This window comes from Patiria miniata, unplaced genomic scaffold, assembly GCF_015706575.1.
Source record: "Patiria miniata isolate m_02_andy unplaced genomic scaffold, ASM1570657v1 HiC_scaffold_14, whole genome shotgun sequence".
Lineage (NCBI taxonomy): Eukaryota > Metazoa > Echinodermata > Asteroidea > Valvatida > Asterinidae > Patiria > Patiria miniata.
In genome coordinates, this window is record NW_024037052.1 from 6269397 (window position 1) to 6541770 (window position 272374).

The 272374-nt window shown below is 41.2% G+C and overlaps 8 protein-coding genes across 13 annotated transcripts; 4 read left to right on the plus strand and 4 right to left on the minus strand.

Moving 5' to 3' along the window:
* Positions 1-3697: 3697 nt before the first annotated feature.
* LOC119721976 (cell division cycle protein 27 homolog) lies at positions 3698-34665 on the minus strand. The gene is made up of 19 exons (XM_038191948.1): positions 34505-34665; positions 32473-32548; positions 31704-31851; positions 30882-31007; positions 27904-28001; positions 26842-27002; positions 25106-25341; positions 23674-23794; positions 22312-22436; positions 21176-21251; positions 18797-19019; positions 15085-15257; positions 13657-13809; positions 11984-12064; positions 11256-11383; positions 9874-9991; positions 8659-8862; positions 6095-6269; positions 3698-4909 (listed from the first exon to the last, which is right to left on the minus strand). The coding sequence occupies exons 1-19, from the start codon at positions 34526-34528 to the stop codon at positions 4803-4805; spliced, it is 2553 nt and encodes an 850-aa protein (XP_038047876.1). The 5' UTR covers positions 34529-34665; the 3' UTR covers positions 3698-4802.
* A 45-nt stretch (positions 34666-34710) lies between these two features.
* LOC119721977 (alpha-N-acetyl-neuraminyl-2,3-beta-galactosyl-1,3-N-acetyl-galactosaminide alpha-2,6-sialyltransferase-like) lies at positions 34711-44735 on the plus strand. 5 transcript variants are annotated; one of them, XM_038191949.1, is made up of 7 exons: positions 34711-34898; positions 37001-37095; positions 38769-39026; positions 40596-40806; positions 41135-41351; positions 42898-43014; positions 43124-44735. In XM_038191949.1, the coding sequence occupies exons 2-7, from the start codon at positions 37024-37026 to the stop codon at positions 43581-43583; spliced, it is 1335 nt and encodes a 444-aa protein (XP_038047877.1). In that variant the 5' UTR covers positions 34711-34898; positions 37001-37023; the 3' UTR covers positions 43584-44735. The 5 variants fall into 5 exon arrangements, with proteins under 5 accessions (XP_038047877.1, XP_038047878.1, XP_038047880.1 ...); XM_038191950.1 differs by having other exon boundaries at positions 37004-37095; XM_038191952.1 differs by lacking the exon at positions 34711-34898 and adding an exon at positions 34971-34989.
* Positions 44736-47621: 2886 nt separating this feature from the next.
* LOC119721978 (DNA topoisomerase 2-alpha-like) lies at positions 47622-94101 on the minus strand. 2 transcript variants are annotated; one of them, XM_038191954.1, is made up of 33 exons: positions 93714-94101; positions 89939-90178; positions 89434-89524; positions 86323-86386; positions 85286-85431; positions 84190-84287; positions 82708-82920; positions 81436-81609; positions 78270-78371; positions 77316-77453; positions 77108-77164; positions 76153-76392; positions 75166-75402; positions 74247-74352; positions 72758-72867; positions 69765-69857; positions 69194-69308; positions 68137-68258; positions 66774-66922; positions 65400-65631; positions 63680-63879; positions 62713-62851; positions 61289-61484; positions 58913-59169; positions 58150-58233; positions 56577-56777; positions 54880-55000; positions 53305-53487; positions 51949-52191; positions 50423-50524; positions 50063-50173; positions 49433-49545; positions 47622-48693 (listed from the first exon to the last, which is right to left on the minus strand). In XM_038191954.1, the coding sequence occupies exons 1-33, from the start codon at positions 93765-93767 to the stop codon at positions 48511-48513; spliced, it is 4914 nt and encodes a 1637-aa protein (XP_038047882.1). In that variant the 5' UTR covers positions 93768-94101; the 3' UTR covers positions 47622-48510. The 2 variants fall into 2 exon arrangements, with proteins under 2 accessions (XP_038047882.1, XP_038047883.1); XM_038191955.1 differs by lacking the exon at positions 93714-94101 and adding an exon at positions 93417-93684.
* A 342-nt stretch (positions 94102-94443) lies between these two features.
* On the plus strand, positions 94444-104419 carry LOC119721979 (ubiquitin-conjugating enzyme E2 G2-like). The gene is made up of 5 exons (XM_038191957.1): positions 94444-94644; positions 96419-96500; positions 97494-97612; positions 102231-102371; positions 103515-104419. The coding sequence occupies exons 1-5, from the start codon at positions 94461-94463 to the stop codon at positions 103640-103642; spliced, it is 654 nt and encodes a 217-aa protein (XP_038047885.1). The 5' UTR covers positions 94444-94460; the 3' UTR covers positions 103643-104419.
* A 3051-nt stretch (positions 104420-107470) lies between these two features.
* Positions 107471-118762, plus strand: LOC119721980 (IgGFc-binding protein-like). Its single transcript, XM_038191958.1, has 5 exons — positions 107471-108184; positions 111288-112574; positions 116691-116930; positions 117364-117460; positions 117748-118762. Exons 1-5 carry the CDS (start codon positions 108073-108075, stop codon positions 117761-117763), a joined length of 1752 nt encoding a protein of 583 aa, XP_038047886.1. The 5' UTR covers positions 107471-108072; the 3' UTR covers positions 117764-118762.
* Positions 118763-127180: 8418 nt separating this feature from the next.
* LOC119722242 (low-density lipoprotein receptor-related protein 2-like) lies at positions 127181-218188 on the plus strand. The gene is given in 42 exon segments (XM_038192287.1): positions 127181-127384; positions 136128-136221; positions 150962-151075; positions 151806-151880; positions 151883-151945; positions 153243-153365; positions 153940-154077; positions 154807-154947; positions 155969-156091; positions 157280-157396; positions 159109-159237; positions 160351-160467; positions 161526-161657; positions 163754-164033; positions 164891-165019; positions 166504-166674; positions 167687-167919; positions 170277-170437; positions 171416-171485; positions 172547-172675; positions 174071-174196; positions 174952-175074; positions 176308-176427; positions 177822-177944; positions 178666-178782; positions 180530-180649; positions 181209-181322; positions 185230-185352; positions 186853-186969; positions 188180-188299; positions 189692-189820; positions 190590-190718; positions 192032-192173; positions 193331-193501; positions 197040-197278; positions 199321-199506; positions 200974-201108; positions 206962-207031; positions 209321-209397; positions 212854-212944; positions 213488-213584; positions 214708-218188. Coding segments are annotated over 42 exon segments (5697 nt in total). The 3' UTR covers positions 214993-218188.
* Positions 218189-218408: 220 nt separating this feature from the next.
* On the minus strand, positions 218409-220955 carry LOC119721981 (putative serine/threonine-protein kinase). The gene has a single exon (XM_038191959.1). It carries the CDS (start codon positions 220927-220929, stop codon positions 219781-219783), a length of 1149 nt encoding a protein of 382 aa, XP_038047887.1. The 5' UTR covers positions 220930-220955; the 3' UTR covers positions 218409-219780.
* An 11325-nt stretch (positions 220956-232280) lies between these two features.
* LOC119721764 (peroxisome proliferator-activated receptor gamma-like) lies at positions 232281-234568 on the minus strand. Its single transcript, XM_038191724.1, has 3 exons — positions 234539-234568; positions 233571-233784; positions 232281-233033 (listed from the first exon to the last, which is right to left on the minus strand). The coding sequence occupies exons 2-3, from the start codon at positions 233737-233739 to the stop codon at positions 232783-232785; spliced, it is 420 nt and encodes a 139-aa protein (XP_038047652.1). The 5' UTR covers positions 233740-233784; positions 234539-234568; the 3' UTR covers positions 232281-232782.
* Positions 234569-272374: the final 37806 nt, after the last annotated feature.

The window sequence follows — 272374 nt, forward strand, 5'->3', positions numbered from 1 at the left end:
ACTTTTAATATCATTGTTAATTAAATATACACAGGGGCAGCATACTTGCAAGTACATTTTGAATCAAACAGTTTGTCATACACACAACCCATGCACACACCAATAATGGCACATTGTTTTGTTTACCACATCAAAATTATCTCATTATTACACCATATATAGTAATTCTTTTCAAGCATACTTCTTATAAGCCCAAGCCTTGAATTCTACAGATAGAGACAAAAATCTACTATGATTGATTGTTACACAAAATTTACAGAAACAATTGGTGTTATTTGCAAGTTTCTTTACCTTTTCAGGAAAATGTCAGGTTGGCCCATCCTCCATGGTTCAATAAATGTGTCCTGTGACTGGTATCCTAGTCCTACTGCAATACAGTACAATCATGCAATATTTGAAACTGGCACCAGCCTATATTGAGTGCAACCAAGTAAATAAATTCCCCTAGACACCAGTGATAAAACCCCATACTTGCAAAAACTCTTTTTAAAATACTCAGAACTTTCACAGGTGTTCAGGCTGCACAGAAAAATGATGATCAACATGTCATCTTTCATTTTCCATTATTTTTGGTGGGTTGACCAATGATTTTTTTTGAGAAATTCTCACCCAAAGAAGACCACCCCTAAAACGAATATTTCCCAAACTGGAAAAGTAGCCATCTTGAAAAAGGATCCCTCCACAACATGGCTAAATAGCGCCACTTTCAGACCCAATTGCATCCAAAATACTCAGAATTGGAAGCCCCAAGTCCAGGCCAGAGGTGCAGTGCCATATGTCTTCGATCCCCCAATTCTATGGCTCTCAGAACTCTCTAATACAGAATAATTTGAATGTATAACAATTATTCATGAGTTGGCGGACGGATTTTTGGCCAGCTTACTTGGTTGCACCCTACAAGCATTAAAGAAACTACAGGTGTTTTTGAGATGTAGGCTTTGTTCCAGCTGTGGCTTCAGCGAATTTACGTTGCTGACTTCTGGGACTCCAGCTCATGTACTGCTTTAGAAACATCAAATGTTAACCAAATTTCAAGTATATCAATTTGTTTTTGACATTAAAGGCTTCTATAAAATGAATCTAGACCCAAGCTGAAGTAAAGCCAGGGTTTCAAAAACCCGCTAGAACATCAAGACTTTCAAAAGTCAACAGAACACCCTCTAAAATAGGAGTCCACTGCATACATGCTTAACTTGAACATTCTGGGAGACAAAATGTCTGCGAAGTGCCAAGTATTTTAATAGAAGTTCTATTTTAAACAGAACTTCCATTCCACAGTCCTGTTGTCTGTGGCTCTGACCAATCAGATGACAAGGATTTATTCCGGTGTTGTATGAATGTTCCATATTCGTGCAATGGAAAGAATAATTTCATTCAGTGACAGATGGAATGGTCCATTCCACAAGGCGAAGCCGAGTGGAATGGAACATTCCATCTGTCACCTCATGAAATTATTCTTACCATTGCACTCATAAACATTCATTAGTTGTATACTATACAGCATAACTCTTTACCTTCAGTGTTTCTTACTCAAAACTGAAATGCAATTGCATGATATCCCAGAATATTCCACAACAGTTATAAGCACAGAAATTAATTCTAAAATACTGGACTTCTGTTAGCTATGTGACATAATTGGTAAGGAAATTTAGTTTTAACACTTTTTTAATTCTGATGATATGAATGCCACCAGTATACTTGTAGTTAGTACAGACAATACATGTTTGATATATAAAAATACTGCTATCAAGCTATTTCTTTTCAACAATTGCAAAATACATATCAAATGAGAAGATTGTTTTTGGAGGCAGACGAAAAGAGAAAAAGCTAGCAGCAAGGGAAAAATATACAATTACTTCTGGAAAACAAATTGTCTGAAAACAGACTGCAGTACTTGAATAACACACACCGCCCATCGTTTAAAGGGAATATACAACATTTGCAAACATAAAAAAAAAAAAAATACCAAATTATCATGAAATACCTTACTTGACTGTAAGAGAATAGTCTCAAGCCTCCAGTGAAATCGTGGCACCTGGTGTGCCGTCATTTTTAAGAAAAGTGGGATTTTTGTATAATTTCCAACAATGGTCGGCTGACCATTGTTGGTAAAAAAATGACTTCTTTTCAAATACTGCCCCCAATTTACCAATTTTAGTTAGTCCTCATTTTGTTTGCAGTCGGTTACGCATCCATGAACGGGTGCAAAACAGCTAGACTGGTTCCCTGACCTGACAATTCCCCGACGACTATAAATTGCTCTATTTCGTCTGAAGTAGCATCAGGGAACCAGACTACAAGAACAGCATTTTTTTTCTTGGTTTTTCCAGTATCTATGAACACAAAGCTTTAAACAGGTCAGTGTAACAATCTTTGCTATAAAATACTTAACCCTTGAATCCTTCCATTTCTGAAAATTACAGCAAAGCCAAATCTTGTATATTACCTTTAATTAACCACTTCGCGCCGGAATTATTTTTACCTAAAATTTTGATTTTCGCAAAAGGCAAAATTTTCTAGCCAACTTCTGATATACAGCCAAATGCCACAAATACTTCATATGTTTCAATACTCCGGGATGTACACTGGAACGTAAATTGTACAACAATAGGCCATGCACAACGGACAAATCAAGATCAACACACGGTCCGCCTCCACAGACTTCGCGGACTTTGTGTGTACAAAAGGCACGAGGGATTAGCGTGTTTAGACGTCACCCGGAGGCGAGTTGAGGCAATATTGACGCCTTAACCCGTCAGCCGTGCCTGTGTATAAAAACAGCCAGTGCGTGTTATCACGTCCTCCGACGCGAACAGATTTTCTGCTTGATTTTCACTAAAAACAGGTGGTTTTTTTTATTAACGACAACGCGAACAGATTTTCTGCTGGATTTTCACTAAAAACTGGGGTTTTTTTATTAACAAGAACGCTGAATGTACCAGTTATGCTGTCAACGTCTACAAGCTTTGTCTGGGAATGTGCATACACCATTGTGCAGGAAGTTTGACTTTGGGAAGAAGTGATATCATACTTTGGCCGTGAATTAACATCATACGCTGCCAAAGCATGACGTCACATTACCACTAAAGTTTATTCTACTAATGTTTTCAGCCATTCTAATTGAAAAAAGTGTTAGGTTCTTGGGGACCAGCTTTACTAGGCTTGCATTGTCTTGTTATTTTAGAGTGACGAGACTTTAAAGAGTTGGCACTCCACTGTGAGATTAGATTTATTCAAAGTCGCAGGTGGAAAATTAAACTGTTTTATGACTTATATGAACGACTACTCTGTAAGTTGTGATCGTCCTCGTCAAAATTAGTGTGCATAATATTGACACTGCGCAGCTACATCAAGTTGTGTGTAATTGACCATAAGTACACTGCGCAACAAAGATGTTGCATTAATCCTACACATGGCTTGTGTTACGACCAGGGCCCAATTTCACGGCCCTGTTTAACAGAAAAGTTGTGCTTAGCATAGCAGAAAAACTTGCTAACCTTAAGCACTATTTGACGGCATTGACGTGCTAAGGGTCGCGCGTGCATGGAGATTTCTATTGTTACGTTACTAAGTTAAGCAAATTTTCCTCTGAGGTAAGGTTGCCTTTTGCTGTGCTTATGCTTACGGTCTCCAAGAAATAGACGGAGGCTCTGTTAGCAGCAAATTGTGTGCTTAGCAGCGCCGTGAAATTGGGCCCTGTTAAGTGGGCTGATAATTCAAGCAACTTTGGCATAATTGCATCCGACGTTCACAAACTACATTTTTCACTGGCTGATGCAGTTTAATGTGGTACAGAGCTAACAAGGCATATGCATGAGTATTTTTTTTTTTTTTACATTTGCATTAGATTGCACAGTATGCTCGATGATACAAACCTACGAATAGATGACCTGAAGAAGAAACAAAGAACACAGTACAAAAATATTGAACTTTTCACGGTATGAGGCGAGCAAAACCAACCCTCCACATACACACTTCACAAGTAAGGAATCTCGGTATTTATGAGCGCAAACCTTCCGAGCTAAGCACACTGTACTCAACTAACCTGGCAAACATCGCCTGTAAAAAAGGGCTGTCCTTTTTGTAATAATTTGGTATTGGATTATTTGAAATTGCGTTTGACCATATACTCGAATATTCAGAACCGCCAGCTGCAACTGGGTGCCACGCTGGTCAAAAGTTGCACGCAAAGCGCGCCGGTTAAAAATTTGCGTGCAGCGATCGATATTATAGGCCACTGGAGTATTTTGTAGTAAGTGTTTTATGACAAAGACTTTAACCTGCTAAAAGGATGGGAACCATGCCTGTACTTTATTTTTTCGACTATTCAAAACCAGCAAAAAGCATTTAAATATTCGGCTGATGATCCAAAATTGAATACTCAGTACACTGATAATCAGGACAGCCCCATGTACAAACTTCAACTGGACTGGTAGAGTTAACAAATTTGGCATGCTGTAAGCAAAAATAGTCTAATTCTACGCACATCTTTCCCATCTGCAAGTCAGGGCTCCAATTTGGTGTCAGAAGTGGGATCTACACTCACATGCGGCCATTACTGTCTGGTTCCCTGGGGCCATGTATGCATCACTGTGTAGTCAATCATTACATTTTAGGCACCAGCCTATCTTTTTTATTTTTTACCCAAATCTCACTCTAAGCTCTCCTAACATGTTTGTACTTGAAGCCAATGTGGCTTCGGCATTGCCTAAAAAAATCACTACGCAACGACCAACTGGACATCTAGTTGGGTTCACAGTGATATTTGTTTTGGGACGTTACTGTCAGTATCCGAGCTCGGATCATAAACTCTCGTCACTCTCATTAGCTTGGAGTTGCATGTCGTCGACTTCAACAGCGCCCTCTTGTGACACATCACCCTCGCCCACTGCGTCGCTGTCCCCGGTGTCTGTAAGAAGAAATGTTAGAAACAGCTTTATTTATTTATTTTTAACTATTTATTTCTGGCTTTTTGAGAAGAGATATTAAGATTTGTGAGTTGACTTGTGATGGAACTGTGATTTGACTTGTGATGGAACTGTGATTTGCATTGTGATTGACTTATGATGACTTGTGACTGACTTGAGATTTGATTTGTGAATGACTTGTGATTGACATGTGATTTAATTTGTGGCTGACTAATGATTGACTTGTGATTTGATTTGTGGCTGACTTGTGATTTGATTTGTGGCCGACTTGTGATTGACTTGTGATTTGATTTGTGGCCGACTTGTGATTGACTTGTTATTTGATTTGTGGCGACTTGTGATTGACTTGTGATTTGATTTGTGGCTGACTTGTGATTGACTTGTGATTTGATTTGTGGCCGACTTGTGATTGACTTGTGATTTGATTTGTGGCGACTTGTGATTGACATGTGATTTAATTTGTGGCTGACTTGTGATTGACATGTGATTTGATTTGTGGCTGACTTGTGATTGACTTGTGATTTGATTTGTGGCTGACTTGTGATTGACTTGTGATTTGATTTGTGGCCGACTTGTGATTGACTTCTGATTTGATTTGTGGCGACTTGTGATTGACTTCTGATTTGATTTGTGGCGACTTGTGATTGACTTCTGATTTGATTTGTGGCGACTTGTGATTGACTTCTGATTTGATTTGTGGCGACTTGTGATTGACTTCTGATTTGTGGCGACTTGTGATTGACTTCTGATTTGATTTGTGGCGACTTGTGATTGACATGTGATTTGATTTGTGGCTGACTTGTGATTGACTTGTGATTTGATTTTTGGTTGATTTGTGATTTGATTTGTGGTCGACTTATTAAAGATGGACTTGTGATGGATGTGAATACAACTCTATTCTAAGATGACTCTGTCTTGGTCTAATCACTCTAACACCTGGACCTCAATTGTGATTTGCCTTATGATTTGATTTCAGATTTGGCTTCCTAATTGACTTTGACTTCTGACTGACGTGAGTGAAAAGTGCTTGACACGCGATTCGCAGGTGATTGACATGTGACTGACATGTGATTGGCATGTGACTGACATTTGATTGACACGTGATTGACATATGATTTATTTGGACTTGACTACATCTCTCCTCTCCGAATGACTTGATAACTCACCAGCATCGCTAGGCCCATGATCAGCCAGCGCGTCGGCCGTCGGGTCATCATCGTCTGGTAGATACCTCTTGTCCAAGGCCTCCTTGATCTGGTTGTTGGCGCCCTTAGGGTCCAAGTCCACCGCCCAGGAAAAGTTGGCCAGAGCCAAGTGAGTCTGGCCACACTTCTTATACACCTGCAGATTCGAATATTCATATATTTGGAGATATAAATATTCACATATATTTAAATCAATCAATTTTAAGAATTCCTGGTTATACTCGATTTGGCTGTTAGCATCCGGGGAGTCCAAGTCCACCGTCCAAGAACACTTGGCCCGGGGCATATAGGTCTGGCAATTTTGTTTTTATTAATTTATGGTGCTAATTTACCAATTTAGGTAGCAGACAATCAACTTCGAATTTTCAGTAAATAAGTACCATGGTGCAGAGGCCTCACGGAGCACTAACATTAAAATGTGCCACTGACCGTTAGGCCAAAAAAGAAAGTCTCCGGTTTCTGGTATGCGCGCGCGTCGCCCTAGCCATGCGCGTCGGCAAAATGAAAAGGTTTTTTTTCAATGAAAGATGATGTCTCAAAACCGCCAAACTCACTGGTTTGACTGGAATCCTGCTGCTGCACAATTTTAACGTGTTTTTAGATTGGGTTATGGTCGAGAATAAGCTTTAGGTGGCCTCTCTGGACTCCCATATATTTGCACTAAGTTTAGTCGGGCACCATTTGCAGTCATCAGCCGACATTTGAAGCAAAAAAAATCAGGTAAAAAAAAAAAAAAGCCGCGTCGCCGCACCACTTTTTGGGCCAGCTCCACACCAGAAACCGGAGACTTTTTTTTTTTGGCCTTACTAGATCTTTCCTATTTAGACCTCATGAGATCAATTATTTGTGATCTCTTCCAAATATGGACTGACTTTCCTGACCAATCAGATTGCTCTTTACAAAAGCCTACTAAGAATGGGCTTTCTACCAAATGAGTGTGTTCGATTACTTCCCCCGCGCTTACTCGTGCAAGCGCGACAGCGTTCGATTTACCTCTCACGTGACTTCTCGCGCTTACTCGAGCCTGGCCCAAGTAACCGACTCGCCAAGCCGGTTACTTGGGTAAGTATCCCGTAAGACCATGCAATAAACATGGCTGCCAACGTGACGTCCGGCAGGCGCCTCAGGCTGTGTGCTTCCAGAGCTACAGCTACGTCTATAATTGTCAGCCCTCCCCGCGTATTTTCAATGGGCGTGGACCTAGACCTAGCTCTAGACAGTTGATTTGGATGCAGCCTCAGTGTCTTGTCAAAGTTCCACTTTCCAGCTCTTACACGAAACTTTCCCCGAAACCGTTTGTTTGTTTAGCTACACTGCGCATGTCTGTCATCTCGCGAGGAGCCAGGCACGAGTAAGCTCAGGGAAGTAATCGAACGCTCTCAATAAATGGCAGTGCACTGTTTTGTCCTGCAAGGCCCTCTCTTATTGGCTAACAAAGTTAACCCTACGAAAAAATCATTAAGTCCATGCAGAGAATCTGATCGACTAACAGAGAGTGTCAAAATAGTAACAGATTCAGACTCGGTTTACAGAATTGCCAGGGCCTCTTAAAGGCAATATGCAACATTTGCAAACATCGGAAAACAAAACTACCAAATTATTATGAAATACCTTACTGGACTGTTAGTGAATAATAAATTGAGTTAGTCCACATTTTGCCTGCAATCAGTTACACAACTGTGAACGGGTACAAGCCAGATAGACTGGTTCCCTGACCTTACAATTCCCTGACATCTATAAATTGCTCCGTTTCATCTGAAGTGGGGTCAGGGAACCAGACTACAAGAACATGTTTTTTTCCTTTGGTTTTTCCAGCATTTACGAATACAAAACTGTAAACATGTCAGTGTAACAATATTTGTTATAAAATACTTACCCCCAAATCCATCAATTTCTGAAAATTACAGCGAAAGCAAATGTTGTACATTCCCATTAAAGGGAATATACATCATTGGCTTTTGCTGTAATTTTCAGAAATGAAGTATTTGAGGGGTTAGTATCATAGATCAAATATTGTTACACTGACATGTTTGAAGTTTTGTGTTCGAAAATGCTGGAAAAACCAAGGAAAACAGAAATGTTCAAGTAGTCTGGCTCCTTGACTCCACTAAAGATAACATGGATCAAGTTATAGATGCCGGGAAAATTGTAAGGTGAGGGAACCAGTCTAGCTGGCCTGCACCCATTCATGAACATGTCAACCAATGGCAACAAAATTTGGACTGAAAAAAGGGGTAAGTTGGAGCAGTAGTTGAAAAATAGTTAGGTTTTTCCAACGGTGGACGGCCGACCATCGTTGGAAATGTATACAAAAATACCATTTTCTTCAAAATGACTTCACACCAGGTGCCATAATTTTACAGGATGCTTTAGACTGTCATTTACCATCATCCTAGTAAGGTATTTCATAAAAACTTGGTAGTTTTTTTATTCGATGTTTGCAAATGTTGTACATTCCCTTTAAGACTGCCCTGGCTAGCAAGAATGGTCAAGTTTAGAACCAGGCCTCTGTGAGTGACACTGACCTTTCCCATGATGAAGTAGACCAGGGACTCCTTGGGTATGATCTGCTTCAGCTCCTCCAGCTCCTGTAGGGCCTCCTGGTAGCGCTCCGTGGCAAAGTAGATGGAGGCTCGGTGGAACTTGCATAGAGGGTTGTTAGGGTCCATGGCGATGGCCCGGTTCAGAGTCTGTAGGGCCTGCTGTGATTTGTGCTGCGCATGCTGTACCTGTTCGAGTACACATTTTGAAGTCGTTAGAATAATGTCAGTATCTAGTAACCCCCAAGGCCAGATCTTGCCTTGACTAATATGATTTCAGACGGATATTCATTTATGCGCCCAGGGAAATGCATGTCATTAGGTTTCTATAGAGAGGGCCAATGATAGCCCAACTGTATTGCTGGGGAAGCATCCATTATTAGAGTGGGTGTTGTAGTATTGGGACACCCCCCATTTTTTTTAAAATACCGCCTCCCCCATTTTTACTGGAACCACATTTGCATTTAATGTTTATCAGTACTTGAGTGTACCAACTACTGTTTCATGTGAGATACCCCACCTTCACAGGAAACAGCTGTTGGCTACATGTGGCAGGATATGTCACTTCCTGTGGGGCACTGGAGGGTTGTGTGATGGTCTTTGTTCTTGGGTCATTCTGATCTAAGACTCCGATGAGTGAGGAACATTGACCACCACACCAAGCTAAACCAGTGTCCATTTGTCTTTATTCTTGCAGTTTTGCAGTCTTTTTAATGAACACTCTGCAGCGGCTGCTCCCGTGGCTGTTGGGGGTGTAACAGTGGGGATATCTTTCGTTTGCTTGATCAATGCATGCGGATGCTTATTTTTTTTGTCTGTTTTCGAACAATTTTTATTAAAATAGTACACTCGGTGGTAAATTAGAAAATATAATGTCAAAATCTTGTTTTTCGAATAAGAATATAATATGATGCATGGAATACCAAATAACCTGGAAATTAGCTTTCCACCCCTCGAGCAAAAAAATGAAAACTTTGTTTTTCAAGGTAATACAATGCTCATTCAAGATGATGAAAGTACTCAACATGTTTTGCAGCATGTAAATTTCATTAAACCGATCTCAAGTATCTTACGCAGCTGCGCAACAAATTTGTTGTGTAAATATGTAATGCATAAATTCGCATGGTTTCTTAAACTCAGCTGCTCAAAAATAGGGATGAAAAAAAGAAAAAACAAGTCTGGTGCCTGTACTTCACTTACCACTCCTATGTGACAAAGTAGGACGGAGCTCTGGGGGTTGATGGCCAGGGCTTTGCGGTAATGCATCTCGGCTAGGGCAAACTTCTCCTGTTTGTAGTATATCATACCAACGCCATACCTGCAAATGAGAAATTAATGTATTAAATTTGCCTGTCTGAAACCTAAGTCTAATTGCGAGATAAGTTTGCGGTAGCACCCTGTGAATAAATCTCTTATGTGAGTATGTGTGGTTCTGAAAAGAACCACACATACACACAAAAGAGATTGATTCACATGGTGCTACCGCAAACTTATCTCGTCTTAGTATCTTTCCACCATGCAAACCTTAAAATCTCATAAGTCTAATGGGTTGACGAGAGTCGCTCAAACTAAGTTTTTCTTCAGCACGACATGGAACCCCATTCCGAAATGGGCAAATATCAAACACTGACAACATTTATCTGAACATATAAGATAATTTCAGTCACATGTTGCAATGTGAATGCATTGTGGAGTGCCCTGGTCCAATGATAACAGTGCTCAACTCATGTGCCACGGTACGTGGGTTTAACCATGACGGGGAGCAAGGCGCTTGTGTTCTTGGGCAAGACACTTTACTACAATTGCCACTCTCCACCCAGGAGTACAAATGAGTACCTGTGAGGGTAGAGATCAGATTGCGCGGATCTCGAGCTGCTGAAGAAAAAAATGGTCTCACGGCCTGGTGTACAGGGGTAATAATAGTGAAGAGATTTGAGACCGTTAGTAAAAAAGCGCTATATACATGTAAGCACATTATTATTATCAGAAGTAGCATATCACGTTAATGAACAAACTTGATGTTCTCTCCAGTTGGGGCTACTTTCAGCAGATACATTTGTTCAGTATCCGCAAATACAGGGCTCCCAGCAATTCAATGAAACAAAGTTCCCCGAGTTTTCCCTTATATTTCCCAAAGAAATTCCCCAAAATCCATGAGAAATATTTTGTACTTTTTAACGAGGTTGCTGGGAAGTCAAGAGGTGGTTGCAGCAAAGCAACTAAGATACTGATAATACACAGGCAACTTGTCGACAAGCGATGGCCTCCGTTCTCCCCTTATAGCCATCCTTTCCTCACCCTATGCAACAGAGTCAGTCAGTCAATGGACACAATTTAAACACAGGGCAAAAGACGCACATACGCCGAAATGGCGAAAACCTTTCTTCTGGGTCACTGTCAAATTCCCTGAGTTTTTCCAGATTTTTTGTATTTTAACCCCTCCAATTCCCCTCACTTTTTCCTGACTGGAAAAACTGGAAACTCATTTTCGAGGTGTCCCCTGATTTCCAGAGTGGCTGGAACCGTGAAATAGTTACAATTTGCATCGTTTAGATGCAAAATGTCCATTAGAAGCGACCTACCATGCATTGTAGTGCCTAGTGTTTATCCTGATCGCTGTACGGTAGCAGGACATAGCCTTATCCAGTTCCTCTGTTGCGACGTACTCGTGACCCAGTAACGTGTAGGCATAGGCAAACTGGGGATCCACCTGTCAAATGAAAAAGCTATTACACCTCATGCATATTCATGAGCTACCACACTTCTTTCATTGGTCAATAGTTCCAAAACTTTATGGCATAGGTAAACTGGGGATCCACCTGTCAAATGAAATAAAGCTATTACACCTCATTCATATTCATGAGCCACCACACTTCTTTCATTGGTCAATAGTTCTAAAACTTTCTGGCATAGGTAAACTGGGGATCCACCTGTTAAATGAGTTAATGCTATTACACCTCATGCATATTCATGAGCCAACACACTTCTTTCACTGGTCAATAGTTCCATTGGTCAATAGTTCCAAACTTTATGGCGTAGGCAAACTGGGGATCTACCAGTCCAATGAAACAAAACGATTACACCTCATGCATATTCATGAGTCACCACACTTCTTTCAATATTTTAAAAATAATGTATACTCAGTATTGTTTGGGGCTTGCAAGAAATAAATAACACATTTACCTGGGTGGGACTCAAACTCACGACCTCCTGTTTAACTTACACTTCCCCGAGATCTTATAAATACTTTTACAATTTGTTTGTTCTGTGTAAAATATACAAGTATCTGCATTGGATTCATCCTACGAACCTGGACTGCTCGCTGGAAGAACTTGATGGCCATGTCATGTTCCTTCTGTAGACTGAAGCAGTTGCCTGTCGCACACCAGGCCTGAATACAACCAAAGGGAGACGACATGATTCTAAACGACAATATGTCATACTTTATATTGTCCTCTTGTCTACAGTAAACTCCGGCTAAACCGACATCGTACAACTCGTCAAATCGCTCAAGTCGGCCGTCTGACTAAAGTCCCCGATTGTCCGTAATGCATTTCCATTGAATTTTTTATTTCTAAGTCGGCTTTTATAAGTCGCCATTTCGCTCAAGTCGTCATGTTACTCTCGGTCCCCTTTCCATAAAAAGCATTACAAAATCCTTTGTCCAGTGATCGCTGCATGCATCGGTGTCGAAAAAGTTTGTCCTACTGCATACCACTAGGCGGCGCTATAGGATCATTGCTGCATACATCGCATATATGCATGCATTGTGAGCATATCAATACCAGTACCTCCTCTAGGCTGTACGCATGCGCTCTGTCCATTTTGGGGGTCGTCTTGTTGAATGACGACTGCATGCTGCAGTCAATGCGTGCGTGGTATATACCCAACCATGCACGCATTTAATTTGTTACTGTGCACGTACATATGTATCATGGTCTCCACTATCAATACCCCAAACATGATGATACAATTCGAGGATTAATTTGCTGGATTCAACTAAAGCACTTAGGAGATAATCCAGGGTAAATCGAAGCCAATTAGTGCAATGAATCATGTGCGCAAAAGACCATCCATGTAAGTCAGCAAAATGACGATTTAGCATATATCGGCATTCGCGTAAGACGTCACAAATTCTCGGGTCCCGAGAGTGCCGGTTTAGCCTGAGTTTACTGTACATTGCTGTGCTTACAGATTCTACACCCCCAAGTACAAGGTGTATCTTTAATATTACACCATGCTTCGTTTTGACAACTTTAAACCTACTGATTTCGCTACCACAAAATTTAATAATACAGTGCCCAAATGGCCAAACAGCACAAAACTCAAATATTACATCAAGTATATTTACCACATTCTAAAGGTATTTACAAGCTGTGGAAACGATATTGGTTTTAAACAAGTTTAAGAATTGTAATATTCAGACGCCTGGTAGGCTGTTTTAAATGGAACCTGTCTAAAATAGGCTGCCTGGGCCACATGTGGATTGGGTTTTCAGTCCCGACCTGATTCAGTGGGTTTCCCCCCAGAATTTTCTTCTTGGGTTTTCCTCCCACCTCTGGAACTGTTATTTCTTCTCATTGCTTCTCTCTACAGGCTTCTCCAGGCTTACGAGCTACACTGCCTATGGCATTTTTGAGGAATCCTTGGCTTTAATACCAGAAATAAATAAATATTTAGTCTTCGCGCGAGTGTCAGGCGCGAGTGTCAGGCGCAGAGCTGCCCCCAATATACCTATCCAGCAATTATTCAAATAGCTTTTGCCAGTTGGAATATTCGAAAACAAAAATACTACGCACGTACACACATAACTGTGATGCTATTTTATCGTAAAGTTTGGCTCTTCATTGTCAGGTGCCACATTTTTTGTCGACGGTCATTTTTTATTGTCGATGTTGTTCCCATCCTTTTAGCAGGTTAAAGCCCTTGACTGTTAAAAAATATTTACTGCAAAACACTCCAGCATTTGTATTCCCCTCTTACCTCGGGCGACTCCGTCTCAAAATTGCTGAGTTCCTGAGCTAAGGTGGACAGCGCCACCTCCCTGTGTAGATGCCAGAGAGCCGTGGAGTAGTACTCCGTGCCTTCTAGGTGATATGGCTCCAGCCGACGGACCTCTGAGAACAGCCGCTCTGCCTAAAAAGGTAAGAAAACACGATGGTTGAGTGAGAAGGTTTTTTTGGGACCTGAACTCCCACGTGAACTGTCGCGTTCTTGGTGTACATTTTATGCACAGCTTGGCTCCTGATTTGCTGGCTGTACTCACTGCTGAAAATAAGTCTAGGCAAGGCCGAAAATGGCTGCTGCATCAGGTGCACAGAGACAGGTTTTCCAATACTTGACGTAAGCAATTATGTTGATATCTCGTGACCCACCACTTTGAGGTAAACAAAGTGCACCTTTTCATTATTAAGCTATGACAACATTTCCAAACACTCAAAAACGCAACTGTCAAAATATTATGAAATATCCTTCTTGATTGTAAGGCCAAAAAAAAAAGTCTCCGGTTTCTGGTATGGAGCTTGCCCAAAACATGGTGCGGCGACGCGGCTTTTTTTTTTTTTTTCCTGATTTTTTTGCTTCAAATGTCGGCTGATGACTGCAAATGGTGCCCGACTAAACTTAGTGCAAATATATGGGAGTCCAGAGAGGCCACATAAAGCTTATTCTCGACCATAACCCCATCTAAAAACACGTTAAAATTGTGCAGCAGCAGGATTCCAGTCAAACCAGTGAGTTTGGCAGTTTAGAGACATCATCTTTCATTGAAAAAAAACCTTTTTCATTTTGCCGACGCGCATGGCTACGGCGACACGCGCGCATACCAGAAACTTTTTTTTGGCCTCAGTAACTAAAAAGATCAAGCATCCTGTGATGGTATGCTGTTATTTTCAAGAAAACAACAATGACCAGCATTTCCTCATGGTGGTTAAATGGTGGATTTTTTTTCCATACAAGGAAATTTGTAGCACTATGCGTGCGAGGCGCATACCATGGACATGGCCAGAGGGGTATTTCACAAAACATGAGGTGAAGTTGTTGAACAAAATCGTTGGAAATTTGTGGATTTTGACTTATTTTGACTTTGGAAATAAATATGTGCTTGGCTGGTTTTCAAAAAAAAAAGGTTTAAAATCGGCGATGGTCCTGGTCGCGGAAGACCAGGCTTCTAGTCGGTTTTAAACGTACTTGCTTACAACTGGCCAAACACGTATTTACTCCCTTATTTTAAAAGGGAGGGCTTTTAGTGGAAACCTTTTTTGTGTTGAGGAAAATGAAGATGCCTATCCCAAAATCCCAATCTACTTCAGATAACTTGTATTGTTCCTTAAATCAGTAAAAATACATTTTTTTGGCAAATGTGTCAATTTCTTTGAAGTTTATTAGTAAAGACAAGAAAGACTTTCCTACCTTCTGGTATTCAGCCAGCTCGTACCGGGCCCGGCCCACCTGAGATAAGACCCAGCCCGTGTTGTAGTGCTGCGGTGGTAGGCTGGAGAAGTAAGTGATGGCCTTGCGGCTGTCGTACTGGCTCAGCGCAAGGTAGGCCTTGCCGATCTCTCGTAGGAGCGCGAGCAGGCCCTCTAGAGACGATAAATAGTTAACAAAGTTTAGTTAACTTCAAAGTTTCACATTTGGGCAATTCCACGCAAAAGTGGACACTGCCGAAAAAGGGAAAATTTATGAAATCTTCAAACCTACAAGCATCAGAACCTCGAATGGGTTATCAAATTAGGGTGGACAACAAGAGGTTTCATTGGAGTGGTGAGCCAGTGAGGTAATATGTGATAAAATGCACTTGGGGGAGGGGAGGGGAGGGCTACAAAAAAATGTTTTCTTGGGGCTAAAATTGGGGCCAACGAATGCGTGTTCATCATGTTTTGACCTATGACCCCATAGCTGTAGGTCAGATGAAGAGGTCACCGCGAACATTTTGGAATGATTGACGAAGGCCTACATGTTGACAGCGCTACTTTTGTTATTTGAGCTTTTTTTTTTAATTTGACCTATTTTTGACCTTTGACCCCATATTGACCCCCATAACTGTAGGTCAGACAAAGAGGTCAATGCTGACATTTTTTCAATGTTTGACTAAGGTCAACATGTTGACAGTGCTACTTTTGTCATTTGAGCTTATTTGAAATTTGACGTTATTTTGACCTTGACCCCATGATGACCTGTTACCCCAGTTTTAATAGTCATGTGAATTGTTGGGGCTGGGCTACTGATACCTTTGACAAAGTTTGGTTGAAATCAGTCAAAATATGTAGGAGCAATAGACAATGTCAATGTTTGTTACTAAGTAACTAACTAACTAACTATCTAACCTACGGACTGACGGAGACATGAGTACTTGTAGAGCTGCTATTTGCAGCTAAAAATAATAAACAGAACTTAGAATGCCACGATTTAGTATGTTTCTATTATAACATGTGTGAAGTTGATTTCAGCATGTAATGTCTGTTAGGCCCCATCTCGATAATGAATGATCGTCGGTACCCCGTTCTTTCTGAAGGATCCTGCAGACTTTTTTAACAAAAGAGCCCTTGACAACCCGTCCTGGCACGGGCCAGAACGCTTCATTTAAATAACAAAAGGTATGAATATGCCCGATCTTCTGCAGACCCGCCGGGCCAGGCTCAGTGCCAGAGAGATCATTTAAATATGAATGGCCGGTCAGTCTGCAGAATACCGACCTGCAAAACCGCAACTACTTAGCCATGTTGTGAGCCTCGCCTCGTGAGCACATGAAGGAATGTGATGTGACTAGTATTATACTTGTGCGGTAATGTACATGTATTGTATACGGGTTCAACGGTTCAACCTAACTCACGCAAAGCGAAGTCAAAATTACGTCTTCATTTTGCTCACCCTGCAAACTAAATTAAATATGCGCCAAAAATTGGCGTTGGCTTTCGCGCTAGTGAGACCGGCCTTATTCACGATTTTTTTTTCACCGGCATTCACGAATTCTCTTACCAGAACCTTAACAACGAGAGGAGTTAATAAGTAAAAACATTTGTCACAATATAAAAAAAATACTTTTGGTTTAGTCAACTGCGCGACGGCCCCTTTTAAAAGCGCTAAAAAAAGCGACCCCACGAAATTATCTTGGTTTGGATGGGAAAAAAACATTACGATACCGACTTCTAAACAAAAAATGGTCAAATGCAAAATCCAAAAATGAAGGGGGGCCTAGTATAAGCCTTTTCAGCAAGTAATTTTTTCTGGTATTATTCGAAAAAAAACATGGTGGTTTAACGCCAGTTTTCGTACAATACGTACGTGTTCGATCCGACGGTTTCGATTGTAATAATAGAGAGGCACAAGTACAAGTAACCACGTAGAAATAACTCCATGGTACAACAGAGGCGAAACGAGCAAATTGTGGCTGACAACGGTCGCGAGAGTTGGAACCAGACTGATAGTCTACTACCTTTGTGTGGAGCGGGATCGGCCGTTGTCAGACTTGTTTGACACGTGGTAATGTGCACGTATTATCCCTGTTGCTGTGTTGTGCAGTGTGGAGCGGGATCTGAACTATACTTTGACCGTGCCAAACGCGTAGCGAGCGGTGGGCTGTGTGGCATTGTGTCTGGCCGCATCGCGGTGTTTTCTCCGCGCGTCCGGACAGAATAAAGGTCCAGGGAATAAAATCACAACTTTGTTGTTATGATTGGTACAAACCTGACTTAAAAATCAACTTATTGTTAATTAAATGAGGATTCCTTGGACATCAAACATTCTGCTATGTATTAAAAATTTGCTTGGCCTAATATCTATAATATACATGTGTATTAACATTTCCTTGTCGATTTCTGAGTAGGTACTCAAGAAGCAACCATTTACTTGACGAGACGGGGAGACCATCACAAGTTACCACGTCATGGCAATGATATGAAATGTTGTTCAAAAATATTTAGACTTCATCAAGAGACCCTTCGGTATTCATTATATTATAATTATTTGTAATTAATGTGGAGTAATAAAGCATTCGAAGAATTAATGCCCCACACCCCCAAAATAATAATTATCCTACCGAAGTTCCATAATTATGCATTGTCATTTTCATAAATTTAATTTGACTGTGCGAGGTATAAGAGAGTTCATTTCCGCAATCTAGAATGTAAGAAAAATGATGAGTGTAGGCTAATCATGTTCCTTGCTCTATCGTGTAATGAATATGTAAGAAATATTGAAAACTAAACAACGTACATGTAGTATCTTTAGAAAATACAGCATAAAGTTAGTCTCTATTCTTTTAAAAATATATATTGTGTTCTTTATGAAATAATATGGTGTCATTCACTTCTGAATGTGACATCGAAATCAACGAATGACAAAGTTTGTTTTACTGCGGCCGAGCAATTTTTTTTAATGGGAGCTAAAAAAAATTTAAAAGAATAAAAACTAATTTTCAGAGGGTAGAAAATGACTATGCACAAGAAAACCACTTGGTCGTGTTGGCCTATTGCACAGTTTTAGGAGTACACCAATATCTAGTGCAGACAAAAGAGCACGAGTAGATGAACTTAAATCACCGGGCCAATATCATTATGGAAGACTTTTTGGTAGAAACTGACTCATGAATATTTACGAGGGCCTTCACTGCACGTCACTGGTTTCCTTGACAATTATGTTGCTATGATGGAAGTGTTTGAGAAATCCGCATGAATTTCAACCGTGATGAGTTTTGGGCGGTCCTAGCTGTGCCGCTTTTTATGACCTATCAGCCATGTCGACTGAAACAGTTTTGCTCGGATGTTGGCATCGGGTCTTCTCATTGGTGGTAGAATTTCGTAGCCATGACGATATACATGTTTGTCATGTTTCCCACGCTCTGTTTGGCAATGGGCCAACCCTTTCCCACAATTCTACCCTCACAGGTACCCATTTATACTGGTTGGAGAGAGGCAATTGTAGTAAAGTGTCTTGCCCAAGAACACAAACACCATGTTCCCAGTCGGATGCAAACCCACATACCATTCAATGAAAAATTAGTAAATAAAGTTCGCCTCTATGAAACCAAATTATATTTTGGTTGACTCATTGCTCAAAACACACTTTTTTGGTTTGGACAACTCTGAAATGCTAGGGATTGACCCAAAAACCAAGGGCTTACCAGTGGAGGCTTTCTGGAAGTTCATCAGCTGTTGCTGCTGCGAGGCGGCGGCGTAGGCTGCCTTAGACTCCAACGTCCTGTAATTGTCCGGTTTGATCAAGTCCTCCGAGTCCGGGGGCTGCGTGATGGTGGACGCCCGGCTGCTTTTACCTTTCGTCTTGCCCTTGGGGCATCGAGGTGAGCCGATCTTGCTTCGTGTCGTGGTTTTCTTGGTAGCATTTTCCTTTATGTTGAGAAAAAAACCCAAAAACTTATTAGATAAGAAAGGTACATGTTCATTTTAGTTATGTTATCGGCTTTCCCTTGTATCTCATAATGTACGCAGTAGTGTTATCAAAAATGTCGGTCTCCGATGAAAATGTCGCATCAGTGGCTACTTAAGACCAACCTCGTTTCCATGGATACGATCTTGCTACGCCATGTTGTTTCCCATTTTGCCTTGCACGAGCTTAACCCCTGGATTTGTCTAATTTAAATGTGTCAAAATATGACAAAATTAAATTAGAAATGCGACGCCATTTTGAAATACCTTGCTGGACTGTTACATAGCTGCCAACATTTCAAAATCCCAATTAGTAATCAACCCGCGCGGTCATTTTCAACTGCTCGTTTTATCAAAAGCTTTACCAACATCGAGTACAGGTACATGGTTTACATGTACACATTCATGTGCATACCCTTCTTCTTGTGAATAATAATGTAATGTAGGCCAAAGGATAATTTTTTTTTTTTTTTTTTTTTTTTTTTTTTTTTTTTTTTTTTTTAATTAATTTTTTTTTAATGTCTGTATTTGTTTGTTGGAGTCAAATAAATAATAACAATAATAAAATATGCGCATATTTTTTTGGAGATGCATGCTATCGATGTGGAGTTTCGAGTTCGTATCAATGTTTTTACACACAATGATTTAGGGCCACCGTCATGACCGTATGCAATAGAAATATCCCGCCAACATACCTTGCAAACGCATGCTGATTTATCTTTTCTGGACGTTGTGACAAACTCAAACTGTAATACCAATTATTCCAACCATACTCTTATTAAATTCCATGATTAAATTGTCGCACTGATGGGTCTCAACCCGGCAAAAAGCGACCAAATGTGCTCACAATCGTCACTGAAAAGTACTCACATACAGTACACACAACCACACATCCACGAGATGCACACAAACGACACACCATTGAAAAATAGTTTTAGTCTGGTCCTCAAGTACTCCACTGCGCACACTGCATTGATGTCTATCAGGTGCTTGACTGCATTCTTATTAGACTTGTCACCAGTCCATCCATTATCGCGACATTTCGCCAGAAGTTTTCGGTCAAAAATGATACTTTACAAGTATTTTTTTTTTCTATTAGGTAGAAAATGGGAAATTCGTAATGTTTTAGTGGCAAATCGTATTTTCGTAATTTAACAAACAATTCGTAATAATTATGAAAAATTAGTAACAGTTGGCAGCTATGCTGTTAGAGAATGATAGTGTAAAGCATCCTGTAAAATCATGGCACCTGGTATACTGTCATTTTCAAGAAAAGTGCTATTTTTGTATCAATTTCCAACGCTGGTCGGCTGACCAGCGTTGGAAAAAAACTGGCTTTTTTTTCAAATACTGGCCTCAATTGACCATCGCACTTGTTTGCAATCGAATACACACCTATGAACGGGTACAAGCCAGCTAGACTGGTTCCCTGACCTTACAATTCCCCAATGTATGTAAACTGCCCTGTTTCTTCTTATATGGAGTCAGGGAACCAGACTACAGGAAAATGATTGTTTTTCTTGGTTTTTATAGCATTTTCGAACCCAAAACCTCAAAAAAGTCAGTGTAACTATATTTGCTATATATTTCCAACCCCCAATTCCATCCATTTCTGAAAATTACAGCAAAAGCAAATGATGTATATTCCCTTTAAATGTACGTACCTCTTTCGTCCTTTTACAACAAAAGACACAGGTTATTTGGGGTGACAAATGAGGCTGCCATAATCCATATCGTACAGGCATCGCGCAGTTTTGAAAAAAAAAGAAGTTTGTACGTGACGTGATGTGCAAAGCACGCGAGCACATTATGGGGCGTGCAGTCTTTCAAATACGAGCGCAGTGTGTTCTGAATAGCTAGTCAGCATATCGTTTACATGTACATCACAGCCAGGGGTTAGTGAAGGAACGCGCACGCACCCATGGAGTCGAGGCTGACTTCAGACTTGAGATCAAGTCGGTACCAAATACAGACTAGAATGATCTGCTCTTGACTTTGTACACAACGTATGAATATTCATATTATGAATATTTATATTACATCTTACAGTTCAGGAGGAACAATTTCACAGGCTGTTTGATACCAGTCTTCACTTTGAGCACGGCCTGGCTCCTTACCTTGACTGAATTGTTGGAGAATAGTCTAGAGCTCCTCCGCACTCCCTGGGTAGTTGGGAACAAGACCTGAGCCGCACTGCAAGACAAGAGTAGAAGTTGATATAATACCCACCAAAGTCAACTTCACCAATGACTTAAAACGCTCCACCCATGCTCTTAAACACATCTAATTTTTTTGTAACCTTAACCCTGCTAAGTGCAACAGAAAGCAACAAAGGTAAAAAAAAAATGTTGCATACTGTTGCATTTAGCAGCCAACTCAAGTCCCTGTGCTTGTTGCATTTTTGTTGCATTTAGCAGGGCAACTGCTAATAGTGCCAAGGCAAAACAATAGAATCCACTATTACATTTGGTTGCATTTAGCAGGTAACTGTTTGGTGCCAAGGCTGGCAGTGGTATGCACTGGGTTCACTGCACAATGCAACAGAATCCACTGTTTGTTGCATTTTAGCAGGGTTTTTATTTCAGCCAAGTTGCATTTTGTTGCACTTGGCAGGGTGCCTAGAGAAAACCTGTTGGGGTTAGTGTTAAAGGGAATATACATCATTGGCTTTTGCTGCAATTTTCAGAAATGAACTATTTGAGGGGTTAGTATAATAGATCAAATATTGTTTAACTGACATGTTTGAAGTTTTGTGTTCGAAAATGCTTGAACAACCAAGAAAAACAAAAATGTTTCAGTAGTCTGGTTCCCTGACTCCACTAAAGATAAAATGAATCAATTTATAGATGTCAGAAAATTGTAAGGTAAGGAAACCAGTCTAGCTGGCCTGCACCCATTCATGAACATGTAACCAATAGCAAACTACATTTGGACTGAAATTTTTTTTAAATTTGGAGCAGTAGTTGAAAAATAGTTAGGTTTTTCCAACGGTGGTCGGCCAACCACCGTTGGAAATGTATACAAAAATACAATTTTCTTGAAAATGACTTGACACCAGGTGCCATAATTTTAAAGGATGCTTTAGGCTGGCATTTACCAACATCCTAGTAAGGTATTCCGTAAAAACTTGGTAGTTTTATTTTTCGATGTTTGCAAATGTTGTATATTCCCTTTAAGTTGTGTGTTTGTATGTTTTGGCAGGGATTAACAGGCAGAGAGGGGGGGAGCCCATGATTTGGGTCAGTTGTATCACCTGGGTTGTGGGCTGGAGTTCTGGTTGAGCAGCATCGAACTTGGTTCCTTGGTGTTGGTGTTACTGGAGTTGCCTGATTGGCTGAAGACAGCTGGCTTAGTGAGCTGTGATCTCCTTGATATACCCTGAATAGACACAGAAAAAAACCCAATAATGTGATGTTTATATTATTACTTATCCAACCCGTGAGAACGGATCACAAAATAATGTAGTGTGTCAGTGTCCCGTATGCCACGAGGCCAAAGTTTATCTCCAGGCAAATTTGACGCACAGTAAAGATGGAATATGCATGCCGTACACAAAGTCTTCAGCAGTTATCCTATTTCATGTGCATGTAGCAGGAATGGTGCGCTCATCTTTAGAATAGCGCCATACCATGTTTCCCTGTCAGGGATCAAACCCTAGTTACATCACACACGAGTCCGTGGGTGTCGCGAGGGGGGGAGCAAGGAGGGCACTTGGCGCCCCCCCCCCCCCCCCCCCCCCCCCGGAAAAGGGGAGGGGGAAGGGGGAAAAAAGAAAGGAAAACGAGGTGCGAAGCAATAATTGTTGTGAATTTGATGGGGGGTAGGGCTATGTTCCCCTGCCCACGCTCGGAAAATGATAAATTGAGAATATGTTGAAAAAGTGAAAAAAACTCGGAAATAAAAATGTGCTTTGCTCTCCCTGGAAAAAATCCTGGCGATGCCCATGCAGGAGTCCAGCACCGTAATCATGGAACCACAGCGTTCTACAAACTCATCCAATGCAACAAGGCACTATTAGTCCAACGTGAATCAGCATAGACTCGTAATGCTTTCACTTCCAATTTTGTTTGATTTGAAATTATCATTTTATTGAAGCGATCACCTTATAATGTCTTGGTAGGTTTTTATGAGATTTTGAATACACAACTATTCACCCTAACTGCCCTGAATCCTTCAAAATCCTCTTTGCCAAAGTGGAGGAATTTGGAGGATTGAGGTTACATGGCAAAAGTGCGTTACTGATTTCATAGGATGCACTTTGTCAAGGTCTTGGGCCGGACCTTGTGTTGTTTTTGCTCAGCCATTCATAAATATAGGCCTGGATTATGCTTGAAATCCTCCGTACTGCTCCAGGATGTCACTGGCCAAGCCTCAACATGTTGACAGTCACTGCCACAGGATTTTGCAGGATTCAGACAGGATTTTACCATATTCAAGAAATAATGGAGGAATTTGCAGGATTGAGGCTAATGCTATTTTTCCATGAGGCCAATTGGAGGATTGTGCAGGATTGAGGCTACATCCTAGCAAAAAGGCCCAGGGAGTTGGGGTTAAAAAAATATTACAATACACCTAGTCAGTGTCCCTTTGTGGTTTATTGGAAAGGTAGACGTACCCGTTTCTGAGGTGCCCTAATGTCAACTGCCTGGCTGTCCAACATGGTTGGGGACGGTGTGATGTAGGCGGTGCTCATGGTCTCCCCAGGGCTCGGAGTGTCAACAGGTAACACCCCAAAACTATTTGGTTAGAATAAAAACAAAACAAGAAACACCACAGTGAACACACGCTAAACTAGGGCTACACGATGGAAAAAAAAACAGGTTTTGAATGTCATTTGTGGGGAATTTTCAAACTGAAAGCCAGGCTACACTTTTCGAGAAAACATCAAAACACCATGCACGACCATTTTGATCACATAGATAGCACTCTTTTATTTCCAAAAATCGGTCAACTGACTGATTGTTGGAAACAACCTACATTTCTTGATTTCTTCCAAATCACAGCAAGTCAGATGGAATAATTTCACGGGCATGGGCGTCGCCAGGATTTTTTTTAGAGGGGGGCAAATTTTTTTTTTTGCCAAAAAATGCTTGTATTTCTCAACACATTCTGGATTTATCAGTTTTAGAGGGGGGCAGGGACATTTTGCCCCCCCCCCAACTCATTAAATTTACACCACTTTGTCTTCGCGCCTCTTTTTTTTCTTCTTTTTTTTCTTTTTTTTTTTTCTTCCTTTTTTTTTTCTTTTTTTTTTTGCTTTTCCAGGGGGGGGCAAGTGCCCCCCTTGCCCCCCCCTCGCGACGCCCATGTTCACGGGTGTTTAGTACCAGTACGATCTTTAACGAAGTAAAAACATTTTTGATAACAACTCGGTAGGTTACTTTGGGTATACCGCTGGGCGAGTAACTCGATTACTCGAGTACTGGTTTTTCATCTACTCAAGTACTCATTCTGACGCGAGTAGAAGCACGTACTCATGAGCAGCACTTTACGGTTTAGGGTTCATTGCTTAACCGCAAACAGGGAATGACTCCCTCCACCTCTCTCTCTCTAGGAATCAATTCGTCAAAAAAACAAAACAATTCCAGTAAATAACCCAAAACGTCGCACAGTAAGAATATCTCCGTGCCGAAGAATGTTTTGTGACTTGCACACTATTTGCTTGTAGCTATTTCCCGTCATACTAACGTACATGTTATTTTTCTGCTTTTATGGGAATTCAGTTAACTACTCGCGAGTACTCGACTACTGGCGAGTAATTTCTTTGCGAGTACTCAGAGTAGAAAAATCCACTACTCGCCCAGGCCTATTTCAGGCATGCAACTGGGAATTTAGGAAAAACAAGGAATCTCCAAACCACACAAGACTTTGTACAGCATTTTTCAATTTGTAATGGCATTCATGAAAAGTGAAATAGGAGGAAATCAGCGGATCCGAGGAAAAGTTGCATGCCTGCTATTTGGGTAATGCAAATGATTCTATATGCCTCTATATTCCAGGACTGTCCAGGATTTTTCCATGACTATGGGAACCCTGCTGCAACTGACCTGGGCGTGAGGGGGCTGACAGAGACCGGCCCTCCCAGGAGATTCCTGCCGACCCGGGGTCTGGTTCTCTGGAACCTGGCGGAGCTGATGGGCCCGGTGGGGGCAGGCGGGGGTAGCAGCAAGCAGAGACCTGTGTCCATCGGTGAGTGGTGGAGGTCAGCCTGCTGCTGGTCCGGGGTGAAGACGTTGGAGAGGGGCTTGATCCCCGAGAGCTGTACATTGAAGTTGGAGTTGTCCTGTACAGATTGGGGTGAGGGCAGGGTGTTACATGAGGTGAATTCACAGAGCTGTGGACTCAATCATGCACAATCATCCCGCAACGCTTACAAGGCGTGAGTTGACATGACAATGGGAGAGATACTTATACATAATGGCGTTGTATGCCTACCACTCGCGTACTTCACGCTATTCACACACGAACCAACTGTCTTCAGTGCGCGCAAACAGGGTGTCCCTCACCGAATTTTTTTTTTCGTAGGTGGGTTGCTCAAATGTCATGCATAATTCAGTTTTCCTTTGAATCGTTGCAAGACACTTAGGTTCTCGTTCTCTTTTTTTGAACGATAAATTTGGAGAAGGAAAATAGTCGCTGAAAATGAGCAGCGCAGCGTGGATTCGAACCAGGGATCTTGGTATCCATAGCTCATCACGCTATCCACTAGGCTACTGTGGTAGCTCGACGACGTCCGTACTTTGAAATGCTTTTTTAGTGGAGTGCTGTGGCCTCGTGGTTAAGGGCACTGATTCGTGGTCTGTGGGTAAAGCTGCAGGTTGTGGGTTCGAGTCCTGACGGGGTCATGGTGCGTGTGCCCTTGGGCAAGGCACTTTGTCACTCATTGCTTCTCCCCACCCAGGAGTAAATGGGTACCTATGAGGGCAGTGATGGTTATTGTGGTTGAATTAGCTTCCTTGCGCCTAACAGGCAGCATCGAGCTGTATACTCCCCAGGGAGCTGAGATGGTATATGGAATGTTTAATTGGCCCAATGATTAGGAGTAATAATAATTTACAGTGCTTTGATCTTAGTTAAAAAGCGCTATATAAGAACCTGTTATTATTATTATTATTTTAAGGTAACTGGTTGACTAAATAACAACAATGCTCTTGATATCATTGTTCTGTTTCATGAATAAACATACTGGCCCGATCGAAACTGAATTATTCATGACATTCAACCCACCTACGGAAAAGAAATTCGCATCGTTCACAAGGAGCTGTTGTAAACAGGCAATAAGCAGGGTTGTTAAAAATCATGATTTTTTTTTTAATCTAAAAAAATCAGATTTTATTAATTAATGTAAAAATGTAAACCTTTTTTTTTTAATTTAAATTGACATTTTTTATTTTAATATTTTTGTCTTTGTATGAGTTATCAAAGCAGTTTTGTTAGTCATATTCAAAACATACATTATTATATTATTCAATGACAATCTGCAAAACTCCTTCATTTTGCATTGCATTTTTTACCTGTTAAAACTCCCAAATATTTTTTTTATAGAAATTATCAGTTCCTTAAAAAGAGAGTTACGGTCTCACGATCGGTAGCTGCACTATATTCGACGGATTTATAAAATTATGGAACCACTGAACGTGAGTGACGGACCCTCTATGGAAGACAACTTTGTCATCTGTTTAAGTGTTATTTCTGTTAAAACTGAGACGCCGACTGCAATAGTGGGCCTGAATCCAATTCCAGTCTTGGTGGGTTTTTTTTTGGCCTGCCACCAAGTTCTCACCTGCGGCGTGTCCAGAATGGTGGGCGAGTCTGACGTGGGAGGCTGCTGATGGTTGACCGACATGTTCTCAGTGTCTATGATGGGGTACAGGTCTTGCTGTGGTGTGGGTAGGTCCGGCACCGACGCCATCTGGAACACTTTGCTTGGGTCTGGCTTCTCCCCTACTCAAGCCAACAGAAAAACAAGAAAAACAATGATCAGGTGATTAACCCTAACCTTCCTCAATCCTCCAAAATCAACCACTTTCGGAGGATTTTGGAGAATTGCGGCTGCATGCATTAGAGGTATTGGTTGATTTTAACCCTCCTATGCAAAAATGCACTCTGTGTCAAGTTGTCCTTTCAGTCAAAATCAATCAAGTGACTGTTTTTAATAGTTAAGAGCTCCTGGCCTACATAAAGCAGGACTGACTGGCTGTGACTGTTTACGTAACTTTATGCAGCTATGCTTTGACTGTAGGTGATTGATAAGCCAACTGTGCCTACTTCCTGCCAGATTTGTCTGTTGACTGAATTTGACTAGTCAGAGTGCTTGCCTACAATATGATCTGACTGTTGGTGACTAGCCTGTGTAAAAGGCATGGCAGGGGAAGTGGATGGAATTTTTTACTGTCTGTGACTGTTCAAACAGTATGAGGGTTAAAAGATGCAGTGTGTCACGTTCTTATGCTGTGCCTTGTGTTCTTCATTCATGGCTATGGATAAATGTAGGCCTACATTTACACTAGATATCATCCCCGCTGCTTTAATGTCTTAGAAGCGAGTCAGAGGATTTTTAAAGGATTGAAACATTGAGTAGAAGAGCAGTATAGTGGTACATGCAAGGAAGTGTGTGTGACTGAGATTACTGATGTAAGGATGACATCTGTTTTTATTACACCGCATACATATTCATGAAGCAAAGGCCCTTCTTTTATTGGTCGATGTAAAGTAAAACAAGAAAAAAGTATGCAACAGTAGTGACCATCAGCGAAGTTGCTGGAGGTGCCACTCTAAAACTTTCATGCGTCAACAAACTTGCGTCAACAAACTTGCGTCAACCAACTTGCATCAACAAACTTACCGAGATTACAGAGGTCTGCGAAGGATGACCAGAGGAAGGGGTTCAGCTTAAGACTCTGCCGGAGTGATTCTGACGCCCGTGACTTCCTCTCGGTTTTACTATAATGGGTCCAACAAAAAATAAACAAATACAACGTTGATCTTCAAGATGACACTATAAGTATAAAGTCTAAACTATGACTCTAGTGTAACTTCTTAACTGGTACTGTAATATGTTAGGTGTTCTGGCAAAATGAGACAGAACTGGACAGAGGTTGAAATGAGGGTTTGCAGGGATTAGGAAAGAGAATACAATGCTCCTTACAATACTGTTTGTTGCACTTAAATCGGACATTCCATTGACAAGCTATGGCTGTTTAAAGTTCGCATTTATTGACATGTCAAAAAAATAAAATACTGAGAAAAAGTCCTTTAAAGTTTTGAGTTTTGCATTCGTAAAAATGAAACGTGGCAATTGTTTTTCCTTGAAAACACTTTTATTCCACGACTTTTATAATATTTCTATTAAATATGTGTAGTAGACACATCAAAGATTACAAATATCAATAAATCTGAAAATTAGAAAAACATTACCCCCATTCGTTTTTTGGGAGGCATTTCTAACCACTAATGCCTACGCCCAGTTCCATCTAACTCTGCCTGAACGTCCTCACATATACATTTGCTTTTGCTGAAATTTTCAGAAATGGATGAATTTGGGGCAAGTATTTTATGTTTAAAGTTTTGTGTTTATAGATGCTGGAAAAACCAAGAAAAAAATGCCGTTCTTGTAGTCTGGTTCCCTTACCCTACTTCAGACGAAACAGAGCAATTTATAAACGTCAGGGAATTTGTCACTCGTTCAAGGGTGTGTAACCAATTGCAAACAGGGACTAACTAAAATTAAAATTTAAATAAAAATGTCGAGGTGCATTGCGTGCATGTGAACCACCTGCACGTAAAAGTGGTACCGCCTCAGTTAGGGCGTGTCTCAACTCATATCCGGGGCGAGTCCCGGACAAGTTGTGGGTAGAATCATCGACTTTGTCCGGAAGTAGCTCTGCATTTGTCCCAGACATGTTCCGGGAAAATTTTCACTAGCAACTGCTCGACTCACCAATACCAATAACTTCATTGTGGGAACATTGCAGGGAAGTTGTTTAGAATCCTGCAAATTATACCCAATGCTATGACCGCAACTTGTCCGGAACTCATCCCGGATATTATTATTATTATTATTATTATTATATTATTCATGGTTTATTAAAAATTCAAATTAGTTGCCAGAGGCAAAATTGCATTGAATTCACAATGAGTAAAAAAAGTTAACAATAAAAAGTTAAGCTTCATTAAAAAAATAAAAAAAAAAAATAAAAAATTAATAAGGGAATAAATGTGTGCTCCGGAGGTTTTTATCACTCTGTTTAATACCACTTAGAGTCTGGGTGCTGATAATTACCCGAGCCGGAGGCGAGGGTAATTATCAGCACCCAGACTCTAAGTGGTATTAAACAGAGTGATAAATACCGACGGAATACATATTTATTCCCATTCATAAATACCTTTTCGGTAAAAAAAAATCATATAATTCGTGCAAAACATCCCGATTTTGTTCAACAAATTCACTTTATGCTTTTTGAATCATCCCTCCTGCAAAATAATGGAGTGTTCAGCTGGCGAGTAAGATGAAAACAACCCTTTTATGGAGATTGACGCGCGCGTATGATGTTCTATGCGATGTCGCGCAGAACGCACCTGGCGCGTTGCGTTTTGAATTTAGAACCATAAAATTCTAACTCCCTGGTAGTGTTGCGCATGCCTACGTGAGGATTGTGAACGTTCAACCAATTAAACGATAAGAGGCACTGGATTTTTAGGAGTCCACATTTTATTGTGACACTGGAAAAGTGTTTAAGACCAGCTAGCCATGTCTTTATCATCCGTTTAATACCGGCCACGTGACGGGCTCTCGACCAATAGGAATGGCTAAACTGTCTGAGGTATTTATGAATATAGATTAAACATGGACAAAGTCATTGTACAATTTCAAAAATATTACACATGTACACAAGAATTAGAAAGGCTGCCAAAGACAAAACATGCAACGAGTTAAAAAACATAAATAATGGGGAGTGTAGACAGAATACACCGGACACAAACCTTCTTGCACAAACTTACAGAGGTGGAGTGATGAATTGTTATAGAGAGTATTTCTTCAGTAGTTAGACCATGAATGGAATTACACTGTTAAAAATACGTTTAAAAAACATACCCAGTACTTAAAAGATAGCCAGAGACAACAAATCCATGAATAAGGTTAATATAGGAGGTATAGAAAAAAAACTCAAACTAACTAACTAATCAATGCAGTCTAAAAAAGTTGAGCTTCATTAAAAAAAAAAAAAAAAAAAATACATAGATTAAACATGGACAGAGTCATTGCACAATTTCAAAAATATTACACATGTACACAAGAATTTAAAAGGTTGCCAAAGACAAAACATGCAACAAGTTAAAAAAAATAATGGGGAGTATAGACAAAATACACCGGACACAAACCTTCTTGCACAAACTTACAGAGGTGGAGTGATGAATTGTTAAAGAGAGTATTTCTTCAGTAGTTGGACCATGAATGGAATTACACTATTAAAAATACGTTTTAAAAACATACCCAGTACTTAAAAGATAGCCAGAGACAAAAAAGCCATGAATAAGGTTAATAAAGGGGGTATAGAAAAACAAACAAACTAACTAACTAATCAATGCCGTAAAATCCGTTATTGATTGTTGCTGTTATTGGACAATTAATTATTCACTCATTAAACATTTAAGTACGATTCTCGTTCAGTAGTTTGACCATGTAAGGGATTGCACTATTAGCATGCCTCTGGGTACATACTTTTGGAGTTGTTAAATATTGGATATGAATTGAGATGGGCTCTTATTGCTCCCAATTGGGGTCGCTGAATGAGTCCATGCACTATTAATGATGTGTTTTACCTGCATATTCTGGCCAAGAGCGCTAACGCAAAGGAGGCGGCGTCGGCAAACTCTGTCTTGATCTCCTCGCAAGAGTGAGGCTTGAGCGTAGCACTGCCGACCAGGGCTGCCTCTCCCTCCGCCAATCTGATAGAAGGAAAGATGGAGAGATGAGAATAAATGCGAGGCAGGTCGGATAACAAAATTAGGATCAGGAACACATTAAATTAACCCTCCTGATCCTATTGGGAAGACAACATTCAGAGCAGTATGTAAAACGCTTTAAAACCCTGCAGGTCAGTTTCAGGTGAAGGGATATGAGGTGTAAAAGTAACTGTGTGACACAGAGAATCACTGCACACACAAAAACAGCACTATGGAGAGCAGTGAAGCGTGACCCAATCTGCCTGCTTGCCCTGAGCTCAGCCACACACAAGAATTGAGCAGGGATTTGAAGTGTTATCCATACTCTCTACAGAAGATTACCTCACAGGAATTTGAAGAGTGGGTGCTAACTTTATCGCCATAAGGGGTTTTGCAAAACTTGAAGGGTTAAGTTTGTTATTTTTCAAGTTGAACAAAGAAAATGAATGGAACAGAGTTTGAACCTGCAACCCCCAAATTACCATTACGGTGCTCTACCAACTGATCTATCCAGCCCTATGTTGGAAGACACTTTGTCAATGTCTTTGTTCAAGGGGTGCTAGTCAGAAGTCATAAACCCGTATATGCCATGTAGCCAGGGATCACACCCAAAGTCACGATGCTAGCAACATTAGCAAAACTGGTTTTTTTTTCTTAATTTGACAGCATTTTAGAAAGGACAAGCACTAAGAGTATTACTTGTCTAAATCCAGGCAGCATCTTGCCATGAGGTAGCGGCATTGCGGAGTCGGGCATCCTTTCATCTGTAGTAGTGAGTAGGCCCTGTTGCCTTTGCCAGCCCGGTAGTAGCACGTCGCCAGTAGGAACAGCGCCTCATCAGATCCAACTGTGGAAAAAAGAAACGAGGGAAATTCTATTATAGATTCACAAGAGTAATTTCAACAGTATTTGTACGACATTTCTTGCCGACACCTCAGATGTTTCAATACTCCCGGTTGTGCAATGGAGCGTAAATTGTAGAACAATAGGCCGTGCACAATGGCCAATTCAAGATCAACACGCGGTCCACCTCCACAGACTTCACGGACTTATTAGTGTGTTTAGACGTCACCCAGAGGCGAGTCAAGGCAATCTTGACGTTTTAACCTGTCAGCAGTGCCTGTGTATAAAAACAGCCAGTGTGTGTTATCACATCCAGTTCGCGTCAAGATGGCCGCCAACTGCCATGCTGCTAAGAGATCAATTTTCGCATGAAGAAAAGTCCGTTGTCATGAACAAAATCAAAATTCTCCTTAAGCTCATATAGTACAGCGCTGTGCCTCTTTTGTTAGGTGAAGAGTGTGTCTTAAAGGAGTTGAGGGCAAGTTGACAGCAAAAAGTGTGCTCCGTTTCAGCCAGCAATCATGTCAATACGATTGTCACGAGATGATCTGCATGCTACTATGCAAAGACACTCACTTATCCATTCCTTGATCAAATTCTTGAAATTCTCGAATGAGATACCTACCTTCGGCATGGAGACGCTCCGCTAGGAAGATTGCATCAGAGTAGGCATAATGGTTCAAACACTGCCATATTGCAGCCTGTTCAAAAATAATAAAAGGGAGATATTATTAAGGGAATAAATGTGTGCTTGAGAGGTTTTAATCACTCTGTTTAAGACCGCTTAAAGTCTGGGTGCTGATAATTACCCGAGCCGGAGGCGAGGGTAATTATCAGCACCCAGACTCTAAGCAGTCTTCAGGGGTGTGAGTGACCACTTATAAAAATAGCTGAAAAAAGTGTAAAGAAACTGAACTTTGGAAATCTCCTATACTTTTGTACACAGCAAGTGAGGGAAAAAGCTGAAAAAAAGCTGAAGTCCAAAACAAAAAAAAGCTGAGATTTCACACCCCTGGGTCTTAAACAGAGTGATTAATACCGACCGAGCACACATTTATTCCCATTCATAAATACCTTTTCGGTCAAAAAAATATAATATTTCGGTCAAAAAATCCCGATTTTGTTCAACAAGTTCACTTCATGCTTTTTGTAACATCCCTCTAGCTAAATAATGGAGTGTTCAGCTGGTAACGGAATCGAACTCGGGATACAGGGACCATCGAATGTACGCTGGGCATGAAGAAGAAATCGCGTCGTTCAAACATTAAACACGATCGCAAATTTAACGTGTTCAAGATCGCGAGGGGAGCTCTCCGAAATGAACGGAAAATTTCACTTTTTTTCCGGATCGTAAGTAAACTTCAGTACAACCATCTTAATCATCGATGTCTACTTGTATCTCAGGTGGCATATCTAGTAATTTGGAGGCCGTTTTGAAGGTGAAATCTGATGTTTTTTTGTTGGAAAATGTTGGTTTTTGGGACGGTGTTGTCCAGCTCGCGGTATTAGCTTGGACCCTACTAATACTATCGCCAGACCATGTCCAAATGTTAAAAAAGGCGATAAGTTGGGTCCGAGTTACTCGGACTAGCCTACACCATGATCACCTTCGATAATACTCCTAGAACTATGAGGCTCCGCGTGAGCGGAGCCTCATAGATCAAGAAGCCCGCAAAATTGCCTGCAGCACAAAACACTAATAAAGTACAAAAACGTCCATCAAAATGCAGCCATTTCACACAGAACCGCTGCACAGTTTGCCCCTATACTCCGTACTTTATCTCTTGACATACTCACGTATCTTGTGCGGAACTAACATGGGTGGATTCTGTCGGTTTTTAGGCCAAAATGATGAAAATATGCCCTTTCCGCACTGAGCCAACCTGACACTTGAAACGTGCACGCATATGATCGAGCGATGATTTTCGGTTCGCTCGGAGCGCGCCGCGGGGGGTACGGTACAAGCGAAATGATAGTATGTGCATGCGTACAAGTGCATGTACCGTACCCCCCGCGGCGCGCTCCGAGCGAACCGAAAATCATCGCTCGATCATATGCGTGCACGTTTCAAGTGTCAGGTTGGCTCAGTGCGGAAAGGGCATATTTTTCATCATTTTGGCCTAAAAACCGACAGAATCCACCCATGTTAGTTCCGCACATGATACGTGAGTATGTCAAGAGATAAAGTACGGAGTATAGGGGCAAACTGTGCAGCGGTTCTGTGTGAAATGGCTGCATTTTGATGGACGTTTTTGTACTTTATTAGTGTTTTGTGCTGCAGGCAATTTTGCGGGCTTCTTGATCTATGAGGCTCCGCTCACGCGGAGCCTCATAGTTCTAGGAGTACTTCGATAACGCACCTGTCATGCCTGTAAATACAAACCCAGATAGGCCTATACAAATACTGAAATAGCCGGGAAAGAATTCCATACTGGGACACAACTTACCTGCCGCCAAACACATCAATTTTCACCTCATCTTGTGATTTCAAAATTTCGAGTTTTCCATAGGTTTGTGCACAAACATGGATGCGCCCAGCAGGCACCACTTTGTACACGTTAACGTTAACATGCGTTAGGCGCATTTTTAAGTGAATATTTACAGGTAAAATAATGTAATGAAACCACCATTTCAGCTAATAATTTACACAACATTACCTGGACCGGCTCTTGAACAACCATGATACTGATATTTTAGCTCACAATTGTTGATAAAGAACACAGAAGTTCAAACTTTTATTAAAAATCTTCCCCTCGGAAAAATTCCCAGCTGTCCGCCATTTTGAACCTCGTTTTCAATCTATAGAATTGCCCCTTTCAAACGAAAGATTTGATTGGTTGATTGCTCGATCCGTTTGTGAACGCTGTTTTGATTGGTTAAACATTGTAGCGCGGGATAAGTAATCCGAAAAAAAAAAAATGGGAAAGTTTTTATTTTTGTAAAATAATGTAGTGTTTCCGCCTTTCATTCAATCTTGAAGATAAGCATTGACGACTGTTGGATCACTTTACAAAATGGTTACACCAGACAACTGCCCTACGCGATAACGAGGTATTTATTGAGAACTTTTGTGGCGGCACCCACGGATCTCCTTTGACGTTTCACGGTTTTGTGTGTGGTTGGAACAATGGAATGAACAAAAGTAAACACACAATGGGGAAACACAATTCACATGAAAGACATTGTGTTGGCCCGCATGTTCTACCGCAAAACCGCTTTCCTTCTTTAGACCAGGAGCTCAAGTTTATTTGCAATTTGACCTGATTAGTTCAATAGTTGTCAAATAAACAATCACACGCACTGAATCAGTGACTGAATTTCAACTGCACACTTGGTCATGTTGGTTGGAACATGAATAATAAAAAAAGGATAAAATGAAGCATGTCATGAATCTTTTGAAAGCATGTTGTTGTGGAATTTTAAAATCCAAAGTTTGTTGAACAGTTTTGGTGTGTATTTTTGGGAGGGAGTTGTTAATTTTTTTGTTTGTTTCCTTTTTTTTCCTTTCCTTGTTTCAATTTGTTTTGTGTCATTTGCATTGGGGAGTTTTGCCTTTTTTTCAGTGAGATCATGGAGAAACCTGCCTCCATGGTGAGATGCCTATGTTAAAATATCAGTGTCGACAAGTTTAGCATAATTATATGGTCAGACTCAAAAATGAAGAGGATATGTTTTGACGCACTAGCATTCAATTTGCATTGGACAACGCGCGCGCGTTGCAAGTGTGACCTACATCAATAATGGTGACTCGGGGATATTTTATTTATTTATTTATTTCATTTTCCGGAATATTACAAACAGTGAATCATAGACAAAACAATTACATGTACAAATAACACTAATAATAATAATAATATTCTTATATAGCGCCAAATCCTTCAAAATGACTTTCAAGGTGCTTAACAATCATTAACAAAAACAAAAAACAAAAACTTAATTACAAATATGAAAAACCTTTAAAAATTACATATTATAGGCCCCTATGTCATCAGCAGCACATTAATTTCATAATGAAATTTTAAAAAATAGATTTTTCATAAATTGATTGATGCTCCTAGATAGATGTAATAGGTAACAAGTTTTGGTAAGGCATATATCAATGCAACCTAGTAAAGCTGGTCCCAGAGTGCACAATTAAAATTATATTCATTTGATTCAGAAATCAAAATGGCAATATTCACTGGAAGTCTTGTCATGCATCTGGTCACAATGGGCCGGATTTAGCCCACTCATTGGCGTTATGGGGTAATCCTATACAATAGCACTTCCCGGCTATATCTTCAACAGTACAACCAGTCTAACTCTAAGTCTCAATATTCTGTAGGCCGCAGCCAGTTGAGAGCATCCCTTATCCACTGCCAGACTCCATCATTCAATCTATCTTATCACCTGTCAACATTGGTTAAGGCAAGTTTAAGCCATTACTTGATGCACAACAGATGTTTGCCTTGAGACAGAATACCACATTATGCACTGTGTTTCCTATTTATGTGAGAAATCACTCCATGCACTATGCACTGTTGCACATACAGTTTGACCTTATGTGCGAATATATATAGCCTATGATATAGTAAGTAGTTTCTGAATGGTTTGCAGGTTTGTATTGCAGTGGAAAGGGTTGCGTATTTCATCGTTACAACTTGCACGTGTGCAGTATTTTTTTAAAAGCTCATGTGTGCCTGTGCCCAGACATTGTATTTATACTAAATGCTGGGGGGAAAAGTAGTGTGTTTACGGTAACACCCTAAAATTATCCAGGTAGGTAGGTAGGAAAATAATTATTTTCCTTGCTCTATGTTTTATGTGACTTTGTATTTGTCTATTGGACTTTTATAGTTACTTTTTTTTTTATAGATTTTCCTACATCCATGCTTTGTTTACTTTAGGATAGCTTAACAGTATTCTGTTTATTCAACCTGTTTAATTAATTAACTAATATACACAGAAAATATACTAATTATTAAAATTGTTGGCTTAAATTAGTGGCAATAACAGGTTTGAGGTTGGCATTGTGACCGCCAGAAATCCAGGTAGGTTGGGTTAATTACCATAAACAAAAATTTAAATTTCTTATTTATGTTTGGTCTTAGCAGAAAATGCAATTCCTTGAAATTGGCCACTAGTAAATTCTTGTTTCTTGTGTCTTTTTCTAGCAGACAAAAATATATCCTGATCTATGTCTGGAGTTGTATGGAATGTGAGTGATGAGAAAATGCCAGCCTTTCTTCAGATATGCCCAAGAAGACCTGTAAGTCCTCGACTATAATTACACACTGAACGGTTTGTTTTTATTTGATCTATTTTTTATTGAATGGTTTCCAAGTAGAAGGCCAAGTAGGAAAAAAACCCATTTGATCGGCATTGGCGGGTTTTTTTTTCAACTTTGGATGAGGGCCTTTTTATTTATTTTTTTTTTTCCAAGATGGCCGCCAAGTATTTCAATTCAGAATTTTGCCAAAGGGGTTCAAAATGATCGCCAGTTTTTAATTAGCTATCTCAATAGTAAGTAGAGTCAAATTACTCATGTTAAACATGTTTTATGTATTTTATTAAAGCGAAATACAAGAAAAAGTTAGCTTTTTGAGGTGAGAAATAAAAATTAATTAATTTTTAAAAAGGATGCGGCTTCAAAAAGGATGGGGCTTCAAAAAATGATGCGGGCGGGGACGATCAACTGGGATTTTTTTTACTTGGCCTGAGACTGAACAACATTATAAAAAAAAATTGTAGATTGAAATGCAAATGTTTTTATATTTTTATATTGTAGGGGTGTCCTGAATATGCCGAATAGTCAAATATTGGTTTATCAACCAAATATTCAAATAGCTTTTTGCCAGTTTGAATATTCAAAAACAAAACAACTATGCACGTATTCACACGACTGTGATGTTATTTTATGGTAATGTTGCGGCGCTTTATTGTCAGGTGCCACTTTTTTGTCAACGGTAACTTTTTTGTCGACGGTGGTTCATTGTTCACATCCTTTAAGCAGGTTAATGCCCTTTTACAGTTAAAAAATACTTACTGCAAAACACTCCAGCGCCCCATATTGATGGCCACATGCAAATTTTAGCTGGCACACTCTTCGTGCAACTTTTTACCGGCGCAGCACCAGTTGCAGCTGGCAAATTCGAATATCCGAGTATTTGGTCCAATGCAGTTTCGAGTAATCGAATACTAAATTATTCGAAAATGGACGACCCTATTATATTGTAAAATGTTGAACAAAACTGAAATTTACTCAATGAGATTTGTAATTTTTGACTTGCAGACCAGATTTTGAAATGTTGTGTATAAACTCAGATATGATATAGCTATATATGGGCAGTTAATAAAAATTATGATATTTCTAATGCGCAAAATGCATAAAAAAATGTTCTGATGCGCACAACAATACAAATTACATTTGGCCAAAAAAAATAGTTCTGCTTCCGATTACATGGCTTTTGAAAATAGGGTAGGTAGGGATTTTATTTTGCATTTTTGTGTGTGTACCATCATATGGAGGTGTCTGCATGTAGTCAAGGGTAAAAGGTAGTACTTACTTGATGGTTTTCGGGTTTTTTTCCTCATTTTTCCCAAAATTAGGGTAGGGCTGTTAAAATACGGTAGGTAGGGTAACCAGAAGCAGAACTATTTTTTGTTTTGGCCTTAGTTCTGTTTATTTATTAATTAGTTTTTTTTGTGGGACAACCTGTATTGACAATACAACATACATTTGCAAACTATCATTGCAAATGTATGAATTTATTTTCATTTTTTTTACTTGGCCTTTATTTACCCATAACAGTTATACTTACACTTTGCATAATATGCAAAGTGTAAGTAACTGTTATGGGTAATAAAAGTTTGTGGGGGAAAAATGAGTTATACAAATAATTTTTTTCAGAAACTCTTAAACTTCTTCTTCTTTTTTTCCAGAGCATCCGCACGCTGCTGTTCGTATCTCTTCTCTATTCCTTCATCCTATCGGCAGCCTATCTCTCCTTTGTCCTCAAATCTCGTGGGCCCATCACCGGGTCATCACAACAGGCAAAGCCCCACCTGAAAGAACTCAAACGGGCCCGGGAAATGCTGGACATCGTGAAGGCTTCGGCAGAACAGAGAAAGTTACCGACCGACCAGGAGTACACCCACAACAAGATCCACTGGAGCTACCATAGTCTCCCTGGCGAGAAGGTATGAAACCGCTGCTGTAAATCCTGGGGTAAAAATTACTTTTAGGACCCCTCTATTTTTTGAGTTCGCTCGGTGTTTTTATATTTCTTGCAAGGGGTTTATTATTCCAAAATTACATTTGCAGTACAAGCAGTCTATGTCTCAGTGTTTCTCTCATTTTGAACAGAAGTTTGAGAGAAAATGTGACATTCTTACCAGTTTTGGCAGTTGAAGACATGCAAACTGTTACATTTCCTGCTTGTCCGCCCGTGGTTTTGGCTGCTCTTTGTAGTAACCCTACATCCCCTGTCACTCGTGCTTTTTAACTTGTTCGGCATTGTCGCAATGTTCGTTTTCGAGTCATGTGTTTTGTTGTCGTGTTTTACCCCGTAATTTCACACATAAATCAAAACTCTGCCCTCTTCCTACAAAATTATAATCCTGTTCAGTGACAAGGGCTGATCCAGGGGGGGCCAAAGGGGGCCATGGCCCCCCCCCCCCCCCCAAAAAAACCAATTTTTTTTTTTTGTGACGTCGCAATAAAGGCAGGCAATGAGTACACCACCATCTTTTCCACAAAAAACATTGGCTAAAGTGGTCAGAAATTGCCTCAGATCGCACCACAGAGCATCGAGAATCCAAAATATTTTGGGGCCCTAATAAGCGGGCCCCGAACCCCACACCGTAATTTTTTGACCCACTTTTTGGGAGACAAAATTTTTTTTTGTCTCCCCCAAAATTGTGTTCTGGATCCGCCCTTGTTCAGTGATATTCAACATGGTATCACTGCCAGCTGTCTAGATGAGTCAGAAACTGCGAGAGTGGCATTTCGCCAGCTTTTTTGGTGAGTTTGAAACAGAAGAATTTCTGCATGTAATGCTTTCCAGATCTAGGATTTGAAAGTCCAATTAATAAGCTTTCTTTTAGTGAAAGAATCATTCAAATCGCTCATGTACTTTTCCAGTTATGGAATTTTGAAGACAAACTTCACATTAGGTACGTGATATTTCAGTAAAAATGAAACCATGTCGGATCCTGAAAATGATCAGAAAATCAAAAAAAATGAAACCATGTCGGATCCTGAAAATGATATCAGAATAATCCCACAAGGCTCCGGGGTAGCCAAGTAGAAGGCAGGGCAAGACTATAAACTCTTGACATTATAAAGCATGTTATTTTAACATTGGAAGCAGCAGTTATTTAAATAAATGTTATTATAAGTGCCAGTTATCATTGTTATGAGAGTGTTTGGATGTTTTTTTTTATATGTGAATAGTTTTCGTTTTGCTCAATACTAACCTTTATTGTGATCCGTGGACAAAAAAAACGGTGTTTGTCTTCAAAATTCCATAACTGGAAAAGTAAATGAGCGATTTGAATGATTCTTTCACTAAAAGAAAGCTTATTAATGGGGTTTTCATTTCCTAGATCCAGAAGGCTCTACATACAGAACTTCTTTAAAAAATAAGGGGCACCGTTTGGGTTTCCTTTTTTTTTTTTTACTCACCCTGTACAAGACTTGAACTTAGAAACCTTGTCTTATATATTTATTTTTTTTATATTTTTCTTCACATGATCCATTTTCATCAGTTGCTGCACATGCAGTGCTCTAAGTGCGCCGTCGTTTCCAGCTCGGGCCATCTCATCAACAGCAGCCTGGGCCGGGAAATCGACTCCACCCCCTGCGTCTTCCGCATGAACAACGCCCCCGTGACGGGCTACGAGACCGACGTGGGCTCGCGCACCACGGTGCGATCCATCGGGCATGTCAACCTGGAGAAATCCTTTGGTGACAACGAAGGTTAGAAGGCTAGAGTGACAGGAACGTGGTGCCCCCCCCCCCCCCCCCCCCCCCCGATCTGGGCGATGTAAATTCTTCATAATGGTTTTACCTTTCACCAACATAACTTTTATACATTCCAATCGGGAATATGCATTGTTGCCAGTGAGAACACCCATTCCCTATGAGAATGCACAGTGTTCCTAAAAAGGAACGTTCCATACGGAACAAGAATGTTCCGACTTTTGAGACTTTCCCGAAAGGTCAAAACCCAAAATAAAAGTTACATCTCCCCCCCCCCAAAAAAAAAGTCCTAAAAATAGTGAATGTCTCCATTTTCACCATGTAGAAGCGTCTAGGGAGATGCTAACTGACAATCGCACCCGGGCGTCCGTCGTTCTCATCAACTGGATGTCCAAGACCAAAATCAAGAAGTTCATCTCCAAGGAATACCGCTTTGCTCTCCTGCTGGCCCACCTCTTTCCCGATGTCAAGTTCTACTCCTTCACACGGGACAAGATGATATCCTCTGAAGCGCTGTTCAAAAACTACACCGGGCTGTCGCGGTGAGAATTATTGTGTTTGTTGCTGTGGTCAAGTCTGTGTGTGACATAGTGTACGTGTTCTACATAACCCCCCGAGGACCGACACACAAAGGGAGAACAACAGATCCTTTCAGTCCTCGGGAGTTGGGTCTTTTGTTCAAAACGGCCCTCTGTAGTAGGTTTGTGTGCTTAGTCTATGGGAGAGTGTTATATTACAGGGACAAAGGGAAACACAAAGCATTGTCCTCGAGAGTATAGTAAAACAAGCGTGGGTGAGGATTTCTGTGTTTCTCTATTTGAGTATAATAATGGGGGTGCTTATACAGGGTGAGTCAGCATGATCTGGACCCAAATTAAAGAAAATATTTAAAAATGTAGCAATTATCAAAACAAGTGCAAATGAGATATGTTATAGGCTAGTATTTTGGACATATTTGGTGAAAGTTTCATGTTTACCCATTGTACCATTTTGAAGAAAAGCGCTAGCAAAGAACACACGCTAAAAAACACTCTGACCACGGTTCCATGGTTCAACAATTTTACTGAAATCGTGTACTGTTGTGAAGCATTGTAATAACAAATAAAAATGTAGTCATGGTGACTGACTCACTTAAAGTTATTGACATCTTTGAAAAAAACCGGCAAAACCAATTCTGTGTGCAGACTGGAAAATGAACCACTAAAATGGCATAACTCCTCACCACAGCCACTAATTTGAAAAATTCAAAATTCCTGTGAAAGGCAAGGTAATAGCCATTCGTATGAAACACTCAGTTTTTAATCTCAATATACATGTACTCTATTTGCCATAAAAAATGGTGAACTTAGGTCCAGATCATTCTGACTAACCGTGTATAGCGCTTCATACGAAAAGCTCAAAGTGCTTCACAATTATTACCCCTGTTCATCAGGCCATGAGACCACTTTTCTGCAGCCAAGATCAGCGCAATCTGGTCTCTACCCTCACAGGTACCCAGTTATACTCCTGGGTGGAGAGAGACAATTGCAGTAAAGTGTCTTGCCCAAGAACACAAGCACCATGTTCCCTGTCAGGGTTCAAACCGATGTACTGTCACACGGCGACAATTTTGTGTCGGTCATGGTCAGGATTTCTGCGTTGGTCACAGTGAAAATTTATGTGTCGGTCATGGTGTGCGTGTTCTACATAACCCCCCGAGGACCGACACACAAAATACACGCAATACATTTCAGTCCTCGGGAGTTGGGTCTTTTGTTCAAAACGGTCCTCTGTAGTAGGTTCATGTGCTTAGTCTATGGGAGAGTGTTATATTACAGGGACAAAGGGAAATACAAAACATTGTCCTAGGGAGTATAGTTAAACAAGAGTGTCTGCGAATTGCTGTGTCAGTCCTGGTGGGAATTTCTGTGTCAGTTTCGGTAAGTTTTGTATTAATTTCCTCATTATCATTATCATCATTGTCATCTTCTTATTCACCATTGACACAATATCTTCATCGTTATCAAAATCATTATCATCATGTAATGGCCTCAAAGTAAAAAACAAAAGTTTCTAAAACTTTATAAATATTGTTCTCTTTCTCTTCAGGAAAGAAGCGCAGACCTGGCTGTCTACTGGATGGTATACCTTGATTGCGGCGATTGATATCTGTAAAGAAATCGTGGTATACGGAATGGCCAACGAAGACTACTGCACCAGTTCTATGTAAGATTTAAGACAAAATTTAACGGCTCCTTTAAGACACAGAAGTATCAGGCCACCTCCATTTGTTTCAAAACTTTGATGAAACCACTTATTATATCTACCAAAACAGGGAAGATGCACAACGCATCCCTTATCATTACTACGAGCCCAACAAACTCAAGGAGTGCTCCTACTTCAACCAGAGCGAGACCAGACTAACCGGAGGCCACCTCTTCATCACGGAGAAGGCCGTCTTCGCCCGTTTGGCGGCCAAACGCAAAATCCAGTTCAAGCACCCAGCCTGGCCGGAGAGAAATTTCGGCGCAGCAGTGACCCTCGACACGCCCTTCCTGCAGCACTACTGGCGGAACAAACGATATCAGGAGAAGCACAGACGGCGACGCGTGGTGCCTAGAAATCACAGTAACGCTGTCCAGCTCCGCATGGGGAACAAGACCATCACGGTACCCAAGGAGCAACTGCTGGATAAGATAGTGGAGCTACTGCCGGGTTCTAAGGTACTCCTGGGGCCGGGGAATGCAACAGATGTCAAGGGGAATTTCTCGGGAAGTGGGGATCGCAGTTCTTGAGTTTTTAGAAATTCGTGACGGGAACTCAGAAATTACGTTTCATCTCTTAAAGGGATCACTGTGCGGAACATAGCGGACTTAATTCACTGATGTTGTCGGATTTCAAATATGTGGAAGTGGGTATGTTTTAGGAATAAATTGCCTTATGTTTCAGTGCCATTTCAAGCCAAATCAGTTCGCTGTAAAACTTGTTTAACAGGGTGTAAATAGGTCTTTATTTATGCAATAGTGCAGTTGCCACTGAATTTTTACCAAAGAGGCCAGCCTCTTTGCACCTACATTGTAACTCACTGTCTCACTAACTGTCACTTGTAACTTCAGTTGGCCTCAGCTCGACCTGCGTTATGCTTGCGCCGCGACAGAACTAGCCTTGGCCAAGGTGTTCGCCGATGATGTCCGTCGTGGTATTCTGGCCGCTAAAAACAAACACTAGCCGCGCGCTATGTACTGTATGATGCGTGAACAGCAACCTCGCGCTACAATATGCAAATCGATTGGCGAAGAATGAACGTTCGTTCATGGACAGTAACGCCTTGACCAAGGCTAGTTCTGTCACGGTGCAAGCAAATCGCAGGTCGACCCGAGGCCGGCCTTATCCTGGTTATTGGCTGGTGAAGAGAACTGGGCAGTGCTGTTGTATAGGATTACCCGTAAAAGGTTAATTCCGGCCCATTTGTGGAAACAAGATGCATGGAAAGACCAGTGAATAGCCATTCTGAATCAGTTGAGTAGAATTTTGTGCATTCTGTGACCAGCTTTTAATGTCAGGTTTTTTTGGGGTTTTTTTTAAATTTCGGAATAAAATAATCCAGGGCTTTCATAACAAATTGCAAATGTATTTCTTAATGTATTCCAATTTGAATTTTATTGTAGTGATGAATGAAAATGCCCACACCTTCAAAAGGAGTTGGATTTTCACCCTCGTTTTAATCAGATGCAATATAAATGTATTTTTATTCACTTGCGCAATACATTGTGTGCTTTCACCTTTTGCCATTTGTGTGGTTTTTGAAAAACTTGCCGACGAAGATATCTTGCCATGTTGCTCTGACAATGCATGAAAATAGCACAGGCTTTCTTAAAAATTTGTCTTTGTTCAAAGTGGGTTGTTTTTTACTTTAACCGAATGCCGTTTCTTGCAATGTTTTTTTTTTTTAAGAATTTGTACGAATTTTAACATTAACATTACTGTACACCCGCTATTTTATTAATGTACATAACTATTTATGGTCTGTGTGTGAATTCAAATATTTCATACATGTATACAAAATACTCAATGTCAAGTATCGATGTTAAACGTCACGTTGAGCAAAATACGAACTCAAAATATGAAGTCTATGCAATTCTGTTAATGTTTATATGCAACATAATAAACCACGTTTTTCAAGTTCATTTTGCAGTCTCCGTGTTTCATTGTAAACCATTGAAATATAACTTTTGATCAGAGAAGTAACAAATAAGAGAAAATTTAAAAATGAAGCACGCACACAAGATTTGTCATTTTCTGAGAAACACTTCAATAATGTCTTTTATTCACGGATGATTTCCCTATTCATTTACAAAATGTAATTATCTGTTTAAAATGTCACATTCATTACATCAAATTTTTGTTTCATAACAATGCATACAAGACATGCGTAATGAAAGTCAAAACAGATAAGTCAGTAAAATTCACGTGCAAACGAAAAATTTCATCGGCAACATTCATTCTTGAATTCCTATAATTTATAGCATTGTCTAAATGCTCAAATGTTTTCGTTGGGTCTGAATTTTACAATTGGACAGAACGAATTGACAAGTATTCAAACTCGAAATGCCGGTCCATTTAGAAAAAGGCCATATACTGTACACAAGCAACCACTAGCTCAATGACAATACATTGTACTGTAAAGGCCAATGATTTTCAACTGACAGAAATGAGCAAAAGTGACAGAATTCCCCTTTTTAAACTGTGTTCAGCCTTTGAAGAAAAAAATTACTAGTATACATGCCCAAGGCATACAAAAATGTTAGTTCCATCTTCGCAGTCCGTCGATTCCAAACAGAATGTACAGGTTTACTGCTGAACATTTAAAAATGCTTTATAACTGAAGATCTCTGCATTTTTATGCATCAACATTGTTATGCAGAGATTAAAATGATGGACTTACTAGTCAACTGACATTAACACACACACACAAAGGCCAACAAAGTCAAACGCACACTATGTGGTCAAGGGAATTAAGGATAATCACAAAACAGAATATGGACATTTAAAGATAACGGACACCATTTGCAAAAATAAATGTGTTTTTGCCGACTCGAGGAACAACAACACAATAAATCCGAAGCAGGCTATTAAACAAAAACTAACCTGTCAAAATTAAAGCTCAGTAGATATACCTTGTAAGAAAACTGTGAAAATGCATCATTTTTCTCAATGCAAAGCATGTGATTCTGTTGTAAGCGCCATGGTTTGGTCCTAACCATCGTGAGGAAATTATGGCAATAACTCTTTTCTTGAAAACGACAGCATACTAGGTGCTACGATTTCACAGGATGCTTGGTTCTAATACTTAAAATCAAGTAGGATATATCACGATATTGTGACGATATGTTTGCAAACGGTGTCCATTACCTCACGGATCCTCTACACAAGGCAAACGACTTCCCAACTTTCTGGTTACATGCGTATGTATCGAGACATCGTGCGTATGCGAGACGTGATCGCACGCACGACTGCACAGTCAAATTTGTAGGGCGCCAGCTAGCAGTCGGGCACGGGCGTAGCATTGTTCTACATGTTCTATGCAGGGGTGTGAGTGACCACTGATAAAAATAGCTGAAAACAGCTGAAGGTGTAAAAAGCTGAACTTTGGAAATTTCCCATACTTTTGTACACAGCAAGTGAGGGGAAAAAAGCTGAAATCCAAAACAAAAAAGCTGAAATCAGCTTTAAAGCTGAAGTTTCACACCCCTGTCTATGTGTGGACGCGGCATATCACGCATGTAGACAATCCGTTCCGTGCATTTTGTACACAAGCTCAGATGAGTCATTTATCCTTGTATAGAGGATCCCTGGTTACCTTAAAAAGAAAACCATTGGCTCTACAATCCCGAAGCAAGCTGTAAGTAGCAGGATGACCTAAGTTCACTATTCTGAGCGTCACACGCTCAACACAAACGGAATACATATGTAACCAACTGAATTTTGGGCCACACAATAAATAGTTTACATGTCCATGACTTGAAGCGTTTCAACTCTCAATTACTGAAGTGCCACACAACTACTGAGCTCATGCAAAAAGTTAAGGAAGAAACAAGGCAATGTACATTACACTGTCTCTAAATGTACATTTTATTGTCTATAAAATACTTGAGATATATACAGAAGTTGGAAAAAACATTGAAATGGTCCGTTTTTCTTATTTTTTACACGGCCCCTGTATCCTTTACACAATATTTCTTAAAAGCTTTTTCATTTTTTTTTTCCATTTCAAAATGCTTCATTTCTATACCTGTATTTCTGTTGGAAAGATTCAAAGAGACGGGGGCTTTTTTTTTTAACCAGTTCGCATCAGAGGACGTGATAGCACGCATTGGCTGTTCTTATACACAGGGACGGGTGAAGACGTCAAGATTGCCTCGACTCGCCTCCGGGTAACGTCTTAACACTCAAATCCCTCGTGCCTTTTGTACACACACACAAAGTCCGTGAAGTCTGTGGAGGCAGACCGTGTGTTGATCTTGAATTGCCGTTGTGCACGGCCTGTTGTTCAACAATTTACGTTCCAGTGCACACCTCGGAGTATTGAAACATGAGGTTTCGGCAAGAAATATCGTACAAATACTGTTGAAATCAATCTTGCGAATCAGTATTTGTTGCGTTTGGCTGTACATCAGAAGTTGGCTGGAAAATTTTGCCTTTTGCGAAAATCGAAATTTTCAGCAAAAATAATCCCGGCGCGAAGTGGTTAATGGCAAAAACAGAGTGCAATGGATGGGGGCACTGATACTTAGATAAAATATGCAAGATTTTTGTGCTGCTAAAAATGTTTGTTTTTTTCGAAATAATATTGGGAATGTCGTCAGCTTTGAAACATTCTGTCCTCCCATACCTGTTCTTACTACAGAGTAAGACTGCAACCTTTTAACACTGATATGCTTAAACAGTCTTGAAAAGCGAACTAGTTAAAAGCCTTCTCTGCGTCTGAACACAACCCTGAGAATAAATTCCTGACTGGCCATTTTTACTGCAATCCTTGAACGTTTCTCCACAAAACAAATTGAACACATGTGCTTATGGGTGTGTTGACAATGAACCACTGACCTTCAGCGGCCATTGAAGCAGCCATCCTCCATCTTGGGTATCCCACGAGGCACGTTCAGTAAATGTGAAATTTTCCAGCGTAGTTGGTACTGAATTTTCGGAAGGAGGCAGAGAAAAATACAAAGTGTATTTTCTGACCAGCTTTTTTGAGACAAAAAATTGTATTCTTGGACTGGCAAAAGAAGAAAAGTGAAAAAGTGAAGAAAAAAACCTCTACTGCAGAACGACGTACATGTATGTCCCAGTAAGACTTTGGGGGATCCAAGATGGCCGACCAGTGGCTTCAAGGTGCATTGGCCAAACAAGCCTCTCAAACTGGCATATTTGGTTTTGATCACATATACTTCATTTTGTGGACAAGCAAAATGTTTCCTTTTGAAAACTCATTTGGTGTGCATGTGTAATGAACTGATGCGAAGCTTTACATAGCACAGTGTTGTCTTGCTGCAAGTCCGTTAAAACATTTAAAATTTGGGGTTTTAAATTTTTAGAAAATTAAAAGTCACAGCCTTAGTGCAGAGCCATTCTTTTTTTGTATTAGGGAACCTGCTATAGAGGAAGACAGCTTATCTGTGTGAAGGGAACAGAGCTTCCACGGAAATCCTTGCCGAAGATACTTCAAAAATCATCACCATCGTCGGAGTCGTCACCAAAGTTGTAATTGACAGCGGGCTTGACCCGTCCCCCAGCCCGGCCAGTCAGCTTGGGGGCCACAAACTCATCATCGTTTAAGTCGTCTAAATCGTCCAAACCCTTGTCGTCGTCCGAGTCAGAGAAATCGTACTTCCTCTTCTTGGGTTGCTAGAGAGTGGAACAGTACAGAGTGAAAATTAATATCCTTCAGTATTGGCCCTAACAATGCCAGAGAAGACAAACAACAGCTGTAAATACAAAAATAAGAAAAGGGGGAATCTTGCTGCATAGGGCCATCAATATCAGTGCATAAATGAACAATTCTGAGACTATGGGCTCAGTGCACCAACAAAGAAGGCGCCCTTTTACATAGCAATGACGTCCCATGGGCGGGACATTTAGCTGGTTGAAGCGCACCGTTCCTTGTGTGTGACGCACGCACACCAGGGGATTTGTACATGCATGTACACGCAGTGTTACGCGCACGCGTCGCGGCAAAATTGCAGTCAGGCAAGATGGCGTCGGTCAGTCACCCCCAACTATTCCTTCTTTGCCGGTGAGGGGGTACTTGTGAACGGAGCAGTAAAAGTGCAGTAACCAATTTCACATAACAGTGCGTAACTTACGCCATGTGTACAATTTATGCAACTGCTGCTGCACAATAAACTTATTATAAATTTCACAAAACGTGGCTGTTTGTCTGTAATATCTATTCAGTCACAAAACAGTCCCTGAATCACCTCCGAAAAAAATTAATGAGTAAGCGTAGAATTTTTTGGCTAGAACAGTAAGCACAAAATAGAGTTCATGAGTGCAGAATTACGGATTAGCAGAGCTAAGAAGTTGGGCTCAAGTTACGCGCTCATTCCACGGCCATGATACAATGAATTGATGGATGGTTGCCTACCTTTTTGCTGGCCGTTTTCTTGGGAGCGGATTTCTTGGGCTTGAAGTCTGAGGAGTCGTCCTCTGATGTCGTCTTGGATTTCTTGGTGGCCGGCTTCCTTGGTTTGGGAGCCGCTGTCACAGATAAAACAACCAGTAGGAGTTAGGTGCGTGAAATGTGCAACATATTTGAAGCAGGTGATAACAGATAGTTATAGATTGGTAGATAGAGGTCAACTGATTTTGTGTTTCAGGATTCGTTTCCATTTAAGAAACAGCATAAATACATTGCGATAATCCTGGTATCAATTAACAACTGTTGACTACTGTAACACTGCATAGCACCCGAGGTGAAGCTATCGGGTGCTATGCGCCCAAAGGGGCAAAAACGACATATCCCACATCATAACAATCAACAATTGTTTTGTTATATCGTGCCAATAAGTCAAAAAGATAAAGCGTTTCAACTTAACTTTTTGCAAGAAATAAATTAAAACGCTGCCGTGTAACCCTTGATAGTTGGAAGCTTTCCTGCCAGATATGAGACTGAGCGCTTGCAGTCCTCGGTTGCGAGGCACGCAATGGAAATGGAAATCCTGGCCCGATTGGCATTTGCTTTGCAGCAATACAGATAGGCCAGCCCTTAGCGTACCTTTAGCCTTGGTGGGTTTCTTGGCTTCCGTGCTTTGCTGATCGTCGTCTGTGCTCTTCTTGGACTTGGAAGGTTTGTTGATAATCTCCAAGAGGGTCTTCTGCTTTGTGGCTGTGCCAGACAAAGAGGGAAACGCAACAATACTCTGATTTAGGCATATATGCAAGATTTTTATTTTGGGGTTGGCATTCTTAAACGGGTACCCATGCTTTTTTCAATCGGGTACCAGATTCCTGTGATACCCATAAATGCACATCCCTATTTATGACGGTGGTTAATGCGACTTCAAAACTTCTTCATCAATCTTTGCATTGCATGGGAAATGAAGAGTTTCAAACATGGTTTTGTTCTGAACATTACCTTTCGGCTTGGCAGCAGGCTTCTTGGCAGGCAATGTTTTGGCCTGTTTGGGCGGCGATAGCCCGCTGTCCGAGTCATCCCCAGAACTTAACAGCACTGTTTCTGTTAATTAAAGAAATAATAACAAAGAACAAACTATTAAAGCAAGTGATTTCTCTTTAGAATAAACCAGAAGTCATGTTTGTCAGAGCTGAATGTCTTTAATAATGCAACCTTCTACAGAGTTTTTTTATCTCCTGAATTTTGCAGTTGTAGACAGAATAACAAATATGTCTTGTACTACAAGCTTTAACCCTATCCCCCTAGGCCCTTTTGGCTAGGAACCATCCTCAATCCTCCAAAATGCTCCAACTGTTACCATGTTAAAAATGGGTTCAGCCTCAATCCTCCAAAATCATCTGTTATTTCTTGAATTTTGTTCACTGGAGGGGTGACCACTGCTTCAATCATTCAAAATGCACCAACAATCACTGTTAATGTGTTGAGGCAGTGCCGATGACATTCAGAAGCAGTGCGGATGATATCGAGCATAATGTTGGGCTCAATTATGCGGGGCTGAACATAAACAATGCTGGGTACAGCCTAGGACCTCAACACAATGCATCCTCCAAAATCAACTGACACTTTTTGCCTTTCAGCCTCAATCCTCCAAAATCTTCCCAAACCGGCTGGAGGATTTTGGAGGATTGAGGTTTAGTAGTACGGCAGATAGGTGATGGGATTGTGCCTTTAATTTTACAAGCATGGCATTTGGCACTGTCAGAGTATGTCATGAGAAAGATATCTGGCTAAAGGGCCATCGCAGATGTGTCCTTTGAAAAAAAATATAGGCAGAATAACAAGCAATGGCTGCCATTTTGAAAATTTTGAAATTTGCTTGTTATTCTACCTATATTTTTTCAAGGGACAAATCTGCAATAGCCCTATAGCCAAATATCTTTCTTAAGACGTACTCTGACTGTGTGCCAAATACCATGCTTGTATCATCAAAGGCACAATTCCCCCAAATATTTCCCTCCACTTTAGGGATTGAGGATTAATATCCCTGACTTAGCAAAGAGTTTGACCTGTGTGCATGTGTACATTCCTATAACTTTGGATTCTCAGCAGATAGATCTGATACACCGTGCCCTCTGGAGACATGCACACAATAGGGAACAAAAGATTGTATACGTCTCCACCGGCCAATTTCTATAGATGAATACGTCTCCACAAGGTTTTCTCGAAATAGATATATGGATTTTACTCAAAAACTAGCAATTTCCAAGGTGGGTTGATCTGTCGCAAATGGAAGAGTTTTAGAAAAGGGATATTAAGTCAAAATTTCAGCCAAGGAAATTCTGGTTAAAATAAGAGCATTTTGAAACTTCACTTTCAAACTCGAAAACTTTACTACACGAGAACAAAGAAATGTCTCCACAAGGATACAAATTTCAGTATTTATGTGTTAGCACAGAATGTTTGCGCTGGCGCTGAAAGCACAGAATGTTGATTGTAAGTGCAGAATGTTGTGGTTTGTGTCGTACCTTTTGCTTTGGGGTCTTCCACCTCTGCCACCCCATCGCTGCTGTCGCTGTCGCTAGCCACCCTGGGGGCAGCTCGCTTGACGGGCTTCCTGACAGGGGAGGGGGAGTAATCATCTGTGTCATCGTCGTTATCGGCGTCACTCACATCGTCCAGGTTGAAGGCGGGAGACGCCCGCGGGGAAGGAACAAATTTTTCGTCATCGTCATCCTCCTCATCGCTTACTGAATACTTGGCCTTCTGGGCTGTGATCGGTCACAAATTGAATGGGTCAAGAATGTTATATTCTGTGAGTAAACACTTTGAATTCATATGTACTACAAACTAATAAAATCAAAACTTTGATTCGACGCATGTTTATGATTTCTAATCTACTTTCTAATTTACTTACAGGTTAGTCAAAAAAAAAATAATAAGTCGGTCTCTGGTCAGCGCGCGCATCGATTTTAATCATGCGCGTCAACCTTTTTTTTTCTCCAAAATGTTCCGCGGTAGCTCCAACAGTGCCCTCTATTGCCGCACCTCTTCAATTTTTTTTACCAAAGAGCACCAAGGAATGGGAAATTGCACCAAGGCAAATGATCGAGGGCACCAAGGCAAATTATGGAGGACACCAATGTACATGAGGATACAAAAAAAAGCAAAATAGTACCCCACCTTGTCTGTACAATCCAAGCTTGAAAAAAAAAAAAAAAAAGCCGCGTCGCCGCATCAATTCCGGAACTTTGGCCTGACCAGAGACCGAGTTTTTTTTTTTTTTTGGCCTTATGCACAACATTTGCTTTTGCTGTAAATTTCAGAAATGGATGGATTTGGGGGCTAGCATTTTATAGCAAATATTGTTACACTGACCTATTAAAAGTTTTGAATGTGAATTGTCCAGGACATGAATTGCAAGGGGCCCTCAGCTTAGGATTATTTCTTTAGCAGAACTAGGTTACCAGCCAAATTGGGATGTACAGTAACCCTACCTCTCTGGATGGCAGTTTCAACAAGGCCAGGCCAGCAGTCAAAATAAATCAAGTGACTTTTTTTTAACAGTTGAGTGCCCCCTGCCTTCATAAAGCAAGATTAACTGGCTATGATTGTTCTGAAACCTGATAAAGCTTTGCTTAGCCTGTAGATTGATAAGCCAGCTGTGCCTACCAGTCACCTGCTTTTGTCTGTTGACTGTCACAGTGCCTACAAGAAACATGATCTGACCGTTGGTGACTAGCTTGTGTAAAAGGCATGGCAGGGGAACAAGATTGATTTTTGGACTGTCTGTAACTGATCAAACAAAACAAGGGCTAAATGTGGCTGGTTTATGGCTACTGTTTACAAAGCAAGAAGATATGTCAAGCAGATAAAGGCCTCACCTGCTGCTCGTCTGCCGACGGGTTTCTGCACTCCTTCCTCCTTAATATCATTGACTACGCCTTCAAAGTCCGAGCCGGAGTCAGAGTCCGAGAAGGAACTAGCCTTCTTCTTTTTGGGCAAGGCCTTTTTCTTGGTGGCCGGTTTGAAAGCCAGCTTTTTCTGCTTCAGGGCCTTAGTGCCACCTGGACAAAGGGGGGAACAGGAGGGCTTGTTGAGTTCAGGCAAAAAATATACAAACGAATCAAGACAAACGTGTCACAAAGATTCCTTCGATTTTAACAAAGTATACGAAGGTACTGAATTGCATTTTGTTCAGCTTGTCAATCATGGTTCTTTGCATTTATACATTTCGTGCAACTGAGCATGTGACTATTTACAGAATTCGTTCAAGGTTTCTTTTTTTGTAAACCTTTAACAAAGATATGCACTCCAAGGTCCTAAGATCCATTTCTTTGCAGTTGTGAACATCAAAGAATGGTTACTTCTTCAAGCCAACACAAATCAAAGCAAATAATCGACAACAATATGTCAATTTAAAAAGAAAAATACGTTGGGGGTTTTTTTTGGAGGGGGGGGGTGGACAAGCCCTCCTGTGGCCCAGGTGGACTCTTTACATTCAAGACGACATGAGGAATAATAGCCACAAATGTTCAGTTTTTGTACCAAAATATTTTTTATTTGAAGACAAGTGAACAAAGTAAAGTTATCTGTATGGCCTCACGCCTTATATTGCACTTTTATTTGCAGACTGTAATTTTTGATAATTACCAAGTAAAAGCTTCAACACTTTGGGAAATCTTTGATGGGAATGCTCTCAAAATGAAAGTCATTTTAGATTTGAAATGCTGAGCTCATATATTTCTCATCAAACGAAAAACGGCAAATTATGTGGAATTTTCATTTACATGACAGTTTGAGGTATTATATAATTGTTTGTTTTTCGCAATGTATGCATCTATTTTATACGAATAGTTTTTCCTAAATGCATTGGCCGTAAGACATTGTTCACTTCTTGGGGTTTGGGAATGCAACAATAACTCATCGAGCAAATCTGACACATCGCACGACACACCCAATAAACAGACAAGATGCCCTGTTCGCCGTCACAGTGGGAACACTCCTAGTGGTAAGTGGACCTTTTCCAAGCACGACGTTTGGAGACTGTCCAACTTTGAGATAGTCACTCTCAACTTTAAAAACTTTTCGATATTGCAAACACGCCACAGCTGAAAAACAAGTACGGTCCCACGATCCTGATCCACAAAGGACGACTGTCTTTTTGCGACCCGGTGAATAATCCAATAAATTTGAATTGGAAACTTGGAAGGTAGATAAACAGTTTTTACAACTTGATTTTGCTAACATGTGTCCACCTTGAACACTTCCACCACAGAAGTCCGAAATGCACCGAGTCGCACTGGCACAGTGACAACCCCACTGGCCGATGACAGGCAGTGGTTTTATGCAATAAGAGACGGGGACATGCCACTTCCGAGTCGGCTGGGTCTGTGCTAGGGTTCCGTAATGCCTGTGAGGCAACTTCACAAGGGAGGTGAGACTCTCATGGGGCATACCGTTTGTGGTCAGGGCCTTAGTGCCCTTGGCCGCCAGGCGTTGCATTAACGACATGGGTTCCTTCTCTATGCTGTCGTCCAGGCTGGCCGTGTCCTCCCCGTTCTCCAGTTTCTTGGGTTTCTGCAAGGAAGGGAATGTTCCCCAAAAAATATGAGAAAGTTGAACAAAGAAATTGACAAGAGCAGGGTTTGAACTAGAAACTTTCGGAATACGGTACCCGTGCTGTACCAACTGGGCTACCCAGCCCTATGTTGGCAGTTCCCCAGTTTATATCAGTTAAGCATGCAAGTCAGAAGCCATGAACCCGTAGCCAGGGATCACACAGTATTAGCAATGCTTCAAACCTGGGAAATAGCAAACGGGACCACTCTGCAAAGATACAACTAAAAACAAAAAAGGCTGCAATAAATTTGCAGTTAAGTACCGTTCATGTCCAGTCTAATACCTCTAAGTAAATGTTCACACGATACGTACTCTTTCTGCAAGAAATTTGAATCAAGACCAAAAAAGGATCTTGTTGTCAAGTGACACCAACCTTCACCTCAAAAAGCAAATTAATCTACTCTTCATCACTTCAGATGTTCGTGGGTTTCAGAATACAATCCAGACACTTCAAAACAAATATCACGTGATAAATCTTGTTTTAATACAGAACAAAAAAAATGCATCGGCCTTGTTTTTACTCATGCAGTACTACATTCACGATATTTCAGAATTTAATTTTTGTTTGGTACATTTGGAGTCAATTCTGAGTTGGATCTTAACTTCTGGATGGAACTGGCATAGATTCCGCAAATGTTTGGAGCCGCCCTAGCCTTGGGGCAGAGCTCTTTGACAGTCTTGGACCAGGACTGAATTTTGGAATTTGTTCACCTAACGAAGACAGTCACGATGCCTAAAGTGTGTTAAGCCATCCTGGCAGTTTTGGGTGCTATCAACCAAGAAGAATCAACTCTAGTCTCGGGAACTTTGGCAGCAGGACCAAAGAATTACAGAGCCTACCTCACACGCACTATCCGGTTTGTTAGTAACTTTGTTATCAGGCATGCAACTTGGAATTTAAAAAAAAACGAGGGAACTCCAAACCACACAAGACTTTGTACAGTATTTTTCAATTTGTAACATTACAAATTGAAAAATACTGTACAAAGTCTTGTGTGGTTTGGAGTTTTTTTCTTCACATGAATGCCATTTGGCATTCATGTGAAGAAAAAAACGAGGAAATCAGCGGATCCGAGGAAAAGTTGCATACTTGTGTTATACATGCGCACCACTGATTACTAGCGCCCACTGGATAAACACTCAAGTTACGTTAACTTCTGTTCCAATGCTACTTAATGTGCAGTGGGCGTGGTTTAAACTGAAGTGACGTCACATTAACCCCCTCTTCTGTTTAAAAGATCACAATTGGTCAAAGTTTCCTTCCACTTCCCCTGGTATACTTTAAACAAACCAATAGGTCACTTGACCAATATTGACCCAAGTAACAGCATGGCTCAGAATGCATGTTTCCATAGGAGCGTTTTAACGAACCGGATTTTCAAACTAATGCAAGTTTGTGAGATATGCTTGGAGTTTCTTGGGTCCTACTGCCACAGTTGATAGCATAGCAGCTTCGCATGCTTGTCAGTGACACATGCATGAGCAGAACAAAAACAAAATCCAGCCATGGATCAAGACTAGCTATGTGACTCACCCGTGCCTTCCTGGCAGCAGCAGTGCTGGTAGCCCTAGCCGCCTTGGTGATTGCATCGATGCGAGGGACCACCCTGCGGCCGTATGGGGAAGGCATGGTCTCTTGCTTGGTGATCAGCTTTTTGCGTGGTTTCTTGGCTCCCTTGGCACCGGCTGCGGCTGCACCGGCGGCCTCGTCGTCACGTTCCTGCTGCTCAACAATCTGAAACAAGGACAGGTTTACATGCAGTTGATAGACCAACTCTAACATAAGCAGGCCTCACAGTACCCCTCTTCGTCAATAAAGGTTTTTAGTAGGTTTGGAAATCAAAAAATAGGTTTTGAATATTTTTCCAATTGCCAAAGTACAGGCGTTTATAGGCTTTTAGGGTGCAAAACCATGGAATTGGGAGCAGAAATACAGCGAATTGCTTACCCAAAGTTCTCTACACTAGATAAAGTTAACTAAAACCAATTTTATGCAAACTGCCCAATTCTGAAACACTTGTAAAAAAAATGGGTATATTGACATTATTTTGGCAAAATGATAGCTAAAACAATGGGTCAAGTTAATTTTTATAAAATTTAATTGAAATTTTGTTAAATTTAAATGGCACAATATAAAAACAAAAAGTTTGTTATAGGTTTTAGAGGTTTCACTGTGAGGTCTGCAACTCTGCATTAAAGGGAAAATACAACATTTGCAAACATCAAAAAATAAAACTACCAAATCATTTTGAAATACCTTGCTGGACTGTTAGTGAATGACAGTGTAAAGCATCCTGTAAAATCATGGCTCCTGGTATACTGTCATTTTCAAGAAAAGTGGTATTTTTGTATCAATTTCCAACGCTGATCGGCCGATCAGCGTTGGAAACAACTGGCTTTTTTTTCTCAAATACTGGCCCCAATTGACCATCGCACTTGTTTGCAATCGATTACAAACCTATGAACGGGTACGAGCCAGCTAGACTGGTTCCCTGACCTTACAATTCCCCAATGTATGTAAACTGCTCTGTTTCTTCTTAAATGGAGTCAGGGAACCAGACTACAGGAAAATGATCGTTTTTCTCAATTCCATCCATTTCTGAAAATTACAGCAAAAGCAAATGATGTATATTCCCTTTAAAAGAAAAAAGACTCAGTAAGCCTTGTAAAGCTGTTAAGATAAAAGTGTGCATTTACAGGTAGTACAGGAACTGGGTACCCTATTGAAGTGGTACACATAAAAGAAACCCAACCCCAAAATTCAAATCCCAGAAGTTGTCTGAAGGGCTTTACAGCTTTACGGTGTAAACTGCAACTTTTGCGAGAATCATCTGTCACGCATTAAAATGTACAGAAATGTGAAATCTGTTTGGTCTTCCATGTAGCCTGGTTGCCATTTTGAAATGTCCCCACAAAATGACATTCACAACCTCTTCTTTTTCATTGTGTGAGAAGTTACCAAGTATAAAGTTGGTTACAGGTACCCGATCCAATAATCTAGAACCGGTTCCTGACATCGGCGGTTGGGTAATCGGGTACCTGGTTCCGATGCACTCCCCTACCATTGGGCATGTGAATATTACATTAAGATTGATGCCTGTTCTCACCTCCAACTGCATCTCAAACGCTTCCAGGTCCTCTCTCCACAACATGTTCGGTGTTTTCCTTCTGAGGTCGGCCAGCTCTTTGCACTGTAAAGAAATTTAGGAGAACTTCTTTGGTTTTCTTTCTTTCGTTCTGTAGTTATTGGGTTTTTGTTTTTTTAAGGGAGGGTATTATCAGTTATTATAGGTGTCTTTTGCAATTTATTTACTGGTGTACCGGAACGAAATTATTATCCTCCCGTATTTCTTATAGAACCAATCCACAAAGATATGGAGAGTCAGGTTGGCACAGTGTTTTCTTTCCTCGCCTTCCGCCTCTTTGGCCCGGGTTTGATTCCTGCCCAAGTTCGAGTCAATTGAGAAACTCTGGCGTCATTTCAATCAGAAATGTGGACTAAGCTGTTGATTGGTCAATTTGGATGCCATTTTTTTGCAAAACAACGAGTTACGGAAGACCTGATAGAAGGCGCCTGCTGAATAGTCACAATCTGGATGTCAAGAAACAGTCTTGTTTTGCATAATTAATCGCCGAATCTATGCAAGCGCCTATTCCATGGACTAGATTCCGTGGGTTTTCCAAATAATTCTTCCGGAGTTTTCCTCTCACCTCTAAAACTGTAATTTCCTCTCATTGTCTTCTCTCTACAGGTGTTTTTCAGGCTTGCGAGCTACAGTGCCTTGGGCGCTTTTCAGGAATCCTTGGTTTCATTACCAAAAATAAACAATAATTTCAGACGCCCATGGATGGACTTTGGTTGAGACCCACCTTGTCATCCCTGTGCTTGAGCAGATCGTCCTTCCTCTCTCTCGTCAAGCTCCAGAGGGCCATCCCCAGCAGGTAGTTGTAGTCCGGCCCGGCCGACGAGGAGGCCGTGGACACCTCGCTCATAGCGTCGTCCTCGATCTCCGAGCCCCCGCCTTCCTCCTGGAGCTTGTTCTGGGCCTCCTTCCAGGACTTGACAGGGTCCGAGTCGTAGCCCCGGTGAACCAGCGTGGAGATCATCTCCTTCTTCTTCTTGTTCTCTGGAGGGGAAGGGAGATAAAACATGATGAAAAAATGTTTTATTAACCCTAACGTTGCTTAACCGTACTAGTCTTGAACACTTAACAACCAGTGTTGTATTCTTGTCCATCACAAGTCTGAACAAGTCAATCCCAACTCCTCCAAGTCTCAATTCAAGTCACAATTTGTCCAATGGATCAAGATGAAGGCATTCCTTTGGTGTTGTTCATCCCATGTTACTTGTGACCAGACTTGTAAAAAGACTTGTGATTTACTTTTGACTGAACTTGTGCTGGACTGGACTATAACACTGTTCAAAACCCTTTAAGACTTTAGACTATCTTTCAAAGTGAAAAATGTGGATATCCCTGGATTTAAAGCAGGGATTTTTTTGTCCCTGCAGTGTACAAGTGGATTTAAAGCAGATATTTTTATTTGTCCCTGAAATGTGTACATGTACGAGGACATCACATATTGCAACTCGTATGCCAACTTTGAGATAAGCTAGAAACCAAACAAAAAATATTATACCCCCAATTTTTGGATATTTTATAGAAAATATGTTGGGGTACATATTTCATCAAAGTTCATCTCACGGTCATGTGATCCACAAGGTCAAATTCATGTTCAAAGTACAGGTCAAGAGGTCGTCATACTTCAAATTACTCCAACATGAAAAATAATGGTAAAGTTGGATTCCTTATGATGTTACCTTTCCAAAGCAACCAAGATCAACAAATTTGGCTCACAGGTAAATGGAGACATTTTGACCAAATTTTTATTTTATTTTTATTTTAATTTTATTTCAGCCACATCCAACAGCGCAAGCGCCAATAACAGGATGGATAAATGGAGAGAAGACAATGAGAAGTTACAGTTTTAGAGGTGGGAGGCAAAGCCCAGAAGAATATTCTGAGGAAAACCCACGGAATCAGGCAGGGACTGAAAACCCAATCCGCATATTGGCCCAGGCGGGATTCGAACCCGGGTCACAGCGGTGGAAGGCGAGGAAAGTACCGCTACGCCAACCTGACTCCCCCTAACAAGGACGGGTGGTAGCGCAAAACCGTTTGTCCGATGGCGCTAAATTTAAGAATTTCAGCCTTTTCATTTTAAATTACCCAAAACATTAAATATGAGCAAATTTGAAGGGGATGGAGTACCCATTGGGTGATTTAACACGGAATGCACCAGAGGGTACCAACAAAACAAGAGAAAACTGTTTTTCTGAAGTAAATACAACAATCCAAAGCTATCATGTGAAAATATTTCACTCTTCCTTTTGACTGTGTGAAAATTGCAAATGAAAGATTCTGGCATCATTTCGTTGACAGACTAGTGTACACATTGTTAATTTATTCCAATCCGAACAGTTGTAGAATCTTTCATGAACACATGCACAGTTGCAATACAGCTGCATTATCTCCATTCAAAATAAACAAGACTAGACTTGTCTTGCTGAGCAGGATTTGAAAGTCTCACTTAAAATATTGTGAATACTCGGTGAATCAGTCAGTCCGTCAGTAAGTGGGTCACTATTTAAAGGGAAAATACAACATTTGCAAACATCAAAAAATAAAACTACCAAATCATTTTGAAATACCTTGCTGGACTGTTAGTGAATGACAGTGTAAAGTATCCTGTAAAATCATGGCACCTGGTATACTGTCATTTTCAAGAAAAGTGCTATTTTTGTATCAATTTCCAACGCTGATCAGCCGATCAGCGTTGGAAAAAACTGGCTTTTTTTCAAATACTGGCCCCAATTGACCATCGCACTTGTTTGCAATCGATTACACACCTATGAACGGGTACAAGCCAGCTAGACTGGTTCCCTGACCTTACAATGTATGTAAACTGCTCTGTTTCTTCTTATATGGAGTCAGGGAACCAGACTACAGGAAAATGATTGTTTTTCTTGGTTTTTATAGCATTTTCGAACCCAAAACCTCAAAAAAGTCAGTGTAGCTATATTTGCTATATATTTCCAACCCCCCAATTCCATCCATTTCCGAAAATTACAGCAAAAGCAAATGATGTATATTCCCTTTAAAGTCGGGGAGTCAGTCAGGGAGTCAGGGAGTCAGTCAGTCAGTGACTCAGTCAGTCCAGTAACAGCTATTGTCAATGTTGACTCACCGATCACGATGGTGCCATCAATCTTCTCCATGATGAAGCGGGCCTGGTTGTTGAGCTTGCTAGACTCCGCCTCCAGCATGCCTTCCATGTAATCTTTGCGTCGGTGGTACATGTCCAGTCGCATCGTGTAGAAATCCTGCATGATCTCCACCACGTCTGTGTACTTCTTGATGCAGCCGTGCTGGTCGAAGAGGACCTTTAAACAAAGAAATATAAAGGACAGCAAGGTCGTAAATTTATGATACAGTTGGCAGACTACTTTTGATCACAATTGCTTGAATATGATTATAAACAGATACACAAAAGGGCCTCGATGTTTAAAGAAAATCTGAGGTTTACACAAATGCATGGTGGCTATTTTTGAGTTTCGCCCTGAAAAATAGATTTTGTTTTGTAAATTGCAATTTTTCTAGCACTTTTTAAAGAGACATCGAAGAAGAAAAATCCATGCAAGTTTTTATTTATGGAATACTTATTTTTACACAATTCGATCATTTTTTGCAGCCTGATAACAATTCAGTTCTCGTAATGAAGACTGGTTGCCGCCTCCCCATCAGAACTGATGAGGAAGGGACCACAGACCAGACTACTCGTAGGCGGTATCTGTCTGTGTGCAAAATCGATTCATGGTTTGGGAAATGATACAATTCCCAGGGCTGGGGAAATGATACAATTCCCAGGGCTGGGGAAATGATACAATTCCCAGGGACGGGAATATGATACAATTCCCAGGGGTAGGAATATGATACAATTCCCAGGGCTGGGGAAATGATACAATTCCCAGGGATGGGAATATGATACAATTCCCAGGGCTGGCGAAATACCATTCCCAGGGCTGGCGAAATGATACAATTCCCAGGGGTAGGAATATGATACAATTCCCAGGGGTAGGAATATGATACAATTCCCAGGGGTAGGAATATGATACAATTCCCAGGGGTAGGAATATGATACAATTCCCAGGGGTAGGAATATGATACATTTCCCAGGTTTAGGAAAATGATACAATTCCCAGGTTTAGGAAAATGATACAATTCCCAGGGCTGGCCAAATGATACAATTCCCAGGGGTGGGAATATGATACAATTCCCAGGGGTAGGAATATGATACAATTCCCAGGGATGGCGAAATGATACAATTCCCAGGGGTGGGAATATGATACAATTCCCAGGGCTGGGGAAATGATACAATTCCCAGGGGTAGGAATATGATACAATTCCCAGGGCTGGGAAAATGATACAATTCCCAGGGCTGGGAAAATGATACAATTCCCATGGGTAGGAAAATGATGCAATTCCCATGACTGGGAAAAATGATATAATCCCTACGTCTGATGTGGGGAAGCCTCGAAATGACAGAGACAAAATTTGCCATCCTTAAAGGAAAAACAAGCAAGTGTGGAACGTGCCTGGTCTTCAACTCACCATACTATTGGTTTGTGATATCGTGTTCTGCACACGGAAGGCCTTATGCAAGCCTTCCTGTTCAAACTGCATCAGTTTTTCCTCAGACATCTTGACAATAAACTTGACAGTGGTGTCAGTGTGGTACTCCTTGTAGTCTCTGTGAGGAAAATTTTGAAAGTAGACAGGATCATTTCAGAATGAAGCAATAAAATTATCAAAATCTTAAAGTTAGGGTAGATCATGTGCCATTTGTGCATTTTTTTTTTTCATTTGAAGCAACTAAAGTGCTCAAAATCTAAAGATGGGTTCTTAACAACTAACCTGATGAAGTTTTAGCTCAGTGAATGCTGTATATTCCGAGAAAACAATATTCTAGGTTCAGCATTTCCATTCAAAAGTCGCCAAGTCATGTTTTGAATTGCGCCGAAAATCAGCATCCTGGACACATGCTCATTTAGCCGATTGCAGCTACACAATGTCACGCCCTGAGCCGACCAATAATAGCAACCATGCGCGTGTACGTCGTGTCAACGCTTGCATGCACTTCTCATAAATTAAAAACGAACTAACAAAAATTTCTGAGAATGCGTCTTTAGACGCATCTTTGGAAATGGCCTTCTTTCATTGATTTCTTCAAAATGACAGCTTGCAAGAAAGAATAATTTCACAGGGAGTTTAATCTCATTACTATCTTTAACCCTAGTATGCTTCTCAACAATAATTACGTCAATTACCTTTTTGAAAGCTGCGAATGATGGACTGTAGCTTTAAGAACTTTTCGGAACAATAAACATCACTGTACACTCACGAAGGCCCATTCCATGGCGAAAGTATTGTGCTAGCTATTGTTCAGATAATCAAACATCGTGCAATTGCTTTATACAATAGCTTGCACAATGCTTTCGCCATAGAAGGGGGGCCTACACGAATGTACAATGATAATGTGCTCGGAATGGTCTATACAAGAAAGCAGAGTCTGGCTTACGTAATGCAGGGTTTGACTTTCTCACTGCCGTGCAGGAACAGCTCCAGGGTAGCCTCCTTGTAGTTCTGGGTCCAGACACGGACAGGCAGCTCCGTAATCTCAATAGTGTTGTTGTCAATGATGGATACTTCTCCATTACAGACGAAACGGTTGGGCTCAAACTCCTCAATGGTGCCCTTGAAGTTCTTGTAGGCTGGGAGCTGGGTTGGGGATACAAATGAATAAAAAATAACCAACATAAGTTCTTGGACAGTAGCTTGGACAATATTTCAGTACTACTATACATATTAATTCAATTCTCACTTATTATATACTTACTTGAACTGGGTAGCCCATTCAATGGAATCCACTGGTCTCCCATGGGGCCCAGTAAGGAGAAGACAATGTGGAGAAATTACAATTTTAGAAGTGGGAGGAAAACCACAGAAGAAAACTCTGAGGGAAAACCCACCGAATCAAGGAGGGACAGAAAACCAAATCCACATATTGGCCCAGGCGGGATTCGAACCCGGGTCACAGTGGTGGAAGATGAGGAAAGTAGACTCGCCATGATTGAGAGCCGAGATTTCACTGGTCCATTCACCATCACGGATCAGCCACTAAATTTGCTGTTTACTAAGCGCACACGCGAGGCTTCATGCACAGCTGAAACACGCATGCGTAGTAGGCTATTGCACAGGTTGACCGTGCACCAGTCTAGTACGCATGCGCTTTACGAAGCAATCGTGGAAGTAGCACATGGGGTAAGTGCGCATGCGCGATCATCGCCTTAGCTTCATGAAAAGATGGGGGCACATGCACAATGTTTTGCCGAGAAAACTCAAAATTTTGGTGAATATGCATGAGGTATAGTAAACCAAATGAAACATTCTTTAGTTGCAGTGGATAGTCAATATAAGCTCCCCTCGGTATTGGAAGTTGATAAACTTGTTCCATTGGCTTTGCCTCGGGAACTAGTTTCTCAACTTCCAAAACCTCGGGGAGGTAATGTTGCAGGCATGCAACTGGGAAGTCACAAAAAAAGAGGAAATTCAAATTTTTCCAAGACTTTGTAGTGATTTGTACAGTGTTTTTCTATTTTCAATGACACACTTGGGAAGTACAAAAAGAGGAAATCAGCTGATCCGAGGAAAAGTTGCATGCCTGAATGTTGACTATCAACCCACAAGGCATGTCTTATTGGTATAATACTGTATAGTGACAAATATGCCTGGGCGAGTCGTGGATATGTCTACTCGAGTACTTGCAAAGAAATTACTCGCGAGTGGTTAACCGAATTCCCCAAAAAGCAGAAAAATGACATATACACTAGTATGACAGGAAATAACTACAAGCAAATAGCGTGCAAGGCACTCCACATTCTTCAGCACTGAGTTATTCTTACTGTGCAACGTTTTGGATCATTTGCTTCATTACTTTTTGACGAATGGAATCCTAGGGAGAGAGAGGTGGAGGGAGTGATTCCCTTTTTGCAGGGGACATAATTAAGCCATGAGCCCTAAACTGCTACTCGCGAGTACCTACTTCTACTCACGCCAGGACGAGTACTCGAGTAGATGAAAAACCACGAGTAAAACAATATGCTGAACAATACCAGATGATGTCCCTACTGAAACCAAACCAAAATTTCAACAACAATCCTGACACGATAAATGTCTCAACATGAAAATGGAAAAGAAAATCACAAAAATTAAAATTCCAAAGCAGTACTCAAACATACCATTGGTAATGGTTCCTCTCCGTTCAGCATACGTTTGACATTGGCCACCACCTCCCGCACGTCGTAGTTGGCAATCTTGGTGCTCCAGCCCGTGCCGATGCCGTCCGTTCCATTCACCAGGACCATGGGGATGATGGGGCAGTAAAACTCAGGCTCAATGCGCTGGTTGTCGTCAAAGTTGGACTTGAGCAGAGGGTCATCGTTGGCTGGGAAGATCTTACGGGCCAAGGAACTAAAAGGGGTGGAGGAAATGGACAGGGACATTGCATGAAAGTATTACTTCAAACAGAGCAACAACAATCAGCACTTAGCCCCAACTCTACAAAATCCTTGAAAAGTCCATCAGCTTTGGAGGATTTTGCAAGACCAGGAAAGGTAGATACCAATCATGTTGTGCATCGGGTCGGGTTGACCAGGCCAAACCGACCCCAAACATCATAGATATAAACCGAAACCGATCTGAACTCCATAAAACCAACCCGACCCGACCCGACAAAAATTCAAGAAAAACTGACCCGAACTAAAAAAAACCCGAATATCTGGCTAGGGCAACTGTGTCCGCTTTTTGCTCCCAATATTACCCACGTCGCATGAAAATCATCGTCTCTCAGTCACTGAATTATACCGTACGGTACTCACAACGTGACCTATCGGTGGGCCTACATGTTATAAACCGTGCGTGATAGACGGCAAACCACATTTGTCACCTGTTCTGTCAAAATCAGACTTTTCTGGGCATACGGTAAAAAAAGAGATTTTTGAATATTGTTAAAATATGTACATTTTCCTTTTAATAGGTGGTTTAATTTTTGAAACCGGTCATTCCTGGGCAAAGTTATGCTATTTTGAAGTTCATTGTGTTGAAAAGTAGAAAACGGAGAAAATGGCAGTTAAAGTTTGGGGTCTATTTTAAAACCTGTTTCAAGTGACATTTCTGTAACTGATACACCTTAACAAATCATCAAAAATACTATTTTTAGTGTTCAAATTAGGGTTTCAAACTTTTATTGTATATTTTAGACATGTTCAAGATTACAAATATGCAAAAATTAGAAAATCAAAAAAAATTCACCCCCACAGCATTTTTTGGCCCTATCTCAATTTCAACCTCTGCCCAGAAGCGTCTGCTTTTGACAGAACAGGTCACATTTGGTCGCACTGGGCACAGTGACTCTGCAATAAATATTGCACTGTGTGAATTTCTGAACTGTTTCTCTGCGAGTACTCGAGTAGGAGAATGTGTAGATCATCAAAATGACTACCCCAAAAGTCACAATGTTGAGGAGTGTTCTCTTCAAAGGACAACCACAAAGAAATGTTCACAAGAAAAGAGAATAGGTAATGAAGGGATGAATGTCAGAGTAAACAACGAACCTGAGCTGGGTGAAGATGTAACGGGGGCTGGCAGCGTCTTTACCACCGTACAGCCGCGTACCAAACTGACCAATGGGCTGCAAGAGATTCAAGTTGTTGCTGCCCACGTAGTTCTGCGCCAAGTTGATGATGGTGCTCATCAAGGAATTCTGCAACAACGGAAGTTTTAATCCTAAAATTTGATTTTTATAATAATTCAACAGTTAGGCCAAAAAAAAAAAGTGTTCGGTCTCTGGTCAGACCAAAGTTCCGGAATTGACGCGGCCACGCGGCTTTTTTTTTTTTTTTGCTTTTTTTTTTTTTTCTTCAAGCTTGGATTGTACAGACAAGGTGGGGTACTACTTTGCTTTTTTGGTGTTCTCATGTACATTGGTGTCCTCCATAATTTGCCTTGGTGCTTTCGATCATTTGCCTTAGTGCAATTTCCCATTCCTTGGTGCTCTTTGGTAAAAAAAATTGAAGTGCGGAAATAGAGGGCGCTGTTGGAGCTACCGCAGAACATTTTGGAAAAAAAAAGATCAACGCGCATGATTAAAATCGACGCGCGCGCTGACCAGAGACCGACTTTTTTTTTTTTGGCCTTATAGCAAATTTTTAGAATGACTTGAACATGAAAAAATCATTGTAAAAAGTTTCGTTGGGAAATTGCCAACATAGGACCAGATAGCTCAGTTGGTGGAGCACCGGAATGGCAAACTAAAGGTCGAAGGTTCAAAATTTGAAAATTTTGATAATGCACCTAGTCAGTTTCCCTTTGCGGTTTATTTGAAAATTTGTAATAAAAAGCTGTATCCTCTTTGAGTGATCCCCGTTTGCTATTGCCCGGGTATGCAGCATTCTTAATGTTGCTAGCATCGTGATTTTGGGCGTAATCCCTGGCTACATGGTATATACATATACGGGTTGATGGCTTCTGACTAAAGCCCCTAGAACAAAGACATTGACATATCGTTGCGTCAGTGCAACAAGGTCGTACCGTTTCTGCAACAAAGTCGTATCTCGCGCGAATACACTCCATGCAACAAGGTCGTATCTCGACTTCCATTGACTTAATGTGTACATCCAGGTTATTTCAAGTGAGATACGACCTTTTGACATTCTGAAACTCTTGTTTCACATACAGCCCATTTAAGGAGATACGACCTTGTTGCACGGACACGACGATATCGGGGAACCGCCAACATAGGGCTAGATAGCTCAGTTGGTAGAACACCAGAACATCAATTGACAGGTTGCAGGTTCAAACCCCTTTTCAGTCAATTTCTTTGTTTAACTGTCCATTACTCCTTATACTGTCCCAAACCTTCTACCAATCTACAACAATGTTTTTAAAGGGCCGTTGAAGCAATGTCTGGTTTCTGACCTCGCCGTGGTGATAGGCAGAGAGTTCCGACACGGCACCAGCCATTTGGGCCACCTTGACTTCCTTCTTCTCATAGCGTTTGAAGGCAGTGAACAAGACTTTACGCTGGCCGGGCTTCAGACCTATGTACAAGGAACAGATCACAAAGTGATGATTTAAGTAATGCGGAAAAGTCTTAGACAAAAAATCTTTTAATGATCTGTATGTGTACTGTCCAAGCTATTTTTTAGTTTCACCCTCAAAAACAGATTTTATTTTTAAATTGCTAATTTTCTAGCCATACAATGTTTTTCAAAAGATTGTTTTACCTGAGGACTTAAACTTTTGGAAAAAGCAAACATTTAAGACAGACACATATTAAAAGTAATATACAGCATCTGCTTTGGCTGTAATTTTCTAAATTGGATGGATTTGGGTGTTAGTATTTTACAGCAAATATTGTTACACTGACTTGTTTGAAGTTTTGTGTTCATAGATGCTCGAAAAACCAAGAAAAAAATGCTCTTCTTGTAGTCTGGTTCCCTTACCCTACTTCAGATGAAACAGCAATTTATAGACGTCTTGTCAGGTCAGGGAACCCAGACTAACTGGCTTGCACTCATGTGACCAACCAATTGCAAACAAAATGTGGACTAACTAATTTTGGCAATTTTGGCAAATGAAGGGCAGTATTTTTTTAAACTCATTTTTTTTTCTAACGATGGTAGGCTGAAAATTGATACGAAAATTCCTCTTGTCTTGCCCACGACGCCTAACACTCACGCACACGAAAAGTCTACTGGTTCATGCACATTCAGAATAAAATTAGTCAGGGATACTTCTCGCCATTGGGGCCGTCCATAAAGTATGTATGCACGAAAGGGGGGGGGGGTTTAACATTGCGTACACCATGCATACGGGGGGGGTTCAATCCATTGCGTACAAACAGCGATTATGCATGAAGTCTTAAGCTTGTGACTTGATTTGAAATTTGACTAGCGGTTGACTTATGAATGACTGGATGACCTCTGATTATTTTTAGCTTTTTTTTTCAAAACAAGAAGCTCTAACATCTTACCGTCACACAAGGATGGGATGGAGCGTTCGTTGTCAGCGTTTGAGAACAGCACCAGCTCCTTGTTGATGAAGTCATTGTAGCTGATGGACTTGGTCTGCTTGCCGTACAGGTAGACCTACGCAACAACACAAGCAGCATTCATGGTTACTACACGAAACATTAGGCCATTTACAATTTCAAAGGGCAAAATGACCTAACTCAATCAATTTTTTGAGCTGTTAGAATACAGTTTCAGTACAGAGGTGTGTGTTTCCGGTAACCCAACAGAACCTACACGTACAATTTTGATACACATGGGGTAGGCAATTTCTTTTCTTTTTCTAATAATGGCAAGTCCAAGAAAAGCTCCCCTTTTTCTCCCATATGTAACACCATGTTTTCTTTAATTACGAATCGCTAAGACTAATAACATAGAAGGTCTTGTGGGTATTCTCCTTGCAGATGCCAAACAGTATAAAGAACACTTGGCCCCCGGTAATTGACTCCTGATTTTGTTCACTGGATAAGTCTATACAAACCAGCCAAAACTAGAGTGAACGTTTCTCAGTATTAGCAACAGCTTTTCACTTACGTCATGGAGGCCAGCCTCACGTCTCGACTTCCTTTCTCTCAGCCAGTCAGTCAGCCATTCCTTGCGGTCCTCAACTTTCTTCTTACTGAAAGCCTGAAGTAGATAACAACAAAGAAGTTGACTTACCGATAATTGTCCATTCAAACCAAACTAACGAAGCAAAGTTTCAGGACCAATTCCAAATTAAGTTTGAAGATATCCAAGTTGCTGCTGTAAAAACGTTTGAAATTAAAGCCATGCATTTTTTTGTGAAAATGTAAAACTTTTTCATGACAAGACAGCTCACAGTTTTCGAAATCATTTCGGCCTTCAAATATTGTTATACTGATTACAAATGTATTTCTATAATAAAAATTATAAATTGATTATTTTGATATTTTTACATGAAAGATTTATTTAACCCTAACAGAACTCAACCATCAAACCCCAACATGGGCATGTTTTGTTGGAATCTGTCAGGATGGGTACAGTACCCCTAAACTGACAGTCTTTTACATTGGGTAGGCACCCCTCCAGAGTCAAAGTCAGAAATATGTGTGTGCAGTTTCCCATATGGTGTTGGAATTTGCCAGGATGGGTGTGGTAGTAAATCATGCTAGGGAGTTAGGGTTAAGTAAAGTCCGAATTTTGCCGTTTTCTAAAATCAAAATTCTGTTTTCTTAAAATTGGAAATTCCGTTTTCTTTGGTTTTCTTTAAAAAAACCACCACGATCACACACAACACTCATTTAAAGTTTCACTCTAGATGTCACCGCATGCAGTACGCACGCACGAGGTAGCCTGTTGGCCGCGGGGCATACAGAAACTCGTGTATAAATACATACACGTTCAGCAGTTGTGATATAATGCGCGCCATGTGACACGAACTCAGTTGGTTCCCAAATACATGTACGAATCCCCACAGTACTGCCGTGTTACCAGTGATGCTGATGGTGCAGCACGTTGTACAATTAATGTACGTACCCATGTGTGTGTTTGGCCATGCGATCGCTTCAGTACCGCTACGATGTGCATATTTGGTAAGAAAGAATGGAAGACAACACTTCGAAAACTGTTTATTAGGTTCCTTTTCAAGTTTTCATGTATCTTTTTGGCAGTTAGTATAGAATTCTGTTTTGTCCTTAGTTTCCGTGAATTTCGTCCGTTTTCCGTATCGCGGAGGACTTCGGACTTTAGGGTTAAGGGATGCCAGAGGGGTTTTTTTTCCGGGGCCGGAAAAATATGACAGGAACTCAATACACCAATACTCACATCCAAATACATACATTCTTGCATCGCACCAGCATTACGATCGCTATCGAGCAGCGCATGCAAAATGATCCGAGACTCACACATAAGTACAAAGAGCTTGTAAACTATCTATCTGAGTGTATGCAGAAAACTTACATGTGATCGAGCGTACTTGATACGAGTCTAGCACGCTGACAACACGCAGCGTGTAACCAATTTTCTAATTGGCTCATGAGGGAATATAAAAAGCCAACAAAATTTCCTACTGGCTGAATGATGACATGCAGCCAATTTTTTTTTTCTCCATACACGCAATGCGAGGATTTATTTTGCCGGCCTGCAAAGGGTTGGAATGCTGGAGTATTTTTCCAAAAACATGAAAAAGCCGGAACCGGCTGGTTACATGAAAGAAATCGTAGAGACAAATGTTGATATCGAACTGAAATTTGAATTAAAGCATTTGTTGAGATGAATTCAAAATATTCAGTTTTACACGATAAATATGAAAAAAGCCAAGAAATTTGTTATCGGAACATCCATGGATTCGTAAATTAAAACTTCATCGACGATACCTGAAATTAAGATTCAATCCAAGGAAACAGCTTTGGGAAAAAAAGAGAACCATTTTCAGGCTTTCAAGCAGACCAAGGTGAAAAAGTAGGACTTTGGAGGACAAAATCAGGAAAAAAGTAGGACTTTTGCAGGCTTTCCGGAGTAGTTTTCTTTGATACTCATGTCCACAGCATGCAACAGCCTCATTTGGCATGTTCTGTGCTCACAACACTTGTGCTCCATCCTCAACTAAGCTCTTGGAAGTACAGTTGCAGTACTCCTGCGCCCAAGCCCTTCATTGTGTGATTTACATAGGACAGTGTGTTACACTGTTATGAAAAAACATTCAATGACATTTCAATTTCGGAATTGTAGGACAAAAAAGTAGGAAATAGTAGGCATTTCAAGAGAAAAAAAAGCAGAAAAAGTAGGAGCAAGTTAAACAAGAGTATGAAAAAGTATGAAAAGTAGGAATACTTGAAAGCCTGCATTGTAACCATAGAGCTATATTAAATTACTAGAGCGCAGAGATGCTTTGAAGCCGTCCAGGGCGCAGACATTTTGAATTCATGTGCGTGTTTGTAGAACATAATGATATTAGATGGATTGAATTTTGAAAGTGTACTCTACATGCAACGCGCAAGTAGAACACACGCAAACAACTTAAGCGCATCATTCACGGTTAAAAAAACACGTGACGGCAAAAAGCATCTGCAGCGAATACGCGCACGCGTTGCGCTGTTTGCGTAGATCTGTTTGCGTTTCGGTTGTGGGCTTATTGTGGGCCAAGTTCGGGCAAGGACCATTAGTCGACTAGTGGTTGATTTGTGACGTACCTTATGCCTGCGCACTGGTAGCAACATGCGAACGTCTCTAGTCAAACGCTGGTCAAAATGTCATCGCAAAACTTCTGGATCCTGGCTCTCTGCTAGCGTTATGAATGCGCGCGGCTATTGGTTACCAGCGAAGCAACCAACTCCAGTAGGCTGGTTCCAAATAGTCGACTAGCGTAGTCAACCACCGTCGACTAGACAGAATTCAGGCAAACGTTAGTTAACCATTGGTCAACTATAGTCCTTGCGCGAACTTGGCCATGGATGCGCCCAGCAGGCATTACTTTGTACACTAAGTTAGCGCTCTAGTAATTTAATAGCTCTATGATTGTAACACTTATCTTGGAACTGATGGTGATAAGTGAATATGAATCCTACCAGAATGATAGCGCTGTCGTCTTCAGGTCCTGCGTACTTAAAGGGGATACGATGCCGGGCCATGTCACTGAAGTATTCCCTGGCCTCCTTCATGGTGCTCGTACCCAAACCTGGGAAGGGGGTGGATTATACAAAAACTCTCCATGAATGATGTCATCAAAAAATCAAGTCAGACCTGGGTTTATGCTGTAAAGGGTTCATGACATGAATTTTACTTGAACATATTTTGTGCAACTTGCTACTCCTTTAAATGTGTGAAAACTATTTTGACATCCCTTTTAGGTTAATTTTATTGAAATTGAACTTCTTTCAACATTTTTATTTCAATGTTCTTTTTCAAACAACAGAGGGCGCTGTTGCTGTGGTGTCATTTCTGGAAGACACTGTTCAGTTTATGGATTTTCTGTTCAAATTGTGAACCCAAAAATGCTCATGGAAAACATTTGTGAGAAGGGGTTTGCTCATTGGCTTACTGTCATGCAGTGACACAACAAATCAACAGAGAAAAGAAAATGCCCAAACAGCACAGTATCCAAAGTTCTGGAAACTTTTGGGGTAGAAATAGCTATATCATTGAGGTTTCTGCCTGAAATGACATCACACTTTTGCTCATGAATATGGACATTTCTATGAGCATAAAAACATAAATAGTCCCAAAAATACTCTTGAAAAATGGCAAAATGAAAATTGAAAATATGGTTAAATGGGACTCAAAGGTGCATTTTCAAGGACTGCATTTAAAAAAACTTACATTGTATGGGGCCCTTTAAGTTTCCTGAATATTTGAACATTTGAGATCAATCGAACATCCAAATGGCATATTTTGTTATTCAATTCAAATATACGAACACTACAATCTCAAGGAGACGATGGTAAACGTACAGGTTGGGTGAGATTTTACTGTTTGTCAAATGCCACACTTTTGTTGAAAGCCATTATGGCGCATGATATGAGAGCTTCCGTGAGGAACGTCAGCTCAAATTTCTCCGTCAAATATCAGCCACCGCGACGTGTTCTTTATAGTTTTATTTCTCGAATTTGTTCAGTGGAGGGAAGACCACTGCCTCAATCCTTCAGGATCCTCCGACAAGCACTGTTAATATGTTGCGGCGTGCTGATGATATCCAGCATAAACTATGCCTAAATTTATGCATGGCTAAGCGTAAACAACTCAAGGCATAGTAGAGTACCAAAGTGTGATGTCATTTAGAACCAGAAAGTGTAGTGCAAACGAATGGAGTACGCGCGCGTGTTGGTTCACGGGCTGAATCACGCGCCAATGTCTTTCACACACACATTGTGCGAGTGATGTTTTCACCTCGGTACTCTATAACTTAAGACCTTGACTCCAAAATTAACCTGCACTTTAACAAGCATGCAGCCTCAATCCTCCTCAATCCTCCAAACCACCTGGTTGAATTTGGAGGATTGAGGAGGGCTAGGATTAATGCAATCGTCAGTCAGATGTCAAAATTTTTTGAGGACAAACCTTTGTAGTACTTGATCTTAAATGTGTTCCAGTTGTCTGTTGTGTTCTTCCATTGCTCAAATTCTGGCAGTGAGTAAAAGGATTGAGACTCCTTGGCCTTGGTGACCTGGAACCGAATACCATGAAATCAAAATCAAAGCTTGCCAAAATCAAAGGATCGATAGCCATTGAAGGCTGGACTTTTACAAGAGCAAAACCAGCCAACGTTTCGAAAAAATTGGGCCACTAATTTCCAACTTCACTGAACCAACCAAATTCGCTTCCTGAATCGGTATTGGGGCAATGCTTCAGATTTATAAAGCTCAATGCCAAAATTTCAAAAAAACTAAAAAATGCCACCAATGATGCATGTAAAATCATTTTGAAGATTGTTATCCGTATTTTATTTAAAAAAATAATAATTTCCAACAACGTTAAACAGTTCAGCTGTTATTTGCAACCAAATATGTTTAGTACACAAACATAGATTAGCTGTTTTCGAGCTGATTTTTGCTACAGTGAAAAAGCAGTGTGAATAAGTCCAGTTATAATCAATGTAGTATCTAACAGATACATATTTTCAGACTTAAAATTCACTTAATGATAACTTTTATTGAATTTTCAAAACAATGGCTGACAATGAATATTACTACCCATTGAGCGTTTCAAAAACCGAAAATAGACATTTATCATGCTGCCACCATTTCAGTCATGCTCCCTGTATCCAATAACAGTACTGAATGATAATGGTTTTGTGCAAAAAGGAACCAGGCTATTTTTCCTTCCGGCCTCGTTTTGGTTACATTGATTTGAATGGGGAAAAATCAAAATGGCCGCCACATGATAATGGTCTATATTACAATTTTGTTCGGCGCCAAACTGGAAAACCATCGCACGGCCGACTATAAACCGGGCTTAAGAACTGCAAGTGGTGACAAACCTTGACGATGGGCGTGATGAACTCCTCCAGGAAGCTGTGCTTGAGGAGGTTGGGCCAGTTGTTGTGGATGAAGTTGACCAGTAGGCCCTTGATGTGGGAGCCGTCCTGGTCCTGATCCGTCATGATCATCAGCTTGCCGTAGCGTAAGCTGCGCAGGGACTCGGCCTGCTCGTACTTGTTCTTGTACTGCAGACCCATGATCTTGATGATGTTGTTGATCTCAGCATTCTCCATAATCTAAGAAAAGAATTTGGGTGGGTTTCTTTAAGCATGTTAAGACTTTCAAAGGCTTGTTGGAACATTGGCAATCACACGGTAATGCACCTACTGATTTAATGAGCAAAACCTCAAAGTGAAGATACGGCTGTTTCCCAAATACCCTGTGAATTTTTTTCACCAGAAATGGTTTTAAACGTGAGAAAACGATCAATGAAGGTGGCTTTTAAAAGGGCACACTTTTTTATCATGTCCGTGCAACAAGGTCGTATCTCCTAAAATGATGTGTGGCGTCGTGTACGTAAAAATGTGAGTTTTCAATGTCAAAAGGTCGAATCTCGCTTAAAATAACCCTGATGTACACACAAAGTCAAGGATGTCGCGATACGCGGAGATACGACCTTGTTGCACAGTGCATATTCGCACGAGATACGAGTTTGTTGCAGAATCGAGTTACGACCTTAATGCACTGACTCGACAATCTGTTAGCAGCGGAATGCATACGAGACACAAAAGGGTCATTCTGTGTCAATCAAACACTTTCCGGGATCAATCTCATAGATTTTCTTTAAATTTGCTGGGATTGTTTGGTCATCAATATGTACATTATTGGACCAGTGGAAAATGAGGCGAGTTCTGCATACACGCAACACATGTTGGTAGGCTACCCACAATGCTTTGCAAAATCTCCATTCCTTCATCAAGTTTTGCTGGGCAATCAGCAATCGCCCTGTTCCTCACCCCTTTTACAAAAACCCCTTCACCTCATACCTGTTTATGATTAGCCTCCCTGACGTTGAGCAGTTTACCCCTGAGTGGGAAGACCCCGTAGCGGTCGCGACCTACGACCCCTAACCCGCTGACAGCCAGCGACTTGGCCGAATCTCCCTCAGTCAGGATCAGGGTGCAGGCCTGGGAGTTCTTACCCCCGGCATCATTGGCATCATCCAGCTTGGGGATGCCCTTGATCTTGGAGTGTTTGCTGGCATGGCACTTCTTGTCAAGTTGGCTCTGGATGAAGGAGGCAAAGAAAAGTTGCTGGGAAGTCAAGAGGTGGTTGCAGCAAAGCAACTGAGATGACAAGCGATGACCACCCTTTTCCCCTTATAGCCATCCTTTCCTCACACATCTCAGACACATGGCACAAGACGCATATACCAGGGATGAGATCGTCAAATTACAAAAAACGACTGAAATTGATGAAATGTCTGAAAGATGCCTCCCTTTCTACACTACTAATGTCATTCTCTTAGATTCAACAAGTCTGACTTCAGACAAAAGTCTGAAAAATCTCATGCCTGATTTATGCCAAACTGGCGAAAACCTTTCCCTTCTGGGTCACTGTCTCAAATTCTCTGAGCTTCCCCTGATTTTTGGTAGTTTTTCCCAATTCCCTGCGTTTTCTGGCAAAAAGGAAATTCGTTTTCAAGGTTTTCCTGATTTCCAAAGTGGCTGGGAACCCAGAACCCTGTACGAGCGCTGCTTGCCTGAACTCACACCGAGTATAGACTTTATGCGTAGCAGCCACCTTAGAGGGCAATACCATTCTTTTGTTGGGATACGCAAGAGTAAACCTTCTGTGCATTCATTGTTACTGAATTCAAATAACAAAATAAGGCCTCTAGGATGGCCGCTGCGCATAAGGTCTATCGCCAAGCTAATTCAGGACTGTTGTCCACATGTAAATTGTTAGCAAGTTTGTAACTGACAACAAGACTCAAGTTACCTGCTGTTTGAACTTCATCCACGACATGATGTTCTCCACAACACCGCTACTCAATGCCTGAGAATAGGAAAAAAAAACATGTTCATCAAATCATCAAATCCTGTAGGACTCAACCTTACCACTGACACCAAGAATACACTGCAGAACAAAAACTACATCTGAACTTGTAAAGGAGGTTTAAACATTTCCAACATATCTTTGATCTTACCGCCTTGTAGAATTTGTCGGACATTTTGCACTCGGAGCCAAACTGCTTGGCCTGCAGGGTCATGTTCTCCTTGGTCTGGGAGTCAAACGTTGGGTTCTCAATCTGACAGTTCACAAACAGCCAAACGTGACTCTTGATCTGAAAAAGAGGGGAGATATTGAAGTTGTTATTTAATATGGATCACCTGGGTCACAAACTAAGCTTTGTTAAAGGGAATATTCAACAATTGCAAACATCAACATTTGTGAATTACAGTCCAAAACATCCTGTAAAATCATGGTGTGCTGTCTAGGTTTTTTGTATCAATTTCCAACGCTGGTCGGCCGACCAGCGTTGGAAAAAAAAACAGCTTTTTTCAAACACTGCCAATTTACCATATTTAGTCCACATTTGGTGTGCGATCTATTACACTCATATGAACAGCTACAAGGCAGCTAGACTGAATCCCTGACCTTACAATTCCCCAACATCTATACATTTCTCTGTGTCATCTTAAGTGGGGTCAGGGAACCAGACTACAGGAACATGATTGGTTGTTTGTTTTTTTTGGTTTTTCCAGGATCTACGAACATAAAACTTCAAACAGGTCAATGTAACAATATTTGCTATAAATTGCTAACCCCCCAAATCCATCCATTTCTGACAATTACAGCAAAAGCAAATGCTGTATACTCCCATTAACCCTCCTAGCAATATGTAAAAACCCCTTTAAAACCTTGCAGGTCAGTTGATATGAAGTGTTAAAGTAACTGTGTCACACAGAGAGTCACTGCACACACAAATAGCACTGTGGGGAGCAGTGATGCTCGACTGAATCTGCCTGCTTGCCCTGAGCTTAGCCACACAAAAGATCTGTGCAGGGATTTGAAGTATTATCCACACTCCACAGCAGATTACCTCAAAGGAATTATGAAATGTTAACTCTATGGGCAAAAGTGGATTGAGTGTCAGTACCTGAAACGGCTTGATTGCAATTCCGCCTTTGTTCTTCTTCTTAATTGTGTCAATCAGCTTGGTAACAACCTGCTCGGCAACATAGTCTATATGCCTCCCTCCCTGAAGGATAAAAAATACAACATATGGTTACAGATAAACTAGGATGTTGATTCAATCACGGTGGGTTTGTTCCTGCTTTCATTTAATAATTTTTTTGATAAGCCAAAATTTGGGGGTTGCACTCTGATATTCCAAACATAATACAATAGGCTTAGTAAAGTGAGTAAGTAAAGTCTGTCACAGGCCAATGTGGCCCATGAGGCCGGCGTTTATCTCCAGTTTCAGTAGCATGAAACGACTGAGAATATTTCTACTCCCCCTGGATGGGATGCTAGTATCATTGCTGCTTACTCCCCAGCTAATGCTGGTACCCATTTATACTCCTGGGTGGAGAGACGCAAGTGGGGTGAAGTGGCTTGCCCAAGGACAAAACATATGGCCAGCAGCTGGATTTGAACCCCTGACCCTCTGCTCATGAGTCACAAACCCTAACCACTAGGCCACACTCCCCTTGGCTTGGGCAGCACCAACATCTTAGGAATTAGTTCCCATTCGAACATCTTAGAAAGTAGTTCTCATTCCAACATCTTAGGAATTAGTTCCCATTCCAACATCTTAGGAATTAGTTCCTATTCCAACATCTTAGGAATTAGTTCCCATTCCAACATCTTAGGAATTAGTTCCCATTCCAACATCTTAGGAATTAGTTCCCATTCCAACATCTTAGGAATAAGTCCCATTCCAACATCTTAGGAATAAGTTCCCATTCCAACATCTTAGGAATTAGTTCTCATTCCAACATCTTAGGAATTAGTTCCCATTCCAATATCTTAGGAATTAGTTCTCATTCCAACATCTTAGGAATTAGTTCCCATTCCAACATCTTAGGAATTAGTTCTCATTCCAACATCTTAGGAATTAGTTCCCATTCCAACATCTTAGGAATTAGTTCCCATTCCAACATCTTAGGAATAAGTCCCATTCCAACATCTAAGGAATAAGTTCTCATTCCAACATCTTAGGAATTAGTTCCCATTCCAACATCTTAGGAATTAGTTCTCATTCCAACATCTTAGGAATAAGTTCTCATTCCAACATCTTAGGAATTAGTTCCCATTCCAACATCATAGGAATTAGTTTTCATTCCAACATCTTAGGAATTAGTTCCCATTCCAACATCTTAGGAATTAGTTTTCATTCCAACATCTTAGGAATTGGTTCTCATTCCAACATATTAGGAATTAGTTCCCATTCCAACATCATAGGAATTAGTTTTCATTCCAACATCTTAGGAATTAGTTCTCATTCCAACATCTTAGGAATTAGTTTTCATTCCAACATCATAGGAATTAGTTTTCATTCCAACATCTTAGGAATTAGTTCCCATTCCAACATCTTAGGAATTAGTTCTCATTCCAACATCTTAGGAATTAGTTTTCATTCCAACATCTTAGGAATTAGTTCTCATCCCAACATCTTAGGAATTAGTTCCCATTCCAACATCTTAGGAATTAGTTCTCATTCCAACATCTTAGGAATTAGTTCTCATTCCAACATCTTAGGAATTAGTTCCCATTCCAACATCTTAGGAATTAGTTCTCATTCCAACATCTTAGGAATTAGTTCTCATTCCAACATCTTAGGAATTAGTTCCCATTCCAACATCTTAGGAATTAGTTCCTATTCCAACATCTTAGGAATTGGTTCTCATTCCAACATCTTAGGAATTAGTTCCTATTCCAACATCTTAGGAATTAGTTCTCATTCCAACATCTTAGGAATCAGTTCCCATTCCAACATCTTAGGAATTGGTTCTCATTCCAACATATTAGGAATCAGTTCCTATTCCAACATCTTAGGAATTAGTTCCTATTCCAACATCTTAGGAATTGGTTCTCATTCCAACATATTAGGAATTAGTTCCCATTCCAACATCTTAGGAATCAGTTCCTATTCCAACATCTTAGGAATTAGTTCTCATTCCAACATCTTAGGAATCAGTTCCCATTCCAACATCTTAGGAATTGGTTCTCATTCCAACATATTAGGAATCAGTTCCTATTCCAACATCTTAGGAATTAGTTCCTATTCCAACATCTTAGGAATTGGTTCTCATTCCAACATATTAGGAATTAGTTCCCATTCCAACATCTTAGGAATCAGTTCCTATTCCAACATCTTAGGAATTAGTTCTCATTCCAACATCTTAGGAATCAGTTCCCATTCCAACATCTTAGGAATTGGTTCTCATTCCAACATCTTAGGAGTTAGTTTCCATTCCATCCAGGGGTCACAATTCTGTTCTTAATAGCATCAAATATACCGTGCTGAAAACACTGGGGAACAATCTCTACAATATCACGGATGAACTGACTGTTCAGACAGCAGGAGAGCTAATCTTTGATCCCATTAATCCTTCTACGCAAACCTACATTCTGTGCCAAGTTGTCTTTGCAGTCAGAATCAATCAAGTGACTGTTTTCAACCTGTAAGAATTCCCAGCCCACATAAAGCAGGATCCTCTGGGTGGGACTGTTATAAGTAACTTGATACAGCTATGCTTTGACTCTGTCTGTTGACCACGTTGACTAGACACAGTGCTGGCTTAACATATGATCTAACTGCTGGTGACTAGCCGTTGTTATAAGTATAGCAGGGGAAGTGGAAGTGAAGTTTGACTGTCCGTGACTGTTTAAATAGCAGGAGGGTTAAAGGCATACAGGATCATTTGCACTGATCAAATTATTATCAAAAACTTCGATTAAAGATGGTACTGGTACTAAACACCCCGTCAAATTATTCCGTCTGGCTCGCTGTCATTTTCAAGAAATCAAGAAATGTAGGTGATTTCTAACGATCAGTCAATGGACTGATGTTTGGGATAAAGAGTGCTATTGACGAAATCATGTTCCGTTATCAAAAAGTTGTTCACGTTTTTTCACTGTTTTCTTAAAAAGTATAATATCCACTGAGCTGAAACTTCTAACAGGTTAAGTTTTGAATATTCCTTTTTGGATTTTGAGCGTTGTTTTTATAAGAAACAAACCAAAAATGCATGAAATGCAAGTGATCCGATATGCCTTTAATCCTCAAGTTTGCAAAAAAAACTTTCCTGAGCACTTACCTTCATGGTCGCAATGCTGTTAACAAAGCTGACTTGCTGGAAACCTTTCTCGCTGGTCGTCAAGCAAACCTCCCACCGCGGGTTGACAGACTCATAGGCCACCTTCAACGGGCTACCAGTCTCGTCCGTTTTGTCTTTCAGGTACAAGTCCACATAGGACCTGAAATCGGTTACCTGTGAGGCAGAAGCAAAAGAATTGTTTTTCCCATTGTTTCCTGTAGAATCAATTTTTCTGAGAGTACAACAGAGATTTTCTGTAATGGATTGAAACAATGAGCAAGTTTGGAATTCCTATTGTGCATGCCCATATCAAGATTTTTACTTTGGGAAAAACGCAAAAGACAAATTGTACACAAGTGTGCAGGGCAATGATAACCATATTACAACAACAAATTTGTTAGGGAAATCATAAAGATGGAAATACCGTTCGTACAAAATCTGGGGTCATTTTCAGTAACTCCGCCCCAACTTATGCCACATAAAATGATTGCACAAGTTACGCCATAATTTCTTGCGCAAGTCGCGGACTCACGTACAATGATACTTTCCTGAAATAACTGTCATTACTGCAATGTTGCACAGCGTGAAATGTTGCGCATCTTATGCAATAAATTGTGGCGTAAGTGGACATACGCAATTGCGTCAAGTTTCGTGAAAATGGCTGAAGGAGGGTTAAGGAATTCGAGCGATTCACAATGAAGTGCGCCACCAAGAGTTTGCCATGGAGAGTCAACTTTTCAAGTTTACGGTCGACAAAACATGGTCTATTTGAATGAGTGTCAGTAGACACTTGAGCTAATTTGTTATAGATTGGGGCATAGCGTTCTGCTGCCTTATCAAAAATCACCATATTGGTACAAAGAAAAGAAAAGGGCAAACATATACTCGAATCATATGCTTATGAAACTACTGACCGGGAAAAACGAACAATTTCAAATGTCCCGCGCTGCGAATTTGTCGACCATCTCCCACAAAGCACTGGGAAAAATGAACTCTCTGTGGCAAACTCTTGGTGGCGCACTGCATTGTGAATCGCCCGAATTGTTCTGCCCCACGCATTATCCTAATTCATACACAAGTGTGGAATATGCAATTTCACAGCTGTGAATTTCTATCTATGGGCATGCAGCATTCCTCATGTTTAATCCTGAGCCATAGCTGTATTCCAGTCAATTAAAAAACGCCTACCAGAAAAAGTAACTGAATAAAAGAAACAATAAATCAATTTAAATTATATAAAGTAATAATGTGGACCTAGCTGTATCCACTCACCGACAGCCTATTGCCATTGAGTGTCACTCGGACACCCTTGGTACAGCCAGCGATATCGTAGGCCCGCCTTGTCAGCAGGGCCACAGTGTCTCTGTCCAGGGTCTCCATCTTGAACTTGGCAAGGTCCGGGTAGAAACAGATCTCGGTGAAATCTGTGCCGTCAAACTCCGATATCTTATGATCAGTGGTCTTGGTCATATTCTTGGTCCAGGTCTACATTTTTGGAGGAGAGAAAAACAGATGAGACTTCGTTTGTACAATGGTGACCGCATTGGGAACTTTTAAGTGGTGTAATTTCATTTTGTGGATATTCTGTTACGCTTGAACCACAGGTGTTATCGGTTCAGTCACAAGTCACTGCAAGTCAATCACAACTGTTCTGTCATTATTTATCTCCTTTCACTTGTGGCCTGCCTTGTGATTTGACTTGTGATTTGACTTGTGATTTGACTTGCGATTTGACTTGCGATTTGACTTGCGATTTGACTTGCGATTTGACTTGCGATTTCACTTGTGATTTCACCTGCAATTTGACCTGCGATTTGACCTGCGATTTGACTTGCGATTTGACTTGTGATTTGACTTGCAATTGACTTTCAATTCAATTCAATGCAACATTTATTTCTGTTCAACCACAAACCAAAATGGAATCAAGAAGCACACATACATTGAGAGAAATCAAAGGGAAATAAAGTAAATGTTAAAGAAAAAGGGGGAAAAATGCACTTAATAGAACCCTGGATAAAAAACCCAACAATGTAGTGTGCAGAAAATTTGAAAACGTCTTTCTTTTTTCCATTCAAAAGACTGATCCACTTGGGTTCGTTACATGGGTAACAACACATGCATGTACGCCTTTTTAATGCCCGAAAGCACGTTTCAGTTGAGCATGTCATATGTGGCTGCATGCATGTCAGACATGATGTGCAAGCATGTCAGACATGATGTGCTAGCATGTCGGACATATCATGGCTGTGAGTGGGTCAAAACACCACGAGTGGGCCTAGTTAGACTTCCCAGCTCCTTACGTAAACAAAATTCCCTAAGTTTTTCCTGATGTTTTCCTTGAGAAATTTCAAAAATTCCATAAGAAATGTTTTTACTATAACAAGGTTGCCGGGTAAGTCAAGAGGCGGTGTAGCAAGGCCAATTGTTACTATCTGGAGAGGTGTGTAATATTCACACTGCATAAACACTAAAAAATAAACAGTCAGTCAATGGCCACAACTTGGACAAATGGCACAAGACGCACATACGTCAAACTGGCGAAACCTTTCATTCTGGATTATTGTCAAATTCCCTGGGGTTTTCCCCAATTTCTGATGTTTTCCCCGAATTCTCTGAATTTTCCCTGACCGGAAAAATGGAAACTCATTTTCAAGTTTTTCCCTCATTTTCTAGAGTAGCTGGAAACCCTGCTCATGGATCGGTCCATTTTCTCTGTTATATTCAGGATTATTCTGCAGTTTTATGCAGCCATACCTGCTTGAACTTCTTCTTGTACTGCTTGCAGGCGGTGGTGACTGTAAACTTGGTGCTGAATATGTTGCACAGCTTGGCGCCATAACCATTGCGACCACCTGTCAGAGGAACAACAAATACCGGGAATTGTTCAAGCAAAATATTTTAATGTAAATCCAATCCATGTAACATGGGTATGTTGCTTGGAAGCCAAGGGGATTTTCCTGCTCTTTGTCAAGTAACCGGGAGCACTTTCCTTCAATTCTCATTACAAACAGAAGGTTGCTTTACAAACTATTTGGGGGTTTTGAACTTCTAGGTACATCTTGCCACAGTTAACCCTCCTATGCAAACATACATTCTGTGCCAAGTAGTCCATTCAGTCAAAATCAAACAAATGACTGTTTCAACTGTTAAGAGCTCCCTGCCTACATAAAGCAGGATTGACTGGCTGGGACTGTTTAAGTAACTTGATACAGCTGTGCTTTGACTCCCGGTGAGTGATAACAGCTGTGACCACAACTTGCCTGCTTTGTCTGTTGACCCAGTTTGACTAGTCAAAGTGCTTGCTTGACACATGATATAACTGCTGGTGACTAGCTCTTGTTAGAAGTTTAGCAGGGGAAGTGAATTTTGACTGTCTGTGACCGTTTAAATAGCAGGAGGGTTAACTCTCCTGTAGTTAGACCATTCAAAACACCTCAAAATCTGGGTTCTGGCAAATTGGAGGACAAAAAATGCAGGACCTTTTAAAACCCTCCAGAATTTATTGTTACTGCACTACCACAACTTTCAATTCCTTTCAAAAGGTATTGAAAGGCAACTTACTGAATTTGCCCACAGAGTTGCTTCACCTTCCGAAACCTTTCGAAAAGTTTCAAAGTTCCAGCACTATTTCACCTTTCAAAACCCTTTTAGTCTGGCAAATTTAAAATGTTTTGAAAGGTCTGATAATTCTCTGCCAACTGCACTGGGCATAGCAGGGTTAAGAGAGAATATTGTATATTGAAATTCCACACCGAGTTTTCGCTATTTTAACATCATTCGGTACTGCCTGGTATCAAAACAATTTCGTCTCTAAAAGATATCATTGCAATATTGTCAAAACTGTTCTAACCTGTGACCTTTTTCTGTGAGTCGTCATAGTTACTGGAGGTCAGCAGATGACCAAAGATCATGGAGGGAACAAAGAGCTTCTCTGTCTTGTGCTCAATGATGGGGATGCCCTTGCCGTTGTTCCAGATGCTGATCATGTTGTTTTCACTGCATGAAGGGAGTTAAAGATTCACCAAAATATACTAATGGAATTTTGAAATCATTGTAGGATAGGTGTGTGGGTGTTCACAAGTTGATCCTGCAGATTCTATCTAGTCAGACTAAAATTTTGGTATACACTCATATAGTTTTCATCACTATAGTCATCATCAATAAAGTCATCATCAATATCATCTTAAACCTAACCCTAATGAATCCAACAGGATCCAACTATATCATATACCCCATGGAGCCTGCTGGATTGAGCAGTAAACCCCTTGTGTTCATTCCCGATGCAAAGTGTTGGATTCAGCAGGCAACTGAACCACATTATAACGCCAAGTTGGACTTTGTTGGATTAAGCAGACAACTGAAAATAAGGCACAGTGGATTGAACAGGAAACTCCGGTTGGACTCTGTTGGAATTAGCAGGGTAGTCCTGACGCACTACTAGGGGGTTATGGTTAATATTGAAAACTTGCAGTGACGTCATCCTGTGATTTTGAAGTGGTCACCCCTCCAAGGACCACATTCAAGGAAAAAAAAGGGAAGATTTTGTACGATTGAGGCTGTATGTAAATTTTACATGGAGACAGTTGGAGGATTTTGCAAGATTGAGGTTGAATCCTAGCAAAGATGCCTAGGGAGATAGGATTAATGGATCATCGCCACCCGCAAAGTGGGAGTAATTTCAGATAATCATCATTTGTGTCACATCATGATTATCAACTGAAAAATGGCAGAACATAGTTTTCTGTTGAACAATTTTGCGGCAGAATCTCAGAGAACAAATACAAATCCAAAGCAATACATTGCGCTTGCAATTAAAATGTTTACAGAAAGTTTTCTTCAGCTACATGACCAAAAGTTTCTGTCAAATCACAGATGGAAAGAACTTACGGATCAATGGATATTCTGATGGCATTCATTGTTGGGTCCCTCTGCTTGTTGTCAGCGGCATTTACTGTCAAAAAAAACCCAAAAAAACACACAAATCGTTAATATGAACTTGATATGCCAGCCTACATATGTCACATCATTTACAACATTCTTCAGAATCAAAATTAAACAGGACATTTTGTTTTAATTAATTTGTAGCGACAGCGTTTGTTTCCAAACCCATTGATCACACCGTAGTTGTAAAAAACCATACACTTATTAAAATTAGTGATAAAACTCTCTCAGACTGTTTATTAACACTAAGCCCCAGTGTTCTAGCCAGGCATCAAATAGCGCTAGCACCCGCTACGCTTTCGCAAATAAGCGCTACGCTTAAATCGCGCCGCTACGCTATAAATTTTGGTTGCGAAAAAAAAATATCTGCCGTTTGTTCGTATACAAGCGCAGCGACTTTGAGCATTGCGCACTGGCCGTACGACACAGCGAAAAATAAACAACGATCCCACCGCACGCACCCCGTACGATACCCCTACCGTGATGCTGCGCCACACGCATTCGCTATGATAGCAATAAGCACGTGCTGTTTTGTGCTGCGTAGATACAGCGCTCCGTACGGACGTACGTGTCACCAACATGTCACGTACAAAGCGCTCTGTGGACCACACCATTTTGCCCTATCGGGTGTGCTTTCCTAAGGTCAATATTTACAAGCATTTCAACTGTTTTAAAATTATAAATAATACTTTTTATCAAGTCCGAAACATGTTACTGTTTGAAAATAAGTTCTTCAACGTCGGAACATAATTTTCGTAAAGGATTTATTCGAGAAACGATGTCCAAAGAAAGGTTAAGCACCCCTACGATATCAATGGATCTGTCCCCAAAGATGGCCGCACGTGAAGAATTCTTCTCGAAGAATGTCGCTGTCGAAAATTTGGATTTTTGACTACACTACTCGTTGCTGATAATAACAGTTCAATAAGTTTGGTAGTAAAAACGGATCTGTTTGTTCTTAGGACAAAACCAATCAGCAAGTATTGCAGCAAAGCAAGTTTTTTAGCGCTCCACGAATGCGTAGCTTTCTCAAATGCTGAGGGAAATTTGGTCGCGTAGTTCGCCGGCGTGGGCTAGCCCGCGCTGCGCCCGCACGCCGGGCCGGCCGGGGCCGGCCGCGGCTGGGATAGGAAGCAATTCCCGGTGATTATTTCTCATCGTCGTTATCTACAATTATATTTTTTAACATAACAAAAATGAGATTTCTCCTTCACATTGTATTGCAGCATATTGAAATTGCAATTGCCGACGACTTTTTATGTCTGAGACCTCCATGGTTTTACAATTTCTCTCCCTGCCAATCGGATGGTTTTATTTACAAATTTAAAATCAACACTACTGCTACTACGGCAGCGCTACACAACACAAGGCTTCTTGAAATATGAAATGTTCTTGCGATTTGTTCTCACACTTAATATTGACAAAGTAAATCCCAATTTTTTATAAAACATTGAGGAACTACTAAAAATGGTTAAATATCAGAAAGCATCGATCTTGGAACAACTTATACACTGTAAACGTAATCTAAAATTTGAAAACAGAAGAAACTTTACAGGAGCAAGAGTATTAATCATTGAAACAAATAAAACAAAATTTCTTATAATTTTAAACACTTCTGCTAAAAAAAAATCAGGGGAAAGTGGCAGGGAATCGCCTCAGATTGCACCACAGAGCATCTAGAGTCCAAAATTTTTCGGGGCCCTTAAGCGGGTCCCGGACCCCACGCCGTAAGGGCTTCAGGCTCCGCGCTCGCATTAGTCGCCGAACAATAATTACCCCTACGCTATAATTTCACCCTGGCTAGAACACTGCTAAGCCCTATTATCCTTCAAAAGCAATCAAGGCGCTTTTGGAGAATTTTGGAGGATTGAGGCTGTATGTCTTCAACCCCAACTCCCTAGGCATTTTTGCTCGGATGCAACCTCAATCCTGCAAATCCTCCAACTGCCTCCATGTAGAAATTGCATAGAGCCTCAATCCTGCACAAACCGCTGTTATTTCTTGCATGTGGTCCTTGGAGGGGTTACCACTGCCTCAATCCTGCAAAATCCTCCAGCAATCACTGTCAATATGTTGAGGCAGAGCCAGTGACATCCTGGAGCAGTGCAAAGGATTTCAAGTATAATCTAGGCCTAAATTTATGCACGGCTGAGCATAAACAACACAAGGTCCAGCCTAAGACCTTGACAAAGTGTATCCTCCAAAATCAGCCACACATGTTTGCCATACAGCCTCAATCCTGCAAAATCCTCCACTTTTTAAAAAGCATTTTGGAAGATTTGGGAAGGTTAGGGTTAAAGTCTCGGTTGATTTAGAGGATGCACTGCGTCAAGGTCTTAAGTTGTACCCTGCACTAGATATCATCTGCACTGCTTCTGGACATCATGCTTTAACCCTAACCCTCCTCAATCCTCCAAAATCCTCCTGTAGGTTATGGATGATTTTAGAGGATTGAGGATGAATGGCAAAGACGTATCGATTTATTGTGGAGGATACATTACGTCAAGCCAGTAGGCCATATCCTGCATTGGTTATGTTCAGCCATGCAAAAATCAGCCCTGTGTTATTCTGATATTTCATCCCCACTGCTTCTAAATGCCAGTCACACTCCCTCAAATCATAGCAGTAATTGGCACAGGATTTTGAAGGATTGAAGCAGTGGCCACCCTCCACAGACTAAATTCAAGAAAAAAACGGATCATTTTGGAGGATTGTGGCTGAATCCCATTTTTTCTTGATGGCAATTGGAGGATTTTGTAGGATTGAGGTTGCATCCTAGCCAGAGGGCCTGAGGGGGGGGGGTAGGGCTAACACCTTAAAAGTGAGTTGGAGATTGTTGGAGTGAGGTGGCCACCCCTCCACTGAACCAAGTCAAGGAATAACGGACGAGTGTGGAGGATTGAGGCAGTATCCAATTTTTACAATGAGGAAGTTGGAGGATTTCGCAGGATTGATGATGCATCTATTCCTAGCCAAACAGGCCTAGAGGTTAATGTCCATCTACAATCTCTTAAGATATAACAACATTATCAAAAATACATACAAAATCCGACTCACCGAGGATTTCATCAAAGATTTTGAACAATCCAGGTACGTAGGTAATCTCTCTATTTTCAAGCATTCCATCTTCATTGACAACCCACATGGCCTGTTGGAAACAAAAAAGTTTTTTAAATATTGAAATAAGTCAGAATTCCAAATTTGTGTGATGTGGGACATGACGTTTTTAACGACCGAGGGGCAAATCAGTGCAGTGGAACCCTTGATTACAGCAGGCTTCCATGCCCGCCATGAGACTGAACGGTTGCGCCTTGCATGCATGCAGTTCTCATATCTCTCGGTTGCGAGCGTGCATGCACATTCTACATGCGCATTGTATATGAGGTTAACCACTGTATATATGCGTTTTTAAAGACTGGACACATGGCCGTTCTCGACCAATGAAATTACAGTATCCAACCTACCACACGATATAACAAACAATCTTGCATGAGTTGATAGCTCGTACAATATATTTTTGTATCCCCCTCAATATTGTATAAATCCACAATGAAGACGGTACCTGTTTCACTTGTTCCACCGATCCAATGTAGGTGTCAGGCCTGAGCAAGATGTGCTCCAGCTGCGTCTTCTTCTGGTAGATACGCTCCACCGACAGCCGCTTATCCGACTTATTCACCTTCCTATCAGGGGTGCTCATCATGTCCTCTGCTGGGGCAGCAGCCTTGCTGCTGGCTTTCTTGGAGCCAGAAGCCTTCTTCTTCTTGCCTTCCTCCTTGGCGTTCATGTTGTCAAACAGTGTCTAGGGATGGAGAAAAAAAACGAGAAAATTGATATAGTTCTCAGTTTCCATTAGGATTAAAGCTGGCTTTGTTGAAAATACACTACCCTGGGAGAAGAATTACATGTACAGTCAAATCACGTTAGTACAAACTCTGTTAACTCTTTCAGTGCCCGCGAAATTTGAAAAGTTTAACCCTAAAGCGCCCAACTTCGAGCGTTTTTGTTAATTGTTCAAAATTCTGTAAAAAAAAAAGTAAATAGGTTTTACTCACTAAATTTGTTGTTGTTACTCTCTGGTATATCCTTGATATATTGGTAAGTCAAAAGTAGTCACAAACATAGTGATACACCCTGAAACACTGGCCTGAACACAGGGAGATTCCGCACTTTTTGCAGAAAATACGAGATTTAGTACTGCGCCCTCTCGCAAGAACTCGAATGAAAAAATAAATACAGGTCGTACATGCATGAAAATGGTACCATTAGAAAGAGCAAGAGCGCCCCCTTTTGATAACATATTTACTCTACCTCGTACATGTACGAGGTTTGGCAATTTTAAGTACGACCATTTACGAACATTACCTCGTACATGTACGAGGTTGGCGCTATTGGACTAACAAATATACCTCGTACATGTACGAGTTTGGCACTGAAAGAGTTAATACAAAATTCTGGTTATAACAAACATAAAGTCTTAGTCCCGACTGTGCATTTATGTGCACAATGAATGGGACTGATGTTCCTCTTAATACAAAATTCTGATATAACAAACAATTTGGCTAGGTCCGAACGAGTTTGTATTAACGAGACTCGACTGTAGTCACTGGCTCGGACCCAAACATCACGGCGACACACAATACCCAAAAAGATGTTTCATGAAACACAATAAAAGTGCTACACTTCATCTTGCACGATGCAATGCCCATGTCACAGAGATGAAACTGGCATTATGGCAAAAAAATCGGAAAATAGGCCGTACAAAAATACGTGTCCGAAATCTGGGCCGCGCTACAGTTATACACAAGTACACTGTACATGCATGTACAATACACTTCATGCCCAATTTCCGGACACCCAACTCCTGCTGGTCAGTGTTTTCATTGCATAAAACGCCTGAATTACGGTTAGAGTAATGGAGTCATCAACAAAGAAGTTCACTTCTTACTTGAGAAAGTCGAGGAAAAAGTCTGAAAGACAAGGGCACCGTTCATGGTGCTTCAATCATGTCCATGATTCAACCACACAACTCCACTACTCCACTTGCATTCGTACGTGGGAAAAATCAGGCATTATCGTCTTTCTCTTCCAACAAATGCCAGTGAAATGTTTCGCTAATGCTCTCCTCGCTATCCTCGAGATAATCATCATCATTTTTAAAGCATTGCATTTTGTACAACTAAATCTGAAACCTCCGAAAATCGCACAACATAATGATTTTATGCACTGGATCATTCACAAGGCTACCCGTTCCCGAATGGCCATGTGCTAGCAGACAGTATGGTACGGTACGTACGCTGGTACCATTGCATCTTCACACGCACGTGCGACACAGTGATCGTTCCATGTCACCTGTCAATGTTTAACCTTTTGTCCAGCCAGAAAAGGCTCCGATCAGTGTTATGGCCTGTGTTTCTACCGTTGAAACACTCCAATAACAACTGGTGAAAGAGATTAAAACTACATTCGCGATGATTTTAACGTGCCATTTCCATCGACTTTTCTTCGAAATTATGATTTAAATAAAATGACATTTTGTGAAAAAATCGTTACACAAAATCAAATTTTGTGGGGCACAAAGAAAATCGGAAATTTCGTTGGAAAATTCAAAAAGTTGGATTTCCGATTAAAATCGGAAAAGTTTCATCTCTGATGTCAGTTCCAGATTATCGCACAAAACAGCCGTTGGGCATTGCCACATATGCGATATTTCATGACGTGCATGGGCCTGTGCTGTAGCGGAACCTCTGTCTTCATTGGTTACGAATGCGGAGCCATTCCCATACTTCTAGTGGTAGGGTCATCTCACATCACATTCAATATGGCTGCCGTCAGCAACCGTTGTATGTGTGTATATGTATACAGGAAGCTAAGTTTCTTGAAGAATTGAAGGAAAATATACCCCATCAACCCAGAGAGGGAAAGCCGTGACATCATAGAATACACCCAATATTTTCAAAAGGCAGTAAACTTTGGAAACTTAGTTTCGTGCCCCGAATCTTTGAACAAATTTGAAATAAACAATAATTAAAGCTATAAATTAAATCAGTGATCAATAAATTAATTAATTAATTACTTGGCATAATAGTAGAAAAACTGAAGGAAATTGAAATATACTGATTTACAATAACATTACAATTATGGAGGTATATTCAAAAGACAACATCTTTGGTTAATTAAAAGAAACGCCTTTTAAGCATGAATATTGTTAAGACAAGAAAATGGACAAACTTACATCATGTTGTACATTACAACAGACATGACAGACATGAAAGATCGTACAGGAAAAACAAGAGAACGGACATGACGGAACAGGGCAGACAAAACAAACAAAAGTGAAAACAAATGTTTTGCCTCAGATACAATCATGGAATGCTTTAAACTCTCAAAAAAGAAATAGGATGAAAATACAGAATACAGATTTTCCGGCATTGTGTCCTGGCTATTTTAAACAAATGTCTCCCATTCAAATTCACAAACTGAGTCTTAACCTACATCCAATTTTGTCCAAGAAAAATTTCACACACTTTTACAGTTTTACCAATTTAGACATGTTACAGATTTAGAGAACTACCGACAACAGAGTCAGTGAAACATCGGAAAAAATGTTGCAACCTGACGCCACTTCTGCGATTGTGTACAAAGTCTATGGAGGGTCAAGCATGTCAAGATAATTTTCTAAAATAACAAAATTGGAAATGTTTCTCACTCTCAGTCCCAGATCTGCAGATTCATGTCTTATCATTTTTGCAATGAATGACCTTCATTGAGATGATAGGATATGATTGAAGAAAAAAGTGGCGTCAGGTTGCAACATTTTTCCCGAAACATCATCAAGTTTGACACAGTCGAGTCATGACAGCCAGATAGCCTAGGCATGCCAGTTGAAAAACATTTGGAGCACACTGACAATGACTGACACAGAGTGACAACTCAAGTGACAGTGTCAGTGCATGGAGGTAGAATGAGGGCACTTACAATACAGCAAATTTAAGGGGGAATAATCATGATAAATAGGCATAATTTCGCTGCTAACATACCTTCAAGGGTCCATCTGTCATTTTCAAAAACCCAGTTAAAAAATCTTCCCGGTAAAAACAACTCTTTTTCCCCCCAAACAAATCAAAACTTCGCCTTGTCGTTCGGTGTTCTGAAATCTCCCGGCGCTTTCTCAAAATCTCTACAGCCGCCAAAACTAACCAATCAGGTGATTCTAAATGGGTCACGTGCTCTTTCTGTTCACAAAACCACGTCTTTTCTCGCGCACACACTCAAAAGACAATGAAATTCACGGTGTTAAACAATTTTAGCTGAATCAATTATTGTTTTAAACTTACCACCCATTTCAAACTAGCTTCATCGGAACCTCCAGCTCCGGCGTCGGAGGCCATTGGGGGATTTTATGCAGATGAAACTGAAGACCGAAAATTGCACAGTTGTCAAAATTTCATTGTTCAGCTGCACTGCAAATGTGCATGTGGCTTGTGCGCGTAGTTTTACCCTTTCGCTGACGGCGAGGTTTTATTGCTAAAAACCTGAGATTATTTGACAGAAACTTGAGTGCTTAACGATTTGTTTCTCGGAACTTGGTGTCCGATTGTTTGTTTCACTTCAAACGCTGGGATTTTTAGCCAAAACCTAAATAATTTTGTGACCAATTTCGCAAAAATATTAACTCATGCACCTGCTGCACGAAGTCAAGCCAACATACCCTTGCATTGCGATTGGACAATATTGTGAGCGCAAACGGCGAACCGTTTATGATTATGTTTAGTCAGTTTCCTAAATAAGTAATAAAAAAGTGATTTCTTTCTTTAACAATGTTAGATGTATGATATAAATTTTTATTGTGCAAGTTTAAGTGATACTTTTGCCCTAATGTGCCATATTGTACGATAATTATGTTTATATTCGCGACCAATCAGATAAATTGTAACATAAGACATTATTCTTAAAAACATGTAGTCATGTTCCCTTTCTCTTCAAGTAAAATCTAGATAGTTGTTATTGCCCTCACTGATGGGACCAGACTAAACTTATAAACGTATACGCGTAAAGGTTAAAGGTGGCGCGCAGTGCACGAGATGTTAATGCGGAGAAGTGGTTTGCCTCCTTGTGATCAATGCGTTTACGTTTTAATTTGTGTCATTTGTGCAGCATCCAGTGTTGTGGAAGAAGTCACTAGATCATGTCAGATTTCTCCTCATTTTTACACGACTATAACAATGGCCGGTGCTGCATTGAAACGCTTAATGACAGAGTACAAACGTATGTGCAAACTCTCAATGACTTTTTACGGAAAATGGATGTTTTTAAGGGAACTTGCAGTGATATAAAATAAATTAATTTGGGAATTGGGGGAGAAGCTTTGGAAATGATGTGCATTATTTATCATGTTTATTGAGCGCAATTTTGACATAGCGCAAATTTATATTACAGCAGCAGGTAATGTATTTGTCAACTGCTATTGCGTAAGGCCAAGTAAAAAAAAAAAACATCACCCGGATTTTTGAAAAACAAGGAGGAGGCGGATTTTTATTTTTTTTTCAAGATAGCCGACAACTGTTGGATTTTACACTGGTCAATTTTACTTCAAAGATAAAAAAAAAATGAAACAGACATGCTGCTGGACAAGAGAATTAAACATATTTACAGTACAGTGTTTTCAATACTTCAATACAAGAATTAAAAAACACTGCCACATGCCGGGCGCACGGGCATTCTTGTCCACGTCGAGGCTGGTTTGGAGATTGCAGGGTCGACTGTATGATGTGGGAAGTGACCGATAGAGTCTAGAATTAGAAGTTCCGACTTGAAAGTTTTTGATTTAACGATGCATCAGTCGACATTTTTAAAATTGATTTAAAATGATTTAAATCGCGATTTAAATCGAATGATTATTGTTTTTTAAAAATCACTGATTTAAATCTTTCTTTTTTTGTAAAAATCTTATTTTCGGCAAAATAAGTTGTTTGAGGGTCATTTTAATCATTTAAATCAACTGATTGCACCTGATTACAAAGTGTAAGATGTTAACACATTCAAACACCCCTACATGGATTTCATCAGCATTGACCTAACTTGCATGTAGGTTTTGCATAATTACCCAAGATCATTGTTTTGATTAAAGTCAAGATCTGACATTAAAAAATGTTCTTCGAAGTTTGAATTTCAAAGACAGCACCCTCACTTTTGCTGTAATCATTCCTTGTTTACAGTAATATTGTGAATCAACTGTGCTGTTGTAGGCTTACCTGAACCATCTAAAGCTGTATTAAACTTAAAGTCCGAATTGATAGTCTATTCCTGTTTCTCCATAAAAATGTAGATTGAGATTTATATAATACATTTCAGAGGTGCAAGGCCTGATTTCTGTTCTCCAGGTTGTAGGAAGGACCATCAATCAAACACTACATAAGTTTCACAAGGATCAGTGCTGTCATTTTGAAATTAGAAGCATATTTATGAAATAAACATGCCCATTGAGAACTGTACTCATGTTTTGTATAGACTACCATGTACACATACCATAAATCACGTTTTTCATTCATATCCTCACACAACATATCTCAGCTGTATCAATCCAGCCAAAAATTGTCTTCAAAATTAATAATGTACTATTAAACCAATGAGGTACATGTAGACTACCTGTAGATGAAACAAAGTGAATTTTTTTTTAATCACTGCTTCAATACAATTTTTGTCCAAAGCATTTATCAATTTATTGAGTTTTGTGGATGATGGGTATTATAGGAACCTGTAAACTCCTTAGTGATGGGTGTAAGAGTGCATGGGGAGATTTAGACACCTTTTCGACATATCACTATATGAAAGAAATTTAATGTGATTTAAATCAAATAAATCAGATTTAAATCAGATAAATCAGATTATTTGGATTTTTTTTTTTTTAAATAAAAAAAATTTCCAACTCTGGTTTTTACCAACACAGGAACACCTACTTGTATTCCTTCCACGTCTCTCACAATGACCATTACTTAACGCCCTTAAGCCTAATTGATTCAGTTGGTTTCCTTTTTTTTAGAATTGACCCTCAATCCCCCAGAGGGCATCGTTGCTGGGCCGTTGAACGAAGATAACTTCTTTGAATGGGAGGCTACCATTAGGTGAGTTAGTCACATTCAAATGTAGCTACCTTTAGAACAAAACTCAACCCATCAAACCCCAACGGCATGTTTTGTTGGAATCTGCCAGGATGGGTACAGTACCCCTAAACTGACAGTCTTTTACATTGGGTTGGCACACCTCCAGAATCAAAGTCAAATGTGTGCAGTTTCCCATATGGTGTTGGAATTTGCCAGGATGGGTTTGTTTTTTTATGTTTGCAAATTATGTATATATATTACCTTTAACCCTAACGTACCTGAATCAACAAAATCCACACTCCTGTTTTGGAGTATTTTGGCGGAATCAGGATACCTCAATATTGAAAACTTTGGGGGATTATTATGGATTCAGGACAGTAAGCCTAGCGGTACTGCATGATTTTGGATTCAGGATACCTCCATATTGAGCAGTTGGGTTGCTTCGACGGATTCAGGATCTCAACAGATTTACTAAAAAGGGCTTTCATTTTGCGCACAAATGAACCCGCCCTGCGAGACCCAAATTATTGTCTGGTAGCCAATAAAGCAATTTTTGTGAAGAAATAATTCAGTAACTAAATGGCGGTGGATTTTTTTTCAATGTCTCATTCAGAAGTGAATAACTTTTATATCTCTATGAAAATAGCAATTAAAAACACAAATCATGGGGAATGCATCTTGAAAAATTGGGGAAAAGGGTCTTGTCCATTGACAGACCTGCTACCGTATATACACATGCAGGTTTTTATCAATTTTTGAGCCACTATACATAAGCAGGTAGAACAGGTATTACAGATTGAGGTTCACCTGAAAAAAAAAATTGACCACCCCTTTAAAGTTTATAAATATAAAAATAGGGCCTGGTATTTTGTTTGCAGCATTGAATTTTCTATTCATTCATTGATATTTGAAATATATTCTCCATCTCTTCTTTCTATCCCTTGAACTTGCCAAGTTTTAGTTTTCGAAAGCGTCTTGAACGGAGACTACATTATCCTTATTTTTGTCCTACAGTGGCCCAGAGGGGACATGCTTTGAGGGAGGCGTCTTTGAGGCTCAGATCCTCTTTCCGCCCGACTACCCGCTGAATCCCCCCAAGATGAAATTCAAGAGTGAGATGTTTCACCCAAACAGTGAGTAGTTAGCAGTCATGTTGTCCAGTCTATCATGAGTCCCCTTAAAGATACAGTCCATCATTTGTAATTTGTGCATTTTGTTCGTGTGAAGCAACAGAAGTGCTCAAAATCTAAAGAAGGGTACTGAACAACTAACCTCGTGAAGTTTCAGCTCAGCTTCAGGTGTATATTCCGAGAAAAACAGCATTCTAGGATCTCAATTTCAAATCAATAGTTGATAAATCATGTTTTTTAATTGGGCCTGAATTCAGCGTCCGAGACACGTTCTCACTGAGCCGATTGCAGCAACGCGATGTCACGCACTGATCCGACGAATTATAGCAACCGCACGGGCTTCACCGAATAACAAAACGAATACTAATTTGAATTACCTATGGTGCTTCTGAAGAAACACCGTTGGAAAGGCCTTCTTTCGTTGATTACTTCAAAATGACTGTTTGTCAGACAGAATAATTTCACAGGGAGTTTAGTCCCCTTACTAACTTTCAACCAAAGTATGTTTTTCAATAATAATTACGCCATTTACTTTTCAGATAGCTGCAAATGATGGACTATAGTTTTAAATGTAATATACAACATTTGCTTTGTGCTGTAATTTTCAGATAGGCCTATGTTTGGATTTTGGGGTTAGTATTTTATAGCAAATATTGTTACACTGACCTGTTTAAAGTTTTGTGTTCATAGATGCTGGAAAAACCAAGAATAAAAATGCTGTTCTTGTAGTCCGGTTCCCTGACCCTACTTCAGACAAAATAGAGGATGTGGAACCGATTGCAAACAAAATATAGCCAACTAAATTTGGTAAATTGGGTGCAGTATTTGTAAAAGTCAGGGTTTTTTTCCAACAATGGTCAGCCGACCATCACTGGAAAATGATACCAAAATTCCACTTCTCTAAGTTTTCTTGAAAATGACAGCAAACCAGGTACCATGATTTCACCGGATGCATTGGACTATTATTCACCTTCAGTCAAGCAGGAGATTTCATATTAATTTAGTAGTTTCATGGTTTAATGATTGGGAAATGTTGTCCAATACCTTTAAAGGGAAAATACAACATTTGCAAACATAAAAAAAAATGAAATGATCAAATTATCACGAAATACATGTAGCTTAATGGATTGTTAGGGAATGACAGTCTAAAGTATCATGTAAAATCGTGGCTCCTGGTGTGCTGACATTTTCAAGAAAAATTGTATTTTTCCAACGCTGGTTGGCCGACCAACCAACCTGCCCCTAAATTTGCGTATTTAGTTATTCCGCATTTTCTTTGCAATTGATTACACACCTGTGAAAGGGTACAAACCTGCTAGACTGATTCTCTCACCTTACAGTTCCCCAAAGTCTATAAATTGCTCCATTTCATCTTAAGTGGAGTCGGGGAGCCAGACTACAAGAACATGATTGATTTTCTTGCTTTTTCCAGCATCTACAAGCCCAAAACCTGAAACAGGTCAGTTTAACAATATTTGCTATAACATTCTGATCCCCCAAATCCATTTATAGAAATTTGCAGCAAGAGCAAATGTTGTTCGTTCCCTATAACCACAAAATCAATATATTATGGCATTTTTGCAGGGCCTTTGTGGTTGCAGACCAGTAAATAAACTTCCATCGACCCCAATAATAAATGCTCCCACTTCAGAAATTCGGGGAAAATACTCACAACTCTCCAAGGTGTTCGAGACACACATAAAAAAAATTAAACTTTATTTTTAACATCTTTCATATTCTTTTCAACTTTTTTTTTGGGGGGGGGTTAACTGATGACTTTTAGGAGAAATTTCAGTTCGAAGGGCTTACATAATGATTTGTTTCCCTTGTCCTTCATTTCAAGTCTGAGTATAATTACCCCTTAAAATAGTCCAGAAGCCTATCGCCATTTTGAAAAACGATGCCTACACTCCATTGCAAAATAGAGCGCTTTTTGGGCCCCAATTTCATCCAAATTGCAAAGAACTACAAGCTCACAGTCCTGTGCACGGCTTCCACCCGTATATTTTACATACCCTCAAGTTCATGGCCCAAAATATGCTCAAATACCGAAGAATGTGAGAGCATGCAAATTGTGATTTGGCCAGCGTAGGCAATTTTGGACCGATTCACTGGCCTGCAACCTTGTACCTCACTGACCGACTCACCAACTGACCGTCAACTGTCATGCTGTATCATTCACTTACCGTCACTTGTAATTAGTTCGTCTCTGACCAGATTAACGAGGTTTTTTGTTCATGTATGTCATGTAGCATCTACACCGCATGTGCTTAAGTATGGTGCTACTTGTTTCAAGTACAAGACATGTGTAGGCAATAAGTTGAATCTCCATGCGAATGGCGACAGTAGATTCTTCATTTTCATCATTTTCCACTGCGGCTTATATACTGTTTAGTCATTCAGAATCCATTTACTAGAATTTGTGCGTTAGGCTTGCCCTGACCTGTTTGATGAGTGGGTAGCATTAGTCACAGACTGGATCTCAGTCCCCATATCATAAACAAGGACAGGCTCTGCTTAAAAGTTTCTTAAATTGTATTGCTGGTGCTGCATTCCGTTTGGCATAACACTGTGCTGTTTTTTGTCCTTGTGGATATTTAAGAAAGTTGAACTCGCCGCCCTCCATGTCACAGATAAGGGGAGACTTTTGAGACGTTGGTGGCAGCAAACACACCGGTCCCCTTTCAATTGTTTACGTCATGTTTGAGCTACAGTGCGCATGCTCAATATGATGCAAACAATGGGAAAAGGATTGGTGTGTTTGCTGCCACCAACGTTGCAAAAGTCTCCCATTAGGCCATTGTTGCACTGGTCATTGTCACAATCTATAATCACTGTGACAGATAATAATGTTTTCAAACTATACTGTTAAGCAATTTTTCTTTATGGGGGGGGGGGGGGTCATTTATTAAAGGCATGTATTAACGTTTGTATTAACCTAAAACAGCCCTAGGTACCAATTTAACCCTAACCATCCCAAATCCTCCAAAATCCTTTTTGTAAATTGGAGGACATTGCAGGATTGAGGCTACATAGCAAAAGTGCGTTGCTAATTTCGGAGGGCGCACTGTGTCAAGGTCTTGGGTCGGACCTTGTGTTGTTTATGCTCAGCCTTGCATAAATTTAGTCCTTGATTAAACTTGAAATCCTCCGCACTGCTCCAGGATGTTAGTTGTTACTGCCTCAGCCTCGACATATTAACAGTCATAGCTGGAGGATTTTGCAGGGTTGAGGCAGTGGTCATCCCTCCAAGGACCACATTCAAGAAATAATGGAGAATTTTGCAGGATTGAGGACTGCTAGTTTTCCATGAGGCCAATTGGAGGATTTCGCAGGATTTAAGTTGCGTCCTAGCAAAAATGTCTAGGGAGTTAGAGTTGAGAAAAACCTTGCTCAACTTTGCTTGCAGGAAGGACCAGTACCAACTACCCTGTGGATCTAGTGTGCAAAAAATGGCTTCAACAAACAGAAAGCAATCATTGAAGGTGGTTTTAAAACAGTGTGCCCACTGGCACACTTTTTCATGTGCGTTAGCAACAGAATCCAGATACGACACCCAAGAAAATTATGCATTGTTTCTGTTTTCTCAAAACGTATTAGTAGCCACTGAGCTAAAACATCCACAGTTCTGGTAAGTTGTTGGCACCCTACTTAAAATTTGGAGCGACTATGTTGCTTCAAACAAACAAGAACGCACAAAAAGTAGGCTTGGGCGATTCCAGGTCGGAATCGAATAGAATCGATTCCAAAGTTGTAATAGGAATCGTGATTCCATGTTTTTGAGGAGTCGATTCCCAGTAGTAACAATTCAGTTCTCCCAAGAATAGGTTCCAGGCACTTGGGTCAATAGGTCATTGTCACTCGACATGTATTAACCATATTTGTAGCAAATTATCCTTTTTCACAAGACATAACTCCTTTTTAAAATGCCACTGTGATTCACTTCTCTCGTTCATTAATGAAACTATGGAGGTCTTTGCTCGCGTCTTCCTTTTTTTTTATTGATAGAAATGGGTTCGATTCGGAATGAAATCATGACTCCAGTATGAAATCAGAATTAATTCCAAGCCTAACAAGAAGTAAATCATCCTATGACGTTTAATTCTAACCGCCGTGAATCCTTCAAAATCCTCTTTGACTAAGTGGAGGAATTTGGAGGATTGAGGTCACATGGCAAAAGTGCTTTACTGATTTTGTAAGATGCACTTTGTCAAGGTCTTGGGCCGGACCTTGTGTTGTTTTTGCTCAGCTATGCATAAATATAGGCCTGGATTATGCTTGAAATCCTCCGTAGTGCTCCTGGATGTCACTGGCCAAGCCTCAACATATTGACAGTCAATGCCGCAGGATTTTGCAGGATTCAGGCAGTGGTCGCCCCTCCACAGACCATATTCAAAAAATAATGGAGGAATTTGCAGGATTCAGGCTAGATCCTAGCAAAAAGGCCTAGGGGGTTAGGGTTAAGTGGAATTTTATAGGGTTTATAGACAACTTGAGAATTTTGACATTGCGAGTCAGGCAGTGCAAGCCCCCCCCCCCCCCCCCCCCCCCCCATCATGCCCATCTCTGCACACTCACCCAGCTTCCTTTCCTAGTTTATTTTTATCTTGTTTTTTCATAGTTTACGCTGATGGCAGAGTGTGCATCTCTATACTCCATGCACCAGGGGATGATCCCATGGGGTACGAGAGCAGCGCCGAGCGGTGGAGCCCCGTACAGAGCGTGGAGAAGATTCTGCTCTCCGTTGTCAGCATGCTTGCAGGTAAGGAGAAAAAATCTACTTTATTTAATTAAAAAATAGATTATTTATGAAGGGGTAAGATTTTCCTTATTCTAAGTAATTTGCATATACCCTCATTTGCATGTGACCCCGAGTGCAAGATGGATTTGTTTGACCTTGTGCCCGATTAATCTTGGAATATGTTACAATAGATCTAACTAACTACAATAGACCAACTGACGTTCTACAAATGGGAAATCCTGTATTTCAATTGACAGTCATGACCAAGTGAGTTATTGTGCATTCATAAATAACTAAGACAGTTTTTTTACCCATTCCTATTGGTCGAGAGCCCGTCACGCGGCCAGTCTTAAACGGATGATAAAGACATTGCTAGCTGGTCTTAAACACTTTTCCAGTGCCACATGAAATTTGGACTTCTAAAAATCCAGTGCCTCTTACCGTTATATTGTTTGAACGTTCACAATCCTCACGTAGGCATGCACAATACTACCAGTGAGTCAGAATTTTATAGTCCTAAATTCACAACGCAATGCCCCAGGTGCATTCTGCGCGACATCGCGTATGCGCGCGCCAATCTTATTCGCAAGCTGGGCACTCTATTATTTAGCTAGAGGGGTGTTTAAAAAAACAAGAAGTGAATTTGTTGAACAAAATCGAGTTTTTTTGACCGAAAAGTTTTGATTTTTTTTGACAGGTATTTATGAATAGGTATTTATGAAAAATAAAGGTATTTATAAATGGGAATAAATATGTGCTCGGTCGGTATTAATCACTCTGTTTAAGACCGCTTAGAGTCTGGGTGCTTATAATTACCCTCGCCTTCAGCTCGGGTAATTATTAGCATCCAGACTTCAAGCGGTCTTAAACAGAGTGATAAAAACCGCTCGAGCACATTTATTCCCTTATTATAGGGTTGCTAGGGTCAAAAAACTGATTTTTTGTTCTCAAAACACTACTCCTTCCAGAAATTACATGGCACAGTCACGTCACTCATGCATGAACACGAAATTGTTGGCCCGCAGCTTCGGAGATCATTTGAGCTTGTCTAAATATACAGGTAGAGTGCCTTGCCACACTCTTCTTCAAAACCATGTTTCTTCAGATGGATTAAATTGCAAAATCTGAACATTCGGTGCTTCTGCATTTGTTTGTGTGCTTCAGAACCGAATGACGAAAGCGGGGCCAACGTTGACGCCTCCAAGATGTGGCGAGACGAGCGGGAGAAATTCAACCAAATCGCGGAAGGAATCGTCAGGAAATCACTCGGCCTTCCCCCTGCACCGTCATGACATTAGTCAAAACCAACAAAGCCATCATTACAAACAAACAAAATGAAAAGGTACTTTGTGTCGTCCTTGATTGGATGATTGAAAACTGCGATGGATCTATATGTCCCCCCCCCCCCCCGGCCCCTTTTCCATTTAGTCACTTCCCTTCAGGGGGGGGGGGGGGCAGTAGAGAAACTTCCCTTTCAAGATACGGCATCAGTCACGCTAGATCAACTCCATATTTAGTATTAACATGTTTCAGATTCATGGCTCCCGTGTGCTCATAGCTTGAAAAATAACTAGGGACCATGTCCCCAGAGCCTCAGTGACTTTTAGATTTTGATGATCACTGTTAATGCTATCTTGCCCCAACTTGAACTGAACATTAGATTTGACCTTCTCCCACTAAAACCCAGACATATTTGACTTATGTTGTGTTTTAGGTTTATTTTCAGCTTCAAAGTAATGTATAATTGTCATAGGTACCATGACCCTATCACCTCTGGGTGAAGGATTCATTAAATAAAAGCAGGCCCAATTATGCCATAAACATATGCATATTAATATGCTTCTTGTATACATTTTATAGACATGTTTCTCACCTAATCAACCAGTATGGTTCATGAATTATCTGACAGCTGTGATAATGGGACATCTAGTCTGTACATGTCGATAAAATATGAAATTCAGATTTAAATGGGGTATTTTTTTTTTCCTTTGAGGGGAGTTTACATTTTGCAAATCCCAAAAGTTCACAAACATTTGGTGTAATAAATGAGAATGATATATGAGAAAATATTTAAGCTCACGGATCGTTACTGTTTAAACTTTTGAAGTTAATTTAATAGGTAACATACTCAGCTACCCCAATATACAGGGTGAGTATTAAAAAAAAAAGTAATCTAGCTGGCGCCCATATTTTTAAGGAAGTTCTGCATGCAGCACTGTCCAGATCTAGGATGTGAAAGCCCAATATATCTGCTTTCTTTAAGTAAAGAATCATTCAAATCACGTACTTTTCCAGTTGAACACAACACAGTTTTATACATTTGTCCACGGAAGCAAAACGAATCCATACCGCATCGTGAAAATGATATCAGAATAATCCCATAAGTCTCTGGGGCCGGCGTGGTAGCCAAGTAGAAGGCAGGGCAAGACTTCAGACATTATAAAGCATGTTGTTTCATTGGAAGCAGAAGGTGTTAAATAAAGGTTACGATAAGTGCCAGTTATCACGGCTTATGAGAGTGTTCCGGTGTGTTTCTATAATATGTAAATTGTTTTCGTTTTGCTGAAATTATGCTCTTGCCTTTATTGTGATCCGTGGACAAACTTGTACAACTCGGTGTATAACTGGAAAAGCACGTGAGCGATTTCTTCTACAGGGTGAGTCAAAAACCACGAAACCCAAATGTGCGGACTATTGTTTTAGTGAAGTTCTGCATGTAGCACTTTCAAAATTTAGGATGTGAAAGCCCAATTTAAAAGCTTTCTTTTAGTACAAGAATAATTCAAATCACTCAAGTACTTTTCAAGTTACGGAATTGTAAACACAACCACCGTTTTGAAGTTCTGTCCACGGATCACACAAAAGGTGTGCGTTCTTTCAGCAAAACGAAAACAATTCACACAAATCCCTATGTGATTTGTTTTCGTTTTGCTGAAAGAACACTTACCTTTTTGTGATCCGTGGACAGAACCTTAAAACGGTGCTTATGTTTAAAAGTCCGTAACTTAAAAGTACATTAGTGATTTAAATGATTCTTGTACTAAAAGAAAGCTTATGAATTGAGCTTTCATATCCTAGATTTTGAAAGTGCTACATTTAGAACCTCACTAAAACAATGGTCCCGACATTTGGGTTTCGTTTTTTTACTCACCCTGTAGATGTTGAATGCGCTACATGCAGAACTTCTTCAAAAAAGGAACACATTTGGAGAATAGTCGTTTTAAATTAAACAAAGAAAATATGGAAGCGAAAGTTACACTCTGTTGCAAAGTTAATGGGACCACCAAAATAGAGAGCACTTAAAAGGCGCACAAAATCTGAATGTGAAAATCATTCAAATCTACCAGTACATGAACAAACGTTTCTGTGTTGAAGAGGAAAATTAACTGCAGTTCATGCTACGAATTAATACTTGTTGAGGTTTTGCAGGAAATTAGGAAATCTCATTTGGGGTGCGGCAAATTGCAGTCCGCCCCAACTACTCGTTCGTATTGTTCTTGTCCTTACCGCAAATTAAGTCCGGATATGATGTTAGTATGTTGACGACATCGTGCGCCATAGACACCTGCCCCCCAAAAGGATGACATTAAATATTTTCCGTCAAGTAATGACATACTCATTGTTTTGAGGGCGTGATAATGACACAAGCCTTCTAGTTAAAGGAGCGATGTTCAGATTACAAAGTTTCTCTACAGGGTGACCCAAAACAAAATGCACTTACCCTAAAACGTTTGCCTTTAAAAAAAAAAAAGATCGGTCCATTTTTATGTTTTGCTTTTTCTCTCAATTATTGAAGAAAACAAATCATGAAAATAGACCTTTGGGTTGCTGAGAAAATGCCAATGATGTAAAAGTTGTCGGCTTTCATCCTGTACAGAAGAACTTCAAACAGTGAAACATTTTACTGTAAGCCTACTGTGCTATTAACAATTATCCTACATTTTGTGCAATTTCTTTTGTATTTTGACATATTTATCATGCTAAAAGGGTTTAAAATAGGACTAAAAGGACGAGATACCCGTTCGGGTGGAAAATAAAATGCATTTCCATATATTATGCGCCATGTTGTTTGTAAGGATTAAGACATGCGCATGTACAGTGAAAATCCCTTACTTGTAGTTTTTTATGTACAACTAGGATGAAAAATGACTGCTTTAACAAAATTGGCATTTTCTCAGCAACCCAAAAAGAGTTTTTTTCATGAATGAACGAAAAAGCTCCCAGCTTTAATCTGATACCAAAAACATAAAAATCCACCAATCGTTGTTTAGGCAAATGTTTTATGGTTGCATTTTTGGGTCACCCTGTACACATAAAATTATGAAGCAAGATATGCGACTAGAGGGATCCCCTTTTTTGTGTAGGTCATCGTGTTCCCTAAATCTTGGGAGATCTTTTGAGACATCTAGGGAGATGTGTTAGGTAAATAGGGACACGGGGTACCCCTCTGCCTCAAATCGTGCACGTTTTATCTCAGTGAGATTCGCCTTTGTTTTGCTGGAATGTGCACACGCGTGAACCTTTTGTGCGTTTATTGTTACTGAATGAAAATAACAACTTAATAAGTCATAAATTAAACACTAACAAGTTACTATAAGGCTTTTAAACAAAACCAGAAAGCTCTCAGAGAGCGCATATCTCCGCCAAGGCTAAACGATTCCCCGCCATATTGTCAGTACACCCAAAAGAAATACTCGCATAAATGGTGAACAATCATTAAAAAAAAATTAAAATTCCTGGATCCAGACCCAGATCCGGATCACTTCCAAAATCTAATCGAGTTGTACTTGTACCAAGGGCCACCCTTAAAACAAATCATGCAAATCTGTCCGTATTTATTTGCGTTATCTTGTTAACAGATAAAGCAACCAACCAACAAACAAACGCCGATGCAAACATAATAACCTCCTTGGAGTAGGTAATAAATCGTGATACTAAAAGCACTTCATGTCAAGCGGTATATAAGTTGAACCCTCGAACCCAAAACATCCTGCTTAATTACCGTTGTAAGAAATAATTCCGTTTATAAAACGGTGAGCTTTTCTTTTTGGCTCACTGAAGTGCCAGAAGCCGGGTTCAAATTCGTTATGAAAGGGACGCATCACCGGGGGGGGGGGGGGGGGTATGCGGGAAACCACAGCATAAACCCCAGAGACTTATGGGAAGGGCACCCTGATTGGATGTCCGCAAATTCAGCTGATTCAATGCCGAGAGGAAGTCGAGGGTTGTAAGCGTCACGTCAGGCTGACTCAGCCGCAGTGCCAGACGGTACACTGTGGTCCTACAACTCCCAAGAAACCTGCCGCCATCTTGGCCACTCAAGGGACCAACAACTTGGCACAACTCCTTGTCGCACTGCCGACACGTTGGGATGTGTAAGACGTGTACCGTCGTGTTGTGCTGAACGACGCTAGGAACCAGGCTGCTGTGTGAGCAATTCGCTTGCAGATTTGGAAATACGTGTCGCAGTAAAGTCTTCGGAGTGCCTCGAACTTCGTTGTCGAACTTCGTGGGGTTCGCTGTCGACCTCGTGGAGGTTGTTGTCGACCGGAAGATATACTTGCAAGTTGTAACGCGAGTCTTCAGAAACAACCTTTCTTGAACTTTTTTAGCTGGAAAGACAACCGCGTATTCCTGCGCTCTGCGTTTACGTGTCTGTATATCAAGGTTGCTTTTGCGCGCCTTTTCTTCTTCACATTTTGTTAATAGAGTACTTATAGAGATGGAACCCAAGACAGCTTTATTATTTTTGGCGGTTGTGGCCTCCTTTGTTGCCACTGTGAACTGCCAGAGGCGACTCCCACCTAACCAGACTCCGTCCATATTGAGACCGGGTAAGTATTATTGTCATAGATACAAACTTGTTGGACTTAGGCTTATAGTATGTGTTGCTTTGCTGAGGTAGCTAATTTTTGTTTAGAGAAGCTGTGATTTTTGTAAAGCTTTGCAAATCGTCTTTTACTTTTTTTTCTCATTGGAGGTTGGGTGTGGAGAGGGGGGGGGGGTGGCGATGGAGGGGGGTGTGGGGCGTTACAAACCGCTTGGTTTGCAACTGTATTCCCGAAATGGAACGCTAGCACCCATTTCAGACGAGGGTCACCGGGACGGGGCGGCACGGGGCGGGGCGGGGCAGGGTATTAAATACCGTGCGCTATTTCCATATTGTAATATTAAACCTTAAAGGTTTGTGTATAGCTGGTGGCTTACGAGGGAGATGCGCAATGTGTTACTTTATTTCCTCGGAAAAATTCAAGACAACAAGGTGTCTTCGCTGCTATTTAAAAAAAAAAATCCCTTCGGATCCGCCAATAAAGAGGCGTCGAAAGATGGACTAAAAAGTCTAGTCAGAAGTAGGATTTTAAGGCATAAAACTTGCCTGCCTAATACCAAAATGTTATTGCTTTTTTGTTTGGCACGCCTGTCAGGATCCTGTATAACGTTGATACCCTCAAAACTATCAGTTCTATTTTCATCAAGCATAGACCATAGTGTGAATTTAACAACTTCAGGTTGATCAAAGTAGAACGCAGGTACCGGAAGTCGAAAATCAAATGTTTTTCCCCCAAGATATTATAGCTTATTTTACATTATGGGTTACTGGTGATTCTACACAAATGCCAATTTAGGGGCTGTCCACTAGACAATGTGACATTTGTTTACAAAACTAAATGTTGTGGTCATGTGATGCCAACTTTCAACAAACGGTTCTGTTCTGTGATATGAAATTTAGATTCCCGCGAAATCTGATATCTGTTTCCCCATTGTGGACTCGAACCCTCACAAGTGGCAAATAATGTTCGCAAAAGCATGCGCAATGCAAGCGCGAGTGCGTTTTTGTAAGAGTCAAATCTCACACTACACCGGGTCAATTATGATACAAACGTATCTAGGCGTTTTGTTAACTTTTTTTAATAGGCATAGCTGCACGAGAAAGCCTTAGTAATAATCGAACGATACGTGCAGTTGTGAAACTTCCTGTGGTTTGAAGACTTCGTCCAAGTCAGATATTTTCGTCTTCAAGCAACCGTGCGAGGGGAAATGACTCACTTTTTATCTCGTTACAGCACTCCGTGGAATTATTTACAGAAGTGATGTGCATGACCTCTAACCCAATATCAATCGTCAACCCTTTTCATGAAGCATAATAGCGAAACAAATCTTTCTCTCATTTATTTTTAAGTTGACCCGGATTACCATAAAGATGAAGGTCTATCCTCGGGGACGGCGCACGGAGGGCCGGATGCCCTATAAAGGCAAATCCCGGTTAGGCCAATATTCAATGTCGGACCGGTGACTAAACTTCAACCCAAAGGTCATTTTGGCAATCTTAATCCAGATCTCGGTCATACTCATAGAATACCGTTTTCATCTATACATGCATTTGTATTTGCATTTTGAGAAACGAGGTTCATGCTTGTTCAATCTTCAAAGATGTAGTCGAATCGGACAAAGCGTTATGTAATTGTCACTGATAATTATTCTACGGTCCTCGAATGAAAGAACTGTTGATCCAATTTTTTTTTCACAGCTGGTTTTCAAATATGTTTAACACACACACAAAAGAAGCTCATCACAGTTATGAACGAAAAAGAAAGGTACCATGGCCGGGTATGTGCCCACAGTGCCCTGCGTAAAGTAGGGTAATGAGCCGTGAACATGTACAACATGGAGTGCCGTGGCCTCGGGGTGCAGACCAGTAAATCGGTCCGAAATTGCCTGCGCCGGCCAAATCACGATTTGCATGCCCTCAAAATCTTCGGTATTTGAGCATGCTGTGGGCCATGAACTTGAGGGTTTGTACAAAATATGGGTGGAAGCTGTGCACAGGACTGGGAGCTTGCAGTTCTGTGTAATTTGGATGTAATTTGGACCCTAAAAGCGCTCTATTTTGCAATGAAGTGTAGGCATCGTTTTTCAAAATGGCGATGGGCTTCAGGACTATTTTTAGGGGTGATCATCTTCAGATGGAAATTTCTCCTAAAAGTCATCAGTTGACCCCACGAAAATTGAAAAGAAAATGAAAGATGATGAAATAAGCTTTAATTTGATGTGTGTCTCGAACACCTTGGAGAGTTGTAATTATTTTTCCCGAATTTTTGAAGTGGGAGCATTTACCATTGGGGTCTATGGAAGTTTATTTACTGGTCTGCTACCCTCGTGGTGTGGAGCATTGAATTCGTGATCTGGGGGAGATTATGCAGGTTGTGGGTTCGAGTCCTGCCTGGGGTTATGGTGCGTGTGTGTGTGCCCTTGGGCAAGGCACTTCGTCACTCATTGCTTCTCCCCATCACCCAGGGGTAAAATGGGTACCTGTGAGGGCAGAGATGGTATATTGTGGTTGAGCTGCCTAGTGGCGAAATGGCATCATCGAGCTGTATACTTCCCAGGGAGCTGAGGTGGTCTTTGGAATGTTTCATTGGCCCAACGAGTATAGGGGTAATAATGACTCGTGTACAGCGCATTGGGACCTTGTGTGAAATGCGCTTTATAAGCACGGTTTATCATGTTTATAGGTTGGCCTATACCCTTTGGGTCACAAACTTTGCCACCAAATCCAGACACATCGAACCTACTTCAAACAAACTTAGACGGTGTTGTCTTGCTAGTTTTTATTTCATGCACAACTCAGGTCAATCAATAACTCCCTTTGTCGGGCATACGTTAAGACGAGGGCGAAAGAGAGTGAAAAAAAAGATATTAAAATTTAAGAGACATTTTTCTTACGGATTGTATTTACCTGCCTCTTACGCCATACCTTACACTCCTTCTTACATTGCATGTTTCGTTTTCACTTTTTATATTCATTTTGAGACCGCAAGGCGTCAGCCTACTGTATCTTCTTTGAAATCTTTGTCATAGAGACTTTAATCCACCACTAAATCTGAGATATTTTCACATACAAGCAATGATGCGCATCCTCATTTACTCTCTCCACAGCACCGGATACGAGAGGAGTAGATTTCATCTTCTGCTTCATGAGCAACTTTCAGATTCCGGAGCGTCTCATCCTCATCATCGGCGGCAACTCACCGGGCGACACGATGGTGCGCATCACCGTCCCAGAGCTCAACATCCTTCGGTTCGTCACGGTTCCCGAGCAACAGACACGGTTCGTGGACATCCCGCCCATCGCAGCGGCTATCGGTACGGGCTTCCAGAACGGTACGGTCTACGTGCTGGCCCAGCAATTTGTCACCGTTCATGCTGTCAACTCCATCTCCAACACCAACGACGGATTCCTGGCCATTCCAACGGATGGGCTCGGAACGGAGTACATCATAGCTTCGTACGACCCCGTCCCTATAGAGCAGTCTCAGTTCGTTATTTCCGGCACGCAGGATTACACCAGAGTCTGGATATCCCCTACGAGGCAGATCCGATGGAGAGCCCGACTGTACCAGCCCGGACAGACCATCATCGTGGATCTGCAGCGGTTCCAGTCGATCCAGTTCCAAAGTGCTGCCGACCTGACCGGTTCCCACATCCGATCCAACAAACCCGTGTCGGTATCCTCGGGGGCCTCCTGCACACTCGTACCGGCCGGTGTGTACCGGTGCGATCACCTGGTGGAGATGATACCGCCGGTGTCCACCTGGGGCAAACGGTTCACCCTCCTGCCCTTCGTCAACCGGACCTCGGGGTTCATCTTCCGGGTGATCGCGGCTCGCCAGCAGACGGAGATCAACGTCGCCGGCACCAACACCTGGTTGATGCAGATGGGGGAGTTCAGAGAGTACGACCAGGTGTCCCCGTTCCCTGTAGCCATCACGGCAAGCCGGCCGGTTCTAGTGGTTCAGTACGCTAAAGGCTTCGAGAGCGACATGATGGGAGACCCTTTCATGACCATTGTTCCTCCCGTTGAACAGTACATTATGGGCACGGTGACTTTCGGGACCTTCAACGAGTCGTCGCTGCTACAGCAGCGGCAGCCTCTTAGGAGCTTCATCTGCATCTCTGTATCTGCTGAGGCACTCTTCGCCGTCAGCCTGAACAACATTCCGGTCCTGGACAGCAGGAGGTATGTACCTGCCTTCGGGAGGCTGGCCACCTACGGCGCCGATCGCTCCTTTGAGATCGCCCGCGGTGCCAACACCATTGCCAACCCCTCGCTATTCACGAGATTCGGAGCGATCGTCTACGGCTTTGGACTGGGAACATCTTACGGATTCCCGGTTGGCTACAGGTTAATTCGGCAGTTGTGTACTCGTGTGAACCACGGAACAGGTTGGTAATGCCATCTATACTGCTATCGGTTGTCTCTCGCTCGATAGTCTTTACCTTCATGATTATAGTCAATTTTAAACCATTCTTGCTTCAAGGAAGCACTGTTGACTTAAGGTTGTCGACTGTTGAGGAGCCGACAACAATCTTGAAAATCATAGCGAGGCAAATAACAGCAACAAACATGGCAGAGAAAATAGTGTGTGCGGCGAACGACGTGACTCTTGCAAAGTTACAGCAGATTGACAGTTTTATAAATGGATGGATAGCTCAAACTCCCCCCCCCCCAAAAAAAAAAAACACCAGTCCGTATTCTAGGTATAGGTCATGTCTCATTGCATTTTGAAGAATGATCTTAGAACATAAAACTTAAGTTCCGTTTTAGGCTTTGTCTTCTAAGATCTTTCATCAAAATGCAATGAGACATGACCTACCTAGAATACGAATTGATATTTCGGGGAATTTGAGCTATCCATCCATTTATAAGATTGTCAATCTGCTGTAACTTTGTGAGAGTCACTCATTCACCGCACACACTATTACGCCGCCATGTTTGTTTGCGTTAGTTGTCTCGCTTTCATTTTCAAGATGGCGTATCCTGAGAAAGATCTATTGTTGGTTCCATCTCGGCAGCTAAGGCGGCAAGGCCTGATCAACAACAGTTTATAGTAAAGCTACTTTTGATGGATCACAATCATATACAGGGTGAGTAAAAAAAACCCGAAACCCAAATGTCGGGACTATTGTTTTAATGAAGTTTTTCATGTAGCCCTTTGCAAATCTAGGATATGAAAGCCCAATTTACAAGTTTTCTTTTACTACAAGAATCATTCGAATCACACATGTACTTTTCAAGTTACGGAATGTTAAAGACAACAACCGTTTTAAAGTTCTGTCCACGGATCACAAAAAAAAGTTCAGCAAAACGAAAACAATTCACGCACATCCCTATGTGAATTGTTTTCGTTTTGCTAAAGAACACTGACCTTTTTGTGATCCGTGGACAGAACCTTAAAACGGCGGTTGTGTTTAAAATTCCGTAACTTAAAAAGTACATGAGTGATTTAAATGATTCTTGTACTACAACAAAGTTTATGAATAGGGTTTTCATATCCTAGATTTTGAAAGTGCTACATGCAGAACTTCACTAAAACAATAGTCCCGACATTTGGGTTTCGGGTTTTTTTTTACTCACCCTGTACATCACAAATTCGGTCAAAAGTAAGCCGCAACTCCAATCTCAAATAACAGAGGAAAAACGATAACCAAATGAGTGCCTTTGTCACAATTCATTTAAAAACCATGTTAGTTGACCTGGGACTGGTTCACTTGTGATAGACTTGTGATAGAGTTGTGATTGACTTGTGATCTTTCACAATTACATCGATCACAACAATGTTTATATTAAAAAGTGTTAAGTATAGTCTCCTAATCTCCTTGCAAGGAACCGCCATGCATGTATTGGGACAAAAGACCAACTAAAGCAAACAAAGATGTCTCAGCCACATTACTCTCTACGTTCCTTTATAGCCTGGTTCCCAGACCAAAAGATTCTGACTATTCCTGATGATACTTAGGTCAGGTAGCCTCCGGTAAAACTTTGTATTATAATGCACGTCACGTGACTAAAACGGGAGGAATTCCTCCTTTTTCCGGAAATGTCCGAAGTTTGCCGAGTTCATTTCGTCGACAATTGGATAGCGCCCGAGTATTTCCGAGTATAATAGGCATATAAGGTTTAATTAACTGCTAATTGCTTATTAAAAACTTTTTAAAATTAGTTGATATTTAGTATTCATTGGTTTCATTAAGAACACTTGACATTCAACGACGATTTTGTGCATCAAGTATACTCGAATTGTATGAGCAAACTTTTTGCTGCGTCATTTACTATTTTGAATTTGACGACCGTTACCGAGATTTTCCAAAACTCGGTCTTCATTCGGCTCCGCCTGCTAACAGTGCTATTTGGGTGCCTAATTTTGAAGATTCCAGATCAACATTAGTCAATGTTATCTTACAGAAATATCAAACTGTATAATCATAATTGTATGATATTACGAAGCAAGTGATTTCTTTACAAATTTGATCAGAACATTAAAAGCTATAAGTGATAAAGCGAAATCGAAAACGAAGCCGAGCTTTGAAAATGTTTATATTTAGCCACGGAGGCTGCCTGACCTACAATTTAGACGTGAACGTCGGGAATAATTGTCAGGTCTAGGGAACCAGACTGCGTTGCTTTACTGAGAACTTTTAATTCATGCAACCAAATGCTAGTCCGAGTATCACTTGACCAATGTATAGCCCTCTCTGCCTCCGGTCCAACGTCTCATATATCTAAGCACGCAAATTTATGCGACCCCGGCGCGCCAGCCAATCAGAGTCGACATGACGTCATTTTCATTCCTGAATTGAATTGTTGATTGGTCAATTTGGATGCCATGTTTTTGTAACAAAACACTGGGCACAGATTCAATTTAATTCGATTCAATTCAACTTCACATTTATTTCCCGACATTGGCTTTCAAAACGGGTTAGCGAACACCCGCTATATGCCTAGAAGGCGCCCGCTGAATGGTCAGAATCTCGAGGTAAAGTATAGTTGCATAATTAATCACCGAATCTGCTCGCATATCACAGACCTTAGACTTTCCAAACCTTGCCACAGAAATACGCTTGATTTTCCCACCATTTCTTTCATCGCAAAAAAAAAACTTAAAAAAAGTCCACACGAGCGCAGGAAACGTGCCCTTATGTACAAACAGGGCGTGGTATGGTTCTAAAAATGACAAAACTTTCAGAAGAATCCCATAGGCCTATAGGGACCAAGCAAAACAAAAACAAGTGGCGCCTATTTTTAGCTAGTTCATAATGAAGACGGTTTTTATATTTATCCCATATCACGGCGCTTGTGCTCAATCGCCGCCAGATGACGTGAAAAGTTAAATCCCACTAATTACCCACGCACAGAACAATACAGGTCATCCGGTAATTAGTTCAAACTCGACTGATTGATATGAACGTTTGACCGCTAAATTTGTTGGTCACCAATAGCCGTATACCGTTGCCCATCACATCAGTGGTAGAATGCAGGCCGTTGTATGACCCGAAGTCTGCAGCGTAATGATCAGTGATGACAACGGATGACAGTACTGATTAGCATTTCCCCCTCACTAAAACATCTGACCTCCAAAACATGACCCGAACAAGGCGACATTCCCTGCGAAATCTCCTGCGAAATTCTTCCACGTTGTCAACAATGACGTGTCGAGTGGGGGCAAGCGTCGTCGGGTGTTCTTTTTTATTTAAGAAATTTGTCAGCAAGTCTTTATTCCTCTAAAGAAAAACTGAAGACGAAAAATCAAGGCCGTCTTTGCAGGAAAGGTTTAGTTTCCTTAATTCCAAAACCTGGACATAATTATAAACTACATGTATAATAATCGATGTATGCACAACTTTTCTGGAAAAAAAGTTTTGTAACCAGTATTGACTGGCATTTTGGCATCGATGACGGCGATTTTTGTCACTGACATGTTTAGAATGTCTTCTTCCGTTATAATTTAACATTTCAACCCGAGTCAAGTCCAGTCCATTTGCTCTCAGTGACTCGAGCCGAGTTATTTACCCGTTGGGACTCGAGTTGAGTCGAGTCACCAAAAATTGGGACTCGAGTCGAGTTACAACTTTGTTGAAGGGGCCTTCGTGGTATAAAGCGTGCCTGGATGGGCCTTATAGCCCACGGTCCCCACATTTCTTGGCCTGTAGATTGTTTTAGGACTTGGCGAGTGGGCACTTGATATAGACCAAGTCCTCACAAGTCCGCATTATTATCTACAGGGTGAGTAAAAAAAAAATCCCAAATATTGGGACTTTTTGTTGTTGTGAAGTTCTGCATGTAGCACTTTCAAAACTAGGATATGACAGCCCGATTCATAAGCTTTCTTTTAGTACAAGAATCATTCAAATCACTCATGTACTTTTTCAAGTTACGGAATTTTAAACACAAACACCGTTTTAAACTTTTGTCTACGGGTCACAAAAAAAGCAAGTGTTCTTTTCAGCAAAACAAAACAATTCACATACATCCCAATGGTTCATTTTGAATTGCCTTCACAGAGCAGGTCATAGAGTACGACTGTTTCGATACCAACGTGGGAAATGTTCCACCAGGGCAACCGGTACCAGGCGACCCAACTGGGGCCGGTCCGAAACTACCCCCTGAAGAGGATCCGAACCGGCCTGCCGGTGGTTCGATACCGCCCGGGAACCCTGCCTTCCCGTTCGTCCCAGACCCCAACTGGCCGACTGCCCAGATACCGCTGCCGCCGATTGCACCGCCTGAACAACCCGAAGACGGTAGGCTTATAGCATCTCTCACAAACTTGGAGAATATGGGCCTTATTCACGAGTCAGCCATATTGAATTGAAAGTGAGATAAAATCTTAATCGTCCCAACCCAAGACCGAGCCGAAGTTCTAGTCCACTTTAAAACTATTCACCAATCAGATTTATAGGAGGATTTATTCGGGAATTCTAAAAGAAAAAAAAGAAAAAAAAAAAATATATTTTTTAGTGCAAGCAATAATTTCATTCGGTGGCATATGGAATGTTCCATTTAACTCGGCTTCACCTCGTGGAATGGAACATTCCATCTGTCACCTTATGAAAGTATTCTTACCATTGGACTTATAAACTTTCATTATTTTCATATTTTGTATGATGTAACTCGGTGGCTTGGATCCAAGTGGATAAAGTTAACCATCTCGCCCCATGACTGTCTCCTGTACAGGCTGTTTCTCGACTGGTCTGCTCATCCTGGGTGCTATAGCGCCCGCTGCCGTCGTCTTCCTCATTATGTTGATCATCCTCGTCTCTCTTCAGCAGTCGTAAGTCGACTATATTAACCCCCCCCCCCAAAAAAAAGACCCTTTGCAGACTGACTAACAAGTTTCGGTCACATTAATGATTTTTGTTAGCTAGGTATCTCTTTTCTTCAGTATGGCCAATCCGTGCTGCGAGCGAATGCAGTAAGAAAAATGATGAAAACATTCGTACTGTTGCGTTTCACTACAGGCAGCTGGTCTTCACGATAGTTTTGGGTTAAAATGTTTTTTTTCTCAAGGCAAACATGCATTGTTTTTCTTAAAATCATTGTTTCTTTCTTCATTCACAGGAAAAACAAGTACTGATAATCATCATTATATCAGAACCAGAAGTATGTCGCCGCCAATATCAATACAGCCTCAGGTCGACCGTCGACGGAATCCGACGTTGTTGAAACTCAACTTTTTTTTTAAAGTGCGTCACTGTTAGGCCTACCCGGTACCATTCAAAGCACTCATCTGGTGTTACGGACAAAAAAAATAGGCCTAGAGTGCAAACTTGCCCGTTTTGAAAATTAATGATTTTACCGATAAATCAATCACACTAAGCTCGTACCGAAATCATGTTGCCAGCTTTTGCTCGGATAATCTGTCATGGGGCAGACTTTGTACAATGCCTGCTTTCGCCATTAAAGGGGGCCTTCATACAGTTAAGCGTTATATGGTCAACATGGAAGATGAGTTTGAAGAGATGTGGAAAGTACCAAATAATAGTTATTTTTATTCTCTAAAACATATGTGCCTTATCCCCATATGCTGTCTGTCATGGTAACTTGGTGAGGGGTCGATCCATGATGAACCGGTGGTGAGTCGTGACGTATCTTGCACCTGCGCGTGAGTTATAAAGTACCCTCATCCCCAAGTACGGTGTGTTCGATGAAAGTTGATTAACCACATGGGTCTCGACCGAACCCTGGTTTTAGGAACAGTTTACATGTAATTATAGTAAAACACATCTGCCTTCGGGTTTGTATAGTGTTATCTGCTGAGGTCGACACTTCTTATCAGCCTAGGACCTATGTACCAAATCGCAAGAATAGAACATGTTGTACATTGTTTGTAGTGATCCCTTTGTTTACGGCTTGTAGTTTAGAAAATTCAGAAGCAAACTTAGCATTAAAAGAGTAGAAAATTCAAAGAAAATAGGGCCCACATAAAAGATAAAGTAAAGGTCTATGGCCCTATAAATTACAATAAATTGCTCTCTCAAAAAAATAAATAATCGTGATGGATAATTACTTGTGGCCACACTTGAATTGGACAATACAAAGCTCATGATTGTATTCTGCAAATTATGAGCGGGGGGGGGGGGGGGGGGCACAAGCCCGGCGGGGGGTGGGGCGTGCCCCTTATCCCTTTAGTTATACACCAATTTACAGGGTGTTCCCCAAATCAGTTGTGCAAGCAGATATCCTTTCTCAAAAACTACTTAACATACGCATTTCATCTTGATGGAACATACATATATATATTATACTCTTGTGTAAAATTAGTGAAAATGCCATGGAAATCAGTTTATACAAACCAGAGATCTGACAGATTGCTAAAAGGTTGTGGGTTTCTCACCCATTCCAATGGGATTTACATAGTTAGTGACATCAGCGCATCAGATTGTCATGGGCCTTTTCACTCTGATAAATCCCTTAGCCTTTTATAATCTGTTAGATCTCTGGTTTGCATGAATGGATTTCCATGACATTTTTACTGAATATACACAAGAGTATAATCAATATGCTCCATCAAGATGAAATACTCAAGTTAAGTAGTTTGTTTTGAAAAATTAAAGGATATCTGCTTGCAAAACTTTTTTTTGGGGGGGGGGGGACACAATGTGGTATACTGCAAGGCACAATTCCCCTATAATTTCGGAAACCTCGCATGTTTCACTAAACCCATATAATTTTTAAATTTATTCAAGATGCATTATTTTTACGAAAAGAGTTTATTTCACTTTTTGATTCAATGGTTTTGGTTGTAAATACTTGAATAAAACGTTCGGCAATTTAGCTTGACAGTCTCCTGAGTCGTGTGTTATTGTTAAAGGTATACTGACACCCTTTGCAAACATTCAAAAACAAGAAATGCCAAAATATTGTGAAAATATCCCACTTGATTGTAAGTACATAATGGGATCGAGCATCTTGTAAAATCATTGCCCCGAGGATGTTGTCATTTTCGAGAGGAGAGGAATTATAATATTTCCTCGCGATGGTTAGGACCAACACCTCGCGAAAAATAAATCTGGCCATTGTTACCAATAATGTCCCAAGTATTGTGACCGAATTTGGCTTAGTTATAGGACTCAGCTAAACATCCGTAAATTGAGTTATTTCTCCAAAGTGGCAGAATCATACAACAAGCAAGGGCAGATCCAGGAGGCCAAACGGGGGCCATGCCCCGGCCCCCCAAAAAACGAAACCTTTTTTTAAGTGGTGTCGCAATAAAGGCAGACACTGCGTATACACCACCATCTTTTCCTCCAAAAATGGTTAAAATGGTCAGAAATTGCCTCAGATCGCATCGCACCACAGAGCATCTAGAATCCTCGAACCCCACGCCGTCATTTTTGGGACCCACTTTTTTGGGGACCAAATTTTTGTTGGGCCCCCCAAAACATTGTGTTCTGGATCTGCCCTTGACTATTAGAGGGTATATTAATGAACACTAGAATTGAGGGCTTTCAACAGAAACGTTGCTTGGCATCAAGAAAAGTGAAGATTCACCATTCCCGCCAAAAGTATAAAGGGACGGGGGGGGGGGGGAACTTGCCCCCCCCCCCACCAACAGAAGTGCCCCTCTCGCGGTTATAAAAGTACCCCCTCGAGATCAAAATAAAACTGCCTACTCAAACGCACACGTGTGAAAGTATAATTATGATCGCGCTATAGTCTCCTCTCTTGTAGTTGTAATGCAAAACTGTTCCTCAAAAAACACAAGTACCCCTCTCGCAATAAGATTGTGCACCTTCTCGAGATGAAAAACTACCCCTCGAAACACAAATACCCCTCTCGCAATACAATAAATTTGTGCCCCTCTTGAGATGGAAAATTTGCCATCAAAAACAATACCTCTCGCGATAACTTCTCGAGATGGAAAACTGCCCCTCGAAAGCACAATTGGTGCCCCGCTCGCGAGCAACATTAAAATTGTGCGCCCTCAAGATGGAAAACTGGCCCTTAAAAAAAAAGTGCTCTTCACGCGAATAAAATGGTCACCGAACTGGCCATCAAAAGCATCAGTGCCCTCTCGCGATAAAAAAAAAACAACACTCGCGATAAAAAAAGCCCAATAGTCTCTTTATACGACGTATTCATAATTTTGTTCCTCGTCATATATAGGTTTATAGCGAAACGAACGGGACCATGTTCTTTTCCTCCACTTTCACACCGACGGAAGGTGTACCCTTTTCTGAGCAAGTGACCCTTTTTGGTGTTGCCCCCCTCCCCCAAGTTTGAAAAGCGTTCCGCCGCCCCTGAAAGTATAAATTTTGAGCTGATATTTCGACAGGTTACTTTTTTAATACGCTGCTCCATGACTTATTGTAGGACTTATATTCCTTGAATTGGCACAAAAACTATATTTTATTTCTTGGTGTCCCTTACCTTCAATTAAGGTGGCATCATGCAGTTTTGGAATCAGCAGGCCACACTAAAGTGTAAGAAACCACCAAATGAATATTGCGTGAATGTTAAAACTGGCTGATTATGTCCGCCGCCGGGGAAAAAAATTCTGAGCACTTTGGATGCAATTGGGCCGAAAGTGGCGCTGGCGCTATTTAACGTTGTTGTGAAAGGATCGTTTTTCAAGATAGTGGCTACTTTTCCGCTTTGGGAAAACCTCATTCTTTCACGGTTCCTGTAAATTGTCAAGCTTCTTGTGTCAAATATCATGGCAAAATAGTGGACGAAATTTCATTTCAATGCAATTTGTTTTAATATCTTGAGTTTTCGTCGCTACAAAGAGTGTCTAAATAATTTTTGCAATTAGCGGGAGATCGCGATCCGTATATTGACAGAAGTCGGGGCGGTGGTGACCAGTGTTTGGTAGCGCGCCCTCTTTTGGAAGAAATTGATGACGAAAAAGTAAGAAAAAGTGTCAGTCCGTATTACCGTAGAGAAAACTCCAATTATTTCTTTTAATTATTTTCATTCATTCTTTCACGGTTCCTGTCAGTTTTCAAAAGGCTTGTGTCAGATATTATGGAGAAATATTGGACGAAATTTCATTTCAGTGCAATGTGTTTATCTTGAGTTATCGTCGCTACAATGAGTGTCTTATTTTTGTTTAATGGGGAGATCGCGATACGTATTGACCGAAGTCGGGGCGATGAACATCGTTCGTTTAGGGGTGGTCTACTTTGGGTGAGAATTTCTCCAAAATAGTCATCAGTCAACCCACCAAAAATTGAAAAGAAACTGAAAGGTGACATGTTGATCATAATATTTTTCTGTGCGGCCTGAACACCTGTGAAATTTCTGAGTATTTGTAATAGAATCTTGAAGTATTGAAATTATTGGTGTCTGGAATTTTGATACTGCCCCCCCCCCCCCGCGAGATATGATTGCGCGCGAAGCACGTGTTGAAGCATACTCGCCCTCTTTATAGGCTAATCAGAAAGTGCTGCCTTTTTCAGATGTCTGTTTTTCGTGAAATTACCAGATTCGTTTGCACACGTTTGCATAGCAAAATTTCAACATGAAATTTCACCAAAAAATAGACATCTGAAAAGGGCAGCACTTTCTGATTAGCCTATAAAGAGGGTGAGTATGCTTCTAAAGCAAAAAAAACCCTACATACTAAGCCTAAATGTGAAAATCAAAATTTGACAAAGTTCGACATGTTTTTGTACATGGTGGAAGTGTGGCCTTTATTTACGGAGGTAGTCCAGTAAATTGGCCACATTTATGGGGCTACCCCCGACCCCGCTGGCTACGCCTATGGAAACAGTTTTGAACAATTGGGCAAGAATGTGGTAATCGTATATTTTGACTTTAGGACCCTGTTCCTTTATAACATCACTTTGAGTGTCATTTAGTCAGCTTTTTTTTGGTGAGTCTTTTACCTTCAGATGTTAAAGACTCACCAAAAAAGCTGACAGAACCATGCAGAATGCCAAATTTAACCGCTATTGAATAGTGCATACACATTAATCATGTATAGCCCCCTCTTGTGTCTCTTGTTACATAAATCTGTTGAGGGTCTTGGGCAAATGTACTAGTTGCTAATGATCAGTCAATGTTGCATCCAAGGGGGTGGTTAGCCCCCTCCCCAATTGATCATTGATACTTTTTTTCACAAAATGACATAAATTCAGCGCCGTCGCCAGCCCCGGGCATGGGGGGGGGGGGGGGCATAGTACCAACTCGGGGGCCATACAAAAATACATATGAATGGCTTTTGCCATGGGGGGGGGGGGGGCAAGTGCTAGCCAAGGGGGGGGCCCAGCCCCACTAGCCCCCCCCCCCCGGCCCCTGGCTATGGGTCTGCACAAAATGTCCCACTTGATTGTAAGTGCATAATGGGATCGAGCATTTTGTAAAATCATTGCCCCGAGGATGTTGTCATTTTCGAGAGGAGAGGAATTATATTAGGATTATTTCCTGGCGATGGTTAGGACCAACACCTCGCGAAAAATAAATCTGGCCATTTTTACCAATAACGTCCCAAGTATTGTGACCGAATTTGGCTTAGTTATAGGACTCAGCTAAACATCCGTAAATTGAGTTATTTCTCCAAAGTGGCAGAATCATACAACAAGCATGGGCAGATCCAGGGGGCCAACGGGGGCCATACCCCGGCCCCCCAAATAACGAAACCTTTCTTTTTTTAAGTGGCGTCGCAGTAAAGGCAGACACTGCGTATACACCACCATCTTTTCCTCCAAAAGATGTGGTTAAAGTGGTCAGAAATTGCCTCAGATCGCATCGCACCACAGAGCATCTAGAATCCTCGAACCCCACGCCGTCGTTTTTGGGACCCACTTGGGGGGGGGGGGACCAAATTTTTGTTGGGCCCCCAAAAACATTGTGTTCTGGATCCGCCCTTGACTATTAGAGGGTATATTAATGAACACTGGAATTGAGGGCTTTCAACAGAAACTTTGCTTGGCATCAAGAAAAATGAAGATTTACCATTCCCTCCAAAAGTATACAGGGACGGGGGGGGGGGGGGGGGGGGGGGGGGGACTTGCCCCCCCCCCCATATTTCCAGGCCAACAGAAGTGCCCCTCTCGCGGTTAATGTACCCCCTCGAGATGAAAATAAAACTGCCCCTCAAACGCACACGTGTGAAAGTATAATTATGATCGCGCTACAAGTAAAATAGTCTCCTCTCTTGTAATGCAAAACTGACCCTCAAAAACACAAGTAGGCCTATCCCTCTCGCATTAACTAGATTGTGCACCTTCTCGAGATGAAAAACTACCCCTCGAAGGCACAAATACCCCTCTCGCAGGAATAAAATTGTGCCCCACTCGTAATGGAAAACTGGCCATCGAAAAAACAATAGTGCTCCTCTCGCGATAACTTCTCGAGATGGAAAACTGCCTCTCGAAAGCACAATTGGTGCCCCGCTCGCGAGCACATTAAAATTGTGCGCCCTCTCAAGATGGAAAACTGACCCCTAAAAAAACAGTGCTCTTCACGCGAATAAAATGGTCACCGAAAAATCATCAGTGCCCCTCTCGCGATAAAAAACACACCATGAACTCACGATAAAAAAAAGCCCAATAGTCTCTCTAATAACTAGGTAAAAGAAACAAGATGGACAACGTATTCATAATTTGTTCCTCGTCATGTAGGTTTATAGCGAAACGAACGGGATTATATTCTTTTCCTCCACTTTCACACCGACGGAAGGTGCATCCTTTTCTGAGCAAGTGACCCTTTTTGGTGTTGCCCCCCTCCCCCAAGTTTGAAAAGCGTTCCGCCGCCCAAGAAAGTATATCTTTTGAGCTGATATTTCGACAGGTTACTTTTTTAATACGCTGCTCCATGATTTATTGTAGGACTTATAATCCTTGAATTGGCACAAAAACTATATTTTTATTTCTTGGTGTACCTTACCTTCAATTAAGGTGGCATCATGCAGTTTTGGAATCAGCAGGCCACACTAAAGTGTAAGAAACCACCAAATGAATATTGCATGAATGTTAAAACTGGCTGATTATGTCCGCCGCCGGGGAAAAACTTCTGAGCATTTTGGATGCGATTGGACCCGAAAGTGGCACTATTTAGCCATGTTGTGAAAGGATCGTTTTTCAAGATAGTGGCTACTTTTCCGCTTTAGTGGGGGGGCCAATGTACTTCCGTTGGCATGTCATGTTAATTTATGGCAACCATTATAAATGTAATCTTATGAGTCCTGAGAACAAGAAAATTGATGTTGCCATTTTTTTCCATTGACCTTTAGTGACCTTGACCTGAGGTCAAAGTTCATGGGTCATTTTCCCTAAAATTTGCCTTTCGGAAGGGTTTGCGAAGATTTTCCAGGCAAGTGAGCACACATTGTATTTGGTTGAGAGTTTCTCCATTATAATAAATGTTATTATTAATGTATTTATGGGTTTTCCTGAAGAAAACATGGGAAATGTCACTTTTGCCCGAAAAGGGCCAGGTTGTTTTGACCATCTCACGCAGATTCCGGGCCCCCTCCCCCCATGACCTCGGCCATCGAGTGACGAAAAATTATGAAACTCGGTACATGCATAGAACAACTTAACATGAACAAACCCAAGAAATTTCATGACTATGGGTCAAAGGGTTTTGGAATTACGGCCAATTAATTATTCATAAGCACATATGGTAATTCAAATGTGTACACTACGTATATGGGGAAATTCAGTTTTGACGGAGGGTAGCGCCGAAAAGATTTCGCTGCGCGGCAACCTGTGTTTCGAATTTTATGTTTTTGGTATCAAAAGATGTGCAAGACACGAGGCTAAAAAGTCAGGACAGCTCAGGCCGCGAAATAAATAACTCTGCAAGAGTATTGCGGAAAAAGTTGAAAGGGGGGGGGGGGAATCTGCCCCCTTTTAGGGCCAAAATATGACCAACCCTTTAGGGCCTGGCATCTTAATATGAAATGTTGTAAAGTGTCCTCTGCAGTACCGCACTCACACAGGGTGTTTGTCGGTTGAGGAAAATTCCCACTTCTTCATGGTGCTTTTGGTGCGAGCCACTCCAGAGCGGAGGTGATTTAAGCACCTCCAGGTCTTCCATCCTAATGCCACCGCCACAATCCACAAAACAGCCCAAGCCACGCATAATTATCGGCGATTTAATAGCCACAGCAGCATCATTCCAGCACAGACGTCGACGCTTTTGAATCGCTGGCCGAAGCAAGTCAACTGAGCCTTATTCACAATCAGGCATACAACTTTTCCTCGGATCAGCTGATTTCCTTTTTTTTTATTCTCATTTCTGCCATTCAAAATTGAAAATCACTGTACAAAGTCTTCTGAATTTAGGAATTTCCTCTTTTTTTGGTGAGTTTACAGTTGCATGCCTACACAATGCGAAACTGTCGAAGTTTTTCCATAGTGGCGGCTGGAGATAAAGTTTCAACCCTGCTCTAGCCCTTGTGAGCCACAACATCGCCTCACTTAGCAACAAGATGGTCCTTGACCCCATTCCAAAGACCCGACATCGCCCTATTGGAATCAAAGTGACTGCTGCTGTCTCTTCGCAACAATTCCATTCCACCGCTGTTTCAACTTAGTAAGGCCAACTGTGAAGGCTTCACCAATGAGCTCAAACACCATCTAGCTGACATTGATCCAACCCCTGAATACTATGACACCGGTTTGTTGATGCGGTGGTGCAAGAACATCCCTACGGGCTGCCGCACTGATTACATCCCAGGCCTAGCAGCATCCCGTAGTGCTGAACTTTACAGGAAATAGAGACGCATGTATGAAAACGACTCTCTTGCTGTCGATACTATCTCATCTGGGGAGGAATTAATAACAGCCATATCAGAACAGCTTCAAAGCTTGTGGCAAACCCTTGTGGTAACCACCAATATGGCCAAGAAGCCAATATGGCCTCCAAGCCTGGAGTATGATATAAAAAAAAGCTCAGCCAAGTGAACAGCATTGTAACATCACCGCCAACCAAATAGCCCACAACAACTGCTATTTAAATGGTAAAGTGCCACGTTCTCCTGATAAGCGACCGAAAGCCAAGCTCCGCCAGAAAGACCCCGCCATCGACCTTATTGGCTTCATCAAATCCTTCTCTGCTAATGAACTTGCGACTGGCATAAATAAAGAACAGGAAATCAACCAAACTGGATAACATTTTCACCAAAGAACTGAAACATCTTGGACCAAACGCCTCAAATTGGTTACTCCAGCTCATCAACACCTGCCTCGCCACACAAACAATACCTAAAGTGTGGCAAAAGTCGAAGGTCATCGCCCTCCTAAAACCCGGAAAAGACCCAATGCATGTCAAAACTTATCGTCCCAAAGTCACACATTCAAGTTGCTGGAATATTTCCTCCTCAACCTTCTTGCCTCTTCATTGAGAAACAACTGATACAGGAACAGGCAGGCAGGCTTCCGTCCCGGCAAATCTACAACGGGACAGCTTCTAAACCTCACTCAGTACATTAAGGACTGCTTCCATCAGAAAAAAATATATCACCGGCGCTGTCTTTGTTGATCTTACAGCTGCTTTTGACAGTGTTAACCGTTGCTGACTCCTTCAGAAGATCCTGGACATGACAGCAGACCTGACCCTTATCCAGTTTATTGGTGTTCTATTGAAGAACCATCGTTTCTTTGTAGTATTCAAAGGCAGAGTAGAGTACGTCTTCAAAGGAACGGTCCCCCAAGGGAAGACGTTGACCGATGTTCTTGACCAGTCACAGCAGTGCTTCACTGTGAGTCACCTGAAAGCGATCAACCCTGCTATTAAGACCCAAGTGTGTGCCTCCTGGGTTGACCAGACTTGTGGCGTCTCCCCCACTACATGAGATGCCCATCAAGCATGCAGAAGCCTTACCTGCAGGATCCCATGCAGGATGAAAGACCTGGAGGTGCTTAAATCACCTCCGCTCTGGAGTGGCTCGCACCAAAAGAAGTGGGGATTTTCCTCAACCGACAAACACCCTGTGCGAGTGTGGTACTGCGGAGGACACTTTACAACATTTCATATTTAGATGCCAGGCACTAAAGGGTTGGTCATATTTAGGCCCTAAAAGGGGGGGGGGCGGATTTTCCCTCTTTCAACTTTTGCCGCGATACTCTTGAAAAAAATTATTTATTTCACGGCCTGAGCTGTCCTGACATTTTAGCCTCGAGTCTTGCACATCTTTTGATACCAAAAACAAAATTCGAACCACAGGTTGCCGCGCAGCGAAATATTTCGGCGCTACCCTCCGTCAAAACTGAATTTCCCCCTATACGTAGTGTACACAATTGAATTACCATACGTGCTTATGAATAATTAATTAGCCGTAATTCCAAAACCCTTTAACCCATAGTCATGAAATTTCTTGGGTTTGTTCATGTTATGTTGTTCTATGCATGTACCGAGTTTCATAATTTTTCGTCACTCGATGGCCGAGGTCATGGGGGGGGGGCCGGAAGCTGCGTGAGATGGTCAAAACAACCCAGCCCTTTTTCGGGCAAAAGTGACATTTTCCCATGTTTTCTTCAGGAAAACCCATAAATACATTAATAATAACATTTATTATTATAGAGAAACTCTCAACCAAATACAATATGTGCTCACTTGCCTCGAAAATCTTCGCAAACCCTTCCGAAAGGCAAATTTTAGGTGAAAATGACCCATGAACTTTGACCTCAGGTCAAGGTCACTAAAGGTCGATGGAAAAAATGGCAACATCAATTTTCTTGTTCTCAGGACTCATAAGATTACATTTATAATGGTTGCCATAAATTAACATGACATGCCAACGGAAGTACATTGGCCCCCCACTAGCAGGTGAAAGTTGCGTTTTTTACATATTGCTGATACTTGATCGCTCATGGATAGATGGCAGTCGAGGATTACACCTAGATTTCTGCACTTGGAGGATGACTGAATTACAGTTTCACCAATGACGATGCGGTAATACTGTGAGTAATCGTTTTGGCTGACAAAGTGTGCAATTGAGAGTTTTTTGGTGGGGTATGCCTGAGATCAAAATCACTTGTGAAATGCGATCAAAACCTCGGTTTGCTCCATAATTATACTCCCCTGATCAGTCGGCACTATTTTGGAGCTATACGGCACTATTTTGGAGCTATTTTACGGCGGGAAAAAGACTGTTAATAGTAGTAGTAGAAACATTTATTTCAATGTTGCCATTTCCACACAATAAAATGTTACAATGCCGTGTAAACATTATTATACAGAATAAAATGCAATGAATTATGTAATTGTGTATTTACGCTTACTTGAACAGAATGCTTGTAAAATGAGGATTTTGTTTTAAAATTAATATTTAATTATGGTTTTCCCAGTTACTTCAACAATTGTATAATATAGCATTCCTTGGAAAGATACTTTAATTTCGTTCCAGAACGTCGTTGGGCTCCATTGTTTATTCCGAATTCGAATGTAATTCCTATTATGTCTCCAGTGTAATTCGCAAATATAATATAAAGCATTCAGATTCGTCCACGTTTCGGGAAATTCGTCTAATGTGGAGATAGGTGTTGAATTAAAAAAAACATGCTTTATTATTTTTTTAATTTGCTATTCGTAGTTTCGTTTCCTTTCGTTTCCTTTCGTTTCCTTTCGTACTTTCGTTTCGTTTCGTTTAGGTATATGTTCTGATACCTTTATATTTGCGGGCCGCGTTCCTGTACTTCTGTCAGAAGTCAGCACAGTTAATCAAAAGACATCGTCGGCAATGTTTTTTTTTAGTTTTTTTTTATTTTCGTCTTTAAATCTCTTCGTACATTTCTGTTACTGAATATATTGTAGTAAATTTTGTAATAAATTGTGTGTAGGGCCTACCTATATTTCCTATGAATCCCAAGTAAAATTAATACAATAAATTAATGCAAAATTATATTGAGCATTATTTTCTCTCGCCCATTGTTGAAAGTCTCGAACGAGACGATGATGGATCCATAATTTTACCTGATTTCAGTGTTCCTTTTTTTCTCAAAGAGAGAAAATTTATTTTGTCTGACAAGTCTTGCTTTCTGGTAGTAGGCCCTACATTCAAACCTGTGAAATCATTGGCTGTTATTGACTAAACTAATCACTCTCGCAAAACACAGCATTGTTAATATTGTTTGTAAAAAATAATGAGGAAGTTTGAGGGGGAAAAAACAATGACTATACCGGTACATGTTTTTAAACATTTTGAAATAGGCCTATATACCTTTTGTCCGGAACAGCAATGTGTTTACAATCTATCCAGTTCCCTTTCCCACACAGTTCCTGAATAAATTAACCTCGAAAAAATACACTTTTTTTGTAAATTTCAGTTGCCAGTAGGCACTGAGAGCTATGGGTTTTTAGTATCTGCGCACATTCACATTTTCAAGAACTTGTATTCTAATAAACTGTTATGTTGAGAAATTGACTCCTACTTTTTTCACTTTAGTCATGAAATTTCTTGGGTTTGTTTATGTTATGTTGTTCTATGCACGTACCAAGTTTCATAATTTTTCGTCACTCGATGGCCGAGGTCATGGGGGGGGGGGGGCCGGAATCTGCGTGAGATGGTCAAAACAACCCAGCCCTTTTCGGGCAAAAGTGACATGTTCCCATGTTTTCTTCCGGAAAACCCATAAATACATTAATAATAACATTTATTATTATGGAGAAACTCTCAACCAAATACAATATGTGCTCACTTGCCTCGAAAATCTTCGCAAACCCTTCCGAAAGGCAAATTTTAGGTGAAAATGACCCATGAACTTTGACCTCAGGTCAAGGTCACTAAAGGTCAATAACATCAATTTTCTTGTTCTCAGGACTCATAAGATTACATTTATAATGGTTGCCAAAAATTAACATGAAATTTCGACGGGAACCAAAATATGCACATCGGCCCCCTACTACTTTGGGAAAACCTCATTCTTTCACGGTTCCTGTAAATTGTCAAGCTTCTTGTGTCAAATATCATGGCAAAATAGTGGACGAAATTTCATTTCAATGCAATCTGTTTCAATATCTTGAGTTTTCGTCGCTACAAAGAGTGTCTAAATAATGTTTGCAATTAGACAGAAGTCGGGTCGGTGGTGACCAGTGTTTAGTAGCGCGCCCTCTTTTGGAAGAAATTGATGACGAAAAAGTAAGGAGTGTCAGTCCTTCGCTCGTACACCCCGCCCTGCAATCACCATAGAGAAAACTCCAATTATTTCTTTAAATTATTTTTAATTCATTCTTTCACGGTTCCTGTCAGTTTTCAAAGGTCTTGTGTCAGATATTATGGAGAAATATTGGACGAAATGTCATTTCAATGCAATGTGTTTATCTTGAGTTATCGTCGCTACAATGAGTGTCTTACTTTTGTTTAATGGGGAGATTGCGATACTATTGACCGAAGTCGGGGCGATGAACATCGTTCGTTTAGGGGTGGTCTTCTTTGGGTGAGAATTTCTCCAAAATAGTCATCAGTCAACCCACCCAAAATTTATAAGAAAATGAAAGGTGACATGTTGATCATAGTATTGTTCTGTGCGGCTGAACACCCTTGAGATTCTGAGTATTTTTAATAGAATCTTGAAGTATTGGAATTATTGGTGTCTGGAATTTTGATACTGCCCCCCGCGAGATTTGATAGCGCGCGAAGCACGTGTTGCGTATGCAATGACGTCATGTCATGTCTGGACAGCTGTCGCGCGAGTTTGGATTCATCTGACTGAACTTCTTTTCACCTTCTTGAAGATCAAGATGCAGCCACATCAGAAAAGAAGGGGAAGTGGAAACTAATGTAAGTATTTACTGATGTGATTCGTAGAATGGCTCAATTAACTAGATGAGTGGCCGGGTCTCGATATCTATCAACATGACCAAAATACACTGCACTATTCACTGTCAGCTGACAATGACAATAAAGTAAACACTGCGGCATTTCGGCATAGGATGCCAATTGTTGGCTACCCCCGACCCCGCTGGCTACGCCTATGGAAACAGTTTCGAACAATTGGGAAATGTGGTAATCGTATATTTTGACTTTAGGACCCCTATATAAAATCACTTTGAGTGACATTTAGTCAGCTTTTTTTGGTGAGTCTTTTATTCTTCAGATCTTTTAAGACTCACCAAAATAGCTGACAGAACCATGCAGAATGCAAGTTTAACCACTAACTCTAATGGACATTCATCATGTATAGCCCCCTCTTGTGTCTTCTTGTTGCATTAATTTGTTGAGGGTCTTGGGCAAGTTGCTAATGATCAGTCAAGGTGGCATCCAAGGGGGTGGTTATCCCCTCCCCAATTGATCGTGATAATTTTTTCACAAAATGACATAAATTCAGCGCCGTTGCCAGCCCCGGGCATGGGGGGGGGGGGGGGGGCCTAGTACCAACCAGGGGGGCCCACTACCATAAAAAATACAAAAATACATATGGGGGCCAAGTGCTAGCCAATGGGGCCCAGCCCAACCAGGCCCCCCCCCCCCCCTTGGCAATGGGCCTGCACAAGTAAATTTCAGCAATAACTTTTGGTCTCTTTACTATGCACTGAATGAATCCCATATCAATTCGTGAGCGCTCCTTTTCAAGCGTCCACACAGGAACTGATTTTTCCGCTATGGGAATTGCCATCAAAAACGGCGCCTCGATTGTTTTTTTTTGTACACCATTGGAAAACGGAGCACCGCTTTGACTTGTTAAAAGAATATAAGACAGATAATTTTATTCTACATCATACTGATATAAAATATTGAATTTATATTAAAAACAAAGCCCGTACTTTTCAGGATATATATTGTGTTTAGCAGAATTTAACACGATTCTGTGTGTAAATCAAGGTTTTCAGTAAACCCGCACCGCTTCAACTCGCCGTAAACACAAACAGCGCCACCGTACGGCATTGTTAAAAAAAGTGTTGTTAGGGAAAGTTCTGGTCTAACTAATTATCTAACATGTATTTTGATTGGACATTGTTAAGGCCCGTACATTGAGGAGTTGAAGAAGATGATCGCCAATCATAACCCTGCTCAAATACGTCGTGGGCATTGCGTTGTACGTGCGTACACTACGCTCAAATCTTGTCACGCCGGCCGGCCGCTCACGTCCACACACAGGGGTATTCACACACAGTACACGTTGTGCGTACGCGCATTTGTATTACATTTGTTACAATCGTGCTATGCGCAAAATCGGGTTGAATCAGGTAAAATAAATAGGAGCGGTTTTTGCCATAAACAAATTGATATGAATGCCTAATCCACTCCATCCCCCGTGAAAAATTGACACGCAAGAGGAAAAGGGGGATACCCCCTTGCCCCTTCTCCCCAGCCCTCCCTTGCTCCCCTTGCCCCGCCTTGCCATCCCCCTTGCCCCTATACATGCCCCTCCCATGCCCCCTTTTCCCTTGCCCCCTTCCCCCCTTGCCCCTTTTTCTCTTGCACCCCCTTGCCCCGGCCTGCACTCCCTTGCCCCATGCCCCTTGCCCACCTGCCCCTCCCCTTGCCAAACCCCCCCTTCTACCACTTGCTCGACCCCCTTGCCCCCTCCCCATCCCCAAAAGTTTTAGAAAATAATTTTCTAACCTTTTCATGTGATTGACTGTGACCATGATTTATAGTCGTATGCATGTTACATCATGGAACGGGGGGGGGGGGGGGGGGGGGGGAACCAAAAAAAAAAGGGGGATATCCTCCTTGTCACTTTCTCCCCCAGCCCTCCCTTGCTCCCCTTGCCCCACCTTGCCATCCCCCCACTTGCTCCGCCCAATTTGACCCTCCTTGCCCCCTTTTCCCTTGCCCCCTTTTCCCTTGCCCCCTTTCTCCCTTGCACCTGTTTCCTTGCACCCCCTTGACCCTGCACCCCTTTTCCCTGCACCCCTTTCCCCTCCTCCTTGGCCACCTGCCCTCCCCCCCCCCCCCCCCCCCCCCCTCCCCCCCACCCCCCTTCTACCACTTGCTCCACCCCTTTCCCCCTCCCCATTTACTTAAAAAGCGTGTCAGAAAATAGTTTTGTAACCTTTAAATGTGATTGACTGTGACCATGATTTATAGTCATACGCATATGTTACATCATGGAACAGCTTTTCACAAAATCTACCTATTACATAAAAAGTCAATTTCTGGTTCAGTGTGGAACAATAATGTACATGTATACATGTACTTGATAATGTATTGGATACATGTACTTGACAATAGGCTTAGTTATGCAGTCTACATTAAAGGGGCACTAGGTCCTGAAAAATCCCGAAAACTGTTTTGTTTGGATTGTTTACTTAGACTATTTCAAACATCTGGTTGAAAGGAAACCAACCTAATGTCTTACCGTTCCCGAGAAAAAGCGGAAAAACCCCCGCTTGTTTACATCGGACATGACGGAGTACGAATATGTTTTTCGTGTCATTCTCATGTATGCTATACACGTTGTGTGTCTGGGAACAGCGCGCCGGTGACCCAATCACCAATGCAAAAAATTGTGGTTTCTTCAACGTCCGCAAAAGGCGAACACTTTACGCGTACGAATCAAGGGCGGATCCAGGGGGAAGGGGGCCATGCCCCCTCCCCCCCCCCCCCAAAAGGAAACCAATTTTTTTTTTTATGTGACATCGCAATAAAGGCAGGCAATGAGTACATCACCATCTTTTCCTCAAAAAAACATTGGTTAAAGTGGTCAGAAATTGCCTCAGATCGCACCACAGAGCATCTAGAATCCAAAAAAATTTGTTGGCCCCCCCCCAAAAAATTGTGTTCTGGATCCGCCCTTGGTGCGAATGAAATCACAACTAGCATCCAAACAGCTCGAATTTATGGGGTCGCAGAAAGTGGACCCCAAAATTCGTTCTTGCACGCATAATACAGGAATAACACAAAAACGCCCAGTTTTGAAAGGATAGTTGTGTGGATGTTTATATCCTACTTTTAAAAGTTTTTCCGATTAACATCATCTCGTTCAAAGCGCGTTTGTAGCCCAATTGGGCTGTTCCAGGACCTAGTGTCCCTTTAACATTCGGACCATATTGGGAAAACTTGTTGTCGACATTGCGCAATTCAGGGCCCTAGCAAATCAAATTGTGTAGCCTAAGTGATTAAAATGCTTTACTTCTTTGTCGATCTCCTTTATAATGGTATTTTTCATGCCTTGTTTGCCACCAGGAGACTGCTTATGACGTACAGAGCATATTTTGAAACGTCGAGTTAAAAACGGTTCTTCTCTGAACCACACAATCCACAAAGAGATGTCATTCACATGGTGTTACTGTAAAAAAAAACCCATAACGCCCACATGCATTGTTCCATTTACATGAACAATCCATAAATTTGTTCAAATAAAGAAATTACTGTGTTTCAGGCGAAAAATGTACCTTTTGTTTGTGGTCAAACTTAGTCACTTATTTGTTGTAAAGTAAATCAGTGTGTATTGTCTTTCCATGAAGCGAACAACTTTATACTCGGATAAAAAAGCCATCAGAATGTCCTATATGGCTTGTAGATGTGATTTCACTATGTCGTGTTGTAAAGTTGATGGTTCCTCTACACAAGTAAAGAATTAAAAAGTTTACAATGCATGTAGGCTTGATGAGAACCCACAAAGACTTCACCAACACAAATTTTGTAAAGACTTTTAATTAAGTTTTAATTCAGATGGGCTTCATTTGATTTAGGTTTAAGGACAATGGATCGTTTCCATTGTACAAATCTGTGTGGTGGGCGTTACTTGACAAATATTAGATCTACATGTACAGGTAACCTTCGCAAACATGGCGACAAGTTCCGCACGAAAAACCATACACCTTGTTGCACCCAACTTGTCAAGGTGTTTTGTCCTTGTTTTATCAATATCATTTCATTTCTAGTGAGAAAACTGTCGATTGAAAACCAGAAATATGCATGAATATCCTCATTTCCATCTTTCTTACAAGAAAAAACAGGGAGTACATTTTCCAAAGACATTATAATACACTGCATTATTGATGGAATTTTCAAATGAAGACAGCTACCAGAGTGAGAGCAGTTCTGTACAGTCGATATTCAATATTGATAAAAATCATAATTGCTATTTGATTGGTTGTTCACTCAGCCCTGGTTTGCCCTCCCCAGTACCTGGCAGTGGCAGGCTGTCTCTTTATTCTTGATGCTCCAAGCGTGTGATCCACAAGGCCTCCACAGCATTGCGCTGTCACTGCCTATTGTGCTGCCTGTACCTGTGTACGCAATGCACTGCTACAATAGAACTTGATGTGACGTCAGTGCACCGCCTGTGTCGCCACAGCATACACATAGAGCTTACATCACTGTCAGAGCTAAACTAGGGGCTGTCAGTATACAGAGGTCCATTGGTATGCTGTCATTGATTTGCCGTAGAGATCATCCTCTAGTTCGCTCAACACACAACACCACCGTCTCATGTTATGAAATTCTCTATGTTAGAATGAAGTAACCGACACCGAAGAAAAACTGAACTGGTGAACAATACCTTTAAAAAAAATAACTGAGGCAGTTAGGCCTTTGGTGCTGTAGCTGTCACAGTTTTCATCGTTGATGCTCTGAGAATTCTGAAATTTGAGAGAAAGAAAAACAATGGCTGGACAGTGTTTTTGGGGAGCAGGAATCCCATTGTGATGCGACTGCGCTCATCGTCGCGGCCTGCGTGTATTCAACAGGTGAGTACGACCAAGCAAGTGAAAATGAAAGTGGTTTACACCGTGTGTGGGTACTGATATGCTCATGTGTGCATGAGTCATGAGAATTTAAAACCATTGTGGCGTTAAAATACAATAGGTAGAGGGAACTTCTTGATCCAGTTTTCCAACAAGTAGTAAAATGGAGTATCTCAGTTTTTTCAATCCTGCTTGGAAAACTAGAATTTTTTTATTTGTCTAGAAAATGCATTTGCAGTGGTCATATCATGCCAGCCCTGCAAGAATTTGGATGTACAATGTACAATGTATTGTAGTCCAAACTTTGAACTTAAAAATGAATGAACCTCCCCTGGGAAGATTGTCTCCAAGCAAAAATAGTGGCTTTTAAAACATAAATGGGCAAATCCAGCAAATGTTAGTCCCACTAACTGGGGCGCTAGAAATCTTTTTTGACATTTGGGATGTTGGTCTGTCGTACTAGCACGACAGACCAACACCAAATGTCAAAAAAGGAGTTCTAGCGCCCCAGTTGGTGGGGAATAGCATTATGTAATGTCTGTGACAGAGCTTTTAAGAGCTCAGTGAATAAACCTGAAAATGTATTTTTCAAATCATACGCAAAGTATGCATTCATCATCTAGAAATGGTCAAGGAGATTACAGACTAGGAGTTTTGGATCATTTCTCTGAATCATTAATCAGATACCATGGTTAATTGGCTCTGTCACAGACATTACACTTCCTTTTATAACGCTGGAATTGCCCAAAATTTACATGTGCATACCTATTTACTATATTTGGATGTCACACACACACAAGGCTAAATTGCCAATCAAGGTGCCATGGGTTGTTTAAAAAATAATGAAGAACAATGGGAAAAGGGAACAGGGACAGCCTCTGATAAATTGAAGGATGACTTTTGTCTTCAGTCCTACATTTATTTGTCAGATACCATTGTTTGTGTGCACCTGGAAAACTTGTTTTGAAAACTGGGAAGGATAACTTGTATTTCAGGTTTGTGAATTTAACTTCAATTTTTTCCAATTGTTCTTTCGTAAACCAATTGGATGTACACATGTAGTTTGTAATGGATTTCAGAGTTTCCTTGTTTTGTGTGCGTATCGTTTGTCCTCTCAAAACTCATTAAATTATTCTCTTTGCAGGTAATGTACTTTATTGCTATTTCCTGATTGTACTTGCAGTTGGTATCTACATGTAGAGTAAATACTTGAAACTTTTTAAGCGTGATGGGCAGCTTAAAGTTATGCCAGTGTAACCTGGAAAAATAGCACACTACGGGGAACTCGCACTCAGACAAAACACTCGAATGACTCTAAAAAACTAAACTAAACTCAGGCTCTTTGAAGGGAAAAGTCGCGAGGAACTGACATATAGTAGAGACAGCTGTCTCCTGTCGACCATGAACAATTCTAGATTTCCAACAAGAGAGATAAAAACAGAATTTTATGTACAAAAACATAACCCCAAATACACGTATTGAATCAACATCTGTAGTTTTGAAATGTCAGAAAACTCCTAGGCAGTGTTTGATAAGATTCCTCCATACAATTTAGAGGTAAAGTTATGATCACAACACTAGAGAATTTGTACCTGTAATTTTCAACCGAAACTCCAGTCTTCATACAGCAGGATCAGATGACCTGGATCTTGCATCCTTGACCTTACGGACAGGTGATCCCAACACTGCGTCATAGACTCCTGGGGGTCTATGACGCCCCCCCCCTCCCAGTTTAAAGAAGATTTGTTGGCTCTGATATGTACGCTGCCTCCTTCACCCCCCTTTCGAAGTGTCGTGTGTCTCTGTCTCAAGGGCGGATACAGGGGGGGGGGGGCCAACATGGGCCATGGCCCCTCCCCCTCCAAACGAAACCAATTTTTTTTTCTTTTAAGTGACGTCACAGTAAAGGCAGGCACTGAACCAAAAGGGCCCCGAACCCACGCCATCATATTTGGGACCCCCATTTTGGGACCAAACAATTTTTTTCGACCCCCAAAAAATTGTGTTGTGGATCCACCCTTGCGCTGTCTAAGATGTTTACTTCATGTATGTCTACATGATGGCCTGGTGATTCTATATGGATATGTTGAGAGACCTCCGAAGTGGATGAACTGGGGCGACAGTGCTCCACAAACATAGTCGAAAGGGACCTCTTAGGTCTCTCCAATGTAGGAGTCTGCACTGGCCTTGCCTGATCTGTCCTTGACAAGGGATTTGGTAGATCACTCCAGTGTTGTCCTTGGCTGTTTTATCCTTAGGTGATCAATACAAGTAGTTGTCTGAGGGTATTTGTGGGTTTGAAACAGGTGTCGAAATTCTCTAGTGTCGTGATCAAAAGTTGACCTCTAAATTGTATCTAACCACCAACACAGATGAACTTTAATGCTAAGATTCCTCCATTGTTTTCATTTGTTGCTGAAATTTTCCTCTTTTTTTCCTGGGAATTTTGACTTTTCACTACGGACTGTACTTAATCTAAATCTTGTGTTTTTTTTAACTCATAATTTATTGATTATACCATTGGCAGAGAAAAAAAAAATGCAAATTCAAATTGTGAAGATTGGATATGCCCTGTTTCTGTAAAATTCCTGCATTCAATTCATCTCAATTTCAATTTAATCCCCCAACCCACCTCCCCCCCCCCAAAAAAAAAAAACACTGCATGTTCCTTCTGTGGTGATACATGTAGGCCACATTACAAAGTAGTGAGCCTCATTTTTCCTAACTACATCCTGATAGCTTATTTTTAATAGAAACTGCTACTTTCTTAAAAATGTATGACTAAACAAAACTCAAAAGTTGCATGTCACTGGAACCAGGAACACGTGACGGTGATTTATCCTCAACTTGTTACCTTTTAACCCTCTGGATAAATCCAAATCGACCGAGTATTCTAGAGGAATTTGTAGGATTTAGCCTGGCAATTATTTTTTTTTCTAATTGTGACTGATGGCCTTTCAAAGTTTAAGTTCAAGGAAAGTTCTTCTTTTTCCAGCAAAGTGGACGATTTAAGAGGATTATTAAAAGCGCTCAATGCCACGTAGGATTATTTCGTCGTGAAATGCGAGTTTGAGAATGGGCAAAGGTCGTATGTGCAAAGGTCGTATCTCACTTAAAATAACCCGGATGTACACACAAAGCCAATGGATGTCGAGATACGACCTTGTTGCACGGAGCGTTTTCGCCCGAGATACGACTTTGTTGCACAATGGAGTTACGACCTTGTTGCACTGACGCGACGATTTGCAGAAAAGTGCCTACCAATTAAAGACAGAAACCTTTCTCAAAGTGAAGATAGGACTGGTATCAAATACCCTGTGAAATTATTCCGCCTGAAATGGTATATTTCGGGGGGAAAAAAACAAACGTTGAAGGAGATATCAAATTAGGGTGCCTGAAGGCACGCTTCTTTTTTTACGTGCATCAGCAATGAAATGCAGTAGCGAGACCCCAAAAATTGCGCACGTGTTTTTCCAAAAGGTACATGTATGTATAGTATCCACTGAGCTGAAACTTCAACAGGTTAGTAATTATGCATCCTACTTTGCAAAAAGCAAATGATCCTTTAAGCAGTTGTTGGCTTACAAAATGTTAGACTTTCTTGGACCAAGTATTATACAAATCTGTTACAAATGTATAAAAAAAAATTGAAAAGACAACAAACATTAAAAAAATAATGACAACTACTGGCTTTGAGCATATAAACAAACCTTGCAACTTGGAAGAAAATGGCTTTCAAATTTGCAAGGACAGGGCATCTTTGTTGAAAGTCGTGGATGTCACAGACTAGTGTCGAAGGCCAGTATTGAAAAGGAATCACAAGGACCAATGTATTATGAGGCAAGAAAAAAAACACTAAAAGTGCAGTCTGCCTCATATGAAGCCAAAAGTTTAGACAGAGAATGCTACTCATAAAACATTCGTTAAAAAGTTGCATGCGTGAAAACTTGGTGGAAAACAATGTTTACATATTGACTGAACATGGCTGTTTTTTTAAGCTAAATGAACCTTTTTGGGGGCTAAGTTAGATTTTTTGCACTCACCAAATTGACATGCTTGCATTACTTAATCCCTCCTTCCCCTCTGTAGAAACCTAGGGTAGTTAGTCTAGAGGCTAGACGTTATTATGGTCTGTACGCGATTGCCCGCCGCGCCACCGCGATAACCGGCTGTGCGAGGGCGCTATCACGACCAACCAATATCGCCTGCGAACCCATCAGAGCAACGTCTAGATTGGTTGTGTAATGCGCGCGGCCAGTTTGGCCTAATATATGCAGCGCGCAATTTTAAAAATTCATAGTAGTTCCGAAGCAAACTCTCAAATTTCTTCCAGTAGGTTAAAAACTGCAGCAAGACTTTTGTGCAATTTCACTGGTCAGCTCTTTTGTTGTGTGTAGTATGTGTGGGACTGAAAATGTACCGTAATTGCCTGCAGAAGTCGCGCATGCGCACTAATTTCCCCCATTTTTCAGGGGGAGATTTTATCAAGTGATCTAGACGTTGTTCTGACGGGTTCACAGGCGATATTGGTTGGTCGTGATAGCGCCCTTGCGCGGCGGCTGGTTATCGCGGCGGCGCGGCGGGCTATCGCGTACAAACAATAACAGCGTCTAGCCTCTAGACTAAGGGTAGGTACCGGTATGAATGGGCTCAAATAAATTTGATTTTGTTTTCCCGCCCAAAAAAGTGCAGTTACTCTTAAGATCTACTTCCAGTTTTGTGCAGAAGGCCCTTTCGCTTGCAAATTTGGTTTGGGTTTGTAAAAAGTGGTAACAAAAGAAGAGGAAGTAATCTATGTTTACGCTTCCCCGGGCTGTAACGTCTGCAATTAATGCTTAGTTTATTTGCACTTGTTAGTTTTAAAATCATAGCCCAAACGCTTTTATACCTCAGTCCCCAATTGTGTATCGACCCTCACTCATTATCTATGGATGGCAGATGAGAGTCAGTTGTCATGATGCCATGGTTACTATGCACAGATGCCATGGTAACCATGACAACATTTTCTTTAGCAGAGGAGGCAAATTGCCACGTACGCTACTGTTAGTGCTGAAATGTATAAAAATATAATGGATCTGTCTTTAACTTGCCACAGAAATGCTTCGTAAGGGGCCATTCAGAATATATCAGTGTTTAAAAATTGGGATCTTTTTTTGAAAAAACACTGAAAACTGACATTTAGTTTTCAATGAAAGTAACAGAAAAAGTAGTAAAAGGAGAAGGGGAAAAAACTAACAGAAAATCCCCAGCCGCCTCTTTGAGATCGACTGTCATGTATGTCATGTCTGCAACTGTTCCGTTGTCATCGAGAGCCGACCTCCGCATCTCAATAGTCCGCCTAGTTCCAACTGTAGATAGATGGGGAGATAGCGTGAGTGACCCTTCGAGCATATGGGGATGAGGTTGGGTTTAGCTTAAACATTGAAGTAGACTTAATTACAAGTCGGTAATGGTCAGGTTTTTTCCGGCACAACGCGCTTTCGATCGATACATCAGTGGCGGTCACTCAGCGGTGAAACTATTGCAGTGCTGACACATTTTTTTTGCGATAAACATGGCTACCATCACGCATGTATTTTTTGTGCGAGAGCTCACCACATCTACAATGCTTTTGGACACAGCAAAATCTTATCAAGCCAAAATCACCAAATTGTTAAACATTGACTATTGTGAATTGCCCCTGAGGTGAGCTAGAGTTCAGATTTATATGAAACTTGTTCATTTCATAACGCAAAAAGAAACAAAATAATTCTTGAAAATTAGTAAATGTAAAGTTCACTTAACCAGTACGTACATTCACATGTAGATTTATGTAATTTTAAAAGAGAAAGTATGACAAGCCAATAACCAAAAACCCAAACCATGCAAAATATAATAATTACACATCCTGTTTCTCCATATTCTGTGGTTCCATTCCGCAGTCTTTCACCAAACCACAAAGACCAGAGCGTGAAAGGCCTATTTTTGTCTTAAAACACAGTACGGTAGTTGCGTAAACAACCATTTTTGCCATAGGCTATTGTGTTATACATGGATACATGTAACCACTAAAAAAAAACAAGTACAAACGGTAAACTTTTGAACCCAAATTTTGAAATTCATATACCCTTATAAGGACAATGAAAAAAACCAAATTCCTCAGGTGGTTTCATTCTACCGCATGAACGGTGGTTTTTGTGTTTTGTGATAGATTGTGATAGATTGTGATTTAAAGTCGCAAATCTTGCCGTGATGATGTGTGTATTTTGCAGTACAAACTGCTCATCTCATTGAGTACAATCCAACTGCATTAATGCCCCGATGGTAGTCACTCGTGCATGCATGTAGGCGTACCATGCAGTACCACTTGCGATGCGCCCGGTCAAGCGTAACTTGATTACAAAATGTCTGAGTGCTTGTGTGTTAACACTTACATGCAAAAAGCATCATATTCTTGTAAATGTTTTGTAATACTGGTCCTTGCTGTAGGCATATTAAATGGAAAAAACATTTGTGATGGTCGTGTTAAGGGCATTAACATGGTAATGTTACCAAAGTCACATCTTACTGTGATGAATGCATGTTCATTAAAGGTAGAGACATTTGCAGCTATCCAAAAAGTAACTTACACAATTATCGTTGAAAAGCTTAGTTGGTTCAAAGATAGTAATGGCACTGTGAAATTATTCTTTCTGGCATGCTGTCAGTTTGAAGAAACAATAAAAGAAGGTCATTTCCAATGCTGCGTCTGAAGACGCATTTTTGGAAATTTCCATCAGTAATTCGTTTTTAATTCGGCGACTGGTGTGCGCAAGCGTTGACCTGACGCACAGTTGCTACAATCAATTGGTTTAGTGCGTGACATTGTGTAACTGCAATCGGCTGAATCTATCGTGTCCCAGATGCTGATTTCAAGCGTAATTCAAACATGACTCTGCAACTTTTGCATTGAAATGGCAATCTAAGAATATTGTTTTCTTGAAATATACAGCATTCACTGAGCTAAAACTTCATCAGGTTAGTTGTTAAGCACCCTTCTTTAGATTTTGAGCACTTTTGTTGCTTCAAATGAAAAAAATGTACAAATGACACATAATGTTCTCCACCTTTAAAATTTGTGTTATAGGCATATAAAGGATCATTTGCATTTATCCCAAAAGTAAACTAACTAATTATTATCAAAAAGCTTACTTGGATTAAAGATGGTACTGGTACTAAACAGCCCGTGAAATTATATTCCGTCTGGCTTGCTGTCATTTACAAGAAATCAAGAAATGTAGGTGATTTATATCCATCGGTCAGTTGAATGATTTATGAAGTAAAGAGTGCTATTGAATAAAATCAAATCAAAATGTTTCATGATCAAATTGAGGTTGTGCATGGTTTCTCACTATTTTCACAAAAAGTGTGATATCCACTGAGCAGAAACTTCAACAGGTTGGGTTTTGAACATTCTTCTGTGGATTTTGAGTGGTGTTATTATTGGAAACAAACAAAGCGCATGAAAATCAAATCATTGACGGATAAGCAATTTGTTCCTTTTTTTATCAAGGATGTACTCAATTTTTTGCCACATTTTGACAAATATTTAGGGTTTTTTTTGGGGGGGGGGGAAGAATTAGCAGTTGGAAAAGTAAACTTGCACATTTACCATAATTCCTGAGTCAATATTCACATTGGTGATGTAATTCTGTGAAGACGTACGTGGAGAAATATCAACACTTGCCCCAGTTCAAATTTGTCTTGAGTCTGAAAAATAAGGCGATTGTACGAGTATTGTTCAATTCTACAAAGTCGACAAAGTGTCCGAAATTCTTTTCTAAAAGGTACATTGTACCCGGAAGCACACATGCCTAAAACCAGGCGTCCATCCTTCAAAGCAAATCTATGTTAAGCAAACTATGTCCTAGAAATATATAACCTTTTAAGCATTTCTTTTTGGAAGGGGGGGGGGGACCCACATATCAGTCAGGACAACTAGAACACGTTTTGCTGTAAGTGCACAAACTTATCTTTGAAATTTGTGGCACAAAACGTTATTGAAATACTGTACATTTCAAAAGGGGTTTTAAAAGGGACTTCCCATTCGTCTGTAAACAGCTCGGTGAACAGTTTACAATTCTGTGTTGTTTGGTTTTTGTGTATACCAGGAAATTTTGGTGTGTGTATAATTTATCTTATATAATCTCTGTGTCCCATCCAAGATTTTACAGACAGTGGAAATATTTGCTGATAACCTCAATCATTCTGGGCCGTCCCCTTTGTACGGGTTGTTTTTCTCTCAATCCAGACTTGGTTGTTTGCCAACTACTTCAAAGAACTGCCTGCTGTTTTTTTAAGAAAAATTGAATTGTTAAAGAAGTACCAGGCTGAGGTTTTGATTAATTTGAGTTCCGTGTCAACAGGATCGACTGCCATCAACAATAGAATGGTGGGCAAATATGGGTGGAGGGCCCCAGATTATATCACCATGTGTTAATACAAAATGTTGTTTATATATGATATTTGTGTCAACATAGGCTAATCTTTTTTTGAGAAATGCATGTGTGCTATGGCAGAATCTCTTCGGCTGACAACTTTTCAATAACATTTACAAGTACCGGTAGTGTAATTTGTATACTTTTAAGTTACCTGTAGATTAACTGGCTGATTATGCCCCAAGATATGTTGTAACAAGTGCGATTGCTCAATAAGCTCTGGCCGTCTTGCATGAAAGTCTATAACATTGACAGGAGATTGTGCGTACATACAAGCCCGGGCATCCCTCTCGCCATCCCACTCGCTCTAGTCGCCTCCCATGCAAAAATCACGCTGCGCTAATCTGTCCCCGAAAATTGACCAAAATAAGCCCCCTAGGTTTCCCATTGAATATTGCGTGCTTTTATGCCTTTTGCAAAAATCAAAATTTTCGGCAAAAATAATCTCGTCGTGAAGTGGTTAAAACAAATGTAACTTCTCATAAAAAGATATTATTAAAAACGTAAACTGATGCTGCTGATGAAAGTATATTAAACACAATCCATGGGTTCAATTGTAAACTTTATCAAATTTGCAAGGAAAATATTCCGTTCTTGTTTAATTCACTTACATATCACTTCAGGTCTGTGATGAAGATTAATTTAAAGAGTTTTTTAGGCCTGTGCCACTGCCATGCTGAACCATGCTGATTTTGTCTTTGCAAAAATTGCCACAACACTTTAAGTATTTTGTTCATTTCCAATAATAACACCACTCAAAATCCAAAGAAGAATGGTCAAAACCTAGTCCTTTGAAGTTTCGTCTCAGTGGATATTACACTTTTCGTGAAAACAGTGAAAACCAAGCACAACCTTTTGATCACGAAACACGATTTCATCAATTGCACTCTCTCTGAAAAGAATCTGTCGATTGAATGATAGTTGGAAATCAATATCATTTCTCGATTTCTTCTAAATAATAGCAAGCCAGATGGAATAATTTAATAATAATAATAATGTGGCAATTATAGCGCTTATACCCAAGGCTTTAAAGTGCTTTACAAATCCCTGTTGATCAGGAATGAGACCATTTTTTTCTGCAGCAGCTTGAGATCAGTGCAATTTGGTCTATAGGTACCCATTTATACTCCTGGGTGAAGAGAGGCAATCGTAGTAAAGTGCCTTGCCCAAGAACACAAGCACCACGCTCCCTGTCAAGGTTCAAACCCACATACCACGGCACGTGAGTCGAACACCGTAACCATTGGACACAGCGACCATGGGGTGTTTAGTACCAGTAATGGTACAATCTTTAATCCAAGTAAAGCTTTTTGATAATAATTTGGTAGGTTAGTTTTGGGATAAATGCGAATGATCTACATATACATGCCTTTAATGGCATTTAGAACCCTTAGGTTTGAGAACTGAGTTGGCACGACAGAATCCTTGTTCGAATGCATGTCCATGCATGTCCATGGTCTCCCCCAACTCTCCCTCTTTGGCCTTTGAAAGGGTACTTGTCCACGGAGTATAGGGTGTTAAACTGCTTAGGGCCAATGAATTCTTAATCCGGCCCTGACTAGAACTTGCTTTAAAGTTTCCAACTTTGCAACCCTCCCTCGCCCATACGGTTACACCTCTATGTTCCGACACCCCTATGTTCCGACTGCACATATTCCTAACCCTAACCCTAACCCTAACCCTAACCGGGAGTAACACAATCTAGGCTGTCGGAACATAGGGGTGTCGGAACATAGAGCAGTCACTGCCCATACCATGTCTAACCCGTTTTTCTCGTCATGCTGTTTCTCAAACCCGGATTTCTGGCCTGTTTAGTCATCCAAACTTTAGCTTACGGTCTCCGTCATGCATTGGTTTTTGCTCCAAATATGGGTACGGTATAGTGTCCCCGAACTGCCCAGTCATGGCCGTAACAAGGTGTAAACAAGGTGCATTGTACTGAGGACAATGCATACCCAGAATAAATAAGCACGTACTGGTACACCATACAATGTATATAAACTTCAGAACACACCCATTATGCCTACACTGCATAAATTTTGTTCAGCGTACAAGAACCTACAGTGTACTTTGTAGAACTTCTATTGCGTCTGGGGTGGATGATATGCAAATATTGAGTTTCTCAGAGTGATATGGGAAGAATATTATCGCAAGGTAAAATCTTGACTTCTCCATTCACGAGGTGAAGCCGAGTGAATTGGAAAGGTCCAGATTTTACTGAACGATAATATTCCTCCCATTCCACTATGTAAAGCCACTTGATATTTGTTTGAAATAACTGACATATAGATCCTTGTCATTTGATATATTTGAATTTTTATTTCAATACAAAATTGGTGGAAAATGTAGTTCTGCCCTCCAAACCACCCCTTCACGAAAAAGTTTGAACCCAACTCTGTAGCGCTGGCTTTTTGGAACAATATGCACTGCGCGCAATGTTGGACATGCACACCAGCATGCATTTGCATTCAAATACTGCGTCATGGAACAAGAATTATCGTAACTGTTCAATAGTATTTCCCATTCCTCATGGGCTAATGGGCCTTTTTGAGCCCTGGCGTGAATGGGAGCAATAACAAATGTCATGTGATGTGAGTTCCACCAATCAAATGACAAGGATCTGTATATCAGTTACCGTATATAATGATTCCACATATAGGTCATGATGATGTCATTTTTCTGACGTTAGCGATTTCACAACCACCAGCAGGAAGTAAAACACAACTTCACGCATGATTTGGAAATACTGAATTTTTTAACTTTGACAAAAAAAGGAGGAAAATCAGCATTCTATCATCTACATGTATGAATATAAAGCTTGGAAAAATAGTTGAATGTACCTTTTGAAACATTTTCTTATGCAAAATACATGTATGGTGCATTGTACTTGTTTCTTAAGGAATTGCCCAATTCCCTTAAGGCACGTGTGGTCTGCGGTGGAGTAATCTTAATCTGTAGTTTCAAACATATTATATTTGGATGATAATGCTAAGATCAGCTGCTCTTGGATTGAATTTATAAAGAACATGACATTCAAATATTATTCAAAACAAAAGGGAATTTTTTATTGGTGTTAACCTGTAAAAGATGTTGAGATCCATTGATAGCGCCACGTGTTGTGCGTACCCAGCGCCGTTTCAAAGCATTCGAACGTACGCGTGCGTGTATCTGTTTCTACTCCTCACCATGGGATGCGTGTGCGTTCTCAGCAAAACTTTGGCTGCGGGAATACATGCAGACAAGGCAACAAGGCTAAGTGCGTGTTAGGAATAATATCAAAACAACCTGCGCGTTTTAAGAATAAAAACGCTCATAACCTGAAATACTTTGATATGATTGGCTTCTACCAAAATCGGTAGAATCCAATCACAGCGAAAATTAATTTCCATAGACTGGGTACAAACGTGGAACAAACCAGTGCGTATACGCTTGGCAGATTTACCAAGTCTGGGTTGCTGCATCACTTAATAATAACATGTATGCATCACTTAAAAATAACGTGTACATGTACGTTTTTAACATGATGGTCCGTTTTTGATGCATGAGGGCGCGTTACGTACTGTAAGGATGTGATATGTAATGCGCTGTGAGTGGATTTACTATAGGCCAGCACAGACCGAGCGCTAGCGCGCCCCAGACTTGGCCAAGTTTAGTGTTAAACAAGTTCGTTTCAGACCGGCACGGCGTTGGGCCTGGTTGCTGATAATGTCCCTTGCCTTCGTCTCAGGCCATGATCAGCATCTATTCCCAATGCCGGTCTTTTAAAACGGAAGCACATATTTATTTCCTTAATAATAACACACAAAAATTGAATAGGGAAGACTTGTGGGGTGCTGTGGTCCAGTGGTAACGGTGTTCTACTCCTGTGCTGTGGTACATGGGTTCGAATCCTGACGGGGAACATAGTGCTTGTGCGCTCGGGCAAGGCGCTTTACTACGATTGCCTCTCTCCACCAAGGTGCAGTAAATGGGTCCCTGGGTAGGAAGAAATTTATTCAATGCTTGAGCACCGTAATGGCAGCCGTGCCATAGCCAGGGTAGTAATAAGAACGCCAGGAGTGTCACTTCGTGACGGACATGAGCACTATGCAAGACACCATTATTATTATTATTACTTATTTTCAAAATATACTTTATTTTAAATTTGGGGGTAAATGTGGCATTAGGTTGGAGGTCGGCAATTTGGCCGCAAAATATCGCGGTAGATCAGATTACTGTAAACAAATTTTTTTGACCTTATTGCATTTCCAAGTAGAGTACACAATAGCAACCACACATTAAACACCCTACATTTTACATTGTATGCAAATATGGGAAGGAAAGTCCCTAAAACGTGTTGGTAAGTTACTAAACTTGTCGCTTACATCACCCTCATTCAATCAAACAGCTTCGCTAAGTCCTAACAATGACAAGTTCCTGTTAGTGAGAATTTACGCTTGCCTTGTGAAACTGGCACAAAGGTTTGGTCGCCATTTCTTTTGAAAGTGTGTATTTGCATTTGAAAATTGCGGGTTTTTCCCATGTGTGAGAACTTAATAGGTCCATGACGTGATGTATACACTGGAACCTAGAATCCAAGCCAAAATGGTTGGGACACACGACAAATAATCGACAACAACCATACCCTGCCCTGGTCCCCCAACTCCCCCTCTCACCCAGTCATAGTTGTTATCTCCAGCTGGACCACAGACCACGCAATAAGAGACAACATTGACCGGGGGCCGGAGGAGGGTGGCCCAGCGAGATTTGACCGGGATTGTAGTTTGTGCAAATGTCCATTCCTCAGAAATGTATGAAAACTACGATCGAGACATCCTTTTTTGGAATTAGGCCCTTGCTACAGTGTACTAAGGAAATCATTTGTTGTGAGGGGATTTTTTGTTATTGCATGTGATATAGGGACTTTTTTCCCATACCAATTATTTCGCAACAAACTGCTCGTGTGCAATATGTCTGGACAAGCAAAGGACCCCTTCCTGGTGGTAGAGAACTTGTATGAAAACTACGAGACATCCATTTTTTGGAATTAGGCCCTTGCTACAGTGTACTAAGGAAATCATTTGTTGTGAGGGGATTTTTGTTATTGCATGTGATATAGGGACTTTTTACCCATACCAACTATTTCGCAACAAAATGCTCGTGTGCAATGTCTGAACAAAGCAAAGGACCCCTTCCTGGTAGACAAATTTTGAATTTCTTCAAGTAGATCATGTTTGGACGGATCAACAGGTTGTTTGGATGACGGGATTATATAGAAACTGGTTTCGCTTTGTCAAAACTGCTAACAAAGTGTGCTCAATCATTTGTGCATTTCAGGCAAACTGGTTTGCATGGGGGAATTTCGTAACAATGCCTATGGGCGGTCTCCCGTACTTATTGTTGTAAGTTTTCAAGGGTAAAAAGTTTGCTGGAGGCCCGCTGTTACTGCTTGTATTGTTATAGAAAGAATTGTTCATATATGTTTTTTTATGTCTGTAGTTGAAGTTTTGTCCTTGATCAACAAGAAGGTAACCTTACAGATAAGAATGAAATTAAAAATTAAAAAAAAACCCTTGTTTGTCCATGATTTAGTGGTAATTTTCATAGACATAGAACAGGGTTCCCAGCCACTCAGGAAATCAGGGAAAACCTTGAAAATGAATTTCAATATTTCCAGTCAGGGAAAACTCGGGGAGTTCTCATAAAAACGCAAAAAATCAGGGTAAACTCTGGAAATTTGACAGTGACTCAGAAGAGAAAGGCACCAGTTTGGCATATTTGCCTCTCTGTTGGTTGCGTATAGTGAGGAAAGGATGGCTATGGGCTCTGTGCGCCAACAAAAGAGGGCGCCCTTTTACCTAGCAACGACGTCCCATGGGCGGGATGCAAACATTTCGCTGGTTGACGCTCGCGCACCGTTCCTTGTGTGTGACGCACGTATACCAGGGGATTACATGCAGTGGCCGCGCTTCGCGGCAAAATATTGCAGTCAGGCAAGATGGCGCCGTTCGGTCACCCCCAGCTGTACTTTCTTTGCCGGTGAGGGGGTACTTGTGAACGGAGGGGAGAAGGAGGCCATGCTTATCAATACAGTGTACTATCAATATTATAGTTGCTTCACTGCAACCACCTCTTGCCTTTGCAGCAACTTTGTAAAAGTGAAAATATTTCTCATGCAATTTTTGGACATTTCCCCAGGGAAATATCAGGGAAAATGCAGGGAGTTTTGTTTTCATAAAATACTGTCCACCGTGCATTACCGGTACTAATTTTGTTTCGGTCTTCCTTTTTTGTGTGTCTCCCTTTAGCATGCCAATCATGTGCCTTCACATGCGGAAGTCTTTGTCTGCCTCAGAGCTATGTATGTGACGGTTTTGTTGACTGTGTGGACGGCACGGCTGCAGATGAGCGCAACTGTCAAAGTAAACCACCTTACGTCTTTCTCCGTTTTGTTTTTATTTTTGCTTTATTTATATTTTACGGTACATTTTTATACACAGTCTTATGCACATAACATGTAACTGATAGGATAGATTTTTTGTATGAAATGTCGGTCATTGAGCTGAAGAAGTGTGAAACATTTTAGAAACTTTCTTCTTTTTGTTTTTGTTGGAGGGGGAGGCATTAGTTTGCTTCTAGATGAAATATTGGCTTTTTTATTTACTGGAACAATGAATTTTCTAAATGACCACATAATGCTAGACCATTCTTTGAAATTGGTACTTGTTTATTGTCAAACTTGTTTATGCAGTAAGATGGTAAACAAAAATCCTTTCCTGGTAATATGACAGGATAAAACAAAACTAGTTGTAAGGAATTTGTTTTTTTTAATCAATTTTCTTACATGGATTAATTAAAAAGAGCACCCTTTGTTCTTCATATTTTAATTACTTTGATATCTTAATGGGTGACATTGTTGACTTCCTGTTGAATTTCAATGTGCAAAATTTGCACACATAAAGGCTCTGAAACTACTCCTTTTGTTGGGTTGGGTATCAAATAACGAGACTTTTTTGGGGAGGGGGGAGGGTGGGTGTTTGTTTTGTTTGTTATTGGAAAATAAGTAGATCAGATTAATTTTGTAATTGTTCACCGGTTCTCCGTTCTATTACTCTGTCACTCTTTCCTGTTTTTTTTTCCTCTTCTATTTAGCCCAAACTCTATGCCCTCTGGACTTTGAGAAATGCCCGACCACAGCCGTGGGTACCCACAATGCTTGCATTCACCCCAGTGGCGTTGCGACGGGGACAATGACTGTGGAGATATGTCAGATGAAGACCGCACCTTCTGTGGTACGTCATTTGACCCCTGACTGATTAGTTATAAGATAAACAAAGATATGTAAGGCGTTCTGGCAAAATGAAATGGAACTGGACAGAACTGGACACAGGCTATAGTGAAGAACAATGAAGGGGAAAAACAGAAGGGGGGGGGAATTTTTTTTGATTTTCAGATTTATTGATAATATTAATCTTTGATATGTCTACTAAACATAATTCTTTTAAAGAAATAATATAAAAGTCTTTTTTAAGGAAAAACAGTGGCATCTTTAATTTTCACTGCAACAAAACAGTCAAAAGTTTTTGCGATTTTGCCTTTTTGGCATTTTGCTAGAATGTCTCACATAATACAACTTACATGAAATAAAGAGGTGACTTTATCCCCATTCAAATCGCTATATAATAATATACAAGTCTCTTTTTGGATGTTTGTCCGGGCTTATATCTCGAAAGTGGCAGGTCGCACGGCGCTCAAACTCAGTGGGTGGGTGAGGCGTGGTCCAATTAGATTTTTTTTACCTTTGTTAAACGATTGCGACCACGTACGTACAGCGTGTGTACGCACATACATTCGCACACGTACATGAACGCATACAGGTACACACGCTGTGATTGCATTTGTAAGGGGAGCTCCCAAGCTACACATCAATATGACTATAGAGGTCGCTGTTTATATGGGTCTGTATGACAAAAGCAGCACCAATTTCGGGGTGGTTTTGGGCGCAAAACGGAGGATCGCAGTAGGGGGACAAATTCTCATGGTAATCAATCACTACTTCCAGCGACTCTATGCGTCCTGAGAACCGCCAAAGCAGGATAACCACTTAGTACATCATATTCATTATGCCTGAGACAGTTTACTTATTCCTATTGGTCGAGAGCCTGTCACGTGGGTAGTTAAAATCTATCAGGACATTTTGTAGGATTTTGCAGGATTGATGAGGAAGGAAGCCACAAGCTTCTACTACTGTACACATGACTTTGTGTTCCCCTGAGACTAAAAAATGAGCCAGTCGGGTCCTAAGAGGGGTAGTTAAAAATCTATCAGGACATTTTGTAGGATTTTGCAGGATTGAGGAAGGAAGCCACAAGCTTCTATATACTACTGTACACATGACTTTGTGTTCCCCTGAGACTAAAAAATAAGCCAGTCGGTTCCTAAGAGCACAGTGGCTGATTTTGTGGCATTCCAGAAGGTCCCAGGCGCAAAATTACAGAGAAAGTAATTACGGGTTAAGAAATATTGTGAATATTGATTTGTCTTTGTATACATGTTTATCTTGTATTTGCTGATTGTTTTGACCAACAGAGAATACCCCTTGCCCAGCGAGCATGATCAAATGTGCGGATACATTTCAGTGCCTGCCTGGCTACGCCTACTGCAATGGATTTATGAATTGCCAGGATGGGTCAGACGAACCAGCATCTTGCCGTGAGTGTAGTTTCCTTGAATCAGTATAAGATTTGAGTAAAAAAATAGCGTTGTTGTCAATGGATTTGGTTTTTCTCTCTGTCTTGTGTCAATGGCAAGAGTCACAGCCACGGCCCAATATACCAGGTTTGGGCACAGCCTTACAAACAAGCCTCTAACTGGAATTTTGGGCGATTCACATTGCAGTGCGCCACCAAGAGTTTCCCATGGAGAGTCAATTTTTCAAGTTTATGGTGGACAAAACATGGCCCATTTGAATGAGTGTCACAGACAACTTGAGCTTATATGTTATAGATTGGGGCATAGTGTTCTGCCGCCTTACAAAAAAACACCATATTGATAAAAAGAAAAAGGCAAACAGATCCTCGAATCATACGCTTACGAAACTACGACTAACATTTTTAAATGTCGCGCGCTGCGAACTTGTTGACCATCTCCCTCAATGGCTACACCAACTGCAACGCATTTTGGAATTGCCAGGATAGGTCAGACGAACCAGCAACTTGCTTTAAAACCGGCAAAGCACTATTATTCCTTTAGTATTGATCCATCCGATTTCCATTTTTTTTGTCAGTGGATCCTGGTAATACTTGTCCGGCCGAGCACTTCAAGTGCTTGAACGGTCGTCGCTGCATTCCCAATGTGTGGATTTGTGACATGGAAGACGACTGCGGCGATAACTCAGATGAGAGTGAGGACCTACACTCTTGCAGTAAGTATCCCCGATCAGTAGTGATGCTTAACCAGTTTGCTCTGGGATTATTTTGACATTGATCGCACCCAGGCACGTGATTGTTTTTCATGAACCTCGATGCCAGACAGGTTCAGGCCGTCAGCTGTGGGAAGCACACCCTGATATTTCTGGCCTCGCTGACAGATTTTTCCGGCCTCGCTCGTTGCGTGTTTATTCGTCATCCGTTCCAAATACCGCAAACCTTTGTGTGTATACACGTCATCTGATGTGAACTGGTTAAAAGCAGAAAATATTGCTGAGTAAATATATTGTTGATTTTCCCAGACATGTTTTTGTGCAAATGCATGTTGGTGTGCGCGTTTAGCGTTGCGCGTAGCGCGTATTGTTCCAAAAAGCCAGCGCTACAGAATTGGGTTCAAACGTTTTCGTGAAGGGGTGGTTTGGAAGAGAGAAATACATTTTCCACCGATTTTGAATTGAAATAATAGTTCAAATATATCAAATGAAAGGACTATATATGTCAGTTATATAAAACAAATATTGAGTGTTTAAATTGTGAAATGGGAGGAATATCATCGCTTGGTAAAATCTGGACTTTTCCAGTTCACTCGGCTTCGCCTTGTGAAATGGAAAAGTCCAGATTTTACCAGATATTCCTCCCATTTCACTCTGAGCCACTCAATATTTGTATACTAACACACTTTTCATTACTTGATTCATCTTCCTTCCCCTTTCTCCCCTTTTCAGGCACCCATGCTTGCGACAGTACTCGCTACTTCACCTGCCAACGCAACCGCCCAGGCTACAGCCGCTGCATCCCGCTGGAACTATTGTGTGACGGGACCAGTCATTGCGAGTATGCTGAGGACGAGAACACAACCATGTGTGGTAAATAATACAAAAATGCAGAAACAAAAAAAACCACCAAATTCACAAAAAGAGAGTGTCATCGTTGCACTTTCTGCAAAACAATTCAGAAATTATGCCAACCGAATGAAATGTTCTGTGGATGCTGTGGCCTAGCAGAGTGCTATGGCCATGTGGCAGTGTTGTAGTCGAGTCACCAACATCTAGTCTGAGTCCCGAGTCACAAGCCTCGAGTCTGAGTCTCGAGTCTCAAGCCTCGAGTCCGAGTTCGAGTCTCGGGTCACAAGCCTCGAGTCAGAGTCAGAGTCACTTGTTCTTAGTAGTTCACCAAACTAATCATTTAAAAAAAAATTATTTTTCAATCATCCATTCTGTCTTTTAAGTAAATCCCAGTGTATAGCCTATAGTTTACCTTATGTGTGTATGTTGTTTAGACCAAAAATGTGTTTTCCTTTTAATTCCTATCCCTAACAAAACACTCCTCCATCCCTTCCCTCCATGTTTTATCGTCCAAACATTATTCCTCAATGATTCCTTCCCATCCCTACGTTATGTTTTTTTTTCTTTGATGAAAATACGTAACTCGAGTCACGAGTCACCAAGCTCGAGTCCAAGTCATCATGGTCGAGTTTGAGTCCAAGTCCGAGTCATTTTCCAATGTGACTTGAGTCGAGTCCGAGTCACCAAAAATGTTGTGAGAAAGGGTTGCTCATTGCCTTACTGCCATGTACTCATTCAACAATGAATCGCCAGATAAAAGAAATATCGAAAAATTCTAGCAGCTTTTTGTGCTGAAATAACTGTAACATTGAGGTTTGTGCCAGGAATGACATCACAGTTTTGCTCATGAATATGGAAATCTGCATTAGCATAAAAACCAAAAAGGCACCAAAATACCCTTGAAATGACAAAACGAAAATTGAAAATAAGGTTAAATGGGACAGTATTAAAAATAGGATAGTATTAAAAATTGTTTAATTACACAGGCCCTTTAAAACCATATATGTTAATTTTTTTCTTGGACGATATTTTGTTTGATTAGGCACACCGCAGCCCTGTCTAGGTTACGAGTTCTTATGCGACAACCATTTGTGTATTCCTATATGGTACCAATGTGACCATGACAACGACTGTGGCGACGGTAGTGATGAAGGAGCTACGTGCGGTAAGTATAATTTGTGGATTGTCTTGACAACCAGCTGTTGTTGATGAGTAAGGCTTCCATGTCAAGCATGTCGGTGTTGCGTGAATTTAGGACTGTATGACATATGGACTCATTGGTAGTATTGCACATGCCTAAGTGGAGATAATTAGGAGAGTGACCAGTCATGTTAGAGGGTTTAACCAACAATAGGGCAGAGAAGTCCAGATTTCATAGGAGTTCAATTTTCATATGACACTGATAATATATTCTTGTGAAAGTAAAGGTATTGGCCTAGGCCCTAAGATTTAAGATTAAGATGTGATCAATTATCGTTCAGACAATGTGTTTTATCAATTATTGATAAATGTACATACTTTGGCAATATCTGCATTCAGCAATCTTGTGTGTATATATTGATGAAAGCACATGACGCGCTGCATGACAACAATATTCCGTAATGCCTGCAAGTTTTGCGGCATGTTGTACAATAGTGTATTATTGTTCTCTCGTTGGTATTATTATACTTGCGTTGGACCAGGGTTTACGGGATAATACACTGTTGCCATGGATCGACCAGTCAGGATCGAGGATTCAAGTTTGCTTGAACCACAATTTAAGAATACAATAAAGCAAAAAATGAAGTTTAGTATAGGTACCCTGTGGAGACATGTGCATAACAGGAAACAAAAGATTGTATGCGTCTCCACAGGGAAATTTCTATAGGTGAATACGTGAATTTTACTCAAAAACTAGGAATTTCCAAGGTGTGTTATCAGTCGCAAACTGAAGTATTTTATGTAAGGGATATTTAAGTCCGAATCTCAGCCCAGGAAATTAATTCTGGTTAAAATAGGAGAATTTTGAAACTACACTTTCAAAACTCTTAACATTTTAGTACACGAGAACATAGAAATGACTCCAGAAGGATACAAATTCCAGTATGTGCGTGTCAGTTTATTCTTTAAATTTTCATAATCATAGAAATGTTAAACTTTTTTTTAAATGGATATATCACGTTTTGGAAATTAACTCTTCATGTACATGTACATATAGCACACTTGGTAGTCTCCCAGTAAAGACAAGCGAAACCGTAACCGTAATTTTAAAAAACTGCATAAGTTTATGTGTACAATAACCCATTTAAATTGTGACTTTTCGTTTGGTTGTGCTCGTTACTATATCAGTCTTTGCTGTTTCTTCACCCTCTAGTATACCCTACCTGCAATTCTAATCAGTTCACGTGCCACAACGGACGTTGTATACCGCTATCAAATCGGTGTGACGGCTTTGACCATTGCCGGGATAATTCTGACGAAGAAAATTGCAGTAAGTGAACTGTTTTCTTTTATGGTTGTTTTGTTATCCCCTTAACCATACGTGTACCAAATGTAACCCACTCCACAAAAAAAAGAATTGAAGTCACTCTGTGCATTATCGTAGAGGTTGAACATTTTGTCAAAATGACAATTTTGTCAAAATGTGATTTTAATTTTTTGTCATGACTGACATCTTTATTACCTACAGTTTCAGGGTTCATTCACACAAATGTTGATTTCGATGAATAAAGTGGGGAAAAAATGACAATTTTGAGTGCATCGTGCCTAAATCTACAACAGAGCCAGCTATTTCAAAGCCTGTTTTCTCAGTTGTGTAAATTTGAACTCCAAGGAAGTAATTAATATGCAAATATGTCATATCTTCAGAATGAGAGGGGCTATATATGAAGCTCTATTATACAAAATTGAAGCTCACGTCGTGGGCGGGCTTACCAACCATGTATATAACTCAATTTCTTTTTTTTTGCCACATAATACCCTTTTTTGTGGAGCTGGTCACAAATTGATAAGTTGTTTTTTAATACTTGTATGCAACTATTTAGTAATTGTTTTTTTAACTCTAGATTTCTTGGGTGTGTGAAGAAAACATATTAAAATCGAAATATTTAGGACTTGTCAGCTCCCGTTCTGACAACTACAGGCAAAGCTTCTTTCCAAGAACTTTGCGGGACTGGGATGCGCTCCCCAAAACATCATTGAGCTGCCCACTGTGGAGCAGTTCAAGGGAGCCATCAGCGCCCAAATCATAGGAGCTGACTTTTTACTTGCACCAACTTTGTATATACATGAGCACCCTGCACAAGTGTCCATCATTTAAGACAGCACACCACAGTCCTCGTTAAGTTGCTGAAAAGGCTTTAAACGAGTAGCTGCATAGAAGTAGAAGTAGAAGTAGACTGTTAGAGTTAATCAGTTTCAGCATGATTGCTTCTGGGCAGTTACAAAAGTAAAATAGTTGCAGTAAAAGAGAATTTGATATATTTGGTTAAATGCTAGCTTAAGCCTTAATGTACAACTGAACATGGTTAATAGCTGATTCAATTAATGAGATATGAGCGCTGTAAACGACCGTTATGGGTGTGACGCTTTAAGACATCGATTTTTGATTTTCAATACGCGTTGATGAAAGTCTGTGAATAGAAGTGTCTTGCAAGAATTTAATGCAATAACTATGTTTTGATATAGGTTCACGCTATAAAAACACCAATGACATGTTCACCAAAAAGGAAATTTGATGTTATGGAAACATCATGCTTATGTTGTAACAAAAGAATCAACTTCAAACACGTGATTCAAAAACATATTGAATCATGCTATTCTAAGTTCTGTGCGATATTTTCATAAAATATGAACCTTTCTCTCAGTCTTTATAAAAATTAACAATAACACTTGCATTTTGCATATGAAAACAAGATGAAAACAAATGAAAATTTAGCCCCCAAACCAGGGTTTGTTTTAACCAAAAAATGCATTTAACCACATTCTTTCTCACTAGCATACCACTCAAATAAAAGGTCCTGGCCTCTTTCATTTGATACCACATTTGAGCTTGTCATGCTTGTAGTTCGGAACATTTCACAAATTTTCCACTTTTTTAGCCTTGTCCACTTTGCTTGGAATTGCTCTTCCCATTATCGCAAGCATATTTTCCACTGTCAATTTGGATAATTCTTTTTCCCTCCGTTTTCTGTCACAAACAAGTGTGTCCCGATGATCCTACCGGGATGACCGAATACTTCCAGTGTGTCAACAAGCAGTGCATTGTCTCAACCCTTGTGTGTAATGGTGTCCCCAACTGCATGGACAGCTCTGATGAGGGCAGTACTTGCGGTGAGTAATTGGCACTGTGCCTAGGGCCTACGAAAAATTTGAGGGCGCCTACGACAAATTTGAGGACCAACGAACTTACCACAGTGTGCCAATGGGCTTTCTGAGCTACCAGTTTGGCCTGGCTGCGAATTTTTTTTTCCCAAATGAGATCGGACAATATCAAAAGAGGGCGCTCTCTCTCTCTGCGTTATGCATATTCATGATATCCAGGCTTTAGAGAATAAATTATATAACAAGGAATAATGGTGTTTAAATCACCGACGATTGACAGCTGATTCGCGGACTGGTTGGAAGAAGTCCTGACTTCTAATCAGGTGATCCGAGTTCGAATCTCGGTGAGCGTTTTTCACTTCTTCTCAATTTACCTTTTAAATAACTGAAGTGAGGAAGGAACATATCTCACAAGATGTAAAGCCTATCTTGGGTTTTTGTTGTGGAGAACAATTAAGTTATTAGATGTGCATGTAATGGACCAGGAGAATATTCTGAGGAAAACCCACAGAATCAAGTAGGGACTGAAAACCCGATCCACATGTGTTTTGGTTAAAAAAATTCAAGAAAGTGGTGTCAACATTTATGGATTTAAAATGTAAAGTCACCACTCTACTTTTAAAAAACTTTGAAAAATGAATACAATTTCTGCAAACTGCTTATACTGTCTGGATTGACCTGAAATGTGCATCTCAAGAAATTAGATGCTTGATGTATCGACACTGACAGGATCCTCTTCAAAGGCAAATATTATGTCAGGGTCGAAACATCAGGCTCTCACATTTTTTATTGAAAATATATATTATGACAATCGAGTAATGGAAAACAATAAGCCAGTTCGATATTTCGATGAAGTAGTCCAGGTCAAAGGTCATTAGGGATAAAATTACTGACGTGATGCTAATGTTACGCCATGTTATGCGAACACCTACTCTACTCTGTGTGAGCGTCGTGCGACCATCTCCTTACGCATTCATGGCCTTCGATGAGTGTTTGATTATCTCGAATGATCCGTGACCCAGATCATTGTGGGCATGCGCAATTGAAATACTGAACTGGCTTATTAATTATCAGCAATGTATTCAAGGCCCTTCTTTGTCGCATTGATGTTTTGTCTTGTAGGCATTAATGAGTGTACCACTAACACGTGCCAGCACAGCTGCGTAGACACGCCGTTGTCCTACATGTGCTTGTGCCCAAATGGTTACGTCTTAGCGGATGACCAACGTAACTGTGTCGGTAAGTATCAGTCGTAGAATGGGGCAAGAAATTTGGCAGGGGTGGGGGGGGGGGGGGTTGACATCTCGGAGGGGGAGGGGGAGAAAAAGGAAAAATCAACTTATTTTTTTAATCGAAGTAGATGGCGTTTTGTGACTGCTCATGAGAGCTGTATGGAAAGGACACATTGCTTGACTCCGCACAAATAACTTCAGTCTGAATGAAATATAAAGCCTGCCCTCGATTTCACGAAGCTCATCGTAACTTACGATGCATTGCAGCACTGTGCCGCGTCACATCGCTATGATATGTGGCAGCTGCGACGCATCCTGCGATTCATTTCACTAGGTGAATTTATAGCACAACACTGACTGTTGTATATGTATTTATTTGGCGTACAGTAAATAGTCGTCTGATACTCAACAAAGAGTCGTTGGATCTCCTCGAAAGAAGTTTTTCAAATATAAAACAAAATAGAGGATGTGTGATGCAGTTTTAAAGGAAAACAAGCTTGTGGTAGACTGTATAGCTACCTTGAGATTTCAACTTCAATATTTTATGCTAATTCATCATTATTTCAATGCATTTTCCATTTACAACTTTACACACATTGTCTTGTTTATGCAATTTTTGTGGCATACAACTGGCTAAAAAAGGACGCTTCTTATTTTGTGATGACCACTAGAAATGTCGTAACTTGCGACGTGTTTAAGTCGTTGTCAAGGAACTTATGACGCGTTCAACACATCGCAAGTTTTGTGAAATGGATCGTTCGGCGCGTCGAGAGTCGCGACGTGCTACATGTTGTAACTTGTGTTGTGAAGTGTTGAAGCGCTTTGTGAAATCGGGTGCTGTATCATCTTTGCATGAGCGCCGTGTGTATGGCCATAATGTATATTGGAGTCCTTCATTGCATCTGATACAACCATATCTAGATGACAACTGAGTGAACATGCAAGTGTTTAATCCAAAATGTAATAAATTTAGAGTCCCGCAACACTGACATATTTAGATGCTGTTACCTATCAAGCATGCTCGATTTTCAAACTTCCATGTTCTTTTTGTCCTTTTTGCAATAGACCTAAACGAGTGCGTAGAGACGCCTTGGCTGTGTGACCAGGTCTGTACGAATAGTGAGGGAAGCTACGCGTGCTCTTGTGCACAGGGCTACACCCTGTCTAGTGACGGCTACAACTGTACCGTCACCCAGGGTAAGTTGTGTGTGGAGTGCAGTGGCCTCGTGGTCTGGAGCATGGAATTCGTGGTCTGCGGGTTATTTTGCAGGTTGTGGGTTCTCCCTACCCAGGAGTAAATGGGTACCTGTGAGGGCAGAGATAGTTATTGTGATTGATTCTAGCTGCTTTGCCCAGAAATGACAGCATCGAGCTGTATACTCCCCAGGGAGCTGAGATTGTCTTTGGAATGTTTCATTGGCACAATGAGCAGGGTAATAATGATGTAGCACCTTAAGCACCAATAATGATGGATACATGTGCTTTATGAATACTGTAACGTGCGTCGCCTAGTCGGTCCCTTGCCTCTCTGGCCCAGTCCCGATGGAGTTGAAGCACCTGCGGTAGGAGGCCACAGCACCAAGTGACGAACAGCACTCCCAAATCTGCTCCACCAGGGGAAAGCGCTAACTCAACTTGTGTTTGGGATTTAGGGGATTGGGTGGATTAACCTGTGGTTTTGGGTGGATTAGCCTGTGGTTTGGGAGGTTGACCGGTGGCTCTGGGTGGCTGACCGGTGGCTCAGGGTGGCTCCCCAGTGGCTAAGTGGCTCAAGTGGCTCAAGTGGCTCGAGTGGCTCGAGTGGCTCAAGTGGCTCAAGTGGGGGAGACTTACACCCTAATTAGTGACAATTAGACAATAAAACAGAGACAGGAGACTTCTTTGACTTCTTTGGTCCCACCAGGCGAAGAAGTGAGATTTATTCTCTCGAACTGTGCCTTTTATAGGCCAACATGGTCATATACATTCACATACAATAAATGCCCCTCATTACTTAAGTACACAGGGTGCCTCAACCAATGAAAATGCAGTATTGCTTAGTAGATGACTTAAGCCACGCCCACTAACAGCGCTGGCCAATTAAATGCTGATGTTCTAGTATGAGTGACTGGGCACTAAAGAAAAGTCACTATACAGTTCATGTTAATGTATAAAACGTATAGTTGATGATTCATCACAATACACATTGTTATTATTAGTTACGCACACAATATAAACTAATTTTAAAGTTGACTAAAGAAATTGTGGGGTTTGAACTTCCGACCTCCGGATCACTGTTCCGGTGCACAACCAACTGAGCTATCCAGCCCTATGTTGACAGTTCTCATTTTGTCAGTGTCTCTGTTCAATATAAGCTACATCTAATACAGTTGCATTCCCTTGCAATTTTCGAGTTTGTTCCTGCAAAATTGATCTCTTTTCTTAATTGCTGTTTTTGTAGCAATACAATAGTTACTCACTTTTTAATGAGACATCAAAATTCAGCCCGTGTGTCGTTACTGAATTATTAGTTTACATATTTCTAATTTACTTGCAGCCTGACAATAATTTTGTTCTTGAGAGGTAGGCTGGTTCCCACCTTACAATCAGTATCAATAATCTACAGACCAGGAACGAGTCTGCTTGCAAGGGCAGATCTGTTTGTGTCAAAATAAAAATGTTTGTTTTTCTTGGATAGAAACAAAAAAGGCAAAAATTTGATTTGTTGAAGAGCACGGGAATTCAACTTTAAAGGAATTTGAAAATGAACCTTTAAAGCTGGTGTCACATGACACACGATGATGTCATCATGACATCACATTGTGGTACACAACTTAAGTGGTACACAACTTAAGTGTGTCATTGTCTGTTTGCCAAGCTTGATGAGAAAAACGAGTCTTTTAATATGAAATGGTCAAAGTGCCTTCCAGAATAAATTAATGTACAAAATCTAATGGGATTTAGGATAGAAGAACTAAAAAAAGCGAGAAAAAAAACCCCAGAACACAAAATAGGTCATTTCCATGTGAATAACGTTTGTTTTGCTAGAAAAACACAATTTAAAAACAAAGTCTTTTTTTTCTGGATGAAATTTCAAAAATAACACTTCAAAAGGGAAACCCACCTAATCAGGCAGGGACTGAATACCCAATCCAATCCTTATGCTGGCCTGGGCAAGATTCAAACCTGGGTCACAGGGGTGGAAGGTGCGAGAAAATACCACTGCATCAGCCAGAAATTCCAATCATGATGGAGGGTGACTAGAAATTGCATCTTGCAGTAAATCAGCTTTTTTGTTTGTTTCTTGTGTCCAGGGGGCGATCCTCACCTCCTCTTCGCCAACCGCTACTACATCCGTTGGATGGACGTTGCGGTGGGCTCTCAGGATAGGCGCATCGCGCAGGACTTCGATTTGGTGGTGGCTATTGACTACGACTACACGGGCGGCAAGATATACTTCTCAGACGTCCAAGCCCGGGCCATCATGCGGATGGATGTGGACTTGGTGAGCGGGATCGGACTTGGCAACTTGGAGACCATCCACAACCATTCCATCTTCAACGTCGAGGGACTCGCTGTTGATTGGGTCACCAAGTAAGGCCAAAGCCTCATTGGACAAATAATCCTATTCACCATGATATTCGTTATACAATGGTTGTCTGCTGTGATGTAGAACATGGCATTTTGTGCGACGAAGGAGTGCAGCTGGCACCCTTGGCGAACCATTTTCTTGTGGTGTTGTTGCAAAACCCACTAGTCAATTACAAGGCAATCACAAGTTAATCACTTGTTAGTCACGAGACAGTTACAAGTCAATCAGAAAGCAGTCACAAGTCAATTACTAGTCAATCACAAGGCAGACACAAGCCAGGTACTAGTCTATCATAAGGCAGACACGAGCCAAACGCAAATCAATCACAAGGAAGTCATAAGGCAGTCGCTGGTCAATCACAAAGCAGCCACAAGCCAATCACTAGTCAATCACAAGGCAGTCATAAATCAGTCACTAGTCAATCACAAGGCAGGCATAAGTCACTCACTAGTCAATCACAAGGCAGGCACAAGTCCATCACTAGTTAATCACAGGGCAATCATAAGTCAATCACTAATCGATCACAAGGCAGGCAGAAGCCGATCACTAGTCAATCACAAGGCAGTCAGAAGTTGGTCACTGGTCATTCACAAGGCAGTCATAAGTCAGTCACTAATCAATCGCAAGGCAGTCATAAGTCAGTCACTAATCAATCGCAAGGCAGTCATGAGCTAATCACTAGCCAATCACAAGGCAGCAATTTTGTTGAATAGCTTGTCACTTTGCATGAGACTGAATAAATTGTGATTGGACTTTCCATTGTCCCCTGATGATTTGCTACAATTGTGATTACATTGACTATAAACGCTTGAAAGAATCGGAATTACTATGATGTGGCAATTGTTCGTTTTGTTTCCAGAAAGCTGTATTGGACGGACAAGGTCACTGATTTGCTGGAGGTATCAGAGCTGGATGGTAGCAATCGTCTGTCTCTTCTCCGCTCCGGTCTGTTTGAGCCCCGTGGTTTGGCTTTGGATCCCCAAAATGGGTAAGATCAGGTTACATCTGGGGCTACCCTTTCGCTAGTCTACTAAGCACGGTACTTCGAGGAGGTAACTGATGCTGTATTTGACTTAATTTTGGTGAATATACACTCAACCAAAAAAGAAAGTCCCCCCTTCAAATACTTTTTGTCTAACTCAAAAACTACTGAGCACCTTTCGCTCAAATAACAACTAATCAGTACAGAAATTCCTTAGCAATCCTGCCATACTCTTCATTTGGTCCAAAACAGTGATAATGTGTACGAAATTATACTATTTAAGATAAATGATAATGAAAACAGTTGCACGTTTGTATATGTGCAAGTTGTGGTTCACAATCACCTTGCACGTATACATAAGTGCAACTTTTTGGTGGGTTCCATTTGTCATAAATTGCATAATTTTGTACACATTAAGACTGTTTGGGGCCAAACAAAGAGTATGGCTGGATTGCTAAGGACTTTCTGTGCTGATCAGTTGAAATTTGAGCAAGATGTGCCCAGTAGTTTTTGAGTTAGACAAAAAAGTATTTAGGGGGGACTTTCTTTTTTGGTTGAGTATATGTATAGGGTAAGAAGTTAAATCGGTATTGGAAGTTGACAGACCAGTTCGGTTGACTTCGCCTCAGGAATAAGTCTGTCAACTTCAAATACCTCGGGGTGATAGTATACAAATAATGGATGTTTGTGAGTGCAATGGCAAGAATAATTTCATGAGGTGACAGATTAAATGTTCCATTCCACGAGGCGAAGCCGAGTGGAATGGAACATTTCATCTGTTACCGAATGAAATTATTCTTTCTATTGCACGAACGTGAAACATTCATTATTTGTTTTATATAACACCTGAATAAATCTTCGTCATCTGATTGGTTGTCTTTTAATAGCCAATTTATTCAAGTTAAAAATTGTTTACAAGTTTGACGAGTTATCATATTTAATTTATGCAAACTGTTCAACAGGTTGAGAACTATCATATTCAATTTATCTCAATGTAAAACTTTTTCATTTTTCCTTTTCCAAGTTTAGAACTCAAACAGTTCAATAAGTTCAGAACTTTTATTGCCAATTTAAACACCACAGCGCCACCATCGGCAACATGTGCAGTGACAGTGCAATGGTACTTCTAATCACAGTGCAATAGTACTACCATTGCACTGCGCGTTGCTCGCCACGCGCGCGCCGTGCATTGGTACGAATAATTCAATGACATGTGATCAACGATCCACCAATCAGATGACAGGGATTTATTCAGGTGTTGTATAATATCGACTATCAACCCTCAAACCGTGTTATATTTGTATATATCGGTATTGGAGGTTGACAAACTAGTTCCCGAGGCAAAGTTTGTCAACTTCCATAACCGAGGGGAGCTGATACCCACTATCCACCCTGAAACCATGTTGTATATTAGCCAAGCACTGCCTGAGAGCAAGTGGGCAACTTGTGAATCATCACATTTTATGACCTGATGATTTCCTTGGCGTTAGGTATGTCTACTGGTGCGATTGGGGCCTGAGGCCATACATCGGCCGACTTGGAATGGACGGAGCCAACAAAATGGAACTCCACGATGACAGAGTTACGTGGCCCAACAGCCTGACCATAGACTACACGTCGGGCATAGTTTACTGGGTTGATGCCCATTTGGACTACGTGGCGTAAGTTTCTTAAAATAGGGAAACTTTGGAAAATAACTAGCTTTAATAATAATAATATTTTATGTAGAGGAGTGTGGCTTAGTGGTTAGGATTCGAGACTCGTGATCAGAAGGTCAGGGGTTCGAATCCAGCTGCTGGCCATATGTTGTGTCCTTGGGCAAGCCACTTCATCCCCACTTGCCTCCCTCCACCCAGGAGTATAAATGGGTACCGGCATTAGCTGGGAGTAACCTGAAATGGACTAGCATCCCATCCAGGGGGAATAGACTTATTCTCAGTCGTTTCGTGCTACTGAAACCAGAAATAAGCGCAAACCTGATGGGCCACATTGGCTCGTGATAGACTTAAGTCATCTTATATAGCGCTTAATTATCTTCAGGCACACTTAAATGCTTGATCTTGATTGGTGGATTCACGGCAACAACAGTGTGATATTGCACGGTTGATATCGCACTCTGCATATCACACTTTTCCAAGATGCACACGCCATTCCTTCTGCACGCACGTATAATGGGAAAACCGCCAAAAACCTGATAACCACATGCTTGTTCCATCTTTACTGATGTGCGTCAAGTTGGCTTGCAGATAGATTTGTTATCCCACTCACGCTGGTGGAACACGGAAAATGTAGTGCGCCTGTGTCCCACATAATCAAAAGGCCAAAGGCCACATGGTACGTGGGATATAGATGCACTACATTATTCCGTGAAACTTGTTCCTGTGGGAAAAAAATTGTTCCTATTTAAGAACAGACTTCCTTGTCTTAACCCAATGTACACACCATTTTGATGCATTTTTAAATCTCGCCCTCTTCAGTCAGTTTCGACGGCTTGTATACAGTTAAAAACAATGTAAGATTACAGCCAACTGAAAAGTTTAGTTAAGAAACAGCTGTTATGATGTGTTTGTTCTATAAGTTTTCATGACCGTACAACTTTTTCAAGAATTTTTTTTCAAATGGATGTATCACATTTTCATATTGTCTTCTCTAAATTGCCCCCCCCCCCCCCAGCTACTCGGACCTGAACTTCCAGACAATCCATCAACTTCTCCACGACGGCGATCGGCACACCGTGGCCCACCCCTTCGCCATCACTGTGTTCGACAATACAGTCTACTACACCGACTGGAACCTGAAGAAGATCTTCAAGGCGAATAAGTACAGCGGGGCGGAGGTTGAGCTCACTAGCACCATTCACCGGCCGTTTGACATCAAGGTGGTCCATCCACTGCGACAACCCCATAGTGAGTTGAACCATTTGGGACCTAGCTGTCATGGCATAATGAGGAATAATTCCCATCATTAACTTTTTGAAGAGCAACTCTGTAGCTTAATAATGGTACTAAAGTTATTTCTGTAGCTCAGTTTGTTTCAAAGATATGCCGCAAGGAAGTCGGTCGTACATCGCAAACTTCTGCGACTCTATTTCGAGAAATACGGTTTGAAAAAAGTTATGCTTTAGGCATTGTGCATTGCAAGCTTACATGTGACATGTACATACGTAAGCATGTGGGATGGTTTTGTTACATTGTAACACTTTCTGAGTGCGCCCGCTGTAGGCATGCGGTCACAGATTGGATCAGTGCTACAATACGTCACGTATCTAAGTCAACAACACTTACAGCGCATGCTCTATTCACCATTCATACAATGTGGTCCAATCAGATGGTGTTATTTTTATGACTAGACACTGTCATTAGCCGTGCAGCAGGGCGTTTTGTTTACTGTCTACCACAACTAATTGTGCATTGCTAATCCATTGAAGGCTGATGTCACTGCTAAAAATAAACAGCAGTCAATGCGCTTTTGAATGGTACCACACAAAGCTACACGCACTGATCGATTCTCTTGAAATTTCACGTTGAATTTTTGTCAGTCTTTGTTCAGAAGAAATTTACTGACAAATTTTGAAAAAAACTTTACAGAAATTGTCATTTTTTCTTTCTTTTGGGATATCTTTTCACAACCAAAATGCACAGTGTGAACCTTGAATACCTTGGCTGCTCAAAAAATACCCCAGAAACCCCCAAATCAATTTTGGGACAATTTTTAACATAATCCAACTTCAGGCACTGATTACCCAAAACAAGGTTTTGAGAGACATTCCTCATTTTAGCCTAACCTTGAATTGCGTGGATGTGCTAATTGTTGTGCATGATTAGATATTTCCATTGTCGCATCACTTATTAACCCTCCTGCTATTTAAGCCGTAACAGATAGTCAAAATTCACTTCCACTTCCCCTGATACACTTTTAACAAAGGCTAGTCACCAACAGTCAGATCATATGTCAAGCAAGCACTGTGACTAGTCAAACTGGGTCAACAGACAAAGCAGGCAAGTTGTGGTCACAGCTGTTTTATCACTCACCGGGAGTCAAATCATAGCTGTATCAAGTCACTTATACAGTCCCAGCCAGTCAATCCCGCTTTATGAAGGCTGGGAATTCTTAACGTTTGATTTTGACTGAAAGGACTACTTGGCTCAGAATTTATGTTTGCATAGGAGGGTTAAAATTAAACACGTGTTCGCAAAAGTCCGACAAGCATGCACATGCGTATGGTGTGCGGCTAGAAAACTTGTGCTAACCCTTAGCACTATTTAATGGCGTTCATGTGCTAGCTGTCGCGCATGCATCTATGAGATTTCTATTGTTGCATCACTTATTATTGTCCAACATGTGTGCGTATATGTCTGACATGCATGCACGTGTATATGATGCGCGTAACTGGAAAACTTGTGCCGACCCGAAGCACTCTTTAAAGGGTCCATGTAATGAATATTTCATAGGAACACATTTTATGCAACATTTTACTCCTCTTAGATATATGAAAACTATTTGACACCCCGTTTTGGTTATTTTATTTAAAAGGGCACTTCCTTTAAATATTTAAAATTGTCCATGCTTTTCCTGACAACAGAGGGTGCTATTGTTGTGATGTCATTTCAGGAAGACACTGTTCAGTTGACAGGTTTTCTGTTCAAATTGCAAACCCAGAATTTGCTCATTTGAAATCGTTGTGAGAAAAGTTTGTTCACTGGCTTACTGCCATGTAGCAGGCATGCAACATTTCCTTTTCCTGATTTCCTCGTTTTTTACTTCTCATGAATGCCTTTACAGATTGCAAAACACTGTACAAAGTCTTGTGTGGTTTGGAGTTCCCCGTTTTTTTTCTAAATTCCCTGTTGCATGCCTACCTGTACTGACAAAATAACGAATCACCAAAGAAAAGAAAGTTTACAACAGCGAAATATCTAAGCTTTCAGCAACTTTTGTGCCGAAATACATGCAGCTGTAACATTGAGGTTTCTGCATGGAATGACATCACAGTTTAGCTCATGGCTATTGAAAATGGCATTAGCGTAAAAACAAAAAAAAGCACCAAATACCTTTAAAATTGCAAAAAGAATTTGAAAATAAGGTTAAATGGGACACAAAGGTGCGTTTTCATGGATTACATTAAAAAAAATTACACTGTGTGGGCCAGTTAATGTCCAACATGTGAGCACAGAAGTCCGACATACGTGCACATGCATATGACGCGTGCGACTGAATGGATTGGTCTATTGCTGACGCCTTTGTCTGCTCTCCTCTTGACCAGTGACCAATATCTGCGGGCCAAACACCTGCCCCGGACTGTGCCTGATTGCCCCTGGAGGCAATGCCTACACCTGTGCCTGCGCAGAGAACTACGTCCAATCTGGAAACGATTGCATACCGCGATGCCCGGCAGGACAGAATCCCTGTACTGCAGAAGACAAGGTACATTGTAAAGACGTTCACTGCCGGAAGAAATCATCATTTGTAGTAAAAAGTAGCTATAAAGTCTGATTCATGCTCGGCGCAAAGGCGACCGTGAAAACAAAGTTGTTACGTCACGTAAAGTATTCGAACTGCAAATCTGCAAAGGTTGAGCACATTTCAATTCCGGTGAATATCGCAGCGAGTGTCTACTGACATCAAAGTTCGCAAAGTTTTGCATTCAAATTCATTTTGAATTTGAACCGGCCTTCAGACGTATAAAAAGAATCCTATAAAAGTGTCTTGTGTTGGCATAAGTTTACTGAAAGTTGAGGGTAGACTTCTATTATCTTCACTCAAATATCACATCTCGCATTCTTATTTTAGGGCATATTTTTAAAAGTGTTCACTGCACATGCAAAATAATATTTTGAAAATCCCATCGAAAAAAACTTTTCTCTTTTAACATTGTAAGAGGTTATTAAACTCAATTTTCGAATGGGGATATTTCAAAGGGTGTGAAACTCAAGATTTTTGGATGGGCATATTTCAAACTTCTCTGAATGTCAAGTCTGCCGGAAGTCTTTATTAAAACTTTTCTCCTGGCAAGGTGCCAAAAAAGAGTTGGTAGAAATCAGCATGCGCACTGTTACAAGCGGCACCCCAGCCTGGGAACATTAGCGTATGAGCGAAAAGGGTTGGGGTGCGGGGCTGTATATATCGAAGGACATTATGATAACAGTGTTTATGATAACAGTGTTAATGGACATTTACAAATGGTTACGTTGGCCATGCAGATTTTTTGGATGTATATTTCTACATTATTTTTAATGGAGCATCAAATGTTGGGGGGGGGGGGGGATGTGCAGAATTCATGGCTTTCAAAAGGGGGGGGGGGGTTATAAACTAACGGATGAAAATTTAAGGGAAGGTGCCATTTGTTCTTTGGTGCCCTTCCTTTTCACATTGACTTAATTTTTTCTTTGTTTTGGTCGACAGTGCATCCCATGGTACATGCAGTGCAATGGAGTTGAGGACTGTAGAAGTGGCAATGACGAAATAGGCTGCCGTAAGTATTCACATGTAGGTGTTTGGTTGGTTGAACGTTTCAGAGTGTATGTGGTGTATATATACACATGGTGCCGTTGCATATTCAGTGATTGCTTGGTGTAGAATTGGTGTACACCAGAGAGGTACCAAATCTAAACTCCAGTTGCACCAATTCGATCCTTAAAATATAATTTAACCCTTTCCTTCCCATGGGCGACTTTTGTCGACAAGAAGTACCCCCCTGCTGGTTCCCATGGGCGACTTTAGTCGACCAGGAAACCACACACAAAACACCCTCACCACAGATATATTCACTACTTTTCAGAAAGGCGGCATGTTGATATGTTTGGCCGCCCATACCTCAACTATATACCAGCTGAAAGAGTGTTTTCGTATCTTTCTATTGGTGTGGTTTATTCATAGTGTTACCATTACAAGAAAATGAGAAAAGTGCTTCAGAAGTATCCACGCACAATTTGAGGTATGGAGTGCCATTGGGTCATATGGTGAAATGGCTTGCAGTTTGATAATTGGGACCAGATGAACAAAAAGGCATAACTTTCTTATATTTGCACGTATGGACTTCATTTTTACATCACATAAAAGAGTAAGGTTCAAGGAACAAACTTTACACACAACACCTATGATTTTAATCACTCCTTGGCAGTGAAAATCTGGGTTGGAAAAAGTGAGTTTTTGACTAGTGCTCATTTTGTTCACGCTCTAGTGATTTCCGCATGACTGAGCAAACAATTTTTGTCCTGGGGAAAACAATGTGGTAATGAAAGGGTTAAACCACCCCCCTCCCCCCAAAAAGCCCCACCGATTTCACAGTAGGTGCAGTAGGCCCCTGGGCTATAGTCCGAAAATATAGGACTATCAGGTAAGAAACCGGGATCCCACCAGGATTTCTCTATCCCAGCGGGATCCCTCCAGGATACCGGCGGGATCCTGGTTTCATTTTCTATGGGGAATGTAGCCAAAAAGAAAAATATTCATTCCCGATCACCGCAGTAATAATGTACTGTTAAAAAGAATCCATTAGTGTATGTTACGTTTTTGTCTTTTTTGAATGCACAGCTCCGCGATCCTGCCAGCCAGGCGAGTATCAATGCAACGATGGTTCCTGTTTGACATCTATCCTGTGGCTGTGTGATGGTGACAGGGACTGCCCAGACAACAGCGATGAAGGCACACAGGCCCAATGCAGTAAGTTCAAGGGAATATATACAACATTTGCTTTTGCTGTAATTTTCAGAAAAGGATGGATTTGGGGGTTAGTATTTTATAGCAGATATGATACAACACCTGAATAAATCCCCGTCATCTGATTGGAGGATCGTTGATCACATGTCATTGAATTATTTGCACTCTGATGAGTGCCAACGTTTTTGAGCATGCTCAAAACAATCGCAACACCTCTGCGCTGGTAAGGGCGCCGTAATGACGCACCTCGGGCGCTGTGCAAGCGTGAATTGTTCGACATTGAAGTGGCATTGAGCCAGCCTATGCGCAAGGCAGTCGATGTGGCCTTCGTGAGAAAGTAACTCCACTGCAGTGAACTTGTAGAATAATTTTGAAACTGGACTTGACCATTTTGTCGTGGTATTTATACAGTGCAAGTGACGTCACGTAAGCGTATTTTGTTCGGATAGAAAGCGCGACGTGAGCTACTAGGACGTATCAACATCAAGCAGAGCGTAGTGTGAGCGCAGCGGCAGCGACTAGATCGAGTAATTCGGCTTGACAGGGGCGCACAGAGAGCGAGTTGAGCGCATCGTAAGCGTGGGAAGAGCATAGTATGAGCGTAGCTTGAGCTACTTTCTGGCCACTTGAGACAGAAAATTTTTATTCTCTTGTGTCCTCGCTGCAAATTTATTGGTCGCCGTAAGGTCTCCTATGAGAGCGCATATAATGTGACGGGCGCTTAACAGTCCAGTAAGGTATTTCATGATAATGTGGTAGTTTTGTTTTTTGATGTTTACAATTAATGTTGCATATTCCCTTTAATGCAAAGACCAACTCCAATGATGAATGAAAACGTATAGGTTATGTGCGTGAACCAGAGAGGGCGTTTTTACAACTGTTTGGCGTGTAGTGGACGTACTGCTTCGAGTGCATATAGCACCAAATACGCACAATATTAATATCATCGGCAATGCGTTCGACTGTCTCTCCCAGCAGTCTCCCCAAACTCTCCATTTCTTGCCGTTGAGGGGGGTACTTGTTCATGAAGCCCATACTTTACGATTTTGCTACACGTTAGTAATTTCTAAGAAAAAAAAAAAAAAAAGACGTGGGTTCGAATCCCGCCTGGGCCAATATGTGGATTAAGTTTTCAGTCCCTACCTGATTGCGTGGGTTTTCCCCAGAATATTCTTCTGGGCTTTTCCTCCCACCTCTAAAACTGTAATTTCTTCTCATTGTCTTCTCTCCACAAGTTTCTTCAGGCTTGCGAGCTACAGTGCCTAGGGCGCTTTTGGGGAATCCTTGGTTTCATTACCAGAAATGATTAATAATAATAATAATAATAATAAAAAGAAAAATCACACACACACAGTTAAATTTTGGTAAACCTGGTTCTTGATAAATTTGTCTTTTAAGGTACGACAGAATGCACAGCCTGGCAATTCAAATGCGTGGATTCGGGACAGTGCATCAGTCGACGATACGTTTGTAACAAACATAATAATTGTGATGATGGCTCAGACGAAGCGGACTCATTGTGCAGTAAGTTTCTGCTCTTAAAAAGTCCATGAAATGAATTTTTCTGAGGAAGGCATTTGTGCAACTTTCCACTCCTGTTAATGTATGAAAACTAATTGACATTCATTTTTGGCTTATTCTTATTGAAAAGTGCACTTCTTTAAACATTCAAAAATTGTCCATGCTTTTCCAACTGAGCGCATTGTTGCTGTGATGTCATTTCAGGAAGACACCGTTCAGTTTAGGGATTTTCTGTTCAAATTGTGAACCCAAACATTTGTTCATTGAAAACATTTACGAGAAAAGTTTGCTCATTGGCTTACTGCCATGTACTGACATGACAATGAATCACCAAAGAACAGAAAATTTACAACAGCAGAAATATCCACAATTCTGGCAACTTTTGGTGCTGAAATATCTGCAACATTGAGGTTTCTGCCTGAAATGACGTCACAATTTTGCTCATAAATATTGAACACTTGCATCAGCATAAACAACAAAAATGGCACCAAAATACCCTTGTAAATGGCAAAACGAAAACTTTCAAAATCTTTCAAAATATTGATATGTCTAAAAATGTGTCTCAATCTCCCAATGCACCCTTACACCCATCACAAAGGAGTTTACAGGTTCCTATACTTGAAGGAACAGATTCCTTCACTTGAAGGTCTTACTAGCCCCACTTCAATTCCTCCAAGTGTGATACTACAGATTTTATCTTTCTCTCTAATGCGTCCACTGCCTAATGGTATTTGGTGTCCATTTTGCCTCCTGTATAGTGACTCATGATTGCGTAGAGGGGTTTTTCACCTGTGACAATGGCTACTGCATTCCTGAGGAGTGGAAATGTGATCTGGACGACGATTGTGGCGACGGATCTGATGAGCCTCACCGGGAATGCCGTAAGTCACCCCCCCCCCCTGCTCAAGACTGACTCTGCCCCCAGTCATTCCTACACTGCCCCGCCCAACAACTCCACCTGTGCCCCTGTCCCATTCCACCTGTCCACACCTCACTTGAAAGCTTCCACCCACTACCCCTTCCCTGCGCTGTCCTCCTGCCATCCCTTGCCTACTTATCTCTGCCCCACCCCACCCTTAATCCCAGCCCTAGCTGCCTCTGCCCCACTCAATCCTTACACCAGCCTTCGCCTGTCCAACCCCACCTCATTTTCTCTTATCCAGACCATCCTTTCCCAACCCCACTCCTTTCCATCCCTGCGACTACCCCACCCCACCCACCCCACCCACCACATCCTGTCCCATCCCATCCCATCCCACCCCATCCCACCACATCCCACCCAATCCCACCCCACACCACCCACCCCATCCCATCCCATCCACCCCATCCCATCCCATCCCACCCCATCCCACCCCACCCCAGCCCACCCCAGCCCACCTCACCCCATCCCACCCCACCCCACCCCACCCCCCCCCATCCCACCCTACCCCACCCCACCCCATCCCACCCACCCCAGCCCACCCCAGCCCACCTCACCCCATCCCACCCCACCCCACCCCACCCCATCCCATCAACACACCACCTCATAACCAATCAATCCCTCCCCACCCCACTCCGTCCCACCCTGCCTCTAAAACAGTTCTGAAACAGTTTCTATTGCCCACGAATGACTTCTGAAACCTCAAACAATCTTACTTTTCCAAATTCTCAAGATTCGCAAAATGTATTTCTTAAACCGTTTGTTTCAAATTCAGCAGCGTGAATCAATGCCCTTTTGTCGGTCATTACGTGTATGTAGCGTGCGGTGCGGAGGGGGCGCCTGCCCCATTGGTAGTGACCAATAAAAGGCCATTTTTCAGTTGAGTGAGCCCCTATCCCCCCCCCCCCCGGCCCCCGGCACACTCTCCGCCCCCAGGCAGTAACCTCTCTGGACCGGATTCGCCCTTGCCGACACTATCATATTCTTCAATTTCATGTTGTGTTTTTGTGTCATTTCACCCCACAATTTCCCTCCGAATTCGAAACCGGGCCCTCTTTCCACAACATTCCTGTTTCTTTTCAACATTGCCGGCTATTTTGTGTGAGCCAGTAACATAAAAGTGTATTGTTGTCTCGGGAAAAGGGTTCTAAAGTATACTTTTACCTACGTAATATCCTCCCTTTCATGCATTCAGAGGATACCCCCTGCCCACATGGTTGGATCAGGTGCCAGACCAACTACAGGTGTATTCCAGAATATGCTCGCTGTAACACGTACGATGAGTGCCGCGATAACTCCGACGAAGTTGGTTGTGGTGAGATTATTTGATATCAGATATGAAACAAATATATTGCTATACAACACTTGCCTCCGTTTGAAAAAGTACTATACGCATAGGAACCAACTTAGCAACTAAAGGTCTGTGCGCGTTGCGAGTATTCTTCCCATGCGCTACAGAGCTGGGTTCAAACATTTCGTGAAGGGGTAGTTTGGAAAAGTGCTGGTAAATTTTCAACTAATGTCGTATTCGAATAGAAAATACATTTTAATTGTATTTTGATTAACTTAGTCAATTATTGCTTAAAATCAAGCAGAATCTGTGGGAGAGGTGTTATAAAACAAATATTGACTGCTTTGACTCGTGGTGTAGTAATACTAGCCTCCCTTGGTGATCCATGGAGCATTCTATTTTCCCACGGCTTTGCCGAGGGAAAAATAGAATGCTCATTGGATCACCTCAGGAGGCTAGTTTTATTACACCACTCGAAGCAGTCAATTATTGTGTATTATATAACTGACATACAGATCCTTGTCATTTGATTGGTGAAACTCACATCACGTGACATTCATTATTGCTCCCATTCACGCCAGGGCTCAGAAGTCCCGCCATTCGCCCATGCATGGGGAATGGGATTTAGCATTCAACAGTTAGGATCATATCCTTGTTCCATGACGCGGTATCTGCGCGCAAATGCATGCTGGTGTGCGCGTTCAGCCTTGCGCATAGCGTGTATTGTTCCAAAGAGTCAGCGCGATAGATTTGGGTTCAAACATTTCATGAAGGGGTGGTTTGGAAGAGAGAAATACATTTTCTACCAATTTTGTATTAAAATAAAAGTTCAGATATTAATGACAAGGATCTGTATGTCGGTTATATAAAACAAATATTGAGTGGCTTTAAATTGTGAAATGGGAGGAGTATTATCGCTCTGCAAAATCTGGACTTTTCCAGTTCACTCAGCATCGCCTCGTGAAATGGAAAGTCCGGATTTTACCTTGCGATAATAATCCTCCCATTCCACGCTGAGCCACTCAATATTTGTATACTATTAAACTCATCTTTGGGGCCACATTGGAAGTAGTTGGCTATATGGCTAGCAGTAGCATATGTGGCCATGGAAAGTGGCATCAGCCACTTCAATAGTCACATGTATAATCCAAAGCCATAGGCAATATGTGTTATGCGTATGATGTCATCAGTCCTATAGAGAGATGCACAACATGACCTTACTGAGGTCAAATCTATGACCTCACTGAGGTCAAATCTATGACCTCACTGAGGTCAAATCTATGACCTCACTGAGGTCAAATCTTGCATATAAGTTTACTGTGGGAAAACGGTTTGCATACCTTTATTAATTCAAACACCTCAGTTATAACTTTGATCTTTCAAACTTTGACCCTTGAGCTTTGACCTTTACTTGGCAGAGGCAGTAACCTGTGACCCCCTGGGCGAGTTTCGCTGCAACAATGACCGTTGTATCCCCCAGCGCTGGTACTGCGATTTGGACGATGACTGCGGGGACTTTTCCGATGAACCGCGAGGCTGCGGTGAGTGTAAAATACCATTCGAAATCCACGGTCTCTTGTATTTTGCATTTGTTATTTTTGAATAAAAAAAATCAGCCGGCTGCATTTGACTGGGAATGGAACAAAAAAATGTTTTAAAGGTGTGAGGAGGATACCCGAAGAACAGTGATCCAGGCCAACAGGGGCCATACCCCCCCCCCCCATCCGAAACCCAATTATTTTTTTTAATTTCTTTTTATAGTAACGTCGCAAAAAAATAGCCATTGCGTACACCACCCACAAATTTGCGGATATGTTTGGACTCACTTTTTTGTGAAACAAATTTTTTTTGGCCCCCCCCCACGCCTTCCAAAAAAATGTGTTCTTGATCTGGCCTTGACCCTGAATGACATTTCAAGCGGCCATGCAACTTTTCCTCGGATCAACTGATTTTCGTCATTTTTCTCTTCACACTTACAGATTAAAAAAGTGAAGGGAAAAACACCTTATAAGTCATGTAAAGCTTGGAATGCCCTCTTTTTCGTGTTGCTTCCCATTTGCATGCCTGTTCAGGGTAAACTACAAAACCCAAATTCACATGTTGGCCTCAGTGGGATTCGACCATGGGACGGATAGGTGGAAGGCCAGGAAAGTAACGCCACGCCCGACTCAAGTCCACTTCCTGTTTATCCCCGTAGTTTGTCCCAAAACAAAAATTTTAATCCCTGTGAAATGTACCTCTCTCCTGTGATTGAACTAACAGAGCCTCGTGCCTGCAGCGAGAGCGAGTTCCGATGTGTCGATAGAGGTCTGTGCATCAGGAATCGATGGCGCTGCGACGGTAACCCAGACTGCAGTGATGGCTCCGACGAAGATGGATGTAAGTCTTGAAGGCATATAGGATCACTTGCTCATAATGAAAAGTTTGGGACCCAAACGCGCAAAAGATCAATGTGTGTGAGACAGTGCCACAGCTTGCCCAATTGACCATGCGATTTGCATAGCACATGCAACACGCTGGCCACGTGCACTCGCACAACTGACCTCTGCAAGAAATCCAGTCATTGGGGGAAAACTTTGACGAAAAAATGATCAGTGGTTTCTTAACCAATGAAATAGAGTCTTATATGAATGGAAAGAGGACTTCATCCTCTTTACAAAACCGCTACCTCCAGTGTGCTCTTACATTGGGTTCTTGAGATACGTTGAGATAAACAACCAAAGGTCTGTCACAAATGGTCATTTTCTGTTCCGCTCCATAGACAATTGCCTCATACCCCTCATTTTCAATAAAAAAAATGATCAGTGGTTTTTCTGCCTTTCCAAGACAGTTATAGACACGTTAAAGCTTGTGAGGACATTTCCGGTTGAGCAGATGCGCGCTGCTTTTCATTATGTTCATGCATTTTGTTTATTTCCACTAAAAACACCACTCAAAATCCATAGAAGAATGTTCACAATCTAACCTGTTTCAGTTTCAGATCAGTGGGTATAACACTTTTCGAGAAAACAGCGAAAAACCATGCACAACCTTTTGATCGCGAAACACAATTTTGTCAATAGCTCTCTCTATTTCCAGAACTCAGTCAATTGACTGATCGTTGGAAATCACCTACATTTCTTGATTTCTTTTAAATGCCAGCAAGCCAGATGGAATAATTTCACAGAGTGTTTAGTACCAGTACAATCTTTTAATAATCCAAGTAAGTTTTCTTGTTAAAAATTTGGTAAGTTACTTTTTGGATAAATGCAAATGAGCCAATAAGGCTGGTTCATACTGAGCATGAAAGCCGAGGCCAACACGAATTTGTAACGTCATGGCAAGTATTCGCGCTGCAAATTTATAAAACTTCACATTATAACTCTGGTGAATTTCACAGCAAATGTGTCCTAACGTCAAAGTATGAACTGGTCTACATTTTGTCAATCTGTATCACGATACTGGTCTATAAATATAATTAGAGGCCGTTTAGGGCATCAGAAGTCCAACTTTACGGACATCACATCTTTTGAAAATCAACTTTAATGACTTTTTCTTTTCATGAAAGTTTATGAAGTGGCATAACTCCACGTATCCCGATTTCATTGCATAAGTTGCACAAGTGTCCTTGTGCAACTTTAGTTCTGACACATTTCACAAAACTGTCACAGTTGTACGACTGTACAGTCTGCGACTTATGTAACAAATTATGGCGTAACATTTGCTGTCTATTTTAGTTTGTGTAAATTATGGCACACAGACTAACAAGGGACTATTTTACTGACAAACCGTTATCATACTGTGGCCTTTATTGACAAACTTATCAAGGTTGATACAAGAAATTCAAAGCTTTGTGTTTTTGAAGTCAGTGAATGCTATTTTACAATTCCAAATAAGTTGGACAAAACTGTTTTCAAAATGGCGAGTGAAGGTGATTCGGTGACCGACATTAAATTATTTCATAAACAGCGGGCGTAAAGGCTATGATTATTGTTCTGCAGTCGCACAAAAAACTTGTTGCGAAAATCTCACGAATGGCGTAAGTTACAATTTTGTGTGTGAAAACAGCTGCTACGTTTGCAGCCAAGGTGCCATTTCAAACAAAAAGTGAATCTCGTGTGAATGTCTCTTTTGATTCTTCTGATAGGCGATCCACTGGTATGCGGGCCCGATCAATTCGAGTGCACCATCGGAGGCTGTATCGCTCGCAATCTAACCTGTAATGGCTATGTTGACTGCGGAGATCGCTCAGATGAAATCAACTGCGGTAAGAAATGTAGACATTAATGACAGTAGCACATTTAAGAGTGGTATGTGTGTCTAGTGTGTAAAGCGCTCGCCTCTTACCACTGTGGCCTTGGTTTGATTCCCGACTTGGACCATATGTGAGTAGAGTTGTTTGTTGATTACGTGCCACAAGGGTTTTTCTCCGGATTCTCCGCATTTCCTTGTTTTTCCAGTGACAACTAGTCGACTAGTCACACAGCCCTACTTCAAATTCCATTTTCCCCTCCTGCTGCCCTAATCGCAAAGAAACTAATTATAAGCAGACAAATTAAAAAATCACGAACAACACAGAAAATTTGTGTGTGCACGCCTCAGCCAGGTTTTTAATCAAAAAATGTCGGGTACCGAAATCTGGGCAGCCGACCCATCATCCATGTAGCACATTATTATTATTATCAATATTCATATTTTGGGCACCAGAAAGGCCCAGAGCACCAATAGCTCATCCAAGCACCATTTGACTCGGTTTTTTAAATTTCCATTATTTGTCTAAATTGTAATGAAATTTTCTCCTTTTTTTTGTTTGGGAATTATTTCAGTTTGCTCTGCGGACCAGTTCCGATGCGGCAACACGTTTTGTGTGCCTCTCGGTCAAGTATGCGACACGTACGACGACTGTGGAGATAACAGCGATGAATCGGTCGACGCCTGTCGTAAGTTGAGCCGTGTCCGGCTTTCTGTGATTTTATTGCTTGCTTTGCACCATAACAGTTTTATTTCTTTAGCCTGCTTGGCCTGTGTCTTTTGAATCGTGCCATGTAGTCCCCGCCTTCTAGGATTGCCGAAGGGAGGGTACATCTAAGGATTGTAAGGCTGCCCTCAGGTCGACCTTTCGAAGTCACAGAACAACTGGCGATGGCATTTCCAGGATCATGCTGCGCCTGAGCTACGATCGTTTGTAAAATATAAGTTGCTGATTTTTTTGCAGCCTGAGCATAACTGCGACGATATTAAGACGTTGGTATCAGTTGGCGTTGAAAAAATTAACAGTCGCTAGATTAGAAAAATTTCAATTTCTGCGCCACGATGTAACGTGTTCCCGACAGGGGGAATCAGTCCCAGTTGACCTGTGCGAAGTTACAACGTTGTGCCTGCGTCTGGATTATCTTATTTCATTGTGTAGCCAATTAGCGTGTGGCAAAAATAGTCAAATGAAATGATGTGGTCAATGAGATGTTTGATTGTTATGAACGCGCGCACTGCCATTTTTAAGACGTCACATGATCACGTCTGAGCCCAGAGTCCTCTTGTGGTTGACATGAGTACGGTTTCAATTATTTTATGTTGAGATGCTGCTTGTTCCATGAGAATCACACAATTTCTCACTTTTGTGACCTGAGCGTTACTTTCCCGCTTGATGCCAACGGTTCCGTCGCGGCTCACGCAAATTGCTGGTCGACCTGAGGCCTCCTTAAAACCTGTGAGATTCAGGCAAATGCTGACCAAATACCTTTTTTTGAGTTCAGGTGAGCTTCATAATGAGGCTGTTTTCAGCTGTCTATGAAATAGGGGTTAAGGGCAATACACCAATTATCTCTCTTCACACGCCACCTAAAGACCCACCTCTTCAATCAGTTTCTCTCTCACGCATAATGACCTCTACCTTCACACACACTGACTTTTCACTGACCAACGCCTTTAAATGACTACTATTTTCAGATACTGTGCGCCTTAAAACTGCTTTGTTATTATTATTATTAGTCTATAAATTTAGGGTGACAAAGTGTGGCATTTTTCCTGTCCCTGTTACCTTGGAACTTTGTAATTTGCCATTCAAGCATCATTAAGAATGACTTCAACAATTTTGTCTTTGTTGGGGAGGTAGTTTGCTATTCATAATCACTTTTGGACAATGAATGCATTAAAGGGTGCATAAGAATTATAATGTCAAATGTAACTGGGACAGGAAAAAAAGTGGACCCCAAATTTATAGAGTATTTATACATTGTTATGTACAATGTATAAAACCCCTTTTTTTAAATAAAAAAAGTACCATATGTTTTGTTTTATTATAAACTAACTGTAAATAGTAATTATTGTGTTTTTTGTTTGTGTGATTCAATCCAACAAGGTAACAGTGGTGAGTATAAATTACAACCGTTCAGGAGCATTGAAAACCTTTTTCAGTGACTTTGTGTGAAATTTGTTATTATCACGGCACTTTTCTTTTTATTTATTTAGAAATGTTTTGAACATGATATTGTCAAGTGCTTTCAGAGTAGCATGAATAATTTGTCACTGATCGTGCATTAATTTTTGTTTTTCTATTTTGTCAAATTCAAAATGTTAAAATTATTTCGCTCATAAAAGAATTGATTTTTCCCTCCTGCATATTATTCTTGTTTTGTGGTAGTGAAGCTTTGTATAAAAAGTGCTGAAAACCATCTTGCAATTTTTGTTACCCCAGTGATTACAACATAGAGAAAATTTGGGGCCCTTTTTGGGGACGAAATTTGTTTTGGGCCCCTCCCAAAAAATGGCGTTCTTGATCTCCCTTGGGATGGTTTGACTGCTCTAGTCAACTATTTGGATTCAAAGCCCGCGGCAGGGTTCAGTAACCGGTTACCAATAGCCACGCGCATCATAAAGCACAGCGGTAAACCAGGATCGAGACATTTATTGATGACATTTTGACGATCATTTAACTAGAGGCGTTCGCACGTTGCTATTAGTGCCAAAGTGAAAAAAACGTCAAAAACAACTAGTTGACTAATAAATGGTCCTCATCCGACATTGCTCGTAAGGGCAATTCCAGCGTTATGTACCATGACAGAACTAATAAGAGCTCCGTAAATATTAACCTGAAATTGTATTTTTCAAATCTTATACATCCATCATCTAGTAATGGCCAAGGAGATTACAGACTAGGGGTTTTGGATCGTTTCTCTGAATCATTAATGAGATAACATGGTTAATTGTCACAGGCAAATACACTTCCTTCCATAATGCTGGAATTGTTTGTCAGTTCTTGTTTTGGCAAGCCCATGCTCACTTTTGCTTTCGTGCTGAGTATAAATCTACATTTACTTAGCAAAAATCAGTGTACACATATAACAACTGTTTGCAGCATGCTTACTATGTTGTTCCTGATGAACTCACATTCAGTGTTTCTCAATGAATTTCTCACAAAGTCAAACCCACCTCAGCTGAAACTGTTACAAGTGAGTCGTTGCATGCATTTCCTTAACATAAAAATGAATCTTGCAGACAAATAAACAGGAGAGAATTCAAAGATTCTTAACTTTTTAATTTGTACTTTGGGCAAATGGCTTTTCTATTTTTTTTTATACCCCAAAGTATTATATATGGAGATGCTAAAAGGGCGACAACAATTTATCGGCTTTGTTTTTTTTTTTTTTGCTTCATGCCATCTTTGCCCAGGGTAGGAATCCTGTGTACAGTGCTGATGACTGGTTATGGAAAAATATCCCCTCCTTTGCTTTTTTTTTGGTCCCATCATTTTGGGTTTGATTTTATGACTACATTAGCGGTATCTATGCCTTTTAAAAGGATGATTTATGGTTCTTTGTATATGATTGAATTTGTAGAAATGGCAAAATCATTGCAGTCTTTGATACCTTGACGTTTTTGTGCGCATTCCTTAACGTGTTGCTTGCTTGTTGAACCAGCTTGCCTATTTTCCTTTTAGCCCGTTTCTTTGTCGTTCGTATTAGTCTAAAAAGTAAAAATTCTAAGAATTTGTTTTCTTGCAACACTTATGAACACAGGTCGTGGGGAGTTTCCAAAACACGGCTTTTTAGGTGGCTTCATCTCCAAGAGATCTTTAGGCCTTGAGGGATATTGCTCAAAATATGTCATTTTTTTCCGCTTCAGAACATCAACTACTGTATACAAATCCAAGTACTTTTTATTTGATTATAGGACATAAGAAGACTTGCAAATCGTCACCAACACCTCGAACTGACACTCAGTTGCACCAGTCGCGTTATTTACAGAACCGTGTTATATTCATTGTCACGAACTAACACCCGGCACAGTGCAGCACTGCATGCGCGCACTCCGTACAATTCAGTTTCCAAGAACTAACACTGATCCTAATTTCACCAGTAAAAAGGTTTTTAATTAAATTTTTGTGTAGGCCCACAAGTATATGGATGGATTGAATTCATGTCAAACTTTCGACGCATTTTCTCTGAATTGTATTTCCGTAATATGCTTGAGTGTTAGTTCATGAAAACCAAGATGTAAGATTTGAGGCTTTGCATGGTGGGGTATCGGTATCGTTTCGGTTTTGCGGTAACACCATGTGGTAAAACCACGATCATTCTATTTTGCGTCAGTGTCCAATGTGCGCTCGCACAACTCGGGTGTTAGTTCATGAAACTGAAGTCGTTGATTACGCGGTTTTCACAAAGTAACACCCACTAGTGCATGAGTGTTAGTTCGTGAAAACGGTGACGAAATGTAGCCAAAGCTGAATCAAAGCCAAGATTTTGAAACCTCTATAATATAACCCTTCCTCAACAATTAATACAACAACCCTCCGCCTTCCTACCAAAAATGTTTACAGTGGTGTTTTTTTGGTTCTCTCCTGAACAGGCACTGTCGTTTGTGAACCCAACGCCATCATGTGTATCGTTGATAACCTTCTCAAGTGTTTGCCTGAACACAAACGCTGTGATGGCATTCAAGACTGCTTTGACAATGAGGATGAGCGAGATTGTGAGTGAATTTCCTTGTTTATGGGGCCATTGAACTGAAACAGCCCTAGTTTTTTGTAAAGATATTATTTTTTTGGTCATTTTCTCAATTTTGTTCTCTATCCACTTTCTCCATAGGATTCAAACCATAGAGCTATATTAAATTACTAGAGTGCTAACTCGTCATTCTTTGAAGCCATCCTGGGTGCAGACATTTTGAATTCATGTGCATGTTTGTGGAACATAATAAAATTAGATGGATTGAATTTTGAAAGTGTACTCTACATGCAACGCGCAAGTATATAGAACATACCCAAACAACTTCAGCGCATTATTGACGGTTAAAAAAAAACGTGACGGCAAAAAGCATCTGCAGCGAATACGCGCACGCGTTGTGATGCACTGTTTGCGTAGAGCAAAATGACTTGCTCCTTTGCTGATAGTGCGTTTCGGTTTTGGGCGTATCGACTTCGATAACGCACCGGTGTGGAATACAAACGCAGATATGCAAATAGCCGTACAAAAGCCGTACAAAATTTCAAGGTCGCCATAGATTTGTGCACAAACATGGATGCGCCCAGCAGGCATTAATTTGTACACGAAGTTAGCGCTCTAGTAATTTAATATAGCTATATGATTCAAACACATTTATATCAATCCCATTTATATCACGCCCATTTACTTCAAACTTGGCACATGCATCGACCATTTTCTTATTACTGAGTAATTACATCATGATGACATCATCATGTGTCATGACAAACACCTGTCTAGTTTTTTTTTTGTTTTAACTTATAATGGAGGAACGTGCAGAACAAAGTTGTGGTGTGTGACCGATTTTTAACAAGCTTGTTCAGCAGGAGGTCGTGGGTTCGAGTCCCACCCAAGCAACCCTTTGAATTTTTCTCACCAGCTCTCAGACATCACTGGAAAAATCATACTCATAAAATAATGACCACTATACCAAACAATCCTTTGTGACCCTATTGCGTTTGTTATAGTGATGTTCTGTTGTGAGGGGTTTTGCCTGTCACTATTACTGAGCACAGGTAAGGTACAAGTAATCCACCTGCGATACGCACCAGACTCAGCGACTGTAGCTAATTAGCATAACAAAGGCGTACTGTTACATGATGCAATTGAGCCTGCAAGAGCTCGTAGCTGGCGGTATAAAACTTAGGACATAATTTTTCACATACTGACTACATTGACTACGCAAACGGTCATTACTGAAAACAATTATAAAACAAGTCTCTATGCAAACTGTGATAGTGGATTTTCCATTTTCATCATGTTACCACTACAGCTAATATCTTACAATCTTTTTAGACATTCTGAATCAGTGGAATAGAAATGTGTGCGCTCTAGTACCAGCATAACTAGGCCTGCCTAGTCGTGTTTTTACAAAAGATCCAGTGTTGATTTAAAACCTGTATCTCTACGCAAATTTTTGTTGTTGTTATTACAACTTTTTTATGGATATCCTTTTTCCTTTCGTTTTCCTCAATTTTTTTTTGTACAGGTGCGACGGTCTGCACGGCAAATACCTTCAAGTGTCAGAACGGCGAGTGCATCATGTGGGACAGAGTGTGCAACATGCAGCAGGACTGCAGCGACAACTCAGATGAGACAGCATGCTGTAAGCGCTGTTATAGAATTAGATACAAATTTCCTCCGGCCAGTTTCACGGCGCTGTTAAGCACAGGAATCTTGTGTTTTTGAGAAACTTTTTTTTTCCACAGGCGCGACTCAACTCTCATTGCAATTTTTGTTCTCACATCGAGCACACTTTTAACATCTGTGAGATAAAAGTTGCCTTGTACATGTAATTTGAGCGCAAGAATTGAAAGTTTGACTGAATTTCACTTGTTTACTTCTGCCAGACACCTCAAACTGGTTGGCACATACAGCACGTGAGAGTTTTCAAATCACGCGTGCGTATTGCGGGCACGCAGCACGAATGCACTGGGTGTACAAACTCTGCTAACGAGGAAAGCACAGTCTACAACAATGATACAACGTAACGTTATTTTTTGAATTTGTTTTCCGGATTATGTTGTCAATCGTTATGTATCCTTCGACAAGGTAAAAATACTGTCATTTTTTTTCGCCCTGTTGTGAGAACTTCATATCCTGGACTCCATCTGTATGCAGTGCGGTAAAGGAGTCCACCTGGGCTATCCCATGACTGGTCCCTGGCTGATTTTGGCTTAGGACCATAAATCTGCTGGGCAAGGCAGAAATTGGACCATAGGGGTGTATTGCAATGCCACAGTCTTAGCTATGTGACCTGATCAGTCAGAGTTTAGCCAGCTGTTACTCTTCGACGGTCTTGGTTAAGACACCAAACTTAGCCCTTTGCACTAAGTCGGTCTTTACAAAGCCGGTCTTTACCAAGCCGGTCTTTACCAAGCCTGCTTATAAAGTAATGATTCACAAACAAGCATTCCATGGTTACAGGCTGTGGTGCTACCGTAATACCGACAGACTGCACCACTTTCCAGTTTTGTCTGATTTAAATCATGCAAAATCAAATATGTCAATTATGGGATTTTATGTGGAGAAATTTGTTTTCTACCCCATAAGGAGCCATGTACATGTACGTACTGGTTTGTGCATGTATATCACCAAGTGCACAAAGCCATAGTGTCTTCGCATGAGCATCAGGCATCGTCGACAAAGCGTTTGAAGGTCCCTCCCAGTGGTCTTCCCAAACTTTCCCTTTCTTACCATTGAGGGGGTTCTTGTGCGCGGAGCCCATATATAGATTCTTCAGTGACATACAATGTAGCACAATGTAGCACAAGTTCTAATGGTTACAGTTGCCTACTTTTGATTGTCTTTGACAGACAAAACCCCGGTGGACTGTGAGATGAGCACATGTCAGAAGGAGTGTATCACCCTGTCTAATACTGCTATCGTCTGCAGCTGTGGCCCAGGCTTTGTGGAAACGGCCAGTGGTTGCGAAGGTGGGTGCTTGCTTTTTTTAAATTGTGAATTTTGTTTAAAAAGTGGACGCATAAATCTTACAGTTGGTCTCCCTGTGCTATTTCATGTAACCCCCCCCCCCCAAAAAAAATTTTGTATACAAAATACTATATGTAAGGTTTGAAAGTTAGCAAATTGTGTTTTATTTTCTTAGAACAGAAAACTAGTACGCCTATCAGATCACTTTTTGTAAGACTTTAAGCCGGCCTCGGGTTGATCTTTTCACCACAGAGAACAGTCGGTGACTAACTTTTCAGGATCAAGCTGTGCTTGAGCTACCATCGTCTGGAACATTTCAGTAGCCAATTTCTTTTGCGAACTGAGGTTAATTTAGATGATTACCATTAAGATGATCGGCATCAGTCGGGGCTAAAAAATCGACAGTCAGAAAAGTAGAAAAATGTCAACTTCTGTGCCGCGATGGAACGTGTTCCCAACAGGCTGAATCAATCGCAGTTGACCTATGTGAAGTTTCGACATCGACTCATGGATGCACCTGGATCATCTAATTTTATTGTGAATCATCGTTATGTTTGGATGAATTGAGCATGGGCGCAACTGTCGCATGTTCCACAATAATCACATGATTTCTCAGTTTTTCGATCTGAGCATGACTGTTGTGCTTGAAGCCGACGTTTCTGTTGCGGCGCAAGCAAGTTGTATAGGTCGACCTGAGGCGGGCTTTATTTATTTATTCCATTTCTTTTTCCAGGGTATGCCCAAACAGTTAAAACTGGTTCCATTGGGGCGCAGTATGCATAACAAATTATTAAATAATGTTAAGTAAAGTTAAACTCTAAGGAAAAGTACATTGGTGAAACATATATGACGAACATTAATATTTACAAATACAAGTACATGTATCTCAGAAATATTAAACAAAAACTGTATACATTGTACTTATTTTAAACATTCAATTATACGGCATGAATTACTGATCACGGGATGAGCGAAAACCCCACAAAAGCCCTTTTGGGAGAAAAAAATGGGGAAATCCCCGATCCGGCTCCAAATAAATACCATGGCAACCAAGTATATAACTCTACAGATCAGCACATTTTGAAGTAGATATCACTCACTTATGGCTTTCGTAGTTCTGATTTAAATGTATATAAGGAATCTATAGTTCTAAGTTGTTCATGCAAATTATCCCATATATTCGCACCACTCACAGCAAAACTTTTGGCATAGCATTCCTTTTTGGCTAAAGGAACTTCCAATGACATGTTAGTTGATTGTCATGTTTCAAGAATCTGTGTAAGTGGTGTGAAACGATTTGTCATGTACAAAGGAGTAATTTTGTTTAGACATTTTAAAACAAGAATAGTCTTTTTAAACTTTAAAGTTTTTCCCCATTTTGATTCGTCCGGAAGATATCAACGAGTGCTACCTCCACAATCCCTGTGACCAAGTCTGCCGCAACACCAAGGGGGGTTACGAGTGTTCCTGCGCTGTTGGTTTCACAGACAGAGGTGTCCATGGCAACGACTGCAAAGCCAATGGTAAATAGCAATATTGTTAACGTTTGACTTTTTTCCGCATAGACATTCCATCCCGAACATACAGATTTGAGGTACACGTGATGGAAAAGTAACTTGGGAAAGGCCTTTCAACACTGGCCTCAAAGGGCCCATGCAATATAACTTGTTTTAATGCAAGCCTTGAAAATGCACCTTTGTGTCCCATTTAACTTTATTTTCAATTTTTGTTTTTGCCATTTACAAGGGCATTTTGGTGCGTTTTTGGTTTTTATGCAATGTGAATTTCCATATTCATGAACAAAAGCTTGATGTAATTTCAGGAAGAAACTTCATGTAACAGCTATTTCAGCACCAAAAGTTGCCAGAAATTTTGGATATTTTGCCGTCATGAATTTTCTTTTCTTTGGTGATTCATCGTAACATGACAGTCAGCCAATGGGCAAACTTTCCTTACAACTGTTTTCATGAGCACGTTTTTGGTCTCAGAATTTGAACAGAAAACACCTAAACTGAACAGTGTCTTCCTGAAATGCCATCACAGCAACAGCCTCCTCAGTTGTCCGGAAAACAATTTTAAATGTTTAAGGAAGTGCACTTTTCAATAAGACTAACCAAAAAAGGTGGTCGAATAATAGTCATACATTTACGAGGAAGAGAAATTGCACAAAATGTGTTCCTAAGAAAAAGTAATATCAGGAACCCTTTAAAACTGGGAAAGTAACCATTGCATCAGTAAGTTTTACACTAAAAATCTAAATGCGAACACGGCTTCTGTTTGCCATATTTGCAGGTGACGTTGAGGTGATTTTGTTTGGAGATGGTTCAGAGTTACGCAAGTATGTCTTGGAGCAGAACAGGTATCAGGACATCGTAGTGAACGAAGCGCGTATCGACTCCGTGGACTTTGATTTCAGCTCAGGTTGGCCTTTTCAATTTAATCCCGGCGCTGTTTGTACGACGAACATTTTGTGAATTAGGCCTGTTAACGTCTTACCTTAGCCCAAAAGTTTGGATAATCCCATACCGCCAATGAATGGGCTATATCCAGCCCATTGCGTAAGCCACATGCATGAAAAGACTTCCATTCTGAATCAATTCGGGTGATTCACAATGCAGAGCGCCACCAATAGTTCATAGAGAGTTAATTTTTCCCAGTGCATTGTGGGAGATTGTCGACAAATTCGCACCGCGGGACATTTGAAAATGTTCGTTTTTTTCCGGTCAGTAGTTTTTGTATGCATATGATTCGAGTATATGTTTGCCATTTTCTTTTCTTTGTATCACCATGGTGATTTTTGGTAAGGCGGCAGGACGCGATGCCCAAATCTATAACAAATTAGCTCACATTGTCTACTGACACTCATTCAAATGAGCCATGTTTTGAAGACCGTAAACTTGAAAAGTTGACTCTCCATGGCAAACTCTTGGTGGCGCACTGCATTGTGAATCACCCGAATTGAATATAGAGTGTTGTGCACTCTGGGACCAGCTTTACTAGCTTGCCTTGTCTGTTTTGTTGTGCCATGGTTTTATGCAACATGGTTTAAGCAGAGTGGTGTGGAAATTGGACATTTAACAAAAAATCAAATGTTATAGCAATAACTCAGCAATTCTACCTCAATAAGTTCTTTAACCCCTGATAAGTTTCTTCTGAAGCACTTCCCCGCTTTGATGGAACACATATGTCCGCTTCAATAATGATAATAATAATAATCGTAGTGCTTGTATAGCGCTTTCCATCGTATCAACAATTTCAAAGCGCTTTCCAATTATTACCCCGTTCATCAGGCCATGAGACCACGCAGCAGCCGATATCAGCGCTCAATCAACTGCCACAATTGCGCGGGCGCTTGATGGCACACTTTGCCCTTTTACTAATCAACAAATTCACATTTGCCACCCAGGTACTACACCAATGGCTCATTCCGTCACACAATAATTTGTCTGTCGTAAAGGTTTTAATAAGGTGCTAGCAACAACCCCACCCATCGCTACTGTTTTGTAATTGGGAGTCTAGGAACTTTAAAGATATACTACTTCCCTCGTACTTCCAACCAGTTGGGCGATAGTGGAGGATAGCACATGCAAGATAGCCACTTTTACTTCTCTGATGCGTTTGAGCATCAACCAATCAAAGAAGTGCATTGAGCTCATAAATATGTATGAAGTCTAATACTATTTCTTCTTTTTGTTTCTTGACCCATTTGTCTGTCGCTCTGTACATGCATACAGGCTCTGTGTACTTCACTGACTCACAGCTGCGTGCTGTCAAGAAAGTCGCGGTCGGCAACGATAACGCCATGGAAGCGCCGGATAACCTGGGTCTTGACAATGTGTACGCTCCCGTGGGTATCGCTGTGGACTGGCTGGGAAAGTAAGTACGGTGGGGGAACTCTTAAGGTATGGTCCGTGGACTCTATGGGATCCGTGCACAAGTACCCCATCAACGGCCAGAAAAGGAGAGTTGGGGGTGACCTAGATTAGTTTTCATCCATCCACTGCGTATTTCAAATGTATCCAATAAGTTATTGGAGGCAGGGATTAGTCTTGGCGACCATGGCAATTTGAATTTGAACGTATTAATTTGCACGCCGAGGACGCCTGACGCTCACGCGAAGACGAGGTGACTATAGCTTTTGCACATTCAGGAAGTCGTGCGTACTTTGTGGACGAACCAGCACAGTACAGTATGCGCATGCTGTGTGTCCCGTCCACGGAGCTCTCAAAAGAGGTAAAAACGCGCCCTCTTTTGTTGGCGCACGGAGCCCATAGACTAACAGTAATGTAAAGTGAAATCTGTCACAAGCCAATATCATTAGGCCCATCAGGCCGGCGTTTATCTCCAGTTTCAGTAGCATGAAACGACTGAGAATATTTCTTTCCCCCCTGGATGGGATGCTAGTCCATCGCAGGTTACTCCCCAGCTAATGCCTGTACCCATTTATACTCCTGGGTGGAGAGAGGCAAGTGGGGGTGAAGTGCCTTGCCCAAGGACACAACACATGTCCAGTAGCTGGAATCGAACCCCTGACTCCTCTGATCATAAGGCACAAACCACAGATGGCACTTTCTGATCACCTTCATTAACCCCAGTGGAAGGGTCACACCGTGTGTGCTTACATATGGCGCGAAGTACGCATGACCAATTTTATTCAAAATATGCACAAACTAGTGGAGTCTTCGCACGAGCATCAGGCACCGTCGGGGATGACGTTCGATTGTCTCGCCCAGTGGTCTCTCCCAACTCTCCCGTTGTAACAGTTGAGGGGGTACTTGTGCACGGAGTCTGCATGGTGCCACCATTTTGTGCTTAAACAGCGTTAATGCAGCAATTCTACACTAACCCTGTGAGCACCCTAGCTGAGTCTAGCGGATGGAAAACTAATTCATAAAGGTTGCCTGCCCGAAACTTAGATTTGGGTTGACATAAATACTTGTTGGTTCTTTTTGACTCTTGGAACTACCAGTCTGAAAAGGAAAGTTAGATAACTTTTTGTGCATGCCTCAATCCCTTTCTTGTTCTGCTTGCAGTAATATCTACTTCACGGATCAAGGCCTACCCCCTGATGCTCGTGAGAGACGTGCAGCAGCAGACAGAAGGCCTAAGGTGGTGGTAGCAGCCCTCCGATCCCACCCATACCATGAGAAGACGCTTCACACGGCTACCAAGCCATCGGCCATCGCTGTCAACCCACGCAGAGGGTAGGTTGGAGTGTTTGTTCTTGTAACACCCTAACAATTATGGGGATAACAATTTGGGGTGGATTAATAATTGTCATGAGTGAGACAGATGGAGGACTCCCCCTGCCCCCCCATCCCCCCCCCCCCCCCGCCCCAATCCCCCTTCCCCAAACTCCGGCTCCTCCTATCACCCATTTCCCCCCACAATCCACACCCCAAATTCCCCAAATCCCAGGTCCATCCCCACCCCCAAATCCACATTCTCATCCCCCATCCCCACTTACAAATCCCCTATCCCCACCCCCCCCCACCCCACCACCAATCCCCCCCCCCAAAAAACAACCCCAAATCCGACATCCCCACTCCCAAATCCCCCATTCCCACCCGAAATGCCCCATCCCCACCCTAAAATCTCCCATACCCACCCCCAAATCTCCCACCCCCACCTCCAAATCTCCTATCCCCACTCCAAAATCCCCTACCCTACCCTACCCCAAATCCCCCATTCCCAGCCCAAATCTCCCACCTTCACCTCCAAATCTCCTATCCCACTCACAAATCCCCTACCCTACCGTACCCCAAATCCCCCATTCCCAGTCCAAATCTCCCATCCCCACCCCCGAATCTCCCACCCCCACCTCCAAATCTCCTATCCCCACTCCCAAATCCCCTACCCTATACCCTACCCTACCCCCAAATCCCGCATTCCCAGCCCAAATCACCCATCCCCACCCCCAAATCTCCCACCCCAACCTCCAAATCTCCTATCCCCACTCCCAAATCCCCTACCGTACCCCAAATCCCCCATTCCCAGCCCAAATCTCCCATCCCCACCCCCACCTCCAAATCTCCTATCCCCACTCCCAAATCCCCTACCCTACCGTACCCCAAATCCCCCATTCCCAGTCCAAATCTCCCATCCCCACCCCCGAATCTCCCACCCCCACCTCCAAATCTCCTATCCCCACTCCCAAATCCCCTACCCTACCCTACCCTACCCCCAAATCCCGCATTCCCAGCCCAAATCACCCATCCCCACCCCCAAATCTCCCACCCCCACCTCCAAATCTCCTATCCCCACTCCCAAATCCCCTACCGTACCCCAAATCCCCCATTCCCAGCCCAAATCTCCCATCCCCACCCCCAAATCTCCCACCCCCACCTCCGAATCTCCTATCCCCACTCCCAAATCCCCTACCCTACCCTACCCTACCCCAAAATTCCCCATTCCCAGCCCAAATCTCCCATCCCCACCCCCACCTCCAAATCTCCTATCCCCACTCCCAAATCCCCTACCCTACCGTACCCCAAATCCCCCATTCCCAGCCCAAATCTCCCATCCCCACCCCCAAATCTCCCACCCCCACCTCCAAATCTCCTATCCCCACTCCCAAATCCCCTACCCTACCCTACCCTACCCCCAAATCCCGCATTCCCAGCCCAAATCACCCATCCCCACCCCCAAATCTCCCACCCCCAAATCTCCCACCCCCACCTCCAAATCTCCTATCCCCACTCCCAAATCCCCTACCGTACCCCAAATCCCCCATTCCCAGCCCAAATCACCCATCCCCACCCCCAAAACTCCCACCCCCACCTCCAAATCTCGTATCCCCACTCCCAAATCCCCTACCGTACCCCAAATCCCCCATTCCCAGCCCAAATCTCCCATCCCCACCCCCACCTCCAAATCTCCTATCCCCACTCCCAAATCCCCTACCCTACCGTACCCCAAATCCCCCATTCCCAGTCCAAATCTCCCATCCCCAACCCCGAATCTCCCACCCCCACCTCCAAATCTCCTATCCCCACTCCAAATCCCCTACCCTACCCCCAAATCCCGCATTCCCAGCCCAAATCACCCATCCCCACCCCCACCTCCAAATCTCCTATCCCCACTCCCAAATCCCTTACCCTACCGTACCCCAAATCCCCCATTCCCAGTCCAAATCTCCCATCCCCACCCCCGAATCTCCCACCCCCACCTCCAAATCTCCTATCCCCACTCCCAAATCCCCTACCCTACCCTACCCTACCCCCAAATCCCGCATTCCCAGCCCAAATCACCCATCCCCACCTCCAAATCTCCCACCCCCACCTCCAAATCTCCTATCCCCACTCCAAATCCCCTACCCTACCCCCAAATCCCGCATTCCCAGCCCAAATCACCCATCCCCACCCCCAAATCTCCCACCCCCACCTCCAAATCTCCTATCCCCACTCCCAAATCCCCTACCCTACCCTACCCTACCCCAAAATTCCCCATTCCCAGCCCAAATCTCCCATCCCCACCCCCACCTCCAAATCTCCTATCCCCACTCCAAATCCCCTACCCTACCCCCAAATCCCCCATTCCCAGCCCAAATCTCCCATCCCCACCCCCAAATCTCCCACCCCCACCTCCAAATCTCCTATCCCCACTCCCAAATCCCCTACCCTACCCTACCCTACCCCCAAATCCCGCATTCCCAGCCCAAATCACCCATCCCCACCCCCAAATCTCCCACCCCCAAATCTCCCACCCCCACCTCCAAATCTCCTATCCCCACTCCCAAATCCCCTACTGTATCCCAAATCCCCCATTCCAAGCCCAAATCACCCATCCCCACCCCCAAAACTCCCACCCCCACCTCCAAATCTCGTATCCCCACTCCCAAATCCCCTACCGTACCCCAAATCCCCCATTCCCAGCCCAAATCTCCCATCCCCACCCCCACCTCCAAATCTCCTATCCCCACTCCCAAATCCCCTACCCTACCGTACCCCAAATCCCCCATTCCCAGTCCAAATCTCCCATCCCCACCCCCGAATCTCCCACCCCCACCTCCAAATCTCCTATCCCCACTCCAAATCCCCTACCCTACCCCCAAATCCCGCATTCCCAGCCCAAATCACCCATCCCCACCCCCACCTCCAAATCTCCTATCCCCACTCCCAAATCCCTTACCCTACCGTACCCCAAATCCCCCATTCCCAGTCCAAATCTCCCATCCCCACCCCCGAATCTCCCACCCCCACCTCCAAATCTCCTATCCCCAGTCCCAAATCCCCTACCCTACCCTACCCTACCCCCAAATCCCGCATTCCCAGCCCAAATCACCCATCCCCACCTCCAAATCTCCCACCCCACCTCCAAATCTCCTATCCCCACTCCAAATCCCCTACCCTACCGTACCCCAAATCCCCCATTCCCAGTCCAAATCTCCCATCCCCACCCCCGAATCTCCCACCCCCACCTCCAAATCTCCTATCCCCACTCCAAATCCCCTACCCTACCCCCAAATCCCGCATTCCCAGCCCAAATCACCCATCCCCACCCCCAAATCTCCCACCCCCACCTCCAAATCTCCTATCCCCACTCCCAAATCCCCTACCGTACCCCAAATCCCCCATTCCCAGCCCAAATCTCCCATCCCCACCCCCACCTCCAAATCTCCTATCCCCACTCCCAAATCCCCTACCTTTTTTCTAAATTCCCAGTTGCATGCCTGAGATTAACCACGCATCTTCTATCCCAAGTAATCTCCCCCCCCCCCTCTTCTCTATGCTTTCTCTGTAGCTTGATGTATTGGACCGATCTCGGCGTACCAGAGAGAGGCACCCGTCTATTCATGTCCTGGATGAATGGCGAGAACTATAGCCCAGTCCATGAAGCAGCCGGGAAACTAGACCAACCCACTGGGCTTTCCGTGGATTACACTGGCAACGATACCGTCTACTGGTGTGATGCTCGCTCAGATAAAATAGGCTACATCACGTATGATGGGTCATACTTTGCCATTCTCCAGGCCAGTGGCGGTAAGTTTACTTCAGAAGTTTAATAAGGGAATAAATGTGTGATCGAGAGGTTTTTATCACTCTGTTTAAGACCACTTAGAGTCTGGGTGCTGATAATTACCCGAGCCGGAGGCGAGGGTAATTATCAGCACCCAGACTCTAAGCGGTCTTAAACAGAGTGATAAATACCGATCGAGCACATATTTATTCCCATACATAAATACCTTTTCGGTCAAAAATATCAAATAATTCGTTCAAAAAAATCCCAGTTTTGTTCAAAAATTCACTTCATGCTTTTTGAAACATCCCTCTAGCAAAATAATGGAGTGTTCAGCTGGCGAGTAAGATGTAAACAACCCTTTTATGGAGATTGACGCGCGCGTAGAATGTTCTGCGCGATGTCGCGCAGAACGCACCTGGGGCGTTGCGTTTTGAATTTAGAACTATAAAATTCTGACTCGCTGGTAGTGTTGCGCATGCCTACGGGAGGATTGTGAACGTTCAACCAATGAAACGGTAAGAGGCACTGGATTTTTAGGAGTCCACATTTTATTGTGACACTGGAAAAGTGTTTAAGACCAGCTAGCCATGTCTTTATCATCCGTTTAAGACCGGCCACGTGACGGGCTCTCGACCAATAGGAATAGCTAAACTGTCTGAGGTATTTGTGAATTGTTTTTTATGAAGGGGGATGGTTTTATATGGTTTTATACAGGGAGAGTAAAAAAACCGAAACCCAAATGTCGGGACTATTGTTTTAGTGAAGTTCTTCATGTAGCACTTTCAAAATCTAGGATATGAAAGCCCAATTCATAAACTTTTTTATAGTACAAAAAAACATTCAAATCACTTTTCAAGTTACGGAATTTTAAACACAACCACCGTTTTAAGGTTCTGTCCATGAATCACAACAAATTTCAATGTTCTTTCAGCAAAACGAAATAATATTCTGTATATTCCGAGAAAACAATATTCTAGGATCTCTATTTCAAACAAATCACATAGGGATGTGTGTGAATTGTTTTCGTTTTGCTGAAAGAACGCACACCTTTTCTGTGATCCGTGGACAGAACTTTAAAACCGTTGGTGTGTTTAAAATTACGTAACTTGCAAAGTACATAAGTGATTTAAATGATTCTGTATAAAAAGAAAGCTTATGAATTAGGCTTTCATGTCCTAGATTTTCAAAGTGCTACATGAAGAACTTCACTTAAATAATAGTCCCGACATTTGGGTTTCGTGTTTTTTTACTCACCCTGTATTATTCCATACTGCTAAGATACACAGAGAACGAGACCTTTAAAGGTATTGTAGATCGTTTGTCATTTTTCATTTTTTTTTTCATTTGAAGCAACAAAAGTGCTCAAAAACAGGTGCTTAACAACCAACCCGATGAAGTTTTAGCTCACTGAATGCTGTATATTCCCAGAAAACAATATTCTAGGATCTCTGTTTCAATTCGAAAGTTGTCAAGTCATGTTTTGAATTGCACCTGGAGTCTGCATCCAGGACACGTTCTCATTCAGCCGATTGCAGCTAGCTGCATGATGTCACACACTGAACAGGCAAATTATAGCAAGTGGGTGTGCGTCGTGTCAATGTTTGCGCGCACCCATTCGGAAATTTCCAAAAATGCTTCTTTAGATGCATCTTTGAAATGACCTTCTTTGTTTGTTTTCTTCAAAATGACAAGCATGCCAGAAGAAACAATTTCACAGGGAGTTTAGTGCCATTACTATCTCTATACCAAGTATGCTTTTCAACAATAATTTTGTCAGTTACTTTGTGGATAGCTACACGATATACTGTACCTTGAAATGATCAAATAGGTCATGTTCAAATGACCTCATTTCCTACAGACCTGCCGCGTGCATTGGCATTTTGAGCGTCAACTTTTCTAACGCCCATCGGCTGCGTCGTATTTGGAACACATTTCGAGCAACAAGCGCGCGTGTTTGGAACAGCAACTGCGCAGTTGCAGTTCTACAGAGATGGCCATCATTGAACGAGGCCTATAACAATCAAACTGATTATATTTGTCTGTTGTTCTTCTGTTACCACAGGTCTCGGTAATCCTTTCCAGCTAGACGTCTTTGGTAACCTCGTCTACTGGACTACTAGCAGCACCAGCGAACTGGGCATGATCAAGACCATGAACAAGACCGGCGGGGACATAACCGACTTTCTGTCTGGGATCCAACGACCCACGGCCATTAGGGTCTACCAAGAGCAACGCTACCCCCTGGATGGTAGGTCTGCTTATAGATGCTTTGGGTTCAATTTCATAAACGTTTAACGATACAATTAAGCGCTGTCAAAGCGTTTAAACGTTTAGCTACTTCACAAAGGCTGACGATTTACTTGGATGATTTACAGTCGTTGATAGCAAACAGGGAATCAAAATGTAGCTAACAACATTCCCAAAGGTCTATATAAATGATGTAATCATAAGACGATCAGATTCAAAATTATGACCCCTCCAATGAGTGTGGACTTTCTTTCTGTGGTGTTTATAGATATTACCTTAAAGTGGCGCAAGTCACAGTGTACAAATTGAAAAGCTGATTGTGATTGTTGGAGAACTTGCCATTGCCAAACTTTGAAACCTGAAATTTATTAAGCTTTACTTTTGAGGTAAATGGAATGCTACTTCACTTGGACAGCATATTGAGAGTTGCCACCCGATTCAAAAGAAAGTCGGACCAAAATTGTTCTCAAAATGGTTGCGTGTTGCGGTGATCTAGTGCCTGTTTTGTGACCAATATGAAAATGTACACGAGCAGTTATGTTTAAAGGGAATGTACATCATTGGCTTTTGCATTAATTTTCAGAAATGAACTATTTGAGGGGTTAGTATAATAGATCAAATTATTGTTACACTGGCATGTTTGAAGTTTTTGTGTTCGATAATGCTGGAAACCAAGAAAAACAAAAAATGTTCAAGTAGTCTGGCTCCCTGACTCCACTGAAGATGAAATGGATCAATTTATAGATGCCGGAAAATTATACGGTAAGGGAACCAGTCTAGCTGGCCTGCACCCATTCATGAACATGCAACAAATAGCAAACAAAATTTTGACTTAAAAAAAAATGGTAAATTTGGAGCAGTAGTTGAAAAATAGTCAGGTTTTTCCAACGGTGGTCGGTCGACCACCGTTGGAAATGTATACAAAAATGTAATTTTCTTGAAAATGACTTCACACCAGGGCCCAATTTCACGGCGCTGCTTAACAGTTAGCAGAAAAGTTGTGTTTAGCATAGCAGAAAAATTTGCTAACCTTAAGCACTATTTCACGGCGTGTGTGTGCTAACGGTCGCGCGTGCATGGAGATTTCTATTGTTACGTCACTAAGTTAAGCAATTTTTTCTTCTGAAGTAAGTGTGCCTTTTGCTGTGCTTATGCTTACGGTCTCCATGAAATAGACGCCGGCTCTGTTAGCATAAAATCGTGTGCTTAGCAGCGCCGTGAAATTGGGCCCAGGTGCCATAATTTTACAGGATGCTTTAGACTGTCATTTACCAACATCCTAGTAAGGTATTTCGTAAAAACTTGGTAGTTTTATTTTTCGATGTTTGCAAATGTTGTATTTTCCCTTTAACGAGAAGACTATGTACCAGCTATGCCAAGACTTATGAAATTGATGTGAAGTCTGGAGTGAGCATAATTTGAGAAAGTACTGAGGTTGTGATGGTGTGTTTTGTTCATTTTTTTCCAGTGCCCAACCCGTGTGCGAGGAACCCATGCCGGTATCTGTGTCTGATAGTGCCCCAGCTGAAGGGCAACGCTATCACTAAAGGCTTTGAGTGCGCCTGCCCATCCGGTGTGCCTGTGGATCCCAATCACTGCAATGGTAATTCAGACTAATAAGCTCTTACATTACACTGTATTACATTGTATTTACTCCTTGATGAACCCATACAGCTATGTTAAATTACTAGAGAGTTGACTCGCTGTATGCAATGAAGCCTGCTTGGTGCCTTCATGTTGAGGCATAAAACTATGGTAAGCTCAAAAACTGTGTGCAGCTTTGTAATCGAAACAGACTTGAAGCGGGTACGTCCAAAACTGAAATGTATAGTCAATAATTGACTGTTTCAGATCATGCTGTGCAAATAATGCACGCATACCCATACATGTCTGAAACTTTCTTGGCATACAGTACTTCTCATGATACCAAGTTTATAGAGCAGCGCCTATTGGACTTTTGCGTTGCATTAAAGAAATAGTAGTTTAAGGGAGCAGTTTTAAACGTCTAGTTTAAAACTGGTTGGGGTCTGGTCGCCGATAATGGCCTGAGCCGAAGGGGATGAAATTCCGACGATGTGCGCAACAATTGTAATCCATGTTCAGGCCACTTCTACGATGTGAGTCGTGCGCGCACGTGGTTTGCTCAACGTTATGGAGATCATAACCAGTGGTTCTCAAGCAGAACACTCGCGGTCGGTAACAGCAGAACATGCGGCTCGTACTGTGCGCATGTGGCACGGAGTGCAGCGTGGCGCATCCGGTTTCAAGCATGATTGACCGGAGTTTGAACGGCAGTTTAAAACCACCCCAATGACGAGCTCTCGACCAGTTGGAATGGTAAACAGTCTCAGGGTATTTACGATCACACTCACTAATTCAAAATGTCTGCAGAAAATCAGGAGATAGTCGGTCTAACTACGGTATTGATTGTGAAATTTCATTCACAAAATGTGTTTTCTTGATCAATGTATTTCAGAATTTCATGTATGATCCCCTTACGGACCCAACGGACATACCGCCATAATCCTTCTTAAAGTCCTTTTGATATTTTTGCCTTATAGGAGCGTAGGTAATGTACCTCAGGCACGCTAATATCTGTGTGTACCCACGCATATTAGTCAATGTAGATGCGTAAATTGACAACTCAAACTTTGAAAGTAACGTAGAAAGCTTTGATCCTTTTTTTCCTTACCTTTCTGTATGATATTGGCGACATTTCAAGTAGCTGAAGTACTGTTTTTTTTCACTGTACTTTCTTAATATTCAAAGCCCAGTGAACTGGTATCTTTTGACAAAACAGACTTCGTTGCAAACTTCCCTTCCGCATTTAGTATGAAAGCACATTGCAGTGTTACAGTTCTACTTCTAATTTCCGGTGGACTTTATGTAGGAACTCTGAATAGCACTGAATGGCCTACAACTGGCATGTCTTTAACGAGACAAACTTCTGGTAAGTACATCTACAGACGTATTCACTTCAACAGAATGGAATAGCGTACCACGCTGAGCTTGTCGTCATAGCTGCAACAATTCTTCGAAATCATCTCATTTTGCTCTCGCTTGTTTTGCCTTTTAATCATATTTGTGGCATGTATTGTTGGCAGGTTTGCACATTATTGTAGCAATTTCCGTCACAACTCGATGTCCTATTATACAAGTTGGCATTTCCTTCTATTTTTATTCTGCTTTCTCCTTTTTTCACACAATGTCCGTGATGAAATAGCTGAAATACTAGTCTTTTTATTTTTTTCATCAAAGCCCAATCCGCTCCGTTCACAAGTACCCCCTCACCGGCAAAGAAAGTACAGTTGGGGGTGACCGACCGACGCCATCTTGCCTGACTGCAATTTGATGCGAAGCGCAGCCACTGCATGTACATAATACAGATCCCCTGGTGTACGCGCATCACACACAAGGAACGATGCGTGTCAACCAGCGAAATGTCATGCTCATGGGACGTTGTTGCTAGGTTAAAGGGCGCCCTCTTTCTTGGCGCATGGAGCCCATAATGTATCATCAGTCAAAACGGGAGTACAAGAAAATTCCCATACTTTCCTTTTTTGGACATTTTCAACCCTCGTCTGTAGTTTTTGCGCCCTTCATCATCGTCATCAGGCTAGAGTTCATCCATTTGTTGGATAATGCCCTTCTCGCATGTATTAAACATACTGTTTAATACCAACCAAGCACATATTAATTGCCATTCATAAATACCTTTTTGGTCAAAAAATTAAAACGTTTCGGTCCAGAAGTCAAAACAAGTCAAAAATTAAACATTTCCACTTATTTGGATAACAAATTTACTTTCTGTGTTTAGAAACACCCCTCTAGCTATATAATGGAGTGTCCAGCGCGCGAGTAAGATAGTAAGATATAATCACTTACTTTTATGGAGATTGGCGCGCACGTTGTGCGTACTGCGCGATGACGCGCAGATGCAGCTGCGGCAAGTGCATTGCGAATTTAGGACTATGAAATACTGACTCACTGGTTGAGTATTGCACATGCCTACGTGAGGTTTGTAAATGTTCAACCAATAAAACGATAAAAGGCACTGGATTTCAAAGGAGTCCAAATTTCAAGTGACACTGGCAAAAGTGTTTAAGACCAACAGGTCAATGGACTTGACCATTTGATGCTATGGGGGAGTGGGGAATGTGCAATACAATCTGGAAGTCCAGTGGATATGCGAGTATTTCTTTTGGGTGTACTGACAATATGGCGGGGAATCGTTCAGCTTTGGCGGAGGTTTGCGCTCTCTGAGTGCTTTCTAGTTTATCCTGTTTATCGTCTTTGGAAAACAAAGTCTTTTTTTTGCCATTTCTTAGATTGTCATAAAGCCAAAGGATTAAGGGAAGTACAAAAATTGTCATCTATATTCCTCTTCAGTTTCATTAATCAAAAACATACTTTTAAAAAGACACTTCCTGGTCAAGCAGCAATTACGATTTCGTATTTTTGGTTTATTTTGGGGATGGGGGATGGGCCACTTGAATTTGTTGGGGGCACATGCCCCCTGCCCCAGCCCTCCCCCCTTGGCTTATACCACTGGAGATTTCTGTCTGACATGAAATACCGGGGTAGTTTATCACAAACTCATGGGGCCTGTCTTACACGTCTGACGCACTGCACCACGCACTACACCACATTTTGTATGTATGTATAGTTGTGATGCAAATAGTGTGTTCAATGTCGCACTTATTTCAGTGTGAAAGTAATTTTTAAAGGGTTGACAGCAAATGTCTCGATGAAACTTCACTAGTTAACGTCACGAAATTCACTTCACTTTCACTTTTGCGTGAAGCATGAACTTGTCTTTTAGCAATGTACCCATTGTTGAAGTCCAGGTCCTTATGATAGATCACAAGTCAATCACAAGTTATCACAAGTCAATCACAAGTCATCACAAGGCAAGTTGACGCTCCAAATGCCGATGCACGTGGCTGGTCTGTAGGAAATTACGTCATTTGAACGAGACGTATTCCTGATGCATCCATAAAACCATAGAGTGCGCGGGCATGATAGGGTTGTACAGAGAGGAACAACTGGGGAGCTTTTGGGGCACTACAGTGTATACTGGGTGAAAAAAAACCAGTGTTGTGTAACAGTCGAGACTCTCGAGACCAGTTTGAACGTGTTCTTGGTCTAGACCATGCATGGTCTCGAAAAAAACCGCTGGTCTTGGTCTCGCACCTACTGTTCTCGGAATTTTGGCCAAAACCAACACAAGACCAATATAAAAATGCACTTGCAGTTGTTGCCTAACGAAATCCAAATCCCGCCAGAATACCGCCATTAATGTTCCATCGTTCTGATCTGGCGACCGTCGTACCGGCTGCACTGACGTACATAATCTGACTACTACGTTTAACTTGGCTACGGCTAGCTTTGGCAGATACCTTGTGCGTTTGCGCATGATCTATTGTACGCATAATGGTGACTAGCCGTAGCCACATAATTATTATTGCCACCGGTTACCGTCAGTAAAAAGATGTGTATTGAATGCATGGTTTGCTGGGCAACTGGTACCTGTTCTTTGTAGTCCATATCTGGAACTTGACTGGCAAGGCACCATTGTAGTATAGTGTACGTACGTTGTATGCTATGTGGGAATCATGTGTGCCTGGTTCGGTCGCGAGAAAGTTTGCTCTTTTTCTAAGCACAGTTAGAGTTAACTTTAGTCATGTCTGCCAATTTGGCAATCATACTGTATGCGTACAAGGACCACAAAGAGTATGTGGACGCCAAAACTGGAGGCAAAAAAAACATGTCGCAGTTTGTGTTTTTTGCCCAAAAAGAACCAGCATCAGCGATAAGGCAGGGACAATGTCTGCCTTCATCAAACATGTGTGGCGTCATCTGTTGCCGTGATGTCATTTTCTTGAGACTGAGGGCCAGGGGGCACCTCTGACCTCTGTAAACAACTTAATGCTGTTCCTGAGAAATAAAGTACAAGTACAATTTGAAGAAAATACTAAATTTACAACTTAATGCTGTTCCTGAGAAATAAATTACATGCAAGTACAATTTGAAGAAAATACTATTTTGAATTGTCACTTTTATTGCAGCTTTACATCAGGTACACCAATGTCTGAAAAGTGCTGAAGTCACTGCATGCCGAACTGCGAATGTTGTAAAAAAAACTAACAACAAAACTTATGCTAAAGCACATTCCTATCAAACTAACATAGCTCTATACGGTCATACCCCATACCCTAACTTAACCCTTACAATTTTACATCAACATACGTAAATTATACAAAGATGATTCACATGTTTATTTATAAATCCGGTCTTGGTCTTGGTCTTGCTCTTGGTCTCGGACTGTCGATCTTGGTCTTGGTCTCGGACTGTCGATCTTGGTCTTGGTCTCGGACTGTCGGTCTTGGTCTTGGTCTCGGACTGTCGGTCTTGGTCTTGGTCTCGGACTGCTTTTGACAGCCTGGTCTTGGTCTTGGTCTCAGACTGTCGGTCTCAGTCTTGGTCTTGGTCTTGGACTGCTTTTGTCGGCCTGGTCTTGGTCTTGGTCTTGGTCTCGGACTGTCGGTCTCGGTCTTGGTCTTGGTCTTGGACTGCTTTTGTTGGCTTGGTCTTGGTCCTGGTCTTAGTCTCGGACTGCTTTTGTCGGCCTGGTCTTGGTCTCGGACTGTCGGTCTTGGTCTTGGTCTTGGTCTTGGACTGCCTGGTCTTAACTACAACACTGGAAAACACTGCAAACAAAGCAAACCATTGGAGGACCTTCGGGGGAGGGAAGGAGGGGGGGGGGGGGGCTAGTCAAACTTTCTAGCACCTATGATCTGATGTTGACCTTATAACCATAGCAACACATTTACATAGCAAAAGTTGATACTGATCATGATCATTGAACCAAAAGACCATGTTCAACAAAATATGCATAACATAGACTTTCTTGTCAACTTAAAAGATTTCATAACACATGCATGACACAAACATTATGAGTGTGATGGCTACAAGCAGCAATTGTACATGAGTGTCTCTCGCTATGTTATACATTTTTACACCATGGGTGTATGTATTCAATGTGTCGTAGATTGTACATATAGACACATCTCTTAATTAAAGTGAATCAACTGTTCATGTATTTCTCTTTATACAACACCTGAGTAAATCCCCGCCATCTGATTGGTTGGCTGTTGATCACGTGTCATTGAGTTATTCGTCCCAACCCTAGGCCCGGCTGCACCCCAAAAACAGAAGTTCCATTCCACGGTCACACTCTTGCCAATCAGATGACGATGATTGATTCAGGAGTTGTGGAAAAGAAAGAAAGTTCACTTTCGTGCAATGGAAAGACAAAATTGCATTCTGTGACAGATGGAATGTTCCATTTCACTTGGCTTCACCTCGTGAAATTATCTGTCACCTCATGAAATTATTCTTACCATTGCACTCATATTGATGTATCATTGATGTATTTCTCTTTATATGCTTTCAGCCGAAACCACTGTGCCCCCTACGTGTGTGTGCCAAAATGGAGGCAAATGCATGGTTGGTGGAGAGTGCGAGTAAGTACAAGTGACTGTTTTTATTTAATGTGGTCAAAGTAACGCTAGCAAGTAAAACCTTAAAGAGAGCACTGCTCTTAGCATATTGGGGTGCGGATGGGGAAGAAGGGGGGGGGGTTGTCATGGAGCTGACAAGCACATAAATTTGATGGGCAGAGAATTTAAAAAAGGGGAAACCATTTGCCAACCTGAGATGCATGCCGTTAAATTCTCAACTTTTTCTTCTTAACACATAAACATGATAAGAACTGTTTTTATCCCCTGGCTTTTAAGCCGAGCAAGGGGGATCTTGCGATAGTGTATTCCTTCTGTGTGTCTGTGAGTTTGTTTCTGCATTCAATAGGGGACGTTGAACAATAGAGGACAATAGGGTCTCCCATTCACGAAGGTCCCCAATTTGGCGATGTGTACAAAACATATGGGAGGTCTTCCTAAAAAGTACAAACAAAAGAGGGACAATAGGGAGTCCCCGATTGCAGGCAAATACACACTTGTTTGTGTGTCCGTGTGTTCCATTTTGGTTAAATTAACTGTTTAGTGCTGTCATATGACAAGTCAGACTTCACTCTCAACCAATCTTGGTGACAATAATCTTTGGGTAGGGGGACTTAATATGACTTGACATGTTTTAGGTCAAAGGACATCTAGTGGTCAAATGAAGTCATTGTTGATTTTGGTTTAAGGTACGCTGAAAAGTGTGCTTACTAACTGACTGTATAAATACTGCCAGCATGCCAGGGGGACTGTGCAAGTATACCGGTATTTTTCTTCTTAATACAGGTATCAGCTCACATAAAACCAAAACCAAAAACATGCTCCTCTCCCCCCCTCCAAAAATCGCTAGCGAATTCTATGCGAGCACTCAGATTGGTTCAGATTCCAGAGTGTATTCTAGGCTGCCATGGAAGATCATTCTCATTACTTTGAGGGTTTGTACTTTATGTTGTGTAACATTACAATATTCATTATAGGGCATACACGATTCAAATATATAAAGTTTATCACAATGATACATTTTATTTCTATTCACAATTGACCAAGCTGAGTGTACTGGTCGTTAAAACGTAAAATGTCCCTAGCGTATTGAGAAGAACTCCCCATGTAACAGAATGAATGAGTCCTCATTTGCATAGCAGTGGGCGATTGGATCTCACCGCAAAACTGCACTGCGTATGTATTGTGCTGCTTGCATATATGAATAACGGTGCGAGAACATAATCGTCAAATTGTTAGATTTGTCGCAACCAGGCCGATTACGTAATACTCTTATACCAGCCGCGCCGATGCAGTTCGACTGAAATTCACGGACAAAATACCACTATCTAACGACTTATCATCAAGTCTAGTGAGGAAGTAGAATTGTCACATTTGACTCAAGTCTTAAAATTAAGGATTTTGTGTGAAATTTGGGGATTACAGATACACATGAACTTGGGCAAGAACTTGGAATTTGCTTAAAGGTATAGTCCATCATTTGTTATTTGTGCATTTTGTTCGTTTGAAGCAACAAACATTCTCAAAATCTAAAGAAGGGCAATAAACGTACAACTAACCTGATGAAGTTTCAGCTCAGCTTCAGCTGTATATTTCGAGAAAAACGATCTAGGACTTCGATTTCAAATCAAAATTTGCTGAACCTTTTTTGAATTGGGCCTGAATTCAGCGTCCGAGACACGTTTTCACTGAGCCGATTGCAACAACGCGATGTCATGGACTGATCTGACAAATTTTAGCAACCGCCCGTGCGTGTGCATCGTGTCAACGCATGTGCGCGCTTCGCCGAATAAAAAAACGAACTACTAATGGAAATTTCCAATGATGCGTCTTAAGACGCACTGTTGGAAAGGCTTTCTTTCGTTGATTTCTTCGAAATGACAGCTTGCCAGAAAGAATAATTTCACAGGAAGTTTAGTCCCCTTACTATCTTTCAACCAAGTATGTTTTTCAACACTTATTACGTCGGTTACTTTCTTTTTGGATAGCTGCAAATGATGGATTGTAGCTTTAACAATAATTATTACTGCTGTGATGTGAGATATGGCACTTTTTAACACGATAGGGGCGTGGGGCGCGCAGCACCCAAGGCAATGAAGATAGTACCCATCTTCCAATCAAGGTTCTAAGTAACATAGCAGAGGTCAAAATTACCGATATTCATAAAAATCAGTGCCAGAATTTGACACTGTGTTTCTGGCAGATACATTGTTACCCTGTGAAAAGGAACTTTATGCTTCATATTTCTTTTCATTAGCAGTTTATTCAAAATTTACTCTTTTTTCTTCTCTCTAGCTGCACAGGTACTAACTTCGCGGGAGCTAATTGTGCTGAGCCCAATCACAGTGGTCCTGGAGCAAGTACCGGTACAGGTAAGTTACTTGTTTATTCCTTCTCTATTAAATCTCATACCATAGAGCTATATTAAATTACTAGAGCGATAACTCGTCATTCTGCGCGCGGAGACGCTTTGAAGCCGTCCTGGGCGCAGACATTTTCAATTCATGTGCGTGTTTGTAGAAAATGATGAAATTAGATGGATTGAATTTTGAAAGTGTATTCTACATGTAACGCGCAAGTAGAACATACGCAAACAACTTAAACGCGTCATTGACGGTTAAAAAAACGTGACGGCAAAAAGCATCTGCAGCAAATACGCGCACGCGTTGCGCTGTTTGCGTACAGTAAAATGACACGCTCATTTGCTGATCGTGCGTTTCGGTTTTGGGCCTATCGGCTTCAATGACGCACCGGTATGGAATACAAATGCAGATATGCAAATAGCCGTACAAAAGCCGTACACAATTTCTAGGTCTCCATAGGTTTGTGCATAAACATGGATAAGCCCAGTAGGCATTACTTTGTACAAGAAGTTAGCGCTCTAGTAATTTAATATAGCTCTATGTCTCATACAGACTGTGCAATGGTTCACAGGTGTGCGTGGCACGCGCGGCAAGCGACCAATACACCGAGTCATGAAGCCCTAATCCCATGTTTTTGACCAATCACAACCGTGAACAGCCTCGTTCCCCATAGGTAGTATCTTGCTGCGCTGTGTTGGCTCCCATCATGTCTTGCGCGATCTTAACCCTTGGAATTGTGTAATTTAAATTTCCCACTCACTATTTGGACTATTAATTAGGACTGCAGTTGATGCGTATAACACACGATGCAGTGCTTTCAATTTTGAAGTTTTGTTTGTTTGTAGTATCAATCCTTTCAAAGATGAGTTTTTGAGGTCACGTTATAGACGTACCGGTACCTCTTTTGTAAAAGGGACCTTTTACAGCACAAGATACTGGATTTTTTTTGGGGGGGGGGGTGCTAAAAAAGAGGCTTCCAGACTACCTATGGTACAGCCATCGCACAGTCTTGAGGAGATAAAGCGAGCGCATATTATAGGGTGTGCAGCCGTTGAAAAATGTGTGCTACACTGTGTTTAACATGCAGTGTGGTATGGGAGAAGTGCACATGTTATTGCCCTTGTTATTGATTTTTAGCTAAATTTGTTATCAACTTGGCTGCTCATGCAAATTAGCACTCAATTTTACCATTGTTTTTTTGGAAATCTCAGATATTTTCCAGATTGGCTCCTTGTGTTAACTCAGAATTAGTAGAAGTCTTTAACATTCAAACCAATGGAAACAAAATCTTAACTTTGGATCTATATTGAGTCGAAACTCCCAAAGTTGGGGCATTAAATTTTCTAAGAATTAAAAAAAAAATGTTACGGGGGGGGGGGTTTAGAAAATAAAATTAGAAACCTGTGTATTTTCCTCTTAAATCTGCATCGATGACGATTTTAAGTCACAAAATGTTGATAATTGTCTTTGTTTCTTTCCTGCTCACATTGGAACTCTCAGCCAATCAGCTGCGGCCTAAGACAGGTCCACAATTTGATAGATTGCTTTGCATGTCAAAAAGTCGTCCTTTCGTTTGTAGCTTGAATCTTCTTAAATAATGTAGATTTCCGTCCCCAAAAATCACTTCAGATTTCGTTAAATTTGTACTCGAAATTATTGCATGGAATATTTGTTATGTTTCTTTTTAAAAATGTCCCACTTTTGCATGCCTCATTACATTATTCTGCATTATTTAAAGGATGGAGTACACCTCAGGGAAATTTGAATTTGGGCGTTTCACAATGCAGTGCGCCACCAAGAGTTTGCTGTGGAGAGTCCATTATTCAAGTTTACGGTCGACAAAACATGGCCCATTTGAACGAGTGTCATTAGACAACAAGCTAATTTTTTTTTATAGATTGTGGCATAGCATTCAGCCGCCTTACAAAAAACTCCGTATTGATAAAAGACAACGAAAAGGGCAAACAGATACTCAAATCATGCTTACGAAACTAATGACTAGAAAAAAAACCTAACAATTTCAATGGCCCGCGCTGCGAATTTGTCGACCATTTCCCACAATGCATCGGGAAAAATGAACTCTCTGTGGCAAACTCTTGGTGGCGCACTGCGTTGTGAAACGCCCGAATTCAATATTGGGTTTTGCCCTTCACTCACATATTTTTTTGTACACTGTACACTGTGTTGTCCGAGGCCTGGGTGGGACTCGAACCAGGGACGGCTGGCTGCTTCGATTCTGATATATAGCAGCGGGTAACAAAACCAAACAATTAACAGAATGGAACGTGTTGGTGAAGGGCAAAACGCAATTTGAATCATTCTGTATTGCAACTGATGGACACCTCAAACTTGTCAGCAGGAATGTGGCATTACTTTGCACATTCGCTACCACAATAAGCCAGTTCGGTATCTCGATAAAGTAGTCCAGGTCAAAGGTCATTGGCAACAAAATGGCTGACATCAAACGTCTTGTAACTGCGATGTTATGCAAATGCCAATTCTGCTCGTAATTAACATGCGACGTTGTGTGACTGTTTCTTTACTCGTTCATGCGCCTTTGATGAGTGTTCAATTATCTCAAAAGACCCGCGACCCATATCAATGTGCGCATCCGAAGTTGAAGTTACCAAACTGGCATATATATACTGCAGCCGTAAATGATGTGTCCCTTGAGTTTCCATGTATTATGAATGCAATTGAGGCTTTTGCATGTTGAGGATATACAGCTTGGGATAAAGTGTATTATGTGTACGCATACGTTTCGCTATCCATAACCGTTTTTGTCAATATGATTTAGCACTGCATACGAATAGCTATTGGAAACTGTTATCAGTGGTTGTAGAAATCCAATATGGCAGTCTCTGATAAAAGCCTCATTTTTGCAGCTAATTTTGCTTTGTAACACAAACAAATGGCACATACATGTACGTACATGTTCAGCAAATCATGCATTGTTACATGGTTAAATAAATTGACAAGAAAAGTGGTAAAATTGACCGTTTGCTATGTAGCAGATAGCGAGTTATGCAGGACGTCACAAGACCACACAAACCGATGAGTTATCCGGTACGCCAACCGTAACTGTTCTCATGCCAAAACTCTTTATTCGCACAATGCTTCAGTCAGTTTTCTCTAATGTCCATCATTTCACTGATGGCAGTCGGAGCATACTGATTGGAAGTTCAAATTAAAGTCTCTAGCTTTTCTTGAGACGAGTTTATTATTTTTTAAAACCTTTTAGTTGCTTTTAATGGGGGGGGGGTGTCGGGGGTAGCGTGAGTGCATGCTGTTTTTTTGTATTGTGTACAGCTAATTCTGTCTGTATTGTAAGACTGTTAAACAGTTACACTACTCCGCATGCTGACAGAATATTGCAAAAATTACGATAAGGAAATGTGTTTACATGTTGTGATTTCAATCACTTGTTTACAACTGACTGAATCTATCGTATTTCTGATCGGACAGCTGTTGGCTTGGCAGCGGGGCTCGCTGGGTTCATCCTTATTGCCATCATCCTCATCATCATTCTGCTGCTTGTCTTCCTGAAGAAACGAAGGTGAGGCTCTGAATATGTAGTGCAGAATGGATACATGTATGGACCCTGTGCATACACGATAATTTGGAATTTGAGGACAAAATGTTAAATTGTGTCAGAAAGACATTAACTTTTTCAAAACGTATCATTAAAATGAGACATACCGTAGAACGAAAATCATACTGGCGTTATCGCTTTATTTTTTTAATTTCTCAAACTATTTTTGAATTAAGTGCAGCCCCACCAATAATTCACGCTGGTCTTTTTTTGTGTTAAGAATGCAAAAACAACCCAAAAAGAAAACTTTTCAAAATCGAAACCAAAACATGTTTTTGGGGCCTTTGGGGTTTTTTTTTGGTGTGTGGGGGGGGGGGGGGGGGGTGTTCAAAGAAAAGAAACAAAGTGAAAATTCCTTAGGAGTAAAACAATTGAAAGTGCTAAAGAGAACGCGTAGAGCAACTTTTACATCGGGAAATTCTAAACTGCTGCAGTTGATGTTGAACTTATCTGGGATATCACTGGAAAAAAATCAAAGCATTTTTGTTGACTTTCTTTTGCTAACAGGAAGTTTAATGGACCTGTGACCTATCGCGACGGGCAGAACGTTGACATCAATCCCCCACCGCCAGGCAGAGATGTCGAACCAGCGAGCCACTATGAGGTAATGGAGCAGAAAAACAAAATTCCAAAAAGTCCAAGCCAAAATCTTTATCCAATGAGTATGGTGCTTTTTAATGCATTAGTTCTTGTACCTCCCAAAACCGCCCTGCTTGTAACTCCTTAAACTGCCCCAAGCCATCCCAGCACTGTATGGTTTCACCATAAAGCTATATTAAATTACTACCGGTAGAGCGCTAACTCGTCATTCTGCGCGCGGAGACGCTTTGAAGCCGTCCTGGGCGCAGACATTTTGAATTCATGTGCATGTTTGTAGAACATAATAAAATTAGATGGATTGAATTTTGAAAGTGTACTTTACATGCAACGCGCAAGTAGAACATACGCAAACAGCTTAAGCACGTCATGACGGTTAAAAAAAACATGACGGCAAAAAGCATCTGCAGCGAATATGCGCACACGTTGCGCTGTTTGCGTAGAGCAAAATGACACGCTCATTTGCTGAACGTGCATTTCGGTTTTGGGCGCATTGGCTTCGGTAACGCACCGGTATGGAATACAAACGCAGATATATGCAAATGGCCGTACAAAAGCCGTACAAAATTTCTAGGTCTCCATAGGTTTGTGCAAAAACATGGATGCGCCCAGCAGGCATTACTTACGAAGTTATTGCTCTAGTAATTTAATGTAGCTCTATGGGTTTCACGGATGCACCAAGTATGTTCAATGCACGGTTGTGATGCCCTGTGATCTTGCGTCAAACTGGAAAGCTGAAAGGGAGTGGCGTCTCTTGCCTCAGTGTGATGACTAGCCAGGTTATTTATTGTAAATAGGCTCCTAAGATGCCAAAACAGCCTAAGAATTGGTCATGGAAAGCCCTAGTTTTGTCATGGAAAAGTCACGGAGTTTCCTTTTAAGATTTCTGCAGGAACCTTTTTTTTTGAGGGGGGAGGGGAGGGGGTGGGGAGAAGATGGGGAGGGGGGTTAACCAGTTTTGTGATTTAGTTGTGCTGCTTGTACACTGTGTTCACTCTGCAACAGCACTGTCCGCTCTGTAAAAAGCAGAGTATATTTTATCACCTTGCAGTGATCTGAAATGCCACATGTTATCGGCTCTTTGCTGTGATAGTTTGATTATTAAATGTTGAGTCTCTTTTCTTTCATAGACCTCTCTGGCACCGCATGCTCCAGTTACCTTCGAGAACCCCCACTATGCCAACGCGATCGGTGCAGTCGGCGCGGTCGGTGCTGACGGTGCCGTGGGCATCCCGGAGAAGACCGTCCTGCCTTACGACCCGTCCCTGTACCAACCAGGCTACGAGGCGGGACCCTTACCCAATAAGGAGGACCCATCGGCCATGGGCATGCAGGCACACTTCCCAGAGCCCCCACCGGCCTACTCCCCAAACAACCCCCAACAACCACCGCCACAAGCCAAGGATCCAGAATAAGAAGGATAGATCAAAAAAGATCTTGATCAGCAAAAGGGGGTGTAATTATACTTGTCTTCAAATACATTTGAATCAGCAATCTTGATCAGTCTATTCTATATGGCAGTCATAGTATTATCCTGAAATGCGCAGTCTGTAAACCACCACGCCTAGCGCACGCTGTTACGATTCATGCACGTCCTGCTCCATACACGTATAATACGATAACTTCTGAAAAACAGACACAGCATACGCTATGTTACGAATGCCTGTTCTGCTAGTAATTAACGCGCAAGCATCGTGCGACCGTCTCCTTGCAGCTGTGGACAAATCAGGAATTAAACATACTGAAAAACTGCCAAAATTGCCATGTCCTCAGTTCAAGATATGTATCACAACACAAGAGCTTCGTATCCTGATACGTTTTGAGCTTAGTGTCCTGATACGTATTAATTTAATAAAAACACTGTATTATTACACCCCTAATCAAGGCAGCACTTTGTTACGTGGAGTTCTTAACTTCAAAATCTGTTACGTTGGGGAGTCACATTCCCTTCCAAACCCTATTAATGCGAGCACAATTTCAGCAGGTTTTTAAAACAGAAATACATTGCAATTTCACATACTGTTTATGAAGAAATTCAAACTAAGTGTAAAGATTCTGTGATATCATATGAGGGTAGATCTATTTTGTGAGATTTTGCACTGTTGTGAGAACACGCTCTGAAATTCTCAGACCAAAAAAAAAGAAAAGTTTATACCGTTTCATGGTTTCACTGAATATTTACACTTACTGCTGGCATCCTCATGCAATTTTCAAACCTTCAATTAATCAGAAACTAGATAACAGTTGTGTTCCGTTATCAGTTACTCGTCTGTTCATTATGTTAATTTTTTTTTAAAGTTTTGCTTGCTTGTTAGCTTGTTTTATTTTTTCATGGTGCACATTCATGATCTTTGCAACTTTATGAAAAAAGAGCAAAAGGGTTAAATAACCAAGCGTTCTAAGCTACAGCTACGTTTATGCACATGTTGTAATTATTGAAGACCTGGACAATAGCCCTAGCCAAGAGATTTAGACACGGCTTAAAGCACCGTGCACTTCATGTCACGATTCTCTTGTTTCGTTGTGCATGGTTTCTAATAACAAATTATCATCAACTGTACTTAGTTTTATACTGCAATAAAAAATTGAGGACTTTCTAATTTAAGGCATGCTCCCACGAAACCGCAACAAAGTTACAGAAGTTTTGCACAAAGTGTACATAAGTCAATTTGGGGTGGGACAAACTATTTTGAGGTTTTGGGATTTTCTGAATCAGAAACTATAAATCTACAACCTCCCAAAATATGAATATAATCCATCAAGAAGAAGTGTGTTTATTGGTTGATTTAGTACAAAAAAAATGTGTGTAGAAATGTATACAAAAAGCAGTTTAATACACATTTTTATCTCATAATTGGGTTTTAAGGTTTTATCACTTCATGCTTTCTCCCAGGCGTGATAGGTCTTGGTACCTATGAAATCATGTATCAGTTTGACGATGAAAACCTCAGGAACAACAAAAAACAGTTGTCAACTTTGTCCGGCTAACGCAGATTTGTAAAATTTGAGTAGACTTCAAGTGCCTTGCGGTAGGTGTTTTTGTTTTATATTTCAAAAAGTAGTAAGAAGTATCGAGGTGTTATTATTCACGAGGTGTTATTCACGATTGATGCCAGGTTCCAGATTTCTTGAAAAATGAATCTGGAAATTCAATGTTATAATACATTGCCAGGCTAACTGGCAGTTCATAGCATTGCTATTTTTGTTTTAAAAATAAATATTATGCAAGTCATATCGATCAAAGTTATATTTTGTTAGTGTTTTTAATTGTTTATTAGACAAGGTGTTAATAATATTTTTTTGGAAAGCTTTTAAAGATTATTCAAGAGTTGTTCATTATTCAATATTTTTTTTATCAAGGAGTGCTTAATATACACGTGCCTCAATTGTAAATTCATTGATTTTTATGGAGCATTTTTACCTTCTGGTGTGTGAGTAAACAAAAAGGGAAATTTGCGTCTGAAAAATGTATATTCAATATTGGGTTTTGCTCTTCACCCGCGTACTTCAGCCTTAAGCAGGAGGTCATGGGTTCGAGTCCCACACAAGTAAGCTTGTGAATTTTTTTCACGCAAGCCTTCAGACAACATCGAGTATACAGTGTTTAGAAAATACGTCATTGAAGGGCAAAACCCGATAATGAAAAAAGGGTAACTACCGTAGTATATTCTAAAACTTTGGATATTGTTGGGATGATGTATTCTGAAGATATTGTATTCTAGAAAAATTCAAAATCTTTAAAAAAATTTATCTGGCTTATGAGATACCTGGATGCTAATGTTCAAGAGACTTTTACAGATGAACACTATACAATAGAAAAAGGTTAAAGAATAAAGGGAGTGTTATAATTTAAATTTTCTAGCATATATCTACACAGAGAAATAGTGTGTATTTTCTCTCTTTTTTTTCTTCTAAAGAATAGTTTTGCAGTGTATGCATAACCGATTGCACAAATGGTTTCCGACACTGTGTTTTTAAAAAAGGGACAAAATAAAACTGTGTAAAGTTGCATTTAGACAGAGAATATTTTTTTTTCTGTCGAAAAAGCTAGGTGTACTACACCACTGGAAGTTAATGTGCACTTTAAAGAATGCACATCATAGCTACATTACGAGTTAGCAACACATAGAACTGGTTTCTATTTTGCAGCAATAATTTGTAACATTTGTCATTTTGAATTTGGAAAATAAGTTTTAAGTAAACTGCTTTCAATCGTTATTTGCAGCTTCTCTGTTTTCATTGCGTGTATTTTCCTGCTGTGTATATTTGGATGAGTTTAAGGGGAGTTTATGAACTAGTCTTTCATAATTTTAAAGCTTGACGAATTTTTGTTATATAGAAATTTAAGCAGTCATTATAGATTTTTTTACTGAGAAATGATATCCATTTTGAAGAAGAGTATGTACATTTCATGTAGAGCAATAAAATATATTTTTAGGATACAGCATATTAGTACTTAGTGTAAATCAAAACTTTTAAATTTCATATTTGGATGTAAATGTTGATGTACAATTATGAAAACTATATTTCGAAGGTTTCTTTTTGTTTACGTGGCTTCTTTTCTAGAGGTGTATAATTTCAGCAAAATAAAACAAAAATGTTTTTATCGCAGAATCTGGAATAAAAATGTGTCTTTTATGTGTTCATAAACAAGTGACGCTAACAAATAAATGCCCAAACAAACAAAAAACACGGGGAGGAGGGATTGAATGCTACCGAGAAAAAAAATCAACCAACAAAGTTTTACTTTTAATTATAGAAAAAAACCAAATCACTAATGGTCAACAGAAACGGGACACTGGTAAATAAGAACACTGGTCAGACATGCAGGTACCTTTTATTTTTCTTTTTTATTTCAAACTCACCTGTTACTTATAAAAAGTCAAATATATCTGACACAATTTGCAGAGCCAAAAGGGCTTCAAAACATTTGATTTCCAGTTTTAATAGAGTTTTCATATTTTATCCATTCTAATTAAACAAGCGCGAGTGCACAATAAGCTCTGGCCTGGTTCCAGAATGCCGAAAAACTTTCGCCAAGAGTGCATTTACTGACGACGGCATTGCATTTGGTCAATTTCTGGTCAATTGGTAGTTATGTTTTATGGGAAACTTATGAGCCCGTTTTTGGTCAAGTTTCCAGGGACAGACTAACCGACTGACAGGTAGAAGCTCCTGCCAGAGCTTAAAAACAACAAATGGAAGCGTGATGTACCACTTCAAAATAATTGCATGCGAGTTAAGTTGCAAGCTACTACTGCATCTTTTTGGACTTTTTTTCTGCGAAATTGCTGATGATTAACTTACATTTTTCTTTATTATACATCCATTGGATTCTTTTGTGACAGATGTACCAAAATTACTTTTGCAAACCTCAGCGACAAAGTTAGTGATGAGATATAACACAAATGAAATACGTGGGTTGCTAAATATAAGTTGCAGCATTTTAATGTTAAAAGAAATTGTGCCTGTTATCATTGTTGCTTTTCTCCTCTCCTATTAAAAAAATATTACACATTTGGGTGCTTTATTCAATTTTTCCACTTAGGATGGACTATTTTATGGCATAGGATATGAATCTTCAGCTAAGCATGCTTGATGATATGACAGATTTCTTATCTGATGTCCCAGAAATGTTTTTAAATTTGAATTTACTTCACTGGCCAACTCTAAAACTGCTCATTGATAAATTTATGAAAGGAAGGGAATTTTTATTGGAGTATATTGCTTTCCAGATTTTGCTACTTGTTGGGATTTTGCTACTTGTTGGGATTTTGTTTCACGGTGGCAACTGTTATGGAGCTTTTTCTTCCTACTGGATGTGTATCAGACAAGAAGACACTGCAAACTATTCGAATAAACCTGCAACTAGAAAGGCAAGGATGGGCTCATGAAACAACGACTGGGCCGGATGTTTTTATGGACGGATTAATGTAAGAAATGCACTCGCTAGGAGCAGTTTGGTGAAAACGAGATGTGGTCATTGGCAACAGACACTGATACATTTGAACTTTGTTGAGTAGTGTGACCACATTTGGAGCATTAAATTAGCTAATGTTTTTCACCAAACTCGCAAGCTGCACGATGAGCACAAACACTGGAAAGGGCAAGGTACTCTCGAGGCACAGACACTGAGCTGTTCTAGGAAGGTTGCTTTAACTACCAATATCATGTTTCCAAGTCCTCACCCTACATTCAAATGTTTACTTCCAGTGTTTAGACATCTTCTTACATATTCCTGCCATTGTGGGCCGCTTTCTGAAGTCGGCGTGCTGGCATTTTTTGCCAACACATCGCAGTCGTCGAATCCCAGCTGCCTTTCCGATCTTAATTAGCAGGTCGCCCAGCGCGTAGACTTCGGCCGGCTTGTTGAAGGGCGAGTCCCCCTCCATAACCTCTGGAGCCATCTGGGGACACTCCAGGTACATCTGATTGATCAGATGCTCTGGGATACGGAGCCAGGGACCGGCAACTTCAAGACAAGCATTGCCAAGATCAATGATCTTGGCATACCGTCTGGTCTTTTTCCCATCATTGACATCAAACAGCAAGATGTTGTCTGCTTTGATGTCGCAGTGGACATAATCGACGTTATGCATGTGAAGCAAGCCCTCACACACATTCCGCACAATACGCAGCCAGGTCTTACGGGAGAGCGCAGATGGAGTACCAGTCCAGTCCAGGGCGTCCTGTAGCGTTGTGACAGACAAGGTGTTCTTATCGCCAACAAACTCATACAGCATCGTCCGGATGGGCTTCTGCTCCACCACACCATATAGCATGGGGAATGAGGGATGCTCTCCCACAGCTGCCACAGCTATTATCTCTTGCCAGAGTGGTCCCTCCGAATCATGTGCCTGCAGAACCTTGGCTGCAGCTACAGTGTTATCAGGTAAACGTACTGCAGTCACCTGAGCAAATGCTCCCTCGCCCACCATTCCACGGGATTGTCCAAAGCGGCCGACCACTGCAGGCTTGATATCTCTGCGGCTATACATCCTGCAGCCAAGATGAGGATGGTAGACAATCTCCGGCATGACGGGCTTGGGAGCATCTCCTGATGAGAGAGGCACTGCTGGCGACAGAGGTGCTGCCGGTGACGGAGGGGCGGGAGGTGACTGAGCGGCTGCTGGTGATGGCGGGCTTGCCTGTGACGGTGGGGCTGTCTGTGACAAATGGGCTGCCAGTGTACCAGTAGGAAGGGCTTTCTGTGATGGAGTGGCTGCCAATCCATGAGTGGCTTCTGGTGATGAAGAGGATGCTTGTGATGGGACTGCCAGTGATGGAGTTGCTAATGGAGACCCACAGGATGCCAGTGATGAAGGGGATACTGGTAACTCAGGGGCTACCATAGACGGACGGGATACTGGTGTTCCAGGGGCTGACCCAAGGGATGCTGGTGATGAAGGGGATACTTGTAGCCCAGGGGCTGCTGATGACCCAGGGGCTGCTAAAGACTCAGGGACTGCTGATGACCCAGGGGCTGCTAAAGACTCAGGGACTGCTGATGACCCAGGGGCTGCTGATGATCCAGGGGCTGCTGATGGCCCAGGGGATGCTGAAGACCCAGGGGCTGCTGATAGCCCAGGGGATGCTGAAGACCCAGGGGCTGCTGATGACCCAGGGGCTGAAGACCCAGGGACTGCTGATGACCCAGGGGCTGATGGCCCAGAGGCTGTTGATGATCCAGGGGCTGAAGACCCAGGGACTGCTGATGACCCAGGGGCTGATGGCCCAGAGGCTATTGATGATCCAGGGGCTGAAGACCCAGGGACTGCTGATGACCCAGGGGCTGAAGACCCAGGGACTGCTGATGACCCAGGGGCTGATGGCCCAGGGGCTGTTGAAGACACAGGGGCTGCTGATGGCCCAGGGGCTGTTGAAGTCACAGGGGCTGCTGATGGCCCAGGGGCTGCTGTAGACCCAGGTGCTGCTGATGACCCAGGGGCTGCACATCTTTTCTCCCTATCAATGACATCAAAGAAAGAAATGTGAAATAGTTTAAACTGTCAATTATTTTAGATTGATTTAGAATTGAGACTTGTACAATGTAAATATTTTTAGAGTCCACTGCATTATTTTCAGTAGAGGAAATTGTTGAATAATTCTATGAGAGAAAAATGTATCCATCCACAAGGTCCACTCAGGCTTTGAACCTTACAAACATTAAACAAACAATTCATTGTCAAATGTCTGTCCACTTACTTTTTGCGGTAGAATACTGCACGGAGTGTCTTTCTCAGTCTTCTAGGCATCTTCAAGTTAACCTTTTCAAAGGAATGACGGTAAGGCCTAAAAACGACACTAGTGTAAAAAAAAATCTCATGATTAGTCTTAATATCAATGGATGATGGAACAGTTGCCCTCAAATGTTTCAAGGTACAAGTTTACACGTCCAATGATATACAGATCCATGGACCCACCATACCATTTGAGGGTGAAAAACATAGGCCTACATGTACTGTGTTGCAATTCATGAAATGCACCTTTAGAAGCGTGCACGTATGATGTAGTGATACTAGGCCTAACTTAAGGTATTTTATTTTTAGCTATTTCGGTTAAAGTTTTCCCCCCTTTTTGGGGTCTTTTTCTGAATTCTCTTCATAGGTTTCGTACACCTTTTTAGATTAATACTGAAATTCTTAAAAGTCACATTTGCTTCAACTCTTCTTCATGCCCAATAAAAGGCAGACAGCAAGGCCCCCCCCCCAAAAAAATCTGCTTCTGATTTCCCTACCTACCCTAATATTATCTTTGGGAAAGGAAAAAAAAACACCCAAACCATACCTTGACTACACGCAGACGCCTCCATATGACACAAAAAATTGCCCCCTCCCCTATTTTCAAATGCCATGTAACCTGAAGCAGAACTATATTTTTTTGGGCCCAACCATGATTGCAAAAATTCTGATACTTTTGGATAGGCCTAGTCTAATGTAAATCAAACAGTAAGATAAGAGTAAGATAAGATTAAGAATGTGCTAAAAAAAAGAGTTAAATTTAATGGCTCATCCAATGAACAGGCTGAACAGCGCCCTCACACATTTATTGATGTCCCTAATTTTAAATTGCACTAATTGCCTTTAAGCTTGTGCAAAAACTTAGGAAGCACGCAACTTTCTTTGCACAATCAAAAACATTGTGCACACAAAATACAATTTGCGCAGAGGCTATTGCAATTTGATAACCTTGCGTAAATTTGGCATGATTAGGCCAACTTCAATTCCTCCAGAAATCTGCCATGAGAAAATATAACTAGGCCTACGTTTTAAATATTTTAATAGCATCCTGCACTCTCCTGAATATATGTGGTAATAGAGGAAGTATTGTTAATATTTGGTTTGTCTGATTATTTCATAATTTTTTTTTTTGGGGGGTGTGTTTGTGTGTATTATAAAATTGCATGTTTGGCCAGAGCACGAATAAAAACTAGACCTATTGCTTTGGAAAAGTTTTGTTTCTGTTCGGCGACCAAGAAATACAATCCTGGGCCTATAATACACATGATACATGCCTACATTACAATGTTAATTTTGAGTCGCAAAACTCAAGAAACAACTCGAAGTTAACTCCCCATAGTAGCCTAGGCCATGACCGATGACGTATGCAGCCTGGCTTCGTGATTTGCTCAGCCATTCCCGATCCCGATAGAGTTGTGCGTGTTGCGCAAGGTTAAATTTGCGTGTGCAATTGGCAGCATGGAAACTGAGCCCGCGCAACAAATTGCGCGCTTAACACCTACAATTAATATTACTAGGCCTACGTTATGCTGAATTTATTAAACATGAATAAATCTGAAAAAGAAAGGAATGTTACACAAGGATAATGGCTGCATACATTAACGTACAGTTAAACGTTAGTTTGTGCTCTCAGTTGTGTCTGTCACTGTCTGACTGTCATTCATCAGGCCTAATGTGGCACACTTTGATTTTTCGCCTAGCTAGAGCAAAGGTTTTAACTGAAATTTCATCACGTTTTTAACACTCCCGTTCATACATCACGATTTTATCTCCCGTAACAAAGTAGAAACACACAGTGAACCCTTTGAATTAGAAAATGTCCCCAAAATAAAAAAATAACTTTCTGACAAACATCTCGTTAGGTATGTAAGTACAGATTAGGCCTAGTATAATGGTTTAGGCATCAACTTTACAGAAATTAACAAATGTTAATTTGGAATTTTCCGAGATTTAGGCTATTCAGTGCTATTCAAGCTGTCAAGTGCGCCACGTTAGGGAACACTCAGCCAATTTTGTGCACAATTTCCAGATGCCACTGTTTTTGAATTTCGGATTAAACTTCATGACACCAACATTTTTTAAAGGTTAAAGGTTAAATAGCAAGCATTATTATAACTTTTTATATTAAAAGTAGGCCTATAACAAATATGTTGCTGACTGTAGGCCTATTTCAGGTTTGGCAACATTCTTCGGGGTAAACATCTAATCTGCGCCATCTATTCTTTTTTGGGGGATGAATTTACTGTCAGTTAAAGTTTTGCTCTAGCTAGGCGGGCAAAAAAATCAAAGTGCGCAACGTTAGGGGCCGCGCCACGTTAGGGTACATCAACAAGCACAAGCAGCAAATGACATAGGCCTACATGTAGGCCTAGGCCCTAATTACGTTTTATTTGGAAGTCTCAAAATGTTTCAATGAGTAAGCCTACTCACCAGATGAAGAACTGTTGACGAAATTCCAGGCACCAATTCGTAGCACTGATGCGGAAAAAACTGCGAATTATCAAGTCTCTTTTTTCGATCAATTGCATGAATTGAGAGCTCACCAACGTACACACAAGATCCACATGAACATTATGCGCATTCTGTTGACAACTTGGAATCGGCGGATGTTTATGTCATTCGAGTGATGCGGCTAAAAGATACCATTTTCTATAGGGCGATAACAATGTGCCAGATAAAAAAAAATTGAAAACAAAAAGCATTTTGGTGAAGAAACCCTCTAAAATACAAGCTCTAGGACCAGTTTTGCACTGAATGTTACAAAAGCGTTATTATTTTACAGTATTATTTTACAGACTGTAAGAATAGTATTTTAATATTATATTCAACGCTAATGAACCCCCCTTCGACTACAATGGTACAGCCGACATCGCCGACGCGCTCGCTCCTGAGTTGTTTGTTTACACGATCGAACGCGCGCATGCATAGGGCGCCCTTGCGCTTGTTGTGTACAAGAAGAATTCGCAAAACGCGGAGCATCACGCGCGCGTATTATTTGCGTGCCAGCATACGTCACTTGCTTTTATTAGCTTAGCGCATGCGCGCGTAAACGTAGGCTAAAAATAAAACTGACAACATGGACGGCCCTTTTTCAAAGCACGGCTTCGTTTCCAATTGGCTTCATCACTGCAATGATGCAGAAAGAATAATTCACCATCTTTCAACCAAGTATGTTTTTCAACAATAATTCAGTCAGTCACTTTTTGGATAGCTGCAAATGATGGACTGCAGCTTTATAAAACCGTCTCCTCAGTAGGGATGTAATGCAGGTGCAAGGTGACTGAGCAGATATTTACATGAAGTGGGCCCCCCTGATGATGTCATCTATGTTTAGAGACAGAATTTTTGACTTGAAGATTCCAATGCTCGATGCTTGATGTAGGCCTATTTCTGGTGGTAATTTATTCCATTCTGCAAAACCTCAAAATATACATGGCGCAGCAAGCTCGTCCCTCGTACAATCCGAGTGTATACTTGATGCACAAAATCATCATTGAATTTCAAGTTTCTAAACCCAAGTAAATAATATTTATTATACAAACTCACTCTTTTAGATTTTTAGCAAGGTGGGTAAATATAACCCATGTTATACAAGTTATAATACCAGCGTTATCCGAGATTGTCCGAAGTTTGCTGAATGTATTCAGCAAATTATAGTTTCGGAAAAAGGAGGAATTCGTAATTAGTCACGTGACATATTTTGTATAGATACTAGGGGTCCAGACCAAAATAGACTGCCATAGACCTTAGCGGTAATTATGCGCACTTCCAAAAAATATCTAAAATACTCACAACTCTCTGAGCTGTCTGAGGTGTTCAGGACATGCATCAAATTGAAGCCTATAATTATTTCATCATCTTTCATTTTCTGTTCAATTTTCTGGGGGTTAATCAATGACTTTTGGGAGAAAATTATATGTATCAAATGTTGCTCGTTATTGTTCAGTTTTTATTTGATCACACTTGTTCATGTTTTTTGGTTTTTTTGTTCTTTATCTTGATTGCGATGGGCAACACAACTCAAAAAGGCTAAAAAATGCTGTTCAACGTGTACAATCATGACCTCCCTGATACAATCTCCATAAAGTATGGATATGCCGACCACCTGGCCATCTTGACAACACACAGAGAGCGGAAGATGATTGCATGCACCCTGAGCCAGGACATGAGCACCTTGGCCCTATGCCTGAGACAGTGGCGAGTGAAGCTGAGTGAGGGTAAGACTCTCTACAGCCTTCCATCTGAACAACAAGGAAGCCAAACGTGAGCTGGATGTGTGCATCAACAAGAGGCGCTTGGACTTCCAGATAACAACCACATATCTTGGTGTTAAGCTCTATAGGACACGCTTCTACCACCAACATCTTGCTGGACTCCGAGACAAGGTCATGGCACGCAGTGCTCTCATCCGTAAACTCGTGGGCACAAGATGGGGAGCAAGTCCATCAACACTCCGCACCTCCGCCCTGGCACTCATGTACGCGCTGGCGCGGCGAGTATTGCGCACCAGCATGGAGTAGGAGCAGACACACCAGCCTGGTAGATGTGAGCCTTAACTGTACCCTGCGTACAATCACTGGATGCTTACTACCTACACCAGTTGAGCAGCTCCCTGTGCTTGCAGGCATCCCACCAGCTGAGCTCCTTAGGCAGGCAGCAAGCATGGCACTGGCCCAACGAGCCATGGTCCAGATCACCTCCTCCGGCAAACCATCAGCAGGGAACATACACAACCCAGTCTCAAATCCTGATGCCCCTTGGAAAGGATCTACTGTGAACTATCCAACCCACTGAGTCAAAGGCCCACTGGACAGCTAGGATGTGGACACAGGAGTGGCAGTCATCTCCTAACCGTCTACATAGATAGAAGTTGCCCAGGCATGGGTTAAACTCAACAGGCTTCGCACTGGAGTCGGGCGTGTCAATGCGGACATGTGGTGGGGCCTATCCCAGAGCCCAGCTTGTGAATGTGGAGCGGAGCAGCAGACTGCTGACCACATCATCTCCGAGTGCCCCTTCTATCACCCTCCAAATGAGTACCATGGCCTGATCGATGTTGATGCAGATGTAGCAACTCGAGAGTGGCTTCTCAGCAAGCGCTCAGAGATCTAACTACCTTTTTTTTGGTTTCACACACAAGAAACTTGATTGTTGTCTCTTGATGGTTTTTGTTTTCTTCGGCGACACTTCAGGTGTGTGGGAGTTGCTGTACTTGGCAACTTATAGTGCTTGCACTTTTCCCACCCTCTACCTGATTCTTTTTGTTGAATAATAATAATAATTGGTGAACAATCCAAGGAAGACAAAAACGAAGTGAACCATTTGTCCAACTGACATATTTACACGTCTGTAGTCTGCTCTGGTATTATTCACACAAACAGCCATAATCGGCAAGCATCCAAATACAACTGTAATTAATCATGATACTTACGTACATTACTACATGATTGATAACTCCACAACAGAGATTCTCCCGAGTGTTTTTGTCAAGCTTGCTCTTGATAGAACTTCTGTAAGTCTCAAGTCAAGTCCAAGAAACGTTGACAAAAAAAGCTTGTTATGAATGTACGTGTACGTGGCAGTGTGCTTCATTCATGGTAACATGCGTATTAATTAATTGAGGTTGGGACATGGGACAAGGCTTTCCAAGACACTGAAAGTGTGTCATTTGCTTGAAAAAAGCCCTGGGATTTTAAAAAAATTTGAGTAATTCTAATGACAACCTCAAATAAATGAACCCGAAGGAAGGCTTCAAATTGGAGACACATCTCAGATGTGTGTGTGTTTATAACACTGAACACTCGTTGGCAATTTAGATGGTGCAATTATTAGAGGTATTATTTAGAGCAATCATTTCAGACAACCCACAAAAGTTGTTGGCAAAAATTTAGAGTTACACCTTTCTTCGTGAGAAAAGACAAGAAAAATATGACGGACAGGATGCAGGGGCTAAAATACTTAGTAAATTCCACACAGATGAAAGATAATAATGTACTCCTATTTTACATTTCATCCAGCAGTGAGGTTAAATTTCAGATGGCAGTTTGGCCAATTTCATTTTCATTAACCGCAGACCCGACCAACTTTAGGCAAAACAAGACAGCCGTTTTCATTGGTTGCTTTTGAACATGAATTATTCATACATATAGCCAGAGATCTCAATAGTGTGTGATGTGTGCCTGCAACTGATAACACTTACTAAATCAAACACAGCGTATCCACTGAACTCAAATAAGATTGTTCATTTCATATAACATACGTGATTCGTCAAATCTCTTACATACTGTACAGTTACACAAACTCAAAAAGCTATGAGCTACTACCTATATTGACACGGTAATGTATACACTTGGTGCATTTTTTTGTGTTTTAAATAGAAAACTTCAGTCTTTAAAACAAGTGTTGATCAACACAAAATCTATATACATGGCTTACAGTAATTATACCCCCAGATGTTTCTTTAGAATTTTCTTAGAATTATTTACAATATATCCCAATTTCTATCATCAAAATTGAAGACAGCTTCCACATCCCTTACTATCGTTTCATGTGACAGCTAGATATTTTGGGGTTGAAAGTCAGGCATTGTTAGAAGCTAAGCCGTAAATATTACAACGGAATTTCAATTTAAGCTATCTAGAAGAAAAAGGCCTGTGCCTACGACAAAAGTGAGGTACATGCAAAAAGCAAATGAGATGTGCAGTAGAAAAAAAGTGAATACATTAAATGTTTACTTCCAAGATGAAGGGTCATGACAAAAAGAAAAAAAGTTAAAATGTCGCTTCTGTTCCAGCCCTGACATATCTCTAAAGGTAGGATTCTTGGCATCAGTAGCTGATAGGGACACCTTAAGGGAGACTATTTTGTTTCCATCCCACCAATAAAAAGTCAGAAATTGGCAAAAGCTGGTTTTGAGCAACAAGGCTGTCGAATATGTCATGGCAAGTTTGAATGTCTGCACATGGATTCCTGGTCTTCCTTCTTCCTAAAACAAGGACAATGCAAACAGGATTTTCCTAGAACCTTTTAAATTCTGTAATCTGAGTTGTTGAGATGAAATCCGAGTTGTAGAGGTCATAGTTCAGAGTGAAACCACAACAACCTGTGAACCTTTAGTAACCATCGACCCATTCATCTTTTTGCCTGTTGGCCGTAAAAAAAACCACATTCAATTAAACAAAATGATAAAATGTAATGGCAATGGTAGTGACTACACAATTAATATGTATACGATATATATGTAGGATATCTGTACTTGGATACCGGTATATTGGCTTTAAAACCCTTTTTTTTTGTATTGGTGGTAAAAAAATTTCAGAGGTCCCCAAAATGTATCGGTAATCATCAGATAGAGGAATATATTTTGTGAATATATTTGATTTGTAACGGTTGTACATTGGTTCATTTTTTTTGTCTGTTCTTAATTCATTACTCTGAAATGTAGTCACTGTCTTTTCAAATAGGGTCCCCGCATCTGTTCAGATATGTCTAGTAGTCTTAATACAGCATGAATTTCCAAACATATCCACATGTACTTATGCGCAAGGCATTCTGGGATTAATCGCATCCAAACTCATCATTAATACACAAAGCAATCCACCTCCACTGGTATACCTATTAAAATTTAAAAAAAAAATATGCTGAATGAATAATACTATCAATACAGAAAAAAATCACAACATTTTCTACACAACAAAACAAAACTTATGCTAAATAATCCATTAGAATATAACAGCATTAATTTCAAAGATTTCAGTTTGTGGATATTCCATATCCAGACATAACATACATTTTTCTATTTAACAACTTTCGGAGCACAAAAATGCGCTTGTGTGTGTGTGTTTTTTTTTCTAAGCTTTCGCAAAAAATGTACATTAGAAAAAAACTGCGGTGATCAAAGTGACAAAACTAAGACACGTGACCCTTGAACCCTAATGTGGCTACGGTATATCCTTCAGCTGCTTTCTGTACACAGATTCTACATGTGCAATCTTTTGTCTATAATCCACCTTTGTCTTTTTAACTTCAAAGACTCTACACACCTAGACGACAACATCGGACATGACAAACATATACAAAATGACAGTATGTTTTGTGATCTTACCTCCCACTAGGGCATCACATGCCCCGCCCACAGTTCCCAGAGACACAAATCATATGTACATGGCGTGACATTTTTCCAATGTTATATCTTACAGTATGTCACAAATTCTATCCCGAAAAAAAAGTACACAGTTTAAAAAAAACCGACCCCCCCCCAAAAAAAGGCCAGTATTTCCCACCAGTTAAAAAAAAGTATTCTGGTTGTCACAGAAACTTGCGACCATGGTAACAATGTAACCATGGTAACAATGTAACCATGGCATAAGGCCAATGAGATTTTTCAAGCATGCAGGATTATTGTGGCCACAAAAAGAACAAAAATAACACAAACGTCTAAGCGAATTACAGCCAAATACTGGTTCTGTAGTTAAAATTGACTTTACATCTTTTGATGTGTCTCCATTCACAATTTGGCAAATATTTTAAAAAATGTCCTTAGGACCTCCATTTTCTCTATACAAAACATTCTATCATGACAAATTCTAATTCTAAACATTATATTTCAATACAACAATGGGAAATATTATGCATTATTTCTGCATAAATCTAATTGATTGTTTTTTTAATTATATTTCAGTAATTCACCATAATTATATTAATTCAAATTGTTGAATATTGTCTTTTAATGACATGAGCTATTTTCAAATTTCCTAATATAACTGGAATTTAAATACCTATTTTTCAAGAAAAACCACAAATTTCTGGTAATCTCTGATTTCAGTCTTTACAAAAGAGATGCATTTTCTTTATGAGTGTGGAACCTTATTCCAGAAATACAATATCCAAATCTAAAAATTTATCAACTGCAATTGGCCAAGCAAAAATTGGGATTAACCAATCAGCAGTAAGCATTTAAACACAAGACCAAGCATAGGTGATCACCTTGCCAACAAGCAAGTCCTGTCTGTAACACGTATATTATGATCAGAATGACACATGACCATTTCAGAGTCTAGGGGTGACAGACTATTACTAGGTTCACGTATGGCGCAAATTGGTGACTTGAGCAAAACAAAAGATAGCATATGCGTGGAATATTGACTCTGTACATGAACAGTAGCAATGGGCTTTGTTACCCCTCATGAGTGTACTGGACGCGCCACTTGTGCGCCGGTTTGCGCAAGGATGGCACTAAAATCACAACAACCACTACATTTGAATGTGCACAAACCGACGGATTCCGTGCAAGAACAGTAATTGGCACTTTGTGACCATTTCAAGAGCTCCAAGCGGGGAGCCAATCGCCTCTGCGCACTGGTTGGCATGTATGGCACAAAGTATGCAAGACAATTTAATTCCAAGTGTGCACAAACCATTTGCGTCTTTGCGAGCGCGTCCGGCGCCGTTGCAATGTGCTCAACAATCCCTCCCAGTAGTCTCAGCCCAACTACCTCTTTGTAACCGTTCTTGTGCACAGATTCCATACCTGGCAAGAAGTCCTGTTTCAAATCATATTTCTCTTGTTTTAAAAAAAATTGGCAGAATTATACACTTTTAATTGATCATACAGAAAGGATGCAAACATCGATCATTCACTGAAACTTTCACAGGAAGTGATTATATAAATAAAAATATAAAAACAGCAACCAATCCAGGTTTTAAATCAGTGGTTAGACTAATAGCCGTTTTTTTATGCTAGCAAGAGAAACCAATTTCAATAAATATCACATGATGACGAGAAAAATATTGTCAATCTTTCTCCCATTATACACATTGGAAAGGCAGCAATGTGGGCAGCACAAACAAATTATAGTTTACTCTCAAGAGAGAAATGCAGTGCCCACTTCCATACAAAACTAACGTAAACGTGATATTTGATATCGTATCTTCTTTTTTAAAATGAGGGGCAAAAGTACATTGTTTGAACTTTTGCTTAGAAGATTTCCAACAATTACATAACATGCACGAGTAGCTTTGCTCAAAAATACCTTCAAAAACATGATTATATTTCAAATATTTTGGGGAGTTTTTGAGAAAAAAAAGTTCACCGAAGGATTCGTGGAGAAAAAAAACCGTGAACTCCAAGGTTACAGTTCTTGAGATACCTTTCAGAATTTGGTTTTCAATTGTTTTTTTTCTTGTTTAATTACATAAAAAAGATACAGCAGTGCTGTTGGCAAAAATGGGCTGAACTTTATCGTAGTAGTTATACCATACAGTATTTTAAAGGTTATCTTTTTCTGTCTTCATGGAACTACACGTTGTAATTTTCAGCCAAAAATACAGTTTTTCTTTTGTTTCCCTAAAAAAGCTTTTGCAGCTGAATCCCCCCCCCCATCCTCCTATTTCTGTGAAGAAAGGCTTTCAGTTTTTGCAATTCTCTATATGAACATATGCATGTACCCTTGTGCAATCCACTTTAATTAAAAAAATTACCATGCTCCTCCGAGTTTTAAAAGCCGGGCAACTTTTCTTGTAGTTTAAAGGGAATCAGAACGCAAACTTGTCATACATACATGTATGACGGTTGGTTTGTTTCCCCATGTGAGGTCCGCAGTTTTTAAAATTTCAAACAATTTTGGTCAGAAGACTTTTACAAAATCTTGCTTATTGGTAACTGAAATGCAGCCTTGTTGGTCAGGCAGATGCAGATAGAATATAAGTACCACTCTAACAATGAACAAAAGGTGTAAACTGCCTATCTTTAGGGAGACCTAAATATCTACTTATATGTGATTTGTAAACAGCTGTGTTATATGACTGACCATAAATCGGAAAATAAGGTCAAGAATAAGGGTATTGACTGAACACAAAAACTCTTGAACTTGTTTTTCCAGTGCTGATTTCACAGTTATATTGCTCATACAATCAACTCACAGTTGGAGCAGTACCAACCAAACTTGCCGTGCTTGCGACAATGTACTACGAGCTGTTGAGGTCAAAGACTTCCGCGTGTAGCGCCGGGAACTGGAACCCAGGTGACTTGATCTTGAGCTCCATGAGTCTGCGGATGTGTTCGGGGCCGATCTCTCGCAGCTTAGGGATGGTGGTCAGCAGGCGGGCGAAGAGTCCGTGCTCCTCTGGGTGGTTCTGGGACACCTCGTAATGAAGGGCGTGCAGGAGCTCTAACTGCAGCTGCTTGACACGTTCGCGATTCTTCAGTCCCGGCCGATCTGTGTTAGTTCAGTCAAATAATTTAAAACAAATCAACATAAAGGTTGAACTAAGAAATTAGATTTTACCTTGCGGATAATATTCCTCCCTTTCCACTCTGAGCCACTCAATATTTGTATACCATTCTACTACGTAGTCTCCATTCAAGACTGGATTGTAGTTTCATTCTCCTAAAGAGCTGATCCCTGACAAGCGCAGTCAAGACGCAAGGTTAGAGGTCACTATCAACAAATGAATCAAATCCAGTCTTGAGAACTTCGGCAGCACTACGCAAAAATTTCCGAGCTTGAATACCTCACGAGTGTCGTATTCACGAGTGTCGTATTCAAGCTAATACGTACGCGTGAGGTATGCTCGGAATTGCCTGGGTGGCAGCCGAGGTTCCCAAGACTGGATTTGATTTGACTGGATTTGAGGAACAAAACAAAACAAAAACTAGTCCTGGACCAAGACTATCTACTGTTCAGTGAATGGCAAATGCACAATGAAATGTGTGAACCTGACTGAGTTAATGACAAGGAGAATTCATTTCATACCTGGTGACATGATGACCACGGCAGAGAGAAGAGCGTATTCGCTATCATCCAGCAGCATTCGGTTGACCCTCCGAGCAAAATCAAAGAGCAAGTCAAACAGGTTGCCCAGGGGCATCTTATGAGCATCCTCCAGGGAGAACTTGTCCCCCGTGGTCCACCAGTACACCATGTTGGTCTTCGTGTCGGCCACTGTCGAGAAACGTATCGTTGCCACCTAAACCAAAAACAGCAGGATACAAATAGCTCGAATGTTCAACGCATTTGAATATTCAGGGTCTGTTACTTGTAAATGTATGAGGAAACATCGGTTTCTTATGGGGAAGGTGAAACTTTGAACTTGGTACATGCTCATACCATGTGCTCATCAAAAAAGAGTAAAACCGGTCAAGGGTATTGTTGTCAGGATAACGTTCATCTTTTAAAGCTTATTTTGAGTGACTGTCTCATCAACAAATCTTATTAAATAAAAAGACACTAGACGGTTGTCACCAACATGACATCCATGGATACATCAAGTCAACTCAGTTAAACATCCCAGTGAAAGGCTAAGAATGTTCTAAAGACTCATTTAATGGTATCCAGTCAGAAATGTAAAATAAATTTTACTTTGTTCGTACACTCTTTCATGTTTATTCCGGGTCATAATATGTAAATGGAAATCAATTACTTTTCAATGAAGTTCGTCAAGGCTGACGTTTTTGGGTGTGGGTAAAGGGGTTGGAGGCTTGTCCAAACCTCAGTGCAAGTTTGAGCGAGACCAAGGTTAACCATAGTTTGACTATCTCCATTAGAATTAACCCTAGTCAGCTATCATTGGAATAGTCCAGTTGACTATTTCAGACAATAGTTGGAATTGCTGGTTACACTAGCTTCACTCATCATAAGGACCAAGGAGTTTCCTGATGATGTTTTGACCACTAGTCGGTCGACCACTGGTTCTTGACTGAACTTGCCGACAGATGTCTTACCTCAAACAGACCCGTCTTGATCAGCGTGATCTGGTCTAGTACATGTACATGTATAACAAAATAAAGTGGTTCATATCTTACTCTTTAAAGATAACTCGGTCCTCAATGTTTTAACTTTTAACATCAACTGTTAAACGTTTAAAAACTAAACTAAACTTTAAAACTTTGAACTTCAAAACTCTTTTAACTTTTATAAATACTTGACAACTTTTGTGTAACTTTATACATGAGCTTGACTTAATTCTCTTATCTCTCTAGAAATAAAAGTCCTGCTTGGCCTCCTTCTGGTTGAACAGGACCCCTCGGCGGAAAACTCTTGTGATGGTGGTTACATCGATGTGATCTGCCGCCATCTCCCCAGCTGGGTCTTCACTTTCCGTGGAGGAGCTCACTTGGGGCACCATCTCGGTGTGAAGCTGCCTAAGCAGCTTCAATGACTTTCCCCCAGTCTTGGAGTGGCCAGTAGCAGTGGAGGTTGAGGTGGAACTTGCGGTGGCTGTGGTGGCCGGCAGTTAAAAGTTGCCGCAACGATGACCATTTTAGCTGATTTTTCTGCTAAATCCCTTTCTTTCTTGTATGGGCTAAACTTCGTAATCCTGTAGCCTAGCGGGACATCGCCACTGGCGTTTTGGGTACCGCCCGACGACGAGTTGGGTATTTGATGCTGTTTCTTGCTCCTCGTCTGGAATTAGGCCCGTTGTGATATCTTCACTGCCGTTTCCTTGGACGGAAATTCGTTCCTCCCCCGCCGATTCTTGTTCTGTCGATCGCTCAACAGAGGGCTCGAGGTGAAGTGGGCGTTCCCCCATGTTGTCTGTGGTTTCTCCAAGTGGATCATCGTCCACCAAGTGAACACCATCTTCATCAGTTGGTGGAGGTTCCTGCTCATCCTCGGTCTCCGGCTCCACAGGAACGCTATCTCTCCCCTCGGTTCGCCATTTTCTTCTCTCTGGGCCTGTGTAGATCTTCAGTTTGTCATAATGCACAACCTTCGGCTTTGATTTTGGTTTCTCCTGTATCCGGAAGGTCACGTCTGATAACCTATTCAGGACCAGATACGGGCCAATCCATTTGAACTGCAGCTTGGGAGACAATCCTTTCTTGCGTGCAGTGTTGTGCAGCCATACAAACATTCCAGCTTTTATCTTGCTACCCGAAACATGGCGATCATAGTTGCGCTTTTGCCTCCGAAGATTTACTTTCATTTTGCTCCGAGTTCTTTGATGTGCCTCACTCATTTTCTGTCGGAGATTTTTAGCATAGTCAGTCGACATGTGGTCATCACTGTCATTTGGTAGTTCGGTAAGCGCGTGTAGTGGTAGTGCTATCTCCCGCCCCATAAGCATGGTGCAAGGTGACTCTCCGGTGCTTTCTTGAGCCGTACTACGGTATGCCATCATCGAGTATGCCAACTGGACATCCCAATCCTTCTGATCTGGCTTTACGAACGGCCCAACCAGATTCACCAAGCTTCGGTTGAATCTTTCAATGAATCCGTCGGACTTAGGGTTCCATGGGCAAGTTCGCGTCTGGCCGATCCCCAGCAATCTGCAAACTTCTTTGAATATGGCAAACTGGAAGTTTGTGCCTTGGTCACTGTGGAGTTCTTTTGGACAGCCATATCTGCAAATAAATTGCTCCACCAGAGTTTCTGCTATGGTCGGTGTCTTCTGGTCTGGCAGTGCGTACGCCTCAATCCACTTCGTAAATGGATCTACCACAACTAGTACATACGCATTGCCTCGGTCGCTCCTGGGCAGGGGGCCCATAACATCCAGAGCGATTCTCTCCATCGGTGCGCCAACCGTGTATTGTTGAAGGGGAGCTCGGGGTTTCTTGCCCGATGATTTCCTCCTTGCACACACTGTGCATTGTCGAACCTTGGAACGCACATCGGCCGATACTCCTGCCCAGTAGTACCTTTGTCGGACCTTGTGTAGGGTCTTGCGCACTCCTTGGTGACATGCCGTTTTACTATCATGGAGTTCATCCAGGACACTTTCCCGCAGGCATGACGGCAAAATTACTTGCAACTTACATTGCCTTCCGTCATCTGTCTCAAAGCGTCGGCATAGAGCTCCCTGTTGCATCTTCAGCTGTTGCCACTGGGCCCAATATGTTTTGGTTGCTGCTGACTAAGTGGAGAGAGATTACCACTCTGGTCTGTCCCCTCCATTCTCCTTAGCTCTGACAATAGGTCCAATCGTAGGATCACCCAACTGTTTCTCCCTCAGTTCGTTCAGCGTCCATTTTGGTGAGAGACTTATCATTGGGGTCCCACGATCTGCATTCACCCCTGTCGTCGGAAGGTTTGTTGGCCTTGACCTTTCCCTTCTGTCTCCTCCTGTCTTCCCTCGTTCCGAGGATCGCCAATTGCCGAATCTTCTGGGCAACTAATTCTAGGCATCTTCACCTGGTCCTTTTCGTTCTGCTCCATACCTCTTCCGCACTGCTTGCATGGCATGCGGGAGAGTGCATCGGCATTCTGGTGGACTCGACCTGGCCGGTGTTGGATTGTGAAGTCGTACTCACTCAAGATCTCCATCCATCTAGCCAGTTGTCCTTCTGGGTCACGGAAGTTTAGCAACCATCTCAAGGCTCCATGATCAGTTCTGATTACAAAGTGTCGACCATACAGGTAATGCCGGAAGTGCTTGACAAATGTCACAACGGCCAGGAGTTCTCGCCTCGTGACGCAGTAATTCCTCTCTGGCTTTGACATAATACGGCTGGCATATGCAACGACTTTCTCCACACCATCATGTTTTTGGAATAGCACAGCTCCCAGGCCTGTGCTACTGGCATCCGTGTCTAGTACAAACTCTCCTCCCTCTTCGGGGTAGACTAGTATGGGTGCTGATGTCAACTGTGTCTTCAGAGTGCGGAAAGCTACCTCGCAGTCCTCTGTCCACAGGAACATCCGGTTCTTTTCCATAAGTCGGTGCAATGGTTGGGCAATCTTGGCAAACCCTTGAATGAAACGTCGGTAGTAAGAAGCCAATCCAATGTAATGTAACTCCTTACATCTTTGGTGGACCGAGGTGTTGGCCATTCCTCCACAACTCTCACTTTCTCGGGGTCCGTGGCTACACCCTCACTAGATATCACATGTCCCAGGTAGGCTACCGATTGTTTGAAGAGGCTACATTTCTTCGGCTTTAGTTTGAGGTTGGCCCGTCTCAGCCTCCGGAAGACTTCCTCAAGTCTCTCTATCTCCTTATCCACCGTCTTGGCGAAGACCACTATGTCATCTAGGTACAGTAGTAGTGTTTCCCACTGAAGCCCGGAGAGAATCATTTCCATCAGCCTCTCGAATGTAGCCGGGGCGTTACAGAGGTCAAAAGGCACGACCTTCCACTGGTACAGTCATCCTCTGGTAACGAAAGCTGATTTGGCCTTGGCATCCTCATTTAGTTTCACTTGCCAGTATCCACTGGCCAGATCTAGGGTACAAAACCATTGTGCCCCTGCTAGCGAATCTAAGCTGTCGTCCACCCTGGGTATCGGGTATGCATCTTTCAGTGTGTGTTCGTTGAGAAACCGGTAGTCCACGCAGAAACGGGTGGATCCATCTTTCTTCTTCACTAAGACGACTGGAGACGCCCATGGGCTATTTGATGGCTCAATTATCCCCTTCTGTAGCATGTCTTGTGCCTGCTCGTCTGCCTCAGCCCGTTGCCAGGTAGGGAGACGTCTGGGACGTTGGCGTATGGGGGCCGTATCATCTGTCCTGATCTCGTGACGCACCAGGTCCGTTTTCCCAGGTCTCCCGTGCCCTTTGAGAAAACGTCCTGATATTCGATGAGTAGCTTCTTCACCTTGTCTCTATCTGGACTCTCCAGTAAGTTCTCAACACTCTGTTGGCATCCACCAGATACCCTCGTGCCAGACGCTCTCTGCTATCTCGGGGCAGCTCAGGATACGCCAGCTCCGTGAGTCGACGTATTCCCTGCCCCAGCGCTTGCAAACTTTCGTTTTCTGTCCTTGTTCTGCTTCTAAGCTCGGCTAGGTACGTTTCGGCTTGTTCACCAGGCCCATAACGTCTTTCTAGTCTTGCTGTGAGCTCTGCATAGGTCAGCACTTCTCCCGTAGCCCTGTCTCCCAGCACTTGCTGTGCTTGACTCTTGAGACTCGCTGCCAGGAAGTAAGCTTTGTCCTCTGCCGTCCAGCTATTAATAACTGCACATGACTTAAAAAGAGATTTGTAGTCTCTCCATGGCACCACCCTGGCGAATCGATCCGGCACGATATTTGGCTTCCGATGAACTCTGCTGTTTTTTTCTGCCCCGGCAATTGCTGCTCTCTTGGGTGGATCCTGCCCCTTTTGTTCAGGCAGAGTTTTCTTTTCTCCTGATCCTTTCTCTCCCGGATCCACTGGTTTCCTCACGTGCTGCTCTGTGCTCCTGACTTCTTCCACCACCCGCTGTGGTGCTGTGCACGTCTGATGTCCAGGCGCCTCTCCCAACCGCTGCTGCAGATTACACCTCGCATCAAACGCCGACTGTGGGGTGTTTATGCTACCTGGCATTTCCGCTGGAGCCTGCATTCTTGGCCGGGCCGAAGGCCATCCAGACTCCACCAGAACATCGCTCGTTCCAGTAGGTCTCTGCCGTCGAACCTCTGCTGGTTCTACTCCGCCCAAATCAGTCAAACTCCGGTAGACTGGCTGCTCTACCACCCCCGGTCCCCATGTCACTGGTGTTGACATGAATCTTGCCTGAGGAGAGGACTCCGCTGTGCCGACCGTAGGTGTCATCACTTCCCCAACTCTTCCGGTCTGTTGGAAGAGCTTTTGTGCCGTCACTGGCTCCTGCGCCCTGATGCCAACACCCGGCATCCTCTCGGCGGATCTTGCCGGTGTCAATATAGGAGGCGATGGTGTTACCGCAGGGTGTAGCCTAATGCTTGCTCTGCTGGTCACCCTGGCCGGTGTCGTCTCAAAGTATCCCACACTTTCTTCCAACATCCTGTCTCTACTGTCCATTGTTGCTGTGACTAGTGGTTCTCCACGTCCACCCTGAATTCCGTTACCCTCAAATCACTGCTTCTGGTAGATCGATCCTGACCCCTCTCACCCTGTGGTTCCTTTGGCTAGCTGTCCCGTCACTCTCAGTGGATCCCACCGCTGCCACCAATGTAACGTGCGTCGCCTAGTCGGTCCCTTGCCTCTCTGACCCAGTCCCGATGGAGTTAAAGCACCTGCGGTTGGAGGCCACATCACCAAGTGACGAACAGCACTCCCAAATCTGCTCCACCAGGGGAAAGCGCTAACGCAACTAGGGTTTGGGATTTAGGGATTGGGTGGATTAACCACGGTGGTTTTGGGTGGATTAGCCTGTGGTTTGGGTGGTTGACCGGTGGCTCTGGGTGGCTGACCGGTGGCTCAGGGTGGCTGACCAGTGGCTTTAGTGGCTTAAGTGGCTCAAGTTGCTCAAGTGGGGGAGACTTACACCCTAATTAGTGACAATTAGACAATAAAACAGAGACAGGAGACTTCTTTGACTTCTTTGGTCCCACCAGGCGAAGAAGTGAGATTTATTCTCTCGAACTGTGCCTTTTATAGGCCAACATGGTCATCATACAATAAATGCCCCTCATTACTAAAGTACACAGGGTGCCTCAACCAATGAAAATGCAGTATTGCTTAGTAGATGACTTAAGCCACGCCCACTAACAGCGCAGGCCAATTAAATGCTGATGTTCTAGTATGAGTGACTGGGCACTACAGAAAAGTCACTATACAGTTCATGTTAATGTATAAAACGTATAGTTGATGATTCATCACAATAGAAAGTCTTAGCTATGATGTGACGTCAGTGCACCGCCTGTGTACGTGTGCGCCACAGCATACATAGAGCTTACATCACTGGCAGAGCAAAACTAGGGGCTGTCAGTATACAGAGGTCCATTGGTATGCTGTCATTCATTTGCCGTAGAGATCATCCTCTGTGCTTAAGCAACACACACCACTGTCTCATGTCATGAAATTCTCTATGTTAGAATGAAGTAACCGACACCGAAGAAAAACTGTACCTGGCGAACAATACCTTTAAAAAAAAACTGAGGCAGTCAGGCCTCAGGTGCTGTAGCTGTCACAGTTTTCATCGTTGATGCTCTGAGAATTCTGAAATTTGAGAGAAAGAAAAACAATGGCTGGACCTCTGTTTTTGGGGAGCAGGAATCCCATTGTGATGCAACTGCTCGTCTTTGCGGCCTGTGTGTATTCAACAGGTGAGTACGACCAAGCAAGTGAAAATGAAAGTGGTTTACACTGTGAGTGGGTATTGATATGCTCAGGTGTGCATGAGTCATGAGAATTTAAAACCATCCTGGCCTTAAAATACTCGAGGTATAGGGAACTTCTTGGTCCAGTTTTCTAATAAGTACTAAAATGGAGTATCTCAGTTTTTTATCCAATCCTGCTTGGAAAACTAGATTTTTTTTATTTGTCTAGAAACTGCATTTGCAGTGGTCATGCCAGCCCTGCAAGAATTTTTGGATGTACAATGTATTGTAATCCAAACTTTGAACTTAAAAAGTAAATTAACCTCCCCTGGAAAGAGGTCCAAGCAAAAATAGTGGCTTTTTAAAACATAAATTGGCAAATCCAGCATTATGTTAGTCCCACTAACTGGGGCGCTAGAAATCCTTTTTTGACATTTGGGATGTTGGTCTGTCGTACCATGGAGGAATGTGTTCTTATTCCTCCATGGTCGTACTAGCATGACAGACCAACATCCCAAATGTCAAAAAAGGAGTTCTAGCACCCCAGTTAGTGGGACTAGCATTATGTAATGTCTGTGACAGAGCTTTTAAGAGCTCAGTGAATAAACCTGAAATTTGTTTTCAAATCATATGCAAAAGTATGCATTTATCATCTAATATGGTCTAGGAGATTACAGACTAGAAGTTTTGGATCATTTCTCTGACTCATTAATGAGATATCATGGTTCACTGGCTCTGTCACAGACATTACACTTCCTTTTATAACGCTGGAATTGCCTAGTCGGAGTAACTTGGACAAAACTTATCGCCTTTTTTAACATTCGGATATGGTCTGGCGATAGTAGGGTCCAAGCTAATCCGTATATGCCAAGCAACACAATTTTGTCATTGACCCAAAAACCCAACATTTCCCCCCAATAAACATCAGATTTTACCCTCAAAACAGCCTCCAAATTACTGGATATGCAACCTGAGGTACAAGTAGACATCGATGATTAAGATGGTTGCACTGAAGTTTACTTACGATCCGGATGAAAAGTGAAATTTCCCGTTCAATTCTGAGAGCTCCCCTCGCGATCGTGAACACGTTAAATTTCCATGTTAAAAAAGGCCAAAATGTACATGTACATTGTGTACCTATTTATTTTGTTGGATGTCACACACTAAAGGCTAAATTGCCAATCAAGGTGCCATGGGTTGTTTAAAAAATAATGAACAGGGACAGCCTCTGATAAACTGAAGGATGACTTTTGTCTTCAGTCCTACATGTACAGTATATTTGTCAGATACCATTGTTTGTGTGCACCTGGGAATTTGTTTTCAAAATTGGGAAGGATAACTTGTATTTCAGGTTTGTGAATTTAACTTCAATTTTGTTCTAATTGTTCTTTCGTAAACCAGTTGGATGTATACATGTATAGTTTGTAATGGATTTCAGAGTTTCCTTGCTTTGTGTGCATATCGTTTGTCCTCTCAACACTCATTAAATTATTCTCTTTGCAGGTAAATGTACTTTATTGCATTTTATGATATTTCCTGATTGTACTTGCAGTTGGTATCTACATGTAGAGTAAACACTTGAAACTTTTTAAGCGTGATGGGCAGCTTAAAGTTATGCCAGTGTAACCTGGAAAAATAGCACACTATAGGGAACTCGCACTCATCAGAAAAACACTCGATGAGGGTTAACTACTAAAAACTAAACTAAACTCAGGCTCTTTGAATGGGAAAAGTCGCGAAGAACTGAAATGTAGTAGAGACAGCCTTCTCCTGTCGACCGTAACCAATTCTAGATTTCAAACAAGAGAGATAAAAACAGAATTTTATGTACAAAAATGTCAAGCTTAAAAAAGAAAATTGAGTAATTAATGCAATAACCAATACTAGCTCTGAACCAATAAAAAAAGACCAATACCAGAATGCAAACATAAACTTGAAACAAAAGGACCAATTAACAATTTAAAAACAAAGAACCGAAGCCAAAGACGGACCCCCCCCCCAAGCGAATGCCTAAAACCAACGCAGTGTGAAATAAGTGGACTTCAAGTAGTACACTCTGACTTGCATACATGTAAAAGAAATTACATAAGTACACAATTTGGAATAACCAGAATGTTAAATTGGTTGTATGAACATTGTTCAGGCAACTGCTCAAACCATAAACACAAAATATACACGTATTGAATCAACATCTGTAGTTTTGAAATGTCAGAATAACTCCTAGATTTAGAGGTAAACTTTTAATCACAACACTAGAGACTTTTGTACCTGTAATTTTCGACCGAAACTCCGGTCTTCATCAGCAGGATGACCCGGATGTTGCATCCTTGACCATACGGACACATGATCCCAACACCGCGTCATAGACTCGTGGGAGTTTGTATTCCCCCCCCCCCTTCCCGGTTAAAGAAGGTTTGTAGGCTCTGATATGTACGCTGCCTCCTTCACCGCCTTTCGAAGTATAGTGTGTCTCTGTCTCAAGGGCGGATACGGGGGGGGGGGCAACATGGGCCATGCCCCCCCCCTCCAAACGAAACCATTTTTTTTTGTTCTTTTAAGTGACGTCACAATAAAGGCAGGCACTGCGTACACCACCATCTTTCCTCCAAAAGATTTGGTTCAAGTGGTCAGAAATAGCCTCAGATCGCACCACAGAGCATCTACAATCCAAAAATTGTTCGGGGCCCTTAACAGGGCCCCGAACCCCAAGCCGTCATTTTTGGGACCCCCTTTTTGGGGACCAAACAATTTTTTTGGACCCCCCAAAAATTGTGTTCTGGATCCACCGTTGCTCTAAGATGTTTACTTCAGATATGTCTACATGATAGCCTGGTGATTCTATATGGATATGTTGAGAAACCTCCGAAGTGGATGAACTGGGGCGACAGTGCTCCACAAACATAGTCTAAAGGTATGGAACGCCAAAGAGGCATTTAATGTGATCACCGAATCGGCGATGCACTTTTGCAATCGGTGATGCGTATTCACGATCGGTGAAGGTGAAGGACTTCGCGATTGGTGATGGAGTTTTGCAATCGGTGATGTACTTTTGCAATCGGTGATGGACTTCGCGATCGGTGATGGAGTTTTGCAATCGGTGATGTACTTTTGCAATCGGTGATGGACTTGCACGACCGGTGATCCACTTTGCAATCGGTGATGGACTTTCGTGATCGGTGATCAACTTTGCAATCGGTGATCAACTTTGCAATCAGTGATGGACTTTGCAATCAAAGTTACGATCACTGGTCGTTGATCACCGATCACGAAAGTCCATTACCGATTGCAAAGTTGATCACCAATCACGAAAGTCCATCACCGATTGCAAAGTTGATCACCGGTCGTGCAAGTCCATCACCGATTGCAAAAGTGCATCACCGATTGCAAAACTCCATCACCGATCGCGAAGTCCTTCATCGATCACGAAAGTCCATCACCGCTCGTGGATATGCATCATCAGTGAAAGTTGATCACCGGTCGCAGAAGTCCATCACCGATCGTTCCAGTGTTGTCCTTGGCTGTTTTATCCTTAGGTGATCAATACAAGAAGTTGTCTGAGGGTATTTGTGGGTTTGAAACACGTGTCAAAATTCTCTAGTGTCGTGATCAAAAGTTGACCTCTAAATTGTATCTAACCACCAACACAGATGCTAAGATTCCTCCATTGTTTTCATTTGTTGCTGAAATTTTCCTTTTTTTTCCTGGGAATTTTGACTTTTCACTACAGACTGTACTTTTAATCTAATCATTATGGGTTTTTTTAACTCATGAATAATTTATTGATTTGGCAGAGAAACAGAAATACAAATACAAATTGTGAAGATTGGATATGCCCTGTTTCTGTAAAATTCCTGCATTCAATTAATCTCAATTTCAATTTAACCCCACCCCACCCCCACCCCCCAAACTGCATGTTCATTCTGTGGTATACATGTAGGCCTGATTACAAAGTAGTGAGCCTCAGTTTTCCCAACGACATCCTATAAGCTTTTTATTTTTAAATAGAAACTGCTATTTTCTTTAAAACTTATGACTAAACAAAACTCAAAAGTTGCACGTCACTGGAACCAGGAATACGTGATTTATCCTTAACTTATCACCTTTTAACCCTCTGGATAAATCCAAATCGACCGTACAAACAATAACAACGTCTAGCCTCTAGACTAAGGGTAGATATGAATGGGCTCAAATAAATTTGATTTTGTTTTCCCGCGAAAAAAAAAAGTGCAGTAACTTTGAAAATCTACTTCCAGTTTTTGTGCAGAAGGCCCTTTCGCTAGCAAACTTCAGTTTGGGTTTGTAAAAAGTGGTAACCATAGCAGAGGAAGTAATCTATGTTTATGCTTCCCCAGGCTGCAACGTCTGCAATTAATGCTTAGTTTATTTGCACTTGTTAGTTTTATAATCATAGCCAAAAAGCTTTTATACCTCAGTCCCCAATTGTGTATCGACCCTCACTCATTATCTATGGATGGTAGATGAGTGTCAGTTGACATGATGTCATGGTTACTGTGCACAGATGCCATGGTAACCACGACAACATTTTCTTTAGCAGAGGAGTCAAAATGCCACGTACGCTACTGTTAGTGCTCAAAATATAATAGATCTGTCTTTAACTTGCCAAAGAAATGTTACGTAAGGGGCCATTCAGAATGCAGTCCGTATTTAAAAATTTGGATCTTTTTTCGAAATTATGGGTGGGTGGGTCAAAGAAAACAACTGAAAATCAAAATTCAGTTTTCAATTTAAGTAATACCGGTAGATAAGATCGTAAACCCCAAACCCCCAAATACCTAGCGGCCTCTTCGAGTCTGTCGTGTCTGTGCTGTTCCGTTGTCGTTGGTCAACCTTGTTTCGATACTGACCTCCGCATCTCGATAGTACACCTCATCCCAATCGCAGATAGTGGGGAGATCGCGTGAGTGACCCTTCGAGCATATGGAGATGAGGTTGGGTTTAGCGTGAACATTGAAGTAGACTTAATTACAAGTCGGTAATGGTCAGGTTTTTTCCGGTACAACGCGCTTTCGATACATCAGTGGCGGTCACTCAGCGGTGAAACTATTGCAGTACTGACACATTTTTTGTTTGTTTGGCGATAAACATGGCTGCCATCACGCATGTATTTTTGTGCGAGAGCTCGCCAGATCTACAATGCTCTTGGACACAGCAAAAGCTTATCATAAAGAAGCCAAAATCATCAAATGTTTAAGCATTGACTTTTCTGAATGGCCCCTAGGGTGAACTAGAGTTCAGATAATGAAACTTGTTCATTTCATAACGCAAAAAGAAACAAAATAATTCTTGAAAAGTGGCAAATTCAAAGTTCATTTAACCAGTACATTCACATGTAGATGTATGTATTTTTAAAAGAGAAAGTATTGTGGCGGAATCTCCCGAGGTCAATTTAAACCAGAGGTCAGGGAAGGCAATCACCGACTGAGGTGAAAGTTCCTCTAACCCCAAACTATGTTTTCTGCCTCGAACCTAGGGACGTTTTCGAGCAGCCTCTAGGCCCAGGGATGCAAGCTCGTTTTGGTGGAAATCTACCGCCCAGTTGGATACCGATTACCAGGCCCTGTTACTCTAGTACAGAACAGAACAAACAGACGAAGAAACTGCAGAAATATTGGACACAGGAATACACAATTCTCTTTGTGGAAAGGAAATGATTGGTTTATTTAAGCACGGACAATTCTGACTTAATTGGGAACTCTTTGATTTATAAGGTTATTATCGTTGGATTGTTATAATGATTATATAAGTTTGAGCGCCTTAGCTGATCAGTATACGACAAAACCCGTGTGACAATAAACTTGACCGAGTACAGTTATTGACTACCTGTGACTATTCCTCCCAGGCCTCTATGTCAACCTCTGGGTCGACCCTCTATGTTATCGCCCGTCTCTGTGAGCCCACGACAACAATCCTTATGCCTGTACTTAGTCACCCTACTCTATAAGTCAAACACTCAACTGCAACAATCGCACAAAAATGCACTAAATTACACGATAAAGCAATTCGGTCCTACCAAGCTAACTGGGTCACACCACGGGGCTCTGCGCTCCGTACAATCGTTCAACCACGGTACGAGAAGTCAGGCCGAAACAGCGTCAACACCGGTACACTGCACCAGGTGCGGCCTCGCCAAAGCAAAACGCTGGCTTCTTCACGGATAATTGGAACTTCACTCGTACACTACTGAACCCGCTCCATACACAGAACTGAGGAACAACTTACGCAACTGACTCACGCCCGGCCGACCATGCGCTCAAGTACCACAGCAAGGGTAGCGGGGCCACGCCCAATCACGCCGTGATTGGCCGCCAACCCTTCACCTCTGCCCGGTAACACTAATCACGCATACGCGGGTACGGGAAACCCAGATCGCAAGTGCGGTCACGGCCTGCCTCGCCCTGCCCAGCAACAGCGAGCGCGCTCCGATTGGCAGCCACTCCCGCCAACACCACGAGACATTGTCCGCTGACACGACCTGACTTCCTTACCAAGAAATTACAAGTAAACACTACCAAATAAGGGGATTAGACTGGTGTCGGCCCACCCCATCACGCCACAGTATGAAAAACCAATAACGGAAAACCAAAACCATGCAAAATGTCAAAATACATCCTGTTTCTCCATATTCTGTGGTTCCATTCTGGGGTCTGTCACCAAACCGCAAAGACCAGAGCGTGAAAGGCCTATTTTTTGTCTTAAAAACACAGTAGTTGCGTAAACAACCATTTCTGCCATAGGCTTTTGTGTTATACATGTACATGTAACCGCTGAAAAAACCACTGAAAAAACCCACAAGTACAAACCGGTAAACTTTTGAACCCAAATCTTGAAATTCATACCCTTATAAAGTACATTAAAAAAAAAAACCAATTCCGAAGATGGTTTCATGCTACCCGTGAACGGTGGTTTTTGTGTTTTGTGATAGATTGTGATAGATTATTTGTTGATTTAAAGTCGCAGAGCTTGCCGTGATGATGTGTGTATTTTGCAGTACAAACTGCTCATCACATTGAGTACAATCCAACTGCATTGATGCCCGGAAGGTATACATACATGCATGTAGGCGTACCATGCAGTACCACTTGCGGTGCGCGCCCGGTCAAGCGTAACTTGATTACAAAACGTCTGAGCGCTTGTGTGTTAACACATACACCTAAAAAGCATCATATTCTTGTAAATGTTTTGTAATACAGGTCCTTGCTGTAGGCAAGTTAAATGGAAAAAACATTTGTGACAATCATGTTAAGGGCATTAACATGGTAATGTTTCCAAAGTCACATATTACTGTGATGAATGCATGTTCATTAAAGGTAGAGTACACCATTTGCAGCTATCCAAAAAGTAACTTACACAATTATCGTTGAAAAGCTTACTTGGTTCAAAGATAGTAATGGCACTGTGAAATTATTCTTTCTGGCATGCTGTCAGTTTGAAGAAACGGGGGGGGGGGAGAATTAGCAGTTGGAAAAGTAAACTTACACATTTACCAAAATTCCTGGGTCAATATTCACATTGGTGATGTAATTCTGTGAAGGCGTACGTGGAGAAATATCAACACTTGCCCCAGTTCAAATTTGTCTTGGGTCTGAAAAATAAGGCGATTGTACGAGTATTGTTCAATTCTACAAAGTCGACAAAGTGTCCGAAATTCTTTTCTAAAAAGTACATTGTACCTGGAAGCACACATGCCTAAAACCAGGCGTCCATCCTTCACAGCAAATCTATCATAGGCAGACTATGTCCCAGAAATATATAGCCTAACCTTTTAAGCACTTTTTTTGGAAGGGGGGGGGGGCACATATCAGTCAGGACAACTAAAACATGTTTTGCTGTAAGTGCACAAACTTATCTTTGAAATTTGTGGCACAAAACGTTATTGAAATACTGTACATTTCAAAAGGGGTTTTAAAAGGGACTTCCCATTCGTCCGTAAACATCTCAGTTTACAATTCTGTGTTGGTTGGTTTTTGTGTATACCAGGAAATGTTGGTGTGTGTATAATTTATCTTCTATAATCTCTGTGTCCCACCCAAGATTTTACAGACAGTGGAAATATTTGCTGATAACTTCAATCATTCTGGGCCGCCCCCTTTGTACCGGTTGTTTTTCTCTCAATCCAGACTTGGTCGTTTGCCAACAACTACTTCAAAGAACTGCCTGCTGGTTTTTTTTAGAAAAATTGAATTGTTAGAGAAGTACTGCAGGCTAAGGTTTTGATTAATTTGAGTTCCGTGTCAACAGGATCGACTGCCATTAACAATAGAATGGTGGGCAAATATGGGTGGAGGGCCCTAGATTATATCACCATGTGTTAATACAAAATGTTGTTTATATATGATATTTGTGTCAACATAATCTTTTTTGAGAAATGCATGTGTGCTATGGCAGAATCTCTTTGGCTGACAACTTTTCAATAACATTTACAAGTAGTGTAATTTGTATACTTTTAAGTTACATGTAGATTAACTGGCTGATTATGCCCCAAGATATGTTGAAACAAGTGCGATTGCACAATAAGCTCTGGCCATGAAAGTCTACAACGTAGAGTAGTAGGGAAGGTGGGGCTACCGGATCAAAATGGAAAAATCTGCGGCCACCCTGGACACGTCGCTCTCGGTTCTAAAAATAGTTGGGGGAAAATATAGGGGAATCCCCCGCGGCAAAATTTTAGAAATCTGACGTCAGGTTTGGGGGCAAAATGGAAAAATGTGTGCCAAGTCAGGGCCTGCCGCTCTGGTGTTCAAAAATAAATCTGTCGTCGCTAATATGAGGTGAGTCACCACCACGTGACCTTGAAAAAATTTGGCGTAAACAACGTAACCTTGAAACGTGTTGAGGCACGATAGAAATTTGGCGTAAACAACGCGACCTTGAAACTCGGGGCAAAAAAATTTGCTTCTAATAAGATGTGAAAAGGTAGAGAAGCTGTTTTTATATAAAAATGGAGAGTAATATGTTCAGACCGACGAGTACTTGGAAAATTATTAAAAAATAATATCGGTTTTTATTAAATATATCAATGACTTTTTTCAGAGTGAATATGTCAAGGTATTTGGTGAATTGCCGGATAAAATATCGACGAACATCATCGGACGAAACAGATCAATGTGATCACCATATAATCATCGAGAATGGTTTTTTAGTTTGTGAAACGTGCGGTGAAGTAGTCTCACGTTACTTTGATTTTTCGGCAGAAAATGCGCAAGAAGATCGTATCAATTGGTCAATTTTAAAAAGAAATAAAAGAAAAACTGTGGAGAAACTTATTTTTTCTGTGTGTCCAGAGCAAGACTCAGAAGATGTCCAAGAAACAATCAATAAATATAACGAGCTCGTTAATTACAAAACATTGAGGGGAAACGGATGCGTTAAACGCTGTTAATAGCGGCGTGTTTTTATTATGTACATGTAGTTGGATTAGACAAAGAACGAGTTAGAGATTTATTTAAAGGGACTCAAAATCAATGTAATAAGGCACTAAAAAGATACGATGACCACTACAATAAAGGCGGGGCCGAGGGTGTAGCCCCTAAGAGGTGAAATAGAGGTATAACTCGGAGGATCGCCTTCATAATGTTTATTTACCGAGAATTTGAACTTGTAAGTTTTTCGATAAGAGATTTTTTTTCTTTTGCCAGCCGTTCGTCTACCCGTTTTTTAACTTCTTTTTCAAAGTCTGTATCGTTTTTAATTTTTTGAAGCTTTGTGCTGGTCTTTGTTCTAATTTTTTGCTTAAGCTCGTTAAATTTTGCGAGCTCTCTCGTAATCAATAAGAACTCTTCGTGCGATATATCTCCGTCGTTGATGGCTTGAGATACGTATTCTTCAATCGTGTTAAGTTTGGAGTCTGCTAATATTTTAATCTGGTCGTGCTTTTTCAGCTTGGCGGATAATCGCCTAGACGCGATTCTAAGCAGAATATCTACACCAAAAGCGCCTATAAACGTTCCTTCTAGCACCAATCCAACAGGGGCTGATATAACACCCAAGAGAGCGGGAATACTGACAGCCCCCGCTATAGCCCCCAATCCTTCTAATCCTATCTCTACGTAATTAATAGTGTCGATCATTCTCTTTATTTTTTTTATAAGTGCGCTCTCGGTGGTCTCTCTCTTTCAAGATTAAAGATCGAATCTCTTCAATCTTTTTAAGTCTGTATACTTTTGTTTCTTCGTTACTATTTAATCGGAGTACATCTCCAGAAATATCGGGGTATAACACCTTATTATTTATACTCATGTTTTTAATATAAAAAGATTTTAAAATTAAAAGATCTCCAACTCTATCATTATACTCACATCCTTGTTGTTGATGATCTGTCCTTTTTCACCTATGATTGAAAATGTCAGTTTGTCGATTATACCGTTTTTAAGTTTTTTGAAACCCTCGACTCTATCAGGCTCGGGTTCGCGCGTACCCACGGGTACGATTTTCAAGATGTCAGACGGACGACCATTAAAAAAGTTTTCACTCGTACTTAATTGCGGGCAGCGAATAAACAAAAATTTAAACGGATTAACGTCGTAAGACCCCGCATACACCACTTTGGGTATCAGTCTTCCTTTGTGTAAATTGAGTAATCGAGATACTTCTCTGTTTTAAACGCAATTTGAGATTGACGTCGGTTACCACCAACGTCACCTTTTTAGATTCTCTAAATATTCGAAAACTTACCCCGGGTATATAATTTAAAATGAAATCAAACCAATCGACGTCGTACCACCCAGGTGGGATGGTGACTGAACCGGTGACTCCGGCTGGTAACGGCGCTAAAAGACTCGGAGAAATAAAATTTAAATTATCACCAGACACTATAAGACTCCCCCGTATTGTCACCCAGCTTGCCTAATCAGTCTAACCCTAGGATTGCTTATTGTACCTTCGATATATTCTAGCGCTATCCTTTTACCTTCAAGGATGAGGAGATCTCTATCATCTAAAGTTATTATTAAAAATGCAAGCGTATTGCGTTGTACGTCGGTTAGTGTTCTGTCGTCTCTCCTTTTAATGCCTACAGTTATTCCTATTTCAATTATTTGATCATCTTCTTTTAAGATCGACTCTATTAGCAGACTCTAGTCTGTCTTCTTCGTACACTTCTATAAGATCGTTTATAACTCTATAGAAAGCATTTTCGTCTCTAATTAAAAAGTCGTAGGGTATCTCAGGTACCAACGATTCAATAAAATCTCTATCTGTTCTTAATTCTACATCTGGGTCAACCTGTGTGCCTCTTCTATCATCATCAGGTCTTTCAGCTGGTCTCCCGCCTGTATTTGTATACCAATCAATCTCCGTGGCGCTGGAAATATTAAAATATCCGGGGTTAAACATCACCCTTTTTACGCGTACAGATTTTTGACCGTTTAGATTATCTACGACGTCTTCTAACTTAAACGTCTGCTCATTTTGAAACAAGTGAAACGAATGCATTTATTTTAAAGTCTTTTTATATTAAAACTGAAACTAAAATAATGAGTGATTTTAAGTCGTTAAAAAAGCAGATACAATCGATAGCTGATCAGGTAACGAGACAAGTAAATCAAAATGTAGTCAAGGCAACCGAGCTAAAGCATCAAGCTGCACCCAAGCAAAGTTTTTAAACAGCACTAAACCCAGTGAACTGGAAGTTATAGTTAATAATACCAACGGGTTTTTAACCTTGTTCCCCAACTTAACCTCGGACTATAAATTGCCTGTGGATGTAGATCGTTAGAAATCACACCCCATGTCGTTTTATCAAAATCAGTTAAATTTTGCGATCTACTGCGCTACTACGGGCTGCGGTGTTGGATTCGATCTTTAAAACGCGAGCAACCGTTACGTTTGGGCCATCTTTAACTTTCATTTATATTTTACGGTTAGAAAGATCCTGTACGACTTTGCCGCTCCTTTACCGGGAGATGACGCATTTAAAGCTCTAGACAACAGTTATAATCACAGAGCATTTACCGATACCTGTTTGTTGTTTGGTATAGATCAAAACAAGTCTTTTAAACAGACGAGAGACACAAATTCTAACGGTTTAGGTACAGCTTATTACTGGGACACGTCTTACGTACCCGCATCTGGAAACGATTATGATACAACCGACCTTAACCTCGAGTATAGTCAATATCATAAAAATATGATGGGTGGAACTAAAATGGGGTTTGGTTTGGAAGATCCACCCAAGGGTTCGGGGCGTTACAGCGATTACACCGTAGCCTTTATCGAACAAAATGAATCGGTACAAAAGGCTTGGTTAGATTTTATACCCGCCAAAAGTTCGTTTACCTCCGTGGGAATCATAAAGATCAACGAATCGATCAGATCTTACGTGTACGCTTTACTCGGTGCGCAGGCTCAAACAAAAACGAGCGTATTAACACCGGGCACCGGATTAGACGCTCAGAGATAATTTAACGTCATCGTTGAAGATATCATCAATGCAGTAGACGACATGGAAACGAGTATCAATCAATTTCAAGACTCTTTGCAGTATGCCAGAACGCCTTTAAATTTTGTCGTGAAACCGGGGTTGTATTTAATTCCATCGGACATTAACTTGAGGGTTGGAACGCACGACGGCTATAACAACAATCTTCAAATCGCTACCCAGAGTATGAAAACTTGTTTGGTGTTAGATTTAAACTCACAACCTCAACCGGACGACTCTTTTGATGACACCGATGACGTCGCGCCACCAACACCCCCAGAGCCTATGACGAACGATGTTGTATCACCAACACCAACACCAACACCAGCACCAGCACCAACACCAGCACCAGCACCAGCACCAGCACCAGCACCTACAGTTTTAACCCAAGAGCCCACAAAACTACAAACTCACCAAGACGAAAAATTTTCGTTGACGGTAGGAATATTAGCCATCGTTGGCATGGGTATTTTAGCTTACGAGGCAACTCGATAAGTCACACTCTAATCTCACAAAAAAAATAAGCCTTACCAACTTTGTGCTGGTAAGGCTTATTTTTGTGTGTTGTGTTTAAACTTGATTACAACTATAACTACCATCGTTTTTGCAGGTACGCAAACACCAAGGCTTCCACACCCAAAAACAAAGCCCACACGTGTTCGGCCAACCACGATACGGACTTACTCAACACGTTAAATATCCAACTTAGTACGCTGCCTATGATACCCGGCAGAGCACCCAACGCGCTAACTCCGAGTTTTTTTAAGAGCAGATGCAAAATTATCGAGTTGTTTTGAAATCCACTCTTTGAAACCTCCTTTTGGTGTTGGTGTTGGTGCAGGTGCAGGTGCTGGCACGGGTGGGGCACCCGCACCTCTCACGCCAGCGACGATGCTACTCACTATCGTGCCGATGGCTAAACTAAAAGCGGTTAAAATAGCTGTTATAGTCACACCTTGTTCTCTAAACAGAATTCTAATCTTTTCTGCCAGAGGCATGTTGCGGTCCTTTATTTTATTATACGTTTCTTTGATTCTGGTGAGCTGACTTCTGGCCCCTTTTCTGTCGATTTTTACAAGTTCTGATCTGGCGTCTCTTTTTTCGTTCAAGTTTTTTAATTTATCGTTTAACTCTCGTCGACCCTCTTTGCTGTGCGATTCGTCGCGTTCTTGTTTCGTGGCTGCAATCTCCTCATCGAGTTGATCGAGACGAGCTTCATTAAGTTTTAGGTTGCCATCCAACGTCTGAAGACTTTGGTCTAAAGCCACGAGTTCTCTGTAATTCAATCCTTCTGTTTGAGTGCCGGTGTCGCGTGGTAAATCTTTTATAATCTAGGGGCGGCCCAGATACTCTCGGGTTGTACTTGTTCGAGCGGGTTAATTTTGTAATCCTTAAAACCCTATCCTTTTCTAATAAAATCTCTACCTTTAAACCCTAACGCTTTTGCATTTTTCTCTATACTCTTTAAACTCAAGAATTTTTTAGGGTTTCTTACATCTGTCAACCTTACTGGACCTTTTTCCGTCTGGTAAAATAGACCGTCTTCATTGCTGACGAAATTTTCGTATTGCGGAAGTAATGGTCCGTCGCCTCTCTTAAAATTTTTGTAAAAATCATCAATGCGATCACTTGTGATCACGTTTCTTTCTCGATATAAAACCTCATCTATGTCGGTAGTGATGATTGGTGGTGCAGGAGTATCAAAAGTATCATCCCAATCCACATTTGTCTCTGCTACATCATCATCATCATCTAAGTTAATGTCAGGTGGATCCGCGTATTCGGTGACATGGTTAAAGTCAAATCCTCCTCCAGCCATTTATTTAATACTCCTATTTAAATTACGCCGTTGTCATTATACTACCCGGTAGTATACCCTGGGTCACCAACCAATTTTGCGTGGCCAGAGCTCCACTTATAATACCCGTCAATTTACCCACATCTTCTACGCTTAGTTTGTCTAGATCCGGCGCTTTCATTTTGAGTAGTTTATTTCCTACCATGGCGTATCCCATCGAAAGACCCGATATGACGGCTCCGTGATAAATCGTATTAGCTATTCCGTTGGTGTCAAAGTTACTCATCGTTTTTAATATAACAATTTTTAAATTGCTGTTTATTCCATGTCTAGCGTTTTTGGGGCGCTGGGTGTAGTGGGTTGTGTTACAACCGGCACTGGCTGTACTACCGGCGCAGTTGCCTTACTTTTTAGTACCAGCAACCCCACTCCTATTATAGACGCTATAGCACCCCACATCGCCCAAGAGTTGTAGTCTGGTGAGCTCGTAGCTTCGTCCGATGTTACGTCCATTTTTGCTAATTTTAATTTCATCTGTCTATTGTGCTCGGCTAAAGCTTTACCCTGCTGAATTCGTTTATGATTTTTAGTCTTGGTCACTCTCGTTACCGTCGGTGATGGCGTTGTTTTTATCGGTTGGGGCGTCTCTGTCTCTGCTGGTTGAGCTGCAGGCGTTGCTGTCGCTGCTTTCTGATCTTCCATTTATTGTGATTAAAAGGTTTATTAAATTTCAAATGTTTTGTTGTGATAATCGTAGCTACTAGGGGTGATATTAAAGTTCCGTACTTGTAACAAACGTCGCTCAACATACCAGCCATACTCGCGCTTATAATAGGATCAGAACTCAAGTCGTTGGTGAGTTCTTCTTCGGAATCTATAGTGACGTTATATTAACAGATAACACTCGCGAAAATAGACTTAAAGTGTATTTACCAACAGTTTGAACAATTTCATTTCCAAATTTAGTTTCGTACAGATGATATAGCTTTTCGAGTTCTTTACTGTCAAGAGCTTCGATATGTTTAACGGTGTATTCCTTTCCCAAGTACTTTCTAGAGTTTCCGGCTGCTACGACACCGCACAAACGATCTTTATGTTCTGCGTTGTGATCTTGTTCGTTCGTTAAAGTAAGTTTTAGGTCCTCCATTTAATTAGAAAGGAGTTTAATTTTGTTGTAGCTGTTGCAACTTTGTTACAAAAGCAAAGGTATTCGTAGGTGTAAAACGATAAATTAAGCGATATGATGATAATAGCAAAAAACTGCAAATACTCGAATATTGCTATCATTTACTAACAGCAAAATGTATTTTGTTGACGTTTGTTGATTAGCAAATTGTATTGCTTGTGTAGCTTGTTGAATAGGTTGCTACTCAGCTAGGTTATTTTAGTTAAGCAGCTAGGTTATTTTAGTTAAGCAGCTAGGTTATTTCAGTTAAGCAGCTAGGTTATTTTAGTTAAGCAGCTAGGTTATTTTAGTTAAGCAGCTAGGTTATTTTAGTTAAGCAGCTAGGTTATTAACCTACTCAAGTAGCTCGTAACTAACTGGAGGTTCAGTGTATACGACCAATTTACTATATTTCACATCTCTCAAACGTCGTTTTATATAATCTCGTTCTTCAATCGGTACGACGTCATTTTCGTCTAACGCTTGGTCAAACGATGTTTCATCTTTGCAGTAAAATAATGTCAACCAAGCCGTATTTTCTCTATAATCTTTTAAAACGCTGTTGTACTTTTGAGTCAATAACCAACAGCTGTGATTTACGTGTCTTCCGCTAAACGCCATCTTGCTTAGCGCGCACGACTTTTTACGATATTTAATCTCTTGATCCGAAGAGCAATCGTCCAGAATAAACAGCGTAGCAACACCTTCAAATATTTTCCTGTAAAAATCGATCGCTTCGTTGAGCGTCATCTTGTACAATTCCGGATCGCATAGATATACCTCGGGATCTGCTTGAATCCACTTTCTTTCGATGTACGTTTTGCTTTTAAATATGGTAGGGCAAATGATGACTATCGCTTCAAATGTATTTTTATAGTCTGACTCTAACAGATCCAAAATCCATTTTGTTTTACCCGAATTTGTTTTGCCGACGATTAAAGCGCAATGCGGTTGTGTCATTTTAACTTAACAGAGATTTAATTCCCGTCTTCCAAGTTCAATTGAGCATCCATGACCAAAAATACGTACATCGTGAGGTCACCTTGACTTTCAGCTTCTCTGTTAAATTGGATGTTGATGCCTCCTCCGTCTCCGAGTTTCCTACCAGATCCGTGAGCGGAATTGTCGTCGTTACTTCTAAAATCGAGCCACAGACCGTACTTGTTTTTTAGATAGTCTCCGAGGTCAAGACCCAACAAATTTAAGTCTTTGGATACTCTGCGCCCGTTTTCGGTATCGCTGTCTCCAAAGAACTTGATAATTTCGTTCCAGTGTTGATATTGAAACATGCCTTGATTGTAGAGTTGATTGGGTTTACCTTCTTCAGTCACCGATGTTTTGGTTAGTTTTGGATTATAAAATCGCTGCGGATTTTTCTCCAAGGGATCTTTAAACAAAAACAAAATACCCTTGAGACTCCTGATGGGTTGATTGACGCTGACGTTCCAAAGCGTGTCCGATTTGTTAACGGATCTAACTTCTAGCGAGTGGATTTTATCAAACAGATATTGCATTAACCCGTTGTGTTTATTCCTGATGGTGTTAGCTAGGTCACTGTTGGTCACCACTTCGTATTCGAGAGTCAAGTCTGAGATAAAATACATCGCCGCCGTATCTGAACTGTTGACTACTTTATCGTTATCGTTAAACTTTATCTCGTACGTCAGAGGTTGTTTTAAACCGCTGGGGTAAAAAGGGTGATGCGAAGTCAGTATGTCAATGTCTAGGGGAATACAATATCTGTTACCATAGGCATCCGCGATAGCTTGAACTTTACCGTTGTTGGCACCCGAATTAGCATCTTGAGCTCCCATTCTTAGTTTAGACACGTTTTCTTTTTCTATGCCCGAGTACGCCATGTTTCGAGTCGTCGAGCTGTTGAGCCAATTGTCTTTAAAGTTGTGATACACGTCGGCGTGACGATAACTCACGATTTCGTGACCTTGAACTGATGTCTGACGCTGATTTCGCTGACTAAATTTCTGGCCAAATTGGCAAAAATGGTTCTATTATTGTCGCTTCCATCTTCGAGTTCTAAATTAAAAGCTAGTTTACAAATGCCGGGTACGATCACGTCGTCTACACCCAATTGAGGAAACTTGACCCTCAGCGTTTGCCCCTCCGATATACTACTAGGATTGTGGGTAATGACCACCTCTTTTCTCTCACCCTTGATAGATCTGGGTACTTTTAATAGTCTGCGGGGGTTGAGCTTTTTTCCGTACGCATTCATTTTATTTACACGAGTTTTAAATTTAAAGATATCTGTAAGCCAAGAAACCCACCAATAGCGTTCCCCCCGCGATAAAAACCAGTTCTCTTTCTATTTGTTGGTCGCTAGGCTCGTAAAAATCTTCGAGTTTGGGTTCGCGTTGCAGTCCTACGGGTAGTTTGGTAGATTGTCCACTCACCTCGTTGTAGTAACGCAACGCTCGGTCTACGTTGGAAAATATCTCTTTAGAAGCATTTTGTTTTCTGATACGTTCGTTGAGAAAATCTAGATATTTCGTTCGTTCTCGTTGCCACTTATCTTTGGCGGCTCAGAGTTGTTCTATCGCTAAATCGTGTCTCTTACGCTCCTTGTCAGCATCACTCTGTTTCAGACTTGAAAATAAAAAAGTTTGAACCCGTAAAAGCTAAGGCGTTGACGATCGCGCCTCCTAACATCATAGCAAAGCCTTATTATAAACGTCTTTTATATTAAATAATATGCAAACATTATCTAAACTGTGTTATAGCCCGAGTGGTTATTGGAGAGGTGAAAGCGCCGTCGACCATTTACACGATAAAACCAAAATCGATAAAAAGGTAATCAGAGATTGGCTTAAAAAACAAGCAATTTGGCAAATTTATCTACCGGGTCCTGCGTATGTACCCAGGCCTACGAGTACATCGCGAGAGTTTGAAACACCAAACGACTTTCACCAAATGGATGTGCTATACCTACCCTGGGATAAAGTAAAACGCAAGACTTTAAATACGCTTTGACGGTTGTCGACGTTGCGAGTCGATACCACGAAGCAGAACCTTTGGTTTCTAAAACGGCAGATTCCACGCGGGATGCTATCGTCAAGATTTACGCGAGATCGCCTTTGAGTTACCCCGAAACGTTGAGAGTAGACGCCGGTACCGAATTTAAAGGGGCTTTTAAAAATGGATGGCCTCAAAAAACGTCGAGGTTATCGTCGGCGAACCCGGAAACCACCGATCGCAGGGTATCGTAGAAAGATTTAATCGAACGCTAGCCGAGAGACTGTTTGGTCATCAGTACGCTCAAGAAATGTTAAATCCCCAGAGTAGAAACACGCAATGGGTCGAGCGATTACCCAGCGTGATCAAGGCAATAAATGACGAAACGACGAGATTAATAGATAAAGCGCCGTCAGAGGCGGTTAAACTAGAACAGGTCCGGCAATCGCCGGCTAACCCCGTTAAAACAAAAGAGCAACAATTACCGCAAGACGCAATGGTTAGATATTTATATTACCCGGGCGAGCAAGAGGGTGGAACCTCGAGAAGAGCCACTGATCCCATTTGGAGCGTGGACATCTTCAACGTGGAAAAAAGAACGAATCAATTTAAAATGATTAACGGTAAAAAAGTCACGGCGGGTCCTACTCTTTATTACCTTCAAAACGGCCCAAAAAGGAGTTTTGTGAGACAAGAGCTTCAAGTCGTACCCGAGGACACGCAATTACCGCCTAATTAATATCTAAATTACGGTGACCATAAGCGAGCGTGTGTACTCCATCCGGTAAAATGTACCTCTTGGTATCCAACGGACTCAACGACAATTTATCTAGCGATATGGTGTAAAGGATGTGTTTTTCCGATCGAATTTGAGTCATCGTTTCTGTTTTAGATTTATTTTTAAAGATGCAGTCGTAGTAGTGCCGGTGTTTTAATTTTTTGTCAGTGACCGATTTTGTGACCCCCTTGGCTTTTTTAAGAGTGATGTTGTTGTCATCTGCTAAAATCGAGTACATCTTAGGTCTTACGCAAGCGGCTTCTTGAATGACCTTACCTCCAAACTCGTCTTTAAATTTACCGATCACTTTCTTATTGGTTGAGTCGTATAACTCGTGATCCAGATTGTAATTCGAAAAGTCGTAGTGTCGCCCGTGAGATCGCATGTCTTTGTATATGTCATCCGTGTAAACGACAATCAACAGACTGTCCGTATCCGTATACATCAACCTGATTTGATCTCCGTACTTGTCTTTCAATCGGTTGTAATAAAAATCGTACATCAGCGTCTTTGAGAGATCTATTAGATGCTCACTCCGCAGTAAATGGGTTTGTTTAACACGGTTGTCGTTTTATATGTTTCGACAAACGACAGGTCGCATTCTGGAAACGGCGTTGTTGTTTTATAGCTCGGTTTTTGAATTATTTTTTTGTATTTTGCTTGATCGCTCTCGTTATTGTCTCTCAGTAGGTAACCGTCTATTCGATTTCTAACGTTTTCCATCGTCTTACCAAACACGCTGTTATTCATCAGTTTAAAAAAGTCTTTCTCAAAATCAGAGGTTGCTTTTGTTCGGAGTTGCGTGTTTTTATCGATGTAAGATTTCATCCAAGGCGCTTGTTTAAATTTTAACACGCGATGTACCGTTTTTAGTTTCAAACCGAGATCGAGGTATATAACTGCAACGTAACGTAGTGCAACACGCATTTTTGTTTTGGATTAAGCGTACACGTTAATTTTTGTACGTCGCTACTAGGTTCGGTATCCAATAACTCATTTTGATAAACAGACATCCAAGCTCTTGAAACTTATCAAACGAGTTCATATATTCGTAGGGATAAATTCCTTTTTGTAATAACGTGTCAGGATGTTTAAAATACTTTTTGAGTAGATGAAACGACTCTTTTGGACAAGCTTTCACTAATTTATCCAACGACGATGCCATAAAACTAAACGAGTCTAAAAATCGTAGATTTCCTATCGAAAACGAAATATACTTTTCTGAATTGTTAGCGATCACTTGTATTTCTGTTTGACTATCGTATTCTGTCATTCCCTGCATGATTAAATGCGCGTCGTAATTTTGTAAATTGTGAAAAAAGACTGGTATCGGTGTACAACCGGGTTTAATTTGTAGTTTGAGGTTACAATAAGCGTGTGCGGCACCCCTATATTTACCAGTGACGTGGCAGTGATCTCTAACCTTTCTAAATGTATTAATGCTCTTTTTGCAGTCGAGACATTTAGACTCGATAAATCCCTTACTATTTTTGTACTGATATTTTTTCATTTGTTTTATCGTCTTGGGTTCTCTGGGTTTCTGGCACTGACATTTGCCCGAGTAATTGGGATAAATTGGTTTTTCACAAATCCAACACGCGTTTGTTTTATCATGATGGTCTTTAGCTCGCTCGTTCTCCCTGACCTACAATACATGTACATGTACGTTCTAGATCGCTTGAAAGCTCAATGGTTCTGGACTAGTGCTGAATAGTAACACGTGACGTAGCAACCAGGCGCAGATCCAGAGGGAGGGTTTGGGGGTCAGAAACACCCCCCCTTCTTTAAATGGGCTCCCTTTAATAGTAATAATTAAAAAAAATTACATGTGCCTGATGGGCCCGAACCCCCTCCCCCCCCCCAAAAAAAAACCATCCTGGATCTCCCCCTGGCAACCGATTAAAAAGTTTTTTGGTGTAATGAATTGTTACCATGACAAGGCCTAGTAGTAGTTTAAGTAGGGTTTTCCTTTTATAGTGAGCCACAACACACAGCACATGCTTTTCTGATTAGCTATGTGTGAGGAAAAGTTGTCTAAGAAAAATTGAAATCAAGAGTTTTTCCACTTGAAAGTCCTACCTGAAGTTACCTGGTTAATATTATCCAGCATGTCCAGGCAAATTAAATTATCTTTCTATAGTATAGATATCTATAGTTATCCTGTAAATTTCAGGCGAAATTTGCAGATTCATTTGCAGATATTTTACTCGGGGATGTACACTCGACCCTTTGATGATTTCCCTTGTTTTTAGGCCCATTTTATACTGATATGATTAACCAAACAAGTATCCGCCGTAGTCAATATCAAGTGAAACAAACAGTCCCGATTTCGATTTCCTCAAAGTCAAAAGACAGCTTACCTCGCACCGTATACGCGTACCGCACAAACACATACAATTATGACAACTCACACGACTCAGACATGGGTAATCCTAAGTTTTAGGACACCTCTATTTTTTACAATTTCTGTTCAAAACTGATTTTTGCAGATGACTGTCCAGTACCAAAGTGACTTTTGCAGGCTAAAGCAGTCTTTTTTCTTCATATAAACTCATGTTAGTTGATTTTGAAAGCACTTTTGAAGAAAATGTGACTTTCCTACCTTTTTTCGCAGTCAGACGTGCATGCTGTAGTTCTCACACGCATGAAAGCCCTACATAATGAAAGCCCGATGCTGATTGGCTGCTAAAAAAATTAATTAGTCTGGTTCCTAGACCAAAAGATTCTGACTACTCCTGTATCTTTTGGTCTGGGAAACAGACTAAAAATAAATAAGTTAGTCTGGTTCTCGGACCAAAAGATTCTGACTATTCCTGAATCTTTTGGTCTGGGAACCAGACTAAAAATAAATAAGATGTTTATTTTTTATCAGCCAATCAGCATCGAGCTTTCATTGCATCTAGCTTTCACGTTTGCCATCTTGGTTTTTGAGTCTGTTTTCTGGTTGTCATCGTCGTCTTTTACCCCTGAATTTCCCTCATAAATCAAAGCCCTGCCCTCTTTCCACAAAATTAAACCTGCCGATATTCAAGAAGGTGTCATTGCCAATTGTTCAGATGTGCCAAGAAGTATCAGAATGTCAATTTTGAGTGTCATTTAGTCAACTGTTTTGGTGAGTCTTTCCCTTCCTATATAGGAACGGGGTCCTAAAAGTAAGGATTACCCAGACATGTGTCAGAAATACATGACCAACGCAGCACCTAGCCCGACTGCGTCTGGCCGTACAGTACTATCGCAAGCTCTGTAGTACTACGGCCAGACGCTGAATGCTTCCAAAAAGACTGAATTTTTTTGGCCTCTGATGTAGCGATTTTGCTACATCTTTTGATCGAGATTATCTTTTCATCCAGGACAAAAATTTCCACAGTTAAGGTTCTTAGTCGTAGAGCAACTCATACCTTTTCGAAAAAACGTTCTTTGGTCTCAATATTTTCAACCATCTGGCCAAAAGACGACTTTCAGTCATCATCTTCCACAAATATCGTCCCGAAAATGCTCCCCCATGCGATTTCAAAATGGCGGCCGCGCTGTAACTCATGAGTTGCTCTACGACTAAGAACCTTAACTGTGGAAATTTTTGTCCTGGATGAAAAGATAATCTTGATCAAAAGATGTAGCAAAATCGCTACATCAGAGGCCAAAAAAATTCAGTCTTTTTGGAAGCATTCAGCGTCTGGCCCAGGCGCGGTTCTAGAACCAATATTTTTGGGGGGCTAGCACGGTGGATCCAGAATTTTTTCAGGGAGGCGTGCTGAAATGTTGACCGGTTATTTTTTCCAGACACTTAGGCCACCGAAAATCAATAGGGGGGGGGGGGGGGGGGCTCATGCCAAGGGCGGATCCAGAACACAATTTTTTTGGGGGGCCAAAAATTTTTTTGATCCCCCCAAAAAGTGGGTCAAAAAAATTACGGCATGGGGTTCGGGGCCCGCTTAAGGGCCCCTAAAAAATTTTGGATTCTAGATGCTCTGTGGTGCGATCTGAGGCAATTTCTGACCACTTTAACCAATGGTTTTTGAGGAAAAGATGGTGGTGTACTCATTGCCTGCCTTTATTGCGATGTCACATAAAACAAAAAATTGGTTTCGGGGTTTTTTTTTGCGGGGGGGGGGGGGCCATGGGCCCCTTTGGCCCCCCCCCCCCCTGGATCCGCCCTTGGCTCATGCCATATTTTCAATGGGGAGCGCCAATAAAATCCTAAAATCATTCACACTATATTAACTAATGCACCCTCGTCACGGCTATTTCTTCTTTAGGGGGAGACCGTTCGCATGTACATCACAATCCTTCTTTTTGCTAATGCAATTTTTTTTTTACGGAATTTATTTTGGGGGGGATAGACCAAATTTGGGGGGGGGGGGGGGGGGGGGCTACAGCCCCCCTAGCCCCACCGTAGAACCGCGCCTGGTCTGGCCGTACTACAGAGCTTGCGATAGTACTGTACGGCCAGACCATGGAGAAATAAAACACATGGCCAGACGCAGTCGGGCTAGGTGCTGCGTTGGTCATGTATTTCTGACACATGTCTGGGTAATCCTTACTTTTAGGACCCCGTTCCTATATAGGAAGGGAAAGACTCACCAAAACAGTTGACTAAATGACACTCAAAATTGACATTCTGATACTTCTTGGCACATCTGAACAATTGGCAATGACACCTTCTTGAATATCAGCAGGTTTATTTTTGTGGAAAGAGGGCAGGGCTTTGATTTATGAGGGAAATTCAGGGGTAAAAGACGACGATGACAACCAGAAAACAGACTCAAAAACCAAGATGGCAAACGTGAAAGCTCGATGCAATGAAAGCTCGATGCTGATTGGCTGATAAAAAATAAACATCTTATTTATTTTTAGTCTGGTTCCCAGACCAAAAGATTCAGGAATAGTCAGAATCTTTTGGTCCGAGAACCAGACTAACTTATTTATTTTTAGTCTGTTTCCCAGACCAAAAGATACAGGAGTAGTCAGAATCTTTTGGTCTAGGAACCAGACTAATTAATTTTTTTAGCAGCCAATCAGCATCGGGCTTTCATTATGTAGGGCTTTCATGCGTGTGAGAACTACAGCATGCACGTCTGACTGCGAAAAAAGGTAGGAAAGTCACATTTTCTTCGAAAGTGCTTTCAAAATCAACTAACATGAGTTTATATGAAGAAAAAAGACTGCTTTAGCCTGCAAAAGTCACTTTGGTACTGGACAGTCATCTGCAAAAATCAGTTTTGAACAGAACTTGTAAAAAATAGAGGTGTCCTAAAACTTAGGATTACCCATGTCTGAGTCGTGTGAGTTGTCATAATTCGTCACCGTTTTCACGAAGAGCCACATATGTCGATTTTGAAGAAAAAGTGTTTTCAAGATAATCGCAAAAGAAGTTTCTCATATTTTAAAACTGCAAAAAGTACCACTTTGCAACAACTTTGTGAAGCAAGGAAACCATCACACTATTCTGTGTGAGCTGAATTTTTACATGAACCCAGTAATAAGACTTAATTCAGCAGTTAATTAGTGGAAATTAATTAGTAAAGATATGTGGCTCTTCGTGAAAACGCAAATTCAGGTTTCCGACATATAGACCGCTTGCAGACGCGATCGATAATTGACGCGCTAAGGTGAGCGACGCCATGTTCTGGGACAAAATGTGCGTGGATAGATATACGCCTGTCCCACAACATGGCGTCGCGCGCCTTCGCGCGTCGATCATCGAACGCGTCTGCAAGCGGTCTATTGGCCCTTTCTGTTCAATGTGTATTTCCATAGGCGCGCGTGGGTACGCGCGCGCAGCTGAAAATGTAACAAAGATATGTGGCTCTTCGTGAAAACGCAAATCTCATTTGACCTACTTTTACGTATTTCCGTGCAATGGGTTTTGTACGCGTTCAAAGGGCCAAAATGTATGTGGCTCTTCGTGAAAACGCAAAATTCATTTATCGAGATTTTGACCCCTTGCAACATTAATGTAACTTGGAAATTAATGATGTTTTGCTTACAAAAACATGTCAAAATGATTAAGTACATTGTTTTAAAGCAAAATATTGAAAAAAATCAAAATCGAAATAATGGTAATTTTTGACATATGTGGCTCTTCGTGAAAACGGTGACGAATTGTATGTGTTTGTGCGGTACGCGTATACGGTGCGAGGTAAGCTGTCTTTTGACTTTGAGGAAATCGAAATCGGGACTGTTTGTTTCACTTGATATTGACTACGGCGGATACTTGTTTGGTTAATCATATCAGTATAAAATGGGCCTAAAAACAAGGGAAATCATCAAAGGGTCGAGTGTACATCCCCGAGTAAAATATCTGCAAATGAATCTGCAAATTTCGCCTGAAATTTACAGGATAACTATAGATATCTATACTATAGAAAGATAATTTAATTTGCCTGGACATGCTGGATAATATTAACCAGGTAACTTCAGGTAGGACTTTCAAGTGGAAAAACTCTTGATTTCAATTTTTCTTAGACAACTTTTCCTCACACATAGCTAATCAGAAAAGCATGTGCTGTGTGTTGTGGCTCACTATAAAAGGAAAACCCTACTTAAACTACTACTAGGCCTTGTCATGGTAACAATTCATTACACCAAAAAACTTTTTAATCGGTTGCCAGGGGGAGATCCAGGATGTTTTTTTTTTTTGGGGGGGGGGGGGGAGGGGGTTCGGGCCCATCAGGCACATGTAATTTTTTTTTAATTATTACTATTAAAGGGAGCCCATTCAAAGAAGGGGGGGGGGGGTGTTTCTGACCCCCAAACCCTCCCTCTGGATCTGCGCCTGGTTGCTACGTCACGTGTTACTATTCAGCACTAGTCCAGAACCATTGAGCTTTCAAGCGATCTAGAACGTACATGTACATGTATTGTAGGTCAGGGAGCTACATCAGCCAATGTCCACGCCCACCCCACCTACCATGCCTACTACTGTCAGCCATGATTCCTCCAGTTACTTCAAAAAGTGAGGTCTGATTGTCATGTGCTCTCCACAGATTCTGTTCATCATTTTAATAGACCTAAAATATAATGACGACACGCTCTGTTTACATGTATGCTTCCCTATTTGAGCCAGCTGGGACGTAATAGGAAAGCGCACATGTAAACAAAGCGTGACGTCATGATGTCTTGGATCTAATTAGAGACTCATATCTGATTTATAGTTATTTTTATTAAATAACTTTATATGAAAGAAAAATTAAGAGCCAAAGATGTGATGTACATGTACCCAGGTATTAATGAAAAAGGAAGGCCTGTTCATATACAGCATGTCCACACTATAGCTGCCATGTAGTGTACACAATAATAATTAGCTTTCAAAATAAATTTCAATTTATTTGTAACAGTTGAAATCAAACAAAGCAATATTCATAGGAGGATAAATTTTATATAGGCTATAATTTCTATAAATTATGTACAACATCTGTGTTATCTGCGTACAAATATATACACGGTAAAAAAAATAAACTAAAATAAATCTAATATGTTCAATGTTTTAAGTTAACCTTGTTCCATTCATGAATACTAAAACATCTTTGGAAAGGTATGTACAAATGTAACTAGTTTGAGAATTTAAGGTCCAAAAATCGCATTGTGCAATGAGCACAATACACAATTAATGGATGTAATGAGTGTTTAATGTAACTCCACTTGCATATTATTCGCACAAAATCAACAACCTTTTCATTTTGTGTGAATTTTGGCTTTGTAAAAATAAATGGAGGTTAAACTGTGGAAATAAATTTTCAAATAAATAAGTATGATTCTGAAAAAGATAAAAGGGTAGGCCTACACACACAGATTGTAAAATGTCAGTGTAAAATTATACACAGCAAAAATATCAATTAAAATAAATATGCAAAGTTGTTTGTTTACGTTTATATTTTCCCATTCATATGATCCGTTGGCAGATTATGTGCATTTGAGAATGTGAATACACATTAGTGTCCACACAAATAGAAATATACCCCGGTACAATAAACACAAAATAATTATAATATACAAGTACAAGTTCTTAATTCCATTTTGCACTTGAGCGTCCAATAAATAGAAATCTACAATATATTAACACACATGAATTCTAATATACATTGTATACACTTGCTCATAAAAGTACAATTTCTTAATTACACTTTGCAGTTTTGTACAAAATTAATAAGCTGTTCATTCGATATACATATGAAAAAAAATAAACTGGAGGTAAAATTGTGGAATTAAAATTTTCTTGGAATAAATATAATTGTGAAAAGACAGAAGGGTACAAACACAAACTGTAAAATTGTATGTACAACTATATACAATGAAAGCATTAACTTCAATAAATATACCATAAAACTTACTGCAACCTGTATTTTTTCATAATACAAAATTTCAGCAAAACGCTTTGCCAAATTCAGTACCTTGACTAACTCCAAAGTTTAAAAAAAAATAGTTTCTGACCTGATAAAGCTCTGATGGCAATGTGTAGAATCCATGATCACTCTGGACAGCTGTCACTATTTTTCTACGCATATCCAGGTCTTGGTCGGGTTCAAGAAGAGAATTTGCTGTCTCACAAGCTACAGCAAGATTCAATACTCGATGCTCCTTAAGGGGCCTAGGCTGAAGGTGTTTGGGAAATTCGAACAACGTGGGCAGAGCATTTCTCTTCAGAATTTTGGTTTTACCGCCTGTTTTGAAAGACTTGGGATCAAAGTGTTTCGAGCAGAGGCTATTTTGACTAGAAGGATTGTAGCCATCCCAACGCATAGCATGCACCCACTGGTGTCGTCTGGTGAGGTCCTTCGGAATATAGTGGAATGTAATTCCATTCGCCTTTGATTCTTGTGAATAACGCTGTTTACACCCCCATGCTACACAGGTTCGAGGCATTGTGCATCACTTTAGATTCTGCAAAACAAATACAAGAGAAAACAAAGGTTTATTAAAAATGATCTTATATTATTAGAAAAATATTTCATTATCAAGTTACATGGTGTAGTTCACAGTAATATCTTTATAATTATAGGCACTTGCAAAATTAGAGCTAAGTTGAGGATGAACACGGAATAGGAAAATAAAATGTCGCTGAAAGCTGTCCACACTTTAGACTTGACTGCAAGTAGCAAAGGAATGAATGACTTTTAATGGTGTTGAACACAAATTTAGAACTTGTGCAAATTCAAAATGTGTATGCGCGATCAGAAAGAATGATGTAACCTGACGCTACTTTAGCAGTTGTGCACAAAATCTATCGAGAGTCGAGAAGTTTCATGTGACACACTCCTATATACAGAATTCCAACAAAATTTGAATACACTAATGCTGTATTCTTTGGTTCATTCTATGCTCTTCTGGCAGTTGATATGTTCTGGTTGGCCACATTGTGACATTGTTATTAAGTTCCCAATGACTGTTATGCAAATTGTTGACAATCCTGACAAAGGAAAAGGGTCCACTCTTGCAAATTTGTGCAAGTTTTAAATTAATCTGCTCAACATTGCCATGACTCCATGAGGAAAAAAATGTTGCAACCTGACGCTGCTTTTTTCTTCATATATCATCTCAATGAATGTCAGTAATTGCGAAAATGATGATAAGATATGAATCTGGGACTGAGAAACACAAATTTATTAGGAAATATTTAGAAAATTGTCTTGACTCTCCATAGACTTTGTACACAACCGCTCATATGGAGAACTAGGGAGCATTTGCTCACTCGCCACTAGTGCAGCTCTGTTTACGTGGGAAGACTGGCTCTGCCTCATATCTAGGCGCTCTCAGCAAACTTTCGTTAATACGTGGAAAGTATGTTGGTTAAACTTACTTCCTCGCATCGCATCATAAAATATAGGTTTTCCTCTTTCAAATGAATATAATTTCTTCATGGTTAAAGGCGAATAATTATGTGCACTTTTTCATTGAAAAACGGGTAACTCAGTGAAAATTTCGCGTTTCCTATGGAGGTCACGGCACATTTCCCCGATTTTTGAGGGTGCGGGTTTACTAGCTTCTTCGAACAGCACACGTGTTAACCCCGGTCGCATACAATTACCTCGCACGGTTTCTGAAAGATAACACATAAGTGATGAAGTTCTGAGTTCATTAATTCGAGTACTTGTTGAGAAGAATATGTTTAAAGTTGGTTTTGAAAGTAGAAATAGATGACGATTTTTTTATTGTATTGTCTAGGGAGTTGCACAATTTTGGCCCTTCAAATTTAACACTTTTTTTTGGCTAAAGCTGTCCGTACAAATGGTAAATGAAATTCGGTGGCCTGTCGAGTTAAATATCTATGAAAGTCCCTATTTCTGTTAAACATGGTACTAATTTTGTTTCGGTCTTTCTTTTTGTGTGTGTCTCCTTTAGCATGCCAATCATGTGCCTTCACATGCGGAAGTCTTTGTCTGCCTCAGAGCTATGTATGTGACGGTTTTGTTGACTGTGTGGACGGCACGGCTGCAGATGAGCGCAACTGTCCAAGTAAACCACCTTACGTCTTTTTCCAGTTTTTAAAAATATTTTTGTTTTAATTATATTTTACAGTACATTTTTATACACAGTCTTATGCACATAACATGTAACTGATAGGATAGATTTTTTTGTATGAAATGTCGGTCATTGAGCTGAAGAGGTGTGAAACATTTCAGAAACTTTCTTCTTTTTGTTGTTGTTGGAGGGGGAGGCATTTGTTTGCTTCTAGACGAAATATTACCTTTTTTTATTTACTGGAACAATGAATTTTCTTAATGACCACATTATGCTAAACCATTCTTTGAAATTGGTACTTGTTTATTGTCAAACTTGTTTATACAATAAGATGGTAAACAAAAATCCTTTCCTGGTAATATGACAGGATAAAACAAAACTAGTTGTAAGGAATTTGTTTTTTCATTATCATTTTTTTTTACATGCATTAATAGAAAAGAGCACCCTTTGTTCTTCATATTTTAATTACTTTGATATCTTTGATAACTTCCTGTTGACTTTCAATGTGCAAAATTTGCACATAAAGGCTCTGAAAACAACTCTTTTTGTTGGGTTGGGAACCAAATAACGAGACTTTTTTTTTCATAAGTTACACTTGAAGTTTATCTGTCATTATTTGAGCAATATCGCTAGCAAGCTTAGGCCGAAACACGGCCACATAAATATTGCTCGGTATTAAGATATTGCTTTTAATAGTTGGCCCTTGCGATATGGTTTAATTGACTATTAATTGCTTCTTATTATATTGCTCGTGGTAATTGTATACCTAATGACGGTTGCATTGTGTATCATTATTGATGATGGTATTTGCATATTAATTATGTTGCTCATGGCTAATTGCAGAGTTCCGCGTCACCAGCTTTGGACCGGAACTAACAGTGTCAGTACTGTTTTGCTTATAACTGCGGTTTTGCTATCAAGCTTTGGAGGGGAGCAGACTTTGACAAGATTGTTTTAACTATACTTGCTAAGTATAATTGCAGTTCTGCGCTATCAGCTTCGGGCGGGAACAATCTGTGATAGTATATTGCTTATCAATCTGTGATATTATTGCTAATTGGAATTCGGGCGATTCACATTGCAGTGCGCCACCAAGAGTTTCCCATGGAGAGTCAATTTTTTCAAGTTTACGGTGGACAAAACATGGGCCATTTAAATGAGTGTCACAGACAACTTGAGCTTATATGTTATAGATTGAGGCATAGTGTTCTGCCGCCTTACAAAAAAAACACCATATTGATAATAAGAAAAGGGCAAACAGATCCTCGAATTATACGCTTACGAAACTACTACTAAACTAACATTTTTAAATGTCGCGCGCTGCGAACTTGTTGACCGTCTCCAGTGTTCTCCAACTTTGAAAATCAAAGGTTGGCGCTGGGGTCGGCGGGGACTCCTGCGAGCGCGGAGCGCGAAGCCCTTACGGCGTGGGGTCCGGGGCCCGCTTAAGGGCCCCGGGAAAATTTTGGATTCTAGATGCTCTGTGGTGCAATCTGAGGCGATTCTCCAGGCCAGTTCCCCCGATTTTTTTAGCATTCAAAAATTTCCTTTTCAACCTAAAACAGACTTCTCTCAGATCAAATGACCCCTTTTTGTAATTTTGAAAAACAAAATGGGATACAAATTACGTTTTTTTTAACGCGATTTTATGGGTGGTGCCGGTGCCATACGATCGTCATCTTTATTTTCATGTTGCGTTTTGTCGTTGTCATCGTCATTTCCCCCCCAAATTTCCCTCTATTTATGACCTACCTGTATGTTCTTAAATGTCGCCAACTAGTTTGGTAAGTCAAATAAATTAAAAGTGGAATTTGTTCTCTTAGGGAACCGGGCCCATACACGATCGCTATTTATAACTTTTGACAATCGGCATGATCGGAACACCATGTAATGATGTATATGTGCACGCGTGTTTTGGCCTCGAGCTCGTTTGCCTCGTACACATCAATGCGTATTATATTGTGTACCGCGCGTGCAAGCACTGAGAAAAAGAAAGTCGGTAGGCT

Excerpts from the sequence above, each read along its gene's own strand:
- LOC119721976 (XM_038191948.1), bottom strand. The coding sequence starts at position 34,528 with ATGGTTGTTCAAGAGCCGGTCCAG. Across the intron at positions 28,002-30,881 it reads CTCTTGGCCAGAATATGCAG|TAAAACCGAGAGGAAGTCAC; the intron begins GTAAAACACATC and ends GACCCATTATAG. Across the intron at positions 27,003-27,903 it reads CGCAGACCTCTGTAATCTCG|GGGAGAAGCCAGACCCAAGC; the intron begins GTAAGTTTGTTG and ends TGGCTTGAGTAG.
- LOC119721977 (XM_038191949.1), top strand. The coding sequence starts at position 37,024 with ATGTCTGGAGTTGTATGGAATGTGAGTGATGAGAAAATGCCAGCCTTT. Across the intron at positions 39,027-40,595 it reads ATAGTCTCCCTGGCGAGAAG|TTGCTGCACATGCAGTGCTC; the intron begins GTATGAAACCGC and ends CATTTTCATCAG. Across the intron at positions 40,807-41,134 it reads ATCCTTTGGTGACAACGAAG|AAGCGTCTAGGGAGATGCTA; the intron begins GTTAGAAGGCTA and ends TTCACCATGTAG.
- LOC119721978 (XM_038191954.1), bottom strand. The coding sequence starts at position 93,767 with ATGGCCTCCGACGCCGGAGCTGGAGGTTCCGATGAAGCTAGTTTGAAA. Across the intron at positions 62,852-63,679 it reads AAAGTCAAACCCTGCATTAC|AGACTACAAGGAGTACCACA; the intron begins GTAAGCCAGACT and ends TTTTCCTCACAG. Across the intron at positions 61,485-62,712 it reads TATCACAAACCAATAGTATG|GTCCTCTTCGACCAGCACGG; the intron begins GTGAGTTGAAGA and ends CTTTGTTTAAAG.
- LOC119721979 (XM_038191957.1), top strand. The coding sequence starts at position 94,461 with ATGTTAATGCGGAGAAGTGGTTTGCCTCCTTGTGATCAATGCGTTTAC. Across the intron at positions 97,613-102,230 it reads TGAGATGTTTCACCCAAACA|TTTACGCTGATGGCAGAGTG; the intron begins GTGAGTAGTTAG and ends GTTTTTTCATAG. Across the intron at positions 102,372-103,514 it reads CGTTGTCAGCATGCTTGCAG|AACCGAATGACGAAAGCGGG; the intron begins GTAAGGAGAAAA and ends TGTGTGCTTCAG.
- LOC119721980 (XM_038191958.1), top strand. The coding sequence starts at position 108,073 with ATGGAACCCAAGACAGCTTTATTATTTTTGGCGGTTGTGGCCTCCTTT. Across the intron at positions 108,185-111,287 it reads TCCGTCCATATTGAGACCGG|CACCGGATACGAGAGGAGTA; the intron begins GTAAGTATTATT and ends CTCTCTCCACAG. Across the intron at positions 116,931-117,363 it reads GCCTGAACAACCCGAAGACG|GCTGTTTCTCGACTGGTCTG; the intron begins GTAGGCTTATAG and ends TCTCCTGTACAG.
- LOC119721981 (XM_038191959.1), bottom strand. The coding sequence starts at position 220,929 with ATGGTAGCCCCTGAGTTACCAGTATCCCCTTCATCACTGGCATCCTGT.
- LOC119721764 (XM_038191724.1), bottom strand. The coding sequence starts at position 233,739 with ATGGTGTACTGGTGGACCACGGGGGACAAGTTCTCCCTGGAGGATGCT. Across the intron at positions 233,034-233,570 it reads CGTGGTCATCATGTCACCAG|ATCGGCCGGGACTGAAGAAT; the intron begins GTATGAAATGAA and ends GAACTAACACAG.